The sequence below is a fragment of the Phaseolus vulgaris genome, chromosome 7 (assembly GCF_000499845.2).
Source record: "Phaseolus vulgaris cultivar G19833 chromosome 7, P. vulgaris v2.0, whole genome shotgun sequence".
NCBI classification, from domain to species: domain Eukaryota; kingdom Viridiplantae; phylum Streptophyta; class Magnoliopsida; order Fabales; family Fabaceae; genus Phaseolus; species Phaseolus vulgaris.
In genome coordinates this window covers 34,914,273-35,180,296 of record NC_023753.2, presented here as the reverse complement: position 1 = coordinate 35,180,296, position 266,024 = coordinate 34,914,273, and the positions used below count along the sequence as shown (strand labels likewise).

At 30.2% G+C, this 266,024-nt stretch overlaps 25 protein-coding genes and 1 pseudogene across 38 annotated transcripts; 10 read left to right on the top strand and 16 right to left on the bottom strand.

Annotated features, from left to right (window-relative positions):
* Positions 1-1,936: 1,936 nt before the first annotated feature.
* Positions 1,937-11,832, bottom strand: LOC137829427 (glycinol 4-dimethylallyltransferase-like). The gene is given in 12 exon segments (XM_068636228.1): positions 1,937-1,990; positions 2,344-2,448; positions 3,023-3,121; positions 3,210-3,281; positions 3,360-3,455; positions 3,980-4,081; positions 4,568-4,651; positions 5,237-5,280; positions 5,283-5,310; positions 5,426-5,509; positions 5,635-5,912; positions 11,808-11,832. Coding segments are annotated over 12 exon segments (1,071 nt in total).
* Positions 11,833-13,476: 1,644 nt separating this feature from the next.
* Positions 13,477-26,229, bottom strand: LOC137829426 (uncharacterized; annotated as a pseudogene).
* A 3,403-nt stretch (positions 26,230-29,632) lies between these two features.
* Positions 29,633-35,152, bottom strand: LOC137830338 (glycinol 4-dimethylallyltransferase-like). 2 transcript variants are annotated; one of them, XM_068637616.1, is made up of 13 exons: positions 34,871-35,152; positions 34,735-34,785; positions 34,051-34,328; positions 33,822-33,905; positions 33,627-33,701; positions 32,529-32,612; positions 32,347-32,436; positions 31,996-32,097; positions 31,081-31,176; positions 30,917-30,988; positions 30,729-30,827; positions 30,297-30,401; positions 29,633-29,927 (listed from the first exon to the last, which is right to left on the bottom strand). In XM_068637616.1, the coding sequence occupies exons 1-13, from the start codon at positions 34,920-34,922 to the stop codon at positions 29,886-29,888; spliced, it is 1,230 nt and encodes a 409-aa protein (XP_068493717.1). In that variant the 5' UTR covers positions 34,923-35,152; the 3' UTR covers positions 29,633-29,885. The 2 variants fall into 2 exon arrangements, with proteins under 2 accessions (XP_068493717.1, XP_068493718.1); XM_068637617.1 differs by lacking the exon at positions 34,051-34,328 and having other exon boundaries at positions 34,871-34,980.
* A 6,099-nt stretch (positions 35,153-41,251) lies between these two features.
* On the bottom strand, positions 41,252-47,484 carry LOC137828446 (glycinol 4-dimethylallyltransferase-like). Its single transcript, XM_068635032.1, has 13 exons — positions 47,370-47,484; positions 47,198-47,248; positions 45,380-45,642; positions 45,154-45,237; positions 44,988-45,062; positions 44,674-44,757; positions 44,484-44,573; positions 43,870-43,971; positions 43,119-43,214; positions 42,940-43,011; positions 42,770-42,865; positions 41,906-42,010; positions 41,252-41,514 (listed from the first exon to the last, which is right to left on the bottom strand). Exons 1-13 carry the CDS (start codon positions 47,419-47,421, stop codon positions 41,473-41,475), a joined length of 1,212 nt encoding a protein of 403 aa, XP_068491133.1. The 5' UTR covers positions 47,422-47,484; the 3' UTR covers positions 41,252-41,472.
* Positions 47,485-51,629: 4,145 nt separating this feature from the next.
* Positions 51,630-52,928, top strand: LOC137829425 (uncharacterized mitochondrial protein AtMg00810-like). Its single transcript, XM_068636227.1, has one exon. The coding sequence runs from the start codon at positions 51,630-51,632 to the stop codon at positions 52,926-52,928; it is 1,299 nt and encodes a 432-aa protein (XP_068492328.1).
* A 6,125-nt stretch (positions 52,929-59,053) lies between these two features.
* Positions 59,054-66,142, top strand: LOC137828278 (glycinol 4-dimethylallyltransferase-like). Its single transcript, XM_068634772.1, has 13 exons — positions 59,054-59,108; positions 59,765-59,815; positions 62,205-62,473; positions 62,570-62,653; positions 62,748-62,822; positions 62,957-63,040; positions 63,138-63,227; positions 63,603-63,704; positions 64,565-64,660; positions 64,761-64,832; positions 64,914-65,009; positions 65,679-65,783; positions 66,101-66,142. Exons 1-13 carry the CDS (start codon positions 59,054-59,056, stop codon positions 66,140-66,142), a joined length of 1,221 nt encoding a protein of 406 aa, XP_068490873.1.
* A 2,102-nt stretch (positions 66,143-68,244) lies between these two features.
* Positions 68,245-75,953, top strand: LOC137830337 (cell division protein FtsZ homolog 2-1, chloroplastic-like). The gene is made up of 8 exons (XM_068637615.1): positions 68,245-68,447; positions 69,065-69,834; positions 70,509-70,808; positions 71,738-71,828; positions 73,137-73,261; positions 73,540-73,632; positions 75,527-75,592; positions 75,667-75,953. Exons 2-8 carry the CDS (start codon positions 69,187-69,189, stop codon positions 75,796-75,798), a joined length of 1,455 nt encoding a protein of 484 aa, XP_068493716.1. The 5' UTR covers positions 68,245-68,447; positions 69,065-69,186; the 3' UTR covers positions 75,799-75,953.
* A 3,776-nt stretch (positions 75,954-79,729) lies between these two features.
* LOC137830336 (protein BIC1-like) lies at positions 79,730-80,710 on the top strand. Its single transcript, XM_068637614.1, has one exon. The coding sequence runs from the start codon at positions 80,032-80,034 to the stop codon at positions 80,494-80,496; it is 465 nt and encodes a 154-aa protein (XP_068493715.1). The 5' UTR covers positions 79,730-80,031; the 3' UTR covers positions 80,497-80,710.
* Positions 80,711-83,018: 2,308 nt separating this feature from the next.
* LOC137830335 (uncharacterized) lies at positions 83,019-91,348 on the top strand. Its single transcript, XM_068637612.1, has 12 exons — positions 83,019-83,681; positions 85,208-85,272; positions 85,927-85,999; positions 86,206-86,224; positions 86,867-86,986; positions 87,548-87,617; positions 88,064-88,107; positions 88,199-88,240; positions 88,502-88,561; positions 88,708-88,775; positions 90,925-90,982; positions 91,090-91,348. Exons 1-12 carry the CDS (start codon positions 83,359-83,361, stop codon positions 91,180-91,182), a joined length of 1,035 nt encoding a protein of 344 aa, XP_068493713.1. The 5' UTR covers positions 83,019-83,358; the 3' UTR covers positions 91,183-91,348.
* A 3,885-nt stretch (positions 91,349-95,233) lies between these two features.
* LOC137830334 (GATA transcription factor 1) lies at positions 95,234-98,512 on the bottom strand. Of its 3 annotated transcripts, none has more exons than XM_068637611.1 (4): positions 98,381-98,512; positions 96,888-97,060; positions 95,555-96,147; positions 95,234-95,364 (listed from the first exon to the last, which is right to left on the bottom strand). In XM_068637611.1, the coding sequence occupies exons 2-3, from the start codon at positions 97,056-97,058 to the stop codon at positions 95,566-95,568; spliced, it is 753 nt and encodes a 250-aa protein (XP_068493712.1). In that variant the 5' UTR covers positions 97,059-97,060; positions 98,381-98,512; the 3' UTR covers positions 95,234-95,364; positions 95,555-95,565. The 3 variants fall into 3 exon arrangements, with proteins under 3 accessions (XP_068493712.1, XP_068493711.1, XP_068493710.1); XM_068637610.1 differs by adding an exon at positions 98,173-98,221 and having other exon boundaries at positions 95,234-96,147; positions 98,381-98,497; XM_068637609.1 differs by having other exon boundaries at positions 95,234-96,147.
* A 6,106-nt stretch (positions 98,513-104,618) lies between these two features.
* LOC137830332 (beta-fructofuranosidase, insoluble isoenzyme 1-like) lies at positions 104,619-109,907 on the bottom strand. Its single transcript, XM_068637608.1, has 7 exons — positions 109,689-109,907; positions 107,118-107,126; positions 106,057-106,919; positions 105,802-105,960; positions 105,488-105,726; positions 105,302-105,395; positions 104,619-104,925 (listed from the first exon to the last, which is right to left on the bottom strand). Exons 1-7 carry the CDS (start codon positions 109,864-109,866, stop codon positions 104,746-104,748), a joined length of 1,722 nt encoding a protein of 573 aa, XP_068493709.1. The 5' UTR covers positions 109,867-109,907; the 3' UTR covers positions 104,619-104,745.
* Positions 109,908-123,175: 13,268 nt separating this feature from the next.
* LOC137828274 (auxin-responsive protein SAUR21-like) lies at positions 123,176-124,132 on the top strand. The gene has a single exon (XM_068634764.1). It carries the CDS (start codon positions 123,346-123,348, stop codon positions 123,727-123,729), a length of 384 nt encoding a protein of 127 aa, XP_068490865.1. The 5' UTR covers positions 123,176-123,345; the 3' UTR covers positions 123,730-124,132.
* A 2,470-nt stretch (positions 124,133-126,602) lies between these two features.
* Positions 126,603-131,688, top strand: LOC137830328 (uncharacterized). The gene is made up of 2 exons (XM_068637601.1): positions 126,603-127,015; positions 130,938-131,688. The coding sequence occupies exons 1-2, from the start codon at positions 126,656-126,658 to the stop codon at positions 131,445-131,447; spliced, it is 870 nt and encodes a 289-aa protein (XP_068493702.1). The 5' UTR covers positions 126,603-126,655; the 3' UTR covers positions 131,448-131,688.
* A 1,548-nt stretch (positions 131,689-133,236) lies between these two features.
* LOC137830327 (uncharacterized) lies at positions 133,237-137,216 on the bottom strand. Of its 4 annotated transcripts, none has more exons than XM_068637599.1 (4): positions 136,260-137,216; positions 134,992-135,160; positions 133,849-134,339; positions 133,237-133,556 (listed from the first exon to the last, which is right to left on the bottom strand). In XM_068637599.1, exons 1-3 carry the CDS (start codon positions 137,034-137,036, stop codon positions 133,870-133,872), a joined length of 1,416 nt encoding a protein of 471 aa, XP_068493700.1. In that variant the 5' UTR covers positions 137,037-137,216; the 3' UTR covers positions 133,237-133,556; positions 133,849-133,869. The 4 variants fall into 4 exon arrangements, with proteins under 4 accessions (XP_068493700.1, XP_068493701.1, XP_068493699.1 ...); XM_068637600.1 differs by having other exon boundaries at positions 133,237-133,553; XM_068637598.1 differs by lacking the exon at positions 133,237-133,556 and adding an exon at positions 133,699-133,759.
* Positions 137,217-140,252: 3,036 nt separating this feature from the next.
* LOC137830326 (uncharacterized) lies at positions 140,253-143,040 on the bottom strand. The gene is made up of 3 exons (XM_068637596.1): positions 142,221-143,040; positions 141,664-141,817; positions 140,253-140,902 (listed from the first exon to the last, which is right to left on the bottom strand). The coding sequence occupies exons 1-3, from the start codon at positions 142,983-142,985 to the stop codon at positions 140,442-140,444; spliced, it is 1,380 nt and encodes a 459-aa protein (XP_068493697.1). The 5' UTR covers positions 142,986-143,040; the 3' UTR covers positions 140,253-140,441.
* A 13,638-nt stretch (positions 143,041-156,678) lies between these two features.
* On the bottom strand, positions 156,679-167,976 carry LOC137830325 (increased DNA methylation 1). Of its 5 annotated transcripts, none has more exons than XR_011084203.1 (20): positions 167,403-167,968; positions 166,464-166,541; positions 166,137-166,341; positions 165,876-165,984; positions 161,601-161,699; positions 161,107-161,199; positions 160,916-160,997; positions 160,780-160,839; positions 160,629-160,681; positions 160,335-160,501; positions 159,796-160,006; positions 159,543-159,600; positions 159,299-159,355; positions 158,954-159,199; positions 158,228-158,335; positions 158,028-158,092; positions 157,897-157,953; positions 157,716-157,809; positions 157,152-157,292; positions 156,679-156,956 (listed from the first exon to the last, which is right to left on the bottom strand). XR_011084203.1 is itself a non-coding variant. In XM_068637594.1 (19 exons), exons 1-19 carry the CDS (start codon positions 167,760-167,762, stop codon positions 156,822-156,824), a joined length of 2,370 nt encoding a protein of 789 aa, XP_068493695.1. In that variant the 5' UTR covers positions 167,763-167,976; the 3' UTR covers positions 156,679-156,821. The 5 variants fall into 5 exon arrangements, 2 of the variants coding, with proteins under 2 accessions (XP_068493695.1, XP_068493696.1); XR_011084204.1 differs by having other exon boundaries at positions 158,228-158,291; positions 167,403-167,948; XR_011084202.1 differs by lacking the exon at positions 158,228-158,335 and having other exon boundaries at positions 157,152-157,305; positions 167,403-167,948.
* A 7,704-nt stretch (positions 167,977-175,680) lies between these two features.
* LOC137830324 (uncharacterized) lies at positions 175,681-186,056 on the bottom strand. 2 transcript variants are annotated; one of them, XM_068637592.1, is made up of 9 exons: positions 185,727-186,056; positions 184,648-184,845; positions 184,411-184,533; positions 183,542-183,579; positions 183,301-183,460; positions 179,820-182,795; positions 179,659-179,745; positions 179,345-179,478; positions 175,681-176,231 (listed from the first exon to the last, which is right to left on the bottom strand). In XM_068637592.1, exons 1-9 carry the CDS (start codon positions 185,805-185,807, stop codon positions 176,000-176,002), a joined length of 4,029 nt encoding a protein of 1,342 aa, XP_068493693.1. In that variant the 5' UTR covers positions 185,808-186,056; the 3' UTR covers positions 175,681-175,999. The 2 variants fall into 2 exon arrangements, with proteins under 2 accessions (XP_068493693.1, XP_068493694.1); XM_068637593.1 differs by having other exon boundaries at positions 179,659-179,742.
* A 2,662-nt stretch (positions 186,057-188,718) lies between these two features.
* Positions 188,719-201,229, bottom strand: LOC137830323 (carotene epsilon-monooxygenase, chloroplastic). The gene is made up of 9 exons (XM_068637591.1): positions 200,612-201,229; positions 198,994-199,290; positions 198,704-198,901; positions 197,908-198,009; positions 197,334-197,474; positions 191,391-191,498; positions 190,078-190,160; positions 189,649-189,811; positions 188,719-189,001 (listed from the first exon to the last, which is right to left on the bottom strand). Exons 1-9 carry the CDS (start codon positions 201,089-201,091, stop codon positions 188,966-188,968), a joined length of 1,608 nt encoding a protein of 535 aa, XP_068493692.1. The 5' UTR covers positions 201,092-201,229; the 3' UTR covers positions 188,719-188,965.
* A 2,490-nt stretch (positions 201,230-203,719) lies between these two features.
* LOC137830322 (probable 2-oxoglutarate-dependent dioxygenase SLC1) lies at positions 203,720-206,300 on the bottom strand. The gene is made up of 4 exons (XM_068637590.1): positions 205,916-206,300; positions 205,508-205,755; positions 204,341-204,692; positions 203,720-204,219 (listed from the first exon to the last, which is right to left on the bottom strand). Exons 1-4 carry the CDS (start codon positions 206,189-206,191, stop codon positions 203,935-203,937), a joined length of 1,161 nt encoding a protein of 386 aa, XP_068493691.1. The 5' UTR covers positions 206,192-206,300; the 3' UTR covers positions 203,720-203,934.
* A 10,286-nt stretch (positions 206,301-216,586) lies between these two features.
* LOC137830321 (purine-uracil permease NCS1) lies at positions 216,587-218,589 on the bottom strand. The gene has a single exon (XM_068637589.1). The coding sequence runs from the start codon at positions 218,460-218,462 to the stop codon at positions 216,756-216,758; it is 1,707 nt and encodes a 568-aa protein (XP_068493690.1). The 5' UTR covers positions 218,463-218,589; the 3' UTR covers positions 216,587-216,755.
* Positions 218,590-223,955: 5,366 nt separating this feature from the next.
* LOC137830320 (protein RGF1 INDUCIBLE TRANSCRIPTION FACTOR 1-like) lies at positions 223,956-225,997 on the bottom strand. 2 transcript variants are annotated; one of them, XM_068637587.1, is made up of 4 exons: positions 225,672-225,997; positions 225,403-225,585; positions 224,981-225,196; positions 223,956-224,578 (listed from the first exon to the last, which is right to left on the bottom strand). In XM_068637587.1, the coding sequence occupies exons 1-4, from the start codon at positions 225,672-225,674 to the stop codon at positions 224,363-224,365; spliced, it is 618 nt and encodes a 205-aa protein (XP_068493688.1). In that variant the 5' UTR covers positions 225,675-225,997; the 3' UTR covers positions 223,956-224,362. The 2 variants fall into 2 exon arrangements, with proteins under 2 accessions (XP_068493688.1, XP_068493689.1); XM_068637588.1 differs by having other exon boundaries at positions 225,403-225,582.
* A 7,112-nt stretch (positions 225,998-233,109) lies between these two features.
* On the top strand, positions 233,110-236,058 carry LOC137830319 (vacuolar protein-sorting-associated protein 37 homolog 1-like). The gene is made up of 7 exons (XM_068637586.1): positions 233,110-233,252; positions 233,448-233,558; positions 233,854-233,941; positions 235,194-235,233; positions 235,333-235,379; positions 235,462-235,582; positions 235,691-236,058. Exons 1-7 carry the CDS (start codon positions 233,236-233,238, stop codon positions 235,876-235,878), a joined length of 612 nt encoding a protein of 203 aa, XP_068493687.1. The 5' UTR covers positions 233,110-233,235; the 3' UTR covers positions 235,879-236,058.
* Positions 236,059-236,343: 285 nt separating this feature from the next.
* LOC137830318 (uncharacterized) lies at positions 236,344-238,793 on the bottom strand. Its single transcript, XM_068637585.1, has 3 exons — positions 238,481-238,793; positions 236,976-237,306; positions 236,344-236,852 (listed from the first exon to the last, which is right to left on the bottom strand). The coding sequence occupies exons 1-3, from the start codon at positions 238,702-238,704 to the stop codon at positions 236,763-236,765; spliced, it is 645 nt and encodes a 214-aa protein (XP_068493686.1). The 5' UTR covers positions 238,705-238,793; the 3' UTR covers positions 236,344-236,762.
* A 6,546-nt stretch (positions 238,794-245,339) lies between these two features.
* On the top strand, positions 245,340-250,479 carry LOC137830317 (aspartic proteinase 36-like). 2 transcript variants are annotated; one of them, XM_068637583.1, is made up of 10 exons: positions 245,340-245,803; positions 245,970-246,099; positions 246,262-246,518; positions 246,918-247,145; positions 248,355-248,517; positions 248,928-249,001; positions 249,104-249,200; positions 249,303-249,366; positions 249,851-249,922; positions 250,007-250,479. In XM_068637583.1, exons 1-10 carry the CDS (start codon positions 245,586-245,588, stop codon positions 250,156-250,158), a joined length of 1,455 nt encoding a protein of 484 aa, XP_068493684.1. In that variant the 5' UTR covers positions 245,340-245,585; the 3' UTR covers positions 250,159-250,479. The 2 variants fall into 2 exon arrangements, with proteins under 2 accessions (XP_068493684.1, XP_068493685.1); XM_068637584.1 differs by having other exon boundaries at positions 245,370-245,797.
* An 832-nt stretch (positions 250,480-251,311) lies between these two features.
* On the bottom strand, positions 251,312-254,327 carry LOC137830316 (putative pentatricopeptide repeat-containing protein At3g01580). Its single transcript, XM_068637582.1, has 2 exons — positions 254,106-254,327; positions 251,312-253,747 (listed from the first exon to the last, which is right to left on the bottom strand). Exon 2 carries the CDS (start codon positions 253,618-253,620, stop codon positions 251,509-251,511), a length of 2,112 nt encoding a protein of 703 aa, XP_068493683.1. The 5' UTR covers positions 253,621-253,747; positions 254,106-254,327; the 3' UTR covers positions 251,312-251,508.
* A 6,740-nt stretch (positions 254,328-261,067) lies between these two features.
* Positions 261,068-265,648, top strand: LOC137830315 (polyadenylate-binding protein 7-like). The gene is made up of 9 exons (XM_068637580.1): positions 261,068-261,464; positions 262,677-262,795; positions 262,898-263,091; positions 263,376-263,635; positions 263,731-263,837; positions 263,912-264,101; positions 264,459-264,739; positions 265,011-265,146; positions 265,273-265,648. Exons 1-9 carry the CDS (start codon positions 261,269-261,271, stop codon positions 265,275-265,277), a joined length of 1,488 nt encoding a protein of 495 aa, XP_068493681.1. The 5' UTR covers positions 261,068-261,268; the 3' UTR covers positions 265,278-265,648.
* The last annotated feature ends 376 nt before the right edge of the window (positions 265,649-266,024 follow it).

The following is a 266,024-nucleotide window of genomic DNA, read 5'->3' as shown; positions in this document are numbered from 1 at the left end:
CAAATATCTTGAAATATCGTTCCTTGAAGTTCTTGTAGGACGTGGTGAAGGCCGCAAAACGCACACTCCCCCGGACGGCTGGTCAATGACACCCAACTTACGGGGTTGGACGAATGTGTGTTGTAATAAAATAAAAACACTTCCGCTCTGGGCGTCAAGTCAAAAAGTTGACACACCATTCGGAAGGCCTGCATGCACGCCCATGAGTTCGGATGAATTTGGGTTGGAGCTAGGTTGGGAAACCGTAGCACATCCATCGTGAACTCATCGAACGACAATGTCACTTTCAAATCAGCGAATAACGTACTATAAACATAAAAGAAATCTACCGGAGCATTCTCCCTTCCATGACAGACACGGTCGGTGTACCCACATATTTCAGCAATGAGAATATCTGAAGGTAAACCCGACCGCACGACGGGGGCCCTAGCTATCACTTTATCAAGGTCGTCCGGTTTTTTAAAGACAGTGGGTGTATTCCTAACGCTAATATCTACCCACTCATAGCTCGGACCCATGGACCCACTCGTACTTTCGTCACTTCCGGACGATGACTCCCCACTCTCACCCGACTCTCTGCTCCCTACTCTATTTGAAGAAAGTTGCGACATAACTAACCTTTCGTTCACAAATTAACACCTCGGTCGGCAACTATGGTTCGTACAGCGCAACAACTCGCAGTGTGGACTCGACAATCGGAGCAACTCGGATGCCGAACTCAATGAAACGTGATCTCTCTGCAACTGGGGACGCTATTTATAGCATTTCCCTCTCACCCCCATCCGTTAGATTCCATCTCATCCTACGACCCATATCAGCCGGAATTCGAAACGTCATTTAATCCACACCGCCGGATTCATCTCCGCCGTCTTCGACCAAAAGCGAGCGTCCCGTCATACCGTTACATTTAATGCCTGACACCTCGAAAGACACAACAATCATCACGACTCTTCGGCATTTATTCACCTCGAGCCTGGGGGGCAAGTGTACCGGCAGGTGCCGGACGAACACACGTGGTCGACCGACCGACCGAACTCATAATAAATGTGAGGGCGCGTGACAAAACTAAGGTAGTTAAAATACAACTCCGAAAAATAAGGAATACGCGTGTGAAGAAGATATATTCCCCAGGTATTCCGGAGCACGATTGGTAAAACCTATCCATAACCACCCTGAGCCCAAGGGGTAGAAAGCCCATTAGGCAATCCTATAAATACGGTGCTCAAGCTAGAGAAAGGTACGTTTTTCATAGACTTACTAAACCACACTTAGAATCTCATACTTACTTGAGCGTCGGAGTGCCTTCGCAGGTACCCTCCCCCGCCCGACCGAAGGAGACAACAAGAAGGAACAACCGACTGAAGGAGAAGAAGATCGACACGTCAGCAATTACACCACGTCAACCGACCGTGCCTGGGCCCCATCTCTCCACTCAGGTACAATTATGATTATAAAAATAAGAAACAATCCTTGTGAACCAGTCATGGAAAACATCTTTCTGTTCCAACAAATAATCTGAAACATACTTGTGCACATAAATCTTTATTGTCAATTTATATAATTCATAATTCTATAATATATATAGATCCACGTCCTACATTATAGAAATTATATGTATATTCGTATCCAATTCGTATCGGTGTCAGTATGATTATATGTGCTACATAGATAATTACTTGTCACTCATATTCTTAAAGAACTCATTTCATTAAACATAATCTTATCATAACATGTTGCTTCTATTTTCTTATTCCACTTATGAAAGATGTGTCTGTAGACATAAAGCTCTATATAGATACAGAAAATCTTAATGATACAAAACTCATCGTATATATAGGGAACACATATATCTGTAATTTTTATTACTTAAATAAACTTTTAGATGCGAAGGGTCTATGTTATTACGTGGCATGTGTTGCAAACGTTGTTTTAATCTTCAGTGACACCATCGTCTAATTAAAGGCAGGAGAAAGTATGCTCCTATCAACAACTGCAAAACAAATTATGATGTTCCACTTTGAATAATAACATAATTTAATACACAAATTTCGAAATAATATATAGATAAAGTGGCAATAGTTCATGTGCTGGTTTGTTCGAAGGTTTAAATTATATTAAATTTTTAACTAAGAGATTAAATTAGTTTAATATATGATTAATTACATATTTTTACATTTCAATTAAGAAATTTATGTAAAGGTTTGAATTTAATTTGGAAATTGGAAAAATAATAGAAATAAGCTAACATTGTTTCCGAAAACAGTTGAAAAATAATTAGATAACTGTTTCCTTTGAATTATAATCTGAATATTGAACTATGAAATGGTAAATAAAAAGAATTACCTTCCAGTTCAATGAGTAGAAGGATCTGGTGGAAGCTGGATTTGTCACATCTACATATTTGGTATGGTACCAGAGAATTGAAGCTAGAACAAAACTTCCCAGAATCTAAAACATAGCAAACATTAAACTTTTAAATAGTTTTCAAAAGTTTAAATAAGTTTATTTTCATTTTTAAGGATATGAAAAAAACAATAAATATATGCTCTGTCCTAAAATAATGCTTATTTTAAAGATAAATTTTTTCCCTTCACATCCACATTAAAAAGTTGGAATAATCGACGCAAAAAAGACATTCTAGAGAATTTTTTTTTGTCTAAATATAGATTTATGGCATATCATAAGCAAGCCATATTAAACATAATGGAGTTTGTTGGACTCTAAGAAACTTCGTATGCATAGACTGGTTGAAAAGAAAAATGAAACTATTTATTTTTAAAATAAAACAGAATATATATATATATATATATATATATATATATATATATATATATAAAACAAGTAAAAATCTGCTTAATTTATTAGAAAAAAAAATACTCAAATAAAACAGCGTATTATTTTAGAACAATTGTTTATCAAAATCAAACTCAATGTTGAGGAAAAAAAAACAAAAAAAATATGCATACCTAAAATCTCAACCTATATATATATATATATATATATATATAATAAAGATATATACCGTGACAATTTTAATCCAAAAGGGAAATGAAGATGTTGCTCCTGCCAAAAAGGCAACTCCAAATGCCATTTCATAAAGGAAAACACAAATCCAAAATACCTATATAAAATATTTAGAATGAGTCAAGTGTTACAGAAGAGAGCATAAGCATATCTGCCAAGATATATTGAATTTAATAAGAACATACTTTTTTCTGGCCTAAACGCATTGAGAAAGACTCAATGCCATGTTGTTTATCTCCTTCTATGTCAGGTATATCCTACATATAAATCCAGTTGAAGGTTTAACATTAATGGAACAAAAGCTTGATGTTAGAAAACAAATAAAGAGATTTTACCTTGGATAATGCTATACCAGCAGAGTAGAAAGCCATGAATAACATAGAAACAATCAGTGATCTTGGAAACACAACTGGCCTCTTCAACACAAACGTCTGAACATTTGTTACAGGAATTAGCAAATAAATAATATACCACTTTCAAGTTGTTATGTTACATTTATACAATGTATCATTTCCTAGGATGATTTGGAGAAAATGTATTCAAGTACATATTATATTACAAAGTGAACTTTAAGCCTAATTCAACCCCATAAAACTGGTTCAATGGAGTGAGGTTTGCACCCACTTATATACTATGAAAGGCTCTAATATCTAGTCAATGTGAGATCTCCAACAAGGCTCTTAGTTATTGAAATCATGATAGTTATAACTATTATAGATTATTTTCAATATATAAATATGTAAGTCAGTAATTCTTCTTTTTAACATCTTCATCATTTCTTCAACTTTCCCACTCATGCTTTAAATCAATCTCTGATTGGTGTATTGAAATGGTTGATTGTGGATCTAATGAAATTAAAGCAAAAATCTTGGGATGAAGGTTTGTTATATTCGTTCAAAAACATAAGCTAAGACATGGTTTTTCAAAAACTAAGGATGTAATTGAAGGAGAGAACCTGCATATGAAGGAAGTATGTAATTGGAAATATAATTGTCCAAGTAACAAATATGAATAATGCTGCAACCACCGGGTATTGCTTCCATCGTAAGAAAGGCGCCTGAAGAGTTTCAAAAGAGTGTTATCAAATGTAAATACAAATATTAAAATGAGCTTTTCTTATTACTGTGTTTTGTTAGAAAATATTCATATATGTTCATTTAGTAGCTTAATTAGTATCTGAATAATGAATTTCAAAAGAGTATGAGTTTTTTTACAAGACTTTTTATACCATTTAGCATAAAAGATATTTTTAAAATTGACAGTTTTCGATACTTAACGTTTGAGTTTGGATATGCAAGGTGGGGGAAATTTATAGTGATCAATGATTAAATGGTTAACCTATCTTATTTATCCATAAAAAACATTTCATAAGTAAGTATATCATGGACCAGAACTGCAACCACTGACCTTTTCATACTTATATACCTATCATCAAGTTAAGCCCAAAACCCTGTAAAAGAGAATAAAACAATAACTCTCCTTTGTCTCTGAACATCATCTTATAAAAAGTATTATTCTAGAAAGGGATGAATCAATATGGCACCAAAATTAGAGATGAGGCAACAATAAAGACACAATTTCTGAAGGATAATTTCCCAGATGCCAATGGAAGATATGGTTTGTTTATCTGCAATAAAACATGTAATTATAGATTAGTTATCAGAACCAATATCTACTTTCTCCAAAAGCTTTTTAAGCTATAAAAACCAGATTCAAAATTATAAAGGGATTACCTTTTTTACAAGAAATTATAAAGTGACTTCTTAAATATTCTCACCTTTTTTTTTGCTGAATAACATTAATAAACTGTAACAAAAATCCAACTATATTTTCTCTTATTTTAATGAATTCAGTTATATATAAATTAAATGTCAAACTACTGTAATGTCCATAAACTTAATTAATTAAAATTAGAAGAATAATTAGGTTTTTGGTAGACTTTTGGGGACGTACCCCCATTAAGAAAAGGTAGGAGTATGTTAGTAAGCCTCAATTATGAAAAGGAGTTTAGTAGCAAAAGTTATATAAATTGTTTAAATTGTTGTACGAGTGATGTTCTTGTAAACTTAGTCTTTATATGTTTCTGAATATTTAACTCTAGATAAATCTTATACCACAACAATGTTTTCATATTTTTTTATAGAGTATATATATATATAATAAAATAATTTATCAGTGATCTATTTTTTTTTATTTATAGTAAGTTTCATACCTTATCTATCTCAAAGTCCAACACTTGATTCACACCATTCACACCATTCACATAAACAAGTGAGGTAACAAAGCCTGAAACATTTAAAAAAAAAACAGTCATAAAAAGTGTATTATTGAGATTAAAGGGTAGTTTTCAATTGTCTACTTTTTTTTTTATATAAAAAAAACAATATATTTGAAGTCTCACCTGTAGCAAACCAATAAAAAATAATGAAGATATATCGGATAGTCTTTCTACTGCAATGAGGGACGCGGAAATTGTAGCAGAAAACTAGTAAAATGCGAATAAAGTTAATTTAAACCAAATAAGTATTGAATACAAATTTAAGGAATAATTCAGTATTTACCATAACTTTTTAATATTAATTATGAGAGTAATATAGAAGTTGTACTGACTTGACCATAAACTTTGTAAGGATACATAAATTGGTATAAAATAGTCAAGAAATTTTTGATCGAGTCCATAGTGTTTTCGAAGATGGAAGGTTGAGAGTCTGACTCTGAAGATGGTACACTGACAACTTTCACAACATATTTTGTATTGCTTTCTTTATATGTTTGTCCTCCTTCAATACTTTTAAAATGATGATTAAAAGATGATTGTTGAAATTTTAAAGGATTATATTGTATTTGAGCTTTTATTTTGTGTTGAGAAGCTTTTGATCCTCCAAGACCTAGCGTGTTTTTAAAGCTGTATTATAAATATTCATGCACAATAAAAATGTATTCCTATTTTAAAAGTATTGCTACTAAATCATGACAAGAGATGATGAATTGAAAAAATAATAACTTTGAAAATTTAAATAAAAGAAATCGTGGTAAAATAAAAGTCTATATTTTTCTTGGAGAAAACCTTAAGAAAACCTTCATATGGAAAATTTTGGTTTTAAAAGAGAGTCTAATTCAAGAGTCACTTAGAACACTACAAGAAAATCATGAAATAGAAATCAATTTTTAGAGGCCAAAATAATGTGTTGCAATAGTAACTAAATTAGATACCATTTTAGAAACTAAATAAAAAATTGGTTTCTAAATTTGCTTTTATTATTGTTAAATATTTTCTAAATTGGTATCTAATTAGCAACCAAGTTTTAACTATCAATTATTTAGTTTCTAAATTTGGTCTCTAAAACTTTGGTTACTAATTAGATATCAATTTAGAAACTATTTAACAATAATAGAAACTAATTTAGAAATTAATTTTTTTTAGTTTATAAAATTAGTGAAAATAAAAAAATGGATTAATGTAATGCATAATATTTATGATAACATCTTTAACTGATTTGAAAAACTTAATATTTGTTTGGGTAACTTCTCCATAATCTTAAAAGAAATAAAATAAAATAAGTTTATACGTAAGGTAATTTATAAAACTTATTTCATATTTCTTTTCTCTAATTCTGATTTTTAATTCATTTAAAAATTATGCAGATTTTTATTTCATCTTTCGCTTTTCTTTTCTTCTCTTTAAGTATTTGTAAAAAAAGAAAACTTATTCACATATGCTTTTCACAATTTTGAAAATATTTATTTTATCTATTAATAAAAAAAGACATTATATTTTATTAAAAAATGAATGAATTCTATTTTGGAAAAAAATAGCATGAGGGCCCAATTATCACTTCTATATATGCTTAGATGCTATTAAAGTCAAAGTCAAAGTAATTTAATATATAGTTAGATGCTATTAAATACAAAGTCAAAGTCAACTTTAACGGTAGATTTTTATTTTTATTTTCACATATATTGTCGGAAAGGTTTACTTTAATTTTGAAAGAAATTTTCTTTTGAGGACAACTAGAAAATTTAAGTGAAAATTAATTTTAGAATATGACTTTGACTTTGACTTAAAATTAATTCAAAATATTCCACTTACATAAATATATGTTAGAAAATTGTTATTTAATAAACCCTTAATATCCTAATGACAGTAAAGGTAACACTCATAAATGAATTATTGAATAAGTACTACTGTAATATTTAATGTTAACATCAAAATTATTATAGTAAATAGAAATTCTGTCAGAAATCTAGTTATCATCAAATATAAATAAGTCCAGTAAGTATTACATCCAATTAAAGACTGTTGTAAACTTTTTATGTTTCGGTCATCATGTGTTTTATAATTTTTATCCTTAACCATGAATCTTTTAAAATTTTAACTGAACATTAATAAAATCATTACTTTTAACTTGTTTATAAGATATACTTCAATAAATAAATTAAATGTATACTAAAATATTCATGATGATCCATTTCTTATAATTTGTATACTCAATTTTTAATTAAACATATTATAAATTATTATTATTATAATGAGATAAAACAGCACAATAATTTTAAAAAGTTGGATCAAAATGGTTAACATTTAATTATAAAAATATATTATAAATAGGATTAATCCAAGTGATTAAGTTTTTAGTAATGACTGTAATATAAACGGAGTTTCAATTTATAACGGAAATTTAAGCATAAACATGTATACACGTGCACATTATTAGAAATTATTAAATAAAAATTAATTTTAAAATAAAAATGAATTAATTATTATATTAATTAAATTAAATATTATTTTAAAGATTAAAAAATTATTGTAAATAGTTTCTTGGTATTTAATTAACTATTTCAAAATTTTAATTACTAATTATTTGAATTAAAACTTGATAACTAATTAAATATCAATTTATAAATTATTTATTAATATTAGAAATTAATTTAAATATTAATAATTTATTATTCTATTAACACATTTCACCAAATTGAGAAAAAAAAATGTGAAAGAGTGAGGAAATGAGAAATGTTAGGAGAAGATATAACATGTGCCATATCCATGAAAACTTGAAACTGTGGTCAGAGAGTACACTACACTCTGCAGAACAGAACTGGTAAGAACTTATAGATATCCCTGTAGAATGTAGAAGAGAAGAGAGGAATGAGAGATTTTATAGACAAAAGGATTCCGTGAAATTTGATTATTCTTACGCAGAGATCAAATTTGGTTGGCAGAGAGATTGATGCCCGACGCACATAGTTAACATTTTGTAGGTAAATCCTGGCAAAATAATCATACCAAGCATAACAGCCACATATAAGAAAAATCTAAAAGACTTTTCTAATAGGATTTAGTAGTTTAGATTTTAATAAATTAATAACGTAAATTGCATAGACTTTTATAATATATATCCAAAAGCTAAAATAGCCCGTTATAATGATAAATAAGATATTATAAGGTTAGTTAAACATTTCACTATTTTTTTATTAACAGAAAATAAAAAATAAATAGATATAGGAATGCTTCAACCCATATAAAAAATAAAATTAACTGCGTATTTTAACTTTAAAAACGAGAATACTTACATCAAAACATAAAGTCTAAATATATAAAAAGCAATACACTTATTCTAGGTCTAATTAAAGAAAAATGATTTAAATAAAAAGTCAACATAGGCTAGAATAATGAAAGATAAAACAAAGGCTAGACATATGTACAAAGAGAAACAACGGATAATTAAAAAAGAAAAAAAAAATTAATATTAGCTTCTTTCTAGAAACCTTGTATCCATATCATTTGTTACCCCCACAAGTTGATGACCAAATATTGTTGAGACCCAACCTGGAACAAATACTCTTAAAAGATTAAGGACTTAGACTTTAGAATAAATGTCACTAAGTTGCTTTGAGGTAGAAATAGGGAGTAAATGTATGAGACCCTTATTCAATTTTTCTCTAACAATGTGACAATTTATTTCTATGTGTTTCGTACGCTCCTAACAAACTGGATTTCTGCAATGTATCTTGTTGAGTTATTGTCACAGTATAAAAGAGATGGCTGCTCAAAAGAAACTTTGAAATTTTGAAAAAGATAAGTTAGCCATTGAATTTCACATGTAACCGTGGTCATTGTCCTATATTCAGCTTCACATGAACTCTTTTGATATTGTTCATTTCTTATTTAATTTCTTAGATATGAGGGAATTCCCAAGATACTCACTAAAGTCAGTTACTGGTTGTCTTGAATCACTATAGGTGCATCAACACTACCACAAAAGGCTTTTAAATGAGAAGTGTTGGAAGAGAAAAATAAACCAAGACGCTCCTTTAATATATCTGAGAATTCTAATTGCTGCATTATAGTGAGTAATTACAAGCTTAACAAGAAATTTTAAAAGTTCTTGCACAGTTATGTCAAATCAGTTATTATGTGAGATACATAAGTCTTCCAATCAATCTTCTTTATGTTTGGACATATATGAAAGAAACACTTCCCGTATAAGATAATTTTGCATGATTATCAATTGAAGTAATTGCAAGTTTGCAAGATAAAAGACATGCATTTGTTAACAATTTTCGTGCATATTTCCTTTGATTCATCATTAAACCTCTCTTACTTCTTGTTATTTCAAGATCAATAAAATATTTTAAATCCTCAAAATCCTTAATCTTGAAACACTTGTTATCTTTGGATATACAAAAAAACTAATAACACATACTCACTACCAACAATCATATCCATTAATTATAAGGACAATTAATCAACCTTTGGGTGATCCACAAATTCCTTAAAATAATGAATTTCAATTTACCCATAAATAAATAATTCAACATCCATTCTATTTGTAATTGAAATAAAATTCATCAATAATTTTGAATTAAATAAAACATAAAGATTTGATCACTTTGGTGATTACAAATCTATCATACAAATAATTCCATAAATAATATCATTAATTGAAATAAAATTCATCAATAATTTAGAATTAAATAAAACATTAAGATTTCATCACTTTGGTGATTACAAATCTATCATACAAATAATTCTATAAATAATATCATTAATTGAAATAAAATTCATCAGTAATTTAGAATTAAATAAAACATAAAGATTTGATCACTTTGGTGATTACAAATATTTCTTACAAAGAATTCAAAAAATAACATCATTCATATAAAATATATACAAATATATATTTATGCCCTTACTTTTTATTTATCATAATCTTTTCATCTTGTATTTAAAATAAGACAAAAATTCATGATTTATGATGTGATGGAAGACTTGAGATTTTTTCATTATTTTAATTTGAAATCAATTTATAATGCAATAGAAATACAGAGATAAATCCTAGAAATAATATCATTCATATAAAATATATATTTGTGTCCTTACTTTTTATTTATCATAATCTTTTCTTCTTGCATTTAAAATAAAACAAAAATTCATAATTTATGATTTGATTGAAGACTTGAGATTTTTTCATTATTTTAATTTGAAATCAATTCATAATGCAACATGAATGAAGGGATAACTTAAACCATCAAAATTATCCTAAAATGATATTATTTTCTTTACAATATTCGTAATTTTAAAATTAGGGTTCATAAAATTGGAAAAAACATCATTCATGGAAAATCATAAATTTGAGCAACTATGCTCTTATACCACATGTAAAAGTAGAAGCTTGCAATAATAAACAATAATATACATTATTATTTTAAGGATCTTAGAAACTTTGATTCTTACCCATCATATTTAATTATAATAGAGATAGACACCTACCTTTATCCATAAGAGTCTTTTGTGAGCAATTTCTTTAATATTTTTTTCTTAATATATCTTTTGGCAATTCTGTTTTTTGTTACACCTTTTATTGATAGCCAACAACCTTCTTTGCAAAACCTCATTTCTATTCTTTTCCAATCTTCATCAGATTAAGTTTTATAATATATATATATATATATATATATATATATAATTTCTCACATTAATCAATGAATCTTTCATTTTATTAAATTATATTCAAGTCCAAAGTCTAAAAATCTATTTTATGAGTCACATTATGAAATTAATTTACATAATTTTTGACAGTTAAATCCAATAAACTATTATAAAAAAAACTCTAAATAATTTTGATATGATGTAAAAAAATATTAACTTTAAGTTTAACTTAATTTTATACCACAAATTTAAGGTAATTGTTGCTGAAATGAATCAAAAGAAGTCAAATGAAAATACCAAATCCTGTTGCTGTTTATAGGATGTGGAACTGTAAAAGTTGTTGGCTATGATGCTCAAGTTGCAGAACAGTTCTCAGCAACTGTTTGGGCAGGATCGGGGCTTGCAACTGCAGAGCAGGAGTAGGGGAAAGGTTGGTGCAGGGACTGTGAGGTTGTTTGTGTAGTAGCAATTTGGCACAGATGTTGGCACTGAATAAGGAGGCGAATGGAAAAGAGAAGAAGGAATGGCTTGGAGTGATGGAAAGAATTTATGGAACACTAACTAGTTGCTGTGGACTTGAAATCTAACACAAGCCAATCAAGATCAAAAAATTGAAAGATTTTTGCAGTGGAGATTTTGGGAAGCTGCATTCATGTGTGCACAACTTCTTTGACAGCAGTAAACAGTGGCATCATTCTGTCTGCAGAAGAACTGTGTTGGAAATGCATAATGACCAATGTGCAGTTTATATATTTGAATAAATTGAAAAGAAAGAAATAGAGAGTATGTACTTTGGCTGATATATCAATTTTGTAAGGGTTGTGAGGGCTAAATTTGTGAAGCCTAGACTCACCTCTGTTATAGGTCCTACTAGCCATGGTTTTTAATCACTTCACAAACTGAGATCTGTTTATTTCTAATTGATATGTAATTTTTAATAAATAATTCATATTTTACACGATTTTATATGAATTACAATTTTAAGTTGAGTGTATTTATAAAATTACTCTTTGCAGCAGAGAAGAAACTCACCAATTACATGTCACTCATATTCTTAAAGAACTCATTGCATTAAACATAATCTTATCATAACATGTTGCCTCTATTTTCTTATTTCACTTATGAAAGATGTGTCTATACACATAAAACTCGACATAGAAACAGAAAATTTTAATGATACAAAACTCATCGTATATCTAGGGAACACATATATGTGTAATTTTTATTGTTTAAATAAATTTTAAATGCGAAGGGTCTATGTTACTCTGTGGCATGTGTTGCAAACGTTGTTTTAATCTTCAGTGACACCATCATCTAATTAAAGGCAGGAGAAAGTATGCTCCCATCAACAACTGCAAAAAAAAAACATCATAAACCACTTTGAATAATACATAATTTAGTACACAAATTTCGAAATCATAGATAAAGTGGAAATAGGTCATGTTGTTCTAAGCTTTTAATTATATTGAATTTTTAACTAAAAGCTGAAATTAGTTTAATATATGATTAATTACATCATTTTACATTTTAATTAAGAAATTTATATCAGGGTTTTGAATTTAATTTGGAAATTGGAAGACAATAGAAATTAACTAACCTTGTCTCCAAAAACAGTTGGAAAATTACTTAGATTACTGTTTCCTTTTTGTTTCCTTTGAGTTATATGTTGATTTTGGCTTAACCCAAGTTCCACATCGGTGGGTTCATTGTTTGTAAAGGAGGTTTGAGGGTTATATATTAACATCCTCTCCTTCACTGTGATATATCCCAATTTGTAATATCTTCTCTCATAATAATAAAAGTGAGTTGTTTTTGCTGTGCTCGGAGATTAGGCTAAACAGGCCGAACTCCGTTAACATTTTTCGGGTGTGTTTTTTCCTCTTTATCTCTTTTATTATGTGCATTCAGATGTGAAGGTAGGCATTATTTTGTCACTTTTGTTGATGATTTTTCCAGGAGAGTTTGGGTGTTTACTATGAAGAACAAAAATGATGTGCTTGAAATTTTCCTTAAGTGGAAAGCTCAAGTTGAAAACCAGACAGGAAGGAAGATTAAGGTTCTCCGAACAGAAAATGGAGGAGAATACAAGAGTGATCCGTTCCTGAAGGTATGCCAAGATTGTTGTGGCATAGTTCAGCACTTCACTGTTAGAAAAACACCACAGCAGAATGGGGTTTCAGAGCGTATGAATAAGACACTTGTGGAGAAAGTTCGTTGTATGTTGTCTAATGTTGAGTTAGGCAGAGAGTTTTGGGCTGAGGCTATGACATACGCTCAACATCTCGTCAATCGTTTGCCATCATCTGCTATAGATGGCAAAACCCCGTTAGAGGTATGGTCTGGAAAACCTGCAACTGATTATGATTCTTTGCATGTTTTTGGTTCTATTGCATATTATCATGTGATTGAATCAAAGTTGGATCCACGGGCAAAGAAGGCTCTTTTCATGGGCTTTAGTCCTGGAGTGAAGGGATACCGTTTGTGGTGTCTAGAGGCAAAGAAGACGATTATCAGCACGGATGTTACCTTTGATGAATTTTCCATGTTAAGGAAGGTAAATCCAGAAGGAGCTGATAGTACTTCACAACAGGTGGAGTGTGCCCGGAAGCAGGTGGAGTTTGAGCAGACAGTGGTGATTCCAACACGAAATACCACAAGTGACTCTCCTATGGCAGAAGAAGAGTCAGATGAGGAAGAGGTTCCTACCCAAGAATCTCAACAACAATCAGCGCCAATTGCAGTTAGAAGACAGAGACGAGATATTCAGAAGCCTGCTCGTTTCATGGATATGGTTGCCTATGCACTTCCAGTTGTTGATGACATTCCATCCACTTACCCAGAAGCCATTCTGAGTTCAGAGAGTGGTAATTGGGCGGGTGCGATGGAAGAGGAGATGCAGTCTTTGAAGAAGAACAAGACGTGGAAGTTGGCACAATTACCAAAAGGTAAGAAAGCAATTGGGTGCAAATGGGTATTTGCAAAGAAAGAAGAATTTTCTAATAAAGAAGATGTTCGCTACAATGCAAGGTGGTTACAAGGGCCAAGTTTGAACATTGTTTAGACTTGGTTAATATTTTGCACATTTGAAGTTGGCGCCCGGAGGCGCAAATTTGAAGCACTGCAAAGTTTGTTTTTGTTATGTTTTGAGAATATTTGTTTTAAGTGAGACTTGAAATTAAGCCAAGGTGGAGATTTGTTGATTTTGGCTTAACCCAAGTTCCACATCGGTGGGTTCATTGTTTGTAAAGGAGGTTTGAGGGTTATATATTAACATCCTCTCCTTCACTGTGATATATCCCAATTTGTAATATCTTCTCTCATAATAATAAAAGTGAGTTGTTTTTGCTGTGCTCGGAGATTAGGCTAAACAGGCCGAACTCAACAATTTTCGGGTGTGTTTTTTCCTCTTTATCTCTTTTATTATTTCGCTTTATTTATTCAATATTATTTGTCGGGTAGCTCTCTTAGGGTTCTGTTTTAGTGGGAAAATTACCCGTTTTTCCCAACATTATAATCTGAATATTGAACTATCAAATGGTAAATAAAAGAATTACCTTCCAGATGAATTTGTAGAAGGATCTAGTGGAAGCTGGATTTGTGACATCTACATATTTGGTCTGGTACCACAGAATTGAAGCAAGAACAAAACTTCCCAGACTCTAAAACATACCACACATTCAACTTTAAATAGTGTTCAAAAGTTTAAAATAAAGTATTTTTAAGATAAGCAATTTTTTAAATTCTTAGAGAAGTAGACAGAATTTACTTCGTAAAATAAAATAAAATAAATTATTTTTAAAATAAAACAGATTAGACATATATATAAACAAGTAAAAATCTGCTTAATTTATTAGAAAAAAAACAGAGGATTATTATAAAACAAATGTTTATCAAAATCAAACTCCATGTTGAGGAAAAAAAACAAAACAAAAATTATGCATACCTAAAATTCCAACTATATATACGTATAATAAAGATATATTACCGTGGCAATTTTAATCCAAACGGGAGATGAAGATGTTGCTCCTGCCAAAAAGGCAACTCCAAATGCCATTTCATAAAGGAAAACACAAATCCAAAATACCTATATAAAATATTTAGAATGAGTCAAGTATTACAGAAGAGAGCATAAGCATATCTGCCAAGATATATTGAAGTTAATAAGAAACATACTTTTTTCTGGCCTAAACGCATTGTGAAAGAATCAATGCCATGTTGTTTATCTCCTTCTATGTCAGGTATATCCTACATAAAAATCCAGTTGAAGGTTTAACATTAATGGAACAAAAGCTTGTTGTTGGAAAACAAATATATGTTCTGAGAAAATAAAGACATTACCTTGGCTAATGCTAAGCCAATAGAGTAGAGAGCATTGAATACCATGGAAACAATCAATGATCTTGTAAACACAACTGGCCTCTTGAACACAAACGTCTGAACATTTGTTACATAAATTAGCAAATAAATAATATACCACTTTCAAATGGTTAATTGTGGATGTAATGAAATTAAAGTACTGGGGATGAAGATTTGTTATTATTCGTTAAAAAACATAGCTAAGAGATGGTTGTTGAAAACTAAGGATGCATGATTAGTTAAAGGAGAGAACCTGCATATGGAGGAAGTATGTAATTGGAAATATGAATGTCCAACAAACAAATACGATTAATGCTGAAGCCACCGGATATTGCTTCCATCGTAAGAAAGGCGCCTGAAGATTTTCAAAACAGTCTTATCAAATATAAATATAAATATTAAAATTACTATTTCTTATATTTAAAAAAAATACATTTTTTAAAATAACAGTTTTCGATAATTAACGTTTGAGTTTGGATATATAAGATGGGAAAACATTTTTTTTATAAGAAAAAAACAAATAAATAAATATGAAGTATTTCTGTAATATAAAAAAGTCTTTATAAGAAACCTACACTCCTACTATCATCATACACAACAAAAACAGCATTGAAATCAAATAACGTAAAAGACGTAACTATTTTGTATATAGTGAATGATCAAATGGTCAACCTATCTTATTTATCCATAAATAATATTTCATAAGCAAGTATATAAAGACAACAACTACAAACCAATGACCTTTTCATACTTATATATCTTAAAACATATTTTAAGGGGAAAAATGCAATTAAAAAGAACTTACATTGACAGAATAGCCGGTCCATAATATAAAGTTCAACAAGATGTTTGAAATCAATGCCGGAGAACCTATCATCAAGTGAAACCCTAAAGACTGTAAAAGAGAATAAAACAATTACTCTGTGAATCTCCTCTTAAAAGGTATTATTAAAGAAAGGGATGAATCTATATGGCACCAAAATTGCAGATGAGGCAACAATAAAGACACCGTTTCTAAAGGATAATTTCCCAGATGCCAATGGAAGATATGGTTTGTTTATCTGCAATAAAACATGTAATTATATATTAGTTATAAGAACCAATATCTACTTTCTCCATAACCTTTCTAAACTATAAAAACCACATTCAAAATTATAAAGGGATTACTTTTTTTTTTTTACAATAAACTATAAAGTGACATCTTAAATATTCTCACCTTTTTTTGGTTGAAGTACATTAATAAACTATAACAAAAATCCATTTATATTTTATCTTGTTTTAATTAATTCAGTTATATATAAAATAAATGTCAAACTACTGTAATGTCCATAAACTTAATTAATTAAAATAAGAAGAATAGTTAGGTTTTTGGTAAATTTTTTGTGACGTACCCCCGTTAAGAAAAGGATAAGAGTACGTTAGTTAGCCTCAGTTATGAAAAGGAGTCTGGTAGCAAAAGTTATATAAATTGTTCAAATTGTTGTACGAGTGATGTTCTTGTGTAAACTTAGTCCAGATAAATCTTATACCATAACAATGTTTTCATCATTTTTTTATGGAATATATATAGTAAAAAAAAAATTATCAGTATCTAATTTTTTTATATTTATAATAAGTTTCATACCTTATCTATCTCAAAGTCAAACACTTGATTCACACCATTAACATAAAAAATCATAAACAAGTGAGGTAGCAAAGCCTGAAACATTAAAAAAAAAGTCATAAATAATGTATTATTAAGATTAAAGGGTAACTTTGAGTCTGTTTCAATCTCAAATTCGAGAGATAGCATTATTAGGGTCCATCACCGCATTCAAGGTATTATTCGTTTTGGAGATTAGTGTTCCATCACGGTTTTATCCTTAAAAGACGTCATTTGTGGGAATCGTAAACTCTTTTCCTTAGCCTTCGACAGGGGGGCTTATTCCGGTTCGAACAATATAGTCTTATATCGCTTAGGAGTCGAGGTCAAGGGTAGTTTAAATACATCTTCCTCCCTCAACCCTCCAAAGTGCCTTTTAAGAATAAAATCGATATGTAACACTGACCTTCAAATTGAACAATATCTCGAATACAGTTATTGATTCTATCTCTCAAACTTGAGATCGAAAAATCTACTTTAAAAAAAAACAATATATTTGAAGTCTCACCTGTAGCAAACCAATAAAAAATAATGGAGATATATCTGAGAGTCTTTCTACTGCAATGAGAGACGCAGAAATTGTAGTGCAAAACTAGTAAAATACAGATGAAGTTAATTTAAAACAACAGGCTATTATATATTAACTAAATAAGTATTGAATATAAAGGAACAAAATTCACTATTGACCATAACTTTTGAATATTAATTATGAGAATAATAAAAAAAGTTTTACTTACTTGACCATACATTGCATAGGGTTAAATAAATTGGTACAAAACAGTCAAGAAATTTTTGACAGAGTCCACACTATTTTTGAAGTTGAAACGTTGAGATTCTGACTCAGGAGAAGGTAGAGTGACAGCTTTCACAATATATTTTGTCTTGTTTTCTTCATTTGTTGATCTTCCTTCGATGCTATTGTAATAATGATTAAAGGTTGATTGCTGAAACCTCAAATAATTATATTGTATTTGAGCTTTTATTTTGTGTTGAGAAACTTCGGATCCTCGACAACCTAATGTGCCAATTGTGTTTGAAGTTGTATTATAATGTCCATGACAAAAAAAAAAAGTATATTCCTACTTTAAAACTATTGCTACAAAATCACAAGACGATGATTGAGAGAATAATAACTTTGAGAATTTGTTATTCTATTAACACATTTCAGCTAATTGATGAAGAAAAAGATGTGAAAGAGTGAGAAAGGGAGAAAGGTAATAAAATAAAGAAATAAAGGTTAGTGAAAGGAAATAGGGAATAAGTGATGAGACATACTTGCATAGTAAATACTATTGCTGGAGAGTTTCCTGCTCCAAAAATTTGCACCTACAATTACCATGTTTCCACATATTTCTCATCAAATAATTTTGCAATGAAAAATTGACCAAATTAGACCACAGTGAGTATAGATACCACTTATAACTGAAGAGACGTTTGGAGAAGATATAACATGTGCCCTATCCATGGTAACAGTGCACACACTTCACTCTATAGAATAGGCAAGAATTTCTAAATACCCCTGTAGCATGTAGAAGAGAAGAGAGGAATGGGAGATTTTATAGAAAAAAAAACTCTTTGAGATTTTATTATTCTTGAGAGATCAAATTTAATTGAAGATACAAATTCATACGCCACGAACATAGTCAACATTTAATAGTTTAGGTTTTAATAAAATATTATAATGTAAACATTTAAAATGTCTGGTAAGACATTGTCAATTGCGTAGATTTTTATAATATATATTATAAGCTAAAAGAGCCCATCAATGTAAATAAGATCCTACAAGGTTCGAACAAAGAGAAAAAGTTAAAACAAATTTTTTAATCATTTAATACTTGTATGTAAGAAAATAATTAAATAATAATTAATGTTAAATATAAAAATAATTAATTATTATATTAACTAAATTAAATATATTTTATAACTCAAAAAATTATTGATATATAAAGTAACTTTTATTATTAAATAAAAATTTATAAAGTATAATAAAATAAAAATTTATAAAATAATTTGTAAATTTATATCTAATAATTAATTATCAAAGTTTAGTTACAAATTATTTTATATTTTAAATTAGTCTTTAAGAATTATTTAAAAACTAATTAAAAATATAAAATGTTAATAGTTAAAACTTTAATATAATTAATTTAAATATAAATTTAAAAATTATTTTATAAATTTTTTTAAATAATAAAAATCATTTTAATTATTAATAATATTTTATTTTTTATAATAATATCTAATTTAGTTAATATGATGAGTAATTATTTTTTATTTTTAAATTTAATGACATTATAAATAACTTTCTTATTTTTAAGTAAGGGTATCAAAATATATTTAGTCTTCCTGTACTGTAAAGTTAATATATTATAGTTATTATTAAAATTATTAAATTAGACTTTATTTTTAGATGTAAACAATATAGATGAAGTTTTGTCCTTCATGACGCTTGAGAGAAATATTAGGAAAAATGACACACGGTTAATTTGAAAAACAATTCTTAGACTAATGTTTTCATTTTGGAGTATAATCATTCAAGATATTGGTGTACGTGATGTGTGTGTTTTAATTGGTTTTGACTAATTTTAATTTAATTATTAATATATAATGTAATTGCATTCTTTAGGATTTTAAGAAACTATTTATATAAATTGTGATCATTAGAATTTTATAGTTTGAAATATATCATTGAAACAGATAAAGGAACATCAAAGCTAGCCTCTTCCTTATTCTTGCAAAAACAGATAGCATGACGATTCTAATAGTCCATGTTTTATAAGTGACACTTTTTCCGTAGAAGATAATTTTTTACATTATTGTAGTGAATAAGAAAATTATTAAAAAATCACGTAATATTTTTAATTTAAACTTTAGCATACATTTTTCATACTTATTTTTTTAATTTTTTTAAAATTATTGATTAAATAATTTTTTATTTTTTTACATACATGTAGTTTAAAAAATTACTAATTATTTAAAAGGTAGCAACTCAATAAAAAATTGATGTGATATAATTTTTTGAAAAAATAAGTAAGTAAAATTGTTTAAAAAAAATCTTTATTGAATTTTTTTTATCCCAATAATACCAACCAACTTGTGCGAATATATAAATTTTAAATATAATTTAATTTTATAAAATTAGTTTAAATATAATTTAACTTTATAAAATTAGTTTATAAGATAAAAATTTTGTGTGTATATTTATAAAATTACTCTTTGGAGCCGAGAAGAAACTCTTGTCACTCAAATTCTTAAAGAACTCATTTCATTAAACATATAATCTTATCATAACATAACATAACATGTTGCTTCTATTTTCTTATTCCATTTATGAAAGACATGTCTGTAGACATAAAACTCGACATAGATACAGAAAATTTTAATCATACAAAACTCATCGTATATCTAGGGAACACGTGTAATTTTTATTGTTTAAATAAATTTTAGATGCGAACTATGTCATTCTGTAGCATGTGTTTGCAATCGTTGTTTTAGTCTTCATGTGACAACCATCATCTAATTAAAGGCAGGAGAAAGTATGCTGATATCAACAACTGCAGAAAAAAACATCATAAATTATGGTGTTCCACTTTGAATAATAACATAATTTAGTACACAAATTTCGAAATAATATATAGATAAAGTGGCAGTAGTTCATCTCCTGGTTTGTTCTAAGCTTTAAATTATATTGAGTTTTTAACTAAAAGATGAAATTAGTTTAATATATAATTAATTACATCATTTTACATTTCAATTAAGAAATTTATATCAGGGTTTGAATTTAAGTTGAAAATTGGAAGACAATAGAAATCAACTAACCTTGTTTCCGAAAAGAGTTGGAAAATTAATTTATATAACTATTTTCTTTGAATTATAATGTGGATATTGAAGTATAAAATGGTAAATAAAAGAATTACCTTCCAGTTCAATGAATAGAAGGATCTAGTGGAAGCTGGATTTGTGACATCTACATATTTGGTCTGGTACCACAGAACTGAAGCAAGAGCAAAACTTCCCACACTCTAAAACATAGCACACATTCAACTTTTAAATAGTGTCTCATTTTTAAGGATATCTGAAAAACAATAAACCTATGCTCTGTCCTAAAATAATGCTTATTTAAAGATCATTTTTTCCATTTCACATCGACATTAACAAGTTGGAATAATCTACACAATAAAAACAACTTTTCCAGAGAAATGTTTCTTTATTTAAAGATATATTACCGTGACAATTTTAATCCAAAGGGGAGATGAAGATGTTGCTCCTGCCAAAAAGGCAACTCCAAATGCCATTTCATAAAGGAAAACACAAATCCAAAATACCTATATAAAATATTTAGAATGAGTCAAGTGCTACAGAAGAGAGCATAAGCATATCTGCCAATATATATTGAATTTCATCAGAAACATACTTTTTTCTGGCCTAAACGCATTGTGAAAGAATCAATGCCATGTTGTTTATCTCCTTCTATGTCAGGTATATCCTACATAAAAATCCAGTTGAAGGTTTAACATTAATGGAACAAAAGCTTGATGTTGGAAAACAAATATATGTCCTGAGAAAATAAAGACATTACCTTGGCTAATGCTAAACCAGTAGAGTAGAAAGCCAGGAATAACAAGGAAACAATCAATGATCTTGTAAACACAACTGGCCTCTTGAACACAAACGTCTGAACATTTGTTACATCAATTAGCAAATAAATAATATACCAATTTCAAGTTATGTTACATTTATATAATATAGCATATTTCCTAGGATGATTTGGAGAAACATATTTAACCCTTCTTTTAACAACTTCATAATTTCTTCAACTTTTTCACTCATCCTTTTAAATCCATTTTTGATTGGTGAATTCAAATTGTTGACTGTGGATCTAATGAAATTTAAAGCAAAAATCTTGGGATGAAGATTTGTTATTATTCGTTCAAAAACATAAGCTAAAACATGGTTATTCAAAACTAAGGATGTATAAAAGGCAGGAATAGTTGTAGGAGAGAACCTGTATATGAAGGAAGTTTGTAATTGGAAATATAATTGCCCAAGTAGCAAATGTGAATAATGCAGAAACCACCGGATATTGCTTCCATCGTAAGAAAGGCGCCTGAAGAGTTTCAAAACAGTTTTATCAAATATAAATATTAAAATGAGCCTTTCTTATTAGTGAGTTTGTTAGAAAATATTCATATATATGTTCATTTAGTAGCTTAATTTGTATCTGAATAATGAATTTAAAAAAGAAAATGAATTTTTTTATTTACACGATTTAGCATAAAATATCTTATATTTCAAAAAATATATTTTTTAAAATGACAGTTTTCGATAATTAACGTTTGAGTTTGGATATACAAGGTGGGGGAAACTTATAGTGAATGATTAAGTGGTCAACCTATCTTATTTATCCATAAATAATATTTCATAAGCAAGTATATAAAGACAACAACTACAACCAATAACCTTTTCATACTTATATATCTTAAAACATATTTTAAGGGGAAAAATGCAATTGAAAAGAACTTACATTCACAGAATAGCCTGTCCAAAATATAAAGTTCAACAAAATGTTTGAAATCAAAGCCGGAGAACCTATCATCAAGTTAAGCCCAAAACACTGTAAAAGAGAATAAAACAGTAACTCTTCCTTGTCTCTGAACATCGTCTTAAAAAAGTATTATTAAAGAAAGGGATGAATCAATATGGCACCATAATTGCAGATGAGGCAACAATAATGGCACAGTTTCTAAAGGATAATTTCCCAGATGCCAATGGAAGATATGGTTTGTTTATCTGCAATAAAACATGTAATTATAGATTAGTTATTATAAGAACCAATATCTACTTTCTCCAAAAGCTTTCTAAACTATAAAAAAACAGATTCAAAATTATAAAGGGATTGCTTTTTTACAAGAAATTATAAAGTGGCTTCTTAAATATTCTTATTTTTTTAAATATTCTTATTAAGAAGTGGACTTTAAGCCTAACTCAACCCCATGAAACCGGCTCAATGGGGTGAGGTTTGCACCCACTTATATACTATGAAAGACTCTAATCTCTAATCGACGTGAATCTCCAACAATTCTCACCTTTTTTTTGGTTGAAATACATTAATAAACTGTAACAAAAATCCAACTATATTTTCTCTTATTTTAATTAATTCAGTTATATATAAAATAAATGTCAAACTAATTGTAATGTCCATAAACTTAATTAATTAAAATAAGAAGAATAGTTAGTGTTTTGGTCAACATTTTTGGTGACGTACTCCTATTAAGAAATGGGTAGGAGTATGTTAGTAAACTTCAATTATTTGTTTTGTAGCAAAAATTACATAAATTGTTCAAATTATTGTACGAGTGATGTTCTTGTGTAAACTTAGTCTTTATATGTTTCTGAATATTTGACTTCAGATAAATCCTATTAGTCAATTTCATCATATTTTCATGGAATATATATAAAATAAGCAAATAAAAAAATAATTTATAGTAAGTTTCATACCTTATCTATTTCAAAGTCAAACACTTGATTCACACCATTCACATAAACAGCCATAAACAAGTGAGGTATCAAAGCCTGTCACATTAAAAAAAAGTCATAAAAAATGTATTATTGAGATTAAAGGGTAGTTTTGAATTGGAATCTCACCTGTAGCAAACCAATAAAAAATAATGGAGATATATCTGATAGTCTTTCTACTGCAATGAGACACGCAGAAATTGCAGCGGAAAACTAGTAAAATACAAAAAAAAATTAATTTAAAACAATGGACTATTATATTAATCAAATAAGTATTGAATACAAAATAACATAATTAAGTATTTACCATAACTTTTGAATATTAATTAAGAGAGTAATAGAAAAGTTTTACTTACTTGACCAAACACTGCGTAAGGGTAAATAAATTGGTACAAAATGGTTAAGAAATTTTTGACAGAGTCCACACTGGTTTTAGAAATAGAAGGTTGAGATTCTGATTCAGAAGATGGTACACCGAGAGCTTTTACAACATATTTTGTATTGTTTTCTTCATATGTTCGTCCTCCTTCAATGCTTTTGTAATGATAATTAAAAGGTAACTGCTGAAACCTCAAAGGATTATATTGTATTTGAGCTTTTATTTTGTGTTGAGAAGTTTTTGATCCTCGAGAACCTAATTACAAAGTATTTGAAGTTGTATTAGAGTGTCCATGCACAACAATAGTATATTCCTATTTTAAAGTTGTTGCTACTAAATCATGATAAGATGATGAATTGAGAGAATAATTACTTTGAAAATTTAAAAATAAGAGAATTAGTGGTAAAATAAAAGTCTATATTTTTCTTAGAGAAAACCTTAAGAAAACTTGATATGAAAAATATTTGATTTTAAAAGAGAGTAGAATTCAAGTCACTTATAAATAAAAAATGCATTAATGTGTATAATATTTATGATAACATCTTTAACTGATTTGAAAAACTTAATATTTGTTTGGGTAACTTCTCCATAATCTTAAAAGAAATAAAATAAGACAAGTTTATATGTAAGGTAATTTATAAAATTTATTTCATATTTTTTTCTCTAATACTGATTTTTAATTCATTTAAAAATTATGCAGATTTTTTTCTCTCTTAAGTATTTGTAAAAAAGAAAACTTATCCACATATGCCTTTCACATATTTGAAAATATTTATTTTTATCTATTAATAGAAAAAGACATTATATTTTATTAAAAAAAGGAATGAATTCATTCTATTTTGAAGAAAAAAAATAACATCAGGATTCAATTATCACTTCTATATATTGGTTAGATCATATTAAAGTCAAAGTCAAAATCAATTTAATATATGGTTAGATGCTATTAAAGGATAAGTCAAAGTCAATTTAACGTAGTTTTTTTTTCTTCTTTTCACATATATTGTCGGAAAGGTTGAGTTTACTTTTGAAACAAATTTTCTTTTGAGGACAACTAGAAAATTTAAGTGAAAAATAATTTTAAAATATGACTTTGATTTTGAAAGGATTCTTTTTTTCCAATTAAGAAAAAAATTCCACTTTCATAAATCTATGTTAGAAATTGTTTATTTATAAACCCTTAATAGTGCAATGACAGTAAAGGTAACACTCATAAATAACTTTGAAACACTCATAAATGAATTATTGAATAAGTAGTACTGTAATATTTAATGTTAATATCAAAACTCTGTCAGAAATATAGTAAATAGAAATTCTTTCAGAAATCTAGTTATCATCAGATATAAATAAGTCCACTATTATTACATCCAATTAAAGACTGTTGTAAAGTTTCGGTCATCATGTGTTTTATAATTTTATTATCCTTAACCATGAATCTTTTAAAATTTAACTAAATATTTATAAAATCAATACTTTTAATTATTGTTTCATAAGATATACTTCGATAAATAAATTACATGTATACTAAAATATTTATGATGATCTATTTCTTATAATTTGTATACTCAATTTTTAATTAAAAATATTATAAATTATTATTATTATTATTATTATTATTATTATTATTATTATTATAATGAAATAAAACAGCACAGACTAATTTTAAAAAGTTGGATGAAAATGGTTAATATTTAATTATAAAAATATATTATAAATAGGATTAATCCGAGTAATTAAATTTTTAGTAACGACTGTAAAAAAACGGAGTTTCAATTTATAACGCAAAATTTAAGCCTTTCTATATACATTATTAAAAAATCTTAATTTTAAAAATAAAAATAATTAATTTTTATATATGATTAAATTAAATATTATTTTAAAAATTAAAAAATTGTAATAAATATTTTTTAAATTCATATTGAATTAACTACCTCAAAATTTTAACTATCAATTATTTAAATTTTAATATTAATAATTAAAACTTGATAGTTTATTATTTTATTAACACAATTTACCTAATTGATGAAAAAAAAAGATGTGAAAGAGTGAGAAATTGAGAAAGGTAGTGAAATAAAGAAATAAAGGTTAATGAAAGAAATAAGAGATAAGTGATGAGACATACTTGCATAGTAAATATTCTTGGTGGAGAGTTTCCTGCTACAAAAATTTGCACCTACAAACCATGTTTCCAATTTCCAATATTACTCACTAAATAATTTTGCAATGAAAATGTATCAAATTAGAACATAGAGAATATAATTACCACTTATGAATGAAGAGACGTTAGGAGAAGATATAACATATGCCTTATCCATGGTAACTGAGAACACAGAGTACACACTACCCTCTAAGAACAGAACAGGCAAGAACTTCTAAATGCCCCTGTAGAATGTAGAATGTAGAAGAGAAGAGAGGAATGGGAGATTTTATAGCCAAAAAAACTCCATGAATTTTGATTATTCTTAAGGAGAGATAAAATTTGAATGCAGAGAATTTGATACTGGATGCACATTGTCAACATTTTGCAGGAAAAATCCTTGGAAAATAATCAAATCAAACCTAACGGCCACGTATAAGAAATATCTAAAAGACTTTTCTAACAATATTTAGTAGTTTAGATTTTAATAAATTAAAAAAGTAAAAATTTAAACGGTTTGGAAAGACTTTTTAAATTACATAGATTTTTATAATATATATTCAAAGCTAAAAGATATAAGGTTATAAACATTTCCCTATTTTTTTATCAGAAAAAAAAAGTAGATAGATATAGAATATTTAAACTCATAAAAAAAGAAAGCTAACTGTGTATTTTAACTTAAAACGAGCATAACCATATGATTTGCGATAAAATTTATAGCTCACACCTCCTAATCAAACTCTCTAACCCTCCAAAATTGTTCCTAAAACTCTTCTGACAAGTTAAGACTGCACCAAATTTGCAGTTTTAATTTTGGGCCCTGTTGAAATCCTACTTCCATTAAGTAATAATCCAGCAACATGGTCTTTTGACAGAAGATTTGGAATTCATGTTGTTGATTGGTATTAACCCTCTACTGCTTGAAAGTTGGATCTATGAGTTATCCCTGCACATATTCACACACACCTTTCAAACTTTTGATTGTCAATTAGCACATAGAGTTATTCACAGTCGTAACTACACGAGTTATAAGCATAAATAAACACTATGTAATGCCTCCAAAATAGTGACTCTATCTCCACTGATTTTAACTCATTTATTTTGTTCTAATTTAATTTTCACACAAATTTATATCAATATCTTCTCAATTCAATTATTGTACATATTCTTATATTACTTAGTGAATATTGCAATTAGAATTTTAAATAAATATTTGTTCTTTATGGGTTCGACATTCGTCTTTCTTTCTATAACACATTATTACAATTGATTCGGTACATTTGCCGTAAATAGTCATTAGGTTTTTGAATGGGAATTTAGAAGATGGTGTTTATATGGACCAATCATTGGGATTCATTGAAGGAAATGGACACATGGTGTGTAAACTTAAGAAATCAATATACGAGCTTAAACAGGCTTCCAGACAATAGTATCTTAAGTTCAACAATATTATTGTGTCATTTGGATTTAAAGAAAACATTGTTGATCAGTGTATATATTTGAAGGTTAGTGGGAGCATGTTTATAATTCTGATTCTATATATTGATGATATCTTACTTGCAACTAATGATCTTGGTATATTAAGCGAGACTAAGAAGTTTCTTTCTAATAATTTTGAAATAAAACATATGGGTGACAGATACTATGTGATAAGAATAGAAATATTTTGTGATAGATCACAAGGACTGTTTGGCTTATCTCAAAAAGAATATATTAATATAGTTTTAGAAAGATTCAGAATGGATAAAATGTTTAGCATCTCCGGTTCCAATACAGAAAGGAGACAAATTTAGTCTCATGAAATGTCCAAAGAATGATTTGGAACAGAAACAGATGGAGAATATCCCTTATGCATCTGTTGTTTGGAGTTTGATTATGCTCAAACATGTACAAGACCAGATATTAGCTTTGCAATTGACATGCTTGGTAGATATCAGAGTGATCCAGATTGGATCATAGAAAAGCTGCAAAGAAAGTTTTATGATACTTACAAGGGACAAGGAATCGCATGCTTACGTATAAGAAATTTGATCATCTTGAGGTGATTAGATATACAGATTCAGATTTTGTCGGTTGTATGGATAAAAGAAAGTCCACATTTGGTTATGTGTATCTTTTAGCTGGAGGAGTGATTTCATGGGAAAGTGAAAAATAGTTCTTTTCTAAAAACGACAAGTATTCGAAAAGTGTTAAACATATGGAATTGAAATACTTTGCTATTAAAGAGGAAGTTCAAACATAGAGTGTCAATAGAACTTAACACTGATTTTATGATTGATGACCCTTTAACAAAAGGGTTACCGTCCAAAACATTTATTGGTCATGTTAAGAATATGGGCATTACGTCTACTAGTGAATGATGGATGTTGTTATTAATGTTTATTTGACACTCTGAGCTCATTGATGTATAAAAGTTTATGAAATATATGTTTTTACTTTATGTATATGCATGCAAATTATGGTGTGGAAAACAAATTATGTTATTGGTGATGAAAATGACATTATGTTTGAACTCATTATAGACTTATCATTATAAAGTGATTAACCGCCATGACTCTTATTATTTATGTATCCTTATGTTGATTGATGATATAACCAATTTATGTATGGCCTTTCAATGCGCATTATGATTTATGTAATTTTTAAAGCATGAAAGTATTATAGCTCATATAAGTCGTGGGAAAATGTTAAAAATGTAAATTAATTTATAATGTGACTCATATGAAATAGATTTTGGGCTTTGGGCCTGAATATAATTTAATAAAATAAAAAGCTCATGGGTTAATGAGAAAAGTTATATATATATATATATATATATATATATATATATATATATATATATATATATTATGATACCTAATGAAAACCTAATCTAATGGAGATTGGGAAAGAATAGAAACGAATTTTGTCTTTGCAAAAGAAGTTGTTCACGGTTAACCACTATAGGAAAATCATGAAATAGAAACTAATTTGTAGAAATCAAAATATTTAGTTGCAATAGTAACTAAATTAGAGACCATTTTAGAAACTAAAAAGAAAATTAGTTTCTATCATTTTCTATTATTGTTAAATAGTTTCTAAATTGGTATCTAATTAGCAACCAAGGTTTTTGCTACCAAATTTAGAAACTAAATAATTGGTAGTTAAAACCTTAGTTGCTAATTAGATACCAATTTAGAAACTATTTAACAATAATAGAAACTAATTTAGAAACCAATTTTTTTTTTTAGTTTCTAAAATGGTCTTTATTTTAGTTTCTATTGTAACTAATTATTTTGGTCTCTAAAAATTGGTTTCTATTTCATGATTTTATTGCAGTGAACCATTAAGAAAGAATGTGAGTAAGCAAGGAATTGCAAGAGATAGATTAAAAAAAGAGTTAGAAAAAAAAACTGCTCACATAAGGACTCTTAAGATTAAGGTAGGTGCATATCTCTATTATAAATAATGTATGGAATATAAGAATCATAATTTATAGGATTCTTATGATGATGTGTTATGATGATGTGCATTATTGTAAGCTTTGATTTTATAGCAAAAACTATACAACCTATCTAATTATCACACATAATTCAAACTATGTAATATTTACGTCCAATGAACATATGTTTTGCAATTTCCTCTTGAAATAGAATAAATATTTCACACATATTCTTAAAGAACTCATTTCATTAAACATAATCTTATCATAACATGTATTTTGTTATTCCACTTATGAGAGATGTATCCGTAGACATAAACTCTGTATAGATACAGAAAATTTTAGTGTGATACAAAAGTCATCGTATACGTAGGGAACACATATGTGTGTAATTTTTATTGCTTAAATAAACTTTAGATGCGAAGGGTCTATTTTATTATGTGGCATGTGTTGCAAACGTTGTTTTAATCTTCAGTGACACCATCATCTAATTAAAGGCAGGAGAAAGAATGATACGACCATCAACTGCACACAAAAAAACACATCATAAATTATGATGTTCCACTTGGAATAATAACATAATTTAATTAGTACACAAATTTTGAAATAATACATTGATAAACTGGAAATAATTATGTGCTAGTTTGTTCTAAGCTTTAAATTATATTGAATTTTTAACTAAAAGATGAAATTAGTTTGATATATGACTAATTACATCATTTTAAATTTCAATTAAGAAATTTATACCAGGGTTTTGAATTTAATTTTAAAATTGGAAGACAATAGAAATCAACTAACCTTGTCTCCAAAAACAGTTGGAAAATTAATTAGATAACTGTTTCTTTGAATTATAATCTGGATATTGAACTATCAAATGGTAAATAAAAGAATTACCTTCCAGTTGAATTTGTAGGAGGATCTAGTGGAAGCTGGATCTGTCACATCTACATATTTGGTCTGGTACCATAGAATTGAAGCAAGAACAAAACTTCCCAGACTCTAAAACATAGCACACATCAAACTTTTAAATAATGTTCAAAAGTTTAAAATAAGTACTTTTAAGATAAGCAATTTTTTAAATTCTTAGAGAAGTAGACAAAATTTACTTCTTACAATAAAATAAAATAAATTATTTTTAAAATAAAACAGATTAGACATATATATAAAACAAGTAAAAATCTGCTTAATTTATTAGAAACAAAACAGAGTATTATTATAACACAAATGTTTATCAAAATCAAACTCCATGTTGAGGAAAAAAAACAAAACAAAAATGATGCATACCTAAAATTCCAACTACATATACGTATAATAAAGATATATTACCGTGACAATTTTAATCCAAAGGGGAGATGAAGATGTTGCTCCTGCCAAAAAGGCAACTCCAAATGCCATTTCATAAAGGAAAAAAGAAATCCAAAATACCTATATAAAAGATTTAGAATGAGTCAAGTGTTATAGAAGAGAGCATAAGCATATCTGCCAAGATATATTGAATTTAATAAGAAACATACTTTTTTCTGGCCTAAACGAATTGAGAAAGAATCAATGCCATGTTGTTTATCTCCTTCTATGTCAGGTATGTCCTACATAAAAATCCAGTAGAAGTTTAACATTAATGGAACAAAAGCTTGATGTTGGAAAACAAATATATGTCCTGAGAAAATAAAGACATTACCTTGGCTAATGCTAAGCCAATAGAGTAGAAAGCATTGAATACCATGGAAACAATCAATGATCTTGGAAACACAACTGGCCTCTTGAACACAAACGTCTGAACATTTGTTGCATCAATTAGCAAATAAATAATACACCACTTTCAAGTTATGTTACATTTATATAATATAGTTTTTCCTAGGATGATTTGGAGAAAAAAATACTCAAGTAAATATTAGGCTCTTGATTATTGAAATCAGATAGTTATAATATTATAGATTATTTTCAATATAAAAATGTAAGTCAATCTAATTCTTCTTTTAACATCGTCCTTTCTTAGAATGCTTTTAAATCCATATCTGATTGGTGGATTGAAATGGTTGATTGTGAATCAAATGAAACTAAAGAAAAAATCTTGGGATGAAGATTTGTTATTATTCTTTAAAGCACTTACTAATATGCCTAATAATCCGATAAAATCATTAAAGAATAATTAAATTTAAAAAATAAAAATAATTAGTCATTATATAGATTAAATTAAATATTAATTTAAAAATTAAAAAATTATTGATATTTAATATGATTTGTATTATTAATAAAATATTATAAAATATTTTTAAATTAGTATTCAAATTAACTATCAAAGTTTTAGATACTAATATTTTAGATTTTAAATTAGTCTTTAAAAAATTAATAGAAATTAGTTTAGAATATAAATAGTTTAATAGTTAAAACCTTGATAATTAATAATTAAATACTAATTTAAAAATTATTTTATAAATTTTATTAATAATAAAAATTATTTTAAATATTATTAAGTTTTAGTTTATAAAATAATCTTAATTTAATAACTAATTATTTTAATTTTTAAAATTAATTTGTAATTTTTTTATAGTCTAAGAATGTATAAGATGATGGATTAGTTAAAGGAGAGAACCTGCATATGAAGGAAGTACGAAAGTGGAAATATAAATGTCCAACTAAGAAACATGAATAATGCTGCAAGCACCGGATATCGCTTCCATCGTAAGAAAGGCACCTGAAGAATTTCAAAACACCGTTATCAAATACTCATGGACAATAATTCCAACTCCAACTTCAACACCATTTTTTTATCAGTAAATACAAAATAGGAATAAATAAGAGTATTGAAACAATACTCCAATCTTTATGAAACAAATTATTGAATATAGTTCATCAGAAAACAGTTCTCATTTTCATACTTATATACCTTGAAACATATTTTAAGTTAAAAAAAGAAGTTTAAATGCAATTGAAAATAACTTACATTGGCAGAATAGCCAGTCCATAATATAAAGGTCGACAAAAGGTTCAAAGTCAATGCCGGAGAACCTATCATCAAGGTAACCCCAAAACCCTGTAAAAGATAATAAAACAATAACTCTTCCTTGTCTCTCAGCATCGTCTTAAAAAAGTATTATTAAAGAAAGGGATGAATCAATATGGCACCAAAATTGCAGATGAAGCAACAATAAAGGCACAATTTCTAAAGGATAATTTCCCAGATGCCAATGGAAGATATGGTTTGTTTATCTGCAATAAAACATGTAATTATATATTAGTTATAAAACCAATATCGACTTTCTCCAAAACCTTTCTAAACTACACAAACCAGATTCAAAATTATAAAGGGATTACTTTTTTACGATAAATTATAAAGTGACTTCTTAAATATTCTCACCTTTTTCTAGGTTGAAGTACATTAATAAACTGTAACAAAAGTCCAACTATGTTTTCTCTTATATTATTCAATTATAAATAAAATAAATCTCAAACTACCACAACAAGAAGAAAATCATAAAATAAACAACAAGAAAATCATAAAATAGAAACCAATTTGTAAAAATTAAAATAATTAGTTGCAATAGTAACTAAATTAGATACCATTTTAGAAACTAAAAAGAAATTTGGTTTCTAAATTAGTTTCTATTATTTTCTATTATTGTTAAATAGTTTCTAAATTGGTATCTAATAGCAACCAAGGTTTTAGAGACTAAATTTAGAAACTAAATAATTGGTATCTAAAACCTTAGTTGCTAAATAGATACCAATTTAGAAACTATTTAACAATAATAGAAAATAATATAAACTAATTTATAAACCAATTTTTTTTTTAGTTTCTAAAATATCTCTATTTTAGTTTCTATTGTAACTAATTATTTTGGTCTCTAAAAATTGGTTTCTATTTCATGATTTTCTTGTAGTGTACTGTAATATCCATAAACTTAATTAATTAAAATAAGAAGAATAGTTAGTTTTTTGGTCAATTTTTGGTGACGTACTCCCTTTAAGAAAAGGGTAGGAGTATGTTAGTACTTTCAATTATAAAAAGGAGTTGGGTAGCAAAAGTTATTTAAATTGTTCAAACTATTGTACGAGTGATGTCCTTGTGTAAACTTAGTCATATGTTTCTGAATATTTAACTTAAGATAAATCTTATTAGTCAATTTCCTTATATTTTTTATGGAATATATATAAAATAAACAAATAAAAAATAATAATTTATCAATGATCTAATTTTTTATTTATTTATAGTAAGTTTCGTACCTTATCTATTTCAAAGTCAAACACTTGATTCACACCATTAACATAAAGATCCATGAACAAGTGAGAGAACAAAGCCTGAAACATTAAAAAAAAAAGGAAGTCATATATAAAAAAAAAGTATTATTAAGGTTAAAGGTTTGTTTTCAATTGTCTATATTTTTTTTAAGAAAAAGAAGAACATATTTGGAATCTCACCTGGAACAAACCAACCAAAAATAATGGAGATATATCTGAGAGGTTTTGTACAGCAATGAGAGACCCAGAAATTGCAGCGGATAACTAGTAAATACAAATAAAGTTAATTTAAAAATAAAAAATGCTATTATTATTATTATCCAAATAACTATAATACAAAGGAACAAATTCAGTATTGAGCATAACTTTTGAAAATTAATTATGAGAGTAACATGAAAGTTATACTTACTCGACCATACGTTGCGTAAGGATAAATAAATTGGTACAAAACGGTCAAGAAATTTTTGACAGAGTCCACAGTATTTTTAGAGATGGAAGGTTGAGATTCTGATTCAGAAGAAGGTACAGTGACAGCTTTCACAATATATTTTGTATTGTTTTCTTCATATGTTCGTCCTCCTTCAATACTTTTGAAATGATGATTAAAAGGCGATTGTTGAAATCTCAAAGGATTATATTGTATTTGAGCTTTTATTTTGTTCTGAGAAGCTTTTGATCCTCGAGAACCTAACGTGTCAAGTGTTTGAAGTTATATTATAACTTTTATTAATCAATAATAAAAAAACAATTAGAAAAAAAGCTTGTAAGGTGCTTCCACCTATATACATATTTGTATCTATTTACAAAAATTCCTACAAAATAAAAATATGGTTGCAATAAGCTCATTTTACCCCATATGCATATGAAGTTGTATTATAGTATCCATGCACAACAAAAGTATATTCATATTTTAAAATTATTGCTAATAAATCATGACAAGATGATGAATTGAGAGAATAAAACTGAAAATTTATTATACTATTAACACACTTCACCTAATTAATGAACAAAGAGGTGTGAGAAAGTGAGAAAGGTAGTGAAATAAACAAATAAAGGTTAGTAAAAGGAACAGGGGATAAGTGATGAGACATACTTGCATAGTAAATACTATTGCTGGAGAGTTTCCTGCTACACAAATTTGCACCTACAAACCATGTTTCCATATATTACTCAACAAGTAATTTTGCAATAAAAAATGGACGAAATTAGAACATAGTGAATATAAGTACCACTTATGAGTGAAGAGACATTAGGAGAAGATATAGCATGTGCCCTATCCATGGAAACTGAAAACTGAGGACACAGAATACACTATACTCTCCAGAAAGATAAGAACTTATAGAATGTCGAAAAGAAAGAGAAGAATGAGAGATTTTATAGACAAAAAGACTCTATGAGATTTGATTATTCTTAAGAACAGATAAAATATGATTGAAAATACAGATTGATGTATACACCATGCACATAGTCCACAGCATGTTTTAGGGAAATCCTTGCAAAATAATCAAATCAAACATAACCGTCACATATAAGAAATATTTAGAAGACTTTCTAACAGGGTTCTAGTATAGTATAGATTTTAATAAATTTATAAAAGTTTAAACGGTTTGGAAAGACTTTGTAAATTGCATAGGCTTTTATAATGTATATTCAAAGCTAAAAGAGCTCATTAATTATAAATAATATATTATAAGGTCAAGGGCTGATGAGGTTAACCATGAGGAATTTTTCTGCAGGATTTAATCTCTATGCATAAAGTTTTTGGTAACACGGATAGGGGAAGATATATATTCTGTTTTAATTTATTTTATTTTTAACTGATAAAAAAAAATACTATAAAGTTCGAAGAAAGAAAAATAAGGTGGATCTAAGCCTGCTAGGATTATGTTATATGTGTTTTAAGACTTATGAATATCCTAAAGGCTAAATAAGGTTTTGGTGTATGTGATTTAAGTGTTTTAATTGGTTTTAACTAATTAAATTTAATTATTAATATATCATGTAATTGTGCTTTTTAGGATTTTAAGAATCTATTTATATAAATTGTGCTGATTAAAATTTTAGAGTTTAAAATATATGACGCTATAAAGGTGTGTGGGTGTTTTAAGTAGAGATTGTGTAAAATATATGACACATATCTCGGAGGCGCATTAGAGAGAAACATTTAAGACTTGCATGTAATGGTATGATTTTTAACATAGTTACTTGAGGAAAATGATGGAAAGTGTATTTCATTTTTACATATTATGATCCTTTAGGCATGATTTATAACATAAAAAAAAAATTATATTCACAAAATGTGTACCCCTAGATTTTATCAACATTGGTTTCACTGAAAAAATAGTGTGCAGAACTTTAATGAAGATCGAGTAAAAGTCAAACTATAAGATTGAAGTAAAATTTTATATTTTTTTTTTATATTCACAACTCATATGTATCAAATTTCTTTAATATTTGTTGTTGAAAGAATCCAACAAGTGGTATTAGAGTCGTTGGTTTGTCTTGATGATCAACTGGGATAAGTACGATATGAAGTGGATAAAAATCTTATGTTTATGGATTCTTTATATTGAAAGTCTTCTAATAAATCACCGAGTTTCTTATAGTTACATAGATGATTCAGTGAGATTGTAACAATGTGAAAGAGACTCACACTTGAGGAGAAAATTGTTGGAGAGTCAAGAGTGATTGAAAAGTCTTACATAAATAAAAATGAGCAAGAAAAATATATGAGAAGAAAAGACAAACAAACTTATTGTCTTAAGGATTTGAATAGAAAAAAATATCATAATTTCTTATGTGAGTCTGCTTTAGATATATTCTTTCTTTTGTTTAAGTTGTTTGCGTTTTTTTTTGTTTGGGTTTAACGTTATTACAAATTATTTTAATTTTGTTGACTAAATAAAAACTTCTAGTGACAAAATTTAGATTTCTAATATCTTTATTCTTTGATATACTCTAATTACAAATAATATTGGATAAAAAGATGTTTTTATTATAATTTATATTATTAAGAATTTTTAAATTTATTTTATTATTTAAGAATATTTTATTTGAAATCTTATTTTCTTATTTTTTTAAATTTTATTTAGAAAAGTGATATATACATTTTTTTGACCTTTTTATTTTATTCATTTATTATTTATTCAAGAGAAATATTTTAAAATAGAATAACAATAATTTCGATGTAAGGTTATTCTCAAAAATTGTTAAAGATAAAGAGTTATCCGTTAGTTTAATTAATAATTCACTATAATTATATGTTTACATGAAGAAAGTTATAAAATATTACAAATAAATATTTCTAGCGGCTTTAATAAAGAGAGAGTAAATGATTTGTAATAAAAGAAAAAATAAAAATTTAACAACTATCCTGAAAAGAATTAAAGAACAGGAAAGTCTCAATATACATAAAATACTTAACTAATTATGATATTTATATGTTCTATTAAAATATTACATAACATTAAAAGTTATAAAAAAATATAATAAGACTTTTTTATAGGCTATAAACAGTCAGAATTAAATGTTACCAAATCTTCTTTCTTTAAAATTTTTTGATAGTTTTAATCGAATACCAAATAACTTAGTTATATTATTTAAAAATACAATGAAAATTATTTATTTAGAAAAATACTTAAAATTAAATTTAAAAAATAAAAGGATATTTCTATTTATAAATAATTTAAATAAAATAATTATCTTGAAGGAAAGTATTTTTAATAGTTATTCTTCAATGATAGTTTTTTACTGTTTTTCTTGAAAGAGAACACTTTGGAGGATTCAATTTATTATTTTTTAACATCTTTAGTTCTAATATGAATTTCAATATTTTAGTAAAAAGTATCAATAATTAAAAGTATCCTTTTATCACTATATAAATTAGTTATTATAAATAAAAATATAATTTAATATTAATTTATTATAAGCCTTAACTATAATGCAAGTTATATATTTAGAAATGTTTATTTATCATAAATTTGAACTACTTAAAATAATCATTGATTCTATGTGTAGTCAAATATTATTTTTAGTCAGAAAAATGATCATAACCTTTGGGCAGAAATAGTGGACTGTTGTCTATGATGTCTCTTTCTTGAAATTGTCTAGTCAAAGTTATTGGGTCAAGTCAACAGTTTGGAAATATAGGAGTTAATTAAAGCCATAAATCGAAAAGTAAAAGTTTTCAATTTAAAACTTATATCTTTCTTGCACTCGTTCAAACGAGTAGCTTTAAATATTACCTAAATAATGCAAATTTTAAAAAATAATATCCAAAAATAGACCAAAGGAAGATTCTTTTCCAAACTAACACAGATTACTCTTCAGGGCGGAAATTTGGTTTCTAATCTCTTCTTCTAGCGACTCATACTTCAAAGGAATTCAGTTGTAAGGGTTGGATTTCAAGAAGACTTTGAGGTTGTTTATATAGGTCAAAAAAAAGGAAGGAAAAATGAAAAAAAAAACGTAAAATTGATTTTAGGTAAAAAAAAATTAATTAAAAATGACGATAATAAGTTTTAATTGGTTTGAACGAAGGAAGGAATTACAAAATTAAGTAAAGTGACGTATAATTTGATTTTGTAATTCTGTTTCAAATTAAATTTGTGATTATTAATTGCTTAAAAATAAAAAGATTAATAATAGAAAAATAATGATAATTTTGGAGTGTTAGGTTAAATTAAATATATTATTTTAAATAAAATTAATCACCTTTTCTCAATTTATGTGAGTAGTTTTTTTAATCACCTCTTCTCAACCTATCTCTTACAATTCTTCTTTTGTCACACTCTTTCTTGATGACTAACTGATGATGGCTGTTTTGCTATCAAATTAAAATGATTCTAGTGTAGACCTGTCTGCCACTAGAGAAATGATAATATAATTGTGGTCAGATAACCCCAAGTCGACTTCCAACATCAATGTTTAGAATCTATATACAAGCAACAATAAAAATAAAGATAAAAAGGGTTAAGATTGTTGTGCAAAATATAAAAAATATTAAAGAGCAAATAAAAAGTGGTTGATTCCCAAGTTCTTCCACCATTGAATTTTTCATAAATTCTCTGAAGATTAATCCTTTCTCAATCCTCTAACAAAGTTAAACCAGATTGAACATGCACCAATCTAATTCAACTGAAGCTCAACAATAAAGCATGCGTCTACTAGTTTAATCAATACCCACTTTGTTTCATGTGTATACTTCATGAGAATGCTTATCTCCTATCTCTTTAATGCGTCCAAGAAATTAATTAGAATCATGCGAACCAACTAAGAAACCAAAGTTTAAGATAAAGAAGACTCTCAATCATGAGTTCAAGTACAACATCTCACAAAAATTAGTTTTTCAAGAAATTAGAATATTAAAATAACTGTTATAGAAAATAAAAAATCAAAACTTTTATTGATCAAAACCTCTAAACTCATTGGAAAATTACAAAGGAATCAACCAAAAAAGGTTTAGTTTTCCATACATAGACAAAACAAAAGAATTACAAAGAAGAAAATAAACTAAGAAAATCCTATGAAACTCCCCTTTTTCTCTTTGAGGCTTGTGTCTTTTTATAGATTTTGTCTGCTCCAAGGATCTTGGAAAAATATTCTGGTTTAGATTTTGTTAACAGTTTCTCAGTTTCAAATTTTCCAGAATGTTGAGATATTATAGATTTTATTTTCTCCTTCTTTTTCTTAGAATTTGTTTTTTGTTTTGATTTAAAAAAACAACTTAGATTTTTTCATATTTGATCTATTCACAAAGTTAAACACTTCTTTCAGACCATTTACTCTAAAAACATAAAATTAACAAAAATATTCTCCCACTTAACCAATAAATCTTCTTATAATATTAAATAACATTTAGACTCAATGTTCAAAATTTATTTCACATTAATCACATTATAATGTTACATAATTTTTCTAACATTGACCTCCATGAATTATGCAATCATCTGAGACTCAACTTGTTGTAGTATTGTGAGATCATGTAAAAAACACATGTGTGCACAGCTTCGAACTTTATAATTTCCCAACATTGATCCTTCGTCGGCAAAATTGCTCTACACATTCCATGGACACTCTGAATTAAAGCATTGCAACACAAATCTTAAGTCTTTATTGATTTGAGAATTTCTCCTTATACCTGCAATAGTTTTGTATCTGGAAACTGATTATTGCATTCTGTGTTTGTTTTTTTTGTCAGCAATGAATAAATAAAATTAAAGGGGTATCCCAACTCATATACAGTAAGTGGACTTCCTAAAAAATAACCAACATCGGCGACCACCGACTACGCACATGGAGATCGCCGTTTCATCGATCGGCGATCATGTTGACTTGTATAAAGTATCCTTAGAAGATAAATTAAAGTGTCACAGTCAAAGACGCTTCCGAAATTTGGGTGGTTGAGAAGTTTAGAAAGTGTTTATAGTGAATTGTGTTATGTGGTGCAATGTTTGTAAGTTATGCTTAGGAAAATCTCAAGGTCTTGTGGTGGTTCTTGTGCAACTTGTTGGTACTGGTCTTCCTCTAGCCTCACATAGGAACCACTTAGTAGTTGGAACCGGATGTGTTCTTCTCAGTTCCAAGATCTGGGTGGTGGGTGCATTGAGGTAGAATATGGTATTGATTTTTTTCTCTTATATTATTTGTGTTTTGTTGAAACTGTTTGTGTGTTGGCCTCTGTTTAATTAATGGTTATTTAGAGAGTAGTGGAGTTATGAATATGATAAAGGAATACATTGCCTTTTGTTGAATATTAGAAAGTGAACTTTAAGTCTAACTTAATCTCATAAAATCGGTTCAATGAGATGAAGTTTGCACTCACTTATATACTATGAAAGACTCTAATCTCTAGTCGACGTGGGATCTCCAATATTAAAGGGTGTGATGAAGGATTAATGACAGTGATTTTTTTTATAGGAAAGATTGTTTGAGAATGAGTTTTATTGAATGGACACTGAACTATGTAGTTGCAGATTATAAATCCAAAGCATTTTAATGCCATTTCGGGTTGCTTTGAATGACGAGTTTTGGAATTATAACATAAACGATAATTGGAAGCAACACTATCCGTTTAATCATATTTGCATATTTTACAATTTTTTTGCTTCAATGAAATGTCCAACTGAAACTGCTTTAGTAACTTTATTCATTCCATTGTTTTAACAGTTTGTCTTTTTCTCTGCATAATGGCATGCCTATGTTTGTTAACATGGAACTATTTTGTAAATATAATGTGTTGTGTACTTATTTTCAATTTTAGATTTTGACTTCCTTTCATAATTTGATTTCTTTTAAAACCTGATTTAATCTTTTTGGATTTAGAAGCATTTAAATCCTTTAATATAAAAAATAAGTGGGTAAGATTAAGTCTTCATAATGCTTTGTTATTTTCATTTGGTGGGAATAATTTTATACTGAGTTTTTTTTAATAAAAGGACACTTTGCAAAAGAAAAAAAAAAAAAACCTTTTCGTTTATCTCTTTCTGAGAATACTTAACTCCCATGTTTGACTTTCATTGTCTGTAAAACCTTATTAATTCAATAACAATTACGGTATCACAAATAAAATTAGAGTCAGAATTCCAAAAAAAAAAAAAAACGTGACAAAATAAAAGAAAACACTCATTTTATTCGTACAAAGCATAACAATTTACTTTTATTTATTAATAAAATATTTGATAATATAGATTTTTTTTAACGTGACACAACAACTGCTAAAAAAAAACATATCTCTACACCTTTGACTATTTTAATAAACATTATAAGCAAAACAAATCTCGTTTATTTTGTAAGTGTGCTATGAACTTTGCTTTAACCTTCAACGACATCCTTATCTAATTAAGGGAAGGAGCACGTATGATACGTTCAATAGCTGCAAAAAGAAACAAAAAAAATCAGTATACGTTTTACGTATAGAAGAAAGACAAAGAAGATAGAATAAACAATAAAAAAATAAATATAAAATATACTAATATTGCTCCACTTTACTCCCACAACAAAATATTAATATTTATAATAAAAAAATAAAAAATAAATTTTTTTTTAATAAAAATATAAACAAAATGTAAATTGTTAAAATAATTTTTAAATTTAAAAAGTTAAAATATTAATATTTATTGGAAATGTAGAGTAAAGGATGGAGTGTAAAAAAAATCATTTTCCTTCTCAAAATAGATAAAAATTATTAGATAGCTATTTCTATTAAATAGTAATATTGATATTTGAGTATTTAGATAATAAACATTCTTTAAGAGTATTATTACCTGCCAAATCATCATATAGTAGGATCTAATGGAAGCTTTGTCATTCAGATCTACAAATTTGGCTCGGTACCCGACAATTGCACCTAGAACAGCATATCCAACACCCTAAAAATTGGCACCCAATTTCAAGCATTATTGAAAAGATGTAAAAATAATGAATCTACTCTTTAGAAATATTGGATCATCTAAAGATTCAATTTCTATCCTTCACACTACTTTCAAGATTATAAAGTTGTAATGATCTCATTAAATACGGCCTAATCTTATAAATTAAAATTTATAATGTTTAAGTTATATACTGTTTTATAAATTAAGAAACTATTTATATTTAAAGTAGTTTTTTATCAATAATAAAAATATTTAAAAATACTACAACCTTTATATAAAAAGGTACACGAGGTAGTCCAACAAAAAAAATTCAACAAAATCCATATAGTAAAAGCATAAAGATATAACTAAATATTGTAACATGTCTCAAGTTTTAAGCCAAAACTATATAAAATAAAAAAAAATCCAAATAAGTAATTTTTATTATTAATAAAAAATTATAAAATAATTTTTAAATTGATAAATAATATTAATTATCAAAATTTTAACTACTAACTATTTTAAATTTTAAATTAATTAACTAATAATATTCATATATCACGAAAATAAACTTATCAATATTATATATATATATATAATAGACCCTTAATCCTAATTAAATAAAGAAATTATTCGAGAAAAGAAAAAACAATTTTAGTGATAACACAAGTATCTATGTAAATTGTTTAGTATTAACACATTATTTGACTTTTGTTTAGAATAAAATAAATAATTTGTAAGTAGAAGAAAGATAGATGTAATTAACAAGTATATTACCGTGACAATTTTAACCCAAAGGAAAGGAGATGATAATCCTGCGACAGAGGCAACTCCAAAAGCCGATAAAAACATGGAAACACAGATCCCAAATACCTGAGGAAGATTGGTTAGGAACATCATAAGAGGACACAACAACCAACTTAGCTTATATGTTTTATTCAACATACCCGTTTTTGACCTAAACGTGTTGCAAAAGATTTTACGCCAAAAGCTTTGTCTCCTTCGATATCGGGTATATCCTATAGAGATATCCAATTAAAGATTTTATATATAGTAGTAACATATTGAACCAAAAAAGTTTTATGTTGTAAAAAATGTATGGTTTGAGATTGAATAAAACCATTACCTTGAACAGTGCTATACCTAATGAGTATAAGCTCATGAATGCAACTGAAATCATCAGTGGCTTCGGAAAGACAGCTGCTCTCTTGAACACAAAAGTCTGTAAAAGAAAACATTCTTCCATTATTTTTTTTATCAATAAAAAATAAATAAATATATATTTAAGTATTTAAAGATATTCCAATCGAAAAATTCAGACGAATCTTCTCAAAAAAAAAACTGACATTTGAACACACACCAACATAAGAGGAAATTACAAGCACTACATCCTTGATGTCATGGTTCGGCAACTCCTTGATATCATGTCTATGATGGAAGAAGTGTTAATTTTTTGTTCAAGGATTGAGACATTTCTGAAGTATCTTATTATTTAATTAATTATTTGCTGATAAAATTAAATCAGCACTACATCCTAAATGAGGAAATCTTACTACATTCTTCTCATGCAAGCGGGGTCTTACTACATTCTTCTCATGCAATTAGAAGTACAACTTGTTCTTTTCTCTTAAAAACATTTAGCGTTCCTTAGTTTTTTCGATGAAATATATTAAGAAAGGTAAAGGGTAGATATACCCATATATACTCATTTAAATCTCATTATATATGTTATTTGTTTATGAACTTAAATAGTTAATCATAATGACACCAACCCTAAAGACTTGGGAAGGATTTGCTCTTACTTATTATTAGATGCATATAAGATAATACACTTAGTCTAAACTGAAGGTCTAATCATAATTAGTTATAGGACTAACCTTCATGTGATAGAAAAATGAAAGGGGAAATATAAAAGTCATAGTAGAAAAGATGCAAAGTGCCGCAAGCAGTGGACTTTTCTTCCATCTCAATAGGGGACCCTGAAAAGTTACAAAATAATGTTATCACGAAAAAAAAAAATTGTGGGTTTGTTAAAAAATATTCATTTATCTTCGTGTAACAAATTCATCTGTATTTGAATAATAAATTTTAATCGATATTATTAAAACTTTTTTTATGTCTAGTGTTTATCAATTTGCTTTTCCTTAACCAAAGAGATTCATGGTTGACAACAAAATGAGAGGAAAGATTGGCGAAGGTTAAATCAAAATATAAAAACACACAAAAGGAGGTAGAACTTGAGCTAAAAGAGACGAGGGGGTGTAAAAAGTAAAGAAGAAGAATTTAATGGAAATGCTCTTTTAATTCTAACTTCAATATCATCCAAATGTACTTGTTTTAAGCCTGCTAATAGGATGAAAGTATTCGAATAAACCGATCACAAGAAGATGAAATTTATTTTTTTATTGATAAAAAATAATTAGAATAAAAATGAATATTTAAAAAAAAAATTCCAACCCTTTACAAAAATTGGCTCTAGTAAACAACTCACATTGATTGAATAAGCACTCCATATAAAACTGAATACTAGAAGACCCCAAAATAATGGCCAAGAACCTATCATATAGATAGTAAGGAAACCCTGTAAAAAAAAAGAATAAAACATAAGCCTCATTCTACTCCATTAACAAAGATCATCTTGAAAAATGTTATTGTAGAAAAGGGACGAATATATGCAGAACCAGGATTGCAGATGATGCACTAATAATGACAGCAGTTCTAAAGGAAAATGCCCCAGATGGCAATGGAAGAAATGGTTTGTTTATCTGCAAAAAAAAAAACTTAACATAGATGAATAATAACCCAAACAAAGATATTGAATAAAGGATATAGAACAGTTTTTACATATTTATAAATAACTAACTTTAGATAAACTACACAATAATTTTGTCCTTAACATACTTTTTTTTAAGGAAATTATACAAAAGCCTAAAAGACATAAAATAATAATTTATTATGGATTCAAATTATTTATTTTCAATAGTAAGTTTCATACCTTGTCAATTTCAAAGTCACACAATTGATTCACGCCATTAACATAAAGATCAATAAACGTGGAAGGTAGCAGAACCTGAAACATTTTAAAAGTCAGAAAGTGTTAATAAAATTAAAGGAATTTTATGATTGAGTATTTAATAAAAACAATATATTTGGCGTCTCACCTGTAATAGACCAATGAAAAATAAAGGAGATATATCTGATAGTGTCTCCACTGCTAGGAGAGATACAGAAATTGTGCTTATTGTCTGATCAAAGACAAATCAAATTGAAACATTTAAAACATTTAAGGATTGTTCAACATATTTTTCTTCTTAAAAACAAATTGAATTTGTTAACATATTTAAGGTTATTTATTAGAGTAATAGTAGAAAAAAAAAATGAACTTACCCGACCAATCATTGTGTAGGGATAGGAAAACCAAAATAATGTAACAAAGAAATGTTTAATAGAGGCAACAATATCTTTTGGTCGAGAGTCAAAAGATTCTTTATTGGTTGCTTTTGGAATATATTTCTTATCATTTTCTTTATATATAAACCCTCCTTCAACACTTTTGAACTGATTGTTCATGCTTGGTTGTTGGAACCTTGAAAGGTTGTATTCTATTTTATTTTTCCTTTGCTGCATTGAAGCTTTAGGTGCAACAAAACCTACAACACAAAAATGTTTGATGTAGTATCAGTGATAATCTTACTCACAACAAAAATCAAAATATATCATCTAGATTTTTTAAAATAAATGGAATTGTTTTGAACCATTTATTTTTTTGCATGGTTGCTCAATTATGGAAATCAAAGTCATGTAGCACAGATACGGATATGGACACTGACACGACACAGATACGAACACGGAGATACGTATAATTTTTAAAATGTAGGACACGGGACATAGATCTATATATTATATAATTTTGAATTATATATATTGAAAATAAATATTTATGTGTAAAAATATGTTTCAGATTTTTTTGGAAACATGAAGATATTTTTCATGACTGGTTCAAAAGAATTTGTTCCTTAATTTTATAATCATAATAAAAATTTATACAATAAATTTGAGTTTTTAGAAAATTATTGTATTTATACCTTTTAAAATTGTGTTAAAACCGTGCTAGAATTTTAAAAACTCCAATAAATATTTTTTGAATTGAACATTTCACGATAAGTGTCATATGAGTGTCGTACGAGTGTCGACACCGAACGTGTGTCCGACACGGATACATCCATTTAAGATAAGTGTCTGAGCCTCATAACTTATGCCCCATCTGAGTAGGTTCTCAATATTCAGTGTCCAACTTCCGTACTTATGTTTCATATTGACACCAGTATTTAAGAAATACTAAGAGTTCTTTAGCGATATTCAGTATACTATCACTCTAATTTGAAAGTGTTGCAACACAAAAAAATATATCATTAAAAGATTATATTAAATATTTTTAAAATAAAATAAAATAATTTAAAAAACAAAGAGAAAAAAGTAATTTAGCCTTTACTTTATTACCATAATCCAAAAAATACACATACCATTATCATTAATGTCAATATTTTCAATACTAAGTGAAAAAGTAATTTAACCTTGACTTTGACTTCAATTTACCAGAATTCATTGTTGTGTAATTTATCATTACCTTGACAATAATTTGTAATATTCGGTACTTAGCATTGATATAAAGGATAAAAAAAATTCCTCCTAAATAATACAAAAATGTGTAACATAATAAACAAAAATCTTATAATTAATTAGATATCAATTTAAAAATTATTTATCAATAATAAAAACTAATTTAGATAACAATAATTTTTTTAGTCTTCAAAATAGTATTTAATTTAGTTAATATAATAACTAATTATTTTTTGTTTCTAAAATAAATTTTTATTTAATTTTTTAGTAGTAAATAAGTTTTTATCTGTATATTTTTTACCTAACAAATAATTTTTTAACATAAACTGTATTATAGTATAATAACATTCATGACAATCAACATGAAATACGTTAAAATCTATTCCATACTAGAAATTTGTTTTAAAAATTTATTTGAGATCTAAAAAATTGATAATGACTTGTTCCAATAGTTTTCTTATTACAAATGTTTAGAAAATCTAAAATTTATAATAAAAATAAAAACTATTTTTTTTATAAAAGTAAAAGAAATATATTTAACTCATTTATATTGAGCTTAGTAGAATACATTAAAAGTGTTCATACTTGCATAAGAAGTACTCTTGGTGGAATGTTTACTCCGCCAGATATTTCCACCTACAATTTTAAACGGTTCCTCAAATTAGTAAGCAAAATTTATTTTTGGAAAATGATAAAAAGAATAGGTTGAAAAATAATAAGAAAGTGATTGTTGATACAAAAGCAGAGATAAAAGTACCAGTTGTGAGTGAACAGACATTAGGAGAGGACATAAGAGACATCGAATCCATGGAAACTGAACTCTCTCACCCCACAACTTTCTGAAGAAGAAATAAACAACCACACCATATGGTAGTGAAGAAGATAGGGGAAGAGAAATTTATATACTCAAAATGACCTAATTTATCAATAAATTAATAACAATAATAACCAGTGGGAATGGATAATAATTTCATTAAACCTGCCATTTCATTGGAATCACGGTAGTGAAAATTGACCCTTGTTATAAATCTTTTACTCATTTTGAAAATACTAAACCATAAGCAATATTATATATTTTCATAAAAAAATTAAAATTTTTAATTGGTATCGTGAAAGTATTTCATAGGGTTTAGGAAAAAAAAATTGTAGTCAATTTTGAAATATGTTTGAAAATTGCATGGAATTTGACTGCCAATTAATTTAATTTGAAAAGGAGACTATCAGAAAACTACGTCTCTAGTGTCATATTCCAGAGATTGATAAATCAAGGTTGTCCACACTTGTTCAAAAGCTCTGCATGAATGGGTTTCATTGTTTTAGTTTAATATAAAATTTAGATATTAGTAATGCTTTTCACTTAAAATTTATATTTCTAATTTTATTAAATTATTTGATAAAAAAATCAATCGTTTTAAGTATAATATTGTTTCTAAATTTATAATATTGTTGTATTTGATTGGATCTTGTTTCCATGGTGTTAATTCGCATAAGCAATGTCTTGCTATACAAGATCTACTAACCTAAAGAAACCATTAAATTATTGACACTGACTCAATAAATGGGCCCTAAAATCACAAGTTGAGAAGAAAAATATTTTTTTTTAATAATACTTAAGATCTCTCAACATTCTTTTCTAGAATATTTTCTAGAATATTTTGTGGTCATGTAAAATTGTTCCTACTTTACAAACCTTTACAAATTTTGATGTTCCCTGTCATTTTACTATTGGGTTGGGCCCTCTCTCACAAAATTGTTGGGCTGAGTCCTCTCTCCTTTCGTTCTTCACGTGTATATATATATATGACTCAATGCATGCAACTCGATGCATGAAAAACGTGAAACATTACGTTAATAATAAAAGCTTTAGTATATTTCAGTTTCTCTCTCATTGTTACTGTTCATCTTCTCTTTCCTTGGCTCTGCCCTTTATTACTCACTGTGGGAATGCAGAACCTCAAAATGGTATCAGAGCGGGTCTAACCCGCTCTGCTCTCGCTGCAAACTGGTTGTCTCTTAAACTCTGCTATCTTATCTTGCTCTCTTCGTTCTTCGTTTTTTTTCCTTTTGCTTCTTGCTTTGTTTTTCCGACAATGGCTGCTAGTATACAAGATTCATTCAAGAATGATCTACAAAATCCCGCTAGTCCATATTATCTCCATCCTGGAGAAAACCCAGGCATGGTGCTGGTCACGCCGCATCTTGATGGAACGAACTATCATTCATGGAGCAGAGCAATGAAACGTGTGTTACTGTCGAAAAACAAATACAAATTTGTCAATGGTGAGATTCTTGAACCCTCACGTAATGATGCCAAATACGAAGCATGGGAGAGATGCAACGTTACAGTTGTTTCCTGGATTACACGAAGCCTTAACACACAGATTGCACAAAGCACTGTGTACATTGATAATGCAAGAGATCTATGGAACGATCTTGAAGAAAGATTCTCAAAAGGGAGTCATTTTCGCATTTCTGACCTTCTGCAAGAAATCAATTCTATCAAACAGGGTGAAAGAAGCATCAATGAGTACTACACTGATTCTAAAACGTTATGGGAAGAGCTGGATTCTTTGCATCCTCTACCTACCTGCACCTGCAAATCGAAATGTACGTGCAATGTGATGAAAACCATGGCAGAATACAGAGAATCATGTGCTTTTTGAAGGGATTGGGAGAGAGCTACAACACTGTAAAAACGCAAGTCTTATTAATGGATCCCCTTCCAGGGGTCAACCGTGTCTTCTCTCTGGTTCTGCAACAGGAGAGACATCTAAACGAAAGTGCAGTAGTGGATACAAAAATTCTCATCAACAATGCCAACCAATATGGTCAAAAGATGAATGGAAAGAACAACGGTACTAACCCTACATGGCGCAATTATGGAAGAGGAAGAGGAAAGAATTATGGAAAACAATGCTCCTTTTGCAATAAAATGAATCACACGGCCGACGAGTGCTACTCAAAGCATGGGTTCCCTCCTTGGATCAAACAGAGAATGGGTCATGCTGCGAATGCCATGGAAAGTGAAGTGAGTAGTGAAACAGAGAAAGGAAAGAATACACATAATGATGCTTACAGTGATCAAGTTCTAAAGGATCTTGACTCTGAGCAATTACGACAACTTGTGAATATGATTCAAGACTGCAAAGGAAAACAAAAAGTGGTAAATAACAGCATTGGAGATTTTTCAAAAGCAAGCAACATGGGTAAGGAAGGTAAAAGTTTCTGGATACTTGACACTGGGGCCACGGATCATGTAACATGTTCTATTTCTTCCTTTGTAAACTATTACAAGATAAAGCCTGTGAATGTTAAACTACCTAATAACCATGATGTTATTGCTACTCAAGCTGGAACTATCATTTTGACTCATAACATTACTCTTCATAATGTATTATATATACCCGCTTTCACTTTAAATATCCTCTCTGTGCAAAGGCTGATAACTTCTTTGAGGTGTAAGCTTATTTTCACTGACAATGTTTGCCAGATACAGGAGAGGTCTACTTCGAAGATGATTGGTCAAGCTAACATTGTGAATGGGTTGTATCATCTGCACACGAATGAGAAAGAAAACCTGATCTGCTTCTTATGACAGCAAAAAAGTTTTGAAGCTGCTAAAGATCTCAATATATGGCATTGTAGAATGGGTCACCCATCAAAGAGGGTATTAGAAAAACTTGCTAAGCAATACACTGATATACACTTTGCTGATATAGATGTATGCACCCCTTGTCATCTTGCTAAGCAACACAAACTACCCTTCCCCTTGAACAAAACCAGTAGCGAACGCGTTTTTGATTTAATTCACATGGATATATGGGGGCCTTTAAATGTTCATTCTTTGCATGGTCACAGATATTTTTTAACCATTGTTGACGATCATAGTAGATATACATGGATTCATCTTATGAAAAGTAAGAGTGAAACTAGAGACTACATGCAACATTTCATTGCTCACATCAAAAACCAATTTAATAAAGATATAAAAGCTATTAGAACTGATAATGGAAAAGAGTTTTGTTGGAAAGATTTCTATGATAAACATGGCATAATACACCAAACATCTTGTAATGAAACACCTGAACAGAATTCTACTGTTGAGAGAAAACATCAACACATTCTCAATATTGCTCGCTGCATTTTGTATCAGTCCAACTTGCCAAATCCTTTCTGGTCTTATGCTGTTTTACACTCTGTGCACCTTATAAATCGCTTACCTTCTCCTGTTATTAAAAACGAATGCCCATATAAACTGTTGTATGGAAGCCTGCCTGACCTTTCCAACGTTAAGGTGTTTGGGTGTCTCTGCTTTGCTTCTACACTTGAGCAAAATAGACACAAGCTGGACCCCAGGGCACGCAAGTGCATTTTTCTTGGTTTCAAACATGGTACCAAGGGTTATGTGGTAATAGATATTCACTCTAGAGAGATCTTCACATCAAGGAATGTGATATTCTATGAGACTTATTTTTGTAATTCGAAAAATGAAAATGGTAATGATACCGCACTCGAAGACATTGATTCTGCTATATATGATGCTGCACCTCCTAAGCCTGCTGTGACCGAAGAGAACACTGAACAAGAAGAGCCTAGACGATCCATGAGAATCAAGAAACCACCAACTTATTTGGAGGATTATCATCACAGCATAATGGCATCACCATGCAGCAATGTGACACAGAAAAGCAAGGTACTGTATCCCCTTAACTCTGTCATATCTTATAAAGGATTAGCAAAAAGTCATCTAAAATATGCTCTGTCAATTTCATGCCAAAATGAACCTCAAAACTATGAGGAAGCCAAGCAATATTCTGAATGGAGGGAAGCCATGAAAGCATAAATAAAAGCTCTTGAAGAGAATGAAACTTGGAAGATAGTGGAGCTCCCACCAAACAAAACAGCCATCGGGTGCAAGTGGGTTTTCAAAATTAAGCGGAAAGCTAATGGAGACATAGAGAGATACAAGGCAACACTTGTAGCAAAGGGCTACACACAGCGTGAAGGAATTGATTACATGGAGACATACTCACTTGTGGCAAGACTCACAACGATTCGCACCATCCTAGCAGTGGCATCCACCATGAATTGGCACCTTGAACAGCTCGATGTTAACAATGCTTTTTTGCACGGTGACCTAGAAGAGGAAGTCTACATGGAATTGCCACCAGGTATTGCCTCCAAGAAGGCCCATCAGGTATGCCGTTTGATGAAGTCCATCTATGGTCTAAAGCAAGCAAGCAAACGCTGGTATGATAAGCTTACCTCCTTCCTTCATTCCATTAATTTTACGCACTCCAAAGCTGACAACTCACTTTTTGTGAGAAATATTGAGGATTCCTTCATTGCACTTCTTGTATACGTAGACGATATTCTCATTACTGGAAACAATGCTGATGACATTAATGCAGTAAAAGATTCCTTAAATACAGCATTTAAAATAAAAGACTTAGGTCATTTGAAGTTTTTTTTAGGTCTAGAGATCGCTAGGACTGTGAAAGGTATTCATATTTGTCAACGCAAATATGCTCTTGAGATTTTGGCAGATGCAGGGATGCTGAATGCTAAACCAACAGCCACACCTATGGTGCAAAAGAATGAAACACTGTTCGACAAAGATGCAGCGGTGCATGAAGTCTCCATGTACAGAAGAATCATTGGAAGACTGCTTTACTTGGTAAATACAAGGCCTGACATTAGTTTTTCTGTGCAATTCCTTAGTCAATTTGTTGAGGCACCCACGAAAGCACACCATCAAGCAGCACAAAGAATTCTTCGCTACATAAAAGCCTCTCCAGCTCAAGGTCTTTTTTATCCCAGAGACACAAGCCGGCAGATCAAGGCATTCAGCGACTCAGATTGGGCATCATGCGTTACAACACGACGCTCTACCACTGGCTTCTGCATTTTCCTTGGTGAATCTCTGATATCATGGAGAACCAAAAAGCAGAGCACCATATCTCGTTCTTCATTTGAAGCAGAGTATCGAGCTCTTGCAGCTACTAGTTGCGAGATTCAATGGCTAAGTTTCTTGCTTGAAGATCTACGCATTACTTCTGATGGAGTTGCCAGCCTATTTTGTGACAGTCAATCAGCAAGGCATATAGCACAAAATAACAGCTTCCATGAAAGAACAAATCATATAGAAATAGACTGCCATGTAGTGAGGGAGAAGCTGCGTCAAGGTCTTTTCCACCTATTGCCTATTCGCACAGAAAACCAACCTGCTGATCTTCTTACCAAATCTCTTAACAAAGAGATTTTTTACAAATTCCTTTCCAAGCTTGGTGTGTTAAACATTCACCCACCAGCTTGAGGAGGCGTTTTGATGTTCCCTGTCATTTTACTATTGGGTTGGGCCCTCTCTCACAAAACTGTTGGGCTGAGTCCTCTCTCCTTTCGTTCTTCACGTGTATATATATATATGACTCAATGCATGCAACTCGATGCATGAAAAACGTGAAACATTACGTTAATAATAAAAGCTTTAGTATATTTCAGTTTCTCTCTCATTGTTACTGTTCATCTTCTCTTTCCTTGGCTCTGCCCTTTATTACTCACTGTGGGAATGCAGAACCTCAAAAACAAATATAATAATTAAAGGAATAAAATCAAATTTCTAGTATAATGGGCAAGGTTATCCCTTTACAACATATTATGCAGATGATAAATATGACCTTAGAAACCACGTGGAAAAAGCTCATCCAAAGCTAGAACAATTTCATAAAATGAAATAGCACCAAACAATTCAATAGGTTCTGTCTCACATTGAGATCGAACATTAAATGTTTGGTGATCAATGCTCAATTTTCATATAATTTTCTTCTTAACCATCCATCCTTAAACAGTTGGGAGTTGGGAGTTGTGATTTTCACCCTATATCTTAAAGTTAAGTATCCTACTCATTAGGAAAGTGTGGATATTATTCGAGTGGATCAACATGTATCCTAAACGTGTTATAAGGGTAGCTATAAGGGTAGCTTGTACAATCAGTGCTCTTGCTCATTATCATAATGTGAAGTTTACATCCACTTATATACTATGAAATATCATTATCTCTAGTCGATGTGGGATCTCCAACACATCCCTTCATGTCGAGATCTATCAATTCGTACGTGAAACTATATACTGATGGGTGGTCCGACAATGCCCCTTAGCGGGTGGTCTGGTAAGGCCAATAAACTCTTGCTATGATAAGCTATAAATGACTCTGATACTATATTGAAAAATGAATTTTAAGTCTAACTAAATCTTATAAAATCGACTTGTAAAGTAAAGTTTGATATTAATACGTGGAATGGAAGAGTGACGGTGCATAAGAGAACAAACAGAGAAAAAAGACAAGAGAATGATAAACATAAACCTACTAAGAAAAGAGACAACAATGATATGGCACATCTCGCTAACTTGATATGTAGTGTTGTAGAAAGCAACATGTAACAACATCTACCTAAACTCCTTTTCCACTTCTATCATTCTATCAATTAGTTGGTTTTCCACTTCTATCATTCTATCAATTAGTTCTATCAATTAGTTGGTTTTCCACTGCTATCATTTTATCAATTAGTTGGTTGTGACTTTATTATTGTTACATGTACTCACAAATTTAATAAGCTTTACTATCTTTACATTGACCACTTAAGTCTAGAAAAATATGTATGGTTTGATTAAGGATCAATTCATAAAAATAAAAATAAAAAATTAAGGACAAGCTAGTGTGTTCCAAACCTATCCCAATAGAGTAAAAATTGATCTTGGAAGGATAATGAGAAAATATCTTATCATAAGATTATGTAATGAGTTCTAACAAAATTCAAGTAAACTAAATATTTAAGGATGCACAAAGGATAGTTGAGCAGATAATGCATCATATTTTACATTATCTGTATTCACGATGCTAGTACGGAAGCAAAGCCTCCATTTAGGCAGAAGAAGGATGAAATTAACCGTTACTGGGTTTATAATATACCCTAAAATCACCAGTTGAGGAAATAAAAAACATTTACTAAATGCTTCTTATTTAATATCTGCGACTATCATGGATTAGAACAAATATATTATACGATCAATTTATGTTTGAAAATGTTTAATTAATAAATGCATGCAAGGAGATCGTTTTGCGTCGCAATTCCGTTGAATGTTTTCCCTGGCATTCTAGACGCTCTGACTTTGTAGTTTTTACTTTTATTTCTGTGCCTTATCATATAAAATTTCTACATCAATAATTATTTCAAAACTATTGTTACTAGCATATTTATATCCCCAAAAATAATAACTACACTTATTATATATCTTTATAATTAGATAATAATATAAAAATCTTTACACACCATTATCTTTTCCAATTTTTTAATATAAAAAGAATTCAAATGTGCTGATATGAATTTCAAATACCATGGGATTGTCTTTTTAATTTTTTAATATAAAAAGAATTCAAATGTGCTGATATGAATTTCAAATACCATGGGATTGTCTTTTTTAAGACTTATATTTTCTACGTGAAGTTTTAATAAAATAAATTTTAGAAAATTAATATTTTTAAATGAGATTAACATAATCACATAAGAGAGTTAGAATTTAAAATTATTTTACATCATCACTTAACTAAAAAGTATAATATTTTATTTATTTTTAACATAATTATCTTAAAAACCATACCAATAACACTTTATGATTGATTAATAATATTAAAAAAATAACCGAACGGTCATTTAATTCATTGAAGGTCATTTAATTCATTGAATAATATATAATTTTTTATATAATTTTTTCGACAATTTTTATTCAAGTTGACTTTAGCTTGTAGAAAATTATTTATTTATTTAAAAAGATTATGAAAATTTTAGTCTTTTACTTTGATTAAAATGAGTTTGAATTTTTGGCTTTGTCCTATGCAAACTATATGAGGGCTTGTTTGGATAAATGTTTTATTGGAAATAGTCAATTATGAAAATTCCGTCCAGTGTTTGATGCATTTGGTGGAGTGGGGTCCGCAAATTGCACGTTTATTTTATGAAAAAGACTTAGTGTTAAGAGTATGTAGATGCATTTCCTAATTTTGAAGTTGTTGTATTTTATCCCTTTTATTTTTATATATTTTAACAACTTGTGTTCTAAGTTTTTTACTTTTTCTTACTAGTTCAATATTTTATATTCATTCAAGTATTTTGATTTACAATGTATTTGCTCTTTTTCATCATAAAAATGTTAAAAAATACATAATTTTAACATTTATGTCTCTATCTTTATGTGCATAATATTAATTATTATAGATTTCGTGAAATAATTTGTCTGCTAGTTTGAAATCCAAGATCCACGCTTACATATTTAAATATTAAAATGCCTTGATTTTATGTGTTTTAAACCAGAGAAGAAAATGCATATAATAATATTTTTTTACTTGGTCAAATAGAAATGAAAGATACAGAAAGAAAAGAGTGAGTTTTGAATATTTAATTTTTCTTATATTTATTTTTTATGTTGTCTGATTAAAAATGTTTGAATAAAATAGAGAAGAATGGATTGGAAAAAAATACTAAAACTTTTCAAAAAATAATTTTTGAAAAATAAAATAACTCATTTTTAAATAAAAATATATTTTTTATTTATTTTATATAAATTTAAAACTTAAAAAATATTTTTAGGATTTTTTATTTCTAATAAGTTTAAAAGTTTAAAGAATAAAACAAGTAGTGCTAAAATTGAAAATAAAAATATTTTTGTTTGTTTTTAAGATAATGAAAAGTTATTAATAAAAAATACAAATAAAATCTCATAGTTGTATTTCATTCTTTTTTTATCCGACACCTCCATACCTTCCCTTTTCTTTGGATATTTATATTTTTTTTAATTCAAACAATATCCTTTTAAATATGGTGGAAAGTGTGGTGTTTTTTTTTTTTAATTTTTAAGTGGTGGTGACTGGTGGTGAAAGTTGATGATTGATGTAAGTTTTGTATGCACAGCTGAAAGCCAAAAAATTCAAAAAAAAAAACAACAAGAAACAAGAAGGGAGTACAAAACTATAAAAAAAAAATTATCTCCACATTGGGGAATGTAAGGATCTAGAAATTTACCTTAGAGTAGAAGTGATATATTTTAAATGACATCTGAATATTTTATTATTAAAATGAAAAAACATATAAATACAAATTTCAGTTATTCAGGTTTCATTTCAAGAGAATCATCATCTCTATTGAAGTTTCTTTTTCCTTTCCTCTTCCTTCTCTCTAAGATTCTAACATTCTCTCTCATCAGGTTGACAATCGGAATCTGCCATTAGACTTCTGAAAGTGAAGACTACAAGACTATCAGTGAAGACTACAAGATGGCCCGATCAAAATCTCTAATAAAGCAAGATCAGTTTTACTCTTCTCTTTGAGTTAAATTTTAAACTTGTAAGTCTGTATTGATCTAAGTTTACATATGTGACCTTTTAGCTTTAAGATTAGTCTTTGTTAGCTTAGAGTCCTAGTGATATAGTTGGATTTTTTATCAGGACTATGTGTTGCAGGTTAAGCTATTCTTGAAGTTTTTGGTAGGTTTGAAGTTCTTAGTGAGCATCTACTCAAGTAAAGTAAGGGAAGCTAGTTTAAATTTTCAATAGAACCCTTTTCACCAGTTTCAATTTTTTTTTTTTTTTGCAGGATTTCTTGTTTTGAGTAGATTAGAATTTGATTGAAATTGAAATGTGAAATTTTTGATATAGTTGTAAAATGTATATGAGTTTGGAATTGAATGAGTTAATGAATGTATTGAAATAATTTGTTGTATCAATTAAAATGAATGTTTAATGAGATAATTTGATTAAAAATTATATATTCAGGACCCTATTTCTAAAAAAGATAATCGCAGCCTTGAATTTATCCTTTCAAATTTTTTATTATTCATTTAAGTATATTTGAATCTTAACTGAACCATTGTGATAAAAAAATAAATAAATTTCGCACTTTCTTCTTGCATGCACCTCCACAATTTTGTAAATCTTGAAATTGACCTTTACCTTTTGTTTGAAATTGGAATTTGGAAGTGAGCTACGGATTCATCGATTCAGAAGTGAATCATGTTGCTTTCCGGATGAGGAGGTGTTCCAAAAGCAAAGTTTACATAAATGGTTATGGATTGTTGAATTCAAAAGCTTAATTTCTATTATGGATTGGTGAGTCTATAATTATTTTTTTCCATTATGGATTTTTGAATTTGAAATGCATATTTTGAATTATGGATTGGTGGATCCGAAATTATTTTTTAATTATGGATGTTATGCATTTTTTTATTTATTTTGGATTAACACTGTCATTCATGTACTACCGGAAGCACCAATCTGGGAGGTTACTGGACGCACCAGTCCAAAAATTTATTGGATTTCTTAATCCAGAATGAAAAAAATAAATGTACAGTTTTTATATAGAGACGATTCTGTCTTTACACAACATTACGGGGGTGCAGGAAGAAAAATGTAAGAGTGCCAAAACCTTTTTTTCCTCTATCCAATTTCTCTCTCTGTATAGTTTAGGCTCACAAATACCTATGGACCGAGTTTTACAGTTTCAGCAGAAGTACTAGTGAGTTGCTTTTTGCAGCTCCATAAGTTTCTCCTGTACCCCTCGGGATATGTAAATGAAGCAATTCTCCCTATATTTAGGTATGTCATTTTCACTTTTCTCCTTCTCACTCTCACTCTCTGACTCTCTTTATATCCACAAAATTACTGTAAGCACAAACGTAAAGAGGAGATAGCATTGAAAATTAAAAAACATAAAAATCAGTAAAAAAATATGTTCCTAAACTGCTTTGCTGGGAAGAAATTGAACATAATCAATTTTACAATTTAGTATGATTGATTATATAAACATAAATAATAAAATGTTTATAAATATATTTTATTATTCTATAATAAAATAAATAATGAACATAATATTATTAAAAAAAATCAGTCGCATCAATTACAGTTATTACAAAATTTTAAGTCAAATCTATTTAACTTGATCCAAATAAACTTGTTTTTCATTCTTCTTTCTCTTATTTCCTTCTTTTGACTGTTTGTGAAGTCATGTACGCATTTATTTTTATTTTCTGACCTGTTGTTTTAAACAATCTAATGAACACATCCACAGAATTTTGAATGAAACTGGCCGGTCGGATACAATTGGATTTTTGGAAGACAATACTCAATTTGCATACTGCTGAATTCATCTAATACTATCAAACATCACTTCTTATTTCTTAGTTTTCATAAAACTTTATTACTTCTTAGTACTTAAATAAGCTTATACTAAGACGCCTGCAGTTGTTTTTTGTACTTCGCAGGTTTAATTATTTGGTTGACCTTGTCTGATGGATCCATTTGTAGATACATCAACATACTGAGTCTACTATATAAACCTCTATTTCCCTCATCTTTTCAACTCTGTGTTGCTCAACTTTTCCTGTGTTCTTTCCATGGATTCTTTGCATGCTATGGCTTCACCTAATAATGCATCTTCATTCACAACTGGTACCTACTATTCTCTAGCTTCACCCATTGCTTAGTTCCTTCATTCAATATATTTTTGGGTTAAATATGTATAATATAAAATTAATTTTTGTCTATATTTCAAATTTTAGAACTCTTGTGTACTTGCAGTGAAGAAATTAGTGGAATGAATTTTTATCAGTGTTTTTTTTAAGTAACAAACTCATTAACGTCAACTGTATTAAACATGGATAATGAATGATACACTGACAATTCACATTTTTCATACAATCATATTACAACTCTCAATACTATTAGTTTAATATTTTTTCATATCATTTAATTTCAAACCTACTATTTATTATATGTATTTATTTTTAAATTCATCACATCAAGAGTTGTATACAACTCCATAGGTTGTCAAAGTATCATTTTTCAATTAAAGATTTACATTCACACCGAAAATCCATTCATCTCATAAAAACTCTAACAAAGATTCATTTAAATAATTTTCTTACTAAGTATTTAAGAAATCTAAAGTTTGGATTAAAAACGATATTAATTTAAGGAAAAAATATAAAAAAAAAAAAACATATTTAACTTTTTTTTTATTAGTGTAAAACTAACCTTGGGTATTTCATCAATTTTTCATTACAAATATTTCGGGAACTGATATTGCTTACCATTGGTAATTGTAGGTGGAAATCTCTGGCGTTGTAAAGGTTCAACAAAGAATATTTACTATACAAGTATGTCTCACGTATCCCCATTTCTTTGGATAACCTTTATTAATGTTACATTTTTTATACTAAGAAAGAAAACTTATTTAGAATAAATTACACTGACATTGTTTAAGGAGTTTTTCATATTTTTCTGTTTTTTAATATTTATAATAATTTTTTGTTAAACAGACTATTTCATATTTTTTAAACCATTAAAAATGTTATTGTAATATATATAGCAAGAGTGATAATGTGTTATTTTTCAAACAACAAAAAATAGATGAAGTTTTTAAACTTTAGATTTATACTAAATTTGTAACTTAGTTTATATACATACCTTTATATGTGATTTGTTTGAGTGAAGAGAGGATGATGATGCCATAAAATTAATGTGTCTTGTTTGGGAAGAAGAGAAAAGAAAGAGTATAGTTTAAAAAAAATGAGGATATATATTGTTTGTGTTTTACATATTCTTGTTTATCTTTTTATTTCTAATTAAGTCGATTATACAATTTTAAAAAGATTATTTCTATGTCACATATCTCAGTTGTATAAAAAAATAACTAGATATTTAATTTTTTTTTCAATGTATTTCTTCTTTATTTTCTTTTTAGCTCTATCTTCGAAATCAAAGAATATAGGTATTGCTTTTAGGAATAACGAAATTTTATTGACGAGGTAATTTAAGAATAACGAAATGTGTCAAACTAAATTTACTCTATAATTTAATTTTGGAACTTCTCAAACTAAAATCCAAAAGCAGACCACAATAATCATTAAATAAAAATTAATTTTAAACACAAAAAATAATTAATATATTAATATATTAATTAAATTAAATATTATTTCATAGATTAAAAAAATTATTAATATCTAAACTAGTTTATATTATTAATAAAATTTATAAACTAATTTTTAAATTGGTATCTAACTACTCTCAATATTTTAATTATCAACTACTTTAAAATTTAAAATTAATAACAAAAATCTGATAACTAATAAAATAAATTTATTAAATTTTAGTTTTATTTTATTTAAAATTAGTCCATAAGATTTCTCTCAGAACAAACTCAAACGGACTTCCTCTTTCTTACATTTATCCATATGCTTAATTTTTTTTTATAATCTATTATTTTTAAGATTAAAATTCAACAAATTTTAGAAAAAATGTTAATAAATAAAATCAATATTATACCACAGTATAAACCACAGTATAAACTATTTTGTCATTAATCAATATTTTAATCTAATTTTTATATTGAAAATATTTATTTATTATAAATTTTAGTTTTATAAAAATGAGTATTTATCATGTACGTTAAAGTTAAAAAAAAAAAACTTTTTGTGAGACTGATTTAGGAGATCAGTGTCTACCCCAACATTTGATGTAGATATAAAAATATTTGATGTGGGTTGGACCTTGAATATGGAGAAAGGAACATACTGAAATTGGGCTCACGGACTCTTTTTGGATTTTCTAAATAATAAAATGCCAAATTCTAGACTCTTTATAAATTGACCCGTAGTCGTTGTGCTTAAAATTTCCTAAATTGTTCTTTACGTTGAAATTCAAAAGTCAAACAATATATTTTATAAAAACAAATCTGGAATAGATTTTCATGTTTTTGAAATGAAATTTTAGAATAAAATTAAAAAATCAAAATCTCATTTTAAGAAAATAATTCTAAAATGCAAAAAATAGGTGTTGAAACAAAAATTGTATAAAATAAAATCTGAAAATGTATTTAAAAAAAAATCTGAAATTTATAAAAATGATTATGAAAATTTAAAGCTAGAAACGTATTTAAAAAAAAATTCAAAATATATTTTTGATCCACATTCCCTTTTATTTAAGGATATTTTTTGTTATTTCACATAAAAGTCATATTCAGGTTCAAATTTGATCGGGTAAAGGAATTGTCTGATAAGAGAATTGACCTATGTGCCTTTCATTTTCAAAGCACCTAACAATTAGATCCACGTCTCAATAGTTACTTTTTAAAATCTTTTGCATTCACTTTAAAAATATTTTTTCTTTTAATTATCATATTTCAAGAAATTTAAAAATGTAATAGAAAAGGTAGAATTCTTTCCTCGATAATGGGGTAAAATAAATATTTTCAAAAAAAAAGTTATTTCAGAGATCAATTAAGAAATATAGTACACTACTAATACATTTTCCAATATGTAAATGTATCTGAATTTGCATCTATCTTTTAAACTTATCGTTTCGTATTAAGTTTTTTTTTTTTAAGTTTTCACTGAAAAAAATGCTTTGGTGGTGAACTCTCTTATTTCAATGTTAAATTGATTATTCATTCATATTTATTCATCACTTTGGTGGTGAACTATCTTTGCTGCAGTAACTTGTTTATTTGTTACCACTAATACTTCATCCAACATTTGGTGCTCTTAGGTTGTCGTGCATCAAAAGCTTCACAATACAAAAGAAAATCTGAAATAGAATATAATCTTTTATCGTTCAAACAATCAAGATTGAGCAATCATTACAAATGGATAGAAGGATATGAAGAATGCAACAAAAAATATGTTGGGAAAGCCATCTCTAGACCATATTTTCATTCTCAACCACAAGATTCTAATTCCAAAAACATTTTTGTCTCTGTGAAAAATTTTATAGTTGCTTTCTACTGGTTTTGCTATCCTTACACCATGATTGGTCGAGTAAGTTCAGTTCTTTCTAATATCAAACACTTTTTTTTTGTGTAATTATAATATCATTAATGCTTTGAATGAATCATTTTTATCTTTGTTGGTCAGACATTAAGCACAATTTCTGCATCTCTCTTGGTAGTGGAGAAGCTATCAGATATATCTCCATTATTTTTTGTTGGGGTGTTACAGGTGAGACTAAATTTAAGTTATTTCTCTTTAACCAGCCACTTATAAAGTACCCTGTAACTTCATTAACAACTTTTGAGTTCTGAAAATGTTTCAGGCTATGCTACCACACTTGTTTATGGATATTTACATTAATGGTGTGAATCAATTATTTGACATTGAAATAGACAAGGTACTAAACTTTCTACTCATCAATCATAAATCACTTTGTTATGTCTTTTGAACTTTAGTATCATTCCATTTCAACATAAATAAATCACTTTAGTATCAATAACTTATGTTAGTTTGTTATATCTTTTATTACAGATAAACAAACCCTATCTTCCATTAGCATCTGGGCAAATATCATTTACAGCTGGTGTCATTATTGTTGCATCAAGTTTAACTCTGGTGCCATATATATTCTTTCTCTTTTACACTAATACTTTTCTAGAACATCTTCGTTGACAGAGGATAAAGAGGCTTTTTTTTTAATTATGTTTTACAGAGTTTTTGGCTTGCCTGGAGTATAGGTTCTTGGCCATTGATTTGGAGTCTTGTATTGTGCTTTTCACTATGGACTGCTTATTCAATCAATGTGAGTTCTCTTCGATTGCACATAAACTTCTTTTCGTCCCTTAAAATGTTTCAAGACATAAGCATGTAATAATATGGGCTCATTTCATCATGATAAACTATCCATAATACTAGAAAATATATTAGTAAAATGAATGAAATGATTTTTTTAGTTCATAAACAATATCATATACTCCTAAACAAATTAAGATAACCTCTTTAAATTCCGATTTACAAAGACAAAATGAACTCTCTCTGGGATTTTTACAACATTTTGGTTCTCAAATCCAAGTATGAAAGTGGCTACGTAAGATTGACCAAACTATACAAAAACCTAAGTTTTGAAGAAAAAAAAAAGATGTTTAGATGGTGATAACAGTGATTTGAAACTTTTCAGGTGCCCCTGTTGAGATGGAAGAGACATCCACTACTTGCGGCAATATGCATTTTTGCTAGTTGGGCAGTTATATTTCCAGTCACATTTTTCCTTCACATGCAGGTAGTCCTATAACTAATTATGCTTATTATATTTCCAATCATGGACAACTATTTATTAGGTTATAAGCATGTAACGATATGCAAATCCTTATCCCAAGGTTTTAGGATAGTTTCATTGGTTCCACCATCAACTATTTTGAATTAACAAATTAGAACTAAATCATAGGATGTGGATGAGAAAGTTGAAGTATGTAGACAAACTAACAAGTTTCACTTTCATTGATGTATATGATTCGGGACTTGTAAAATAATAAAATTGAAATCGTACATGAGCAATGCGACTTCAGGAATATTATTTTACATTTTTTTACAAAAATAAATAAGTCATATATCATGTGGACAATTTTAGAGTGAAATTCGTATTAAATATGTGTGATTTTATTGTAAAATAATACAATTGAAGTGATACATGAGTGATGCGACTTTAATTGTATTGTTTTACACTAAAGTCGTACTGGTCATGTACGACTTCACTTAAAGTTAATTTCATATTTAATCAAAGTCATAAAAATATCATATGATTTTTGTTTAACGAAATTGACAAAATCGTACCGGTAGCATACAACTTCTATATGAAGTCTTTTTCAACCTAAAATCCTATCCATGAGTAAGAATTCCACTTTAAAGTTATCCACATGGTATATGACTTATCCATTTTCATAAAAAAAATTATCCAAAATTGAAATTTAAAAAAAATACACTACTTTCATGCAAAAATTCACGTATTAATATATATTTTCTCTACAAACTTAAGAATGTTAATTATATTCTCTAATCTAATAACATTCGCCATGTTTTTAATTATAGTAAGAAAGAGAGCTAAATACATTTTTTAATGTTGGCTCATGTTACAATGTCCAGACTTTTGTGTTGAAGAGAGCTACTATCTTTCCAAGATCACTTATTTTTGTTGCTGTATTCATGAGCTTCTACACTTTAGGGATTGCACTGTTCAAGGTAAAAAAATTGTAGTTTCTCATAATAGACATTCTTTTCAACATCAAGCTTTTGTTTACTATTTGTAACCTATTATAAAACCTTATATTGGATTAAACAGGATATACCTGATGTCGACGGAGATAAAACATTTGGTATCCAATCTTTGTCAGCACGTTTGGGTCAAAAACGGGTATATTTTCTAATAAAACATTTTAGCTGAGTTAGTTGTTCCTTTTTATGTTGCTTGGTTGTTTCTAACTAATGTTTTCAGGTATTCTGGATTTGTGTTTCCCTTTTTGAAATGGCTTTCGGAATTGCCCTCATGGCGGGACTAACATCTTCTTCTCTTCTCGTTAAAATTGTCGTGGTAATATCTTGTTACATTTATAAGTTGGAATTATAGAGCCTGTTACATATTTTTCACATTATTTTGACAAAATCTATATTAGCAAGTCTCGTTAATATATTTTTTTCCTTCAGCAAAGAAAAATAAATTAGCATGTCTCATAAGAACAATTACCTTCTAACAAGTGAAAGGTCCCAAGTTATAAGTGTTGGATATGAAGTCAGGATCAATTGGGTTGGACTGACTAGACACTATGTTTAGTAAGTGAGTTTAATCATTGTGTCCCTTTATAATTTATAGTTAAAGAGATTATTGTACTTGTAATTGATGTGCAACATGAGAGAATGAAAACCTAATAGTTGTCCGTGTGAATGTAAATTTGCGAAACCCCGTTAAATCTTGTATTGTTTATTTTCTGCAGTTAGTGATTATATGTGTTGCTTCCGCGTGCGTTTTTTTCCATAAATTGAAAAATCGATTTAGAAAATACACATAATTTTTTTTCTCACTTTGAACCTCTAAAGGTTTACACAAAGTATAGTGAAGTGAAGCAAATTCCATTTTAGTTTACTATATTGCGATGTGAAAAATATCTAATCTTAAATGAATAATATTCCCTCTAGGAATGTTTTGCTTATTGGATAATCTTGATAGTAGTGTCTTGAAATTTATTTGGTGTGAATGTTTTAGGGTTTGGGACATGTTGTTCTGGCTTCCATTCTCTGGTATCAAGCAAAATTTGTAGATTTGAGTAGCAAAGCTTCCATCAGATCCTTCTATATGTTGATCTGGAAGGTAATGCACTTTAATATTTTTTACCAGTTAAGGAGTTAATATCTATATTATTATTTGAAAGAAATAACCATCCAATTAATTTCCCTTGTTCTGAGAAATAAGTTTTCTTTCTATAATTTCTATTGCTTTTCAATTTCCAACTAAAGTTGATTTTTGTGAACATAAATTTCTATGATTATAATTTTTGTGATAAAAAAAAACCCATCATTGTTCAACCTACAAGGATATTTTAATTTATTTTCACTAAAATCTGTCTTTTTTTTACATTAAAAGTAGAATATATCATATACTAATGTATTTTTTTTTTCTTTTTGCAGTTACTGTACGTAGCTTACTTTCTCATGCCTTTGATAAGATAAAGATGTCTGAAGGTTAAACCAATGTTGATATAACCACATCCAACAAAATGAACAAGATTTGTTTGCATTTGGAAATTATTGAAATAGTTGGTACAGATATATGTACTCCTGAATATTATTACTTCTTGTATTAGTTTATATTTTTCTTTAGTTTTAAGAAGACTTTATATGTATTCTAAAATGACAAAATCATTCTTTTATAATTGTCATCCATTATATTTGCCCATATAAAATCCAATTTAATTCTTCCAAATTATTAGCATAAAAAAAAGGACTCAAATAGACTTGTATGGATTATATAATTAAATAGACTAATGAAAAAAGTTTTGACGATAATGGTTATTTATATATTAAATATATGTTGGAAATATTTCCTATTGCTCCATAATACATTGTGCTGTTGAAATTCATTACAAATATTAAATATCATCTTTAATTGTTCTTTGTATTAACAATAGTAACACTAATATTTTTTATACTATAATATATATTTCAAACACATGTTTCTTTATCTAGCCAAATTTTGTCATATTTTAGATCACATCTCTCTTTGTATAATTCTATTGCGTTACAAACAATATTTTTGTTATTATCTAGTCACGAGTGTTGTTGTTTTAAATAATGCTCAGGTTTTAATAAAGAATAATTACGTTTTAAATAATATTTTAATTTTTTTAATTAAAAGTGGTTAAAGGTAGATTTTGTTTTTAACTTTATAACATTAGAATGAAACTTAATTAAGTTTATAAGAATTAAATGTATTTCTTTAAGTTTATTTATATTGCATATTATATAAGATTTCTTTTTTCAAATAATACTATTTTCACTTGTAGTGAATTTAAATTTAAATATTTATAAAATTGAAATATAATTTTTTTTTTAAAATATCAAAATAAATAATAATAAAAATTAAATAAAATTGTTTGAATATTTTATAAAAAATTAATTGAATGGTTTAAAAAATTATAATAATACAAAAATTAAGTGAATAAATTTATATTAAGTTTAATAAAAACAAATGTATAAATTATAATTTTAAAATAAAAATGAAGAAAAAAAATTATATTTAATATGTGAATGACACGTGATAAAAATTTATCTTTCAGTGAAAAATCATTTTGAAATATTTTTAGCAGAAACTCTGGTGGTAATACGTGTCAAAATTACCCAAAATAAGTAGATAACTTTCTTTTTAAATTAAAAACTACATAATTTTTTAATACTATTTTCATAAATTATATATATATATATTAAATTTATTATTTTTCTATTTTTTAATTAATCATTTATGATATTTTAATATAATAAAAATGCAAATACGCATACTCGTATAAGAGCCTGCGTTTTTAATTTATTTTTATAATAACTAACTAAAAATCATTATATCATATAAGTAATAACATTGTGAATAAAAATTAAACTCCTAATTTATATTAAAATTTTATACAAAGAGAATATTTTATTTGCTAACTTCTTTTAGTGTCATATTTTCATTCAATAATTTAACAAATAAAAATTGAATAACTTTTTTATTTTATTTTAAAATAATTAAATAACTTTATAATTTTTCTAATAAATTTTTATAATATATATATATATAAATAAATTGAAATATTTTTCTATTTTTTAATTAATCATTCGTAAAATAATAAAATTATAAAATATATAAAACTATATATATTTTAATATAATAAAAATGTAAATACGCGTATAGAAGAGCTTGTGTTTTTAATTTATTTTTTATAAGACTTAATTAAAAATCTTTACTTCAAAAAAGTTATAACATTGTGAATAAAAATTAAACTAATAATTTATATTAAAATTTTATTAAACTAATATTGAAAATTACGCACGATTCTTCTCAATAAAAAATAATTTTAATTGATTGACTAATATTTAAAAAAAAAACCCTTATACATTTAATTTCTTGGAATAAAACCAACATAATCAGTAAAATAATTACAACTTATTTTTCTTGAACACACATGTTTAAGTAATAAGTGTTATTCATTATTTCAGCACAATAAATAATTTCTACCCATATCGCAGTTAAAATAATAAGAATTTAAGGAATAAAAAGTTTAAAGTTGCTAAAGTAGTGCAACCAACACACTTTAATTTTCTAAAAATATAATTTCCAATGAAAATGAATTATCAACTGAAGAAAAGGAAAATGCTGCTGCTGCTAAGTGGTTGGTTCAACACGATAAACCCTGCTCTTGATTTCACCATTTCCATTTGTATCCTCACGCCACCCAAATGCCCCTTCATAGATCCTCCCTTCTCTTTTCTTCCACTCTCTGAGGTATCTTCTCTTTCTGTTACACTCATTCATATTGTGATTCTTCTTTTCGTTATCATCAATTGTGCTTTCTTTCCCTTGCTGTTTCGCTTACCACTTCATTCGTCATTACGATTTTATGCATGTGTTCTTCTCATCAAGTTATCGCCCTGAGCTTGCACGTTGTTGGTATTTTGATTCTACTAACTGCCTTTGCTATGCGGTTATTCAATTGTTTCCCATTTCGTGTATTGCCCCTTTCTGTTCATGTTGTTATGAGCTGCGGCGTGTTAGTGTATGTTGTGTTACATTTTTAGATTTTATTAAAATAATAATAATTTTTGAAATGCAATTAAACAAGGTTAACCAGAGAGTCAATGGAGGGTGGTGCAAGAAGAGGGTATGAAATTGAGAGAGTTTTAATAAGATGAAAACAGAACAAGGAGTAGGAGAAAAAGATGGAAAATATGTAGATGTTTCTGTTTTTTGTTTTTTGAAAGTTTTGGATATAAATTTTAACAGTTGATAGATTTTTTGATTGATTGCTGAGTAGTATGAAATTATTTTAAAAAACATTTGTTGAAACCAATAGGTGAGAAGGAACTCAAACATGCGCTAACATTTGTGATTATTTATTTTAGGAACTGGTATTTGGAGAAAGAATTCTGGGTGAATTGCAAGTTTGAATTGTTTAGCCTCTATTTTTCCTCCATACATTTACCTACATATCCCAACTTTGAAGTTTGATACCAAAAAAATAAAGATGGCCACTTGTGTGTCAACAATTGTTGCACCTTCTAATACTAGAAATTCAGCAAGGGTGTTTACTGTTGGAGGAAGAAATCTGAGGGGGAATTACCCTGGGAGAGCTCGTTATTTGAAAATGTATGACCGCAGGAATGGATTTTCTGGTGGCATCCAAATGTCGGGTTTACTTGAAGTTAAGTGTTCAGCCAATTCTCACGGTGTCAGTCCATATAATAGCCAGGGACCTTTTCTTGATTTACATCCTGAGGTATCAATGCTTAGAGGAGAAGGGAGCAGTACACTGAACAGCCCAAGAAAGGATAGCTCACGTGAGGATTTATCTGAGAGCCTAGGACCTGTGTCTATTCAAAGTGATTACAATGAAGCAAAGATCAAAGTTATTGGCGTTGGAGGAGGTGGTTCAAATGCAGTCAATCGCATGATACAGAGTTCGATGCATGGTGTGGAGTTTTGGATTGTTAATACTGATGTTCAAGCCATAAGAATGTCACCTGTCTATCCCGAGAACCGTTTGCAAATTGGTCAAGAGCTTACTCGAGGTCTTGGTGCCGGTGGTAACCCTGAGACCGGAATGAATGCTGCTAAAGAAAGCAGAGAGTCTATAGAAGAGGCAGTCTATGGAGCCGATATGGTCTTTGTTACAGTAGGTTCAACTACTTTTCTTTTCTTTTTTTCCAATTTTAGCTTCTGCAAATTGAAATTATAATTGTGTATGAATTATCTTTTTAGTACTGGTCTAACTGTTACATGATAAAGTCAGTGTCAAGGACCAATCCTCCTATTCCTTGTTAAGTGAAGGCTCATGAGAGATTTTCACATCTGACGAGATTTGTTTGAGCTAGAAGCGGGCAGCTAGAATTGGATTCATATGCACTTTGTCATAGACGAACTGACCCTCTTAAAAGCTTAACATGTTAAATGAAGACAGATGATTTTTATATCTAACATGTTTATAAGCTAGTAGCTCATAATATAATATGACCAAGATAGTTAAAGGCAAAAAGGGCATAGAAGTTTGTTATTCTTATAATGTTGAATTTAATTTTACTTGGTAATCTCTAATATCAAGTACAAACTTGGTTGTTTGAGATATTTGTTTTAAAAGGATTGGGGTGGGGTTTATAAAAAGTATTTACTATTCTAGTTTTTAATGATTAGTTCCTTGAGATAAGGAACCTGCGGTTCTTGATATTTACAGTTTGAAATCTTTAAATATGTAAAATTTTCAAAATCTGGAACAGGCATGCTCATAGTTCCTTAAATTGTTCTTTATTCGTATATTTCACTAAGCTTGGAAATTGAAATTAACTTGTACAGGCTGGAATGGGTGGGGGAACTGGCACAGGTGGAGCTCCAATTATTGCTGGTATAGCAAAGTCAATGGGTGTACTGACAGTTGGTATTGTCACCACACCTTTCTCGTTTGAAGGAAGAAAGAGAGCTATTCAAGCCCAAGAAGGAATTACAGCCTTGAGAGATAATGTGGACACACTTATAGTTATTCCAAATGACAAGCTACTAACGGCAGTTTCTCAGTCTACCCCTGTAAGTGAAGCATTCAATTTGGCTGATGATATTCTTCGACAAGGTGTTCGCGGCATATCTGATATTATTACGGTATGAAATATTGTCAGTTATCTTTGAACACTAACACTTGCATTGCTATTTTCCTTCATTTTCTTTTGTTCCTATAAAAAATTGATTGTAAAGAAGTAAAAGCGAAAGGGTGAATGAAAAGGGTACGTTGCAACCTTATAGTTTGTTGTGCTGTGCTGACATCTGTTTTCTAATCTTGAAGGCTTGACAATGGACACAGATAAGATACAACAAGGTCATGAGAAATATGATAAATTTTAAAAATCACTGTTTATGACTACTACGCAACTATAATACATCTAAAATTAACATAAAATATTTGTCTTAAATCAACAGTCTACACATAGCAAAACTGTCCAATTTATCCAATTATTGTAAATTTTCATCTGTGTTGGTATGGAAGTTCAAAAATTATAAGTAAAATGGGGCTAGGAGTATTCAAGTGCTCATGAAGTGTCTGACATGGGTACATGTTTAACATGAATATTACATGACTTCTATTTTGAAGTATTTGTTTCTCTGTTTATGCCTACAGGTCACAAAGTTGTTTGACAGGTTAATTTAAAATTGTCAGAACTCAGACAATTATTTGTTTGATTTTTTTGCATTAAATCATATGTTGATAAAACATAAACTGGCCATCTCACTGGTAGATTTCTGATTATATGTTGGGTCTGTTTGTTTGTGCTTAAAAAAAGTGATTGTAAAAAAGCAGAAAACTGTTTTTTTAGAAGCAACTAAAATAGAGTATTTTTCTGCTTCTAATTTTTAAAATAAGTTTACCAAACTTATAAAAATTGCTAATAAGTGTTTTTTTTTTAAATGTACTTTTTTCTTAAAAAAAGGTTTAAACAGGCAAGCCTATTATTGATTCATTGCCCATGGTTTAAAATTGATTATATCTTTCTGTAAAATCATTAATATTCATTGCCTATACTAAATTATTGCAGATACCAGGGTTGGTGAATGTAGATTTTGCTGATGTTCGAGCTATCATGGCCAACGCTGGTTCTTCACTAATGGGGATAGGAACTGCAACTGGTATGTATGGAAACTGCAATGTAGCCTCGCAGTCTTGAACTTCTATTTGAATCATAATCATGCAATGATTGGAATCTGAAGAAGCTCTTGATCCTCTGTTTTGCTTGCAAAAGGATTGTGTAATAATTTGAACCTTCATATATTCAATGGTTGTGTGTTAGCTTTTCAGCACGCATGCCAAGATGAAATGATTTATTCAAATGATGTGATTTGAGGCATAGCTGGATTGCCTTGTAAGTTATAACTAATTTTTCTATATACCTGAAAAGCATTTTGAAGGGTACAAAATAGTAAGCCAGTGTGATTCAATTTTCACTAGCAACTACTAAAGTCAAGTACTAGGTAGTTTTACAAGCCCAAAGTCATAATGCAAATACTAGTGTAATATTACTAACCTATATAAATTAAGAAAACAAACATTACAAAACTGGGCTCATAAGGTGAGGTTTGCACTCACTTATATACTAATGTCCTTATCTCTAGTTGATGTGGGATCTTTAACACACCCCCTCATGCCGAGACCTGTTAACTCGTGCATGAGACTATATATTTTTCGATAGTCCGATAACAGGTAGCTTGATAAGGCTAACAAACTCTCGTTAGAATAGATTGTAAATGACTGTGATACCATATTAAGAAGTGAATTTTAAGTCTAACTCAACCTTGCAAAACCTGCTCATAAGATGAGATTTGCATCTATTTATATAATATGAAATGTCTTTATCTCTAGTCGATGTGAGATCTCCAACCGTTACAATAGGTTAGTAGTTACCTATCTCAGTTATATTAGTTAGTTATAAGATGGTTTGGTTAAGGCACCTTGCCAATAAATAAATACAAGCATTGAGGGTGAGAGATATATCTTGTCATTTTGTTCGAGAATTGGGGTCCCTTGGGCATTGGTAGGTTCAGATCCACAAAATTCTATTTAACAACAGATTTCCTTCTGCAATTCTTTTGTTTAATTTTTCTTTACATGCTCCTTAGAAGTTTCTAAGGCTGCTTCCTCATTTATATAACTAATTGACTTCACAGTATATTCTATGACAATACAAGTATATTCTGAAGATATTTTAGATATTTTAAAGTACTCTGAACGTATCCTAACATTAATGGTTAATAGAATATAATTTTTTAACCTTTTCTTCACCACTTTCTGTTTTTCCTTTATGTAACATTAAAATGTAATGCCATTGTGTTTTGATTTAGCCTCCTTTCTGTCATTTTATTAGCCATGAATTTTGTGCATTCTAATATTTTGCTACCTATATTATTGAAATTTATTATATGACTTCTTTTGTGTTTAAGGAAAATCAAGGGCAAGAGATGCTGCGTTAAATGCCGTCCAATCACCTTTGCTGGATATTGGTATAGAGAGGGCAACTGGAATTGTTTGGAACATAACTGGTGGGACTGATCTGACCTTGTTTGAGGTGGATACCTATCCCTTTGTCTCTTAATATTTGGTTGAGAGCAAAATCTTATGCTTATAAATTTCATTTCAAAAGACAATCCACCCATCTTGTTTCTGTAATTACATAATTTTCTTTCCATTGATATTTGTGAACTTGGATTTTTAATTGCACTAATACTTGTTGGAGGAATACTTGGCCTCATGGTAGGCTATCTATTGAATTCATCATGCTCTTGTAGGGTGCTATGCGCATCATACCCTTTTGTATGTTATGGCTTTTAATTTAATGATTTACAGGTAAACGCAGCAGCAGAGGTTATATATGATCTTGTGGACCCTACTGCTAATTTAATATTTGGAGCAGTAATAGATCCATCACTCACTGGTCAAGTAAGTTAAACTGTGTAACTCTGTAACATTAATCATGTGAAGTTGTAAATGATATTCAGTGATTCCACTAGAAACGAAGTTGTTAGGAACCAAGAATTGAAAAGACCAAGAAAAGAAAGACTTTTATTGAATAAAATGAAAAGAACAAGAAATAGGAGAACACTCTCTCTCCTCCAAGGGTTTCTCCTTCACAAAGAGCTATTATAAAATGATGCCTGGTTGCATCTCCACCTTCAATTGTGTTATTGGTTAACTCTACAATTGGGTTATGAAGAAACTGATCTTCACCGCCTATAATCTTCACTCTCGTTATTCATGCATCCACTTCCTTCAAGGCAATCTTTGTTTCTGTTGCTAATCTCACTTTAATTTTTGTTTCAATTCCCTCAATTCATTATCAAATTTAGGTCCAACAATATTTTTTATTCATATTTTGGAAATATAAATCTGGGAAAAAATTATGCTTGGTTGCATCTCCACCTTCAATTGTGTTATTTGTTTACAATAGCACTCCTAATTTTAACAAAACCAAAGCATTGTCATTCTCTCCGTGCCATGAATGCATTTTGCAGCTTATGGAATGAATAAATTCCTTGAACCTCAGATTTTCTTAGCCTTTGCAGTCCAACCAATTGGATCTGCCCCCACAAACGCCGTCAGCTTCCCCACAGCTCAAATTTGTGCTTCCTCCATCTCTAACATTTGTTCTCCCTCAAACATCCGGACCAATTTGTTAGGGATCAAGAATTGAGAAGAAAAAGAAACGAAGATTTTTATTGAATAGAATGAGAAGAACAAGAAATAGGAGAACACTCTCTCCTCTAAGGGTTTTCCATCCACAAAGAGCTAATGCCCAGTCTACAAAATTAACATGCTCTCCTCTCCTTATTTCCCTATTTATATCTAACTAACATTTTGAGTAACTAACTCATTAATATTCTAACTCTCTTAACTAAGTTCTCTTTTCCTTATATCCTAAAAGAATTGTTCCTCATACTCCACTCCTCTGTAATGTGTATCATTAGAAGCATATATAGAACCATTGTTCCTTGATATAAAAATTAGTTTGATGCAATGGTCGTGTACTAACCATACGTAATTCATGGCTAATTTTAAAAAAGGTTTTACTGTAAGTTGTCCTCTCAAGCGTATAGAGAGACTGATTAGTAATCAATCTGAATTTCTAAAATTTTAGTATAATCCTTCCATTACTTTGTGTTAATTTCACTAAGTGAATGACCATTAGTTTTAAAAAAATTCACTCAACACTATTGACCACAAATATAAGTCGCCAAAAAATAAGAAAATGTCTACTTTTACATTGTGGACCATGAAATTCGAATAATATTCGGAGAAAAAAACTAAAAATAATATATGGCTTGTGTATAAGTTGGTAAAGTTTAAATCACCATACGTACCATGTTAATTGCGTTATATAAAAGAAGTGTTTCTCTTTCTATATGAGGTTCAAGAAGATGTTTTATTCTCCTAACATAATTGTTTATATTTTTAGATTAGATTACAGTGGTAAAAAGGATTAATAATTTTGGGTAGTTAATAATTTTCATAATATGGAAGAGAATGGATTTATACTCAATTTGCCTCTACTGTATCTATCTGTATGTAAAATGTTGCAATATATTCATATAAGTTATTCTGCTGCATTTGAGATCCTGTCATTTGCAAGTCAGTTTCTACCACTCAAATGCTCATTTCTTAATACAAGCTAATGGTCGTAATCTTTCTTCATGTACGGTGAACTTGTCTAGAGATTGTTTGTGTTGCGGGTATTTGGGGTTGAATGCTCTTCAAAGTAGCATTTCTTTAAGTTAGTTTAATATTTGAACATATAGTACGATCATTGTGTTGAACCATGAAATTTGGTTTCATACAGGTGAGCATAACATTGATTGCAACTGGATTCAAGCGTCAAGAGGAGAGTGAAGGGAGGCCCCTGCAGGTATGGATTAACTGTTCCCGCCACCCTTGTTCCTGTCATGCATACATGTAATTCTGGTTTTCTTCCAATCACAGGCAACTCAACTCAATCAGGCAGATTCAAACTTCGGCATTAATCGGCGATCCTCCTCTTTCAGTGATGGTGGTTTGTTTGAGATACCTGAATTCCTAAAGAAGAAAGGAGGTTCACGATATCCAAGGGCTTGATATTCTTCTCCTTATTACGTTCCTTGCATTTCTTCACCCTTGGCTCTACACAACATTGGTCTAGGTATTAGGTCACTGTCTAGCCTTTTTTTGATTTTAGTGAGTTGTGGATACAGATCGTTAATGAAAGTTAATTACTTTCCACTTTCGATGAATGATTTTCTTGGCATATTTGAATGAGTTCATTAGCTTGTACAGAGAATGTTTCTTTAATGCTGAGAGGTTCAACTTCTTATAGTTATCTGAAAATTAAAAATTGGCATCAAAGTGATTATATTTTTTTATATTTCTTTTTTAAAATAATAACTAGTGGTATTATTTTTAATATATATATCGTAGATAATTCACTTATTATTGTATGTTATTTAAGTAGTTAGTGGGTTGTTGACTAACTGATTATAGTTTAAAATTGATTTTTATTTCATGATTTTTTTTAAGTGCATACTTATTTATTGTCCCAGCAAAATCGTTATAGTATTAAGCAAAACACTTGAGTATATTCAACTTAGACCATGATACTTTGTTTGTTCAACCAAATTAAACACTGGATTTTGACGAGACTTAATGCTTATAAAATTATGTTTTATATTTTATTGTTTAAGTAGATAACCAAAACTAAATTAAATGATTTGTTGAACTTTAATTTAACATGCTTAGATATAATTAACCTTCTAGATTAATTATCTTATAAATCATTTAACATTGTGAAATTATTTCTCTAAAGCAAAAAGTGCATATTTCATATCCTATTAATAGATAGAGAGTGAACCTAATAGTAAACAACTATTTTACTATATAACTTTGAAAGACTTTATAAACTAGGCCTGCAAAATCATTGCATACTTGATTCTTAAATTTGGAAAGAGTTTAACGCATAATCTAAAAAAATGTGTGTATTTAAGTAGTTAATAATGATTTTTTATACTCGTTTTAAGTTAAAAGTAACAACTATAATACTTTGTAGTTTTTATTCATATATGAAATGAAACCTTTAGTTTAGGATAAATTATATATAAAACACGTGTATTCACTTTTATTATTTATTAGATATGTACATCTTCTACTTGACATCTCTTTTAAACTACCTTACGAAAATATCCTAAACTTTCTACAAATCATTACACATGTTCAACACATCTTTTACATGATAATAAAATTTTCATGATTCATTTAATTTATCAATAATTTTTAACGTATCTATTATACTATCTTCGTACTTATTAAGAAAAAAGTTATGCTTTTTTAAAATATAATTAATTTTACTTTGTTTATTTACATAATATTTTTTACAATACGTTACTTTAGTTAATGTCTCAAATTCAGTTACGTACTTTTTTATTTTAAAAAATAGACAGGTAAGAAGAATATTAATTTTTAAACAGTTGATTTTTTTTTAACATCTATGAGTTTATTTACTTTTATATAAATAAGATAGGACATAATACATGAAAAAGAAAGCATTTAATATATATTAATTTAAATTTATAATTTTTTTACTTTTGACAGGAAACTGGGAACCAGTCATGTCATTAATGGAGGTGGGTAGGGTACTGGGGAAGACAAGCATGTGTAATGTATGGTCACTAAAGATGTTGATTATGTTCAACATTGCATCAACTCAGACACAAACAAAGGGGCTGCATCACCTTCATCACCTTCTTGATGTGACTCATTAATGTACCCTCTTAACTATTTCTTCTTAAAAGAATATTAAGATGTTACTTATACTCACTTTTTTTATTCATGGACTCTCTCTGCATTGCTATTAATACTGCAACTTTTTTCCAGATTAAATCCCATATAAAAACAAATATGTCATAATGAATTTATTATTACATTGTGTTCGGTTCAATGTATTTAAAGAAACAATCTTACTTTACCTTTCTTTTTATTCAAATCCATCATATTAATGTTTACTTTGTTATATCTTTCATTGCAAAAGAATAAAATTGTGTTAGAGTAATCCCATTTCTGAATTTAAATAGTAAAGATGGTTTTGCATTTGTCCCGTAAAATTTGGCTTTCGTTGAGAGGAATTTTCTAGTTTATTTTAAGTTTAATATATTTTAGAATAATAATAATAATAATAAGTAAATATACATTTTAAAAATCAAATATATTTAATTAATAAATTTTTAGAATTTGTAAATAATATAACTTTATTTTGATCTCTTTTTATAAATTTTAATCAACAACTTTATGACACTGGTTTTGTTAATATTACAAAAAAAATGGTTAATGCTGAGAAAGACTTTCTACCAGTGTTTTGCAATATTTAAATAAAAACATTTTGATAATGCTTTGATAAATTTATCCAACTATTGATATGTTCTTGAATTCAAGAGGAGTAAATCAAGTATGAAAAATATTTAATGCATTATTTCAAATATAAGAAAGAGTTTAAGTTGAAGTTGCTCATCTATTAGAAAAAATTTTTACAATCATGTCTTTCAAGAAAAAAGAGAAACCATGTCAAATGATAAAGTGCTACAAATGAACTAGTTATGTTCCAAAGTAATACTCAAGTTTTTAGTCACAAATGACTAAATGTTTAAATAATAGTTGATGGGTTAACTAGGAATAGAAGTGACTACATTTCGAAACAATACTCATACGGGTTAGTAAAAAATGATTACGAACCAAAACAATACTCATGTTATATAACTTGCAACATTAGTTTGCATAATAGAACTCGATCTATTGATTCGTAGCATACACTATTAAACAAACTAGTATAAAAATTACTAAGTATCTTTCTTTCTTCTTATTTTGTTAAAATTACATGTTATGAAATGTGCTCTAACTTAAGAAGTAAAAGTTTTAAAACTTAATTTAAGAAAAAAAATAAATTATAGATCATTTGTCAAGTATAAAAATGTCATATGACAATATATCATTACACTATATCTATAAAAACTCCAAAAAGTTTTAAAATACCATAACACAATCCAACCTTTCATTAATATTTTACCTATTTTTCAGAATTGAAATCAAAGTTCAACCTCTAAAATGTTAAGTGACTTAAAGTTCAACCTCTAAAATGTTAAGTGACTTACATCTATTAGAAGAAAAGATTCAACAACATGCCAGAAACGAACTCACATCTAATCATGCAAAAGAGTAATCCTTTTAGGTTAGTAAATGCATCATCCACTACAAGAAAATCATGAAATAGAAACCAATTTTTAGAGACCAAAATAATTAGTTGCAATAATAACTAAATTAGAGACTATTTTAGAAACTAAACAAAAAATTGGTTTATAAATTAGTTTCTATTATTTTATATTATTGTTAAATAGTTTCTAAATTGGTATCTAATTAGCAACCAAAGTTTTAGAGACCAAATTTAGAAACTAAATACTTGGTAGTTAAAACCTTGGTTGCTAATTAGATACCAATTTATAAACTATTTAACAATAATAAAAAATAATAGAAACTAATTTAGAAACCAATTTTTTGTTTAGTTTTTAGAATGGTATCTAATTTAGTTACTATTGCAACTAATTATTTTGGTTTCTAAATATTGATTTCTATTTCATGATTTTCTTGTAGTGATCACATTTAATTAAGTAGAAGCAACTTTGCAACCATACAACTATACAATTATGTTCAACTTTAATGAGTAAAATATTCACCAAAAATAATAATAATAAAAGTGATTGAGTAGGTGATACATGAAGTATTTAGTTGAATATGTTATAATCGTAGTGTAATAATATATCTTTGAATTTTTAGTGAATATGTAATAAGCATGCTGCCCTACCAAAATCAAATCCTGCATCCTGATTGATTGAAAGGCAAGAGGAGTCGTGAACAGTGTTCCACAGATCAACACCAACCTCTCAATCCTTCAAAAAAATCCATCCAAGGAATCGCTCACCCCCTTCCACTCTATTTCTTCTTCTTTTTTCTTCTTTCTTTTTCATTTTTGTATTTAGTTTTTCCTCCTTTGGTCAATTTCTGTAATTTTCAAGCAATAACTAGCTACACCAAGCCACACATTATTAGAATCCCACCATAGAAAAGACACGTACCTTTGTCACTTACCATACAAATGAAGAGTCTCCAAGTGGGTGACGTGTGAACTAATTTCCCACCCATTTCATTGCTCTTTTTCACCCACCACTCTCCAAAATCTTCTTTCCACACAAAAGATAGCAGCAATACTCAAACTACGAACACCACCATCACCACAGCTATAGCACACAGAATCACCAAAACAGCTCTTATGCTATGTCCCTTTTCTGCATGAAAGAGAAAACCCTTCTAATGTCTCCCCAGCCCTCTTACTCTACTGAATCTGACAACCAGATTCCCCCTCTTCAGCCATCAAAACTGAAGAAACCCCACCACCCCAAAGACAGGAAAATGGGCCAAGAACACCAAGAGAAGAGTGACAAAACTTCTAAACCCCACCAAACCAAGGTGGAAACTGCATTGGATAGTGATACCGAAGGAAAAACCGTTGAAGGTGAAGCTAGTGGTCGTGAGAGGTTGAAGAGACATAGAGTTGAAGTTTCTGGGAGGGTTTGGATTCCTGAGATATGGGGACAAGAGGATCTCTTGAAGGATTGGATTGACTGCACAGCATTCGATGCTCCTTTGGTTCCAAGCAGAATAGTGATGGCACGAACAGCTTTGGTGGAAGAAGGTCGAAGAGCCACATCGGGTGGGTTAAGAGTCGAGAACAGGTGTTGAATTCTTGGTTTATATATAATTGGATTATTCAGTTCATTCAGTGACAAGAACCATGTATTGTTATTGGTTATTATGAATGTTTTGTTAATCCTTAATCCACCATCGTGTTTGTATTATCCGTTTTGTTTTGGATATATGTAAACATTTTTACATCCTGCGTTTTCTTATTCTGGAACAGGGTTTCATAAATACATTACAAAAGTTAAATTCTAAAGCCACTTCCCACAACCTTAAACTAGTCTACAAAGTCACATTAGTTATTACTTTGTTGTCTCTTTTTCTGAATATAATTAGCTTCTACTTTGTTAAACCACAGCTTTACCAACTTTCATTTTTGTTCATTTATTTATTCCTATCAAATTAAATACTAGACTAATTAGTAAGTTCTTCATGACTTGTTCTTTTCCACAAAATTTGATTGGGAATGTTTTAAAGCTTTCTATACTTAATAAAATATATATATATATATATATATATTAAGAAGTGTAATTTAAGTTTAGTTCAATCTGTTATGTTAACAGATCTAATTTAAATCTAATTTCTATACTTAAACAAACACATTTTTGCATCGGTTATGTTAAACATACCTAAAATAGGGTAACAAGGCCAACATAGATGCAATTAATGACAGTAACCAAGGTAAATAACAATTACTTACGACAGGTGCTTGTTTTTTTTTTTTATAAATTTTGTTTGTTTTGGAATCAAATCAAAACTTGCAAAAAAGAAATCCGACAGTACAATACACTGGCATTTGCCAGATTCAGATATACAACATAAAATAGAATGTTTTTAACTAAAGATTCAATAAAATTATTTAATTTAATCCAAATGACCTAATATGGAAGACAATGATAAATCTAACTACTATTTATGTTGGAGAATATATGTTATTACTGGTGTCTTATTTGCAACATGTAAATATTTTGTTTATGATATTATTAAATGGTTTCCTAAAAACATCTAATGACTTTTTTCTACAATGTAGCTCTTCACAATGAAGTGTTCCCATGGTGTTAATTTTTCATATATTTTTTCAAAATATTTATGTATCTCTAATATTTGATGAGTACTTTGATAACACTTTTAAGTAAATATTCACAAAAGCTTTTCTTTTCTTTTGTATAACAAGTTGGGAGCAAGTAGGTCTAATAGTATGCGAATGTAACTCATAATCTATATTCATCTCAACAAAATCTTCACATATTTTCACTCATTGTCACTTTTTTTTTGACATGTGTCTAACATCTAATTTAGATTAATAAGAAAGATAAAAAAAAAATATATAGTTCCCCTGTTCCAAATGTTTTTTTATTTTATTTCAGTTCTTTTGTCTTTTTAAACATAATGTTAATGCTCTTGACCTACTCATATACATGCTTACCATTCTGAAATGTCAATACAACCTTCCAAATCTATTAAATATTTTTTTAATCTATGATATTGAAAATTGTATTTTTTAATACAATTTTTTTATTATCATAAATTGAGTAATTTAAATAACTTTCCTTTAGTTTCTCACTCGAGTATGCAATAAGATGCCCCTTCTTGTAACAAAACTTCCCCTATGCCCACATTGCTTACATCACACTCAATTTGAAAAAAAAATATGTGGAAGATTGGAATGTGAGTTAAAAGATTTTTTATTTGCTAAAATCTTTTTCGTGATCTGCATCCCATTTGAACCCAACACCATTTTCAATAATTTCATTCAAAACAAAAACAATTTTGTTGAAGTCTTTGACAAACCTTCAATAGAAGATTGCTAATATATGGAAACCCCTTTACCTTAGTGAAGGTTGTAGGAGTTTGCCAATCCTTAATGGCTTGTTTTTTTTTTTTGTCTTCATCCACTTTCACTCCTTGAAATCCCATAACAAATCCTAAGAAAATAATTTCATTAAAACATAATAAATAAACATTTTTCTAAGTCAACATATAAGCCTAATATTTGTATTTCAAACAGTGTATCCAAAATGTCATTTTCAAGTTTTAGATTGCTCAATTTCAAAAACCTCTAAAGAGAACATCATATATTAAAAAAAACCATAAAAACCTACCAATATTCAGTAAATGAGTTATCTACCTTCAAACCTTACAAAAACATTAATCTTCAAGTAATTGCTTTACTAAAACTTTTAATATTCAAAATAGCAACAAAACTAGTGAGTTATAGAAAAATCAATGAAAAGAAAGCAAGCAAAACATTCATATATGTTTTTTATATATCCAATATAGTATCATATTATTTATAATTCGAGATTAATCATAATTTATGTTTTTTTTTCTCTTCCAATATTCATTTAGACAATTTTTACTTCAAAACAAACAACACTTCAAATGATTGATTTCCTAACTTTAGATGAAAAAAAAATAATATATAATAATTTCATCCAACCGTGAGAAACCCACCGGCCCATTTATATAATTTTGCCCGCTTAGAAACCTGGCCAACCACACGGAATCCAAAATTAATAATTTACTTTCTCTATGAATAATGTGAAGATCAATTACCACGTTCCACTCTGACAATTTTTTTTTTGTAGAAAAAGTAACAGAATTCTTCGACTTAATTTTATTATTATTAAAAACAAATAGCAGAGAGAAAAAAGTGAGAGTGAAATATGGTTGAACACGTTGGCCACAGTATGTACTTTGATGCACAATCTACTATAGATATTTTGCGTCGAGTGCTTCTGAATCTGCCAACTCTGCTTCAATACCAATTGTGAAGTACCTTTCTCTCTATGTCATAATACCCATCAAAGCCACAATATTCACCCAAAACACAAACTCACTAAAACCACAACAAGGTTGGTTTTTTTTGGAGGAACCTGTGTGAAGTGTACCTTTTCCAAACTCATGGTTATGGCTGCAGCTTTGAGTTTCTCCCAATTCCCCGTTTCTGGGTATATTTGTTTCCCCAAAAGGAGACTACCCAGTAGAAGTTTTTACATACGAGCCATGTCTGAAACCTCTTCTTCCACTTCTGTGAGTAGCCAACAAGAACAACCAACATCTGATTCTTCTTCAGCTTCATCCTCGTCGGTGACAATTGCTCCTCCCCCCAACTTCAAGCCCCCTGAGCCTAAACGCTTTGCCATCAGACCTGACAAGACCGGTGAAGTGTTCGGAGCGCTGCTTCCTCTCCTCTTTCGCTTTGCCACTGGAGTTTTCGTTTCTGGGTAAACCATAGTACGCCTTTTTCTTCATATTTGTCTCTCTTTTGCACTTTTCTGTTTTCAGTTTTGTACCTTGATTCTCTAAGGCCTTGTTTGTTTCCTGGTTTTCTGTTATTTGTTTGCTTGCTCCCTCAGAACATTTGAAAGTGTTTGTCCCATGAGCCTATTTCTTCTTTCGAAAGATTTATCTCAACTTCAAGAAGGGAATGAAAACACATCCCCAACTGATTCTGTTTTTTTTTTTTTTTTTTTTTTTAAATACTTGTTTGGAATAAACCAAAAAGGGAAGAAGTGATTCAAATAAGCCATTAGCTTTTGGGTTGTGACACTGGAAATTCGAAGTTGATTTTCTTTTAAAAAAATATTTTCTGACACGTTCTTACGGGTTTCAATTCCTAGTCCGTATCTGGTTTGTGAATAAAATTGTTTGGTCAGAAATTTTGATAGTTATTGTGTTGAAATAAAGTAACTATATCGGAAGAGTGGTGGTAAAATAATATCAGTGGCTTGAGTTAGTTGTGTGCTTGTGTGATGTTTTTAACATAGTTCAATACAGAGAAAAAGTCAGTTAAACTGCACAGACAATAACTGCTGTTTCAGTAAGAAAGATTTGAGAACTGTTGGAAGGATCGGACCTGGTTGGTGTTATGTTATGGCTCTTCTGATAGAAGGATCATTATATTTTTTTTTGGTGAAAGAAGGATCGTGATACTGTTGAAGACTTGCTGGAATTGGCTTCCCTTGAAAGATTTAATGTTTAGAATGATGTTACGAGACTGGTGCTTAAATTCATCAAATACATTCTATAATTAAGTTTGGAACTTAATTAGGAGCTGAACCTTAAGCTGGATCAGTCATTTGAAAGGAGCCTCACTTCTAAAAGTATTGTATTACAAAGGGACAATTTTGTCAAAGTTTAATTATTCATTTAGTTCTTATACCCATATAATATCTAAGTTTTAGTCCCTACCCATACACTTTGAACTTGTTTTAGTGCTTAGACATAAACTTTATAATCTGGTTTAGTCTAATAGCTTTTACAGCAAAGACTAAAACAGATTAAAAAGCGCATACGTTGTTGTTTTTAATACGCAAGGTGTAAAACGAATAGTTTTAAGTGTAGAGACCTAAAATTAAAATTTGTATAGGTATAGGGACCAAACGAGTAACTAAATATTGTCTTTAATTTATTGTGTATGTATGGGGGCCGTTGAGTAGAGTTTATTTTTGTTCAAAGAAGTTGAAGACCATAATTAAGATGTCTTGTTTTCATTTTGGAGTTTTCCTTCCTTTAGATTGTAAAATGCTCCTATTGAATGCATGAATGATTTATTTATTTATTAGATTCAATGTATAGCTGTATATATAAGGCCAAGCACTATCTGAAAACCTATCCAACATAATTTACGGGCAGACTGATTTTGTGGAGGTCATTTTGGGTGTTCTAGAAGGAACGTGTTATATGTGAGAATATATCAAGATACTGGCTGAAATTTTAAACTTTTATGCTTTTGTTGTGCCATTGACAGGTATTCTTTTTCATTTGTTTCTAAGGATGAAATTCCTCCAGGCCAATATGCTTTGGAACTTAATGGTAGAATCTCATTCTCTATGTTTAGTTCTCATTATTCTGCATACCATAGTCATTAATTATATGGCTGACTTGCAACTGAGACAAACTCTTAAGAGGCAGTGTTTATAAAGTTCAAATAAAATTACACCCATGCATCTTGCATGCTTTGACTGAAAGATTTTGTTTTTAGTGATAGTATCTTTGCACTTTTAAATTGAGTAGAGGAAATTTTAACCTGGTGAGGAGAGTATGTCACATGGCTTTCAGACCTATGAAAAGGGGCAAAATGAGACTTAGGGCACAGGAAAGGTGAATGATATGACCGAAATTTGTTTTAACCATTCCAATGGCCTTCAATGATCCATGTAGTTGACCTCACTTGGTGGGATAAGGTTATTATTAGAAAGTATGTTTAATTTAACCCTAACTAAACTTCACAAAACTGGCCTGTAAGGCGATAATTGTCCTCACTTATATACTGAAAATTAGTCTTTTCTCTAGTCAATGTGCGATCTTCAGTCGTTATTGTTATTGGTAGTATCTTTGCACTTTTATTGTGTCAGATTCCTATCTCATAGCAGCATCTTTATGCTTGACAGTTCAAGAATCTCTCCCCCCTTCCTTTCCCAGCCTTATTCCTTATTTTTCATGTTAACATGAGTAGCACGATTTCAGGCATTGTGATTAAAGAAACAGCAAAAGTAGGTCCTCGCCCAGAGAAATATATTGAGATATATGAATTTGAGAGGTACTTTACTCTCTTTGCTGTCATGCCTGGACTAAATACTTCCTTATTTTCATCTTTTCTCAAAGCAAAGTTGGATAACTGGCTTTTTGTTTTGCCTTTGTACCTTTACATTAGCCTTTTGGCTTTCTACTTGCTGCACTACAGAATTCACTAATTACAAGTGCTATTTTGTTCTTTCATTATGTGCCATCTTGGGTCGTGAGCAGCTGTCCCTTTTGCCGAAAGGTATGAGTACTTTTAGGATTCAAATAAACTTCTATTTCAAGTTCTTTTCATGAGAAATTTTTTTCTCTTTAAATAAATTTGTTTGTCAGTTATTGTGTGAAGTGTTAGTTACCATGATTTGATCGTCACCTCATGCTATCATTGAAGTCTTGAATAAGCATTGTGCTTATCCTTTGATTCTTGAATTTGAGTATGGAGATTAGCACTGAGTTCAGTGATCTCTAAGGATAAAGTCTAGTCCTGCTCTTCTCTGTCAGAATCTATTGCTATCCTTTTATTGGGAAGAAAATTAGGCATAATAACAAAGTTGAAACTTCAAAATCTTACTAATTGATAGGGTAATGGTGGTTTTCTTTTGGTAATGCTGTTATAATTATAGAAATAAGAATAAAATATTTTATAAACAGGAATATCTAGATTATGTATGTATTATAGGAACTCTTTTATTTATTTTCGTATCATATCTTTATTACTAGAATCAAATCTCCTCTATCTATTTTGATTGTATTTTCTCAATATAAGCAAAGCATCCGTGCTATCTCAAACACACATGGTTTCAACTCAATATCTCTTTCCTGTTGTTCAACAATTATATTAGCAAGACTTATTTGTTGTTGTGGGCTAATATATGACTGCATGCAGGTTAGAGAAATTGTTGCTATTTTGGACCTTGATGTTGTTTTCTATCCTTGTCCAAGAAATGGTCCAAATTTCCGTCCAAAGGTTCTTCAGATGGGTGGTAAACTGCAGTTCCCCTACATGGTAAGATTGATTCCTTTGAGCTTGAATCAAACAACAAATTTTTTTGTTGATTTCGGGGTACATTAAAAAGGAGGAAATTGAAGTGCACTAATCTAAACTGCTTTGATGAAATTAATGCAAAATATATCCTGTAGAGATGCTCATGAGTTCTTGTGGCATTTTATATCATCAACCCTCTTGAAAATTGGCTCAGAAGCTTTAAGTTTTAAAAGAAAAATATAACCTAGAATGAGGTCTTGGTATCAGTTACTCCTGGAAAGGAAGAAAGCGGAAGTCAAATGGTTGCATCTGATAGAGTTCAGAGGATCTACACCGTGGACATTTTCATATGATAAACTACTTTTTATATTTGGTTCATATAAATATCATTCAGTGATGTGTATCGATTTAAAAAATGATTTAAACTGCAGTAAATTTTATCCTTAGAATTACAATACTTTTTTGTTTCTAGTTTTGTATGTATCTAACATCACTATCCTTATCCGGCCTCATGATGATTGCATGGTTTCTTTGAGTGAGAACTAAGAAATAATATTTTACTTTTTCATCTATTGGTTTCAGGTTGACCCAAACACAGGTGTTTCAATGTATGAATCAGATGACATAATTCGGTATTTGGTTGACAAATATGGTTTGTCCCAAAATATTCTGTATTGTGCTTATGCTGTGTGTTTCTATTTTCTTGATACTTTTCAATCTATTAAATTTAATTACATATATTGGAGAGGAAAAATTATCATATGTATTTTATCATCTACAAGCATAAAAGAGGGCAAGTTTAGACAATAATACCTTAGCAGTCATACCAATGTGATTTCTGATTGATTGACAGTGTAAAAAAAAAATGAAATTGACAATGCATAATCATTAAACACTTTAATTACATTACTTGCCTCAGAAACCATCTTGGCATATTGCATATATATGCTTAGCACTACAACATTTTGCTAGTACTTCCATTTCATTTTTTCATTTTTAAGAGCCTTAACTTTTCATATATGGTTTAGTGAATACTAATTTTGCGTGCCTTACTCAACTGAAAATATCCTATTTTTTATTGTATTGTCTGTGATGTAGGTGATGGAAATGTTCCTTTATCTTTATCACTTGGATTTTTAACGGTTAGAACCTGACACCATCAATGGTTTCTCACCAGCAGTTGAATTGCGTCATTGATGTTAATATCTAGGGCTATCTTTTTTTTTTCTGCAGACACTAACTGCTGGTCTTAGTATGCTTAGTCGTATTGGAAAGGTATTGTCAACTTTTTCTTCCGTTTTCTTAAGGGTATTGATATTTAACTAAAGTTTATTGAAAATTAATCCTTTCTTCAAAGTTAATGGAAGGAATTTTTAGCATATGCTTGATGGTGCGTATATGGCTGAATTATTTTAGTTGTCATTGTGATGTCACTTTTATCTGTGCAAAGCATATTATAATTTACAACTCTTCGATTTTGTTTTCAGGGGACACCTTATACTATAATTTACAACTCTTTGATTTTTCTTTTTTCAGGGGACAATTTATACTCCAGCAAAGTTCCCTCCAAAGCCACTTAAATTATGGGCATATGAGGTTGGTCTACAACATACAAACCATACATACTAATAATACTTGATGAATCAGGACTTCTATCCCTAAATTAAAGATCAGTATGCATGATAATGTAGCCATTATCTCCAGCTACCTAATATTAAATTTGAAATACTTGTTTCTTTCAGGGGTCTCCTTTCTGCAAGCTTGTACGTGAAGTACTTGTGGAATTGGAGCTGCCACACTTGCTTGTCAGGTAAAACCCACGTTTCTGAGCAATCAACTGTTCAAGTTGATTCCCAATAAGATTTCTTTTTTTGGGGACGTGGTTGTATTATAGAAAACTTAATTTCATGACCTTTACAGTTATGCAGTTACATTTATCTTCTCATGGATGACCCTTGTATGAATTGTTACTAGATTGGACCAAAACTGGTTTTAGTCCCTATATTTAAAAACAGTATGTTTGGTCTTTGTATTTCTGAACTGTGATAGTTATAGAAACTGGATCAGAAACTTAAGAAAGATGAAGTTTACAGAGATAAAAGAAAGACAAACAATGTATATTTCCTTCAATGTATGGTATTACATAAACAATAACTCTGGTTCTTTAAGGGACCAGTCTCCTCCCGACATATGTTTTTCCTGTCTTTTCTCTAGGCCCAACATGTATTTATACAAACCACTCTAGTTCCTAACTACTAACTACTTGTAACTACATAAAATAGGTCTATTCCCATTTCCCTTTTTTCTTTTGGCATAAACCTTTGTAGTAGGGGGTCATATCCTATCAGATAGGTTTTTCACCGACCCTGTACTTCATTTCAACATGACCAATGATGAAATTCACCATATTTCAGAAATGCAAGTACCAAAACCAACAATGTTTAACATGTAAGTGACTAAATTTGATTTTTAATAAATCTTGAGGCTATAATAGTTGTATAATTGTATTTATCAAAGATTAACTAATAAATCAATGCAGTTGCACTTTGTATGCACTGAGGGATCAGAAGGGGGCGTAATGTAGGCAACCTTAAACCCATTTGCAAAGAGCCTACTTCCATGTCTAGAAACATTGACCATCGCCCACAGAAAAAAGTTCATCTTCTATATTAATTAGGAAAAAATCTTATTTTTTGTATTGTAATAAAGTGAACTGTAATTTGTTAAACATTGATTCATGGTTTGTGTTAGGTAAAAGCAAATACAACATGTTGACAATAAAACAAACAAGATTGCAAGATTATTTTAGGAGGAGGTTTAAAAACAATAACTAAGCATACAACTATAAGTTAGTTTTTGTAGCTTAGTGTTTGCTTGCAATTGGGACCCCTTTTATAAGAAGTTTAAGTGTAAAGGGGGTCAGTTTTTGGAGAATTGAGTTTTGTAACTGGAATGATCCAGTGGGAAGGAGAGTGCTCCTTTGTATCTTGGTGTTGTATGATAGGTGAAAATAGAGAAGTTCAGATTTACTTTTCTTTGTTCTTCTCTGAAAGTAACACTAACATTTTTTGTCCGACCTGCCGGATTTGTGAGTGGCATAATGGAAAGTAGAGATTTACTTTTCTTTGTTCTTCTCTGAAAGTAGTGGTGATTCCTAACAATTTTTGTCCAACCTGCCGGATTTGTGAGTGGCATAACATAATGGAAAGTAGAGTGAGTGCTTTGGAGAAATGGGCCAACAAATAGAGGAAGGAGATTGCAAATTGAGAACAGACGGGACTTCAATAAAAGAAAGCATACTAGACATGGAGAAACAAAGGATTTGCTTCTTGAAGTCAAGAAAGGAAAGAAACAATCCGATGGAGGAGAAAATTCAGTCAATGGTGATGAGAAAAGGGAAGAGGAGGACATCGACAATGATAAGGATGAGGATGAACCACTTTTCCCTTTGGTAAAACAAGTGGAGTTGTGCATGTTTGAAGGGAGTGATCCACAAGGTTGTATAGCAAGGGAAGAAATTTTTGTTTTGAAGTTCAGAACGTCAAAGGATCACAAAAATTATGTTCATCATTAGCATGGAAGGAAATGCTGGCCATTGGTTCAAATGCTGGCAACAAAATTCCAAGAACCCTTCTTGGAAGAACTTACAACAACATTGTCAAGGAGATATGGAAACAGCAGGAGAAGCATAATTTTTTAGAGATTGGCCACAATAAGGACAGCCGGAAGTGTGGAAGATTTCATCTAGGAATTCAAAATCTTGGGTCATAAGCAAATCAAACATAATAAGATTAATTGATGGGGTATTTCTTCGCAAGATTAATCACACACACACACACACACACATATATATATATATATTAATCACTATATATTATTATGCATTTATAGCCGGGCTATATGTATGTGTACTATTCATATTTTTTGTGTTTTCATCTTACTTTAATGTTTCATTTCAGTTGTGCTAGGGGTAGCCCAAAGAGACAGATACTATTTCAGAAAACTGGACATTTTCAGGTATTTGAATTTTCAGGTTCAGTTTGTGATCTTTATGCAAAATCACAGTTGTTTGATGATATGGTATTTGGTGTGTGAATGATGACTAGTTTATGCAAAATTCACAGGCACCCTTTTTGGAAGATCCAAATACAGGGATAGAAATGTTTGAAAGTGCAGAAATCATTGAGTATCTAAGAGCAACATACGCTCTTCAGTAGGTGATGTTAGAGGGAAACTCACTCATCATATGTGCCTTCATTTCCTTTTGTAGATGTAACTGCTAATAGCTCTAACACGCTCAAATCAATTTTTCTCTATATACAAATTTCATACACTTTGAATCAAGTCCCTCAATATTCAGCAGTGATTTAAGGTGATTAAAAACGTGGTTGCAAAGTTGTCCTTTGTTTCATTTTTATTTATTATTTGGGACTCTTCTCATTAATCATCAGTGATCTGAAAAAAATTAAATTACAATAACTTCTTGAAAGAAACCACTTAAGGGTGGTTTAACCCTTACATATACCTATATAATTGGAACCAATTTTTCTGATCCCCAAACCATAAAAAATGAGAGAGTCAAACGTACAAACGTAATGTTTTAAAACTTAAAAGCAGGCACATGTGATGTAAAACTGGTAATAAAGTATTTTTTCGAAGGAAAAAATAATTGCACAAATTTAACAAAATTGAAATTTTTATATAATTTTGAAAGAAAAAAAAAAACTCAAAAGATCTTATTTAGGATTAAAAATTTAAGTTGTTATCATAGAATATAATCTCATTTTATATAATTTGCTTAAACGAGTGAAACTCTTCGTTATCTCTGAGTTTTATCAGAAATGTTAACTTTTTATTTATTAAAAACAATTAAATACAATTTTAAGGTTAAAATATAGTTCGAAATCTAGCAGAAAAAAAAATTATGATTTTCACGGAATAAGAGAATGATTTAACAAGTGAATTAATCTTCGCAAAACATTGTTATAATTTAATTAATGGTTTTAGTTTATAGGTGTGTTTGGACATTTTTTTTATAATAATTTCTATAATAGAAAGAGAAAACAAATTCTTCTTAAAGTTAAAATTATAAGTGAATATGCAGAAATTGTTATTTATGGAAATTTTATTTTACTTAGAACTGATTATCTGAATATACATATGTTTTGTAAAAGTTGAAACATTTAGGAAATTTAATTATTAGTTCATTTTAGCTTCAATGAAATATTTTTACAAGGTGATCTTCAAGGATATTAGCCTATGAAAGAGCAATACGAAGTCCCATTTTTGGTGGTATTAAGATGGATGCAAGTGACAAGCGGTGACCAAATGTGTCTTTCATGGCTTCTAATTCCAAGTATATGTGTGCACACATCAATGATCTTTATTTTGTCATGGAGATATTTCATATATTCTCCACCATACTTTTAGAATTATGAAAGCTAAGATAAGAATCCCTCCATATGAAATGAAAATCTTCAAAGTATTTCTAGATGGATAACTTTTATGTCATAATTCCTTTTTTCATAAAGAATTTAAAAGAATAAGTATTTAAAATAGTCTCAGAAATAAGCACGTTAAAAAATATATCACTGAATAAAAATTCTTGCAAATGGTCTCTTATGTATGCATTCTAATTAGACGATTGTCCCTTTCTTAGTGAGACATTAGTAAAAATTAAATGATAGATGATGTAAGTATGGTTTTGACTGGAAGAATTTTGATTGAATAGATATAAATGATTTTTTATTCTTTCAAGATCTCATAACATTTTGTCAACATCAAGATCTCTTGAAGAACATGTTGGAAGCTACTTCATACATACAACTTTTCTGAAAAAGGAAAGATGTTAGTATTGTGAAGTCAATCACTTGTGTTAGGCTCCACGTTTTGCTTAAAAAGTTAAGAAAAACTATTTGTCTAGACTTGTGAAACCATGTCATGTTCCAAATGTGTTGTCAAAGAAGACACACACATTCAATATTATCTGAAAAGCATTTAATTTGTCTCACGACTTCAAAGCATGTTAGAGCAATAGCATAAGAAAACCCCCACAATGACTATAAAAGATTTACAATTTTTTTTCAAACTTTATATAAAGAAGATTGATGAAAGTTTTGCAACAAGAACGAGCACAAGATCTTAAGTTATCTTTAGCCTTTTATAGTTGTAATGATGAACATTGTTTGCGTTCGAAAGCAGCCTAAAAGAGTGAATCAATCATATATCCATTCTAAGATGTAATCTCTCTTTTAGTGAGTAATCTGATGATCTTTTAGATCATTTTCTTTGTAAACATTTTGGTTTCGTGTAGGAGTGATTGCATTCTAAATAATACTCAATGGGTTAGTCAGGAGTGGTCGGGTTCCAAACAATATTCAAGGTTTTAGCCAAGGGTGATTGTATTTCAAAGAATACTCAGAATTTTAACTATGAGTAGTTACATGTCCAAATAATACTAGGTTGTTTTAACTAAGAGTGGTTGAGGTCCAAACAATATTCGTGTGTATCTTTACAACATTAGTATGCTAAGTAAATTTTCAATTGATCAATAACTAGATGTAGTCTTTTACGGGACAAATCAAGACAAATCAATATAAAGATACTAAGAGTAAATATTTTATTTTCCCAAACTAGTTTACCTTATATGTTATTAAAACATGACTAACTAAAGAAAGGAAAATTTTATAAACTAAATTTTTAAAGGTCTGTTCGTAGTGTGTAATTCATAATACTTTTTCAAATTGTAGAATTTAAAGTACTTTTCTAAATTATATAATTTAAAACACACTTTTAAATTCCAGTTAGCACAATCCATCCTTGAATATGTAACTCAAAATATTTCCAATGTACAAACAATTGAGACTTTTTCCACATTTTTCCAGCCTATGGAGATGGAGAAAGAAGATATGGATGTGTTAAAGAAATTGTTGCCAAGGTGTGTAAGGCTGTACAAAATCTGGACTGGCCTAAAAGCATAAATTTAAAAGTGGCAAAAAATAAATAAAAAAAGGAACGGTTGAAGATATTATGAGATAACAAGGAATAATAGAAGCAACCAACTTGGGCAAACAATGGTAAGAGAAACAAACTATAATTATCAATTAATTTGAAATTTATAATCTATAGCTTTGGTTTGAACAATACCGAAATCGATCATCATAATCAAGATTTCAAGTTCAATCTCGTGAATAAAAAGAAAATAGTTAGAAGAAACGATCTCCCTAAAGATATCAACTAAATTCTCTCACCAAAATTAATCATTAACAAAACCTCTAAACACTTCGTACTAATTACATAATTAAAAAAAAAAAAAACACTACTAATGATAAAACATGTGGTTTAGTTAGACTATTTTTTTCTTCGAAGACTTCACCAAGCTCGTCTAAAAGTAGAATTACAGTGAATTGTTTCTTTCATGATAAAAACTGTTAAAAAGAAATCAAATTTCTTTTCAAAAATAAAAAGAAAACAAATTTGATGCCCTACTCGATAAAAAATGCGATAAACAAGCACTGAGATTTTTAGTCCACCCAACCAGAAAATTAATTTTTTTTTCTTCTTATTTGGCTGTGGAAAGAAGGGCAGTTACATACCTTCACCAACACCAGGGTCAGCAACTAGTAAATCCTATCCATCTCTCAAAAGAAAAGGTGCAGAGGCAAATTACCAAGATCAAAAACTTTCATGTAGCAAGCATAGAGGAAGAAGTATGAAGAACAAGGCACCATTGGAAACAATTCCACCATGACTGATTTAGCAGCATCAGAGACTGGCCATTCAAGTCCCCAAGAAGGTACCAGAAATTTTTTTACAAATTGTCATACATGATCAAACAAACAAACGTATTTGTTCTGTAAATTCAATGCTGCATCACTGATATTAATGATCACTAGCTAAAGTACAATGTACAGATCTGCATTGCAATAGCCATTTCTCAACACAATATTAAGGATCAATCATATCGAGCCCTTGCAGGTTATAACCAAAATGAAACTTATCCGTGTATGCAAATTGTAACCAAGGAAGACAATGAAACACAGATTACACATGTTGCCACCAATTAGTCAAGGCTTGATTGGTTCAAATTTTGTTGCATACATCTTGACCCTCAGAAGGAGGATCAAATAATAAAGAAATACCTGTCTTTACATAAGACAGCATTTTATCTTTTCTTTCTTCAAATACATGAATCATGTCATCACTTCTAGAATAGTGCTATATTTCCTCAACAATCAACTGCACCACTACTGTCTTAACAAATTAGAATTAGTTCAGATAAGAATAATAGCTTCTCTTTGGAAAAGGGACCACAATCATCATTCCAGCAACTTACCTCTACATGTTACAACCTTAAAAAATAGCCAAATCAAATGATCCCAATTTGACTTCCTTGTTTTCTGCATAACAAATACACAAGCAATTTAAGACCTTCCTAACTTCATTTTCAATCAAGAATTTTAACTTCCCTGTCTAAAACCAACCCATAGCAAAAATGAACGAAAAATTAAATGAGAATAAATCAAAATCGAAAAGAAAATCAAATCTCTAAGTCCTAGCTTGCTGAATGCTAAAAGCTCTGCTCACTACCACTTTGCATTTTATCCCATTCCCGTTTGCTTCTGCCTCCTCATCTCTGTTATCTTCCTGTGGGAATTAGAATGCAAATCACTACGAAAACTTGGGCTACTAGCAGGACGGTATTCAGGCACAAGCCGACCAGACTTAAACCTAACCCCACATGCATTACAAAGTGTTTTAGGCCCAAGGGGACCTGCCCGCCACTGTGGAGTTTTTTCAGCCCCACAGTGCTGACATTTCCTCCCAATTGGCGAGATTTTCATCCCTTCTTCTGCCTTGGAAGTTTCATTACTTGGTTGTCTCCACCAGAATTGCTGACCAGAGTTTTCATCAGCAATACCAGGGCGACACCTACTGCGTCTCTTGCTCCGTGCACGGACTGGGACCTTAAGGTGATCACAACTGTTTAGGAGGGAAATACTGTTACTGCTGTTATTACTGTTGCTACTGCCTGAGCTGTACTCAAGCATTGGGGTTGTTGCTGGGGTTGTTTTGCGCATCTTGGCTGTGTCAGGTTGAATACATGATAGGTCAACAAATGTTTCAACAGAAGGAAATGCATCTTTATTGGATAGCCATTCAAGCTCTTCTTCCACAAACTCCTGGAACATGAAAAGTGGGGTCATGTTAAACTTCGTATGTATAGTAAAAATGGTGTTTCAAGTCAACACAGGCATCAGACCAATGCAATTAATCAAAGATGAGTAACCTATGGATCAAGAAAATAGTGTCCACACTGTTTTATTTTCTTATAAATAGGAACATATGGCTCCACATTATGAAAACCTTGGAACCATAGTAATCATCCAAGTATGTGAAGAGACAGAATATACTGTTTATTTACCAATCTAGGATTTCCAATACAATTATGTCAATGGAAAAATAAGTAAAAATCTCTCAGCACCATTTAATTTTAAACAAAACACATATCTTCATTGGACATGCACGGAGGAAAACATAAGTTTCACCAGCTGATTTGAAATTTCAGAAACCCCTAATCAGATAAATAGCACCACTAATCACAACTAAAGTGGCCACTGGGAGATACTAATCCGGCAACAAAAGTTGCACCCTAATAAAACAAGTTGAAAGTCAATTAGAAACCTTTTATGCTCACTAAAAGATATCCCATTTCTGCATTTCACTCACCCAAGCCACCAGTTCATATTCCAATTCCAGCTGATTCCAATCAAACCATATATTCATAAATGTTCTTATCGGTTCTCTTTTTGCATCACAGAAGCACTAAAAAGTAACAAATCATAACTCAAAAAAGCAATATAATCTATTTTCTCATGACCATAAACATTCCTAAAGAGGTCAATTGGAATATTAAACTTACAGAATATGAATGGTTCGGATCATCTGGTACCAATGGATTAAACAATGATGGGTTGCCACATTTTGAGTTAAGTGAAGGACAAGGTTTCCTAGGTTTGTCTTCGTCATCATCTTCCTCACCTATGTCCAACGAAAAATCCAAGAGGTCATCCACAGAACCAATGGCCTCCATCCCTGAAAAGAAAGGACATATCGAAGCCTAAGAGTGCATTTATAAAGAGATAAAATAAAGGAACGAGTAAAAGTAAAAGTAAAGATGTGTAAACAAAATACATAAAATAGTGAAGAGAAACATTCCAAGTGTTTAAATGAAAAAATTAAAGTCACAAAATAAAAAGCCAGACTATACAATCTTAAGATGTCATGTTTACACATATAACATAGTTGTGAATAAGAGATGAGCCAGCAAGAGACAACATTTCATCAGAAACACTCTCCAAATTAGATTATATCTATATCTTTGTTAATTTAATTTAAAGACCTCAATATATATGATTGCAAAGTAAATATTTGATCATGGAACTCCCTTTTTAGGATTTTTGGTGAGCATTGAGACTGTTTCCCTACCTTGTAGGGACTTTTGCTGGCTTGTTTGAAAAGGTTAAAGGTTTTAAATAGGTCTGCGACCACCATTTTGACCACAACATCAAGGATTTTGGTTGGTTTGTGTGACCAAAATTGTGGTCGTATCAGCCACATTTATCCACAATTTCCTGCAATATCAAGAATTGTGAACAAACTGCAATTGCAATTGCAATCGCAATTTAAAATCTCCATAAAAACAAGATGATTATATTTTGCAGAAGTTTGCATTGCATGTCATCTGTGCAGAATTGCGGTCACATGAGGATCTTTTACGTTGTTACATGTGTTAGTCTGGTTCTAGACCAATTCCACATATTTTCTTAAAAGTTTTTACTTGTACTTTCTTCTTATTATGATATTATGAAGTAGGACATTGTCTGGTTAAGGTTGCCCAGTAACAAGTTTGGCTAAGTAGTTTTAGTCAATGGTTTTAGTACAAATAATAAGGGTAAACTTTTATGACAATCTACCATCTCTGCTACTATTTGCTGCATTTGGTGGAGTACACTTGTATTTTGAAGAAAAATTCCACTACCTCTGCAATTGGTTCTGAATTAAGAATGACCTATAGGCTTTTATTAGGTGTAAAGCATAACCTCCTTTGAAGACTGCATCTTTAGCTGTCATTGTTCTGGGATTGTGCAAATTTGTGTCATTTCTTTGTTCCAGAATAAAACAGCTATGAGAAATTATATATATACCTTAACCCAATGATATTAAGTCATACACACTGCAACCTTTCTGGGATATCTACAATTATTTCATGGAGAGGAAAGCCGCAAATTAAACATGGTAGCAAAAGAAGGGGAAAAAAATGAAAAAGCAACAAGGGAAGAATAGGGTTGGGAGCAACTATTATGAGAAACAAAAACATGGGTATGAACAAAAGAGCAAAAGACTAAGACTTACCCGATTTTCTAGTTGTGTGTACTTGAGTTGTTGCAGTAACAAAATGAGAGAGAAGAAACCCCAGAAGAGAGTTGAGTTGAGAGGGAGTGAGAGAACAAGAAATGGTGAGGCACGTGTAGGGATTAGGGAAGACTCATATTGATATTTTTATTTTTACATAGTTGTATTTTGTCTTTTTTTTCAAAGATAATATCTATATTTTATTTTCCATGATAAATTAATTCAGACAAAGTATTTTATATTACAAAAAAAACTTTTGTAATGAAATTTTATAACACTTCCTTCCAAAATATAAAGGTTAGAATATGCTTAATTTTGCAAAACTAAATTATCTTAAAAAGTATTATTTTTAAGAAAGTCGGTGAAAAGATAATTATTTTAAGAGTAAATTAAAAAAATAGTATTTTCAATTAAAATTTAAGGATATAGAATAGTTTGAAATTTGACCAAAAATGATTTTACTTTTTTAAAACTTTCTTAGAATACAATCTTATTTAATTAGTAAGAAACGTATCTCCTAGTATGGTTAAGGATTAAATACATATAAACTTCAAAATCAAATTAATTATTATGTGATTAAGAAATGTACTATCTTTCATTCAAATTAACACATGTTTGTAATAGGAGTTTATTTGTGTGTATGATAATCTTTTATTTGTTTGCATATTAAAATAGTTTTTTTTTTCTAAAAGTTAATGTTTGTATATCAAATATTATTGCGTATTGAAAAAATATATTAGGTTTAAACTTTATCTTTATAGTAGTCATACAAATATTAACTGTCCATAAAAAATATTATATTATTACTTATGTTCAATTTTTTAATAGTTTTTAATAGATTAACCTAAATATAATATACTTAACTATATTTAATGAAGAATTAAATTACATTCAATATGTTATTTATTATATATCTAATAATTAAATATTAATTTTGACATTATGTATCTATTAACCATAGATACTATATTATTACTTATATGTTCATTTGCTTTAAATTAAAATAATTATATTATACTATATATATTATATTGCCTATTGAAACTTTAAATTTACAATACATATTGATATAATATAATTAAATAAAAAGAAACTAATCATATTTAATAAAAGGTTAAATTAATATTATATTATTTATTATTATATAATATAATTAAACATCATAAAACTAGTTATATTTAATAAAAATAAATTAAATTACTCTCGTTATACTATTTATTATTATAAAATTGTGAAAATTAAACATTCGTTTTTGTATATTTATTAACATTAAATATCATACTACTACCTATCTTCAAATTCTAAATTTTACTTAAAATATTTATAATTTTCTTTAAAAAATAAATATATATTATTTATCTAATAAAAGAGATTCGAAAATGTTTTAGTCATAAATTAAATTTTGGCTTAAAATAGTTATTGATAAAGTGAAACTAAATAAAATAGACCTAGTAGTATTTAATAAAATATTAAATTATTTTAAACAATTTTAATTATTATGAAGATATAAAATTTAGTATGGATAAATTTTGAAATGATATAAGTGTTTTAAGCTTTACTCTATGTAAGAACTACTCTTGTGTAGGCAAAATGATTTTGTTGAAATCACATATTTGATGATGAGATGATATTGATAATATGGATGTGGAGATATTTATATATGAAGTAGTATGTGAATATATGTGATATAATACATTTTTTTTATGATATAATCATCATATATATTATATGTGATATTTGTATTATATACATTGAATGAATGCATATTATATATATATATGAATGATAGTATCATCTTTGATAGGTATGTTTTATGGGTGTGTGGATAGAAATACATGAAAAGATAATGTGGTCTTATGGATTATAGTATTAAGCACAAAATTTATTAAGAAAAGAAGATATATTATGATTTAATCATGTAGATTAAAGCATCAAGTTTATGTTCTTCCATAAATTTCTAAGTGACTTAGTAATCTTGTATAGAAAGATCTTTGTATATTTTATTTTGTAAATTGATATGTATAATTTTATAATTTTATAAAGTACTTTACTATTATAGTTTATCTTTTCGTTTTGTAATGCTAATTTGACGATATCAATGTATAACAAATATTGTTATATCAAAGTTCAAGATATCATTTTACTTGGTTTTGATTATATGCTTAACAAAGTGTAAAACATAATTTTGTTAAGCATCAGTAAAACACAAGTGTATTGTTTAGCCTAAGAGACCCAAGTATTATGGCTGAACAGACGTAAGCATTGCACTTGTAATCTTAGTTTGATATATTTTTGCTTGGACAATTAATAAGATTCTTTTTTTTACAGACGATAACATCGAAGACTTACAAATGTTTATTCTATGCATGCAGGGAATGTTTGTCTCTTCGGTTCTCTTAAGAGGATCTTGCAATGTGTTAGCATAAAGATTTCTTGATGAATGTGCTTAAAGTTATTCCACTAAAAAAAATTAAGAAAAGAAAAAATGTCAACGTTGTAGAATTAGTCATCTATGTCAGGCCATATGCCTTTCAATGAAGAGAAAAAAAGCCACCTGCCTAGGCTTGATAATTCATCTTGTGCATCAAAAGAGTCGTGTAAAGTAGACATATGCATTTAACGTGTCTACGTGCTTAATGTGGTTAAGAGTAACTAAAGAAGATGAAAGGCTTGTAAACCTCACAACAACTTCAAAGGGATTTGCAACAACTATTTTCTTCTAAACTCTATATAAAAAGGTTTTCTTTGAAGAAGAAAGGTCGACAAAAGCTTGTAAATTTGTTTGTAATGCTTTCAAGCAATTTTTACCCTTGTGTTTGTGAGGAAGAACATTGTGTTTATTACTATCTTAAAGATTGTGCACATTTATATCATTTAGTGAGAAAAACTTTGTTCTCTTTTAGATCACAACCTTTGTTTATCAAAGTGTTTTATCCAAGAGTGGCTAGGTCCAAACAATACTTGTACTTAGCCATAAATAGTTGTGGTTCAAATAATATTTGTAACTTAACCAAAAGTGTCCAAAGAATACATGTTGTTGTAGTTAGGAGTGGTTGGATAAAAACAATGTGTATCATACAATGATAGTTTATGTTAGTGGAAATTTGATTGACTATACTAGTTTGTGTGTTTTAGACGAGCTAGTTTAGAAATAACATGTGTAATAATAAGTATCTCTTATCTCTTTTTATTGCATGTTATTTATCTTCCACTAACATAAGAATGTTAGTTTTGCAAAAACAATATTTTAAAAAGAGTTTTTTACCGTATGTTTATCTTATTGAAGTTGCATCTAATGAGCTTCATCAAACGTGTCTCAAGAGAAACAACCCAAACTTTGTTTATTCACATCTAACCGATGAAGCTTTGCGAAAAATTTTATTTTTTGAAAATTTTAAATACATAATTCAATCCTTTTAATTTGTGTATTTGACATGTTTCAAGTTGGTATCAAAGCTAAAGGGTTGAGCATCTTACAACATCAAGAGGGAAAATACACATGGCTGGCATAGAATAACACCCAATCACCAAGGGAGCATCCCTCACAAGGACACCAACAATTTTAGAGGAGGATTACCCATACTAGAAGGACAAGATGGAGATGTACATGAAGTCCACACACTATCATCTTTGGTAAATTATAACGAGAGGACATATTGTCATCAAAGTGTTAAAAAAGACTTGACATAAGAAGAGTTTGATCATATATAGCCAAACAACAAAGCAAGGTACACTCATATCTATGCTTTGTCTAAAAACGAATATAAAAAAATTCAGTACTTTGGAAACAACCAAGGAGATATGTGATTACATGAAGATTAACTATGAAGGAAATGAGGATGTCCAGTTAAGGAAGGTTGTCACCCTCACATGCCACTATGAGTTCTTCACCATTAAGGACGGTGAAATCATGGACGATATGTTTGAAAGAATTCAGAATCTTTTAAATCGTCTAAAAGTTTTAGATAAAAACTTCTCCAAAGCATAGATCAACCAAAACTTTGTAGATAACATGCCTAAGGGTTGGGAGGCAAAACCCACCCTCTCCAAGAAGTGTGGGATTTGAAAAAGTTCATGTGTTGTGAACTTTTAGGAATCTTGAGAGTGCACGAGGTGCACCTCCAAGATCACGAGCAGAAGAAGACCTCTACATCGTTTGATTGTGGTCTACATTAAAGTAGATCTAACTCAGACGAAATGGAGTTATAGAGCTTTGAGATCTCTGAAGAGGAAGAATATACTTTCGTGGTTGAGTTGGAAAAATGAACTAAAGAAATATACCATTTCAAGAAAGTTTAAGCATATGCTTAAAAAAAAAGGCCAAGTCAATAGGAAGTTCTCCCAACAAACAAAAACATGAGAACTTCATTAGAAAGAAGGGTGAGACAATTCTCAATTCCTTGAATCATACTTTGTAAAGTTATTTGGAAGGTCTCACAAAGAAAAACATGGATTTGCTTGAAATTCAAACATATACAATAAAGATCATTAATTTTATTTAAATCATGTTCCCTTTTGTATCATTTGTGATATATCATATAAACGTTTGAAGCATTTTTTTTTTCTATAAATGATTAATCAACTTATGTATATTATTTACTACTTCTTTAATTTTATTTGATCTACAAAATATTTTTGTGATGTTATATTAGACATATTTTATTATCAATTAACTCGTTCTTATTAACCATCTAAGATTTGTAACTTCCTTCTGAATAACCCAACATATTTAGTATTTGTTATATATATCAAGTATAAATAAATATACAACTAACATACAAACAGACAACAGAATATACATGTAATTGTATATATTCAAGTACAACATTTAGTACTTGTTATTATCAAAACTTATCTTGAACAAGTACGTGAATAATAATAGACCGTATAAGTCACAACAATTTTAATTTACTAAAATTATCAAACCTACAAATCCTATTTTCATATATAATATTATTAATTCAAGTTTGAATTTTTTTTTTTTTCAAAACTCTTTGAATGAGAGAGCTTTGCATTCTAAAAAATATTTCCCAGGAGCATTTCTATCTAAATCATATGATGAAAAATCATAGTTTGATTATTTTAAATTAAAGATCACCATTTCTTCTTTCTAATTACATTATATAAGTTTATATATATATATATATATATATATATATTTATAGAGAGAGAGGTGATCTTGTTCTATGATTTTTTTTTTTCATTTTGAGTTGTATTGCTTTTTATTTGGATTGTTAGGAGCGTTTCTTTGTGATCAGATTTCACAAGTAGCATTGTATAACCTGTAGAATTCAATATCCTGTGCTGTGTTGTATATTTTTGTTCTTTTTCTTAAGGAGTGTCAATAAAACTTAAAAATTAATGTATTAACATAGTCGAGTATTTAAATAACTCTACTCGATGTAGATACGTGACGAGAGTGAATGAGTAGAATTTTGATTGTATTACTCGTACTTTTATCTCATATAATTCTTATCTTTATTAAATTTATATTGAATGCTTTGAAAACTTAAATAACATTAAATATACACGCTTAAAATTAAAAGTAATTTTTCTTAATAAAATTGATTGATGTTCACAATTAAATTTTCATTAATTTGCATAAAGTAATTTTTCATTAATTTAAATAAAGTTTTTAAAAATCTTTAAAAAAATTAACTCATATATGTTTAACTCAACTTATGTTTTCAAGAATTCCATATTTAATAACTAAACAATAAGATTCAAATGAAATCATATTCTTATATATATATTGAATATATTAAAATTACTATAGATATGAATAGAGTTAGTTCCGTAAACCATTTTGTTCCGAAAGAACACTTTCAATAACTGTACTTGATTCAGCAAAGAAGGTAATAAGTTATGGAAAGAAGTGTGGCTCTCAATCATATGATGCATTTAGAAACACATGAATGAGATAGTTTTTAATCAAGCAAAGTCTTCTCACGGGTTCAAGTGCAATCGTAGGCTTGGTTAAAAACAAGGTTCTAAGAGTGTCTTTCTTTTTCTCATGATAAGCTCAAAGTCCAATTACTTATATTAACATGGTAGCATATCATTGATACTTGCGTGATTAAAAAGGTCAGATATTTGTTCTAAACGTTTGTCTAGATTTATCGTCATTGTAAGATTCTTAAAAAAACTTGGTATTTTTTTTATAAAGGTTACCCTTACTGTTCTTTTCTATTTAATTTATTATTTACTGATTAAAAAAAAATCATAAATTAAAATTCCATTGACATAAAATTAAACCATGTAAATGTATAACAAGTACATGTCATGTGAAGGTAACAACCACAATCGAAAGAAGGCCAAATGCTAATATTATTTCTACTTTATTCATACTAGTTTGTAGCTGATTATTAATTTCGACGTGCAGATTTCATGCTCCATGCTCTCAGGTTCTCCACAGTGATGTGCTCAGTACCGTTGTTGAACACAAACAAGTGAGCTTTTTTCTTTATTGCTAGTGTTGGATAAACCCTAGATAAGATGTTTGTTTTCCCTCCAGCTCCAAAACTCTCAATCACCGAGTGATCAATCTGTCATCAAAATTAAATATAAAAAAAAAAACATATATATATTCTTCACGATATATTAAAATCATTTAAGAAAAAGATTTTTGTTTAATTTTTTTTATCTTTTAAAGTTTAATTTTCAATTTTAACAAGTAAGCGCTACTTTATTAAAAAAAATAAGTGCCATTTATAAAAACACATTAAATATGAATGTTTATTTAAAAAATAGAGCAAAAATATAAACTTTATTTTATTAAAATTCATGGGTTTGTTTATTTTAAGTGTATAGATATAGTAAAATGATGTGAGAGATAATGAAATTTGGCAATTAATTGGTAAATAAGAAAAGCCTTATTATAATGTTTTATGAGACGAAATTGGGGATGAGATTAGCACATACCAAAGTTCTGAGAGAGAGTTTTTTATGGACGGATAAATCGACGTCCACAAAACCTGCAAATGAAGGCTTATAGAGTTCTTTCTTCAAAGACGAACTGTGAAAGAATGAAGTTAATCAGAAAATATGCAGAAATCAATATTCAGACAAATAGTAAGAAGTGGAAAATTAAAATATTAGTTGAGTTACCTTGTAGCATCAGAGCACATGAGAATGACATGTTTGTTTGAAGCTTTGAAAATTCTGAAGAACACAGGAGTGAACTCTTCCAGTTTTTCTGAAGCCAATGTGAGAATTCCAAATGGCCCAATCCCTCCTTCGTTCTTTGAACCCTTTTCTGCACATAAATTCTCTGCGTTCACCCACCTTGAATCAAATGCTTCTGCCTTCTCCAAGCTTGAGAATGAGAAGCTAATTTCCACATCAGCCTGCGTTACAAAACTCAATTTCGTTTTCTTTGATAACAATACACCCAAATTAAACTCAATTATAAGTATAATTACCTGAGCTGCAGTAATCCCTTTAACTTCAACATAATCTCCCTTTTTAAGCTTCTTGTTCCTTAGGTTAACTTCTTTCTCTCTAAGACTGTTTAATTCCTCAACAGGCCATTGCAGCAATTGTCTCCCATGAGAATCAAGCCAAACAGTTCTCGGAATTGCCTGAAATTAGAAAACAAGAACACACCCAAAGAAAACTTCAATATATATAACATAAACATATGATTAATTAACATTAATTCCATGTTCATAGCTTACCTGAATTCCTGCCCAGCCTTTCTTGACATCATCTTCTTTGGTGTCTGATTCATTTGCCCACGCCCACACAACCCTTCTGTTCTTGCTCGGGTCAAAGAATGATTTGGAAGCATAAAAATTTCCATAATCATATCTCAGACCACCCCAACCATCCTCTGAAGTGTTATCCGGGATATACTTGTCCTTATTCCTAAAATACGTTCCAATTGTGTAGTACTCGTACCTAGTTTTGTCGAGACTATTCTTAAGAACATGCTTAACTCTATTCCCAACACTGGATACCTCTAACCCGTTTTTCCCTTTTAAAGAAACCGGGTAAAAATCCGGGCACTCCCACGTGCCCGTGGACGCAGCCGAATGGATCGGGTGCTTGACCCTGACCCACCTCAGAAAATCCTTGCTCCTGTATGTATAGGCCACTCCTCTATTTTTGCTACTGCCACCGATCAATATCCTCCAATGTCCGTCCCTACTCCACCATGCAGTAGTGGGGTCGCGGAACACACTGGCATTCATGGCGCGATCCGGCCTGATGACTGGATTAAAAGCTTTGGGCTTTACCCATTTTCTTAAAAACGGGTCTGACTTGTTTTCGGGTATGGTGTATAATTGAACCTCGTTGCTGTGTTTGTCAATCACTCCGGTGTAAAGAATGACCGGTCCTTTACCCGGGAGTACGGTGGCTGACCCGGACCAGCACCCGTATTTGTCATACGGGTTGGATGGGTATAAAGCGGGTTCAAGTTCTTTCCAATTGATGAGATCCTTTGATACTGCGTGGCCCCATATAATGTTACCCCAAACAGCTCCTTTTGGGTTGTATTGGTAAAACAGATGATAGACTCCATTGTAGTACATGGGACCTGTTATTGCATGACATGGATCATTATAACAAATTATACACCCTTTATCCTAAATTCAACACATTCATAACTTATTAAGAAAAACTTTGTTTCTTTAACATAAAAAAAAAATTGGAATAACATAATAAAGGTTTATCAAAGATTGAAATAACATACAAGAAGGAAAAACTAGTGAAAGTGAAGGGAGAAGTTGCTCACCATTTGGATCTGCACGTGCACCCGATTGACACCATGAAAGAATCAGAAAGCAAAGAATATCAGCACTCCATAAAGAAAAAAAGGTTTTATCAATTTTATAGAATTAAGACTGAATCCTAAGGTGAAGGAGGATTGAGCAGAAGAAAACCAGTTATAATTATCAATTAGGAAATTAATATGTTGAAACAATTTTCTTACAGGATAATGACAATTTAATCGTTTCTTATATATATGCACATTATATCATGGTATTGTACACGGAAAAAAAATGTACATTTTGTCACAAAGTTCAGTTATTAAATAAACTCGATCTTTAAAAGATAAACCTTTTCTAATCATCATTTTCTCAAGTTATAAATTTAAAGAACCGAATTCTTGGTTGCCCCAATATACGGAAAAACATTATTAGTTCACTACATTAATTAACAAATATATATATATATATCATTTTCTAATTACATATGCGTGTCTATGTTACAAAACTCTTTTACATTTTTTTCTAGAAAGTAAAACATTTTTACATGTGATAATGTATTTTGTTAATTGATTTAGTTTAATTAATATATAAGGGCAACGATGTTATCTTTTATGTTTAATAACAGTGGAATAACTAGTTTATATTTTTTATAAGCAATTATTGATGATTTTTACTATCCTTTGCTAATAAAGTTTGTTTATCAACGAGATACAAAATTAATTATTAACTATTATATATATATATATATATATATATATATATATGAATTGAATAAATTTACAACAACACACCTACTAAACAACATTAGCTACACCCCTTTAACAATTATCAACATTAATATTAAACCACTAAATTATTTTGCAGCTTGCTAATACAATAAACATACTTAGATTATAGAACAGAAAGAAAACGAAAACGGATTAAGAAAATTCAGGGTTTGTTTCGGACAACGTTTTTTAATTAATTTTCTTTTCATAAATAAACATAGAATATCATTTTTTTCTTGTTTTTAAAATTTGATGCAAACAACATAAATATTGAAAAAAATAAAGAAAAGATGAGTAGATACTTTACGATTATTTTAAAATATAAAATACTTTGTTAAACCAATTAAGTATTTAAGTTCAGAAAGCAATAATATATTTGTAAAGAATAAAATAATGTGAAGTACATTTTAATTCATAAAATAAGTAGGAACATGATAGGGGGGAAAAATAAAAACGTAGAACTTATTTTATGAATAGGAAAATGATTTATGGTAGAGGAGAATAAATTGTGAAGCAGGAACGTTTTTGACTGAGATAAGACACCGCATTTGCATGTGCCTTAACCTAATACCACCATGTTAATTTGTAGCCATTCATCAATATGATAACACAGCAAACCAGTTTATGAACCAAATTATGAAACTTTCGGACACTCTTTGTTTGCTGATAAAAAAATGAAACTTTTGGACACATGCTGTTATTTTCTATATTAATGAAACTGAGTCCTTCATCTCTGTGTGTTAGTGGTCCATCACAAAAAGACAACGTGGAGGCTAAACAAGAATGTTCCAGCACCTTCACAGGAATAAGATGGGATAGGCCACTCCCATTTCTTATATATGCAGTTCTTTTAAGTATTGCTTACACTGTTCTTCAAGTTTTTTTTTCATTAATTTGTATAATAATATGTATCAAAATATTGTGTTAAGGTGAAAGTTCAAATTCTGGATTGAAGTTTTCACTGTTTTGGAGTATAGACCACTCTCGAATCTTACTGTTATTGGTTAGAAGTTGATTTCATATTATAGCAGAAAAGTGTAAGAGATAGAAAAAGGTGAAATGTGCAGTAAATGCGTGCAACATCCATTTTCTTCCTCTTACAATGGCATGCATCTATGTAATTGAAAAGGGAAAACCCACAGTGAACCTTGACTTTATTTTCAGTTTTGGCACAGATATATTGAAGCACCTAACAAAAGTTTAATACCATATCAATGTTACTATCTTCGTTTTTCCAACAAAGTCTGACATTCTATGCCACTACAAAACTATTCCATGTAAAATACATAGCAGAGTCTTCCAGATACTCAAAATATACACTACACCGCACTAAAGCACTAGTTAGCTTCATGCATGTGATTGTGTCCTACAAAAGAGTTTCGCGTGCAAGATTGTGGAATCAACTATAGAAGGGCATGCAAAAGCCACTAAAACACAAGTTTCCTTATGTTCATATTTCTAATACAAAATAATTTGTGTTTCTAAGTTATTCTTGTCCCATGATAGTCAAGATAAAGTATTGAGTAATTACCGATTATATCACATCTCTCTGAATTTTTCATTTACAAGAAAAATAATAAAACTTATATATATATATATATATATATTAGAAACTTTATATTCAAATTAAATATATATTAAGATACTAATACAGTGTAGATGTTTGAAGTAAATTTGTGAACTTAAATTAATTTTTCTTTTAGTGACACGAGACAAAATAAAGTATTGTAGCTTGTTTAGGCACCCTATGTAGAGATTAAGAATTAGTGAGGAAAATTGATTGCACTCTAAATGAAGGGTATATGAGTAAGAAACTGTGAAGTTTACCATTGATCCAGTTCCTACGAGGTTGAAAATGGTATGCAGTTCTGTGAAGTTTGCTCACAGAAGGCACTGAAATGGATTGGAGACCCGGGTATATGCTGTGAAACGCTTCAACGCCATCGTTACATATCACAAAATAGAAGCAAATTATTATAATGGTAACACAAATAGGGAGAGCCATTAGAATGAACCAAAGAACAATGTGTGAAGAAGAAACGGGAAGATTGTGAAGGACAAAGGTACCTGTTGATGTTATTTATAGAGTGAAAAAGGTGAAGGTAGATCAAATTAGGCCATGTAAACACTTTTTATACTAGTTTCATTTTGGTATCATTAAAATTAAAATTGAGTTAGCTTGAACAAATATGATTCGAAATTTATTCTCAACACTTTAAATTTTATTAAACAGTGAATTTAAATTGAGTTAATATATATATATATATAAAGTTGCACTTTCAATATTAATTATAATTTTTAACTTAATAATAAGTGTTTGATCTAGCAATTGATAGTTAAGATTTCAAATTTGATTTTCATTGAAATAAATATCGAGAATCGATAGCAATTGTCTCATAACGAAAGTTAATGAACCAAATTACACTTTCAATGTATACTTAATATAAAAAGTTACACAATAGCACTTTCTAACAATATCTTGCCATTGTCTTAAAACTTTACTATAAAGTTTATAAACTTGTTTTAAAATCATTAGATGACATAATCAATGTCTAATTGGAAAAACTTTAATATTTAAAATATCCCTTTTCTAGAGTCAGCAATTTCTTTCAAGAAGTGACAACGAAAAATGATTTAATTTCTTAACTAAAATGAAACCCTTCGAGGTTTGAATGCAAGGAGAAGCCAAAGTATAAAATAAATGTTCACGAGACTTTCTTTTACATACTTATATTTATTTTGTTATTCCCAACTATCTTTGCACAAGTTATATAAAATTATTTTAGAATAAATTTTGAAGTAGTAGATGTCGGTTACTAAATAGTCTGCCCGTGTCCGTTTTCCCTGCTAACATTGCAAAAAAATTTAAAGCTTTATTGAACTCGCATCCCTTTTTCCAAAGTTAACATGTTGATAATGTGATATTTTGAGAAAAGTGTCAAAATGTTAATAGTATTTCTTCCTTTTATTCGAGAAGAGATATATATTGTATTTTCAATTCATAAATTGTTACGCCATATTGTCTAATGTATGTGGTTTATTATTTCATATAGGTATTAATTTATTATCAAAATAGTTACATTTAATAGCGATATTGTAAACATCTTTAAATTTATATTATTTCTATTTTTTATATATAAGAAATAATAAATAAATGTGAATCACTTCAGGAATGGTTCAACTCTTATACAAAACGATAACTTATCCTTTAAGAACGAAAAAAAAAATCAAAAACTTCTACCAACGTCGGCGAGCAATACAACTACCAACATCCAATCAAACAACTAGGAAAAAACCAACACTGAATCAAATACATGCAAATCAGAGGGGTTTTTTTTTTATCAGCAAAATCAGAGGGTTAAGACACCAGAAAAACAAGTTGAAGGTACTTTGGAGGCGACCCAAGACCAAGCCTTTAGTGGAATAAGAGCAAACATTTTGAAACATCCACCCCCCCTTTAAAAATTATCTTGTTCCTGTGTCTCCAAATCTCACTTACTATAGCGATCCAAATAGTCCTTCAAACCGCATTAACAGATTTAGATGAATTACACAAACTGTAAAAATTGAAAAAATAAGAGTCAGAATGATCCATGGACGCCAAACCTAACCAAGCGTAGCACTAACTCCAGACAAGTCAAGCTATCCTGCACTCGAAAAACAAATGGCAACAAGATTCCTCTTCCACCCCCGCTCATAGAGCATATAATTTCAATCACTACCCCTCTCCTTTCCAAACTAGCCTTGGTGGCTTATTTTCCAACAACCTCCAAGTTGTGACATGGGTTGATGGCAAAGCCTTAATCTTCCAAAACTTTACGTACACGAACTTGTTTCCCCTTCTAGCTCACCCTTTAAGACAACGTAAGCAGAATTGATCGAGTAAGAAGAATACTCACAATCCTTCCAGACCCAACTACCATCCAAAACCAATTCAATCCTCAAACCTTGAAACTTTTGAAGAAGTTAATCTCCAAAAAAATTTCTCACTCAAACAGACACCTCCTTCAAACTAAATTCCATTCCAGATCCTATCAACCCAATTTTCAAACTCAACTAAATTACACTCAGAAGGAGCACAACCTCAAAAAAAAAATACTCTTCAATAACTTAATAACTATTTTTTATCATACTACATCAATATATTGATAGTTATAGTTTAAAAACATAAATACCATAGAAATAACAAGCTGATAAAAAAGAAGAAGAAACAACAAATAATAATGACAGATTGTTACGTTTACTTCCACTTATATAATCTAAACATATATTAATTATATTTATTGAATAGGTTTGCATAGTTTAAATTTACTTTTTTAGACATGTCAGATCAAAATAAACGTTGGTTTAACTGTATTCATGGTCTAAACCTGTCAAATCCATAATAGTCAAAACTATGAAAACACTGTACATAGTTCAAATACACCATATACCATATGCCAACCAAAAATGAACACATTTTCATGAGCCAAATTCAATACAGTGATAAAAAGTTTAATTCTATAATTGTTTCTAGTTTGTTACAATAGTGTAAGATACTGCATTAAAATTAAAATCAATAAATTATTAATTTAGGAAATATTGATTGATTAATTTTTAAGTTATTTATTGAAGGTTTATATAAGGGACTTGAGGAAACTAAGAAAAATAGGCGTCAGAAATAGAATGACGATCTCTTAATGTTGTCTTGTGACTTAATTTACTTTTGAAAAAGTTTTCTTCAGTATAATTTTTCTGCAAATAAAAATAATGATATAATTGAATATTTTAGTAAACTATCCAAACTCTATCACTATATAATAATAATAATAATAATAATAATGAACCTTTTATGATTTTTTATATCTTTGATATATTGTTATAAATTTTTATATCGACAGTCGATTAAAATTATGATTGATTACAATAGTTATTTATAAAAGAAAAAGTAATAATAGCTATATATGAGATTTAGTGTGAGTGCATATTCTTACCTCAATATGTCATTACTCAAAATGCTACGTCAACCATTTTGTTAAAAAAATTGATGGTAAATTAATTGTGGATTAAAATGCTTAAATTAAAAAAAAATGTAATAAAACTTTTTAAAGTTCAATTGTACATTCATAAAACAATAAGAAGAAAAAAGCGGATTTAAACCCAAAAGATATAATAAAAATAGAAAATAGGTATAAATAGGAGTGTTAAAAGTAACCCACCATAGAATAACTTCCTTTAATAGGTCTTCCTCCCATCCCTTCTCTCTCTCCCTATCTATCTATCTATCTATATATATATATATATATATATATATATATATATATATATATATTATTTTAGCTATATAAATTAAAATTTAGATATTTTTTTAAATAAAAAATTTCATATTAGATATTAATGCTAAGTAACAACAATTATTTACGATCACATAAAAAAAATACAAAAATATAAAGACACATATCAAAATCCATATGTTAATGAAAACGATATATATGTATTCATAAATTTTTTAATTTAGATATTTATTAGTATGTGATTTTATAATTAATATTTACTTACATCTTGAAAGTATCTTTTAAATTGAATTATTTATTGATATATCAAAATATTTTAAGTCTTAAAAGTTAATATATATATATATATATATATTCAATGAGAACTTTAATGCAATGATTAAATAGTTATACACGTACCAAATAGTTATATATAAAGTTACAAAAAAAAGTTATATAGCTTTATCTAAAGTTACAAAAAAATATATATAACTTTTTTTATAGGTTTAATCACTATTAATATTTAAAATTTAGAATAAAATTTTAATAGGTACAATCACGAAATGATTTTAAAAACGTTCTTTAGAAATTTTAGATAAATAATCAATTTTGTATGTAATACATATTTCATTCTTAATACGATAAATAAAAAAATTACAGTTTTAATACAATAATTTTAATTTTGTTAGTTGTTTTATTTAAATTTCCATTAATTAAGTATATATTTGATCTTTAGTAATTATTACTTATGTTTATTGAAAAGAAAATTAATATTAGTATACAATTAATCTTAAATAATTATTAAGAATTTTAAATGTACAATGTAAAAAAGAAAAAGTAAAAAAATTCTACTAATAAAAAAATAAGATTCTATAACAATTTACTATAAATATTATAATTTATCCATCAGAAATAAACAATTCTCAATGATATTTTTATAATAAATTACATAATAAAATAAATTACAATTTATTACGTGGATTTTAATTAATAACATAGTAGATAAGTATCATAACAGTTCCCTCATAATTGATATAATAACTTTGCTTTTATGTTAGATATATTTTCGTTCAACATGATAAGTATTATTTTAGGATACGTTACATTTTTATTTTGTTTCTCTCTTCTCAGAATTAATTATTTACTATTTTTAATTTTTTTATTTAATAAATATACGTGTTCAAATACCTTAATCATTAATAAAATTTAAATAAAATTAATAAAATTATATTTTATATTAAATTTATATATTTTTTATTATACAAAAAAGTAAAACATATATTTATTATAGGAAATAAAGTATTTAGACGAAAATTGAATTTGATGATATGACATGATACGAACATTTCCTTTATCCTGAGACTAAACCGTTTTCTGGTGAAACTGACATAGTTGTTATTTCAATTTGGTATTTCTTGGATCATGAATTTAAGCATTCCTTATGCATCTGTCTGTCAAATGTCATTCAATAGATGAAACACCCTTCCAAACCAAGATACTCTGTCAACCAAGTTTCCAAAACTCAACATAAATAAGGTAATATTTAATTCAATTTATTTTTTAATCTATTGTATGTACCTTTTTTTTAAAACCACAAGTCAGTATTGCAAGATCATAAAGTTATTATCATAAATATAAAATTAAATTAAATTAAATAATATATTATTATTTATATTATTTTTTTATTATTTATATTTATATTTATTTAAATATATTTAAAATAAGATAAATAAAAGAGATGAAATATGAAGAAAATTAGCAATATGTTAGGGTTTTTGAAGCATTGAAGAGACGGAATACCTGGTGAAACATTAAGTTGTTATGGCATCAGTAAGCGGCAGTAGCGTGCACCGATTGGAGAGGAGTAGCATACACCAATGATCGAGTCACAAAGTTGCGCCTGTCTCCCTTTCAATTAGGTGTCTAACTTAATGATGGTACCTCTTAATTGCATATGTTAAGCCTTCTTTCCAATAACTCCATCGGAACCATTATTCGTCTTCGTCACTCTCCGTTAAGAGGAAACATACTAACAAAAAGAATGAACATATAGAAGAAGACTTCTCTTTCTTTAGCCTTCTTCTTATTATAAAAAAATAAAAGTAATAATTTCTTCTGAGAAGATTGGGTGTTAGTAACTTAAAATAAGGAGTTAACAGTTAAAGGGAAATCGTGGAGGTTAACCCAAGAAGTGGGAGTTAAAATATTTATGAAAAAAGTTAAAAAGAAGATGTTACATTTCAAAATTGTTGTCACTACTTTGACCACTACTCACGTTTTCTAATATTTGTTCATCTCTCATAATTTTAAAATAAATCATATCTTTCAATTCAAAACCGATAATCTATTTCAAATATTTTTAAAAAATAGAAAATGACGCAATAACCAAAATAATGAAATAGAACCAAATATTAATCTAAGGATAAAATAGGAAAAAATTTGAGAACAGTTAAAGAGGGAATCCCTTTATATATAGGTATAGATATAACTTTTTTTAATTTTCTATGCTTATAAAAAAAATACAAAATTATTATTATATATATAAGTTATTATAGGAATAATTCAGGAAAATATTTATCCACATCACCATAGTCCATTCTTCCTACATTTTTATCACGGTAATATAAAATTTATTTAGTAAAATATAAATTATTAAATAAAGTATTGATTTACTTAGTAAATAGTACAACTTTATTGATATGTTAGACAAAACTAGCTTAAAATATAAGCTAATAAACTAAGTTTTTAATTGATAAATTCCTACTTATGAGTATATTTTGTTATATCAATAAATTAGTTATTAACTTATTCTATTAATTAACTTATAAGTTTTGGTGAGGTACTTCAAAATAGTTTTTTTTAATGTTTAACATATATTTTAACTTATATTTATGTCAAACGTATCTTTTAGCTTGTAAGTTATATAATTTTACTATTATTATTATCTCTGATATTATAATACATTTTCTTATTATTCTTAATTTTTTTATCCATTATTATCTTTTTTTTCAATTTTATGGAGATAATTAATTATTAAATAATGTTCAGTGTTGATTAGTTTACCTTTCATTTTTTTATGTACTTCAAATTAAAAATAATAATAATACCAATTCAATTAACTAACGTTAATTATATAATATTATATGAAAACTACACACAATAAAATTTTAAAATAAAACTCAATAAATAATAGATTAAATTTAAAAATAAATAAAACTTAAATTTGACTAATAGATAAATTAGTGATAATAAAATTACTTGTATAAATAAAAAATATATCTAAAACATTTTAAAATAATCGAAGTAATAAAAAATTTAATCAAAATTTAATTATTTATCTAAAAAATTAAAATTCCATAGTAGTATTTTTTTTTAAAACACAAATTTTATTTATATAATAAAAAAATTTAATTACATATTTTTTATCAACAAATTCTACAAAGCACTTTTAATTTTATAAGTTAGTTTGCTAGTTTAAAACTTCTAATTATTATGAGTTTATCATGTAACAACTAAACATTACTAAGTGAAGTAGCTTATATTTTTTAAGTAAATTTTTTAAAATAAATTATTTTGAAATATTTTAAAATCTAACTTCTGTAAATAAAAAACATATACTTTTTTAAAAAATATTAAAGCATTAAAAAGTTTAATAAAAAATTAACTACTAAGAAATCTAAAATTATAATTATATAATGATATACACTTTTATCTAAACAACACAAATTTTATTTCTATAATAAAATTTATTAACTAACAACTAAAAGCTAGAAAGTAGTTAATCTAACTTCTAATTTATAAATTATACACTTTTAAAATAAATTATATTTTAAAAGTGAAGTTTAAACCTAACTTAACTTTATAAAACCGGTTTATAAGATGAGATTTGCACTCGTTTATATATTACTGTATGATATCCTTATCTCTAATCGATGTGAGATCTTCAACACACCATTCTTATGTCAAGATTTGTTTTTTCGTGTGTGAACCTATATATTATGGATAATCTGATAATGATCTTATAGTATGTGACTTGAAAGTCTAACAAACTCTCGTTCGTATAAATTCTAAATAACTTTTATACCATATTAAGAAGTGAACTTTAAGCTTAACTGAATTTTATAAAATTGATTTATAAAATGATGTTTACACCCACTTATATATTATGAAATATTTTTGTCTCCAATAATATGAGATATACAACAAAAACATTTTCGCAAAAGTAAATATAATTTTATAACAGGAAAGTCTCATTTATAATTCAAGGCTATTTAAGCAATATTTTTTCATAAAGATTTATTGAAAAAAGAGTTAAAATATTATATAAATTTGTTCATCAGATAAAACTATATATGTATAAATTAAATGAGAGAGTTGTGAGAAAAATGATGTTAAGGTAATTGTAATTTAAAGAGAAAAGAATTAAAAAAATGGTTTGATGTTCTAGAATGGTGGTGTGCATGAGCATGAGCATGTGTTGAGATGGATCCATTAATGCAGGAGTGGATGTGGAATTGGTAAAGGTAAAAAGGAGGTTACTGGTAGTAGTTGGAGTGAAAGTGGGAGAGAATGTGCTCTATGACGCTGCCACCACTACAATACATCAATTGCGCATAATCTTTACCATTAACCAACGTGCATGCCTACTGTCAAACTCTTCAATCTTCAACCCATCAAATGAACAACCATTCTCTCACCTCCTCATCCACATGCATCCCACAACCTTTTCAACTTTAATTCTTTCTAATTCTTTTTTCATTCACTTCTATAGATTTTCAACAATCCAAATTACTTCACATTATCTAATTTATAATTAGTAGTCTAAATAAAAGTATTTACTATCTTAACTTAAAATATTTAATGTAATTAAGAATAAGTATATCCTTAGCTATATGTTCATTTTCGTGTTTCTTTTTATATATATTAATCTCATTTTATGTTTTCTCTATATCTGATTTTATTATTGACTTTTTTTTTCCACAATCAATGTCATCCTCTATTTAAAAACTGATTGTTCTGTATTTTTTGTTTTATACAGATATAAAATCAAAATCCTAAAAACGACGACTTATTATCACATAATATTGGACTTATCAACACTAAATAAATAAATAATTATTTAAAAATGTAAACATATAATTTTTATTTTTTTTAAAGATTGTAAATGATGACTTTGAGTATACATTTATCAAACTAATATCTTTCTCTATTATATTCTAACTAAACACTTTTTATTCAAGTCAAATTCATAACTTACTCTACATGCAAAACTCCCATTAATGGCTCATAAATCAATCAATAAAAAAATAGTTTTTATTATTTGCCGTTTTAATAACTTCTCACACACTTTAACAAAAATAATAATTTTACAAAAAAATTACACTTTTCTTTATCATATTCTTCGTAAATGATGTACATTTAAACTATAATCAATTTTCAATTAGCACTTATGTTAGTTGAAAAGTTGAACATATCGTAATTGCGATTTTCATAAGTATAACACAATTATTAGTTTTTTTTTTAAATAGAATAAATTATCATGTCTTTAATTAAAGAGAGGTTGCACAAGTTTTTGTGCCCAAATTGTAATGTGAAAAATCTCTCATTATCAAGATCATCAAAAGGCATGTCCTACTACACCTCCTCCACCTACTACATCCTATTTTATTGTATAAAGAATCAAAACACATGAAAAATGGAGAAAGTGCTCTGTTCAAGAGTGATGAAAAAAACATGGGTTATTTATTTGATCAATGTATCTCAAAAGAAAGATAAGATTTAAAACAATATTTATTGTTCTAGGTAAAATATTAAATGTTCTCTTCTCATCGTAAACATTTGAAGAGTTTTTATAAGATAATGTATTTTATTTTTGTAAAGAAAGACTTATAACTTTTACATTCTTTAACAGTGGCAGATTAATTTGTTTCAGCACAATTACAAAATAATTTTTTAAATGATTTTAAGACTTTCAAAATATTACTTTCAACAGTTAATTCGTCTTCTAACTTTCAAACTCTATTTTCAATATTTTCAAGCTAATTAAGTCTGTTGGAAATGTACAATCTATTTGTTTTTTCATGCATTCATTAATGGATGTACAAATTTATCACAATTAGCATTATTTTCAATCAGCTCTGAACTTACGTTACTTAATGAATCAAATTCAGCCATCAAACAATATTTACTTCTTCATCTTCCCTATATAAGCACTCAATGAAGATTTATCATTATCTTGACATGATATCATTATTATTATTATTAAGAATAATAATAATACTAATAATAATAATATTCTTATTAGTATTATTAATAATAATAATATTGATCATACTATATTATTAATATTATTATTATTAATAATATTAATAATATTATTAATAATTTTAATATTACTTTTATTATTATTATTATTATTTTATATTACTATTATCTTTATTAATATTATTATTATTATTATTAGTATTAGTATTAATAATATTAATATTAATATTAATATTAATAATATTATTAATAATTAAAATATTTATAATAGTAATAATATTATTGTCAATAATAATAATAATATAATAATAATTTTAGAAAAAAGTTTATCTGCTATTGTGATTATAGGTTTTATGAGTGATTAGTTCAATTCCATCCAATAATATATTATTTATATAATTTATTATAATTATAATAAGAATAATTGAATAATAATAATAATAATAACAGGATTATGGTTTTTCGTAATTATTAATTTTTCAAAGACAGACAATAAAATGCTGCCAACCCTTGCGAATTCATAGCTATATCAACGACTATAATGCTCTAACACATGAACAGAAGATAGAATTGCACATGAACCTAATCTATTCATAAATATTCTACAACTATTTAGAAAACTATTTTCTAGACTAGTACATAATCCTTCTACATAATTTACTAACAAATTTATCAAGAATAAAAGTTTTTCAAAATATTTTAAACCTCTTTTCAATTTGTACTCTTTTCTATTAATTTATTTTTTTCCAATTAAAAAAAAATGATGTAAGAAGGAAATCCAAATACATGTGGAACAAAAGTCTTGAGTTCCTTCTAAGTTACTCCCTTTTGTGTTCAATCAAGAATTCAACCATTTGTTAGTCTTTAAGGAAACTAAAGGCTACCACCGAAAAGGACAAAATGGAAAAGAAAACTTTCCAAAATTCAAAGATTCAAACTCTACGAACAAAGAAAAACTCTAAGATACTCTTAAGCAAAGAAAATATAGTGATACTTGTTATATGAAGAATTTATCCAAGAGGGAGAAGATCGAGGTTCAAATATTGGAATTGCAAAACAGATGAAAAATATTTAATGTCAATAGCTCAAGACTTGTTAAAATAAAAAGGATAATAATATTTTGACATTTAATAACCAATAATAATATTATTTTAATAATTTTATATATTTTTTTTAAAAACTATTAAATCAAAAACTATATACAACTATAAAAAGAAGTCAAAATATAATTTTTTAATAAAATAACTTCAAAGTTAACACCAATATATTACTTTCCTTTTATTTATATACCCTACTTTATATATATTTTCGATAGTTGCTCATTTTCAATGTGTGAAGACACATTTCTTTTTTCTTCATCCATCTTTTTTTCTTAGTAGAATTGTAATATAGTTGATTTCTTCCTGTATCACCATGTTTTTTCCTGTACCTCCCTAGAAGACATAAAATGAAAAATTTGTCTTTTTCTTCATCTTCTTCATTGATACCGTTCTTTCGTTCTTCCATTTTTATTTCAGTTCATAATATATTTTTTGGGTTCAAAAATACATTCTTTATATTTCAAATTCTACAGTTTGTAAATTATTTTTTAAGTTTGAAAATTCATTTTTTGAATTTTAGAGTTCGGATTCCAAATTCTAGAGTTAAAAAATCTACAAATTATACAATTCCGAAATAAAAAAATAAAAAACTTTGTACCATTTATCGAAGAGTAGTTTTGGAATTAAAAAAACTTATGGTGGTATAGAAATAAACTTTGGAGGTGCAGGAAGAAATAGCCTGCAACTTGTGCCCATGATCCTTCATAGGATTGCAACGTAGCATGAGTGTGAGCTTTTGTTTTGAAGGAAAGGATGACTCTCTTTGTAACTTCCTTCTCTATTTATTTTCAATTAATTAATCTTTAACTTTTAGTACCTTCTTCTTTGACATTTTTATTTTGTTCAAACTCAAATTTTATCTTCATATTATTCATTCTTGTTACATTCATACCTCATTTTAAATTTCCAAAATTCTAACCATTTTTTTCCTAAATGATTAATTGTTGATAATCAACAAGTCTTTCCTATAATTTTTATACAATTTTATCATGTTAAAATATCGAAATCATCAATAGTATTTTCTTTATTATTAATCATTAAATGGACAATAAATGTAGATATGTCTATCCGAAGAGACAGAAATACTGGCAGAAACAAAAATCAAATTTTAAGAGTTTTAGGATTAATTGTCATCAAGTTCTCTATCTAGATTCTTCTCATTTTTCTTTTCTTCCAGTTTTTTTAATGAACTATGATAACTTTTAGCGTCAGTGGAATTATAACATTCTATAATATTTTTAAATGAATGTAAAATGCCTTAAAAATATAATTTTTTAAAAGCTTTTGCTTTCTCCTTAACGTTGGGGTCCTTACGACTTTCGACATAGATATTAGATCCAAAATCGTTTATTCAAACAAATGACACCACTTTTGAGATGATTGATTTTAAAATGAAATTTTACTGAAACTATACTATTTCATATCTTTCTTTTCTAACAAAAGAGTGCTTAAAAATGAAGATATAAGATTTGATACGGCTTTTTAAAGCACGATTCAGTATAGAAACGTTAACTCTGCTATTTCGTGGCTAGCATTTTTTAGCCTTTCTCTAACTTGAGATTTTATTTCATAGTTTCTTATAGGATAACGCAAGAAGACAAAATTAAACCATTATTCATTTAGAAATGAATTAAATATGTTTTTAATTCATGTAATTTAAAGTAAAATTGATTTTCGTTCATAATCTACATTTATATGAATAGTTATAGTAAGAAAACTATTAAAATGAGTTACTATTAATTTTTTTACTTAACAATTTTTTTTTCAGTAAGTAAAGTGGATTATATTATAATATTTATGTTAGTGTTGGTATAAAGCCAATACCAATTGAGTTGGGCTGACTAGACACCATGTTTAGTGAGTGAATTTAATCATTGTGTCCTTTTATAATATCTATTTAAAGAGATAATTGTACTTGTGATTGATGTGTAACAGGACATAATGAAAATCTAATAGTTGCCCATGTGGATGTAAGTTGCAGTTGACGTCTGAACCACGTTAAATTTTATGTCGTTTATTTTTCTGTAGTTGATTCGTGATTGTGTATTGCTTCCGCGTGCGTTTTTCCCATTAGTTAGTACCATTTTTTTTACCTGAAACCAATTTTCAACGTGAAGTGTATTATAATATTATAACATTCATTCCAACTATGAATCAACATGAAATACTATATTTTAACATCATTCTTACTAGTATCTAGAATGTTTAAAATTTGGATTAAGAATGAAAATTAATCTTAAATTATATAAGGGAAAATATATTTAATCTTTTAAAAAAAAGTTTAAGTTTTGGACTAATTAGTGGGTCACCAGTAATCACGCCCATGGTATTAGTGTGGTATTATCATTTAATGAGAGATATGAATGTTTAATGATAGATGGCACCCTTTTGTAATATATTTTCTTATCCAGGAGCAAACAAAGGGTATTATGCTCCAGTTCAATGACAGGTATGCATAATAATTGAGAAGCAACAAATGTGGACGCAAGACTGAGCAATGGTGCTATGAAACTAAACTCTAAAGTGGTGGTAGTAGTAGTGTGGCACACGTTGCTCCTATCTTTTTCATATTTTATAACCATACCAACTTATCTAATTTACTCTCTTAATTTAACTATTATTAAGTCAGCAGGCTTCAGCCGACGCCCGCTTCAAGACAACTTGAAAGAGTTGAGAATATTTTTTTCACACTCAAAAACATTATAGTCAAACCTCGAACATTAGACTTTTCAAAAGGACAACATTCCCCTTCTACTCTCATTTCTCTCTCTCTAAATCTTCCCTTTAACTTCCTCAGTACCCATTTTCTCATCTACACTTGCACATTCTCAAAAACCCTTTGATGTTAAGATTAATATCTGAAGCAAAATGCTAGGGAAAAAGATGGTGTCGTTGAAGAAACTGGCGAGGAAAGTGAAGGGTGTTGGTGGAGCTGAAGCTGAGCCTCCCCACCAAGAATGTCTGCTGAAGGAGTACGAGGAGGAAAAGGAATCCCCCTCTAGCGTGACCCCAACTGGTTTTTTAGCACTTTATGTTGGTGAGGAGAGGCAGAGATATGTGGTCCCAACCAGCTACCTTTGCCACCCTCTATTCAAGATGCTGCTGGAGAAGGCCTACAATGAATTTGGCTTTGCTCAGAGGAATGGCCTAGTGGTTCCATGCACTGCTTCAACATTTCAAGAGGTCGTCAATGCGATTGAATGCAACAATGGCAAGTTTCACTTAGGAAAGCTTTTTCAAGATTTTGCTTAAAGCTGCACAAAACGGATCATCTGCCATCTGCCATCTGCCATGTGCTGATGTATCAGAACTATTTTGAAGAACACTGATCTGGGTAGCTTTAGTTTCAATTGAAGCTATTTCAGCAAACAATTTTCTAGTATGATTTTTCTGACTTGTAAATTAGTTTTTGTCGTATGATAGTGAAGTATCAATAATTCAATACTTTAGTCAATCCGAAGCTTATAATTTCCGAAATTAAACGTGTCCCTTACTTTTACAACTGCCATCCAGTGCCACAAAAGTGACCTCAGTAATCAGTGGCAACAATTGTGCATGTTCAATCAGTCAATTGGATGTTTTCAATGGAAATCTTGTTCAATTAGTGTCTCCTAGATTTGGAATGAATAAAATAATGTACCTGCATTTGGATTTACGTGTATTATGTGCTCTTCCTTTTCAATTTACTCCACCAAGGGCTAGATAAATGAGATTCTTCGTGGATTTATGTGAATGTGTTGGCTACCTTTTACACAAAATCGTCAATGGAAATATTTCTCCCATGTAATCTTTCTTTCATTGTTATACAAAAAAAACATGATATATTGATACCAATTACATTCATTTAACATCTAAAAAGTTATTAATTTACTATAATATAGTATTTTGTTCTATAAAACAGTAGTGGGATACATGTATTTTTAAAGAGTGGTGTCATTTACACAGTACAAAAAAAAAATCAAAATTGACTGTCCTGAGATTTTTAGTGCCGTCGATAGATTAACTAAAAAAAGTGTCCTTAAAATTCTATCTCAATTAATTTGTTTATGCTCAGTGCAGATTTGCCTATAAAAATTTTCATGATTAAGATTTTTTAAAAGTTATTTCGAATTGAAATTATAATAATATTGTTTAATTTATCTTGTGGCAGCAGAACCCGAATAGAATTTTAACAATTTTAATTTTGAAAAGCTTCTTTAATAAATGCAAAATAATGTAATAATTATAAGAAGAGTTATAATGTGAAACAAATTTGAGATTTTTGTAAGTATTCTGAAGTTTTGACTAGAGAATGGTTCTAAGCAGCACAATATTCTAAAAGGAGAGATTGAGTAGGGTGTAAGCCAATTTTTGAATGACATCAATTTTTTGTTTAAATAACTCGTTAAAATTCAATATAATCAGTACATGATGTCACTCCTATAAAAAACAAATACACAAAGTTATATATGTAGATAGGATTGAAGATGAATCTAATGAAAGAAAAAAATGAACAAGAAGAAGAATCAAGAACTCAAATAAGAAGCATGAAAAGAAAGGTACAAATATAATAAATACATAAGAATTTTTAAGGGAGATTTGCAAGAGGGAGGCTAAAGGAATTAAGAGAAAAAAATGATGAAGTTCCTTGTCAAAGGAGAAATGAAAAAGGAAGGTGGAGATATTGCAACGGAATTCAAGAGAAAATAAAGATGTTATTTCTACTAAATTTTTTTATTATTAACTACTCATACTTACTTAGGAATTTACATTCATATAAAAAAAAAAAATCATTGAATATAAAGATAAAAAATAAGTAGTTGTTATATTGACAAAATTAGATATTATTTTATAGACTAAAAAATTATTAATATATAAATTAATTTTTATTATTTATAAATAGATTCTAAAGTTTTATTATTAATATATATCAATTAAAAAATTATTTATCAATAATAGAAATTAATTTAGATACCAATAATTTTTTTAGTCTTTACATTAGTATCTAATTTAATTAATATAATAAATAATTATTTTTTTGTTTTTAAAATTAATTTTTATATAGTAATAGTGATAGATAAATTTAGACTTTCCTACAAATTTTCTGTAAGTGAAATTAAGTTACCTACGAATTCAATTTCATAGTTACATTAATATTATTGTGAATATCAATAATAATAATAAATTAATATTATTATTAACATTTTTAATAATATTATTAATAATAATATCAAAATAATAATAATTATTATTATTATTATAATAAGATCAAAATGTTTCTTTGGTACAGTGCTTAAATGTTATATGTCTACTAATGATCTTGGTTTCGATTCTCTTGTAACAAAATATTAATAAGATTAATAATAAGAGTATTTAATTAAATATTCATAGGTAACTTACAAATTTATGTTGTAGGTAATTGCAAATTTTCTTATGGTGTTTGAATTTCACTATCTTTCAAGAGAGCAAAGTTTTGACAGACCGAAGGAGAATGTTCTCTTTTGTGTACTCTAACCTAAATGAAATTCAAATTTAAATATTAGTAAATGTAATGTACATGTATCTAACAATATACTCTACTATTAAAATAAAGTAGCATGTGAAACAATCTAAATCCTAAACTCTACACTCTAAACGAAAACATATGCGTGTTATTCAACACTTAATTAAAATATTAAAAGCTTGGTTGATTTTGGATCTTACCGGTTTTTAATAATTGTTTCTTTCTTGATATCACCTAAAATTTATTTTATATTTATACACTTTTTTATTTTTTCTTTTAATAAAAATTATTTCAGACTTCGCAGTGTGATGAAATTTCAGTCTACTAACTAAGATAATAAAAAAAGCGTATGTCTTTCTTAATATTTTTTTATAAATTTCTATTCAACTATTTTTTTTGTCCTCATCCACTTTTATATAGTTTATAGCAATGAGAAGTAAAAATAATTTGATTTCTCATCTAAATACAAACTAAATTTACACAATAACTTTCCATTTTCTTTTAAATATGCAACTTTGTAGATGAATTGAAATATAATTTTACTATATATATACATATGCTCTATTATATAAACACACTAGTTTAACTTAATTTTAAGTAATAAAATATATTTAAACATTTTTTTATGACAAGTTTCGGACATTTTATAATTTTGAGAAACAAACGGAGAAAGATAATGAAGAGGTGTGGTGTCAAATGGAGACCCATCTTCACCAGTGCTACTGCCACACTTCCAAATTTCTGGGTCACCCTATTCCACCTTCGCTACCATCTTTCTCATGGCGACCCTTTCTTCATGCTAGACCCTTTTCCCCTTCTCTCGTCTCTTGCTCCTACAACAACTTCCCACGTTGGGATTCCAACGCCGAATCCTTTCGACCCCGAAATTTCACCTCCAACGGCCCCAGAGGCAAGGAACGGGAAGAGCAAGAACAAGGTTATGGGAGGAAGAGACGCTGGTGGTCTGATGGGGAAAGAGAGTTCGTGGAAGATGAAGAAGAAGATACTTCTAGAGGGATTGTGGAAGAAGCCATTGATGGTGTCTGGTTTCTGCAGGTGAAGCTCTCTCTCTCTTTCTATAGATTTTGATCATTTTATTACATCATCATATTCATTTATTGTGATGTGGCAATGATGAATTTCATCAGATATTTATGTAAAAAAGTTATATTGATAGTACATATAAATTAAACTCCATAATCCATTATAGAAACTCCAAGGAGTTGATTGAGTAGATATGAAAAAATTTCGCATCTAATTAGTCATGAATTTGAACTCCTTACTAGACTTTAGGATAAGATGAATGCAAGTTTTTCTGCAAATGTTCTTTTGAGCTTGGAGGATTTTCCTGCTTTAGAGTTTAGACTGCAGCAACATCCCTTGCTCTAAATCAGTTACCACATACTTTATTATATAGATTTTGAATTTCTTTCTTGTTTCCTTGCCATTCATGATGAAATCAGGACTCGTATTTGTAGTTAGTTAGATAACTGTTGAAGTGTGAAAATGTGTTAAAGATACTACTGTCTTAATGATTTCCCATTATTTGCCCATGCTGCCATGACTGTAATTAGCTTGTAAAGTGGTATAATTTGCATATTCTCTGTTAGTATCATAGCTCTCTCTTACAACAAGAAAAAGGGAGCAGGGGGACTCTTTTGTATAAAAGCATACATTTTGACTCTGGACCTCAAGTGTCACCCATATTTTTTAGTGAGCTGTTTTAATACATGGAACTGACATAAGAACACAGTGTCATATGGAAAAAATCATATTGGTTGGGGCAGCCATACTTTAATACATATAATTTGATTTTATTGTCAGACAAACCTCAAGTATTTCCTTAATACTTAGCCTGAATGTCTTGTAACCATGGGTTCTGATGATGCTTTATGTAATGTATTCTGTTAGAAACTTGGCCCAATGGGCTGGATTGTGAAATCTGTTAGTGAGGGAGCTAGAGCTAGAGTTAGTGATTACGGTTAATTAAACATCTAACAGATTTTGACAGACAGGCTATAAAGAGAGAGATAGTGAGAGAAGATTAGGGCATTCTGTTGAGTGAGAGATTGGTTTTGGGAGAGATCTCAGGCCTTTTTGAAATCCGGAGAGGAAAACTTGTATTCGATTTTTCTCTAATATTCATAGCTTTCTTAATGCGTAATGCTAAAATTTTGCTCATATTGCTATCAAAATTTCACAACAAATGTAATGGAAATATAGGTTTCAGTTAAGTGCCATAGGAAGAAGCCGTTCCTCACATTCATATATTTCTATTTGAAAAATATTCTATTGCATGAGGTATGACATATTTTGATAATGAGTATATTTTTCTATCTCTAATTTAGAGCAAGCTAGTAGTTGTTTATAAAATTGGCAGACAACTGATTTTCAATGGATTGTTTGTTGAGGTCATCTCTTAGTGATTGAAGCAGTGCATCCTGATGAGAATTGTCTCAGCTAAGCTACAATAATTGTAGTAGTCCTATTGTGGATTTCCATTGCTAGAGACAAGACAAGGACTTGTCTTGCAGATTCTGTTGGCTGTATTTCAATGCATACATGATTTAGGGTACAAGACCACAAAACAACATTTCTTAACCATGAAGTAAGATTAAGGCACCAAGCTCACCATGCAGAAAGATCTTAATAGTTTGCTCTATATATGACATGATCTCACCAAGCAGATTTTAGTATGTTTAACATACTATTGTTCTTCTAGTATAGAAGTGAAGACTGTTATTGGATTCAACAATTTTTAATTACTATCATAGGCAAATAGAACTACAGAATGCGTGGATTGAGGGACTGAAACCTACTCTGATACCCAAGAGACCACACACGGCCTCTTGTTTTGCCCCATGTCTGTCAATATTTTGTGCCAAAAGTCATGACATAGTCTTCAAATTCTAAGCTAGCTATTTGGACCTTTTGGTCCTCATCAAAATTACAAAATCTAAAAATTTGTTGAACTTTAGCCTCTTACTCAAAGTACTTTGTCGAATCATTGGTACCATAAAATTTTGGAATCTTGATGTTGGGCTTGTTCACTTTGATGTTGATAGATTCATGTCTTCTTGAATTGTATTTATGGACCTCCCATTAATCCTCTTCCTCTTTATAATGTTTTGACTCTTCAAAGAGTCTTTTCTCTTCTTCAAATCTCCTCCTAGCATCATCAAATTCTTTGATTTATACTTCTTTTTTTCCTATCTTTCATGTGTAGTCTCTTTTTAAAGACAAAACTTGTCAATTTTAAAGACTAACTAAAAAGGTATCAAGAATAAGCCAAACCAAGTGGAAGAAATATGTGACAAAATTAGATTATGACAAAGATAAAGCACATTTAAAAGACTAGAGTCTACTTAAGTAATGTAGGATTAAAAACTAATAAGAGAACACTTGATAACAGATTAAGACAACCACAATTTAGTGAGGTAATTTGCCAAAATAAAATGAATCAACCATTACTATTGCATCATTTGAGAAAAATACAAAAGAATATAGAAAGAATTTGATTCCCCTCTATTGGGTTCTCATATTTATAATGACATTGGAAATTTAGATACAATGAATGACAGGAAAGAGAAAAGAATAAGAAAAGTCACATCTAGAAACTAGGTACATGAGAAGGATTCTGACCATGAGTTGAATGGTGGTAGTCTAGAAGGATTCTGACCACGGGAAGGCGGCACATGAGAACCACATGCTTAGGTCAGTCAAGAAGACGACGACGCATGCCAGCATGCACTGGAGCCTGACATTGTGGATGAAACTGTAATGGCTAACCGGGTGGATTGTGACTGGACAACAGCATACGGCAGCGAAAGGTGACTGGATGGCGTTTTATTTGCTGGACAGATAGAAACAGGCAGAGTGGGATCGACATGCTTTGTTACCAACTTGAGAAAAATACAAAAGAATAGAGAATGAATTTGAGAGCTTGATTCCCCTCTTTAGGTTCTCATATTTATAATTACATTGAAAGTTTAGATACAATGAATGAGAGGAAAGAGAAGAAAATAAGAAAGGTCACATTTAGAAATTAGGTACAATACAACACAAAGGACAGAGCAGTCTTTCAGTGAAGTCTATTTAAGATGACCTATTTTTAACAGAAACTAAGTTTTAGAACATTTGATTTGCAATTTTATCTTCATATTTCTTTTTCTTTTTTTTAAGACAATGTATCGGCAATTCAATTTTTTTTTCTAGTGCTTTTGGTTCCAAACTTAAACAAAAAAAAAAGAGATGATTCAAGCCTTGCTTATTAATAATTGTTGCTGTCATTAAGTCATGAGACCATCCTAGAGTAGAGAGATCACTGTTATATAATGCTTGGTTTTCTAGACAATTCTTGTAGCATTTTTACCACTGGCTGCACAGTCAATCTTAATCCAAAACTGGAGGATATTTATTGGCATTTTCTCAAAATCAGTATCTTGTTTACTCATTCTCATTTTCCTTAATTGTTATTCTCTCTTCTTAAGTCACTATATGGATGTTGCTCTCACTTTTGGTTAGGAACCAGGAATTGAGAGTGGAAGATAAAATATATTTGAAATGGATGAAAAAAACCACAGAGGAAAACACTCTTCTCCAAGGGTTTCCCCTTTCACAAAAAGAGCTACTGCTCTATTCCCACAAATCTTTACTAATCTCAATGCACTGAAAGATTGAAAAGCTTTCAAAAGTAATTGCCAGTTACATATCACTTATGTATTTGTAATTTATTCTGTTTATGAATATATTATCCATCATTGCTTTGTCATGTAAAAGTATAATACTTCCCAAAAGCCTTAACTAATTAAGCAGTCAGAATTTTCAACACCCAGTGGGTTAAGAGACTTTTGTTGTTTCTGTTGTTATTTTCATTACATAAGCTTACAACATCTTACTTGTGTCGACATATGGATTGAAATATTTTTGTTCGCATGAGGTTTGGTTTACAACGTATTTCACTTCTCTTTATATGCAGATTTTGAAATCCTATGGTTGGACTCTACCGGTCATCCTTGCATCGTGGTTGCTATCCAGTGGCCCTAAAGCTTTCCTTATGGCATTAGCTCTTCCCCTTGGCCAGTCACTATTGGCACTAGCATTTGAGAAATTATGGGGACAGCCCGAGAGCAAACCAAAACGCAAGTACAGGACGAGGAGGAAACCCCGCCGTGGTAACAACACCAGAGTTGAGGAAGAACCAGTGGAAAACCAGAAAACCAAAAAGGGGTACCAATCATGGGTAGTTGAAGATAATGGTTCAGTTGATGAGGGCTCCCAAGAAGCAGCACAAAATTTTGGTGGATGGGATCACTTGGAGAGGTCAAGACCCGTGAAAAAGTCTTCCTTTGCCATGGATGGATCACGAACGATTCCTGTAGACGGTGGTAGGTTGAGTAGGAGAGAAAGAAAAAGTGACACACCTCTGCTGTTTCGATTGCTTATTGCAATTTTTCCATTTTTGGGCATATGGACAAAGATGCTGTGATGGTCTCTCCTCTGCCATAACTTGATCTTGGATGAGTTGGATGTCATCTTTTGCATCTTCCTCGGATGAAAAGAAACCAATACGTTATTTTATTGGATGAGTTGGATGTTTATTAATCCTATTTGATTTGTAAGCCTTGGAAGAATCTAAGTTCTCCCATCATAATCATTTCAAACTCATTTTCTCATTTTACATAAAGTGAAAAACTCCTCAAAGAGAGATTCATTAGTGACACTAAAAATAATATCATCAACGTATATTTAAATAATTAAAAAAAATCATTAGAATACTCTTTGCAGAACAAGTAGTGCTTACTTTCCCTTGTGAAACCATTTTCTATTGGAAAAGAGATTAGACATTCATATCAATATTTAGTTTAAAGACATGATTGAGAAAAGTAGTACTCTCAAACCCAATAGGTTATTTTAAATAAACTTCTTCTTTGATTAGACCATTGAGGAATGCGATTTTTTACATCCATTTTATACAACTTCATTTTACCGAATACTGCAAATGAGAGTAAAATTCATATTACCTCTTGTTGAGCAACAATAGCATAGGTTTCAATATAATCTATACTTTCTTTGGTTTTATTCTAAGGTATACTTACTAAGTTCTAGACGTTATTCTTCTAAAACTGATCAAGCTCTATTGCATAACCTTTATGCAGATTTCATCGTATATAATTGACATTCTTTGGTTCAATTTTTGAGATCATGGTTGCTTGATCCTTGAGCTTTGACCTCATTTTTACTTCTTTACTGAATTTCCAAGGATAACATTTACTGGGTGATTCTTGGTTAGTGTTGAGTTTCTTCTAATTGGTTATCATTTCTCTATTAGCTATGTGGATTTTGTATTCCATCCCTTGAAATATGCTAACTAGAAGCTTGATATAAAATGTTTGAAATGAATGAGCTTCTAACTTCTTTTGAAAAGGAAATAATTGAAACGCATAACAGAGATAACAAAAATAATATTTAAATGCAGTTTAAGGCGTATCACGTTTTATAATGTGTATAAAAGTCCTAAAATGACTTTGTTTTAATATTTCAAATCATTTGTGTTTACAAATTTGATTACGTGTTATCACTCTAAATACATGAATATATCTATATACACATTGTTATTAGATGTCAAATGTTAAGAAAGACTTTGTTTGGTATGTTTCGTCTTATGCACTTGAAGGACAAATAAATTACATGGTCAAATGAATTGAAGAACTCATCAGACAAACTCAATAACTTTGTTTGATGTTGTGTACAGATAATCTAGTGAACTTGTCAAAAATAAAGAGAAACTGATAAACTCATTAGAAGAACTGAGGAACTACGTCTGAAGAACTTCAACGAGTTAAAGAACTTCATCTTATACAAATTGAAAAACTTTGTCTGATCAACTTTGGCAAATTGAAGAACAAACAATATAAATATGATAAACTGAAGCTAACATAAAGCACACAATAAAAGATTCACGTGAATATAACATATTTAAGACCAGATTCATCTAATTTTTATTATCATCAAACTTTTTTGAAGATACTAGATTGGGATTAAATCGTCTAGATGAGCATTAAACCATCTAGGGTGTAAACATTTTGGACAGTAGATAAAATTTCTTCTTCTTCTTAGTCTTATAAAAATTTGTATAAATGCAAAATAGTTTGTATTACTTTAATTTCTTTTTAATAAACTTGTAAATAAATTTGGCTTCAAAATTAGGTCTGAAACTAAAGGGGACAAGGAGGCACCACATGGAGCAAGGAAGGTGCCACCTGATCACATGTTCATGACATGAGAACTAAAATTTAGATTTCCATCTCATTTTAGGTAGCATTAAATGAGTTTTATTTAGACTAAAGTGTAAGAGAAACTATCCAATTCTATAAATAGTTCTCTCTTGCATCTTCTAATCACTTTCGAATCTATTGAAAATTGACATTGCTCTAACAAATCTTTCTCACAGGTCATAAAGGAGAAAATTCTCCCTTACAAGAAACCTTTCTCGGTTTTTAGAAACTTGACTTCTCTTGGAAGCTATTTGGAAACCGGTGCACTTCTTCATCTCCTCTCCATTTCTGCTGCAACTCAAACGGCTTCTCCACCCCTTCTACAACAAGAAACTTCATCATTCTAACTTAATTGGGTCATAATATTGTCGAAAATTGAGAATGAAATAAATCAATAACCTTAAAAAAAAAATCTCTGGATTTTAAAGGCTATTTTAACAATGCTATGGCAACGCTTGCATGTGTCTTGAATCCTTCATTGAGAATTGTAATATATATTTTTCTTGATTTTAAAATTCCTGGCCTGGTAAATTCAAAGACCAAGGAGAATCAAACCAACTGAAATAGAACTGGAAACGAAGTTTATGAGTTTGATCATGAAATTATACACACTTGCTTAGCCTCAGAATTGGCTTATGGTTCAATTTGTTGATTTTCACTGCCACAACTTTCCACAAGTAGTCTCTTCATATGATCGACTAGTCCCTGAATCTGCTCTCTTGAATGAAGGGGCCATGGATATATACAAGCACAATCCAACTTTCCATTCCTTATGGTATCAAATAAGGCTATGGATGGGCCAACACCATGAGCAGAAGCACAACCCACATAGTCTTCCAATCCAATCTCCCCATGCATTTCAGCCGAGTCTCCAAACACAGGATCTTCGAACACAGAAATCAAGGCAGTTCTAAGTGACGATGAGGGTGTCAAACCGGGGTTGTCAATAGCCTTGCACATGAGGTAGTTCAGGTCAGACATGTCTGAGAAATGCTTGTTGCAGTTCATAGCATTTATAAAGGAGGTATAGCTTCTCTTTGCCAACTCCCATAGGGCTTCTTCACACACGTCATGTGTGTTCAGGATGGCAGAATGGTAAAATCCTGAAGCAAACAATGGGAAGCATAGGCAGCAGAATGTTAAAATTATAACAAGAAATTAAAAAATGTATAAACTTCCTTCATCCGCTCGGATTATTAATAATTAAAAAAAACACTAAAAGTCCAGTGCCTTGGAGGTACCCAATTTCATAGCTTTCATATTTCAAAAGAAGAAGCATCAGGAAATTATCTAATTTGTCATGAATAAACTATCTCAAAAGCTTAGACTGAGACATATGAATAGTTTTATATTATATTATATTATATCCCTAACATGACTAATTAATTAACTAAACCTGTAACAAATGATAGGAATCCAAGAAATGTTTTTACCACTCTGTACTAAATCACATAAAATAATTCAAGAGACATTGAACACTGAGAAGGTTTGATATTGTTTAAGCTGCAGCTGTCACTTTGTAACCCACTAAAATAATTGTGACTTAATAAGGTTTTGCAGTTTAACTTAAAAATTAGTAGTACATAGAGGAAGTAGTAATCTTTATATTATTACAAAAAAAAGAAACAATAATCTTTCCAATTTATTGCAAATAGGACACAGGCTGAAAAAAAGATGTCAAAGTTGGGTATGATGTCGAAGTACTAGCAGCAGGATAACTAAGAAAACAAATAATTACTAGAAAATATGGCTTACCAGCATGGTTGCTAGGAAGGACAGGATCAAGAAGTGGGCGGCAATCAACAAGTGTTACTACAGCATATTTTTCTCTTTGATAATTAGGAAGGCACTTAGAGGTCCATGCTGCCATCATTCCAGCTGCTGCAAGTGCCCCACAGAGTTTAATCCCTCTTGACTTGCATCCCTGCATGATCTTTCATAGTTAACTTAATCCATCCAATTGATCAGACCATAAACAAAAAATGAGTTCAGACTAGAGTAGGATGCCATATTCACACTTCACAACAATCAGACTGCGACACCTTGAATGAATGGCCAATACTATTTTCTCACAAATTATGTTATCATATTTGAGGTATGCTCCACTTTGGAGTTCAAAACTCCATAACAATTTTGTTTTTAAAAGATATCTTAAAGAGAAAGAAAAATATATCTAAATTAGTCATAATTTCGACTTCTGGAATTATTAGGTGTACCATAACAACCCCCAGAGGACTAAGGGAAAGATGCTTCCCTCCCCCAAAATTCTATATTTCTTGCTTCTATTAACTATGCATTTCAATATTTCTTGTTTCTTGTTTCGATTATGCATTGTTTAAAGATTGAGTAAATTATTTTTATGTAAATAGATGTTATGTATCTTTGGAGGTGCGGGCTCACCTCTTTAACCCTCAAGCTTTGCAAGACACTTGCCATTAGCAAAAGTTAAATGGATTATTTTTATAGTGCATGTTAATACAAGTACACTTAAATGGTCCAACTCATCCGCTAGTAAAAAAATTCAACAAAAGACAATATTTTGTTATTGAACATTAACAGCTATAACTTTAAAAATTAACTCAAAAAATATAGACAGTAATACTTTTAATTAATTAGAAAATTAAGAGAATAAAATAAAAATATTATACTAACTGAATAAATAAAATTCTTGCCGCGACTAGAAAAACTTCACATAGTATAAAATCAGTCATTTTTTCATATTTTATAATTACTTTCTTTGTAGGATCACTTCAAACTATTAAAGAACTGAGAAAGTTAATATAATTTAAATAACTTATAAGAAAAGTAAGTGCGATAATTTTCCAATAGAAAAAAGGAAGAAAAATATTTAAAGGGATCAATATATTTTACTCTAATTAACTATTCAGATATATAACTTACCTCGATGAAAATGGTTGTTCTTCCGGAGTCATGAATTAAAAAATTTATAAAAACCATAAATTAGGATTTCACACCAATACGAAGATATTGGAAAAAAGAAGAGGGTTGAGTTGGTAACTAACAGCTAGAAGGTTCTTGGTTTCTTCTGCATTCAGTTGCAACCTCACTATCCTCGATCTTCGAAGCGAAGCAGCATCCACGAAGTTCAAATTCGAGAACCTGAGCGCGTTGAACGAGTACCCGAGCACGTCCAACCCACGCGCCCAGAAAGGCTTGTGCATCTTCCCCTCGGGTATCAGATCCTCTATTGCCAAACTCACTTTCCCCTCCCCAATCTCGGCGGTCCCGGCGCCGGAGAAGAGGTGCAGGAGCTCCCTGAGCAGGGCCACCGCAGCGGCGCGGTCGCATGCGGCGGTGTGGAGGCGGAGGAACACGGCGACACGGTCGTGGGCAAGGGTATAGACGGAGGCGTATAGCACGTCGAGGTTGCGTGGTGCGTAATCACACCAAGTTTTGTCGTTCAGCTGGTCTTCGAGGAGCGTGTGGAAGGGGTCATCGTCACCGTTGGACTGGGCCTGAACGATGCGGGCCGTTGAAGCGAGGTCGAATTGTTGGACTTGGACGTTGGATGAGGCAGGAGTGAGGAACTGGAAGGTTTGGGTGGAGGGGTCGAGGTGGATCTTGGAGCGGAGGATAGGGTGGGAATTTTGGAGATTGTGGAGGGCATTTTGGAGAATAGTGATTTCGGGTGGTTTCGAGAGGAGGAGGCCGAGCACGGTGACGCCGGTGCCGATGGGAACGGCCTTGCACCAGCTATACTCTGTTCCACCGAAGGCGCGGGCTTCGATAGGCTCGGACGGTTCCGGGCTTTGGGCCTCGTTATCGCCGTTGTGGGCCATTTGAATTGAAGTAAACGAGTCAGTGAGTGAGACTAGAAGAGTGGAAAGCGAAATGAAGAGGGATGAGATTACGTAAAAAATATGTTATCTTTATGGCATTGGACCACTGTCTTTCTTTTGTCGTAAAGTGTGTTCCATTAAATTTTTGATTCGATAAAATAATTATCTGATTTCCTTTTTTTAAATACTGTTTTAAGATTTTTTAGAAATATAACAAAAAACTATTTAAATAAATATTTATAAGATTTTTTAAACTTTCATATCACCATAAATATGTAATAGATATATACATGGTCTTACCAATAATGAGTTAAAGTACCGATTGTTCAAATTATATGAATGAACCGACTTTCTATGTTAGATTGTTGAGTTATATTATCGGGAATTGTATTTATAGATCATTAAAGCAGTATAATATCTTAATAATAATTAGAATTATTTAATATTATGTTGACTTATATGATAACATGGATCAGTTATTTTCTAGTACTAACGAGATAAGTAAAGGTGGTTAATTATTATGAATATTAAGTATCCGTGATTTACACATCGAGTAGTTTAATATATATAATAATTAAAACATATATAAAATAATGAAAAAAAATCATAAAAAAAGTATTTACTATTTATCTTAAATTTTGAAAATGGTAAAGTTTTGTAAACACTGACACTTTAAAAAATAGAAAAGTGATTCTATTAATAGTTAATTTTCTTATATAAAAAAATTCTGATAGAAGGGTTATTTTTTTGCAGTCTTTTTCCCTAATAATATGTTTTTATTTATAAGATTCCAGACTGGAAGATAGAATTTACGTTCCGTTAATGTAGGTTGAAATTGATGGCCTTACAAAGCAAGAAGAAAACAGAGTCACGTTACGGCAGGTAGAGTGGGGTTTGCCAGAGTTATTTCCCCTATAAACCCTTCTCCAAAACAACTTAGACCAAATGTTTACCATTTTTTAGAACCAAATTTTGAGTTTATTATTTTACTATGGTTGATCAGAAAAATGTTTTTAAAATTAATTTTTATAATAATTTATTATTGTATTAACTGTTATAAAAAAAATTAAAGTATTATTAATTAAAATAAAACGTATAAATTATTACCGTTAGTTAATATTATTAATTTAAATGTGTTGATATAAATTAATAAATGTAGAGTATTGATTTTAAAAGTTAATGACAATTTTAAGTTTATATAAAAATGAATAAGTTAGTAAGTTTACTATTATTAATTTAGAACATCTTTTAGATTATTTAATTATTTATTTTCAAATTATTTTTAAAATTATCCATCTTAATTTTAAAATTTTAATTTATAGAAACAAAATAATGTTCATTATCAAAATTTAATGAAAATTAAAATAATATGGCTATTAATTTAATAAATCCTTGAACAGTAAATTTAAGTTATATTAATAAATATATTTCTGCATTTAGTTTCCTATCGTAATTTAAAATGGTTATTATTTAGATAAAAATAAATATATCTATATATATAACATTATATTTTTGTTAAATTTTAGATTAAATAATTAAATTTCATTTAATTATATAAATATATTAAAAGTAAATATTCAATATAAATAATAATTGAAAAGACATATTATTGAATCTATAAGGTGTGAACAGAATTTAAAATATTTATGTAAAGTTATCGAAAATAGACCAGTAGATGGTCTAATAATCACTTTGTCTAAGTGATCTTAAAAACATTTTTATAAATATTGTTCGTAAGACATGTGTGAAGGATTTAAATAAGAATAGATAACGCAGATGTATTAAGAAGAAAAGATAAAAAATATATTTTATATTAATCCACTCTAATGGAAATATATTTATTATTTTTTAAGTAATTCATGAAAAGTCTTATAATTCAATCATTTATTCATATATAGTGTAGAAATAGATAAAATATACAGATGAGATTTGTGTATTTAAGTTTCTTTTAAATATTCTCAAATTAAGATATGATAAAAGATAAAAAAAACAAAGCTTTAACTTGTGAAACACGTTTTTCATAAAAGTGACGTTTAATAAAGATTGTCATAAAACTTTTCAAAATCTGATTAGTAAAAACTTTCCTTCTTTTCTTTTGTTATTTATTGGTAAATAATATGTTATTAAAAAAATGAAAGTAGAGGGAGTTTATTCACGGAGTTTCTTACGTAATATTATTTGAATATACAATCACTCTAAATATTATTTAAATTGTAATAATTATTTATTAAATAATGGATATTCTTTAAATATATAATTACTTTTCATTAAATATGAAGTATTATTTTGAGTCAGTCACTCCTAACTAAACAAGAGTTAAAAAATTATAAGTTTGTTAACTAAAATAGGATATCGTTCAAAGATCGGATACATAATTAAAAATATTTGTTTAGACTTCGAACACAATAGTTTTGACATTAAATTGATTTGGATCAATTTCTTTTTCTTCTTATAATGTATTAAAGTGTTAGACAATGCATCGTTGAAATGATAAACTTTGTAATTAATTTTTATGTTGTGAAGAATTTTAACTTTTGACAAAGTTGTAATGATTTTCATACCTCTTATGGGTGGTGTATGATTTACATCATATATTTTATAAAATCACTCATCATAAAGTGTTAAATAAAACTAATTATACTAAGAAGTGTGTATTATCTATAACATTCATGAATGTTAACATATACATAGTCTAGTAAGCCCAATACAATGATAACAAAAATTGTGGAGAAAAGGGTGTGTATTATTACTAATCAATCACTAATATATAATGAGTATTTTTGTTCACATAGTTTATTACATAAACTGAGTTTTCTTGATCTAAAATTGATTCATATAGTTTATTACATCAATTGAGTTTTCTCAATCTAAAATTGATTCATGTAGTGTGCTACGCTAGTTCCAATACATTACATATTTTGAGATTTTTTTTTACCTTTTGTAATATGTGTGGAGACTTGTAATAATGAATATTCCAAAAAGAAAGAAAAAAATCCCACATTGCTTATATTACTCCTTTTTAACTTTATATATTAACATACTTTACCTATCTTCGAATCTTCAAAGTAGGTAATAAGGGTTGTGAGCTATGAACCATCAAGTTATGAGGCTAATTTTGACTGTGTGTGATGATAGTGTTTGAGCATGCGTTAGGAAACCTTGTCTGTGTTCTTGGTATCTTTTAGTACAATTATCAAATCAATAATACATTACACATATATGAATTAAATTAAAATTACATAAAAGAGTTAAATATGAAAGTATAATACGAAGTGCCAAATCCATAATACATATCCCACGCCTAATATAATAAATTGTGATATAAATAAACTAAAATAAGAATTCAATGTAATATAAATATGTTAATTTATTTGCTATAAATGTTTAGAAAGAAATTGAGGAGAATTATTGATTGTATCTGTTTGCAGCTTCAACAAGGATAGCTTTCATCTTTCCAACAAGCTCCTGCACGAGTTCCCTAGAGTGCAACGGTGCGGGGTAGACACACACGCAATCCAAGCTTCCATCCCTAATGGTGTCGAAAACCGCGATCGAAGGCCCCACCCCGTGCACGGAGGCGCACCCCATGTAGTCCTCAACCCCGACTTCGCGTTGCTTGGCGCCGCCGTTGTCCACCACAGTCTCCTCGAACACCGACATCAAGGAGGTCCTCAGCGACGCCGCCGGCGTCAAGCTAGGGTTCTCTATTGCTCTGCACATCAGAAAGTTCAAATCTGCCATGTCCGCAAAATGCTTGTTGCAGTTCTTGGACTCGGTAAACGTTTGGTATGTCCTCTTCGCTAGCTCCCATAGAGTTTCCCCTCCCTTCATCTGGTGCGAATTCAGAATGGCAGAGTGGTAAAAACCTGAACATTACCAAGGGCTTTCTCGTCAGTGAAAACATATTTTGTTTCAATTAATAGGGTAGCTGTACATATACCAGCATTTTTTATTGTTCCTTTAATGCTACTTTTGTCTTTGCCCTGTCGTGCTATTCCATTCATTCTCACTCTTTCCTTATATTGATACTTAGAGATTTGAATAGCATTCATTTTTTGGGATACAAATGTTGCTGTATTTATTTATTTTGGTAGGGAATACCAAATGTCAAAGATGAGATAAAATAATAATAATATGATTAATTTTTGTGTTGTCAACCCACCACTACATTAATGAAGGGTTGTAATAGCGAGACGTTCTTCTTACTGGAATCCAAAATAAAACTGTTATATCAACTTCACAATTAATTATTGCAAAAATCGATAACTTTCGTACTTTTACACAGCAATCAAGTTGAACAGTTTTTTGGGGGAAGATACTTACGGTCTTTCTCAGATAAGAATTAATTTGATTGTACAATCTAATAAATAAGGCCATATATATGAGATTATACATTTTTTGTTTTTCAAATATGTTTTTGCTAAAACATATCTTTGTCGTAGATAAAATTATTTAAACAAAAGACAGTAACAATACGATGAGACTGGTTCTGCTAACAAAGTTTTACTAGGTATAATGTTGGTGCTAACATGATATACTTGTTTCACTGGTAGTGATTGTGTAAGTAATTGTTTTGATAAAAGGAATTGGATAATTGATTATGTTTGTGTAAAGTAGTCATACTTACCAAAATTGTCAGTGAGGGGTGATTCAAGACTTGATCGGCAATCGGTGAGGGTGACGACCCCATACTTCTTGGAGCTTAGTTTTGAGCAATGGGTAGCCATTAACCCCGCAGCAACCAACACCCCACACAGTTTTATCCCCCTCAACTTGCAACCCTGTAAAACTCACATAAGCTGTTAATAAAAATCCCACCTTAAGCAAGGGTCATTATTACACACGCAAATAAATGTATTTTTTTTTTCCATTTTTTCTTTCTGAAAAAAGTTATCATTGACCAATCGCATTTACTACCTTTACCATCCATTCATTTTATTTCACCCGTCTCACCGGCACATAACTGCTTATAGGTGTGAAAACATTATTACCTGCTAGTCATAGAATTTGTTGTTGAAAATGATTTTATTATTTCTGATTGAATGAAAGAGAGTAAAATGTATGAATAGTTTATTAATTAATGAATTGTTTTTTTAAAAGGTGGAAGAAAACCTTAAACCAGCATTAAAAAAAATGAAATAGAAGGTAGGAAAGCAGTGTAGTGTAACATGAGTGTAGACTTACAGCAAGAAGTCCCTTGGTCTCGTGTTGGTTGAGTTGCAACCTAACCACTTGAGAAAATCTAGGGTTTTTGGCGTCAATGAACTTCAAATTGGAGAGTCTGAGAGAGTTGAGAGAGTAGGCGAGCATGTCAAGGCCGCGTGTCCACACAGGCTTCTTGCCCTTGCCACGTGCCACCAGATCTTCAATGGCCAAACTAGGTTCCTCTTTCTGATTTTGGCCAGTGCCATGCTCTTCATCCATGAGAGCGAGTAACTCCCTGAGAAGTAGCAGCGCGGTGGTTCGGTCACACGCGGAGACGTGAAGTCTGAGTGCTACCACCCAGGTGTTGGCGTTGGGGAGGGTGTAGACGGTGGCAAAGAAGACCTGGTCGTCGGTAGAGTCATGCCACGTGTTGCGGTTGAGTTCGAGTTCGAGGATCTGGGTAAGGGGGTCGGAGACGTTAGTAGGGAGGGTGAGTGAGGTCAGTGTGATGGAGGGGGTGGGGGAGGTGAGGAAAGAGAATGTGTTGTTGTTGTGTAGGAGTCGGGACCTGAGGATTGGGTGGGAGGTTTGGAGGGTTCGGAGGGAGGCTTGGAGGTAGGAGATGTCAGGGGGCTTGAAGGTTCGGAGGGCGAGGACGGCGATGCCGGTGCCGCCGCGGACGGCACGGCACCAGCTGTGCTCGGTGTCGCCGACGGTTCGGGAGTTCGGGTGGACCATGGTGGTATGTATGTAACTAGGGTTTGTGTGATTGGTTTGTGTTGAGGAGTAGAAGAAGAATGGCATGGAGTATTTATAACGATGCGTTTGGCTTGCTCCTTCAAAAGGAAACAAAGGGAGGGAGGACAAGAAGAGAGGGATGGATGCATGTTTTCTCTTAACTTTAAATGAAACAGATGATTCAATTAAATATAATTATTTTATATATATATAAAAGACTTTCATAGTTTTTTTTATCAGCAATAAAAAATCAATAAATGATAACCACTTCAGGGTGGTCTAACCCTTTTAAAAACACACATACAATTTAACTCCTAACTCGACACCCAAAACCGAAAAAAAAAAAACTTTCATAATAATTACTACATTTAAATATTGGTCCTGATTTATATTTTTAAAAAAACTTAAATACACCTAATGGATGATAAAAAAAATTATTTCGTTCAAATCTGTATTTTTGAAGTTAAATTAGATAATTATAAATATAAATAAATTTCAAATCTAATATCTTTTATAATGTTGACGTGTTTTCTATTTCTATGTTTGTTGCTTTATAATTTTTATAGTTATATCAACTATTGTCAATTCATTATGCTATTATTAACATGTCAAATTTAGGATGATGTATGTATCATCCTTTGAAGGATGTGGTTTATTCACGATGAATGAAGAGAAGAGTTCACAATATTTTGGAGTGGAAGAAAGATCACTGGTATAAATTTCTTGTGGTAGACTTGAAGAGGGGTTCACCTTTCAAGAATTGATCAATCAAGACTCAAAGACTTTTGTATAAATGCAAGAAACTTACCATCCATATTTAGTAAGTGTCTTTAATTCAAAACTTACTTGTGATGGAGGAGTGCTCGTATCCAATGTAAAAGGTGTAGAAATAGTTATTGATTAATAATTATGTATGGGTTAACATTGCTCAATTCAATATGGGAGGAGAAACTGCATCTGATCTTGAAAATTTTAGATTTATCTTAATTGTTTAAGGACATTAATTGCATTTAAAGTACCAACGTTAGGCAACTCAAAATTGGTTGGATGAAGATGAATGAAAGATTGTTATAACATGGATCTTGGCTCCAAGTGGGTGTAACCAATCAAAAGATTATATGTTGCAATTTCATTTATTCAATAATGAAGCTAATTAAATACCAATTCACATCTATGCAATCCTCAAACAAGATTGGAGAAATGCTCCTCATAGAATGGGGGATGACCAAAAGAAAAGATGAATGGATGTTCAAAAATGAAGAGCAAGAACAAGTACTTGGAGAAAATGTTGGAGTCTTTGCAAATTTTTATAAAAAAATACACTCAAAATGTAGGAAAATATTCATAATATTAATATCAATAACAATTTTAATAATATTAATAAAAAATAAATAATATTATTAATATTAATATTATTATTAGTATTAATAATATTAATTTTGATTATTCTTAATATTAATATTATTATAATTTGTATGTAAAATCAATAGGTAATGACTTTATTTATCTACTCATCAAATTACCATTATCTATAATATCTTTCAAAAAATTTATCGCCTCAACACACCAAAATACGTTTTATCTATAAACCCTAAACCCTAAACACATCAAATTATTTTATCTACAAATTATTGTCGTCAAACTACTTTATATTATATAGGAAAAGATCCCTAGGTAACTTAATTTGATCTATGGATAGTAATTCATACGTAAAATTTGTATGTAAGTTCTAATTTATCCATGAATCCAAATTCATTGGTAATTATGAGTAGGTAATAACAAAACTTTTTGTATTGCACGACTATATGACTCAATCTTCTTTTCATATTGATTCATATTCCACTTCTCATGTTCCTCTATGAACGTCAAAAGTTATTTGGAAAGTGGTTAAGTAGTTTAGTATTTCTCATGAAAAACATTGATACAATCATAATTATTTTTCTCAGAAATATTGACCTTTGAATTAGCCTCCCAATTGAGGATCTTGCACATAATAATTAGTGAAAGAAACAAAAAAATTGAGTAACTAGAGTCACATAATTAAACAACATAAACAAGATTCAAAGTGCAATTAGGAAATCCATTACCTATTAATGGTATTAAAGAGCCATTAGCAACCTAATAGATATAGTTGAGACTAAACTTAAGGACACGAAAGACTTAAGGATCATATGACATGTGATTTAAGACACCGGAACCAAGAATCCATTAGAAAGGAGACATACTTGACGAGTTAGAGGAAGACAAACCTTTTAAGGATGAGGTAAATATTACATATGATTGAGTAGCAAGAAAGGAACACAATCCTCCTTTTCTCAAGCCATATTCAACTACAAAATAGAATAACAAACAACATCAAAACACAAAATAACACAATAAAGGAAATGGCCAAAACAAACCAAAGTAAATGACCATAATCAAACTATAACATAAACAAAAAAGAGATGGTAGCTATGCATAGTGGAACACAACAAATGACAAAGCTAGAATAAGATCGAATTATAAACAAGACTTAAAATCTCAATAACATTGCATTGTGCTATAAAAAGTCTCAATCACAAATCAAACTTTAAATATGATGATAAAAACAAAATAAAGGAGGAAGACAAAGGAAGAAAAATATAACTTTTTATATTAATTTAGTATTTAATAATGATAACATATAAAAAAATATAAAAGTATGTTTTTTAATAAAACTCATGTTAGGCAGCATATGTCATCATGAAAATAGCATAAAACTAAAAAAAAGAACAAAAATATGGGGAACTAAATCAAACTCCCGTGGAAAAAAATAAAACAAAAAAACAAAAAATACTCTCAAAAAGTGACCTAAGCAACTATATTAAGAGTTTAAAAAAAAATGGAAAATAAATAAAGACAAGATAACAAAAGAACCTTCTCTAATGCATAGCTCCAAAAGATAACAAAAAGGAATGATTGAATCCCAAAAATCCAATTAGATAAACTCTCGTTTGTATTTAACAGCAGTAATAATATCCTATGATATTGTTGCACATCTCTTACCATTACTTTTTCTTGGATTGACATATTTTGTAGATCATCTTATTCACATGTCGAATACCAACAAAAACCACTATCCATCCTACCTTGAATTTCACATGTCGTAACACTCTAAATCTTAATCACAGGAGAGGATTCGTGCGCATCAAAAGAAAAAAAAAATGCTCAAATTACAAGATTAATAACATCATATGTTGTCAATCCCAGTAACGTCACATAATCACTAAAAGCAATGCAACGCAAGATAGGTGTATAATTATAGTGATTAAACATTAATTCTTAGTATTAAGTGTTCATCTGTACAATTTTCAACATTGCCTAATGTTCACAACCGGGGTGTTTCGTAAGTAAATCATTTTAAATACAAATCCTTAAATTTAATAATTTATTAAAATAAAATATTATCTTCATTTAAAGCTGAGCTAATAAATTACACTGAATCTCATTAGCTAATTTGAACTTCAAAATTCATTTATAATTTTGTATTAGATTACATGAAATTATATATAAAAAAAAACACGATCAATGTAAGCCTAATCATCCTTATATTCAATTCTCCATAATTAAAAAAACATATATATATATATATATATTCAATTTATCATGTTCTCGAATAAATTCATTTTACTCCCTCTTCACTTATACAAACGTAAACAAGGAAGATTACAATCCACTCTCCTTTTAGAAAGAGTATCCATTGCTTATATTTATTTTATAAAACTTATGCTAGAAAGCACGTCACTACATAAAAAATAATATAAAATTTTAAAAAATGAAAATTAGATCAATCATTTAGTGAGAAAAAACTCCTAAAAAATAACTTAAGTTTAAACCAAAAATACAAAATTGAATATCTTTATATTTTATATAAAATTTCTGCTAGATAGCATGTCATTACATAAAAAATAATAAAAATTAAAAAAAAATACAAAAATATGAAAAATTAGATCAATCTTTTCAAAAATAACTTAAGTTTAAATAAAAAATATAAAATTAAATAAAGACAAAAAAATAAATGAAAGAACTTTCTTCAACGAGTAACTCTTATAAAGATAACAAAATTGAATCCAAAAAATTCAATAAGATTAATCCTAAATTTGAATTAGTTGATCCTAAGCTTCTCGTAAGAAGATATTATTGTATTATTATTATTTATAGAATTGGGAAACGTGCCAATTATTTAAATAAAGTTTTTGATAAGTTGATAATCCTTGGACATAGTTAGTGAAGAAGAGAATCCATGTCCTTCTCATTTACTTCAAGTTTTTGAAGCCATACGTACTTACACTTGGTGGTGGACCATGTCGCAACGCCCTTATGAATAATATTAAATTTCACATGCCTTTCATACTTTTTTAAGCTACACATTTGCATTTCAGATGCATATCTTTTGCTTCCACACACTTTCCCAACCATCTCATCCACGCATGCAATTCAAACAGTTGAAGGTTAGTTGTTAGTATTCGACTAGTATTTTTATCCATGTAACATATACGTTTTTTTTTTAAATACTATATTTATTTTATAAATTTGAGTTCATAGAAATATATTTAATTATTTTATTTTGAAAAATTTGTTGAAGATTCCACATCGATTAGAGATTAGAGTTTTTCCTAGTATATAAATGGGTACAAACTTGACCTTATTGAGTCGGTTTTATGGGAGTTGAGTTAGGCTTAAAGCCCACTTCTTAATAAAATTGAATAACAATAATAATTTATTTTATATTTTCATCCATATTTTATGACACAATTGTTTTAAACAACGTGACATAATTGATTCACTCAAAATTAAGAATTCAAATTGAAATGAAGCACAATTAATATCTGCTGATAATAGTCAAACATTCAGTGCATCAAAACAAAAAAAAAGTTTTACACTTGGTGAATTTTTTACATTTGGAATTTAGAATTATCCCACTAAAAGCAATAATTTGTTTTTGTGCATCGATTAGAAGTAGTTTAAACAATTTGAAACAAATACTTTGATTGAAAAACATCAACATAACATAGACTGGTACCAAAATAACAAAACGTATATCTGTTCTTCAATATAAATATATAGTTTACAACTTTATATGTAAGTCATTCGCATACTTTGCAAATAAGGTGGACTCCATCATATAATTGTTTGAAAAAGACATTAAATAATTGACTCATCCAAAATTAAGAATTCAAATCCAAATCCTAATGAAAAGCATATTTTAATCTCACATGCTCTAAAAACAATAATTTGTTGATTTTGGCTTAATCCCAAGTCCCACATCGGTGGGTTCATTGTTTGGGAAGGAGGTTTGAGGGTTATAAATTAAACTCTTCTCCTTCACTGTTATATATCCCAATTTGTAATATCTTCTCTCATAGTAATAAAAGTGAGCTGTTTTTGCTGTGCTCGGAGATTAGGCTAAACAGGCCGAACTCCGTTAACAATTTTCGGGTGTGTTCTTTCCTCTTTATCTCTTTTATTATTCCGCTTTATTTATTCAATATTATTTGTCGGGTAGCTCTGTTAGAGTTTTGTTTTAGTGGGAAAATTACCCGTTTTTCCCAACAAGTGGTATCAAGAGCCGAAGGTTCGCCTTGGGTTGTTTGAAATTATTTGTAATATTGAATATTATATTGTGAGTCTGTAATGGCAAATTCGGATCAAGAAGGGAAGGCTCTGCAAGATGCAAATGTTGCAGAAAGCAAAAGTGATGTGTTGATTGTCTCGCTTTCAGCATCATTGCATCCAGATGAGTGGATATTGGATTCAGGTTGTACCTATCATATGTGTCCCATTCGGGAATGGTTCTTTGATTTTCAAGAACTCGATGGCGGGGTTGTTTACATGGGTAATGATAATCCATGTAAGACAGTCGGGATAGGTTCAATCAAGTTGCGGAATCACGATGGATCCACCAGAATTTTGCGGGATGTACGGTACGTGCCAAAGTTGAAGAAGAATCTCATCTCATTGGGGGCTTTAGAATCTAAAGGCCTAGTTGTGACGATGCGAGATGGAATTCTTAAAGCAACTTCAGGAGCACTGGTGATGTTGAAAGGCGTGAGGAAGAACAATTTGTATTACTACCAAGGTAGTACAGTGGTGGGGACAGTAGCGGCAACAACTTCTAGCACTAAGAAGGATGCTGAGGCAACGAAGTTGTGGCATATGAGGTTGGGACATGCTGGAGAGAAATCCTTGCAAATTCTTACCAAGCAAGGATTGTTGAAAGGTACGAAGGCTTGCAAACTTGAATTTTGTGAGCATTGTGTTCTGGGAAAACAACGAAGAGTGAAGTTTGGCACTGCAATTCACAATACCAAGGGTATTCTGGATTATGTGCATTCAGATGTGTGGGGACCTGCCAAGACTCCGTCAATCGGAGGTAGGCATTATTTTGTCACTTTTGTTGATGATTTTTCCAGGAGAGTTTGGGTGTTTACTATGAAGAACAAAAATGATGTGCTTGGAATTTTCCTTAAGTGGAAAGCTCAAGTTGAAAACCAGACAGGAAGGAAGATTAAGGTTCTCCGAACAGATAATGGAGGAGAATACAAGAGTGATCCGTTCCTGAAGGTATGCCAAGATTGTGGCATAGTTCGGCACTTCACTGTTAGAAAAACACCACAGCAGAATGGGGTTTCGGAGCGTATGAACAAGACACTTGTGGAGAAAGTTCGTTGTATGTTGTCTAATGCTGAGTTAGGCAGAGAGTTTTGGGCTGAGGCTGTGACATACGCTCAACATCTCGTCAATCGTTTGCCATCATCTGCTATAGATGGCAAAACCCCGTTAGAGGTATGGTCTGGAAAACCTGCAACTGATTATGATTCTTTGCATGTTTTTGGTTCTATTGCATATTATCATGTGATTGAATCAAAGTTGGATCCACGGGCAAAGAAGGCTCTTTTCATGGGCTTTAGTCCTGGAGTGAAGGGATACCGTTTGTGGTGTCTAGAGGCAAAGAAGACGATTATCAGCAGGGATGTTACCTTTGATGAATCTGCCATGTTAAAGAAGGTAAATCCAGAAGGAGCTGATAGTACTCCACAACAGGTGGAGTGTGTTCGGAAGCAGGTGGAGTTTGAGCCGACAGTGGTGATCCCAACACGAAATACCACAAGTGACTCTCCTATGGCAGAAGAAGAGTCAGATGAGGAAGAGGTTCCTACCCAAGAATCTCAACAACAATCAGCGCCAATTGCAGTTAGAAGACAAAGACGAGATATTCAGAAGCCTGCTCGTTTCATGGATATGGTTGCCTATGCACTTCCAGTTGTTGATGACATTCCATCCACTTACCCAAAAGCCATTCTGAGTTCAGAAAGTGGTAATTGGGCGGGTGCGATGGAAGAGGAGATGCAGTCTTTGAAGAAGAACAAGACGTGGAAGTTGGCACAATTACCAAAAGGTAAGAAGGCAATTGGGTGCAAATGGGTATTTGCAAAGAAAGAAGAATTTTCTAATAAAGAAGATGTTTGCTACAAGGCAAGGTGGTTACAAGGGCCAAGTTTGAATATTGTTTAGACTTGGTTAATATTTTGCACATTTGAAGTTGGCGCCCGGAGGCGCAAATTTGAAGCACTGTAAAGTTTGTTTTTTGTTATGTTGTGAGAAGATTTGTTTTAGGTGGGACTTGAAATTAAGCCAAGGTGGAGATTTGTTGATTTTGGCTTAATCCCAAGTCCCACATCGGTGGGTTCATTGTTTGGGAAGGAGGTTTGAGGGTTATAAATTAAACTCTTCTCCTTCACTGTTATATATCCCAATTTGTAATATCTTCTCTCATAGTAATAAAAGTGAGCTGTTTTTGCTGTGCTCGGAGATTAGGCTAAACAGGCCGAACTCCGTTAACAATTTTCGGGTGTGTTCTTTCCTCTTTATCTCTTTTATTATTCCGCTTTATTTATTCAATATTATTTGTCGGGTAGCTCTGTTAGAGTTTTGTTTTAGTGGGAAAATTACCCGTTTTTCCCAACATAATTGAGTATTCTAGTTTAGCGCATGAAAACAAGTAAGTTCTACCGTTATAATTGAATGAATTATTTACACATGAGTCAGATTAAAAATCCAAATCCAAATTAAACAACAATTAATATTCTCACATGTTTTGAAAACAATTTATTTTAGCTCATAAAAACAAAATAAGCTCTTAAAAACAATTTATTTATACATGATAAGTTAGATTTTAACATTTATTGTTCTTATAAGGATTGGGTAAGATCAAGGTCAAATGTCACTCACGACAGTCTTGATAATCCATTTCTCATTCGGATATCTTTTTTTTTTCCTTTCAGTTTTTCTCTATTTTGATCTCCCTATATCGATCTTCTATTTTCGATATTTTTTTCTCGATTTTCTTCCTTTGAAATAGTGGTGAGTACCTTCAAAGATACTTTGACACTTAAGTTAACTACTGTGTTCAATTTAACAGTGTTTAGATTACTTATTCCATAATTGTTCATTGAGTGCTCTATTTATACCGGTTTCTTATAGGTTTAGTAATGGATTGTAAACCGTGTTGGACCTCCTCTAGATTTCGGTCTTTTCTATGGCTAACTACAATATAATCCTTATATATTGTAGGGTGATTGAAAACAAGACTGCTTCTAAAGCCAATTTAGAGAGACGTGAGATTGAAATAATGAATTATCTTTGTTGTCTTTGTGGGGCATTTGAGGAGACGACAAACCACCTTTTGTTGGCTGCAAAGTGTCATAGCTTGTTTGGAATCTTTGTTTCACTTGGTTAGGAGTGAGTTTGGTAGACCATCTTGATCCTGGTTCGCACATTATGCAGTTTAAGTTACTCGATGCGCCTACGTCGATTAATCTAATCTTGGGAAACATTTGGGTTGCGATGGTATGTGAGATTTGGAGACATAGAAACAAATGTATCTTTAAATGTGGAGTGCTTCTGACTGATTTTGGGTCTTCCTTGTGTTGTTTGGGGGTGCTTGTGTTTGAGGGGGCTTAGTAGTAAGTTTCAAGTTCTATTTTTCTGTCGGTGTGGTTGGGGTTGATTGTTTGGTAGGTAAGTGTTGGCATTCTTTTGGGGTCTGCTTAGGTAGGGTGTGGAGTATGCCCTCCACTATGTTATGTATATGAGTTTGTCCACCCCTGAAGTGGGTATTTTTTTTTCTTACTGATAAAAAAAATATAATCCTTAAATAATATTTGTTAATGACGATATTTATTAAACCCAATTTTTAGGTTAACTCAAGTCCTGAGACCTTTAGATTGAGATATTCACGAACCGATATCGTGTGTAGAGTATTAGATCGATAAACCGATTTAATAAAGAGAATAAGAAGTTAAGAGACTGAAAACATGAATTTCTCATCGATTAAAACATTTTGAAATGAATTAAGCTATTGAGGGTCATTCAATTTAAAGTGTGGCAAATTGTTATTTATGGAAATGCCATTGGCCCATTAACTCTCATTCTTCATTATGAATAGTATTTTGTTCACTAAAACGTGAAATATGAATTTGCAGTGAAGAAGAATCCATGTGCTTCTCATCTACTTTGAGTTTTTGAGGGCAGACAAAGTTGCACTTGGTGGTGGACCGTGCCCAACGCCCTTATGCACAACATTAAATTCCACGTGGGTTTCGAGTTTTGTAAGGTAAACATTTGACGTTTGAGATGCATATGTTTTGGTTCAAGCTCCCACTTTCTGAACCACCCAAGGACTCATATTAAACACTATATATTGGCTTGAGATAAAACATGCATCGAAGCGTTTATGTTACCTTCTACACTGCAATCGATGCATGCAATTCAAACCGTTGAAGGTTAGTTGTTACTATTAATTCTAATGTACCAATGGAATATCTTAGTCCAACAAACTAACACTAACACTCATTTCATACACGCAACTCTAGACGCTCATCAACACACGCAACTCTAGACGCTCATCAACACACGCAACTCTAGACGCTCATCACACGGTGTGGGTTCTTCTATCATATGGATAAATCAATTCAATTCAATTAAATTACATACACTGAACTAGTTCTCATTTCACATATGCTTTAAAATCAATTAACCACATTAAATTTAAGTAACATGTTAATATTTTTCATACAATATCTTTTCCATAACACAAAAAGTACATATTGTGATGGTCTAACCAAAGGTTAAGCATGAATTAATGTTAGAGCATTTTAGAAAAAAAATATCATTAAATTTAATACTATTCCATGTTAATAATTTATACCAAATTTTAGTTAGCTAGCAAGTTTGCCAAAGAAAGAATTGATTAAAGTTAAAGCATATATTAACAAGAACAGAAACACATGTTAAAAGTATTAAAGTATAGAATAATAGGCAAGTTAGCAACAAATACATAATGTGTCAAATGACTATGTCAAAAAATTAAATGCTACATTTTTAATTCTTGACACATACAATGCAGTGAATTGGTTAATAAATATTTCTGACAAAGGATTCATTTATTTTAAGGATGGACCGAATTCTTTAGTACTATTCTTTTTCTTTCATCCAATATTTTTGAACCTGGACCACTACCTAATATGAAATAATATTTTTTATTATTTTTAAATAAATGTGAGAGTATAGGATAAAATGTATTTCGGATTTGAATTTTTACATACATTTCTGGATATGAATTTTTAAAACATTTTTTTATTTGGATTTTTAGAATATATTTTCAGATTTAAATTCTCAAAACAGTTTCTAAATTTCTGTTTTTCATAATTTATTTTCTAAAATATTTCCAGATTTTGTTTTTCATAATTTTATTTCTGAAAATAAAATCTATTATAAATTTTCTTTTTTAAAAATGTATTTTTCAATAATTTCAAATTTCCAATTTCAAGAATGAATGAGAGCATTGATATTTCCAAAAAAGATTAGGTACAGATTCAAAAATATTGGACAGGTGGAGCAATTGTCCTATTATTAACATTAAAGTATTTATTTTTATTTTTATGATACATCTTTTTTATATTTCAAAATGAAATGAAATTAATAATTTTATTTGTTTATTTATTCAACGAATATATTGTTTCTGTAACTCCTTCAAGCAATGGACATATTTTTTTTTTCTGCCGTTATAGTGGATTTTTGTCATTTCTTATTAACTTTTACTAATGAAACTATAAAATCGAAAGTTCAAATGCTCATATATTTTGATTTATAATTTACATAATTAACTCTTAGCCGTTTTATGTTTCAACTTTATAATATAATACATGAAAATGGGATCTTGCCAATTATTACCAGAATAAGAGGTAGATAAAATAATTTTTTAACAAATACTTGTAAGAGAGAAAAAATAAATAAATAAAAAAATCAAACTTTTGCATGATTACTTGAATTACTTTATAGCTCAATAGAATTACTTGAATTAACCCACTCCTTACTCCACCTATTTTCTACTCATTACTGGAATAAATAATGTAGGATTTATACTCAAGACATATTTTCATAAGTTTTTCTATAAGATTTTTTCAGAAAATATAAAGAAAGTAATAAAATTGATTTATAAAATTAAGTTCAACTCATTTTTTATAAATTCATTAAATAATTAATGATACTTTTTAACTAATAATAAAATAAATTTAGTATTTCATTAAATTTATCTGTCACAATACACATAGGTTTCTGATCTACCTAGCTAACAACCATCTGAGTTAACTTAATTTCCTCATCTACTTTTGCTGACAATCATCACTACCGTGCTGTGATGGTGGACTTGGAGCTAAACATTATGCTTCCTTGTTAAAGACAATTAAGATTGATCCTCCTACACTACATAGGTTAGGCACTTTCTTCCTGCACCTCTATACCTTCTCTTGCACCCTTATAGGTTAGACAAAAATAATACTTTTTTAAAAAAAAAAATACATTTTTTGAAATTTTAAATCCAGAAGTTATTTATGAATTTGGAAATACTTTTTAATTCTACAATTCAAAATGTATTTTTTTTCTACTTACACATCCTAAATTGTAAAATTCAAAAGGTATTTTTGGATCAAGAAATACTTTCCAACTTCGATTCAAAATGTTTTTTTCTTCTTAAAAAAATACATTCTAAATTCAGAAATAAATTTTGGATTCTATCTTAATGTTTTTTTTTTTTTTTAATTTACACAATCTGAATTTCGGAAGTATTTCAGGATCCAAAGATATCTTTTGGATTTTACAGTATAGAATAAATTTTTTTCTTAAAATATATATTCTAAAATATGAAGTTTGGAAGGTATTTTTGAAAATACCTTTTAGATTCTATAATCTAGAAATACCTTATGGATTCTATAATCCATAATGTATTTTTTAAAGAAACACATCCTGAATTATAAAATTTAGAAAATATTTTTGGATCCACAAAATGAGAAACATCAATAGAATGAAAAATATTTTTACATTTTTATATTTTAAGATGTCTGGGGTGTCAAAGAAGCTATATGGAGGTGCAGGAAGAAAAGGCTCATAGGTTATTATTAAAAAAAGCCCTTAACAAAACTGTAGAGTTTTATTCGTACTAAGGTTTCTTCTTCCCGCACCCCCATAATTTTCTAAATCCCAAAACTGACCTTGACCTTTTATTTGAAAAAGGGCACCGTGGTTACCGAAAATCGAGATCGGGGAGTGTACTACAGATTCATCAATCCGGAACTGAATCATTTTTTTTCAGATGAAAGCAAATTTTGCATAAATTATTGATTTCCGGATTGCTGAATCCAGAAGCCTAATTCTGTTATTGATTGGTGGATCCGGAATATTTTTTTTGGAATTATAGATTTTTGAATCCAGAATGCATATTTCTGTTACGGATTAGTGGATCTGGAATGTTTTTTTTAATGATGGATTTTTAAATATGAAATGCATATTTTGAATTACAGATTGGTGGATCCAAAATATTTTTGAAAGTGCCAATCCAAAATTTTTCTGAATTCTATAATCCAGAATGAAAAAAAATAAATAGTTTAAAAAGTAATAAAACAATAGGGACATCTTTGCATAACAGCCTCGTACTAAAAATACATGTAATCCTGTATCCACAATTTTTTGTTATATTAGAATAAAAAAATTAGAAGATCTTTAAGAAAGTAAACTTTGTAATTGCATTTCTGTTAAACTATAATAATAGAGTTGATAAAAAGTTTGATAATGTAATAAAATAATATTTACATTTCTATCATTTAACAGATCACTTGATTAAGTTGTGTAATTATTTTAGTTAAGAGGTGATGCCCTTATTCATTTGTATTTTATCAAAATAATGAAATTATTTTTATTAAATAAAAGATAAAATGATGAAAAACTAATTATAATAAAATGTATCTTTTATATATAATATAATAACAATAATAATAAATATAGCGAGTTTAAAATAAACCAATAACTTGGTTTAGACCTTTTACTTTTCTGGTGGTGACTTTATCGGCAGGGGAAATTTGGATTGAACACATTCTTTTCTGATATTGTTTAATTATTAGTTAATAAATACAAAAATATGTGTAACTTGTCAAATAAGTAAAAATTACAAATTTTCAATTTCAAACAAATATTACTCAATAATAAAAGATATATATTAAAATAATATATTATAGAATGCCTTACTTGTATTTCTTGTACATTCAAATACCAATGTAAAGTGTTGAGTATGTCAGAAAATGTTTGTAGCAACAGCTGATTTATGTAAAACAGCATTGAATGACAGCCGCAGCAAAGCACATTCCAAAATCAAGAATTCGAGTATGGTCAAGAGTGTAACAAAAACTTAAAAATAGGAAAATGACATTATAAATGTTAAACGAATATCATGTATATCACGAAAGGCTACAAATAACCTAATGTCGATACATGTACAGAACAGGTAAATGAAAAAAAAAATGGAAACGAGAAAGGTTGGGTTTTCCCTCTTCACGATTGGCTATCTTGAATATAGATTTCTGATGATTGAGTATTGATGACCCTACAACGAGGCACCGTTTTATGAAGCATTATTGTCCCCTTAAATGCCATGATCTGATGACAATTCATTCTATAGTTGGTAAGCTGCAACACAAAATCAAACTCCGATCATTCTTTGAGTTGGGGGGTGAGTCTTGTCACAATTAATGTAGCTAGCTAAACTATCAATCACAGAAACACAGTTGTAGATCCAAGTAAAAAAAAAAGGCAAGAATGAAGTGGTAAAATGTTAACTTAGCTCCTAGTTTGTAAATAGTTGAGGAAAACATAAACATATACCTCGTCGGGTTTCATCTTGCTAAATCCGAATTTTTCTGTCCATATAGATTCTGCTTCTTCAGCAGCCGGTAGCACAAGATTTTTCACTTTCAAGAAAGCCAGCAGCCTTTCAATGCACGAGAAAAGGGTTTGGAAGTAGCCCTGTAAGGGTAAACTAATAAAATTATAAGTAGTGTGCACCACCAAGACACAGGCAAAAGTGATCATAACATAACAACCGAAGTATTATCTGTTAATCCCACTAATTAGATTATCATCATTACAGAACAATATATCAAAATTCCAGACCCAGCTCTATAAGAAAATATGTAGCAAGAAAGACAGCAACCGATTTAGAAAATATGTGCGATGTTGGAGATTCACAGAACTAAATCTCTTGTCAATTAACACATCAAAAGAGAACCTGTGAGATATAGCTCAGTTTGTGAAGCACTAATTGGAGACTTGCAAGAATAGTAGCTTTTAAATCCCCCCAGGAATATTCTAAAAGAAAATGAGGTTGGGGGTGGGTAAGACATAATGGTATCCCAAGAAATGCCAATCAAGAATAGCATGGTCTCGCACCTTCCCACGGTTCTTATATCTTGTTGCAACTATGGGGAGTTCGGCAATGTCCTCACCAAAAATTCGAAGCATGCCAGCGGATACCACAGATGAACTGCAATGTCAAAGGAAACAAAATATGAACAGCAATAAAAGAAACATTTGAAATAATAGTATCTAAGTGCAAAGAGCCACTTCTTACTTGACAATCAATAATGCACAATACATTCCTCCAAAATCCTGAGTCTGCAAATTCCTTCTACATGTGATTGAGAAGTTAGTTGAGACAAGGAAAAAAATATTGAAAAGCAAAATGTTCTAATATGATTTTACCCATAAACCATGGCAGGAATGAGGTCACGTCCAGCAGCTGGATCAACTATAGGATCAAAGCATTCCTGAAACATGCAAGAGACATCTAAAGACCAAACTCCAACAACTGTTTTAACTTAAGTTTTCTAACAATCTTATGAAAAGCTCAAAACAAGTTTCCCCAATGAAAAATAAAAATGCACTATTTTGGAGTTTCTCACGAGTGAGACAGCAGACTGTGATGGGAGAAGTGCTCCATAATCACTCCTCTGTCGTGTCTAAGTACTGCAATAGCACCACTATCATAATTGGATAAATTTATTTAAAACCTACAAGTGGAGTGAAATTTTTTAATCATATTAATCCAAAATTATATTTGATAGCTTACTGATATACATCAAATTTAACCTTTTTTTAAAAAAAAAATATGAGAACAAGAACAATTTGATTATATTTTAATTTTGTTTACAAGATTTAAGATTAATATATAATTATGATTCAATTGTTTAATTGATAAAAAATTCACTTTGTAGATAAAGTGATTGAAATGGTGTAAGAGGGCTAAGTCTGACACAATCATAAACCGATCAGTCAGAAACTTTAGCAGGATGGAAATTACTATAAAATCATTAACTCGTGAACATGCATTTATGCTGAAGGAAAAACTTTTCAACCCTGCCTTCTAATGGATTTATACATATCAAGAACCGTTAAATCACACCCTGAAGTCATGTGATGAAGAAGAATAAATTTACTAAAAGAAGAAAATGCCATAAATAATAAAAATGCAAACATTCATTGCAGAACATACAAGGATCATCAACTTATCACCTTCAAAACCCAAATAAGAGGAAGAATATAACAATAGTGATAAAGTAGAAAATGATATGACCATGATGATGATGACGATGATGGTGAAGCAACTCATACAGACAGACAGAACTTACATTAAACATGGCCACTGCCTCCAAAAGTAATGGCCTAGTTTCAGGAGACGCAATTTTTCCATTAAGAAGTTTCCATCTTACATCAATCTCATTAAGGGGTTCTAAACATCTTTCCACATGCTTCTTCTTTATAACATCCAAAAGAGATTCAGGAAGTCTTTCAGCCACCGTAACCAGGAGATTCTCCAAAGTAGTATGTATTCTGGTGCAATCATTGCAACAAAGCCAATCCCCTTCTGGCAACTCCTGTAATTGGTTGGTTACACACATATTATGTCCAACGGGCTAAAGTTGGTGTCTAAACTAATGTATCCACATATAAAGAGATGGTAACGTGTTAAGTACCTTCAGAAATGCCATCTTATGATCCCTCAAGCAACCAACATGATATTCCTTTTCACACTACAAACAAGTAGGGGAGGAAGGGATTTTATGAAAAACAACATGAAGTTAGCTCAGTATAATCAAATCAACCCCCTGAGCAACCCAACATAAATCAGAGTTGATCATACACCTCTTCAAACTTGAGAACATGACTTTAAATGTTAACAGGCTGTGTTATCAAAACAAAATGGACTACAATGCTTACCTGATCACAGATTATAATTGTGCGAGGACCAAATCCTGATCTGCTGAAGTCAGAACTCCTACATGCACAAAATTTTCTGTTAAAAGGTGGGAAATCACGAAGCTATTGCAGCAATCAATGGTTGAACTTGAATACCAAAGTAAAGTATGATGACCATTGCTAATTTCAAGAAATACAATGTTAGATGAGAGCAAAGTGGATTTCATACATTGCTTCTATGCTCTAATTCATTTCAATACAATACAAGTATTACCTGCATAAAATACATCCACCAATCTCAGCTCCTATGTCTTTCACTATGCGAATGCATCTCTTGGCAATCTCCTCAATAGGATCAACACCTTCTACCCTTCCAGCTGCCACGGCATCGGCATTGTATAACACAGGCCTTTCTCTGAGAATTGTGTGTTGACAAATTTGACAGTACCACTCACCCCGGGGAATACTTGATACAGATGCACATTCTGTACATTTCCAAACATCATAACAGATAAATGCACATACAAGATGGCAACTTGGTAATTTATTATAGAGAAATAATATTCTTCATAACTGCTGCTTACAGTTCAGTAAATCATGAAACAAAAATGTAGGCAGTAATGAACATAAAAACTTCATCTAGTATTTAATTGAAGTTCCATAATTGGCTTAAATACAAGACTTTAGTAAGCGTGATATAGAAATTCTTGCCACAATGGCAGAGGATAGAAAATTGGAGGATGCAGGAGGGAACGATGTCAAACAATAAAAAGCAAGATATATTTTAAGTTTTTTTTATCATTTAAATCTGACCTTTATGAAATGCCCTTGGACATCCATCACAGAGCAACAGGTTTCCACCATCCCAACAAACAACACATGCATAATCATTCTGCTTTGTAGTGCATTTGTGATCTTTTGAGAGAAATATTGCTAACTCATGGAGTGACACCCCATTCGATGTGTAGATGTATGCATAACTGCCAAAAACATACTGCCATGAAAATTCATAGGTACAAGAAATTCAAAAAAAACTCTGAATATTTATCCCACACAATTTGATACACCATAAGCCCCTCCTGGAAACTTGACAAGAAGAAAACTCACGGTTTCCTGCGAGAAGCCCAGCCTGCATGGACCTCAAACTGTGAGGGGCTGATCTGCATAGCATTTAACAAATGAAATTCGAAAGTATTATATATACAAAATAAGAAATTCCTGAGGTGTGCCCACAAAGATAGAAGACAAGAAAAAATGCCTCAGTGTTACAGCATCGACAGACAATTCCAGTGGGTGTTTTGATACCCTCAAGCAGTTTCTGCCAATCAGAATAAAAAAGTTAACAGGGCAACAGGATTACAACAATTTGTACAAGAAATTCACACATGAACTACCTGTCCCCGCGCATAATAAGCTACTTCTGCTCCATTAGGCAATCCATCCTCTTCAAAAATCAATTTATGTATCCGTTGATACCTAAAGAAGAATATATTGGGTGAACAAATATTAACTATCATCAGTAATGAATATTTGTAAAAATATTACAGGCAATATATACACACACAAGAGACAGAAAGGAACTAACCTTTTAGAGATCCTCCACTGACTTTTATGTTGTGGAGATAAACACTTTGAAGTAATTGGAGCAGTCTTCAATTTTAATGACAGCTTTGATGATCTAGTAATAACAAGTGATTACAATAAAAACGGGAGACATTCCTTGGAAATAAAAATTTAACATGCAATTAACATCATCCTAATAATATCAAGGATGATTAAAAAGCTCTCCATGCTGAACAAGCTCTTCTTGTGCAACACAATAGGCACAAAAGCAGTCTTGAAAAAATATGAGCTTCTAACCAGTTTTTTTTATTTATATGTAACACATTCAAGAGCATGTAAAAAATATATAAACAGCAGCAAGAAAACAGATGACTAATTCAAAAGAAATTTCTTTTATGAAATTCCTTAAGTTCAAAACTATATAAACAGAGTTTATTAGTTGTGCAAAATTGTTCCAGAAAAACTTTTCAAACTTATGTCATACACCGTATAAATGAAATAGATATAAATACCAACTTTGTTCTTGTCTTCCAGTGTCTCTTAGTTTGAGGAGAAATACACAGTTCGGAAGTACAACAAGAACATGAACGGGAGAATAATACTGGCCGAGGGGACCTGAAATAGTGTAATACAATAATTAAAGAAAAGAAAGTCAGGGGAGACTCAAAATCTTATCATTGCACCATACACAACATTTTGTGCCTACTTCACTTTCCTTTTAAGCTAAAAAATATATCTAGTGCTGGTCTGACCACATTCTGTTCATGTGATTTCAGTTATACATTGCCTTATGAATTAAGATTAAGATAGTATTTGCTAAATATTAAATCTTATAATATCAGTGGATCTAACCCACAAACTAGTAAGGTTTCTAAACCATCCCAATCTGTGTCCATTATTTCAGGATGCTGAAATTATAACATGTCTTTCTAAAATCAAGAAAATGCATGACTTTTTTTGTTTTATGACAAGAAAGAATTAGTTTATTAAGAGCCTTCTAGTAAGACTATTATCATTTAACTGATGGTCAAGCAGTAAAAATAAATAAACAAGTGAGCAGTCTCAAAATCATATCATATGATCATATCCATTCCAGAAAAGCTAAAATTAAAATAAATAACTGAATAAATAAAAACTGTCACGCTAATAAGCAAGGTAACTCCATTTTTTTTCGAGATAACACTAAATTTAGTGTTCTGAAGTTGCATCCCCATATTACATTAGTTTTTACAAAAATAGGTTGTCAAACTATTTCTACAAATTTCACTTTCATCAACAATTTAAGTCAGCAAAGGATTCTCACCAAATTAGTACATCCAAGATTAAATCTGTTACGAAAGTAGTCTTCAGAGAATTTCTTTTTATCACTATTTTAATTCACCATAAAGATCAATAGTGATAGTTTATATTTTTTTAGCAACAAATCTGATAGCAAATTATATATTGGAGGATGGATATAATGATGATCTACATTACATCTTTGGGGGACTAATTTAGTATTTTGCAATCATAGTTTTAAAAGATACAGTGGTGGTGACTCATATACAATTGGAGGACCAATTTGAGAGCTTTATCTTTTCTTTATTTGTCATTGTAAAAGTTATGTGCTGCATTTTCTTTTATAATAATTCTTGTAATGGCCATATCAGATTGATAGCAGCTATAATTGTAACCAAAATATAAAATGAACACTCATAACTGTAATAATAGCTTAATCCCACTAAGTGAATCAGCTATAGGGATCATAAGATGTCATTGAATTAAAAACTAAATTCTCAGAAATATTATTCAACCTGAGGTCCCATTTAATATAAATTCCTAAAGATGTTTCTTCTGGTCTCCCTTTATCCCTTTTCATAAGATTAAAAACCATGTAATGATCTACTCTCCTTGTCAGTGTTTCCAGGGACCTCTCCTTGTATCTAAATAACTCTTCCTTATACAATATCAGTAGTTTTATGTCTTTTTTCGATCCCTTTCTTTTCCTCCTGGGTCAACAATACCTGTGATCCACAGAAGACCCCATTTTCTATCCAGTGAACAGTACATGGGGCCATTGCCTGCCCTTTTCCTTTGTCACCAAGAGCTCTTTCGCTCCGATGACCATGCTACAAGAACCACCCTCCTCCGGCAACCACCAAGCTTTTCTCACCTCACACCCACAAATGCGGTTTCTTACCGGCACGTGCGTTTCAAGCACCCATAACAGATTGTTATTTTTCCTTACTTCCAGCACGACCTACATGATGGTGCGCCCCTTGCCTCCTTTCTCACATCTAAGCGTCTTGTTTTGGTTTATTTCCCATGGCTTTCAACAACTCCCACTCAAGTACTGCTTCTGCAATGACTTTTACCACTGTTCCACTGATTCCATGTAAAAAACTGATCAGAACAAGCAACTATAGTTCTTGGGTTGTTGTTGTTCAGTTGTGGTTCCATGGTCAAGGTCATGACAACCACTTGACCAAACAAGGCAAAGATATTAAACACTGATCAAACCCAATGGAAGCAAATTGATGCCTCTTTGTGTAGCGTTGACTGGTTCTCTATTGATGGCAAATTGCAACCCCAATATCACACTTTTACTACTTGTTATGATGTCTAGAACAAAGCCAAGAGACTTTATTCCAATGATGTTCATCATCGTTATAACGTTGTCTCCAACCTTACTTCTATAAAGCTTGACGACCATGATATACAAACTTAACTTTGTAAGCTCAATCGCTTAATTGCATATTTTTTATGCCCTCGTGCCTTTCACTAATGATGCAAACAAACATTTTGAACATCGTAGAAAATTTTGTATGGTTCTTACACTAGTTTGACTTGCTGCTGAGTTTGACTCTGTCCGCAATCAAATATTATTCAACATTGTTGTTCTATCTTATGACACCGTTAGTGAACAATTACTTCGCCTCTCAATTCCTCACACGTTTGGTAGTCTCCTGAACTTTCAACAAATTAATTCTCCTTGTACTCCCACTCTACCAACTGAGGTGGACGAAGTGGAAATCGTGGTGGCAATTGTGCTCAATGTCCTCATTGCAACTATTATCAACGGTATGGTCATATTTAGGCAGACTATTGGACAAAGCCTTCTACAACACTTCTCTTAGCACTCAATCATATAGACTTTTTCGGGTCAACAAAATCATTTGTGTCTTTATTTTGTTACCTTTGAAAGCCTTCCAAAACCTTCTCTTAGCACATCATCTCTAGAATCCTATTTCTCTTAATTTATGCTCAATCACATCTTCCCATGATATCATAGTGTCACTCATAGGTTTTATCCCTATGAAATTTATACAATTTTGAATATCTCCTTTGTTCTTAATTATATACAGGAACCAAAGTGCCTCTAGTAGTTAGTATCTTACGATTCACGATACGTATCGTACGAAACGATACGGTTTCACCCTCTCACGATACGAATCGTGTGAAGACTCTTTTTAGTCCCTGAATCTTAGCTGTATCATGCAATTCGCACAAAGAATCGCTGAATCCCGAAACGAAACGATTCCATATTGTGTGAATCAGTGTGGATTTTAAAAAATGAGTAAATAAAAAAAGATAGACATAATTTGTTTAATAACATGTATGCACCATAGAGGTTGTTTTGGTGAAATTGTGTGGTATATATATATATATATATATATATATATATATATATATAAAATTTATTGTATCTTGCATGTATACATATCTTATATATTTAAGTATATATTAAATTTTTTAATGTTTATGAATCTTACGATTCACGATATGAAACGATTTACGATTCATAATATCAGCTCTCCATACACTACTTGTATCTCGATTCTACTACCACTAATATGACAATTTTTTAGATCTCAAAATCTCATTAAATTCCATACTTAGCCAAATAATACCCTATAATTCTACATATTTCCAAACTCCAATAACAATATCACCATGACCAACAACTTTACCTTTTATTTTTCAAAAAGCAAATATATAGCTCAAAATCCCAATTAGATTGACACCCTAAGCTATATCAAACTGTACCGTTATCTTATCTACACCCTAATGGCTCTTTCACCTCTCTTACTCAAATTCTACAATCGTACGTCAAATTCTACTTTATTACTTGGATTTTTTATTCCTTCAATATTACATGTTGATTCTTGCACTCCAATGAAAAGCTTATGAAAATAGCCTCTCATCTTTCTTTAATATCTTGATCTATAACCAAAACTTTTCCTTCATTTTTTAATTTTATTCAAATCTCTTGATCTCTTTCCCTATTTCAATAAAGCTTATAAATTACATAGCTTACCTTTTTCATTTGTTGGAGATCTCCAATCGAATAAAGATGTGGTCAAACTATCTTGAACACATTCAATTCCATCATCAAATTCCATAACTTAGCCCCAAACTTCTTTATTCAACTAATACTACTTGACCAACCCATATAAAATCCTTTAAAAAATCCTCCCTTAGCATTCTTAGACATCTCACATCCCAAACAAGGTTAACACTACCTTATGATTCCCAAATACCTTCCTCCAATAATCTCTTCCTAAGAGACAACTGCATCACACAATTCTTGAATTTATAACTGGTCGGATTTCTGTTTCCTACTTTTAAAATGGATTTTAAGAGCCAAAATCATCAATGTAGAGTTTCAATAAATACTAACTTCTATTCTTCAAAAATCCATTGTTCTAGTAAGTCACATATTATTACCAACTTTATAAATAAGTAAATAAATAATCATAGTGCATGGTTTTTGAAAATCTCAACAAACTCAGCAGGCAGAAAAACAAATACCTGACTCTTTTGCCAACAGCATGAATCGAACTGCTTTCAGATTTCCTTGATTCCACGCATGATAGACACAAAAGGCCCACTCTTTCCACATTGGAAGCAGGGAAACATCCTACGCAATTAATTAGTAATAAGCATCAAGGCAAACAACAAAAAGGTTTAAAATATAATAAACACTATATAATCTTAAGTTTTGTGATTTTAACACAAACTATGATCAGGGTGACAACTGAGCAACAAACATGACGAAAGCAAAGCTCTCACCTCTGCAACTTTTGCAAGTAAAATATTTTTCCTCAGGTGGAGAACTGACAAAATTTTGAACGGTCGTCTCCAAAGTATGTAGCGGAGCTGCCCTGCATGCTCTCAATAGTTCAAGCAGGCTCTTCCCATTTTCAAGGCAAATATATTGTGCTGCCCTCTTATATATGTTACATGCATGAATCTCAAATTGGGAAGGTGGAATAACCTACGGGGTGGGAAAAGGAACAAGGAAGACAAATGAAAGGGTAGTCTCAACCCAAAGGAACCACTGGGTAGTGGGTACCCATGACTTCATGACCCAATGATAAAATCACAGTGATAACTCACCCTGCATCCATTGCACAGACGGCATGAGCACAAGATCCCCCCATCTGTAATTACACCCCGCAATTCCGAAGTTGAATCCTGCCATATTGACATTAAACTGAGACACAGTATATTTATTTACAAAACCACTAGTCACCCACTGGCCAAAACCCAAAAACAGGACAATAATTTTTTAAATAAAGTTGCATTAAGTCAAGCCCTTATATAAACTTATTACAAAATAAAGCTGATTGGACTAAGTTAATAATGTAAAAAATCCGTATAAATTTGTAGATTCATATTATTCTTACAAAACCCTTAATCTCTTTATAAACCAAAAATAAAAACTACAGTGAGAATTATTGACACTTTTATATAATATAGTGTATTTACTCTTTTCATAATAAAGGTTTAATTAATTACTATCAGATTCCTATTTTACGTAATCTTTAGTCTGATTCCTAGATTTAGATACTCCATGTTTTTAAAATGTACATAGAGAATCATGAATTAAATAATGTAAGTGGCCCAGAACATATAAGTTATACCTAAAATTTAAAATTAGTGCATAAAATATAACAAAACCAGGAATTAAATCTACAATAATTTATCATGACGCATTTCATAATTTATCTTTTATATCTGTCTTTCTATCACATCAGTCATCTTATTTCACCACTTCTATTTATCCAATTCACAAGAAAAATGACAACATCTCTAGTCTTAATTACATGACAAAATTAACCTCACCCAACACACATCCCCATCCGGGCAGACAAATTTTCAGCCTGTAAGTGCAGTCACTACTACCAAACCAGAGACGATGTAGTTGATCAGTTTTAGAGACTTATCCATAAACTAAGATCAGTTGGTCTAAGCCACCCACGCCACAATCTCCTATATTGACAAGAGAGAACACAAATAAAAGAATAAAAATTGCAATGCAAGGTGGAAACGGACCTTCTTGCAACCAACGTAAACGACCGGAACGCCTTCGAGCAAACCAGTTTCAAAGAGCTCCTTGACGGTAACGGGTTTCTTGTGGACCGCCACAATCTTCTTCTGCGGCGGCGAATTCAATTCCGTCTTGATTAGTTCCTGGGGAGGATCGGGAGAGTTGAGCTTGGAGAGGTTGAAAAGGGGGTCCTGGCAGCAGGCGCGAGATTGTTCGGTTTGAAAATGTTCTGTTTTGGGTTCATGATTGGCGGAATTGAGGTAGTGCTTGCGGCGAGTGTAGACGAGAAAACCCTTGACACGGGAGTGCGGTGGAGTGGAGGTATGGTTGTGAGAATGAGGGGAAAGATTGGGGGCGGAATCCATGGGGGAAAAGAGAGAGAAAAGAGGGATTCAGAATGGAGAGAACATTAGGAGAGAGAAGAGGGAATGTAGGGTTTTGGAGATAGCAGTGATATGTTATGGATTGAGAAGATGAATGGGAGAAGCTTGGAGACGAGGGGTCCACGACTTTGACTTAACCACACACTCTTCTTCTCTACTCAACTCACTAACCAAGTTCCAAATCTCTCATACTTCTTCTATTCTTACTCTTAATTCTTATATTATTACTTTTGTTTAAATATATTTTTAATTGTAATTTTGCTTCTTATGTTTTTAGGATTTGTGATTTTGATTTTTAATATTTTTCAAAATGCAATTTTAATTCTTAAAATTTTAGTTAGATGCATTTTTTTTATTGTTTTGGGAAATGGTATGTTGAGATTGGGAGAAATGTGCGATACTTAGGCATTTTTTTTTTTACTTTAACTTAATAATTAAAAATAGGTATTAAGATTGTGTAAAAAAATTGTAGAAAAAAATAGAAATGGGAAGTATTGAGTTTGTAAAATATAAGAATCAGAATAATTGATGATTAGAGATATTAAAATATTAAAATTGTGAACAAAATTAGGATTGAAATTGTTGGTTTATAAAATATAATAACTAAAATTTATAATTAAGCTTTTTTATAATTTTAATTCTTATAATTGATTAATTAATGGGAAGAACTAGAAATTTGTATTGGGTAACATTCATATGAAATTGTTAATTAGTTTTATATAAAAAAAATTTATAAAGCTTTGTTTTGACGAGAGAATGGAAAGGAAAGGAAAAGAAAGAGAGAGAAAAGATAATAAAGTTAAATTCTTTGGATATATGGAAATTGAGTTGAAAGTTGATAAATTTGAATAAAAAAATACAAATGATATGATTGATCTAAAATGTAAAAAGAAAATTGTATGATTAATTAATTTATTGAAATACTATTATTTTAAAATTGTGGAAGAATTTAATTAAAATAAAGATGAATATTTATATATAAAATTGAAATTTGTAATTAAAGAATAAAAATCATAATTATTTTGTTAGAACCAATATTATGATGTGAAAGATATATCATTCATAAGTATATTACGTATTATATTGATTGAAAAATAAAATTGGAAATAGTCCTGCATTGGATAAGATAATTGAAATTTAAACGAAAAAAAGTCTAAATTACAACAATAAAAATAAATAAGTGTGAGATGCAACAAATGTTTTAGTAAACTATCGTAATGTGAATTTTGTAGTGTGACCAACAATTATGTTATTTTTTAACCACATAAAAGTATAGCTGACAAACATTTAAATTAAGTAGTCATATTTTCAATTATAATTTATTTCAAATGAACAAGTCATATTTTCAATTCAAAGTTTTTAAATATGTGGCTCAACAAAATTTAGGTCAAAGATAAGACATTGAAACACATCCAGTCACACAATGACGTTTCCAAAATGTTAGAATGAATATTTTACAAAATGTTGTCATGATGCTTTCAAACCCATACTTGATTAGACATTCATGTGTAATCATTAAAAGTTAGGGTCATAATCAATTACACTTTAGACCTTAATCGATTAAGTCTTAAACATAATCGATTATGCATGTCTAATTGGTTATGACTTATCAACTGCACATTAAATTGGTGTTTTTAGGTTAGACACACAATAAGAATGGATGCATGTCTTAGGTGAAATGAATTTCCTAATAACAAATCAATATGGTATAACTAATTTAATAGACGTGTGAACTTTTGATGATAATACATGAGGGTTCAGGCTTAAGATAGCTTTTGGCAAACCCCATATGTTGAAGGTGTGATCTTGTGCAAGCACATGAATCCTCACCCATAGTCATTGCATGCATATATGTGTTTGACTAAATTGTAAATATAAGCATATAGAAGATGCATGAAATAAAAAGGTCTCTCCATGTACAATTGATAATTTATTTTTTACTCTTGATTTTCACATTGTGCACTAAAGTCCAAGAATTGACAAATTGTTGCAAAGCCATCACCTTCTTTTAAACAATGTTGCAAAGCATAATCGATTAGGTGAAGAATTGTAACTGATTACTCATTTCTCCATAATTGGTTATGAACGAAAAGTGAACCCCTTCACCCTCCATTGTTCATTGTTGACCACCAAATTATATGAACCATGCATGTATACATGTAGGGTGAAAAATGTAAAAATTAACACCGATTTCTTAGATTCCAAATCTATTGCAACAATATCTACACCAAACCAAACACAACAGTGAAATCATCTAATTTTGATACTTTCAAATCAAATTATATGAATAATTAAAACATTGTTAAGAAGAGTGTTAACATTCCTCATACTTATTATTTTCCTGTGTTACAATCAATCTAATTTTAGGTATTTTACAATGATAAAAAAAAATAAAAAATTACATTATTCTTAAATAGTTTTAATAACATAATTTTTTAAAAGACTAAAGTTAGAGTTGTTTTTTAAATAGAAAATAATATAAAAAAAATTATTTCATAAAAAAAAATTATAATTGAAAGTTTTCTTATGCAAATTAAGAATATACGTTACATATTAATAATTTTACTAAAATAATCACATTCTAAATGGATACAATATTTGTACCTATTGTAAATATACAAGATATAATTCATTTGAAATAAAAATAAAAAATGAATATTATAGTTTTTGTTTAATTCAATATATTTTAAAAGATATTTTTTTTGTTTTTATTATTTTTTTCATCTCTCATTTTTTAAAAAAAATTTCTGTTGTGTAACAGGCTGCGAGTGTACTTCTAGATTTTTAATGTTTCTTTTGTATGTGTATTTTTAAATACCAATTTAACCCCTAAATTAGAATGGTAACTTAAAGTGCTTATTAAAATTAATAAAACAACAAAATAGCTTCTAGGTTTATTAATTATTAATTTAATATAAAAATATAATTAATTATTTCATTTATTCTTGAGATAAGTAATATTACAGAATTATATCTAAAATTGTAAATTATATCAATAATTAGTCTTTTAAAAAAATAATTGAGAGTGAAAGTAATCTCTTAAATTAAAAAAAAAGTTTAAATGCAATTTTTACCCAACTTTCAAAATTTTAAATCAACGATTCTGAAATTAAAAAAAAATTAAAATTTTTATCACCCATTTAAATCCTAATTTGCATTTTGTCTCTAAAGAATTTTTAAACTCTTTCCTGTCCAAAATTATCTAAGTTAACAATTCATCTAAGTTGTTTAATATAAGCTTAATTTTACATTTTTTTTTTACATTTTATAAAATATTTTTTTTATCCTTCAACCTTAACATTATGTTTGGATTGAGGTGGGGGAAGAAAAGAGAAAGGAAGAAGAGAAAATATAGTGAAAAATAAGGTTATTTGAATTGAATAGAAGTTAGTAAGCAGAGATGAGTCGAAAGGGCAAAATTGGAATTCAAAAAAGGAGGAGGTACAAGAAGAAATTGATGGGGTATAGGAAGTAATTGGCTTGGTTCAGTATTTTAGGCTGAATAAATGTTGGGTAATATTTGTTTTGGGCTTGTGCGTGGCCCACTTGCAATCTGAAGTCTGAAATGAGTCATCTTTGCCATTGGCTGATTCTTCCTGCACCTCCAGTTCTTCTCTCAGCTTTATAAATTCTCGTATTTCCAAAAATATTTCTTTATAATATTTGGAATTATGTAATTTAGATTTTTTTTTCAAATTCATAATTAGCTTTTGGATTATGCAATCCGGAAGTTTTTTTCAAATGCATGATTAATTTCCAGATTACATAATCCGAAAGTCTATTTTAGCTTTTGGATTATATAATCTGAAAGTTTTTTTTCAAATACGTGTTCAGATTAGATAATCTGAAAACTACTTTATGAGAATAACACAAAAAAGATAAAAAAATACTTTTACGTTTTGTATGAGATAGTGTAAGAGTTCTTTGCCATTCTCATTTGTCCCTGCATCTTTTCTTATTTCTGTTTAATCCCTAACATTCCATTCATCTTACTACTTCTGTCGTTTCTGCTTCATCTCCGCTGCCAAAGTTACACTGGTACCGGTAAGACCTCGGACGACCGAACACACGAATTAATAATACAACATAATAAATACGTGATAAAGAAACAGTTATAACTGACGTTGAATGAGTCAAAGACACACTTCGAAATACACTCTCATGATATTAGGAAGCCACGATACATGACCTTAAGACCATTACACTTGTCCTGGTGAACTGATTACCTGACCCACACAAGAAGAGGTCCAAGTCAACCTATAAGTAAGACTTCTGAAGGGAGGAAATGTACGTTTTCATATCCAGAGAGAACAAAACAAAAATACTAGCACTGACTTGAGTGTCGGAGTGCAATCGTATCCCCATCGACCGGCGGAGCATGCATGTAAGAGAGGAAGAGTTACGAAGGATTTGGAGACTAGCAACACGACAACACATTGTGTATCAAGTGGACAAACATTACTTAGGCCCGACATCACACAGGTACACGACCAATTAAATTCTCTACCACAAATTAATACAATTTATTAAACAGCAGTTAATAGTTTATACAAAAATAAATAATAATAATAAATGTTAAAGCCCCTTTTTCTTTTGTACTTCCACTTCCATTATGCAAATTCAAATGGGTTTTGTTGCCTTGCTCATATCCCTACTCAAAATTAGAATTTTATTTTCTGGGAATTGAATCAGAAGCATGGCATCACAGTGGGTTGGTTGGTTTTGTTAGCCCATAGTTGAAGGCCTAGTATAGTTTTGATGAGAAGTAGAATAATAAATGTGAAGTGTAGGAAAAAAGAAGACACGTGAGGGGAAAATGAAAAGGTGTTAGTGATATGTGGAAGAAAGAAGCATATGCTTTGGAAGATGCCATATTAGGAACCTCCATTTCACTCTTTATCACTTTAATTTATGTTCCCTTTAACAAAAAGTCACCCAACACCACACAAGCTACTTAAGTCATCTCATTCCTTTATTGCCATTATGACCAACAAGAACCAAATCCTATAACACCCAATCCTCCCTTCATCTTCAAACCCTCTGTCAACTGCACCACCCCTTCCCAAACCATGTAACACCCCTTCCATGCCACCACCTTCTTTCTCACTTTGGGTGGTGGACATCTCATTATATATAATGCTCTCCTCCATATCTTTTCATGGTGCTTTCTCTTGGAAAGGGCAACTTCAATCCTTTGGCATTTTTCAGCTTCTCCATCTCACTTCACACTGTGATTTGGGCTCTTGAGGGACCTCTCACAATATCTGTACCCTACTTCATTTCTTCTACAACAAAAAATTTATATGCAGTTCTTTTCAGACTCTGGTATTGTTTTCCAATCAGAATTACAGTTTTACTTTGTAATCTTCTGCAACATTTACTGCAAACCTTTATTACATAGATTATCAAAGTAAAACTTTAACCTGATCAAAAAACAATACAAAATCGCTTTAAAAACTGTGTGTAAGTTTTTGTCGTTTTTATAGTGTTTGTTTTGTTGCGATGATTTCAACTGCAGACTTTGTCTATCAGTATAACTATATATATATTGTGGAATAAATGTGGGTTTGTAACTTGTATTGTTGTTGTGGTTGATATGTATAAGTAAAAAGTATATGACTCTTGTGATGTTGCTTTTCTAGTGCCTTTGCATCTTACATCATTACTGTGCTTATTAATTCTTTTATATATTTTTGATAGATTATTAGCTACATATATATAATGTGATTTTATTGGACATATGGCCCCCAAACTACAGTGATGTGGTAATCACATGGAGCATATAAAGAATTTGGCCACTATCTAGTGTTGTAAACGTGTTCTGCAACATTTCTTAGGAGCCAAGGAGCATATATTATCCCTTCGTACGTAGTGATCCATTGGATTTTAGTGCTTCATGTTTTCTATCTTCGTTTTCCCTCCTCACTTCAACATAACACCCACGTTTATTTGCTTTTTATTTTCAACTTCAGGACCATTTTTTTTTCCAATTTTCTTTTCCTATTTTTAATTATCCCTTCAATATTTATTCAAAAAAAATTATATATATGTTTGAGATCCATATCAATTAAAAATAATAATATTTTATAATATATATTGATACAAATTTCATTTATAAATTGAGTTAGATTTAAACTCCATTCTATTATTAGAATTATTTTATATTTATCTTAATGAAAATTTGTTGGTATTATAAAATTATTATAAATATATATTTAACTTCTTAATATTATTGTATGAATTTTTAGTATTGGTAATGGTAGCTAATGATATTCAATTCATATGTGTTATGAACGAAGTGGATTGCATTTCATTAGTTATTAGTCAGTTACAAGAGAAAACGGATCCAAAGTAAAATTTGTACATGGAGTTGTTGTATTAGAAAATTTCTGAATGTGAAAAGCTACGAGAAAGTCATTGTACTTTAATCCTTTACGTGCGGGGAAAATCTTAAAAAATTAAGTAAAATTGATATTTATAAATATATTTGAAGTTTCATAATAGACACGTTTCAATAAATTAGTCTCAATTCAACTATAAAATATTATATTAAAATAAGTTTTTTTTTTCTTTCATTTTTATTTTATTTTTTCATTTGAGTTAGTACTGTAAATTAAAAAGAAGCATCCTTAAACTTTTTATATTAAATTAAATCTTTTCAATAATGTAACACATTAACTTTGTAAATCTAATGTGATATGGGAAAGATATTATAAGGATTACGATCCAAGTCACTATCTATTGGTTAATAATTATAGTATTAATTATTTATTTATAAAAAGTAAAATATTTGGATTACATAATATTCTTATTATTATAAAAGAATTGTGATTGATTATATAATTTTTTTTCAAAATATGTATATTTTTTCTTTTATTATGACATACTTCATATAACTTTTTACAATTTCTATTTCTTTGTAATGGGATTTTACTATGAAATAAATTAACTTTGTGCATTTGGAAACACTTAGATCTTCATATCAATACTATGCTTAGATTCGTGATTGACACATGAATGCGTGCATTAAATAAAACTATAGTTCTTGCTATGACTTCTACGTGACTTTAAAAAAGTAGCTTCATAAAACGGAGATTCTAAATGTAAATTTTAACACATTATGGTAATTTAATTTTGTAAAAGTAGCCTATGAATAAAAAGGCACGTCTAGCTATAATTTATATGAATCCAAACATTAATTTCGCAGTAAAAAAAAAAGAAGCTATTAATTAAATTGTTGAGAATTTCAGTTATTAAATTTTGTTAAGAGAAAACCTTGACAATTAGTTGGAAAAGATATTTGTATTTCTAAAGTAGTGAATTCAAATAGATTTTATCAGCTAATACGATTTTTAAATTTGAAACCAGACTAAACCAAAATATTGTAAATATTCTTTAATTTAAATGCAATAAATTATTGTTTTAATTATAAAGCTGAATCATTAACTATAAGTCAAAGTTCAAGGTTTTACATAAATGACAACACGTATATATAATATTCTCGTAATATTTTACATTCTCAACCTTATTCTCATCTATTTGTATTATGCAGAAAAAAATGTAACAATGAAAAGTGGATGCCGCAGAAAACATTTCTTCGATAATATTTTATTTTATTGGAAAAAGTTTGCTAAATATTTGAATTTAACTTGTTTGTCACACAAGAGTCACGGAGAAAATCTACCGGTTCAAATGGTTATAAATAGACTTGGTCAGTGACAGGGTATTCATTATTCAGCAACGATATTGAAGGCTCAGAAGTTGTAATTTATGTATGATTCAGTTTGGTTGGCCCTCTTTTGCAATTGCCTAGTTTGTCCCAGATTATGGATTATCTCTTGGCTTAATTTTGTATTCCTTTATTCTTTATTGAATAATACAACTCATATGGGAGGCCAAATAGTGAATTTTGCGTGTCTGGAAATTGAAACTGCAAACCCTTGGGATAGAAAGAGTAGTGTACAAGGAAAAGCAAGTGTTGAGCACCCAATACAATTACAACAGCACTTGCTAAGTGTAATTCTACCTTCAAAATTTCTGATATTTACAAGTACAAAGACCATTATAGTTTTTTTACTATTCTCCTATTCAATGAATGAGTCATTTTCAAATGGTACATCCTATAGTTGATTGAAAAATCGGACACTTAAAATTCGTGAGAAAAGTCACCCGAGATTGGCAGTCTCAAATCCAATAAAGGGTAATTGGATTGATCATAGTTATGAAAGCCATCCTTTTTTCTTGGTTGCCTTGAGCTTCATCACAAGTTCTTCACGCTCGGCTTCCACCTCAGCATACTTAAGGCTCATGTGGAAGTAGCGCTCCTGAATATCTCTTAACTCTGCCTCTAGCATAGATTTTGTACGTTCAAATTTTTCTTTCGTTACTAGTTCTTCAGCCACTGATTTTACTGGGCCATTTACCTGGATTTTTTGCCCTCTAGATGGTGATCTGAAAAATAAATATACATGGGGTTATATATATATATATATAACAATATTACTTCAAGTGAAAAACAAGGCATGGATTAAAACAAAAGGCTTCCAAAATTATTATCAGAGTAACTGCGACATCTTTGCAACAGCATTCCAGTCTTCCGGCCTCCCTAAATGGACAACTTCATTTTGACTTCAATGTTTTAAACTTGGTTTTAACCAAAAGGAACACAATATGAGCCTCAAAAGGAAATCCAGTGAAAATTGGCTACTTTGCTTACATATCAAGAACACAAAATCAATTGCCGAGGAATTTGACATTATTTGTAATGAAGACTCAATCTGGATATCAGTGGAAGCAAGAAAACACTGTTTTCTTTTATTTTTCCTCTTATAATTTCTTCTCCATTCATTTTTGTCCTTCTCTATTTTATTTTCTTTAAGAAAAACCATTCTTGGTTATTAGAGAAGCGAAGGGATAGAATGATATCCAACCTTTCATCCCTCCCGAACATTTCCACTTGTTAAACTCCATTATTTAAGGAACTATATAACAAACAAAATTCTTTCTGGATAAGTTTTCCATTTGGGGACTACATGATGAAACCAAATAAAAGTTGGTTTCTACTTCTGTAACTTCATATTTTTTTCTTCTTTAACCGCCATGTGGTGTTTTCACCTTATAATGATTGATGTGCCTACTAAATCTTCTTCTAATTTTTCCTAAATGAAGTGTCTATCTATTCCAATATGTTTTGTCCTATCATGCTGAATGGGATTATATGCAATGCCTATTCTGACTTACTATCATGGATCCCTCCAAATTAACTTTCAAGTCATTAGCCATAATAACTCACACAGCCCATATTAAATGGACCTAAACTCCGATTCAACTGATGATCTTGCCTTGCCCCTGTACTCTGTTTTTTGCTTCACCATGTCACTAAGTTCCCACTTAGGAAAGTACAATATCCAGTTGTTGATCTTCTATCAACAAGAGAACCTGCATAATCTACATCAGTATAGGCTTCAAGATTTAGTCTTCCATTTCTTTTGAATAGTATTCTCTTTCCAAGATTGTCCTTCAAGTAATGTAGAGTTATATAAGCAGCTTGATGATGAGATTCCTTCAGTTCATGCATAAATTAGCTGATGACACTGAATGAGCAATGTCCGATCGTTTGCGAGCCAGATAAATTAATTTTTCGATTAGTCTCTGATACATATTTTTCTCTATGGTTGGTTCCACTTCAACCTTACATAACTTGTGAATAGGATCCATTGGAGTTCATACTGGTTTGCACCCAATTTTTCCAGTTTCTGCTAGCAATATCAGTTATATATTTTTGCTAATATATGAAAATTCCCTATTTAGAGTAGGCTACTTCAATCCCTTGAAAATTCTTCAATCTTCCTAGCTCTTTTGGTTAAAATTCCTAGACTAGTCTCTATTTCAATTCTTCCTACTCCCTTTCATCATTTCCATTCATTATAATATCATCAACATAAACTAGAAGGATTGTTACCCCCTCTTTCCCTGAATGTTTAGTAAACAAAGTGTGTTATCCATGACTTTGTTTGTAGCCAAATCAAGATCTAAGGGATTGTTTCTGTCCATAAAGAGCCTTTTGTGGTCTGCACATCTTATTTTTTCTGTCTCCTTCAAATCCAAGTGGAATATTCATAGAGATTTCGTCCTCTAGGTCTGCATGGAGAAAGACATTTTTGACTTCATATTATAGAAGATTCCAATCAAAGTGGGCAGCTAAGGGAAAAAGAATCCTTATAGTATTCAATTTAGCAACTGGTGCAAGAATCCTTATAGTATTCATTTTAGCAATTGGCAATTGGTGCAAAAGTTTCCTGGTAGTCTATGCCATAAGCTTGAGTGTATGCTTTGGCAACCAACCCTGATTCGTATCTTTCAATAAACCCATTAGCCTTATATTTTATTGTGAATATCCATTTGCAGTCATCAATATTCTATTTTTTGGGTTTATCAACAATTTTCTAAGTACAATAATGCATCCATCTTCACTTTCATGGCATCTCTCCATTCTTTCTTTGTCAAAGCTTCAGTAATAGTGTTAGGGACAACAATAGAATTCAAACTAACGATGAACCTTTTATGGTTAGCCAATAATCTATCCAGAGAAGCATACTTTGATAGAGGATAGAGAGATTGTTTTGTGCAGTTTCTTGTACCTTTTCTTATGGCTATTGGAAGATCAAGGTCATTTGGAGAGTTGAGAGTTTTTTCATTTACTAGTTCAAATTTTGTCTGTAGTTTTAGGTTCAAAGCTTAGATTGGATTCATGGACTTGCCACATGTTTGGTATGCTCTTCATCCTTGTATAGACATTGTTGAATCTTGAAAAATTGTAGGTACTAACTCTTGGGGTTGAATTTCTTACTATTTCTGTATTTTCTTGTTGGAGTTCAGTGGCATCAATAATAATATTACCAGTTTCAGCTTCTAATCTTGTCCCAAAATTAATTTTCTTATCTATAGATTCATTTTTAAAGGTTTCAGTTGGAGCATATACAAAATAAAGGGTTCAAGGTGGTTACACAATCTTCTAAAGAACTTCTTGGGACCCAACATTGGAGAAAAAAGATTTAGTTTCAATGAAGGTGACATCAATGGAGATATGCAATTTTTTAGATGAAGGTTTATAACACTTGTATCCTTTGGATTGCTGAATAACTAAAAAAAGACACCTCTAATAACCCAAGGATCAAGTTTGTTTCTATTTTGATTGTGGATATGTAAAAAAAAGTTGTGCACCCAAATATTCTAGGAATGAGGCCATTTGAGATATAAGTTACAGACAAACAAGCCCCAGAGATATTAGGTATAGTAGATGGTCCACATATATCACTATGGATTAATTGCATTTGTAGAACATTCAATGTCATGAATATATTCAATGTTGAAACAATCTTGTAAGACATAAGAATTATCCTGTTTGCATGGTTTAAACCACCTAGTGAGAGAGAACTTTTGTTGTTAATGGATTGTTCTAAATAGAAAAGAAAGCTTAAAACAAGTAAAAGAATCAGCATAAGAGGGTCATGCAAACAAATTAAAAACTTTTTCTTTTAAACTTTGAAATATGTTCCTCTAACCTGTGAATTTGAACTTCAATGTTATTGGCTTCGTTTGCTTTTGCTTGTTCGTTGTCATGCAATTGAGTCTTTGATAGTGGATCTACTTCAACAGCATGAATATTTTCATCAAGAAGTCCAAGTTCAGTTTCTACCTATATAAGAAAAAGAAGACATGAAACAGAAACATAAAAAATAAGGTTCCATTTCCAGTGACACTACATTTATTTGATATTATCACTAGGTGGCATCCACACAAATGTAATCATAAAATATACTTTGTAACCTTTGACTCGGAGGTAAATTACTATGTAGTCAAGTTCAAAACATATCACCTCACTCTGATATTTGATGCTGTCATTCTTCAATGACTTTTTCCTATTATTGCGATGTTGATTGGTATTCTTCACCCCAAAATTCTGCTAAATCAAATAAAGAAAATTAATAGTCCTGTCAACACAATGTTATCACGGCGTTAATGAAAAAGAGAACTAACTTTTGATGCCTTCGTATCATCGTGAACAGGTGAAGATTTCCTGTTAAACTTCGAAACCTGATTTCTCTTTTGTTCCTTAATCAGCTTCAATTCTTCTTCAAGGGCTTGGGCTTTTGTTTGGAACTCAGCTTTTTCCTGTTCAAGCAGTTGTATGGTCTGTTGATGCTGCCTGTTTATTCTTTTGTTGTGACTGAGCTCAGTATCCTGGACACATCTTGTTTCTCTTGCCTTCAAGTCATTCTCCAACTGCACAAGTCTTTCTTCTAGGGATGTCTTATCCGCCTTCAAATCTTCACATAATTCAGATGTTAGGTGCAATGAGGCCTCCAGTCTCTCTTTCTCCGATTTAGAAGCATTAAGCTCGTTGTTTAGAGCTATATTCTCATTTTCAAACTTATAGTTCTGCTGCAATTTAACCTTTAAATTTCCCGATTCGTCCATGATTTGTTGTCTTTCATATTCAGTGACTGTAAGTTTTAATTCAAGAGCATTTATAGTACTTTTGAATTTTAGCTCTCTTGATTTGCTGTCTTCCACCAGCTTCAACAACTTTTCATGTTCAGTCGTCAGCATTTCCACTTTAATTTTGTATTCGGCAACTTGAGTTGTTAGGTCTTTCAGCTTTTGTTCATTTTGAGACTGCATCGCATCAACCTCGTTCTGAGCCAAAATCACTTTAGATTGAGCTTCTTCAAAAGCAGATTCCAGTTTGGCTTTATCATCACGTAATGTGGATACTTCAAGCAAAGCGTTAGAAGCTATTTTCTCCTTTTCATGATATACTGCCGAAAGTTTCAAACGGAGTTTCTCAATTTCTAGTTCTAGGTTTTGAGTTTCTACCATCTTCTCCATTTGCATCTGATTCAGTAAGGCTTCACCCTGCTCCATATGTTTCCTATTTTCATAAAAAAGACCATCTAAATCTGAAATTAGATGTTTCACTTTTGATGCAATATCTTCCAGCATTAAAGTGAAGCTCTCTTCCAGGTGTTCCACTCTTTCAGAGCACTGGGCGAATCTTTCATCTGATTCCCTTAATCTGGCTCCCATAAGGGAGCAATATTCCTCTACCTTCAACTTTTCCTGCCTCAACTCTCCATTTATCTTTTTGACAGAACTGCATTCTTCTGCAAGATTTTCTATGGTATTTTGTAAATTCCGGTTTGCTACTCTTAGATATTCACATTCTTCTTGTGCTTCTGACCAGCGAATTTGTGCTTCTTGTGTTGAAGAATCTATCTCAGTCTGCATCTCCATAATCTTCTCTTGAAGCCTTGCCGCTTTAGATCTAGAGTTCTCTAGTTCTTCCAAATGAAACTCTCGTTCATTTGTCAAATCTCTCAACTGAGCTTCTAAAACAGAAACGCGCATTGACAATTGTTGCCTTTCCTGTTCTCTGTCTGATATGCTGAGCTCCAGTTCATGCATATTTTCTTTTATCATGGCCTCCATTTGTTTCTCTTGTTGACTATGTTCTTGTTCAAGATGATAAACCTTGTCTTCTAGCTCATTCAGTAGCTTTTGCAGAGACCCAATCTCCTTTTCTTTGTATGATAAATTAGCCTCAAGATTTCCTATCTCAGATGTTTTATTAGTTAGTTCCTCATTCAAATCTGTGATTCGGACTTCTAGAGCTAATTTTGAAGTCCCAGGCTCTTGAATTGAAATGTCATCATCATCACTACTCTTAATGTTGTTTTCCCCTTGGATCATGTCTCCTGAATGGAATATTCGAAATAAATTGTTGCCTATCTCAGACCCAAAATTAGTAGAAGATTGATCTTTGACCTTGTCTGACAAAAGGTCTTGAGATGCTCCACCATCTTTCAAACTTTTCGTTGCTTCTTTTAGCTTGAATAAGAGCTCAAGGTTTTCTTCTGTCAGCTCATTGCAGTCCACCTCAAGTTCCTGAACTTTTTCTTTAAGTAATTCAACTTCTCTCAAAAGATCTGCATCACCAAAATTTTTGGAGACAGTCTCCACATTACGACTTTCTGGGATAGATTCAAATAGCTTTGCTTTCAAACTTAACATTTCTTTGTCTTTAGCAGATAATTTGCCTTCATATTCCATTTCAATATCTGAAAGGGTTTTGTTATTTTGAATCTTCGAATGTTCAATCTCTCGCATTTTGTCCTCCAAGGCACTTTCCAGCTCTTCCACCTTGACCAGCAGATTTTTCTTAGATTCCTCCAGTTGTTCTAGCTGTTGCATAAACTGCTTGTTTCCTTCTCTACTTATTTGGAAAGATTTGTCCAGATCACTGAATTCTGAGGTTAGTGATGAAAGGTTTTCTATCTCAATTTTCTGCTGTTCTATGGTCTCTTCCAGCTCCTGGAGAACAGAAACGAGCTCCAGATTTGCTTCTTGGCTCCTCTTCAGTTGCAAAGACAAGTTGGCATTTGATTCCTTTTCGAACTTCAATTCCTCCTTTAGAGCATTCTCAATTTCGGAAATACATTCACCTTCAGATAGTGAATCTTCCGATGCTCGCTGTCTCGCTCTTGGATCCCCAAATGACAATTTTAAGTGTTCAACTTCTTGTTTTAAACTATCACGCTCTACCTGGGCCGCTGAAAGGTCCATTTTTATACCTGCCAGATTTTTGTATTGATCTGAGAGTTCTGTTCTCAACTCGTCTAAATCACCCATTACCTTTCGGGCGTTCATTTCCCACATCTTCGCTTCTGCCCGTAGCTCTTCATTTGTTTCCAGACGATTATTGGAAGCACTGGTCGTTTTAGAAGATAATGCACCAATCTCTGGCATATGCTGGGAAACAAATGACGAATTATTTGACTGAGAAGAATTTACAGGGTAATCGTGATGGGATACACTTTTCTGGGAACTGGTTGAACCTTGTATTCCAGTCGGGCTCTGCCCATCACTGATACTAGAGGAAATATTTTCCCTTCCTGTGGAACCCTCAGTTGAGTAATGGCTGCAGTTTGATACAGATCCGGAGAAGCTTGTTTCCTGCAGACAAAGTGCCAGTGCAACGCGTCATTATCATGATAATGGCAGGCCAATAGTAAATTACGACATAACTCAAACATAAGCAAGCTGATGGCTCCACTGGCATAAATTATTTTGCTTCCTGGATCGTGATGGAAGAGAACTCTGTACAACGGATGACTTCTAAAATACCCATTAGGATGAAATGCATTTACCATCTCCACGTGAAAATCTCACTAAATTACTATGTTAAAAAAGCCAGTTCAAATTGGAATTGGTGAATATTATGCAATATCTTTTGGTTAAAAAGTTCCAGAATACCTCGTGAATAGTGCCTGATACTCCAGGATACCCTAAATCTAAACAGCTAAACTAGATAATTATTCGAGTCTGCAGAGCTCATCCTGATAATTGATTATTAAGAAGAGACTTATTTTTTACCTATATGCATGTATGGGAAGAAATCTATAACCATTTAGGCAACAAAACAGATATGATTATGACACGGAAAATGTTGTAATTTTACCCTTGTCTCAATTTCTCCGGGGGATAAGGTAGAATCAAAATCTTCAACAGAGGAAGATTCAACACTCTGGATATTTGAACAATCAGATTCATTGGATTTGATAGCCAGATCATAATTATTTTCATTGATGGCCTTCAAATGGAAATTTGTCTCTTGATCACTGGAAAAAGTGTAGGAGATAAATACTTACAAGATAATTGACATTTTAATATACAAGACAAGACTAGCTGCCAATTCAAACCTGAGTTTCGTTCTTGGTGTCAGGCACTGCACAGTTACCTGAAAAATACACAGCCACTGAATTCCCAACTCTATGTTCAATGACTTTTTTCTGTTATAGCTTTATTATAATAGGAAAAATATAATTTTACACTTCTTTTTAAAATACAATGACTTAATAACTTGTTTTTATTAATAATAATAAAAAAATTATATCTATTTATATTTATTAGTATTATATTAATAAAAGGAGTTGATAAGTAGTTTTTTTTTTCAAAAAGAAAGATATCAATATATACTCTATCTTGTGATGATAGTTTGTCTCTTTATTGGGATAGCAGAATCACAGTGAGTACTGCTTAAGTGAGCAAAGATGAATCAAGAAAACGGGTTCTCGACAAGATAGGGTAATGGGTAATTTTTTTTTGTGATACTGATAGTTCTAACGAAAAAGTAAACCACGTATCTTCGAAGTGAAGAACCGGGACATTGTCTTGTAAGAGGAAAAATGAAAAACCTCATGTCATAGCAGTACTCTTATGGGGCCATAATCTTCATAAATAAAATTCAAGTGTCGTGCACAAATCAGTCGATTAAGAAAAGTTCAATGAAAATTAAGTTGAAAAACGACTCAAAAGCAGTGTCATCATCGTGCGTAAAGTTAATCAAAAAGAAATTTGTCACAATGGAATAATCCATTTGCAAGAAGGGAAGAAATTATTTCCCTGTGATACTGTTTGTCCAAGACTACTTGATTAAGTGAAATAGAGACATTATATAATCACAAGAAAAAAAATGTGTGGACAATTGATATATTTATAATCATAAAAACTTCCATAAACAAAATATTCCAGATTTCCAGTTCTATATGTCCCCTTATAATCGACTCACTTGCAAAATTGTCCCATGGTTGCACTTAATCAGTGGGATTGAAAGTGGAGTAGCAGCCCCTGAACTCATATAGCTAGTCAAACTAACAGAGGCCTCCCCCAGGATGCCAGATTTTGATGACCCCTGTTAAGTGATAATGATTATTTATATAGCAATCTAATCCAAACAGAAATTTCAAGCTGATAAAAATAAAGGAACAGAAACAAAACGGTGTGCATAGCAGCAATAGGATAATACCATTGCAACAATAAGCTTGAGGACAAAATCATCAATATCCTTGGCAGAATTATTTCTCGAAACCCATATAGATTCTGAAAAGTTATCTGACCATTGACAACCTCCATTACGCACTGGCACTTTGCTCGACTTTGCAATTGTTTTGCCATTTTCTACGGAGACAACAGAAACAAACAGTTTGTCCCACCCTTTGGGTACCTGTTAACATTAGATTCACCATTCGTTATTGACCAGACTTTCTTTTAAGGCTACTTAAACAACATTTGAAAATTCAAAGCATTTGGATATAAAATTCTAAAAATATTTTTTCTACAATTATTCGAATGATATAATACTGATAGTACCTTCTCGCCTTTAAATATTAGCAAAAGTCATTTCATTTTATGATTTGGCTCTTGATTTATCCTCGTGGCAAAACATACCTGTAATACTGTTCTGCATTCCACGAGAACAGAAACTACAAGCAAAAAACTTAGCTATACTTCTTTATATACCTGTTACGCTGTTATCTAATTAGAATTGAAATTTCGCTTTGATAATTTGCACAAATTTTGAATGTAAACTTTTATTAAAACGTCTTCTGAATAAAGAACTACACAAACATTACCGAAGAAAATAAATCTAAGTTTTATGAAAACCACAAACCCAATGCAGCTAGCTATTCATAACAAGACAAAAGCTAGTGATACACTTTGTTATCAGCTGAAATTTACTAGAAAATACAAAACTGTGAGATCTCACTTCTACCACTATAGTTGGACTTCATCAAATCTCATACATGTTCTGAGTCCGCTCGGTGATTCTCTTTCAAAAAAACACGAAGCACTTCATATATAGCAAATTTCTATTTTAAAATAAAATCACATCTCCATATCAACCTCTGCCATAGTATTTCCAAATTAGGATCAAGGAGTTTCAGTTGCATATTGCATTGCACCAACGAATTATCACTGCGGATCAATAATTTCGAATAAAAGCGAAACACAGATAGACACTACACTAGTCACATTGATCAACGTAAAACGAAACGAGAGATAAAAACACGAAATCGAAGAAGAGAAAATAGCGAAGGCACGAACCTGGAGAGCCTTGAGGTGAGAGATTCTGAACTCAATTCTATCCCCTGATTTCGCCGCCCTGTGCTTATGCAACCTAAACATTCTCTTTTCTCTTTCTCTCCTCCTGTGTTTCTGTGTGCTAGTGTGTCGTGGCTCCTTCTTTCTCAATCATTCACTCACTCACTCACTCTCGACAACTACCAAATTTCGCTATATTCATGATTTCATCAGCTTCTCCGCAACCACTGTCACCAACTCACGAAAGAGACGGAGAGAGAGAGAAAGAGCGTTAGCTCAGTGGTCATTGTTGTGAAGGGTGTTATTTTATTGTTCCTTCAAACCATTGCCCATAGAGAGAAACGGAAACGAATCCCACATAAAACAAACAACCAACCAACTGACAGAAGCGCTATGGTTTTTTTTTTTTTTTTGTTATCATATTTGTTTAAGTAAAATTTCCGAATAAAAAATAAAATTTCAAAAGAACTACACAAATTAGAAAAAAAAAAAAATCGTACATGTCATTGTCAATAAAATTTTAAAAACAATAAAAAAACAGAAAAAGAAAAAATTGCGCATTCAAACAAGATTTCCAAAACACAATTTATTCATTTATTTAATTTTTTTATTGATTCATATTCTTTCATGGCCATGTGAGTAACATAACATCCAGTAAAACAGCGAGAGAAACGGTTACGACCCAATCTTCTAACATTCTACTCGCTGACGTGTCAGACGGTGGTTGGCCAAGCACCGGAAAGGCGTTGTAAGTTGTATTACCGCTGCAACCACCGGAAGCAGAAAAATTACAGGCTGTGTTATGTTAATAATAGAATAGAATAATTTGATATTCGAGGTATTAAAAGGAGAATTCTTATTAGAAATAGTAACTATTATTTTATTTCTACTTTTATTATTTTTAATTATGAGTTTATCTGTGAATAATTTTTGGGGAATAGAAAAAAAAAAGGATTGTGGAATATTTTGAATTTTTTATGCAAGTTAGTCTTAGTAAGTCCCGTATGGACGGCCTTAATTAAAAGTATATTCTTCATGTATGATAAATTAATTTAACTTAATTAACAAGTCATTAAGATATTACTTGTTTTACTGAAAACAATATACCTTTTCATTTATGAAGAGTTTTGTGCTTAAGCTGTGTTTAAAGCACATTAATTTATGTGGTAGGTTTGATTTAGGTCACATGCTCCGTTTGGTCAGGGTACACTTACTCCACCAACCTTCCCTAAATCAATAATAACACACAACTTTTTAATTCTCCTAATTTTTAATTACTATTAAGACACAGTTTCAGATTTTAAATTCATTTATTAGAAAAGTGATCAATTTAATATCACTTTTTATTATTTTATCGAAATTTTGAGAAAAAAAATTATGTGATAGCAACAAAAGAGAACAATAATTGAGATCCACCAAATATTCATTCAAGCTAATTCATGATTTTGAAAATGTCTAGCAAACTAATCTGTCGTTAAACAATGATGAACTTTTACTAAGGTGTTTGTTGTCATTGAAAATTCAGTTTGTAAAATGGTCCTTCCACATATTATGAATTACTTCACTTCTTCTGTTTCATATGTAAGAAAATCAAATAAGAGTCAAAGTATTTTTAGAAATAAAAATAAGAAAAAGAAATTAAATGTAGTTCTATATAAATTAATATTAGTTTATTTATGAGTTAATTCATAAAAAACCTTATTAACTTTTCAGAAGATAACTTTTAATTCATGCATAAATTAATTTTAATTTCTTAAAAAATCAAATTTGTTTTCTAAAAGTATCTACGAATAACTTACCTAAAATTAAAAGGTAAAATGAGAGTAAAGTTTGCAAACTTAATTTACAAAATTAAATCAATTCAAATTTAATCTAAATATTTATATGAAAATTAAGTTACGCTATCTTTGCATGCTTATTTGTTTCTTATTCAAAAACTTTTTTAATTAAAGGTAAGAAAAACGATCAAATAAAGAAAGTTAGCTGTAAAAAAAATAAAGGTACTGTTAGAGAATTATAAGGTATTAAAACAATTTTTAATTTTTTTTATATAATTAATTAGTGTTATAAGGTAAACAATTGCTTAAATCAACGCTTACTACTATCATTCTTTCAATAATACAAAGAATATGGTTCCAATACATTTTTATATATGGTGAAATCATTTCGTATATACTAAATACATATATCAAAGGATAAAAAATAAAATGTTTTGTTAATAAATAATTCATTATATTATTAAAAAAAATATAGTGATTATTTTATTTTATTTACTCCTTCACTTATTTATTTAGTAAATAATTAGAATTAAGAAAAACCTATAAGAAAATCACTACTAGGAAAGAAAAATTATAACAAAAAATCTTAAATAAGAGTGACACGAAGGCTTTTTCATATGTTATCACAAGAGTACTATTTCAATACCCATTCATTCAGCCGTTTAACATTGATAACTCAATAAGTTGAATGAAGAATTAAAATACTGATAAATGAAGTAACTAAAGTATGTTTAAAAAGATTAAAGGACTAATAAAGAGTACAAAATGGAAATTTCAGTCTACAACATCTTTAAATTTAAAATAATATTAGGCACCAACTAATTCCAATTAAATTAGATAATTTTATTTACGAAAATAAGTTTCTTTTGGTATCTTTTTAATACAATTTTAACGCTAGATCTCATTTAAGTGAAATTTGATTTCATATTTTTATTCCACTGAAATGAACATTAAAAAAATAAGCAAAATTAGGCTATACAAAAATAAATGAAAAGTAAAAGCTCAATTTTTCTTAATACAAGAACAAAAAACTTATATACGATTCCAAAAGCTAAAAAACTTATAAAACACTACGAAATTATGAAAAGATGAAACTAAAAATTATAATAAAAATAGATATAAAAAATGTTTCAAAAGAAATAAGTTTAAAATAACATGTTTTTGAGAAAGAACAATATAATTAAGTCATTTTCAATTTCCAAGTAAATGGACTACAGTTTAATAAATAAATATTAATAGCAGAATTTGCTAATTGAAAACAAGATCTCATGACTGACTGAGACTTCTCTACAGTAGTTATTCACTTAGTAATTCAATTAAACTTCTTTACAACATTTTGAAAAATGTGAATAAATAATTTGGCTATGGAAACTAATTGTTATCTAATACATATTTACTGGATTCCTTGTGGTATATTAACTAGCAAAAAATGAGAAAATCACCCAAAGAATTTGTAAATGTCAACTATTTCAACCGTTGGCTCAGTTTCATGTAAAGGCCCTGCAAAAAAAAAAAATCTATCAGTACTACACAGTAGAAAAAAGGACAGTTCTTTAAGCACCCTTTATCACTCAAGGTGCACCCTTTCATTCTAGAAAAGGAGGGCAACTTGACTTTTACAAGGTGTAGAAAGTTGAAGCCTAGAAAATATTGGTCAAATGTAAGTGAAACTTTTCCCGTTTAAGCATTTCAAAAGCATGATAATGAAAGTGAGTAAATTAAAAGATTTTCTTCCTCTTTTAAGCAAAACTAGAGAAAAAAGATGATCTGATAGTACAAGGTCTGGCTCATTAGTTTCAGAAAAAACAGAATTTAAAAGAAGTTCCTGATGACTTTTCTAGGCTTTGATCTTAACATCTTTTTGTCATTTTAGTGCTTAAATATATGTTAATATTATCCCTTAAATCTAATGATTTTTAAATTTTGGACTAAAGTGATTGATAAATTGCATTTCAAATACCTTTTTCCTTTTAATTTTCTTATTTTCAGGAATTAATGGGATAACCTATACACTTTTAGGAACCTGAAAGATGTTTATACCCAGAAAGAATGAAGCTTGAGATGACTACATTGAGATTTGCAAAACAAAGCACAAAAAGGAGTCTCTTGTAGAAACCCATCTCAAAGACAAGAATGAATAACCTTACATTTGTTGTGTGTATTGTTGCTCCGGTAGTCATACTGATATTCTGATCAGGAACCAGTTCGAAGTTCATGTGCTGTATAAATATTGCAAGAGCAACTATAGCTTCCATTAAAGCAAACTGATCACCAACACACTTGCGGGGCCCTCCACTGAATGGAATGAATCTGCAACATGTTTTGATTCATAAAATCTGAGGAACTATGATATACAACAAAAAATATTCCACAGAAGATATAACCAGAATGAACTGTCCCTTCTCCCCACTGGAGGACAAAACTAAAAATGGTGAGTTACGATACTGAATAGGTTAGGGGAGAAGGGTAGGGAAGAGCCACTAGCAAGTGCAGCTCGTGTGACTAGCGACCACAGTGGAGGTGCAATTTCTGTCAACATTGACAGAAAGAATGATTACTGTAACAATAATGCAAACCTGAAATCTGTATTTGTTTCATTTGGCACCGGACCATCCAAATCAAATCTTTCTGGCATAAACTCTTCAGCCCTATCCCAAACCTTGCAAAGTTATGAAGTTTAAAGAATAGATCAAAATAGTGAATTCAGCAATAACATTCAGACAGTGCAACAACTTGCATATCAAATTTAATTTGCCAAATGATGAAAAAAAAACAACTCCAATCACCGTAGCAAATGCATGATGACAGGGCACGTAATATTTGAATAAAGAATCAATAATTTAAACAAAGCAACCACGGGGTGAGAGGGTTAGAAAATCATGAACAAAAATCATAAACGCAAGTTGCTTTCTATTGCTATACTGAAAACTGAAAATGAAATAGACAACTTTTTTATGCTCTCTTAAAATCAAACTTGTCATTCACAGTATCATTTTTCTTTCTCTGTCTCTTCCTGTAAATCAAAATAGTAGGGGAAAAACAAGAAAAGGACATTTTGAAATAAATAAATAATCCCTGGAAAATGAGTAAGTTTTGATTTTAGTCCGTATAAAAATGATTTGCTTTTTATCCCTCAAAAGATTGAGATCACTGCTTTTAGTACTTATAAAAGGAATAAATTTTGTTTTGGATGTTGTAAAATATTTTTCTATTACTTTCATCACTCCAAAAAATTTTAATTTCAACTTTAGGTCCCTAACATTAATTTTAAAATAAAAAAATAACAATTATTTTAAGGATATTAAAAAATTTAAGGATGTCACATGTTGACATTATAGTATAGACCCTAGTGGGAAGCTACTTGAAATAGTCAGTTGACCTTTAGTTAAATATATAAACAGTATGTCTCAGATCATATTACGGATTAAAAACAACGATTTTCAAGTTAAGTATGAAAAACAAAGAGAAGGTTTTACAAGGAGCAAAATCAAAGCTAAATCATTTTACAATAATTAAAAACATTTAAATCTAATACTAATGGCTCTACGCTGCCTTCACAGGTCTCCTAACCCTGATTGCAATAGAAATAGGTATAATATGTGGTTACCTTAACAACACACGTAGATAGTAGAACATGGCAAATTCAGCTACTTCAAGGAGGGGTCACATAAAGAATGAAGGTGAATAAAAGAAGAATAGTAGGGATGCATTCGTTAAAGAGGTTTGTCACACAATAGGCCATAGTAAATTAAACTTTTAGACAGCTTGAAACCAAGGATCTCATCTGCTGATTATTAAGCTACTGGAAAAGTCTAATTACAGTGATTTAAAATTCCATAACCAAATTTTGTAACAAAAGTATACAGATTTGGCTACAGAAAGTAAATACCTCAGAAGAACGATGTATGTTGTATACAGAAATCATAATATCTTGACCAGCATTGACTTTGTAAGAACCTGGAAGCTCATCAGGAACTTGAGCTCTTCTTATCAACACCTTAAGGATGCATAGGGTTATTATATAAGAATATCAGAAATTATAACTTTGATGAAACATATCTGACATCGGAAGCTCCAAAAGGAGTATTTAAGAAAAATAAGACACAGCAATGAACTTAGACTGTTCAGAGATATAATAATGATATTTTAAAGTGATTAATTACTAAATGATAATTCAGTTTTTCTGTTTGATTTAAGATTTTTTCCCAAATATTGATTTCTATAGGGAAATTAAGACAAGCCATTAAATAAAATAAAAAATGACATTTTAATCCATAATATTTCCAACTTTTCTGTTACTTCAACATTTAAACTTTTATTTAGCCTCCTTCAATGTGAGACCTTAGAAAATTGGGTTTTAAGCTTGTTTTAAACAATTTTTTATAAATAATATGACTCCACTACAGAAGGCTACAAAGGAAACAAAGGGCATGATTATAGACCACAAAAAAGAGCACTGGAGCACTAAGTACTCTTTACAACTGTTGGAACTGGATGCTTCTGGAAATAGACACATCTAGAAGTTGATGCAGCTGGAGATTTGACACAGCTGATATTGGAGAGATAGTGGTCAACCTGTGACTGGATTAAATTGGGGCTAAACTCCAATTGTTGGTGTTAGATATTATTAGATATAATTAGATATTATTTGATATTATGAGATATTATAGATATTGTTAGATATCTCATATTTATGTAATGGGCTTAGCCCATATGTTTCTTTTTCCTATATAAACATAACCCTATGTGTTCAATATACACAAGGGATTTACCCTATTCTTTCTTTTCCTTTAATATGGTATCAGAGCATAAGGTTAGAGTTTAGGGTTTAGGGTTCAATTTTTATTGGTGAATCCACTATTCACTGGAATTTTCCAGCCACCACCCCCACTGTCTCGCCGGACCTTCGCCGGACCTTCGCCGGACCTCCGCCGGGCCTTCGCCGGACCTCCGCCGGACCTCCGCCGGACCTTCGCCGGACCTCCGCCGGACCTTCGCCGGACCTTCGCCGGAATCTCGCCGGAATCGCTGTCGGAGCCTTCATCTTTGTTGCTCCCGCCAATTAACCGGTGACTGGATTTGTCCTTATCTTTTATGGCTTCTTCCGCTTCCGCTGCCACTATGGCTTCTTCTTTAGTCATTATGCCGGATTCATCTATTTATACTAATTACGTCAATGTTCATCTTTCCATTGACAAATTGGATGGAACCAATTATGACACTTGGGCATCAGATATTAAATTATGGCTTAAGAGTCAAGGTTATGTTGATCATCTTACTCATCCTACTCTTGCTGAAAATGAGGTTGTTCGTTGGTCGAAAATTGATGCTCAATTATGCATTGTTATCAAATCGACCATTCACTCATCTTTAAAACAAATTTTTCGTACCTATGAAACATGTTCAGAAGTTTGGGAACAAGCAAAATTATTATACACCAATGATACTCAACGTCTTTATGGTGTGTGTCAAAATCTTCTCACAATTGTTGCTCCCAAACGTCTTGATGGTACAATGGCAGAATATCTAGGTAAAATTCATGCTCTTCTTCATGATTTTAATGAGTTATTACCTCCTGCTTCTACTCCTTCTCAAGAACTAGAACAAAGATCCAAGTTCTTCATGTTATTGGGTTTACATGGTCTTCCTGATGATTATTCTCACGTTCGTGATCAAATTTTGGGATCTCCTATTGTGCCCAATTTTACTTCCACTTGTTCTACCCTTTTGCGCGTGCCAGGTAAACACACCGCTGATATAACGTCTCATGTTGATGACTCTTCTGCTTTAGTATCTCAGCATAATGATCGTACTCGCCCTCACAAGCCGGGCAAAGGGCGTCACAAGTGTGACCATTGTGGCAAACTTGGCCACAAAATTGACAGATGTTATGCCTTACATGGTCGTCCTCCTAGATCTGTTGCGGTTGCTCAAATTGCCCCTGTGCAACCTTCTACCATGGACCATACTTCAATTGATACCCCAAGCCAGCCTGCTATTTTCAATGAATTTCTTAAATGGTATGAGGATCGTCAGAACCCTAGTTCCACGGCTTCTGTTGCACATTCAGGTACATCTTTTGTTGGCCTCACTCACTCCACTTCCCATGGCCCTTGGGTTCTAGATTCAGGTGCCACTGATCACATTACTGGTAATAAATCTTTTTTCTCTTCCTTATCTACTACGGGTTATTTACCTTCAGTTACCATGGCCAATGGATATAGGGTACCATCACATGGTGTTGGTACTATTAATCTTTTTTCATCTTTATCTATTGATAATGTTCTTTATGTCCCTGGGTCTCCATTTAACTTATTATCCATTAGTCGTCTCACTCGTTCCCTTGACTGTGTTATTTCTTTTACCAAAGATTCTGTTACTTTACAGGACCGGAGTTCGGGACGGATGATTGGCACCGGATGTGAGTCTCATGGACTTTATCAACTACAGATCTCTGCACATGTTGGCGCAATTATGGATTCTCCATCTCTCATTCATGCTCGGTTGGGTCATCCTAGTCTTGCCAAGATGCAACAGCTTGTTCCAAGTTTGTCTAATGTGTCTACTTTATCGTGTGAGTCGTGTCAGTTAGGGAAACACATTCGTAGTTCTTTTCCTCGTAGTGTCTCACAACGTGCTTCATCTCCTTTTGCCTTAGTTCACTCTGACATTTGGGGACCAAGTCGTATTAAGTCTAATTTAGGATTTCAGTATTTTGTTACTTTTATTGATGATTATTCAAGATGTACTTGGGTATTTTTAATGAAAAACCGTTCTGAGTTGTTTTCTATATTTCAAATATTTTACAATGAAATTAAAAATCAATTTGGAATTTCCATCCGAATTTTGCGCAGTGATAATGGACGTGAGTATCTTTCTCATTCTTTTAAAAATTTTATGGCTTCTCATGGTATTCTTCATCAAACTTCATGTGCTTATACACCTCAACAAAATGGGGTAGCTGAGCGCAAGAATAGACATCTTGTTGAAACAACTCGTACTATTTTAATCCATGGTGATGTTCCTCAGCGTTTTTGGGGTGATGCTGTTCTTAGTGCATGTTATCTCATTAATCGCATGCCATCTTCAGTTTTAGATAACAAAATTCCTCATTCTATTTTATTTCCACATGACCCTCTCCACTCTTTACCTCCCAAAGTTTTTGGGTCCACATGTTTTGTTCATAATTTTAGTCCTGGTCTTGATAAATTATCTCCTAAGTCACACAAATGTGTCTTTTTAGGGTTCACTAGATCACAAAAAGGATATAAATGTTTCTCACCATCTTTAAACCGTTATTTTATTTCAGCAGATGTCACCTTCAGTGAATCTTCCCTTTACTTTAAGTCTTGTCCTTCTCCTTCCATTTCTTCATCTAATCAAGTTAATATTCCTCTTGTTGTGCCTAGTGCATCTAACAATTCACCACCGCCGCCAACTCTTCAGGTGTATAGTCGTCGTCAACCGTCTCATCGTCCATCAGCAGACTCTATTTTGGTGCCAACACCTCATCCCCCTCCGGCTCCTATAGTTGAACCTCCGACTGTTGAACCTGATCTTCCTATTGCTATCCGTAAAGGTATACGTTCTACTCGTAATCCCTCTCCACATTATACTGCTTTGAGTTACCATAGACTATCTCAACCCTTTTATACCTGCCTTTCGTCTATTTCTTCTGTATCAATTCCAAAATCTGTAGGTGATGCCTTAGCCCATCCTGGTTGGCGTCAGGCCATGCTTGATGAAATGAATGCGCTTCAGAATAATGGAACTTGGGAACTTGTTCCTTTACCATCTAGGAAATCTGTTGTTGGTTGCAGGTGGATTTTTGCTATCAAAGTTGGTCCTGATGGTACTATTGATCGTCTCAAAGCTCGTCTTGTGGCTAAGGGTTATACCCAAATTTTTGGTTTAGACTATGGTGATACTTTTTCTCCAGTAGCAAAGATGGCCTCTGTTCGCTTATTCATAGCTATGGCTGCTCTTCAACAATGGCCTCTTTATCAACTGGATGTTAAAAATGCTTTTCTTAATGGGGATTTGCAGGAAGAAATTTATATGGAGCAACCTCCCGGTTTTGTTGCTCAGGGGGAGTCTTCTGGATTGGTATGTCGTCTTCGCAAATCCTTATATGGCCTCAAGCAGTCTCCTAGGGCTTGGTTTGGAAAATTTAGCAATGTTGTTCAACAATTTGGTATGACTCGCAGTGAAGGCGATCATTCAGTTTTTTATCGTCACTCGAGTGCTGGGTGTATCTATCTTGTAGTATATGTTGATGACATTGTTCTTACAGGCAGTGATCACCATGGCATCTCACAAGTAAAACAACACCTTTGTCAACACTTTCAGACCAAAGATCTTGGCAAACTCAGATATTTCTTGGGGATTGAGGTAGCACAATCCAATACTGGTATTGTTATCTCTCAAAGAAAATACGCATTAGATATTTTGGAGGAAATTGGGTTGATGAATTCGAAATCTGTTGATACTCCCATGGATCCCAACGTCAAGCTTCTACCCAATCAGGGGGAACCTCTTTCAGATCCTGAGAAGTACAGGAGATTAGTTGGAAGATTGAACTATCTCACTGTTACTCGTCCTGATATTTCCTTTGCAGTCAGTGTGGTGAGTCAATTTCTTAATTCTCCATGTGAAGATCATTGGAATGCAGTCATTCGTATAGTGAAGTACATTAAAGGCTCTCCTGGAAAAGGTTTGTTATATGGTCATAATAACCATACTAAAGTCGTTTGTTATTCAGATGCTGATTGGGCAGGATCTCCATCTGATAGAAGGTCAACTTCTGGTTATTGTGTCTCCATTGGTGATAACTTGATCTCTTGGAAGAGCAAGAAACAAAGTGTTGTGGCAAGATCTAGTGCAGAAGCAGAATATAGAGCTATGGCCTCGGCTACTTGTGAGCTTATTTGGCTTAAACAGTTACTTAAAGAATTGCAATTTGGAGAGGTTACTCAAATGACACTGATATGTGATAATCAGGCTGCTCTTCATATTAGCTCAAATCCAGTTTTTCATGAAAGGACAAAACATATTGAGATTGATTGTCATTTCATTCGAGAAAAGATTATATCAGGAGATATCAAGACTGAGTTTGTTAATTCAAATAATCAATTAGCAGATATTTTTACTAAACCCTTACGAGGACCTAGGATTGATTACATTTGTAACAAGCTGGGTACATATGATCTATATGCACCAGCTTGAGGGGGAGTGTTAGATATTATTAGATATAATTAGATATTATTTGATATTATGAGATATTATAGATATTGTTAGATATCTCATATTTATGTAATGGGCTTAGCCCATATGTTTCTTTTTCCTATATAAACATAACCCTATGTGTTCAATATACACAAGGGATTTACCCTATTCTTTCTTTTCCTTTAATAGTTGGGAAGGCCCAAGTTAGACAACTTTAACCTTTCTACTCCTCAATGTAATGACAGAAAAAATGAAGCCCAGAAAAGGAGCCAAACGGCCATATCACACATGTAGGGGAATAACAGAGAACTGGACAGAAACAAGCTTCAAATGCACACTAGAAAGCTTGAAAAAGGTTCAGGCTGCAGACTATTAACCTAAGGTTTCACTACCAAACTCACAAATCCCAGAAGCAACTGGCTTTCAAAAAATTTCAACAATGACTATCACTATATCACCAAATTTCAGTTTCCTCACATAACACACTAGTGATATCATTAGTTTTAAGGTTAACTATCACTTTTCTATCTTACCATACTAACTAATTTTCATAACAAGCATAAACTAGGGTAGATCTGGCATACACAAAAGATACATTGCAACCTACCGGAGGATGTGGATATAGCCGGAGTGATTCAATGATACAGCGTGTCAAGAACTTAAGATTTTTAATATCTTCGTAGGCAGGGCGCCTTCCCTGTAAAACTCTGTCTACCTCTTCTTGTGCTTTTGCCAATGAGGAAGAATCCTGCATAAATAAATCTCATAATGCTAACAATAGTACGCTATAATATAGAGACATGTACAAAATTGAGTAAATCCAAAATAACAGTCATAAATGTTCACAAAAACCGTAAATCCAGCTGAAAGCTGGAAAAAAATTAGAAGGTTGAGGTCATTGAACAATGCTTTTGATATTAATATCTTTGAACCAGGTTTAACGTAGTTTTAAAATTTCCAAGTTTCCATATTAAAAGCTAGATTATTTTGAAGACTCCAGAAAACAAAACTGCAATTGGATCATGCACGTAATCAATTCCCACATTGCCCCATGAAAAATGTGCAAAAGCAACTCGTTGCTACTAATGAGAGAATGGGACAGAAGCTTTGAAGTCAATTCATAAAGTTGTCAATGAGGGTTATAAAGAGGTATTAAGGGAAGAAATGGAGTGAAATGATACCTTGCTTAGAAGATAAAGTGTCCAGGTCAGCACTGAACCAGTGGTCTCGTGACCAGCAACTAATAGTGACAAAAGATCATCCCTTAATTGTACACTGGAAACCTACATGTAGAACAGTCAAATAGAAATAAACATGGAGAGCAGAAATCCAAAGAAAAAAGTTCTTCGTGCCATAAAGCGGAATTATTCAAGGTTGAGATGATCGATGATCCAGAAAAAACAACAAAAAGTGTCATCATCACGTGATATGGCATGTTTTAAGTGGTGGCAGCACAGACCTTCATATTTGGGAGTGTAACTAAATTATGCAGATAAACTCAAAGATTGAGCAGTAAGCACAACCACACAAAAGGAACATGAAAATCAAAAAGTCATCTCCATGTGGAATAAAGACTAGAAATCAGAAAATTTCAAGATGGTTCAAAACTTCTCAAAAAGTAATGCAGTAAACGAGAAAAAACACAGCAATAAATAAACATTTTTAAGTAAATAACAAAGAATTACAAGGAAAACAACTGCTTGAATGTGTTATGATCAATCAACATCACAGCCTAAACTACCTAGAAGAGAATGCTCATTATTGACTGACAATCATTAATGTACCAATAAAATCTATACACTAATCCAAAGATTCAATAGATCTATAATAAATAGGAAAAGACAACTTAATATTTCGTCTAATTCATGTGAAATCTCTATAAAGTCACAAATAATTATACACATTTCGAATATACAGCAACAAACACTGATGAAAAAACAATAGACGTCAGCAATAAAATACAGGAATACAGCAAACCTCTTCTCTGCTGGCAAGCAAGAACCGGAGAATACTAGGGTCAGTATCATTCACATATTCCTCAACATCAATTCTTTCCCCCTCAGATTCTACAATCGCCCTACATCTTTCAATGAGATCCTCAACAGTTTTCCTGATAATGCTAACAGCCTCTTCAGCCTTTATTTGTCTTGGAATTAACTTACAAAGAAATTTAAACTGCAATACAAAGAAAGAGAAAAAAATATGTATATACATGACATGAAGAACGGAGTAAGAAAAACCATGTCATGATTGTAAGATTAACTTGCCTTCCAATATGGTAAAAGATCAGTCGATCGAGCCTCTGCCTCTTTCAATGCTGTGTAAACAGCCTCAATAACAGGACTGTCCGCATTGAGTGCGTCAAAGTTATAGTTAAATACAGATAAACCAATAACATCAAGAGTCAACTGTGAAAACTTCGCCTCCATGTTAACAGCAGTTCCATCGAGTGCATCAGGTTGTAGCTTCTCCACTAATCTCTCAGCACATCTACAAAACACCCTATCCACTATAATAGACAAGTACCGTTTATGAAGTGATGGAACCACAGCCCTGCGCCTTGCCTAATATAGATCACAAAACAGTTGTAACAAAGAACCTGTCGCCCAAAATAAGCTATAAAATCATGACAAGAAACACAAATAGTACCAATTTAGTCGTATATAAGTAAATAATTTATATATACTCCAATATTATGAATTGGAATACATAACCATCAAAGTGAGCCACTCTCCTTATCAGACATTATTAATATTCTCTCTCTTCTCGCATACATTTCACATACTATCCCTGCTATTATAAAAAATAATTCTCTCAAAATACTCTATATTCTTAATTGCATATTCCTTTCAATTTACATTGGGTTATCTTTTATATCTAAATTGAATTTCAATATTTTTTTTTTTAAATTGTTCATAGTTAAAAATAATCTTGTATCACAATATCTTTTTCATTGAAATTCAAAATATAGTTTACATATTTAAAGATATATATTTAATATAAATTTTAATTAGATATAATTAATGTATTAAAAAATATTTATTATTGAAAAAAAGTAAATAATATAAGCACCAACAATATAAACTTTTTTACATCGTCATCTAATCACAAACTTCCGTGAATGCTAAGTTTATTAACTACTAAAATAATTATTTTAAAAGTAATTTCAACAGTATTTTTTATTGGTTGGATGACAATGTTTTAGAATTTTTCTAGACAAACTACTACATAAGAACTTTTAAGAGAGAAAACTAAGAATAAAAAAATGAAAGAGTTTCTTCATAAGCTAAAACTAGTTTCTGCATAAATTAATTTATAGAAGTTCTCTCATAAAGCTTCTCTATATTTTTATTTTTGAACTTGTGCATAAGCTCATCTTTATCTTATAGAGAAACTCATTTCATTCTATCTTTCTTATTTTTCTCTTCTAAAAGTTTATATGGAGAAGTTTGTCCAACAGGCTATAATCGTGTCTGGACAGATTGTGCTGACAAATTAGACTCCTAGAAATAAATATTTATTTAGTGTAGGAGTGTTTAATCAAACTTTTTCATAAACATTATATGATAAGAAAATGAGAAGCAAAAATGAAACAAATTCTTCCACAAACTAGTTTAGGCATAAGTTAAAAATCATCTTTTAGAAAACCTAAAAAAGGAAGTGCTTCTACAAATTATCTGTTGGAGAAGCTCATCTGATTTTTCTTCTAATTTGTTTTCCTAATAGAAGCTATTGTAGAGAAATTTATCCAGATCAAGTCACACTAACCATAATAATTGCTAAATTGCTATATAATAAGTTAACTTTTTTCATTATAAAAATTCAAAACATTCTCAGTTTCTCATAAACATAACTAGAAAACAATGTTGCGAAGGCGAGCATTACCGTCCAGAGCGGGCCTTCGGCAATGGCGAAACCAGACCCGAAGAGGAATTCGGAGACCTCAGCAACGAGGCCCTTAGAATATTTCCCATAGTTCCTGAGCACGTGTTTGGCAATGGCGGGGTCGCTAACGACGACGAAGTTTCTGGGGCCAGCGGCGAGGCGGTAAATGGGACCATAGTCCTGCATCCACTTGAAGAGAGGGAGGAAGAGCGCGCCGCCGAGGAGGTCGGAGACGTCATCGAGCTTGGCGGTGGCGATAGGGATGCCGGAGTCGTCGTTCCCGGCGGTGAGGGAACGAGAGAGGGAGGTAAGCCAGTCGGGGCTGACCCAGGAACCGGACTTGGTGCTGGCGTCTGGGGGTTTGTTAACGGAGGATTTGACGGCGAAGCGATAGCGTTTGGGAGACGGAGAGGATGGAACCACCGGTTTCCCACGCAGAGAGAAGAGAGAGATGGGTGTGAGAGACAGTGAGTAAGGCATTGTTTGAAGACGGTGGTGGATGGAACCACCGGTTTCCCACGCAGAGTGAGTGAATCAACTACTTGCTTTGCTTTGCCTTTTATCTTCCCCTTTATCCATTCATTCTATGTGAACCAAATGGAAATTGTTTAAAAATGTAATTTTAAAATAGTTGTTACAAAAATTAATAATTTTGTTATCACTATGTTGGTACTATAAGTAAGTAGATTATTTTTTTATCATACAACCTAACATGTGTTGCTTACAAAAGTTGTCTTAAGTTAAATATGGTTGTTTACAAAAATTTATCATGGCTAAAACAACTTTTACAATATTAAAATGTATTGTATTATTATTAGTGGTGTTTTACCTACATTAGCATTGAGAATGAACTCATATTGTCCTTAATTGTTGATTAGTTATGTTTTTAGTAGACTGAGGTGTTTTTGGACTTCAAGTCCATGTGCATGATGGTGTCCATGTCATTTAATAAGTTAGGGCATTCTTATTAGTGTGTATTCGGTTGTCCTTACACTAGCCTTTTAGACAAGAGGAGCTATCAAAGATCACAAATCTTTAAAAAATTAGGACAATGATAGGTGTACATCATTACATTCATTTAACATCTAAATAAATTATCAATTTATTATAATATAATATTTTGTTTTATGGAATTCTAGTGGAACTAAATATAAACAAGTTTGCATAAAAAGTACAGTGTTTGATTGAATTGCTTGCTTTTCTTTTTGCTTTTGCTTCTTATATATCTTTTATTTGTTTACTTTTTTTTTAGAATGTTTTTTTTTCTCTCAAATCAATTCAAGAAGCAACTAAAAAAATTCATTAATTCAATTCTAAAATCAACAAGCAAAGTATGAAACATGTTTTAAACAAATTCAACTAAGAAAACAAAGGAAATAACCTATATATGATTCAACCTAGATCATAAACAACAACAAAAAAAAATGTTTTGAAACTTGCTAATGATCTAATAGCAAATCATGATCAGATAAAAGAAGAAGACATGTGTTTAAAATTTCATGTTTTTGTGAGTACAAAATTTTGCAAAAATTTTAGAACTACTTCTAATGGAATGAGGAACATGTAATGCAACTAAACATGATTCTAAACAACTTGAAATATTAGAATAATCAAAGCTAAGCTACTAAAGCATTTGATAGAACCTATAACAAGTAAAGGAATACAATATACAATATGTTATGTAATCTTGAACACATGTAGGAACTAAAAAATAATTCAATTAAGAACAAAAAGACACATGACACTTAAAGAATGAAGAATAAACTAAAAGACACAAAGCAATTAAAGAACAAGACAAAAAAACTAAACAAGAAAAAAATAAAAAAAGAATATGAAGACCTCATGCCAAAATGATGGAATCCTCATCTCATTGTAGCGGAAACTCCAAGGGTATTGAAAAATTCTTAAACTACCAAGTTTCTGAAAAAAAACTCAATTTTCTCCTCTTTCAAGAAAGGTTCCTTGAAGAAGAACATAGAAGAAGATTATTCTCATGTTGACCTTAAGAGCAAGAAGAAGTTTTATAAGCAATTCAATTCTCATTCATCCCATGTACATGTGACAAAGGATTCTATATGAGTCAACTCCCCTTGCAAGCTTGATCAAAACAATTTGGGATTATATTTTTATAAAATAGTTAGATTGAGTAGAAATTGGCTTGAAAACCATTAGGAGAATTTTTCAAAACTTTTTGTTTCTACCTATCTCTATCTCCCTTGAGTGTCAATTTATTCATTGAGCGTTGATTTAGTGCTTGTGATGCTCAAGCAAGATTTATTAACTTGGTTGAAGAGTACTATTTCTCGATTACCATATGGATGTCCAAGTGGTAACACTTCTCACACAAGCTTAAAACCAAAAGGGCAACAATTATCTCTCTTATGTAGCTATAATTAATAGCTTAAGCGGCAAAATTCTGTTAAGTTGGGTGAGGTTATTTTATATAACCAAGTTATAATTGTATGTAGTAAGTACAAGCACTTATAATTTAATTTTAGAGTTGTCTAACTCTTTGTCCAAATCATATAAATTAAAACATCAAATGGTAAGAAGTTGAAGAAAGTTTTTGTACATAAATTTTTAATAGATATTGACTTTTGATGTAATGTATTTACCATGATCTATGATTGTATGATATGTGAATCAATTATAAAATCTTGGATTGGATCAATATTAATCTTTAATAAAATATTCTTTATATGAATCTTTAAAAATATATTTATTTATTATTTGTTATCTTGTATCCATTTGACGGAGGTTTGTTGTAAACCAGTGTTTTTGAAATGGACCAAATATAATTAATTGCATTAATTAATGTATTTGAAATATATTTACTTATATACTTCTGTATATTGATATAAATTATCGATGATTTACCCTTCTTTTATATTTCTTATGTGATTTCTACAGTACATGACTACGTAATACATAATATTCACTGTATTAGAAAAAATTCTAGAAAATATAATTAGGTGATTTCATACATCTATATATATATATATGAATAATATGTTATGTAATAGAGTAATTTATGGATATTACGGTATTCGTTCCTTTTGCAGAACTAATCTTGGCTAGTCATCTTATGATGACAGTGTGAATGAGAAGAAAATCTCCAAAGATATATCTAATTATTATTTTCCGTAATTAATTGAAGTATCAATACTAGCATCTTTGTTCACGCTCACGATAATGAGTGAGAATCAGAGTGTCCTACCAAATTAACATTAATAATAATATGTTACACAGATAACCTCCATCTATTGTGTGCCATGCCACTTCACTTCAACTTATATAAAATTCCAATAATGTAGTGAAATAAATTATTTGATTTGTTTATCTTCTTCTCCTTCTAGGCATGTTGAAGTCAATTTCCTGGAGTCAAGAAAATCCTTTCTCTTGGGCTCTCTGCTGGTAACGTAAGCAAGAAAAGTATGAAAATTGGTGTCTGCGTAACGTTTGGGATTGGCTTCGTCAATAAGTTTTGGTGACGGTCTTACAGTATAGTTGAAAGGAAGGCTATGGAGAGAAGCCACTGATGTCCTATTCTTCTCAGCATTAGCCATCACCCTATGCAACACACTCTTGTACTTTCCGTTGCTGTATATCTGATAATCAACTCAACCCAACAAAAACGAATTTCAGGATATGACTTTTTCATTCATATTTCTTAAATTGAGACACGCCTAAGAATGTGTAATGTAGTGTATGAATGAAGGAATGTGTTACCTCTAGGTGATCACCAACATTGACAACGAAAGCGTTATTCATAGGTTGAACAGTTAGCCATTGACCTTGGAACTGTACCTGCAAACCCTCCACCTGGTCTTGGAGGAGGAGTGTGAGGAATCCATAATCAGAGTGAGGGGGCATCCCCAAGGTTAGGTCAGGTTCAGGACATGGTGGATACAAATTGAAAATCATCATCTGGCTCCCATCTTCCAAGTCTTTTAGGATGTTGTTTTTTTCTTCTGTCACCTCTTCTTCCTTTCCTTCAATGATTCCTAAACTCTCTTGAATGGCTTCCATCAACACCAGGAACAAGTATCTGGTTTTTTCTGCGTAGCTAGCCACCACTTTCCTACATTCCAATTAATGAAATTTTTTGTAAGTAAAAGATAATTAAGTTTGTCACAATTACCAGTTAAGTGTTCAAGCCAACAAAGATTGACAGATTTAATAATTTTTCTAGACATATACAGTTTATAAAGTGAAGAACACAACCGAAAATAACTTTTCCTTTGTCTGATTTCTTATGTTTCATATTTTATTTGTCTATTTGAAACGTTAACATAAGGTTTAACATGATGCTGTGATAACTATAATTGACTTTAACTATATTTTCAAGTTTTAAAGGACGAGTGTGACTGCTATAATTGACTTTATCAACTAGATCTGTTTTATACTTAAGACAACCTTGTTTGAACGGAAAGACTATTACTGATGTCCAAATTGACACTAATTTTTGACTATATTAAAATTCGCAATGAAACTACAACCAAACGAGACTGTCAGCCAACTTAAATCTTAATTTTGTATTCCTGCAAGAAGTGGAAGCAACATTTTTTAATTAGTTGAAAAATATTTAAGAAAAGAGATTATTTCATGTTATGGCATAAGATCATGTCACGAGCCTTTTTTAAGAGCCTTAGTAGTGTTGTTTAATCCTACCACTTGCATCGATCTCGTTGGCATGAAGTTGTTAATTTGTTTATGGAGAAAGTTGCCACTAATTGTAGTCTTTGATATATACATATATAGATGGATACTAGGTATATTAAACTTTAAATTGGTTGTCTATGCAGAGAGAGAGAGAGAGAGAGAGTGAATAGATTAAGTATTAATTAATATTTAATTTAGGTTATGTGTAATTAATTAAGGTGAGAGTGTAGACACCTGAAGTCTAAGGGGGAATCAGGCCAGTGGGGGAGGAAATCAGGTAAAGGATGACAGAGAAGTTTCAAGAAGTCCCTCCAACATAACACACTGTCTTTGGTTTGGCTGAAGCTGGTTCCACATCGAACAGGTGCTCTCATATCAGTTGTCATGTACTTTTCTCTTTCCTCCAAAGGAAGATCAAAGAACTTTCCACTCACATCCCTCATGCTGCTCATAACATCATCTGAGATACCATGGTTTACCAGCTGCATCAGTCAAACAAAATCAAACTCATTCTTCATCCAACAGTCAAATACACAACCTCAAAATTGTTTAACAGTTTTATATATATGCTGCTCATTATAGTTACAAGGTTTCACTATTTCATCAAGTTTAGGAAAGTTATGTGCCTAGTTGGTTTCTCACCTGAAAAAAACCGTACCCTTCACAAGCATTGGCCAGGGATTGAAGGACTTGTTGCCTTCTTGGACCAAGCAATTCAGAATAATCAATGATGGGTAGCTGAAGGTTTTGCTTGGCAACATTTGAGTCTTCTGAGTTTGTAGTTGGTCGATCCGAAGGTGGAAGTATGTACTTTTTAGGTATAGTGTGAAGGCCACTCTCCATGAGGTGCTTAACTCCTTTCTGATATTGACTTCCTGGTGTAACACTCTCGCCATTTCCTACCATTGCTGGAGTCATGTGTGCTGACTTATGAAAATCCAAGTTTTGATGGATGAGATAATGTTGTGTTGATTTTGATGCGTATATATAGTGAAGAGGAGAGAAGTGTGGGGTGAGGAACAGTAGCAAGTTTTGGAGAAACCAGATTCAGGTTTGTGAAGAGATGGTGGAGAGATTCTAATATTAACAAAATGGTTGACAAAAGTTGAGTCAGACCTTGAGTAGGGTCGCCACTGTGAACACAACTGCATTATTATTTCAACCGTTATGCATTAATTGGAGATTAATTGTGCCTTTCATAGGACCTACCTCTCTCTCTATGCATGCATTCCTTGAACTATTTTCATAGCTGACTTTTGTGCTACAAATAAAAAAATCTTTTAGGTTTTGACATAGCCCTACGACTTATCTCTCCATATGCTTCAGGTCCATATTCAAAGCATTAGTACCAGTAATTACCTCATTTCTAGATCATGCACAATCTTTTAATTTAACAAATACTTCTCAGTTCAAATTCTACATATAAACAACTTTATTAAATACGTATAGAAGAAAAGTTCTCCTTTTTAGCAATTTTACTTTATTGAACCAAAATTATCTTACATTTTAAACAAACAATATCTTTTAAGCAGTTATATAGTAAGAGAAGAAAGAATTTCATCAATTATTGTTAATTAAAATTTACATTATTACTCAAGTGTTACTATAACTAAAGTCTTTTAGATATTGCTAATAAATAATTTTTATTAATAATTTGCTTATGTGCGTGTTTTGAAAAGAAATACAAAAATATATATTATAAAAATTGATATTACAACAGATTGTAAATATGATTTACCTCAGCATTTATGAGGAGCTTGTTTTCGGAGAAGGATATCCTGCACCTTTCTACTATCATAATATGATTTTTCAATTTTTTTTTTACCTCATTTACTACCTTTATTTTTTTTATTATTATATGTTAAAAAAAATATTTGGATAGAAAAAATTATAATTTTTAGAAAAAATTATAATTTTTAGAAAAAATTATAATTTTTAGAAAAAATTATAATTTTTAGAAAAAATAGATCTATCAAATTAAATTTTTTTATTTAAAAATATTTAATTTTTTGAATGTTAAATTTAGACAAAACAATTTAAATTATTCAATTTTAATTTTATTATTTAAATTAGTATATTTCAATTATTACTAAATACAAAATACAAAATATATTGACGGAAGGTTCTACACTTAATGATCCAACTTTTCTATCTCATTTACTAGCTTTGAAATATCTTATGTTTACATAAAGAATTTTACAATTTTTAGAAAATTCAAATACCCTCAATTTGATTTATTTTAATTTTTTTAAATGCTGTATTTTTTATAAAAACAATTCAAGTTTATTTACTTTGAATTTTTTTCTTTAAACAAAATATTTTAATTATATGATGATTCAATAGAAACCAATCTTCATGTATTCTTTTCGACATGGTTAACTCATTTAATGTTTCTTATCATCAGAAACTCTTTTAAATAGACTACGCTCGGGTGGAAAAGATTTGACCCAGACTTAGGAATATTCTAAGACGATTCAGGATCTAAAAATATCCTAATTTTAATTAAAATACAAATATATATATATAATACTTTTAATAAAATTATTACTTCATATTTTATTTTAATGATATTATCATATTTTACTTCTCTTTTCGCTTTTAGTAACATTAAATTTCTTAAATTTATTTATTTATACTTTTATTTTATAAATAACAATCTTAACATATATATAACTCTAATATCATATATATCATGCATAGATAGAAGGATGGATACAAAGAATAAGAATAAGACAGGGACTGAAAATAAATAAATTACAATATGCAAAAGATATAATATTTGCCAAAAAACGTTAGGTATTAAGTTTACTTTCATTATAATATAAATTATATCAAAGTCTACGTAAACAATATACATCATTAAGACTATATAATGCTTTTACGATCACTAATTTATTACTATTTTTCCAAATCAATAAATTATCTATCACTAAACCTATCTTACTCTTATTATATATCCATAATATCTATACCACCGATTTTTTATTAAATAAAGAGTACATCATATGGAGTTAAATTTTTTTAGAGAAAACTTTATTACTCACATTGATTTTATCTTATGAGTCCAACAAAACTATTACTAGTAAAATATACCTATAGTTTTAAAAAATAATATATATATATATATATATTGAAGGTAAATTTAACATCTAATTGATCATGAAATGAGTATGTTTTTATCTTCATCTTTATAAGAAGATATTATTTTCCCCTTTAAATTATGGAATCATTGTTTTTATTTATGTAAACGAGATAATTACTATAAAGAATTTTTCTTTGAATTTTGTTTAAAATTAAAATTATTATCGCATACCCTTAAGATAAATAAATTATATTTATTTAAAAAAAATTTAAAAAAAGTGACATACGCTTACAGAGTACCAGAGCTACTAGTAAGTATCAAATACAATAATTACTTTCCTTTTCACATAAACAATTGATTGTTGTTGGAAAAATTGACAAAAAAATGATGATTTCACATTTTTAAGGTAGGAAAACTAAATAATATTTTCTAAATTACGAAAAAAAATTCTTTTTATTTAACAAAAGTAAAATAATATTTAACTTTAATTTAAAAGAATTTGACACCTTTGTATCTTTTTTATATATTATTTTTAAATCAAAGCTTCCCTTGAGTCTATAAAAAAGTTTACCAACCAAACAAATTAAATACTTGTGAGACCTAATAAATTTGAAAATGTGGAATTTCACATCATGATGAATGCATGAAAGCATTACGTCATCTTTTAGTCTCTGTCTTGGAAAAAAAAAACTCCTTAATCCAAATTTCGCTCATAGGTTGCATTTTCAAGAGTTGTAGACAATTTTTTTGAAGGAGTTGTACTAATAAATGATATAGTTGATTTGTTCAAAAAGTTTGAAAAAAAGTTGGTTGATTATAAAGGTGATTTTTGGAAGGCACAATCATTACAAAAAAAAGAGTCATTTATCTATCAAAAAATTCTTTAGATAACAGTCAAAATCATGGAATTGAGTTCAATTCTATGGATAAAAATTAAGTTTGAATTCAAACCTGAAATCAAGTTTAACTGCATCACATAAACGGATAAAAAAAAAGAGCTGAAGAGGGCATGAAAAACATAATAGAAGCATGTGTCACACTTCAATTCTCATGGTCACTTAGTAGAATTTTCCTGATCCAAATTTAAGTTTGAATTTCAATTTTTTATCTTTAATTTTGTTCACATTTTTTGACCAAAGTAGCTACAAATAGTCATCTCTTATATTTTAAATCACTTTGACAAATATGAAATTAGTGACTATTTACTAGAGCAACTAGGTCTTCTCCAGTTTCTTCCAATTACTTTGTTATACTTATTCTTGTTTTGTGATTGATAGGTTCATGTTTGTATATCGTTCTTGTGTTGTAACAATAATTGATTCAAGGACTTTATGAATTCCTTTGTACCTCAAATTCAAATGAACATTAGTGCACACAAAGTTTTTAACGCTACTTAAAATAACATTTTAAAAATATTGTGAAACCATCATAAATATAGATGTTACCATGACGAGGGTTGATTTGTTATTTTTTCACTTAGCACTAAATTGTATTGTTTAGTCGTGTAGTTTGTTTTTTTTTATCACTTTTGACAACAATCTGGTATTGTTACTATCGTCGTTGGAGTTGTATATTTTTTTTAGCGTAAAGTGTCATCAAAGTTACATATGGTGATGCCTTTGTCCATGACAATATATTATAAGTGCATTTTTTTTAATATTTGATTTGTTTTGTTAGATACCTTTAACATGTATTTGTTTTAATACCAAATAGATAATATAATTACGAATTACCCTACTTCATGTCACAAACTCAATTATGAAGGTTTCATTCACCAAAATTTTGAATCAAATATTTAAATACATAAATAAAGATTATTTTTTTTTATGAGTAAGAAAAAATAAATAAATATGAATCACTTTAGGGTGGTCAAACTTTTATACATCTTAGACAGAAAGTCTAAAACAGTCCAAACAACAACAACAACCTCTCACAAATAAGAAAATGAATCACCAACCTAACCTACCACAAATCACTTGTTTTTAATCGAAAACATAAAAACCAAAGGATCAAAACACCAATCTGAAAAGAAAAAACAAGCGAAAGAAACTTTGGAAGTAACCCAAGATCAGACCTTCAGTTGAGGCAATGAGAAATTTTCAAAATGATCAATCACTCATTCCTTGAAAATATGTTTATTCCTATGACGTCAAATCTCACTAAACAAAACACAATAAATATACGTATGTATAAATTGTATAATAATTTTAAATTGTGATCATAATTTTTTTTTTTCATTATAACTTCATCTGCCACAATTATAAAATCGCCATGAAAGACCTTTTCATTAAATATAATTAAATATAATAAGTTGGTCTTAATTAATTATCAAAATTAATATATGGATTGATTGACTCAATTCTTAACTTACTCTGAGATATTCTATTAAACCCATCAATATAACTGTATTAACCCATTGAGTTTTTCTTTTTTTTCCTTTTCGTGTTGCAATAAAAGATAATATTATTAAATAGTCATTAAATTACGTTTAAAATAATAGTGTGTTAACTAAGTGGTTCATCAATTAACACACCCTTGTTTACTTTAACCTCTACCATGAAAGATTGGGGTTGTATCAGATCATTCTAAGTTCTTTTATTTACTTCTACCCTCTTCTCAGTAACAACACCTATCACAAATAAAGGCTTAAAAACCCAATGGGACTATTAGAAAAGTATAATCTTTAAGTTCTACCATTGTCTTTTGTAACTTATTTTCTTTCTTCTTTTTTCAATTGTATATATATCAACCCTTTAATGAGATTAAAAAAAATGAGTTAGGATTGTATTCCTAACTTTAAACAGTAACTCAATCTAACTTGTTTAAATTTCTGGCCAGTTAAAAGCAGATTTAGCTGGGGTTTACCACTTCAAATATAGATATAAAGAAATAATTGTTACACACACTTAATACTTATGGCCCTTAATATACTATTTAATAAGCAAAAGGATGACTCTTCATCTAATGAGAAGGGTTGATGATGTCACCATAAGTTAGCACCAACTCAACAATACACATATACGACCCTTTCTTGAATAATCTAATGACCAATGCACAATATGTATATATAATAATTAATATATATATGAAATCAATCAATTAGAGTACATGCACCAAACCACCCCGTTGCTTAAATATTAAATTCAATTAAAAATCAAACTTTATTAAAGTCAAATGCTATCCACACACAATTATATAGCTACTTCTAGGACCAATTTTAGTCACTCACCATTTTTTTTAAAGCACAAAGCTTTGCATAATTTATATTTCCTAGTAATATCTATATATGTAGTAGGTTCTAGTCACAACAAAGTTTCTGGTTTTGGAGACGTGTTCGTAAGGAGTTGCAAGTTGCACATGGAATTTGTCATTATTTATAACTTGTTATCTGATTTTTAAGTATCGGTTTTGTAATTGTCAACTCATCTTCAGCAAATTCCAAGCTACACTATCATGTCATACTATATTCATTTTGATATATATATATATATATATATATATATATATGAGAAAAACAAACGCGAAAATATCACACACAATCACAAATCAAACTGCAGAAAAAATAAACAACACAAAATTTAACGTGGTTCTGTCGCCAACTTAAACCTATATCCACACGAGCAACTTATTAGGCTTTATTTCTTTTTTGTTGCGTACAAAAAATAGAGATAATAAAGGGACACAATGATTAACTTTACCCACTCAACAGGTGTCTAGTCAGTCCAACCCAATTGATCTTGGCTTCATACCCAACAATCTCTCACTTGAAGCCACGGAACAATGTTCACCTGCGCTTCAACGGTGTACAATGATTAAGCTCATCCACTAAACATTGTGTATAGTCAGCCCAACCCAATTGGTTTTGACTTTATACCCAACAATATATATATAGGTAACACAATTTAAATTTTAACATATTAATTTTATTCTTTCTTTTTATTTTTCTCTCCTATCAGTTGTGAAAAAAAATGTGTATAAAAACACTAACTCTAACTCTAATGTCAGCCAAAGGAAAGAAATATACCTGGCCAACATTTAATTATTATATATACCTTATTCAGATACTTCAAACAAAATATAATCATTTTGTAAGTTTCAAATTATATCCCACATTTGGGTAAAGTTCAAGCTTAGTCAGCCTCCAACTTGGCAACTTCACCTATCTGGCTTAGGTAATCAAAAGATAATCTTTTATATAAATATATAAAATTCCGTATATAATAATTGACGTCGACAAACACACTTGGAAAGTTTCATGCAAAACCAGAACATTGTTTTTGGTTGCGCTGAAAGAGATACGTATTCCATGCATGCACTTGATTGATTTTTCAAATAACTCAGAAATTCACTAAAATAATCTTATAACTAATGCAAAATATAAAATGACACTACAAATTATGGAAAATCATTTGGAAGATTACATGTTGGAACTCTGACCAAAGGGATGTAATGTAATTTTCTTTTAGAAGAAGTAGTATCACTTTACAAGAATTTTTTTTATGCAAATTTGGAAGGAAATTTGGATGGTAGAAAGAGCACGACAACAAGATATATTTTTTCGTTGGGTGATATTCAGTTGGAAGTTTAAACTTCATCAAGGCAATGTTTTTTCTCTCAACCATTAAAGTCAAGTATATAACTATAGAAACAGCAAAAAGAAATGATAAGAACGAAGAATCTTCTCAAAGAATTAAAGAAAGAGTTACTACTACGAAATCATTAAATAGATATTGAAAATCATTAAATAGACTAAAAAAAATAAGAAAATTAAGAGAACCAAGATATGAGGGAAGGGTGCTGAAGGAGACTTGAGGGTCGTAAGCCACAACAATCCTCACACAAATTTACATCTTTCTTCTTCTCAAATTTTTCGAATACTCATGGAGAATGTAATGATCAAGATTTTTCAGAGGTGGACAATGGTGAAATAGGTATTCATTTTGCGAAGACTCAATAGGTGGGGAAGAAGATTTGGGTTTGTGAGGTTTTTTTATGTTGACAATGTGGGTAGAATGGAGAAGGAGTTGGACCATATCTTCATCCAAGTTAAACAATGTGCCTAATGCTATTTCGGACGAGGATATTAGTAACTATAAGTGTGTTGTGGTTAATATTTATGCAGCATGCAATCTGCACGACAAGTGATTTGGATTGTAGTAGTCAACGAAGTTTGGAAGTATAGAAACATGGTAATCTTTAAAGGGGAGTAGTAGATGTTCTGAAAACTTTTGCTTTGGTCCAATTAAAAGTTTGGTCTTGGGTTACATCCCAGTCATAATTTGCGCTTTTTTTTCTGATTGGTGCATAAATATGTTGGTTTCTATGAGGATGATCTCGTGATGTATTCAATTAAATTGTATGATTGTTTGCCTCGGGTGACTTTCTCTAGATTAAGGTAGAAAATTTCTATATAGGCATACATGGGAGTAAGTCTAGTAAAAGAGGTTAAGGTTGTCTTCATGTATAAGGATTGGATCATCTATAAAGTAGTTCATATTTATTATTTTTTATTATCATAAAAAAACCCACTTAAAATAATTAATACATATAAATCAAAGAGCGTTAATTGATTACCTGGTAGCCAAATCCTAAATTAAAATAAGGATACCCACCCATTTTTTTAAAAATCACAGTTTCATCTACTATTCCCGAAGTGCAATGTTCTTTAACTATAATAACTAAAGGTAATTTAAAAAAAAAATTCAATTCAACTAAATATCCAATCCAACAAAGATAATGATAGCATAACGAAAATTTTCACTCGTTATTGCTAAGATTGAATGAGAAAAATCAAAAATAATTTCCGGGCAATTACTTCCTGCACTATATCATTGCACCCAATTTCAAAATGTCCTTAAATAAAATAGAATATATATATATATATATATATATATATAAATACATTCTAGATTTTGTTTTTAGAATATGTTTTTGAACTTTTTTTTTTCATAATGAATTTTTTTGTTTGTGAATTGTTTTATTTGGAATAAGATTTTGATTTTTGTTTTTAAATTTTCATTTCTGGAAACAATAATTCTTTTTATCTATTTTTTTAGAATGTATTATTTCCAATTTCAAATTTTCATTTCTAGAATGAAGGATATTTTTGAAATTTTAAAACTATATTGGTGCAAATTGGGTGTAGAAAAAATTTGTCTAGGCAAATTCTTCCTATATCCAACATTTTTCAACCTGCACCCAACACAATTTAAAAAGTTCCAAAAATAACTTTTATTCTGGAAATAAAAATTTAAAATAAAAAATAATACATTTCAGAAAAATATATCCAGAAGATTTTTTTTATTCCGGATATAAAAATCCGGAAACAAAAATCAAAAGCCCATTCCGGATAAGAAAATCCGTAATATAAAAAATAATACATTAAGGGCATTTTCGTCTTTTTCATTGAAATTGGGGAGTAATGTGGTACAGGAAGCAATTGCCTTTTCGTAGTCTTAAGGAGTCCAATGTCAAGATCATACTTCCGGCCCATGTAAAATTTCGCCAAATGGAATGGACCAGAAAAATCAGTTCTGTTAGACAACATTAAGTTACTTTTTTGCATTCTTATAGTTTCTTCATGTACTTCTATGTGATGTTGAAAAGGTTAAAATGTTCATATTTTAGTTTTTCCTATTATGGAATTCGAAAACATATTTTAAATTATACACTTAAAATATTCTATAAATATATTTTAAATTATATAATATAGTCAATTTCATAAGCATATTATGGATTTTGGAATTATATAAACGAGAAATATACTGAATTATATAATATAGAATGTATTTCTGAATTATGTAATCTAAAAATTTATTTTATAAATAGATAATTAAATTGTGTTATTCAGGTGATTTATTTTCAATTACCATTAGTAATAATCAATTATGCTTATTCAATATAAATAGTTTCAAAATATTATTTTTTATGATAATTGGCTATCCTTTAGAATAATCGAGTAGGTGCTAATATGTTTATATATTCTAAAAGGCTATTTTCATTATTAATCAATTGATTTTTAATATAAATTATTATTATTTCACTTTATTCAAACATTTTTTCATTAGCTTATGTTGATAATCAATTAGGTCTTGAAAAATTATCATTTTATTTTAGCAAGAATCATATATCACACCTCAATTGTTTTAGAATAGTTTATTGAGTTTATTGATAGACGAAGAAGTTTTTAAATCACCAATTCACTTCCATTTTTAGAATTGGAGAGCTGTTTTCTTTACATTTGACATCCAAGCTTATTTTGATTATTTTTAATAAAGATAAAAGATCTTGATATAGTTGGACGAAACCAAAGTTTCAATGAGGGTGTATTTATTAACCTACCACCTTTGGTTTATGAGGAAAATCACTCTTTTTTTAAAAATAATATGAAGATATTTCTTGAATAAGGTAGTATGGGATGCTATAGTTAATGATGCTTTCATTACTTTTCAAAACTTTGAAAATATGCAAGTTCCAAAGAATTTCTCTCCTTGGAATAGATAAAAAAAATAGAAAAAAAACTAAGTATGATGTAAGAGCAAAGAACATGATAGGTCATTCCTCACTCTAGATAAGTTCTATAAGTTTCAATCTTTGAAAAGTGTCAAAGAAATGTAAAATGCTTTGCAAGTGACTCATAATGTGAATAAAATAAGGAAGAACAATCTCATAAATTTTGAATATACAATTATAAAGTTTTTTCTCTCAGTTTTTTAATCGAAAATTACAACTAAAGACTTGGTCATCTCATACTAGTACCACTCGTCAGTAAGATAATCTTTCGCCCTTTTAAACTTAATAATTTATCATAGTTTTCAACATTTGAAATCATTTGTAAAACCCATTATTAAGTTCTCTTCTATGAAAATAGCTGATGTAGGACCATAACTATATTATGTGACATAGTCCAACTATGGAGATATATTTTAGAATACCAATACCCTACCTATATTTTTTTTTGGTCAATGAAAGCTCATATATGAATTTTTCTTAACAAGAACAACAAAAGCAGAATAACTCTAGGATAGTATCTTCAATTGCAGTAACTACTGGCTTTTATTTTATAATAACTGAAAATTGACAACTGGTTTTGATATCTTTAGGGAACAGAGCCTTGGATATCCAATCTTTCAAGAGTTATATTATACAGATATTAGTATTGATATAATCCAATCATTGAAAGAAAGAAAAAATGTGCAAGCTACCTTTAAAGATGATATAGCACATAAATATCAGTAAAACAACTCTCATTAAAAAGGATTAACAGAATCTTCCATAATTCAAATATGAAAATTTTGAACCAAAGAACAATGTATAAAGAAAGTTTTATATATTGGTATATCTCAATGTATGACATTTATGCATAGGGTGAGGTGGTCCATTCCCTGAGCTCCTCTATATTTACTTTGCTGTAGGCAAAAGGGGGTCTCTAGCAGCAGATTTACCAGGTTTCCCTCTCAAGTTTGATAGAACCAAATAGAAGAATCCAGCAGAAAAGAAGCTTATAAACCAGGCATTGTTGTAGATCACTACAAAAGTGTTAGGAACTGAAGTTGCAATTCCAATTTTCTGCAAGAAACCAGGAACCACAGGTAGAACTCCAATAACTAGTGCCAGAATAGCAGCTACATTAAACCCCCCTGAATACCTGTATGCCCCATAAGGACTCTTTGAGTACAAGTCATTCACATTCAAATTTGTTTTTTGTATAATATAGTAATCAGCTAGAACAATTCCTGCAATAGGACCCAGCAAAGCAGAATATCCAACTAGCCAAGTATAAACAAAGCTCTCGCTTGACTGAAGAAGCCTCCAAGGTTGAAAAGCAATCCCAAGGAGTGCAGTTAGAAGAGCTCCTCTTCTAAAGGTGAACCATTTGGGGCTGAGATTAACTAGAGCATTTGCTGGTGCCACAACATTGGCAGCAATGTTGGTGGTGATAATGGCTAGGCTTATACCAAAGATTGCAATGATCCTAGTTGTGAGGCCACCAATTTGACCAAGAAGTTGAATTGGGTCAGAAATAACTTGACCAAATATTACTTTTGTGGATGAGGTGACTGCTAGACCAACAAATGTGAATGCCCCCATAAAGATGGGAAGCCCAATTTGGCCAATAATTTGATCCTTCTGGCTCTTAGCATATCTAGTAAAATCAGGGATGTTAATAGCCACAGTGGCCCAAAAGCTTATATTGGCAGTGAGAGAAGGGAAGAAAACAGACCAGAATTCTGATGCAGAGAGCTTGGAAGACAAAGAGAGCATGTGACCAATGCCACCAGCTCTGACACAAGACCAAATAAGAAGACAAGAAGTAAGAGCAACCAATATTGGAGCTGAGTATTTCTCAAGCTTTCTAATGCCATCAATTCCACTCCACACAAAGCCCAACTGAGCCGCCCAAAAGACCAAGAAACAAGCAAACTCAAGCGGGGAAGTGCCAAGCCAAGGTAGAGGCTGGGACAGTGAAGCTTCCTTCATGGACTTTGGCAAGAGAAGGAAAATTGCCTCCCCACCAATCCAAGACTCAATTCCATACCAACCACAACCAACTAGGGCCCTTAGAAGTGTAGGAATATGAGCACCATGGATGCCAAAAGAGGATCTAACAAGAACTGGGAATGATATGCCATAACGTGTGCCAGCATGGCCAGTGAGGACCAAAGGAACCAAGAGGATCATGTTGGCTGCCACCACAGTTGCTATGCCTTGCCACCAGGCCATGCCAAGGTCTACAAGGCTACCAGCAAGGTAGTAAGAAGGGACACCAACAACTAGTCCAACCCATAAACTGGCTATTTCAAAGCCAGAAAATGTCCTTTCACTTGCTGCTGTTGGCTTCAGGTCTTCATTGGTGAGTGTGGGATCATACTCAAACTCCAAATCAGGCAGTGATAAGGAGTTTGAAGAGTTGGAACATTTCATCGGTAGGAGTTTCACTGAGGAATAGCTGTATGGTGAAAGGAGGTTTTTTTTCAGTTTTGAAGACAAGAAATTATGGGTGGAAGAGGAAGAAAAGGTTGGAGTTTTGGAGGGTGGCACTGGGGCGAGAAAAGGAGAAGTGGGGTGAGCATGAAAAGTAAAACTTAGACATTTAGAAACAACCATGTTCTTTGTGGTGTTGTGGCTGTGAGGACAAGGCTGTTGCTGTAGAATAATACAATGGTGTGATGGAGATCGATGATGAGTGGTGGGGAATGAATAATGCCAAAAGCCAACTTCTTTATTTCTTCTCTTTTTTTTCATTTATTGTGAACCAAAACGGATTTGAAGAATGAGGCCAAAGAGTTTCCCTGGATCAATCAGCTAAAAAACTGACACGTGATTATATTATCTCAAATTGTTAATAATCTAAATGATAATACATAAACAATATTTTATTATTCTACACCAGCTTCATAAATGAATAAATAAATAATACTTGATGATTCGAATTCTGTTTGGTTAAGATCTTGCCACTGCTGAAGTAAATAAGCCGTTAAATGTGCATCTAAGAGCACAATTTTTTCTTCAAGCATAGTTATAATTTTACATTATAACTGCAAGATTAGTACTTTAATTACGATTTAATTAAAAGAGAAAGTGCTAATTATGATTCCAAAAGTGAATAAGAAATTGAAAATGTTATAAAATTCATCGTGAGGGATAATAAATTTAATTTTTTATGAGGATTATACTTGACCAAGTTTATTTGGGTCTTTATTGTATATGAGTATATAAGTTGTCATAGTTTATAACACTATTTTTATACCTTTGAAAATACACTTCTCATTTCTGTAAGAATGAAAACCTTTTGAATATTTTAATAAACTAGAACGTGTGTATAATTGAAACTTCCATTATGGTTGAATTATTATAATTGAAGCATCCATCATTATTCATTATAAAATAAATTTAACATAATTTTTTAATTAATCAATCGATTATTATACTAATCGAAAGCATGTGTAATTGAAACCTCTATTATTGGGGCTGGCGTGACTCAAAAGACCCTTTTTTTTCAGGTATTATGTTTGGGCTTCAAAAAGGTCATGCTATTTACACATGGCAAATGCTCCGTGCGCCCAATACTTTTGAACCTGCACCCAACGTAATTTCAAAAACTCCAAAAATATCCTTTATTTCAAAAGTAAAAATCCAGAATTGAAAATAATGCATTCTGAAAAAATAAATGCGGAAGAGATTTTTGTGTTTTCGATATAAAATTCCAGAAAAAAAAAATCAAAATTTCATTCCAGATAAAAAAATCTGGAACTGAAAATAATACATTCTAAAAAAATTTATCTGCTATGTTCCGAAAAAAAAGTTCGGAATGTAATTTTATATGAATCCTATTTTTTAAAGGTATTTTTGATTTTTCCCCTATATGATATGATTGAAAAATTTATCTGTTATGTTCCGAAAAAGAAGTTCGGAATGTAATTTTATATGAATCCTATTTTTTTAAAGGTATTTTCGATTTTTCCCCTTTATGATATGATTGAGTGCAGTGATAAAGGACGCAATTGCCTTTACACATGTCTTCCTTAAATCCAATACAATGCATTTTTGTTTCTTTTATTTAAATTGATATATTTATCCTTTAAGTTTTCCTTTTTTTTCAAACTCTCCCTTGTCGTGCTAAAGCTTATATTACCATAAATATTTTATTAAAATTAAGATTTTTTCTCACCAATTAAATTAAAATACTTTTCACTTTCACAATGTCATCTTCTTTTGATTATTTTTTTTTATTAGAATGTCTTTTTAGCAAATACTTTTTAAACAAATTTTTACTTTCTTTAAATACTTTATAAGATTCTAAGAAAACTATTAATTTTCATGTTTCACAAAGTATTTCTTTAAAAAATGGTAAGGAAAAAACTGTTTCGAAAAGTAGATTTCTAAAATAAGAGAAAAATATTCTAAAAATGACCACTCAATTTGTTCTTTTTTTTAAAATATAATTTAAATTTTCTATTTTCGTAACATTCTAAATAGTAGTTTTAAAAATGATTATTTTGATTTTCATATTTCAAAAATTACTTTTCCAAGTATTAAGAAAACAAAATAATATTCAATAAAATATATTACAAAATACAAAAAGAGACCAAAGTATTTCTAGAAAGTATTTTTTAATATACTTTCACTCTTTTCACTTTTTCATGTTTTGAAAAACACTTTCCGAAATATTTAAAAAAAAATAAAGTTAAAATTAAAATATACCTCAATAAAAAATTATATACAACTTTTACATCTAAATTATAAACAAATATAAGCATTTTCGTATATATATATATATATAATTATTTATTTATTTTTCTAAAACCATGATGGTATCCTAGTTGATCGATATGATAGATATATTTCATCAGTATTGAAACTTTCAATGATAATTATATTAATGACAATTCAAAACTATAGTGAAAAAAATTACATACCGTCAGTAAAAACATTTGTCACAATATTGTGTGTTTATTAAACAAACATTATAATATTATATATTGATACAATAGCAAGTTGAATATAAATTTGACAATTTGTTGTCAAATGTTTGTGTTTTTATTGAATAAAATTTCATAAAAAAATGTTTAACAATTTTAGTGACAGAAAACGGTAAAAGTAAAAGTACAAACAAAACCAATAATCATTGGTCTCGTATGAAATTTATATTAAATTAAAATTAATGAAATCTAATTTTTATGTTTACCTTGAGTGACTAGAAAAACTAAATCAAGTCACATATACCTCTACATGGTGAGTTTTATTAGCAAAATTTATAATAATATTTAGGGAGATTGAAAAAATATTTTTCAAATTATAAGAACCAAAGAGATCAATTTCAATTTTAAATGAAAAAAAAAATATCTGCCAAATTTAAGGAATAAAAAGTATATTTAAATTTTAATTATATTATAATGTAGCACTTTGTGAACAAGTGTCAAAAAAATATTAGTTAGAAATTCATAAAATTTATAAATAATATTTTTCATCAAAAATAGTTTTTTTATTAAAAAATGTATTAGTTGTAAAGACACTTTATTCACAATTTTTTAACGGCTAAATGGTAATAATATTAAAAAACTGATAAAAAAACACAAGAATTACAAATGTATAATTCAATTCTTGTTGGATTTAATGTAACTATAAATAACACAAAAGCCCGTTAAAAATAGTGATTTTTGAATATAAATATATTTTTATAATTTCTATAACAAAGTAAATTTTATTTTTTCGTGTTCATAAAAAATAGTTTTTACAGTAAAAAATATGACATAATTAGTTTTGTGTTTCTTATCATTTCATCACACGACACATTAATTACGTGTACTTTTGTATTTAATAGGATATCCTTCCATTTGATATTTTTAATTGTTCCTAAATTCTTAAAATTAATCTTACTTATATACTTGAAAATGAACTTTAGGAACGATTTTATATTTCAAAAACTAAAAAATATATTTTAAATAACAAAATAAAAATTCATTCATTTCATAAGGATCTTAATAAAAAAATTACGTTTTCTCCAAAATAAATATATATATATATATATATATATATATATCGTTTACTTTAAAATAAATTCTTGATAGATGTGGTGACATCTAATTATTGAATACCAAAGTATGGAGTACTTAATTTATTTGATATATATGTTTATATATTCATTTTTTTTTCTTACTCCAAAATTACATTGAAAACATTACCAAAGTACTTGTATCTCTAAATACACACGCACACATTAATTAGAATCAATCGTACTTGATGAAAAGAGAAATAAAAATTCCTATGAAATGGGTTCATTGAAGCAATGACAGCTAAATATTATAAGGACTAGTCTTGGATATGAACAGTGTTAATAAAATGAATAACATACTTAGAAAATTCCCCATTTTATGTTACTCTTTCCGAGACATTGTGATAAAATAAAACACCTAAATGTCTCTCCATAATTTGGATGTCTCACATTATTTTATTTTACTTTATTTTTCATACTGTCCAATCATCATTCTTTACTTGTCAATTTATTGTTCATCTTAATTGCATGGTGGTCATTTTCTAAGTACATGTATTGCAGCTGAATGTTCCAGAAAAGGAGATGAACACAAGTTATAATTTCAAGCTATAATTGCTGTGATGATTAAGAGTGAAAATACTAAGCAATTGTGACTTCAGATTTAATATCCTAAAGTGATAGGTGTACTTATAATTACGAAATTATATCATTGAAAATGAATGGGTAAGTTTTCAAACAAATTAATAGTTAAGAAAATAATTAAAGTGAAATTGATTTTTTTTCTAGTACAATACTTATGAATATTTGTAACAAATTGTATTTTAATATTATAATATATACCTTAACGATAAATTATTTTTACATAAAAAACTAATAATAATTTGTTTTAATAATTTTTTATTATAATTATTCAGAAAAGACAAAAATCAATTTTACGTCAAAATATAAGAATGAAAAACATATTTAACTTTTAAAAAATTATGTATTATGAAAAATGAGAAAATTCATTTTATTACTTGTTTTTTCATAAGCAAATTCAAAATGTAATCCTCAGTTCAAATTATAAAAAAAATCACTCAGGGTGTAAATCGGTTGCTTGGTAGGAGTTGTTGTAATTTAATTCTTAAATTTGACTCTTAGAATAAAATAACTTTAAAATTCTCACGTCACTCGAGTTTCATTAGATAATATAAACAAAATTTATATTAGTTTTAATAAAGAAAATTTATAGAAATGTCTCATTGAATTAGAAATTAGTTTTTCTTGCAACAATATAAATATCGTTGAAAAAAAAAATCACATGACGAGAATTAAGCACGGAAATTTCTGTAGAATAGATTTTCTTACATTATGCGGACACAAAATACCTAAACACCACCTTAAAATATAATTAAACTAATTTAATGAATTTAATATTGAAAGACATAAGTAAATTTGAACATAATTAAAGTTAGTTTTTACCTCTAAAAAAAGAATAAGAATGTGATGTCGAAGTTTTAGAATGCATGAAAAAAAACGATGGTTAAAGTTTTATAGAGAGAAAGATGTAGTTAGAGTTAAAGAGTTGTTAAAAAGTTAAATAATAGTGTAACAACTAAATGAATGATGTTATTAAGAATTGAGAAAGAATATGTTAATTAACGTATGCAGTGTAGTTAAATTTGGATGACACGCGTTTTGAGAATTGAAAACTTTGAGTAGGGATCAATTCATATCTGCTCTACCTAATTGCCTTGCCTCATGGATTTAATTATGTAACAGAGAAAAGGACACCACCTAATTATAAAACACAATAATTCATTCATATCTGTTACCATTTCCATTTTCACAATTTTCCAATGAAACGGATAGGATTCAGAGAAAGACATAAACTACAAAATTACAAACTGCTATGCTTGTTTGGTTCCACAACATTACAAATTTTGGTCGGTAAATAATACTACAGTCAAGTCACACCCTTTTTCATCAGAGAAATTTTTTTAAAATTTTAAATTAAGTTTTTGAAATGAAAATTTGTTCTAGAGATTATAATAATAATAATAATAATATAAATGGTGTAGTTAACTTGATGTAAACGGGCATGTGGATGGTGGACCATGGAAAAGTATGAAACGGAGTCCACAAAGTGGTGCTTTTGAATTTCTTAATGACATGTACACTGGCAAGTATTAAATATTAAACAAATATGCATTATTGGTTCTTGACAAGGGATAATTTGTTGTTTTGGGACCCAAACCCCAAAAGAAGGAACTTTCCTATATACCCTTTCCTTTCTTTTGCTTTCCAACTTCAGGGACATTACATTGGACAAGTTGTGACACCCTCCACCAAAGCCTACCATTTTTTTTTCTCTTTACTTAAATAAATAAATTATAGGAGCCAGATTCCCCCAAAGAGGGGTTAATTGTTTGAAAGAGAAAAAAAAAATGGTAAACGGGGTGGGTTGAATATATATATATATGGAGTATGCATGTAGCACCAAGTTTGAGGGGTAAAAGAAAATAATTATTGATTAGGAGGCAAAAGGTGCCCTATGAGGAATGCCTTTTCTTCGCCTTGCGTTTGAAGCAGGTGGAGAAGGCGTGGCCGGGTACATGTCTTGTTGTGAGCCTTCACGCAATTCTTCTTCTTGCTCATGTCTTGAACAAACCATTCTCCTTGACATGCCAATGCCCTCCATTGTTGATGTCTCCTTTTTAGAATCCCCCTTTCTCTTTATTCCCACAAGCTATTTCACTCATTCCCAACAAAACACTAATTACTTCATCTCTACCAATAACACATTCATTATTTTTAATTCATTTTCCCCATTTTTATAAATTAATGTACCAAAATGTCAATGGAATGGAAGAAGATTAGATAAATAGATATATATGCTAGCTACATTCATTCATTCATTCACACATGATGATTAGTGGCGGTGGGAATATAATTATGATGTTGATGGGCTTTCAAATGTAGGTGACGATGTACGGGTGGTGGGTGTTATACCCATATGAGAAGGTGAATTGAGATGTGAATTATGCTGATTTTGATAATGATATGATATGAACAATGGTGTATGGTTGTGTGAGAGTGAAATTAAACTAAAATAATATTAATAATAATAATAATCAAGATAATGTCTCACCTTACACCCCAAAGAACAGAACCGAAATGGGTCCAAGAGGCTTCTTCCACAAATCTCACAAATGTGAGCAACACCTTTTCCTGACTTGGGTTGAGGCCTCTCGTTCAGAAACAAAACTCTCGCACTGTTGATCACATAGGTTTGCACTCCACTAATGTCCAACACTTTCTGAATTTCCGACACCCTCACAACATCGTGATACGAAGATCGCCTTATCTAATCAACAACAATCATAACACAATCAAAAAACACACACTGTGCCAACACTAACACGCATGATAATTCATAATTTCAACACTTGTAAAAACTCCCAGCCCCCACCTGGCCATTGTTGAATTGAAAATCCTTTGACTTTCACAGAAACGTATCGAAATGAGAAACGGCAATGAGAAATTAAACGTGATTATGCAATGCAATTGGACCTGAATCACTCGGTGATCTTTGTGCCGCGAGGATCGGCAATAAAAGCAAAACGCATCCTCGTTACAATCCAAACAAAACATGTTACATTCGCTTCTGGCGGCGTCTCCGTGGACGCGACACACATTGAAAAAGGATGTGGTCAGGAGTGGCTCAAACCATGGCGGCACCAACATTGTGTCCTGCTGAAAAAATCGATAGCAAAAAACATCCTTGAATTATTGTAATCAGAGTGGTGTATGTGTTACAGAAGACAAAGACATGCACATACCATGTTAGAAATTGATGAAGAAGACTAATGTAATGTGGTTGAATGGTGGAGTGAGGAAGGCATTGGATTGAGTTGTGCAAAGGAGAATGGAGAAATGAGAGAGAAAGAGTAAAAGGATGGAACTAAGAATTGAACAACACAGAAGAGGCTAAGACTATAGAGACAAAGGGTGATTAAAAGAATTGGGGGTGGGAATGGAGGGTTGAGATTGAAATAGGTGGCTAGGGAGAAGGAGAGTGGTTGGATGAGAATGAGGTGAAGTGTCTGGTGCTTACGCTACTTTGGATCTTGTTTGCGTCTCGTTGGAAGTGGCACAAGGTTGGGTCGGCTACGCATCAGCATCACCTCCTCAAATAGCTGTATCTCTCAAATTCATCCACGATCAGGGAAACCATTCTCCACGTGGCATCACATCCACCGTCCAAAATCCTTTTCTTGGCCCACTTTCCCATGCTATGCCATCACCTACTTCATCCAAAAACTCCAACTACACACACATTCATATGTCACCTTAATTTCACAATAATCTATTAATTATTAATTAATTAATTAATAATCTTTTCAAAGCGTACCTTGTTGAGGTTGCTCATTATAAATATTATTTTTTTATACCTTTATTAAATAACTGGCATAATTAAATTTAAGTACACAGTTTTGTCTATCTGCATCTGTTTCTCCACTGCTGAACTATTCCTTCGAGGTTATGATGTAAAAATAATTTAAGAATTTTGAGAAGAGGACAAATTGATGAATGTGTTATTATTAGAACTTTACTATGGTGAGGGTCCTTTGGGGTTTGGCATGCCATATTTGCATGGTCTTTTATATTTTGACGTCGTAAACGTAATACACTGTATCTATAGTCATCACATAATTACACATTTACATGGTAGTTGGGGAACATATACACCATCTTTCTCTTCCTCGTCTATTGTTTAATTCAGATTTAAGGAAACTCATATCTATTTATTTTAAATTTATTTATTTAATAAAATTTTAAAAACTAAAACTAAATCTCACTCTTATTAATAACCTCCATATAACGGTAAAACTAAAGTTGTAGTTGTTCAAAAAAATTCTCTTATTTAATTTGAGTTATTATTTACAATTTTCTTTAATTTTATTGTCAGTTTAGTTTTCAAAATTTTGTAATGAACTGTTTCATTGTTTACTATAACAAAAATAAAGGGTGATATGTTATCAGGTATGATACCAGCGTCTTGTTTTTTCGCAAATCTATTGGATGCTTACGGTTGAGTTTGGTTTAATTTTTTATTAAATAATCGCTTATAGTAAATATGAAAAATAAATGTAATTTAATTTTATTGAGATCTAATTTAATATAAATTTAAACTAAAATAAACCAAGTTTAAATTCCTTTGTCTTATTAAAAGAATTTTAAAATTTACAAAAAATATTAAATATTTTTTTTAAAAATGTAAGAGATATTTTTTTATAAAAAATTGTAAAAAGTATATATACTTCTAAAAGGTTGTTAAATATTTTACACTAAAATCTTATTAAATAAAATATATGATTTTTTCATAATTATTTTATATTTATAATTTTAATTTTCTTTCATATTCTATAAGAAATTATTAGCTCGGACAAATTCACTGCAGATTTATACCACACAAATAGAAAATAATGAAAAATAAATCCATAAATGTAGTAAGTAGAAGGTAAACAGAAGAAGAAGAAAAACAAGAAAAAATCACATAAAAATAATATGCTTTAATTTAAGTGTTAACAAACTTCAATTTTTGCTTAAAAAAACACTATAATATGATATTACAACACAACTCTCACTCAACTACAACTCAAATGTTAAACTCATATGATGATACAAAATGTCTTATTTATACAAACAACATCATTATGTAGAAAATAGAAAGAAAGAAAAAATACAATAAAGGATCGTTGGATTGTGTTTTAATAGTTTTTTTTTTAATATCTCGTAAATATCATTTGATGATGATTACTTATACGCTAGTTTAGTATGGAAATCAATCTGTTAATGAATTTTAACCTATATTTTGTTTAATGGAACGTGACATACGCAACTTTACAAACATAAAGATTTACTTGTTTATAGCGTTTTATTCACATTCGTGGGTGACTGTGGTGGTGGTCGGTGTTGTAATGATTAGCAAAGGAGAAACGTGATCAAAGTTAAGTTACACATAAGATGTGAGTTCATACGGCATAATCATTTATGTAAGGCAATAATCGATTATGTCATTTTTTGTGAGTGATAATCGGTTATGTGATGTTAAGTGTGAGAGAGATAATCAATTATACATATTTCCTTTTTGTGTGTGATAATCGGTTAAGTGATGTTGGTGCTTTATTGTTGTGACTTCAAGATTTATGTCACTGAAAGCAGGTGTTGACTTTCATAGTTGTGCAAGGTGGTGACTATTTTTTTTTTATTCTTCTTCATATAAATGTATTTAATGTTGTATTTTTTAAATTAAAATTAACGTTCAAAATATAGTAAGACTATGTCTTATGTGATTTTGGATAAAATAATAATAATAATAAAATTTTAAAACAATAATGATATTTGAAATAAATTTATTAAATAATAATAATAATAAGCATAATTAAAAATAATAATAATAAAAATAAATTTATAAAGTAGTAGTAATAATAATAATAAAATTTTAAAATAATACGAATAATTAAAGTAACTTTATAAAGTATAAATAAAAATAAATTAAAAAATTAAAACAATAATGATAATTGAAATAAATTTACAAAAAAAATAAATTATAAAAGAATAAGAAGAAGAATTTAAAATAATAACAATTAAAATAAATTTATAAAGTAATAATAATAATAAATTTTAAAATAATAAGAATAATTAAAATAAAATTATAAAGTAATAAAAATAATTATAATAGTAAAAATAATGAAATTATAAAATAATAAAATTAATAATAATAATTTTTTAAAAAATAATTAAAATAAAATTATAATATTAATTTAATATTAAATTTATTTATATAATTTTTATACATGTATTGACAGTGTTAGATAATTTATATTTTTTTTAGTTAAGTTCGCAAATAGTATAATTTAACTCTATTTTTAATTGAAATAACAAAATTTTCTCATAATTGTCTTACATTCCTGTAATGTTACATAATTTGTATTTTTTCTAAAGTTAGTTATTGGATAGTATGCGAACAATATTGTAATTACAAACAAATGTGCATATAAATAAATCCTGATTTTAATTATTTTTAAATACAAAAATAAATTTTTAATCTTACATTTTTATAAATCAATCAAAAATTAAAAATTTAATTACAACCATCATAACATTCATCAAGTTTTTTTTTTCTATACTTTCTACTGTATTTAATTTAATTCAAAATTTGATTTTTTCTTAAATCAGTCATTTTTTCCTCAAATATATTTCTCAATAAAAAAAAAGCATTAAAATTTATAGTCTTAGTTATGCAATGTCCCTTTTTTCTTCAACTCTTGAATGCAATGTTTGGTTCATAAAATGATACTTCATATTTAAAATTTACAAAATAAATATAATAATAATTATTTTACATTAGTTGTATTCTAATAAAGTACATCCCCCCTACACATTTAACAAAATCCTTAATAAAAAAAAAACAATGAAATTAAACTTATTGTATTAAGACTATTTCTTTTACTTATTTTCCTAAAAAATGTTTCAATATTTATTATATTTTACCCTTTTATTTTTTACTAGTCTCAAAAAGTAGAAATTATACAACCAAATTCACCGTTGGGGCTACTCACTAGTTCTTTCAAAATCAACACAAATGATCCTTAGTCAATGTATTTTAAATTTAAAATAACGTTAAAAATTTATCAATGCATTTAAACCCGCTAGAAAATTTTAAAGCATCTTTTAGAAAACTAAAATTACATATCTAATTCATTGTCACATATTAATCATACTAGAGTATAGGTAATAGTTTATATGAAAGTTGCATCATCACTTAACATTAACAATTGAGAGGTAAGACTAAGAAAAGTATGAAACATAGGTCAAACCTTTTTCTTTCTTGAGAAACTAATCAATGAAAACTATAGAACAATAAAAATTCATTTGTACCTATCTATCTATTAATCTATATGCATATTCACTTGTTCTATGGTCAAAACAAATTAAACCTAGCATATCAACCCTTTAATCCGTGTAAATGAATTAAATTTGATTTCATGATTAGACTCGTAATTTGATAAATTTGGGATGATTTATTGGGTTGAAATTTATTTTGTACAATTTGAAATTAAAATATTTAGATAATTTATTATTCTATTAATATAATTTTTTTATGTTACTTATGTGATTAACATTTTTTTATTGGCAATGTGATTAACATATACAATAATGGTTTACAATTTTATTTTATTTTTACTTTTTATTTAGTCAATGGACTAATTATGAATAATATTTTAACCATATTTTTAATAATTTATTTTAATATATTTTTATAATTTCGGTAGTTCATCTCACAAAAGTCAATTAACCTGTCCCTAGGTGCGAATTGGATTAGATTGAGTTTGTGTAACCCATTCATAGTTTTAATTCAACCCATTAAGATATTTATGTAATTGTTTTGATATGATATATGACTTTTCTTTTTTTTTTTAAATAATTTAATAGTCTATAAAAAGGGATTTAAAATTTAGAAAACAGAAGAGAAAACATTGATGTGATGTGAGAGAGTCACATGACTTATGAGAAAAATCTTCTTCTTTTTTCAAAAGAGAAATCGACTTTTTTTTTTTTTTTTTAAGAAATCAACATGGTGAGATTTACATCAATTTATATATTTTTAGATATCTTATATCGAGTAGATATAAGGATATTTTATTGTTTATAAGTGATACAAACATTTTCTTATGAGTCAGTTTTATAAGGCTGAGTTAAACTTAAAGTTTACTTAACATGATATAATAATCATTTAGAGTCTATTATAACAAAAGTTTATTGAGTTGGTCAGATCACTCGGTTCGTTACGTTATTGGATCATTCATTATATAGTCTCACACGTACGTATAAGAACATTTCATGTATAAGAACATTTCATATTATATAGTTGTGTGCAAACTTCACTTTATAAGAGCTTAAGTTAAAATTAAAGTCCAGAACTTAATATATACTATGAATTATCTTTATTTTACAAATTAAATTTAAACTATTTTGGAATAAAGCGAAAGAAAATGTAGAAAGAAGAAAGTTTTGAATCCATTAACTAAGAAAAAAAGGAATAAATATATAGATAAAGCAGTTGATAGAGGAAGAATAGCATCGGAAAGGTTGGAATGGAAAGAAAGATTTAAGAAAGAAAAGTGATTAAATGGGCTTGCTGTCAACACATGCTTTACTTCCTATTCTTACTTTCATACATAAACCCTTTTCTTAAGCATCGCACATTTCGCCTTACCAACTTCAACAACATCATTCAATGACTAAAACCCAATACAAAAAAAAAAAAAGTGAAGGAACAAAAATTCTTTCTCTTTTTATCTCTAATTTGTGGGGTATATATGATTCCGAAAGGAAATTGCTTTGATTACTTTCATTTTTTTTTAATTTAGTCTTTCTATTAGTAAAATATTTAATCAACCTTTTCCATTTTAAAAGTACAATAATATAACTTTAATCAAGATCTTCAACTTTTTAAAATGGAAAAAACTTAACTCTTTTCTATTTTGAAATTGACGTTACTTTTACAAAAAGGTATTGTGGTTTTTTTATAAAGTGTACTGTGTGTAAAAGACATGATCATATTTACTGATGGAGTTGCTAGGGATATCCTGGTCTTGCTACTTGTGGAGGTATTTTTTGTGGGAGTATGAGAGAATTTATTGGTGCTTTTTCTGTGTTTCTTGAAGTTCAGACTGCTCTGGTTGTTGAGTTTTATGGGGTTATACATGCTATGGAGGAAGCTCAAAAGATGGGGCTTACTAATGTCTGGCTGGAATGTGATTCTGCTTTGGTTTGTGCTGTGTTTACTGCTAGGACAAATATTCCTTGGATGCTTCGTAATCAATGGAATGTTTGTCTTAATTACTGTGGGAAAATTAGATTTACGATTACTCATATTTTTTCGTGAAAGAAATGCGTGTGCTGATAAGTTGGCTAATTTAGGATTTTTTTCATAAAGAATTTTTTCTTTGGTATAATAGGTTTCCACCTTGTCTGTTCTTAGAATTCTTTATGAATATGTATAGTCTATATCTATGTATCGTTTTTATTAACATATGAGTTTTGGTTTAGTCCCCGTATTTTTGTATTTTTTTTTCTTTTGTTTAATAATACTTTTTCATGTGATGGTAAATGATTGTTGTTACCAAAAAATAATGAATCAGTTGTATAAATACTAATTTACATGAATATTTTAATGTGTGTCCATTACTATTAAGAATTTTGATAATAATAAATAATGAATGAACTATATAAATATTAATTTACACATGAATATTTTAATGTGTGTTTAGTACAAGTTGTTCATATTAGAACCTTAAATAAAATAAAAGAAATGTTACAGACTCTCAAATAATGCTTTTATTATATATATATATATATATATTTGAATTATAAAAAAATTAAATTCCTTCCAATTTAACATCCAATCATGGCAAATCATGGAATGTGAGATTGACTTTATGAGATTGTCAAAGTTTGATTGCAATGGAATTAGAATACAACAATGATAATCTTCATTCAACATCAAGTTGCAAGAGATCAAAATAGATGAGTTATACACAATATTCAATTTTCCATAAGTTGTACACAATATTCAATTTTCCACAAGTTGTAGTGTTCTAAGTTTTAGAATGAGTGGTATAAACCTTTGCAACCTGAAAATTAACCCGAAGTCATAATGACTAAAATTGCACCTATAGGCCATGTTGGTCTTTTAAATTAAGAAAATTTCAAACTTTCTATTTTAATCTAATATATATATATATATATATATATATATATATATATATATATATATATATATTAGGAATCCAAATATGCATATAAATTTTTGACTAAAAAAATAAGAAAGTTGACTATTGTATAAAGAATAAAACTCATGAACCTATTAATTGAAGATTTTAAATTAGAGATGATATGAATTTCTTATATAAGTTTTGTCGATGTCTCATCATGTGAAATCTTTTCTATGAATTTCTTTAAAAGATCCAACAATAATATACTTTTAAGGATAAAATCAAAAAGTATTAAATTTCGGATTTAGAAAAAATAAAACTTGTTTAATATTTTCCTAACTTGAATTGTTAATATAATAACAAAATACATTTTAAAGTTATATAACAATGTTTTGTAAATAGTATTTTTTTCAAACGAGTAATAAAAATTGGAAAGAAAAATTAAATGAAATTTAAAAAAATATTATAAGAAAGAGGAGAAGAATAAATCTTTGTCCCACGTTAGTGACAGAGAGAATGCGCAACGCGTAGCGGAAGTCATAAGAAAGAGAATAATTTGAGAGTTCCGAAGCAAACACAGTGCGACCTCGTTGGTTCCGAAGCTCCAAACAGAACCATCATGTCCGCTAGATTTCGGTAACCCTCTTTGTTTTCAGATATGATTCCTTCCTTTCATCCTTTTCTTTTAATGAATTCATCATTCATGTCATGTTTTCACCAGCCACGCCAGCGAAGCATTCATTATATATTTCTTCTCTTCCTTTTTATGGTTTGGAAATATTCTTTACTTTGAATAAAAAACTATGATAGCTTAAAGATTTGTTTATGCAGGGGATCAGAAGAACACCAACATGGTTCTTCTTCCACCACCCACAGAAACAACACTTCACATCATCCCCCTCCCCAAGCTGCTGGAATTGTTGCTACTTTGAAGGATAAAAGGTCTTCAACAAACATCATATCATTTCTTCTGTTTTTGAAAATTTAATTTTGGTTATGTAACAGTGCATTGACTTTATTATACTGCAGTCTTATGTTATCAATTATTATTAAATGAGAGTTTAATAGACATTCAATTTCACTTTTAAAAATCACATTTTGTTGGTATGATTTTCAAGGTATTTATTATAAAAATCAACTGAATTATTGCATAAATCAGATTAGGCTGTTACAATTCGTTGTCTTTTAAATAATAGCTGCATTCATGATTCCTTATTCTCTTTTATGAACTTGGCAGTGTTGATGAGTTGCGGGAGCTTTTATCCAACAAAGAGGCATATCAGCAGTTTTTGCATTCACTTGAGGAGGTCAAGATTCAAAATAATGTAAGATATGGAGTTATGGTGGTGATTCTGAGAATTTCTGGTGGTGTGATCCATTATAGGCTTCCTTTTTTGTTACTTTTTCATATTAATTTCACTGTGTCGCTTTTGAAGTAACAGAGTATGCATTTTTTTCTGGTATCGAGTTGGATAGAATGGAAGAATTGGGGATATGCAAATGAACTTATTCGTCAGAATTTCTCCTAGTTGACCTAATTTCCTGAGCTGTTATGCTTTGTGGATGAAATTGTTGATATTTTTGGTAGCGATGAGTATAGAAGTGTGACTGTTAGCATAAGCTATTTTTGGTAGTGGCAGGTGGTTGATCCTATAAATGGTTTATCAAAGAAAGGTTGTGAGTTTAAATCCCTCTTGTTACAGTAGGGAGATTGTTAGCCTAATTATGCTAACCTCAATTTTAAGATTTTTGAGTTTAATGTCCAAAGTCCCCATCCGTAGTGCTTATATTGGGTGCAAAACCTCGTTGTTCGATAGCCTACTTAAGCGCATAGAAAAGTTTCTGCTAGCTGTCATTACTAGTGTTTCAATTTGCATAGTTGCAATATTGAAGTGTCAATGTCAGAATTCTGCATTTGTACTACAATCTAAGTATCCAAACAATTGCAATGTTTTTCACTTTTCATAAACGGCGTTTTCTTTCTGCAACTCCATAACTTCTTCTTGCACCTCTATATTTTTGGTGAAAAACTAGATTTACCCTTAATAAAATTAGAAATTAAGCCTAAGTCCTTTAACCCATCATCATCTTTTTCGTTCCAGTGCACACAGCATTTTTAATTCTACAATTCAAAAGTTATTTCTAAATTCTTTTGAATTGTGGAATTCGAAAGGGTAAAATTTGGAAGAATTTAGAAAATGACTTTGAAATTATAGAATTCGAAAATCAATTTTATATTTTAAATTCTATACAATTATGAAATCATTTTTGAATCTAGAAAATGACTTCCAAATTGTAGGAAGGGAATTTTTAGAATTAAAACAATTACGGAAATTATGGAGGTGTAGGAGGAAATTCCCTACGTAAACTCACTAGGGTTCCCATGAGGTTTCTGGTGAGACCCAAAATTCAGATAGTAACTTCTTTAGAAGTTTTTAAATGCTGTTGTCAACGGATGTTTTTAGATGGGCTTTACTCGATGTTAATGGCACACCATCACTACAAAGTAAATGCCGAAAATTCTATTGTTCTATTGCTTGTATTTTAACACATTTTTACCCCGAATTATTTGATCAGGTGAATGATGAACTTTGCAAGGAGAATCTGCAGCTTGCTGGTGAGTTATTGAATTCTTTTCATTGTGACGATGCCATGAGATGGCTAGCTGCTAGCTGAATAGTTTAGATAATCTCAAAACACTTTATTTTAAATTCAGACGAAAATCTACGAAAAGAACCTCGCATTGTGGAACTCAGGAACCAGGTATGATCATAATCCTATGATTTGTTTGAGTTTCTATATTCTGAAGTGAGTATAAATTTGACCCCTTTTCATATGGAAACAGCATAGAATAATTTGTACGACTGAGTTAGCTGCTGCTCAAGAGAAACTAAATGAGCTTTACAGGCAGAAAGAGAAAATGACAAAGTTGGATTCCCCACTCTATCTTCTCCAAAGGATTCAAGGTATGAATTGACATGGTGACTTTCTCTCATATACACCTAATTACTATAATCAAGAAATTTTTCTTTATGACCTGCTTGGTTTCGTAATATCTTATAATGATTTTGCAGAGGCTATGAATAAGACAGATGAGGAATCTGAAAATCTGCACCATCAAGTCCTTGACAGAGAGATTGACCTTGGAGCATTTATGCAGAAATACAAAAAGCTACGTACCGCTTACCACAGGAAAAGTCTAATAAATCTTGCAGCTAAGACATCAAATATACGAGCATCGCATTCGGAAATCAAGAATTAGGAATGTAACTTGTTTGTAGACCCAGTAATTGATTTTCTGTTCATTCTTGCCAATATAGTGGTCATCTGTCAATATTTAAGTAGTTTCAGACCATCTGAAAAATAGTACACAATCTCCTATTGTTTGGCTCCAGCGTTATTTTCATCAATAAGATTTTTCTAAGGCTGTGTTGTCTTGTAATGATCATCGTTATTATAGGATCCAACTTCTGTTTTAAGTGTTTGGACATGTGAAAATAATGCGTTGTGCTTTGTCATAAAAAAGGTTAAGTTTCACGTCTCTGCAAAAAATGGTCCAGATAATATCCTCAAAATTGCATTTTATTCTTAACTTTTAAAGTCCACATCATCAGCAGTCATTTGATGAGGGTTCTTATAATGTTAATCTCCCTCTAAAAGACGAACAAGGATTTGGGTACGTGAATCTTTATGATCAAGGCCGAGAAATAAAAGGCAAAGCACAATATTTCACTGCCATTGGAAAAGCTCCATTCCAGTCATCTAGAAGGTACAACAAATATCCGGTATATTGAAGCGGGAACAACTAGAATCGTTGTCTCATATATACATTTCACTATTTTTGTTCTTGTTTCCTTAGGTTGTACATGGAAAACATAGGAAGTAGGAACACAGATCGGGGGTTATGAACAGTATAAATATTAGCTATAAGCCTGAAAGAGGCATCATAACGACTAAACTAACAGTATCGAAGGCTAGCCGGACTAAAACCACTGCTACGAAATTGAAGTAATCAACAATAGTCGAACAGAATAATTTCAACCAGTTGATTATTACCTGGCATGACCGCCCTCACGAAAATAAATAAGATCTTTATCTTCTACTATGTGAACCAACTGGCTCAAATTTATGCAACCACAACGAGTCTCATTTTTCTTCCAAGTAACCTAGCTCTTTGTCCCACTTAAGGCCAGACATCTGCCGACCAAAAGGCACAATGAGGTTATACCGGAAAACCTGCCAAGAAAATGTAGAACCATCACATGAGCATTACAATTATGCTGGAATTAAAGATTTAAAAGGACCGAGAATTCAATTCTCCATTTCCCAGGAAACATTACGGCAAATGACCTAGCTCACCTTATCATTGATTTCTTGTAACTGAAGTTTCAAATTCTCTGAACTTTCAACCCACTCAGAGTGATCTCCTCTACATTTAGTAGCCCAAGCTTTCTTTAAGGACATCCTCCATTCAGATATTTTAGATCTTATTTCTTTGTTAAGCTCAACCCACTCTGGTGCACATCCATTTTTGGATAAGATTCGGTACAGAGTGTCTTCAGCTGGATCTGCATGAAGATTTGTGTCAAGCTTAAGGGGCTTGCCTTTTCCTGGCAAGTTCTCAAACTGGCCCTCTTCCATGGAATGCCATATCCTTTGCTCAACAACGTTAATAATATCAGTTTCTGACCTGTCCAACACCCGGTTTGTGTTAAACACCCCAGCTGAGGAGTAAACCAACATAATGTCGCCAAAAGTATTGGATTCAAAATCAATATTGGTAACACTATCAATCGTACCACTAATGCACCAGTGCCCCCTCGTCCTGAGGGCAACTTAACTGGCCACTGGGAGATGTTAAAACCAATGATACATATACTATACAAAGGAATGCTGATAAAAAACTTTATAACACTTTCTCTTTTATTGGTTGAGAATCACAAGCACTCCACTAATTTTGGAAATGAGAATCACATATTTAGTGAGAACTATACAAATTTCACTCATTAGGACCATAATTTCTTTACAACATCTGCAATACAAGTTGTTTATAGCATTCTTAGACCAAAGAACTAATTCTTATGCAGTCTCACCATCATAACAATTGACATGATCGCTTTTATACAAGAATTAAAGAACAGAACAGTTACTTATATCATCATCGATTCTTAATTGCTCTTAAGAATGGCGAGACAATTGTAGAACCGGTTTCCAGTTCTTACCATCCAGACAAAAAACTTGTTGAAATTCTTAAATTTCAGAAGGCATTGTAGAGCCTACCAAAAGTGAGTTAAGTAACTCCACCATGGTTAGAAATTAAAAATGCTCTTAGAATGTATATTGGTAGCATTTCTAATCTACCAGAGGGCACAGCTTTATGGTAGTGTTCATCCGCTTTTAATTCCATTTGCTACATCCAAGATAAAGATGAAAGTTCCACTTCTTTATGTTTTTATTTCATATGTATAATTTCAGATTTAACTCATGTATTCACCTTGCAAGAGGAGATTAATGAATTACACTAAAAAATCAAATAAATAGACTGAAACATCTAAACAATTTACTATAGTACAGAAATTTTATCCTAACTTCAATCATTCAAAGAACCGAATCTATCAATTTCATATTCTCCGACATTTTAAACCTAAGGAAATGAAAGTGCCGAGATACAGAGATATATCCAATAAAGATAAAGCCGAACTTTGTTTCGTTGCTTGCGCCACCGTAAACGATTCAGAACAGAAAATTTTAATCTCACGAATGCACGCGAGCACGCGCAATTGTCAGGGATTTCAAAAAGTTTACTGAAATTCGATTCCAGGAACAACGGCCTTTTCACACATGTGCGCGCGCGTTATTATTACCTGACACTGTTGCGCTGGCCGCGTAGCTCCGGCGGTAGTTGGCGATCGTGAACGGCGTCGATAACGGCCGAAAGACGATCCATGAGCTTCTTCCCCGTCTTAGACTTACCAGAAGACGATGACGAGGAAGAAGAAGAGGAGGAGGAGGAGAATCTAGCGGTGGAAACGAAGAGGGCGCGCGAATCGATACTCAAAGATCCCCTGAGGCGAAGACACGTTGCCATGCTTACTCTCTCACACCACCCTCGAATTCTGCTTCTGCAATAGGTTCCTGTCACCGCTGTTCACAGATCTAAAATTATAATATAAATTCGTTCTGTAATTGTTTTCTTTTATTTAAATCTAAATAAGTTGTATCACCAATAAATGTTCTGTGGTTGACATTCTAAACTTTTATTAGTTCGGTGATATTTTGATATACTGAAAATAACTCAATATTTTTAATTTAAAGTATTAATATATATTATTATATTATTAAAATATGTTGTTAAATGCATAATTTTATTTTAAGAGAGCATTCAAGTATTATTTTTATAATTTTTTCATAACATTTGAATATTTAAAATAAATAAACAAGATTATAGTGAATATTTCTACTTTTACATTCTTATGATAATTGAGTAATTAGATTCTTGTTTTTCAAATGTTAATTATCCACATATTTGAATGTAAGATGAGTTATCAAAGTAGATACAAATAATGTTCATATTTTTTTAATGAAAGGAAAATGTACGTCGAGATTATATATATGTCATTTTTTTTATATGGTTTTTGTTAAGGTTCAAAGAGTGACCTAAATAAAAATATTTTTTTTAGTCTAGTTTGATGTCCATATGAGTCGAGGTTAGGTTGACTCGAGATATCAAAATGATATTATTTTTTAATAAATAAATATTATTTAACGATTTTGAAAGTGTTTAGTTGATATGTTGTGGTACTTTAATTAGAGTCACTAATTTTATAGTAATATAAACTTTTGTATATTTTATTAATCTGTATTTGTTTTAATTATACATATAATAGATGTAGAAAATATTAATAGAATTGTTTCAATGATATTTAGACCAAGATAAATGATGTAGAACATTAAACTCTAGACTTTCTTACACTGATGTATCATGAAATTTTTTGTATAGACAAATTATAATTTTTTTTTTAATTTTCAATGGTAAAATATGGCCAATAGGCCTAACATAAGATTATAATATGCCGAAATTTATGGTTTATTTTAAATATATAGGTCAAATTGGACTATCAATTTTTTTTTAACTTTGTCTACAGGATTAAGATAGATTGGATTGGATCGTTCATTTTAACAACCACATTGACATCTTCTTACCATGTTTCTCCTCTATGGCCTTTGTCCACATGCTCACAAGTGCATGTACTTCCACACATCCTTAGTTCAAAGCTCTTGACTTCCGCCTCTTTGTCTCCTTTAACCACATTTTGTCTGTTAATGCCAATACGAGTTAAGTTAACACAAGATGAAATCTTAAATTTCTTAAGTCTTTCCACACCTAAGTTTATTATAACAAAACAAGATAGTTTTGGTGTCTAACATAACCATATATGTGTGAAGCAAGGTTAATCATAACCAAGTGCAATTATTTATTTAAAGATATAACTCATGGTTAAAGCACAAAGGAAGATAAACAAGGTCCTATTAGACAATCTCCTCAAAAGAAGAAATTGAATACTAATGATAAAATTGAGTCCTTAAAGAGTGTCAAATAATACTAAAAGGTTAAACAAGATGTTTAAGATGATCTTGTATTTTATGTCAAGCTTACAAAATAAAGAAGTAAGAAGAAGACCAAAAGAAGCAAGTATAAGATCAATAAAAAATACTCAATAACTTATTTATTTTTATGAAGCGTTAGAAGCTTGCAACATAAGAAAGAAAGAAGAAGATCAAGAGAATATGCCCATGAACTTCTCTTTCTTGGTATAACATCATAGGGACAAGCTATTAAAAACAAACAAGTCTTTGAGAAGAACCAAGTTCATATGACTTTGAACCAAGTTTAAATAGTTTAATTAATCAAAACTTGATTACAAATGAATACATAAATCATTACTAATTTCTCACAAGTGAGGATATAACAATATTTCTCACAAGTGGGTAACCTCATAGAATGAAGAGTATAAAGGTTTCACACTTCACATAAAGAACAAATCACACTCAAGCTTATAATACTATATTTCTTTCCATGCTTAAATGATGAGATATCGGTACACTCATTTATTATGTATTAGGATCAAAGAATGTTAGATTGTCTTACTTGATTGTCATGAACTTTATAAAACAAACATTAAAAGGTTGATTATTGTAACAAGGTACGCAATGACATATTCATATTTGTTATCATTAAAACTTTATCCATAAAGAGATGACATAGTAGTTCTAGACAAACCTTAAGTTAAGAGAAGTGTGAAGTGAAGACAAACACAAAGTGTTAATCTAAGTCAAGGAAATGCTAAACAACAAGAAATGTTGCATGGTAAACAAACAAGTAATAAAAATGTGAATATTTTTCAAAAGTAATAATGATATTGAGTTCTTTTGTATGAGAATTTTTTTTTCTTTGAACAAGAAATAATGTTTCAAACATTGTGTTGGAACAACATAACAAAATGGGAGAGTTTAATGGAAGCATAGATATTTCCTAAATGTTTCTAGGGTTGACATTTATATATTTGATTAATATAACCTCTTTGAGGCGTTGCATGGAATGACCTCTTTGGAAATGCTTTACAGGGATCATCCACCTCTTTAACATTTGCAAATATTTAGATTGTTGTGTTATGCACACAATAAATAAAGACAATATGATAAGTTTATCGGTAAAAGTAGATGTGCATTTTTACTAGATACCCCCATGAAAAATGGTGGAAGGTTTTTAATTTAGAGACTTTTGTCTATTGTAATGTCACCTTTATTGAAAATGAATTTTCTTTATGTCAGCTACATGTTCACCACCAAGGCATGTAACGATATTTTTAATTTTGGTAATTTTCATTAATTTAATTGTGATTCTATTTATGATATTCTTAATTCATGATGAATTTTGTGACTATTTAGTTTTTTTGACTTACTCAAATTTTCTTATTTTTCTTTTCCTTTTGAAAGCATTCTTAATAATAGGAACATAGTACTTTTCTAAACTATTTTAGATGGGACCACAAAGGCTCATCAATAGTTTTACTGTTTGAGTCTTAACCGAAACCACATGAAACAAGAATAAAATAATTGTTTATATTTTTTTACCAAAGATTGACTCTGATACTAGTTAGTGCTAGAGTAACACGAAAAGCATACTTGTAATTTTTGTTCATGATTTTATGAAATATGGAATAAAAGATGACAAATAAAAGAATAATCAAATGAGCACTTACAAGAATGAAGCAAAATTTAGAACTTTTCAATAAACGGTCTGATTTCTTCTAAAAAGAATACTCAAGAGTTAAAAGATAATACAAGAGTTTTTTATTACACAATTTATAATTATTTATTCTTTTTGTAAAAATAATTTTTCAGCGTGCTTTTTTTAGTCAAGACTTTATTTAACCTTTGCGTCTGTCATCTTTTATAACTATGTAGCATAAATCTTTATTTTTTGTTTTCCTTCTTCATAATTCAACTTTTCTTTTTAACTTCTCATGTTATCTTGTGTCACTTTGCAACATAAGTCTTTATCTTTTATTTTTCTTCTTCATAATTCATACCAGAAACGACTTTATTTTTTTTAGATGCTTTTTAAATATAACTAAAGAGTCATATTTATTGATTGTTCATTATTCCTTTAGTTTTGAAAACTCTGAAATTAAATCATTAGAGATTTAATCTATCACTATCATCTTCATTTTTCAGATACGGAATACTAATGTTTATACTTCTTCTAGTAATTCTTCTTAGTCATCTCATGACGATAAAACTTTTAGTAACAACACTTTTATTTTCATTTTGTTTTTGCTCTTTACATTTAGGTCCAATTTTTTTGGTTATTTCATTTTTCTATTTCTGTCGAGGTAACCAACATGAACCTATGTTTTGAAATTCAGATGGTGCATTTTCCCCCATTGCCATTACGTCCCATTAATAAAATTAATATAAAGGTCATTTTATATTTACCATTCTCGTTAAGTTAATTTGATAATATTCCGATTTCATGTTGAATTTTCAAAAATTAGTACATTATGTAATTTATTTATCAATTCTTACTTATTAGGTAAGGGGTACCTAATCTATTTAAAGGTTTATAATTAATTATCATTCGTCGCTCGCTTTTTTCTAATTCATTTGCATTGAAGGTGACACAACTCCAAGAAGATTTATTGTTAACTTTCGTTCTAAAAATTTCTTTCTTTCTTTTTTGCAATATTATAGTGTACCGGTACTGGGCGAGGCCGGGACCCACCTGCCTGCCCGACTACCGAGAGACTGATAAGTCAATATCTTCAGAAATCTGGCCGAACGACCGGCAGACCGAGACCTTTGTATACTTGGCCGACTGACGAATGGCCGAGACCTCCGTATACTTGGTCGACTGATGAATGGCCGAGAGACTGATAAGTCAATATCTTTAGAAATCTGGCCGAACGACCGGCAGACCGAGACCTTTGTATACTTGGCCGACTGACGAATGGCCGAGACCTCCGTATACTTGGTCGACTGATGAATGGCCGAGACCTTCGTATACTTGGCCGACTGACGAATGGCCGGGACCTTTGTATACTTGGCCGACTGATGAATGGCCGAGACCTTTGCATACTTGGCCGACTGACGAGTGGCCGAAACCTTTGGAGACTTAACTAAGATGGTCGAAGACCACACTTATTTGGCCGATGGCCTACCCTCACCATGAGAATGTGGCCGACGGCCGAACCCTATTACGATTAACGCTCAAACCGAGATCAGTAAAGCTAATCCATCATCAAGAATTAGGTAATGCAACCCTAAGCGGTATCCACCTCGATAAACGGGCCCAACAAGGTAGGCCCATTAGAATAATATAAATAGCACGCATTCCAAGGAGTAAGGTATGTCATTATTACTGTTCACCTACCTGAGAGCTAACCACCCACTTTACTGACTTGAGCGTCGGAGTGCCTTCGTAGGTACCCCCACCATCCGGTGTTCACCCGACGACCGAGTCCCGAGTGTCGAAAGATAAGCAGAAGGAAGAGAAGGATCTCGGTTCATCACTCAGCCACCTGCCCGACCGAAGGAAGGAGAAGAAGACTTCAACAGTTCTCTAGGTCCCATCTCCCTAGCAGGAACATATAGTGTTTATTTGTTTAGGTAAATCTACCGTAAATGAATTTCTATGCCAAAAAACTATACTATTTCTTTAATACTAACATTAGTTAACTTGTATTGTACTTTTAATTTAGAATCATTTATCTTGAATAACTCCTATAAGTTATTTTCATAATATTGAATAGGGATTAATGATTCTCTTGTACAAATGTGAAATGAATTTACTAAAATTATTGTCTCTAAATTTGGTGTCTCTTTCAACTCCTATCATTGAAGCAAATGAGTGTATCTGTTCCCACATGTCTCTTTCCATCTTCTTCGATATTGGTATGCTCACTAAATGTTGTTGCAATTTTCAATCGGAGTTCGTGTAATGAGGTCCCCTAATTTCTTCTCCAAAGATAAATTATATATATAAGTAATGTGACAAGTACACTGTTATATTCTCCCTATGATCCACCATATGATAAGATATTTTATCCATATATAATGTTTTTGGTACATACAAGAAACTATACAATAATAAAAAAAGAACAACCAAGCGTTAAAGGGTCCTTTTCATACAGACGCAGGACTCTCAGCAATATCTTTCTATCTTTTTTTGATTTACCCTCTTACTTTTCTAACTCTATTGCTTTAATTAACACCCATACGTTATCATATAGAATAAATACGTTATCGTATAGAATAAATAAACGGAACAATAATGAAGTTTAAAGGAAAATGTACTGTCAAAGTTCATTACCGCGTTGAGTTTAAGTATATTAATTAAAATATATATTAACAAAATCGTATAAAAATTAGATAATGTGAATGTTAATTATCATCTACGTCTTATCAAGTTTCAATCATAAAAGATTTATGAAGATACAACCAGGGAATAATATTCCCTTAAATTCTCAAAAAAAAAAAACTCTAAAATAATACTAATAACAACTCCTAAATTATTTTTCTAGACTCGAAAATTAAATAAAACTAGAAATTTCATTTATATGAATTATACTTTATTTAAAGGCTACTTAGAAACAAAGAACTTTAATTATTGTATGGAATCTTCATTCACTTTCATTTGAAAAGGTTTGAGAGGCTAAAGCATTTTGTCACAGTACTTACTTCCCACTTGTTTAATTTAGCTTTATTCCCCTCTTAGTTTTCCTATTATCATTGGTAATTTGCCAAAGTGCTAGTAAAACTTTTTTTCATAAATTCGTAGTTATATATTTTATGTTTTTTTTTCTCAAAAAAATTATATAGTTTATGTTTAATTTAATGAAACAATACTAAGATATTTTATTGCATTTCAGGCGGAGGAGTTTTTTTTGGAGAAGTTTTAAATTTAAATATTGTAAATAAAAAATATGATAATAAATGAACGTAATGAACATATAGTTATGTTGAATATGCACATATGACATAAATATATATAATTAAAATATTATTTTAAAAATATATAACTATTCAGTTGTTTTAGTGAAAACTAGTACGGTAGTAAATATAGTGAGTAAACAAAATTTACAGAATATTGATAATAATTAAAAAAAAGTATAATTAAATATGGATAAATGAATTTAAGAAATTTAGATGGGGTGTGGTATTATTATGTATTTAAAGGCATTAGGAAAAGCCGTTACAGAGTGTTGAGTTGTGAGTTATGATTAATAAGCAAAACATGAATTCAGGAGATTTTCCATAATCAGAAAAGAGCAATCTGTCACACACTCTTCCTTTCAATTCTTCTCTATTCTCGACGTTTCAACTTTCAATGTACCGACTCTTTAGCCATTCCCATTATTAGACAAAACAAAACCCAAAACCACACGCAATTTGAAAATACTAACAATAATGCGGTGTTGCATTCCTACGCTGTTGGCGGTGACCGCCGTGCTGGTGTCGGCGGTGCACGCCGCTTTCCTCCCTCTGGAGCGGAGCATTCCTCTGAGCCACCGCGAGGAGGTGGCAGCGCTGAGGGCTCGCGACAGAGCCCGCCACGCCCGAATGTTGAGCGGCATAGTCGACTTAGCAGTTCAAGGAACCTCCGATCCAAACTCCGTTGGGTACGGGTAATCCATTGAAGTTTCTTTTCCTAAAATGGGTTTATTGCATGTGGAAAACAAAGATACATTTATATACCTTTTAGTGCTATGCTTTATTTATTTATTTACTTAATGGACTTAGTGAGAGTGTTATTATTGAATATGGTGGTGATTTTTGTTTGTTGTTGTTTAGGTTGTATTATACCAAAGTGAAGATGGGAACACCTCCTAAAGAATTTAACGTGCAGATTGATACGGGGAGTGATATATTGTGGGTGAATTGTAATACTTGCAGTAATTGTCCTCAGTCTAGTGAACTAGGGGTGAGGATTTTGAATTTGATTTTGATTTTGGTGCTTAATGTGTTGAGCTTCTTGTTATTATCATGCATACTTACTTTATGGTGCTTTGATGGGAACTAAGGTTTTTGATTTGGAGATTAATGTGTTGAGGATTTTTTGTTGGTTGTGTTTTATGGTGTGTAGATTGAGCTTAATTTCTTTGACACGGTTGGGTCGTCCACCGCTGCGTTGGTTCCCTGCTCGGACCCGATATGCACTACTGGCGTTCAAGGTGCTTCTGCTGAGTGCTCCACGAGGGTAAATCAATGCAGCTACGCCTTTAAGTATGGAGATGGGAGTGGGACTTCAGGTTATTATGTTTCGGATGCATTGTATTTTAACTTGATCGTGGGACAGCCTCCACTTCCACCGGTTAACTCTTCGGCTACCATTGTTTTTGGGTGAGTCATTATGCTTGTCTATTATTCTGAATAAGGATGTGTACACTTAATATGAGATTGGGAATATATGAAGAGTGAACTGAATGGGAGGGTTGGATGAGCCTGATTTTGCGGAGGGAAATGTATGCGGGATATGCTTTGTAAGAATGAAAAATAGAGATGGGAAAGTTGAGGTTAATTTGGCAATGTAAGATTTGTCGTTAGGTTGATTTATTAATAAAAAGGGAGAAAAGGTTAATGACCAGGCCTTTTGCTGGTGTTGATGTTGTTCATTCTTTTGCCTATGGCTTTTCTTCTGGTTGATTTTCCATATAGTCCCCTGTTTATGCTAATAGTTTATATGCTTTTTCCCATTTTTGTTTTAAATGAGACTATTTTGGTTGATTGTATTGGAAACAGGTGTAGTATCTCTCAGTCTGGAGATCTGACTAAGGCAGATAAAGCAGTTGATGGCATTTTTGGGTTTGGCCCTGGTGCTCTTTCTGTTGTATCGCAGTTGTCATCACGAGGACTAACACCCAAAGTCTTCTCTCATTGCTTAAAAGGAGATGGTGATGGAGGAGGCATTCTAGTTCTTGGCGAGATAAAGGAGTCAAGTATTGTTTATAGTCCACTTGTTCCATCACAGTATGTTCTCTTCACTTCTTTTCTCATTTTCATCCCCTGGTTAGTTGATAATTTACCCCAATGCTTATTAAGATTGTTGTAAAAGCAATATTTCAAGGCATTTCTGAAAGAAATTGATATAGGTATTTACGCTATTGTCAATTGTCAAATTTCACTACTTGTATAGTAATCATGAAAATTTACTAGTATGGGTGACAGGAAAGGAAAAAACTCATAGCTTACACAGAGCTTATGATCTTTGTTTGGTGCAATATGCCAATTTTTGGTGGGTTGAAATTTTGTCATTTTTTAACCCAAACTGTTAATTTCTGTCGCGTTAATTTTATTTTATTGTATTTAGCCTAATCTGGATTTAGGCTAGTAATCTTATTATAATATTAGTGATCCTGGAAGATATTAACATATTTGGGTTCGTGCCTCTCACGGGGAGGAAACATCGTCTCGGTTTCTGAAGATAATATTGTCTTGAAGATATCTATGATCTATCACATGCTCTCCTATCAAAATCCCTTTAGTTTCTTATGCATTTTCACTTACACACAAGCACAGAGTTGTCATATGCCACACTCTTGGTGAGAATGTTTGAATCAACCTGGTGGTGGTGAACCATTTTAAAATAATTTTTCAAAAGGCAAATATCTATAAATGAATATAATTGAAAAGATAAAATGCATTGTTTTAATTTATGAAACTAGTTTTAAATATAATTTAGCAGCAAAAAAAGATATTCAAACTGACAGGAAAAATAGGGAAGAAAAAAAAAATTCAAATAGGTAGAAAAAATAGGCGAGAAAATGGTTGAGATGAATCTTCAATTGGAATACAATAGATAATAATAAGATTTTTTTCTATCTTTTTCAAACCTTTTAATTTTATAAATTGTAAAGAATATATTGTTTACTTTTATGTTATAAATGCATATAATTATACTAAAATAGAAAAAAATTGTATATTTTTATGTTGATAATAATTATGTGAAAGTTAAGTAGTTTGGGGAGGGAAATTAAGGAGAGAAAGTTGGTTGAGGGAAAATCTTAAATTATAATGGATACAAGTTTTTGAGTTTAGGTAATCTTGCTCTCAAAGAGTGTTTTTAAAATACTTGTTATGCTGGTTTTATTTCTATCAAATGATTTCTTTTGTTTCTGTCATAATTTGCGGTTCTCTGAGATATATTGCAGTGTATTTGACTGGTTGATCAAATCTCAGGCCTCATTACAACTTGAATCTTCAGAGTATTGCTGTCAATGGGCAACTCCTCCCAATTAATCCAGCTGTATTTGCAACATCTAATGACCGAGGAACTATAGTTGACTGTGGTACAACATTGGCATATCTTGTTCAGGAAGCTTATGATCCTCTTGTCACTGCAGTAAGTTTCTTGTACTTTGCACAAAACCTTGAAGTATTGTACTGTGTTGGGCACAGTAGTCTTTTTCCTTGTCCATGATGAGAAATTGTAAATAGTGAGGATAGTTTCTTACTCTGTTGTTCGCATATCTTTTGTTTTATATTTTTTCTAAATATTCTGACTGGCATATTTTCCCACTGAGTTCATTTGGATTCTTATAGCTTTGTTTTATCTTGCTGGTATCAAGTTTTAATGTTTCTTTATAGATTTGTGATATCCCACCAATTAAACATCTTATTAAGGTTCACACCCTTTTCTATATTATATAAGTATTATTGTTAAGAGGGGGTTTTCAAGGAGGCAAATAAATTCTTCCTTTTCTTTACATATCTTAACATATATTGATGATGAAGTTCTAAATGAATGTGTAGATAACTACTGCTGTGTCACAATCCGCGCAGCAAATTAATTCCAAAGGAAACCAGTGTTATCTGGTCTCAACCAGGTCATTATGAATACTATAATTGTTAGACTTTTGAACGACTTTTTTCTCATAATATTTTCCTATTAAGATTTCCCATAACTCATTAGAGTTTATGTTTTACAGTATAGGTGACATTTTTCCTTCAGTCAGTTTAAATTTTGAGGGTGGAGCGTCAATGGTTTTAAAACCAGAGCAGTACCTTATGCATAATGGTTACCGTGTAAGTATGTCCCTTAAATAAGGCATACATACAATTGAGTAAGGAACTTATTATTTGAAATTTTATGTTGCTGATATGCTGAGGTGCCATTTGCTTAAACAGGATGGTGCTGAAATGTGGTGCATCGGTTTCCAGAATGTACAGGAGGGAGTCTCAATTTTAGGAGGTTAGATGCTGAACATTTTTTGACCGACTAAAGTTTGCAGATTGCAAAGAAAAATAAAAGAAATTACAAATCATGATTATGAAATGGGGCTCTTAAACGAAGAAGAAAAAAAAGTCTTAATTATATTTTCTGTACCTGTGGTAAACAGCTACTGACATCATACCATTGAGAACTTATGACTTGTTGCTTCTGCACAATTTCGCCTAACCCATTTACATAAATTCTTGAAAAGTAATAGTAGATAGATATTTTCTGAGTTCAGCAACATTCTGATGGAATAAAATATGATCCAAAAAAGGTAGATTGTCTCATTTTCATCATTAAAAAATTATTTTATTTTGTACTTGAAAGCATCATAACATAAGTATGCTGCAAATCGTAAATTGACTTGGCTATGTTTTTTTTCTTCTGTAAATAATGCATCAAATGTATGAGATCTACAAGTGATTTACTATGATGATTTGAAATTAAACTTATTTGGCAGATCTTGTCCTAAAAGATAAAATAGTTGTGTATGACTTGGCACATCAACGAATTGGATGGGCTAACTATGACTGTAAGTTCACCAGAGAAACTCTATTCCTGCAGCAAAGAGTATATATAATTCTTTATTGTGTCTTGAATTTTCATTTGGTGCCAGGTTCTTTGTCTGTAAATGTGTCTGTGACTACGAACAAGGATGAATACATCAACGGGGGACAGCTGAGTGTCAGCAGCTCCGCAATACGTGTTCTCTGTAATTTACTACCATTAAGCATTGTGGCTCTCTCTTTGTACATAATGTTAGTATGAAAAATTTTAAGTATGTGAAATGTTGGGAATCAAAGTCATCACTGGAGATAATGTAAAATTAAGTTTTTGAACATTAACCATGGGAAGGTGATCAAGTGAGGAGCCAAAGATTTAAGAATGAAGTAGTTCTGAAGAAATGGAGATTTGAATAGAAGTTTGAAAAGTGAAGATTTTAATGAAAGTTTAAGAAGGGGAAATTTTGGCGAGAGTTTGATTAGTGGAAATTTGGATGGAAGTTCAAAGAATGATTGGTTGAAATATCGTGTGATTGTATGTACCCAATTTTGAGATTAGTGGAAATTTGGATGGAAGTTCATAGAATGATTGGTTGAAAGATCGTGTGATTGTAGGTACCCAATTTTGACAATCTAAACATAGCAGTGATAAAAAAAGGTTTATTAAAAGGGACTAATTCTTTTTAAACATTTCTGAAGTTTGAATAATTTGTTTATGTTATGAACCTTAATTCTTGTTCGATAACTTAAATTGAAATTGAATCTCAAATGTATTTCTTAAGACTTGGTTTAGTATTTCTTTGGTTTCATCACACATATATTGAATAAAACTTCAAACCAATATCTCAGTATTTTCTTTTGTATTTACTTGTCTCATTCCTTGCCGGTTTTGAGTTAGAGCAGTAATGTAAATACCTTATGCGGATTTGATTAAGGTATGATTGTTGTTGAATCTCTCATCTCATTAATCAATCAAGAAATAAATTTTAAAGAAAGATGTCTTTTAGAAAAATATATTAAATAGAATAATAATGTGTTTGGATGGAAAACATTTTGAAGGTGATTTAATTTTATAAAGAATATAAAATGTTTTACAACAAAATTTGAACTAAAAAATTTAAAGAAAAATAAAATGTTAGAAATTTAGGAAAGGAAAATGATTATTAAAAATCGTAGGATTTTAAATTCTACCCAAAAGATAAAAAAATATGAAACTTTTGACTAATTATGATTAGGATTGTTTTAATCATTAACTCCAGAAAAAATTCCGCAAAAAATTGATGAAAAGTCAATTAAAAAATAACATTGATCATCAGTAGAAAAATAACTTCTATTAATACCATTGAAAAAATATTTCATGAATTTTAGCTAAAATAGTTATGGTTAGAATTAGTTAATGTAATCAAGAAAAAAATGTGTTAAAATCAAGTAAACTTATTTTTTTTATAGACTTTGTATATTTGATCAACATCAAAGGAAAAAAAGGTGTTGGTCGATATTTTTGAACCTTTCCGTTTGGAAAATGGTGGCAACATTTTGTTTAGAAGGGATATGTATGGCTTGGTTCTGCCCTTGGATAACTTCGCATCAGATTTAAAGTTCCACGAAGGAGATACTAGAACTGTATTTCCTGTGACAATATTGGAGGATCATAACCTTCTTCCCTCATTTTTGCATCTAATTTTCTCAGCATTTCATAAATCTGATCAGATTCACCACAGAATCTATCACCAGCTATGAAACTGTAAACTTTATTCTTTATCTCAACCATGCTTTGACCAACAATCTTCTTCAACCTATTCTCCTTTATCAATGTCCTGACTTTCGCAGCATCATGCCAATTCTTGTCCACACAATATATATTTGATAACAGTATATAATACCCTGCATGATTAGGGTCTAACGAAAAAAGATTCTGAGCTGCAAACTCCCCCATTTTTATATTTTCATGTATACGACATGCACCAAGTAAGGCCCCCCATACATGAGGGCCAGCTTGCATGGGCATGTCATTAATCAAGTCCAAGGCCCTATCCAACTCTCCCATTCGACCAAGAAGATCAACCATAATCCCATAATGCTCTGAATTGGGAATCAATTGGTACTCATTCACCATGACGTGAAATACCTTTATCCCATCTTCAATCAAACCTGCATGACTACACGCAGACAGAATTGAGACAAAGGTTACTTCATTAGGCTGAACATCTGAATGATTAGTCATCTGATAAAATAATTTCAAAGCCTTTTCTCCTTGCCCATGGAATCCATATGCAGAAATCATTGAGCTCCAGGTAACAACATCTTTATGTGTCAATCCTTTGAAAAACTTGTTAGCATTATCTATGCTACTACATTTTGCATACAACTCTATGAGTGACGCTCCAATAAATTCATTATTTTCAAATCCACTTTTAGTTAGAAGAGCATGAAGGCACACAGCTTGTCGAAGAATCCCCAATTCTGAACTTGCAGTAAGAATCTTCACTAGGGCAATAGCATCAGGTCGTGTTCCACTTGCTAACATGTTACAAAAAATCCCCAAAGACATGTGTGCCATTCCAACTTCAGAATAACCACTAAACAAAACAGCCCAAGAAACTACATCCTTATTGGGCATTCTGTTGAAAAGGTCAATTGCTTTTTCAGGGGAAAAACACTTCATGTACATATCAATAAGAGCTGTAGAGACAATGATATCCAACTCGAATCCATAATTGATCGCTAATTTATGAATATGTATACCTTCTTCCAAATTTGAACTGGAAGCACAAGCTCTCAATGCACTAACCACTGGAACCCTATTGGGTTCAATTCCTTTATCTATCATTTCATTGAAAAGATCTAATGCATTGGTTTCAGCTCCATTATCAGCATAACAGGCAATCATTGAGCTCCATGATATAATATCATTATTTGGCATTTCCCTGAACAAATTAACTGCACTCTTAATGGACCCAACTTTTCCATATATATTTAGCATAGAATTGGCCAAACATAACTTGGTGTCAAAACCCCTTCGTTTTACAAATCCATGTACACTTCTTCCAAAGTTAAAATCAGATAACTGGGCACAAGCAGAAGCAGCGCTAACAAGTGTTACTGGATCGGGACTTATTTGCTCCAACACAACCATTCGGGAGAAAAATGCAAGTGCAAGTTCAGGACTGCCATTCTGCTCATACCCGGTAATTATTGAAGTCCATAAAACCACATCTGGTTTTGAATACTCACTAAACACTTTCACAGCATCATTCATTTGTCCACATTTTGAGTACATCTCAATCAGCGCCGACCCTACAAACATGTCATTATCTATCTTCCCCTTCTTGAGAAATCCATGAATCATTTTCCCCTGCTCAAGCTTCCGCAAACCTACGCATGATTTTAGAGCAATAGACAGTGTGTAATTGTCAGGTTTTTCCTCACTTGACGCTGCATTGGCATTCATTTGATAGAATAGACATAACGTCTCTACCCATCTTCCCTCCATAAGGTAGCTCCTAAGCAATGCATTCCATAAATAGGCAGTTTTACAAGATGTTTCTTCAAACAGCTTATGTGCATGGAGAAGGGATGCATATCTAGCATAAAGAACATTAAGCTTGGTAACAACGAAACTATCATGGGCGAGGCCCACTTTCAAACACTGCGAGTGCAACTGTGTAACTGATATCTTACCACAGCAAGTCTCCAATAGCTTGACTAAAAGATCCCTCCTTTTCATGTACAATGACTGATGACTTTTATAACCTAAGGATCATCTTAACTAATTAATAGCTTCTGAGTTTCAAGCTCTCAATCATATTCTATTTACGCAATCAGCTCCATTTATGCTCGCTTTAGCAACATGTCTGTTCAGAAAACCATGTAACTGAAACAATTAGTTCACAGGCTTTAATTAAACATAACTTGGTTGAATGAAAGAGCACACATTGAGAAAAATGACTAACAAAGCATTCACTAAAATAATTAACAACTTATGCCATGATCATTCCCCTTTTCCCTTTAAATGAGAGATGGCAGCAGGGAGCATATAACAACCTAAAATTTCGTTTAGTAATATGGCACCAGTTCAAACACATCTTTAACCCATTCATTTCAATGGAAAAAAAAAACTAATTCATGTAGAAAGCTTTGAACTTTGATGCCCGGAGCCCTATACAATAACAGATATTCAACGTCAGAGACAACAAAGAGGAAGATAGGCACCTGACAGCCGCGAACTACGTCAATGGCGTTCTTGTCCCCTAACTTTTGGGATTCGCGCTTGAAACGAGGTTTGAGGATTTTCGAATCGATGAGGGATTGAAGAACAAACAAATTTGGAGTGGGATTTCGGTCGCAATTTGGAAGCGAATCTGATGAAGCTGTGTTAGGGGGCACTGTGTTTCGAAGTTTTTGTAGTGTAAACTGAGAAAGGTTGAAACGTGTATTATAGTAGCATTGCTCATGGCGTTAAATTGGGTAAACACTGCACAAAATTCGAAACTCATTTTCATCTTTAAGATTCATAATTCAAAATTATTTAAAAAAAATGGATTGCGCCATCTTTTTTTTTCTCTATATTATATAACTTAGAAGTAAAAAATAATTTCTAAATGCAATTTGAAAGTTTAAAAAAATAACTTATACATAATTTAAGAAGAACAAAATATATATATATATATATATATATTTATAAAGATGCAAAAGAAATTTATAGAGGTGAAGGAAGAAATGAGTTTAGGAGATAACCCTTTTATCTCCTTCATTTGGGCCGAAAGGCCTTATTAGATGGATTGGATCATGGTCATTCAAACAAGGCTGCTTCTTCCTGCACCTCCATATCTTCTTCTCTCACCTCCATAGATTTTCATATTTCCAAAAATGCCCTCTGTAATATTCCGGATTATATAATCCGGAAGTCATTTTTCAAATTTGTAATTAGCTTCCGGATTATATAATCCATAAGTCTTTTTTCAAATGCATGATTACTTTCTGGATTACATAATCCGGAGGTCTTTTTTAACTTCCAGATTATGTAATCCAGAAGTCTTTTTTCAAATGCGTTTCTGGATTACATAATCCGGAAGTTATTCTATGGGGGTGACATAAAAAGGATAAAAATGTATTTTCATGTTGTGTATGGAGGTGCCAGAAGAAGATATGGAGGTGCAGGAAGAAACAGTCTTCAAACAATGTTGGCAAATTCTTCTTATCATCTCCATACTTTTTTCTTGCATCTCAATATTTTTTTTTTAATTTGAACAATATTTTTTTAAGACGGTGAAACTATGATATTTTCTTCTTCATTTTCAATTAATTGGTGATGATTGTTTGTGGTGGTTATTTGTGGTAGTTGATGATGAATGTTAATGGTTAAGATAAGTTTTATAGTGATTTCACCAGTGTTATGAAAAATGATTGTTTGACAATCTTTAGAGTTATATACAACTCTTGGTGGAATAAGTTTAGAAATAAATATATATAATAAATGGTAAGTTTGGAATTAAATTATATGAAAAAATATTAAAATAATAGTATTGAGAATTGTAATATTGTTGTATAAAAAATGTAAGTTGTCAATGTATTATTACCTTAAATTTATCTTATAAAATAAATTAAAATATGTCAAATGATAAAATTATTATCTTAAACTATGTAGCCGAAAAATAATGAAAATATTACAATTGGAGGAGAGGTATAGGATATAAGTATAGTCAAAATTATTTAAATATTGAAGTTATGTTTCATTTTGAGGTGCAAGGGAAGAAGGTATAGGATTCAGGGACAATTTGCCAACAATGTCACATGGTTGAAAGAAGTTTATGGGAATGTGTAATGATACATAACACCAATTCCATCAACTTGACATTAAAAAAATATATTTTATTATAAGTTTGATATTTTATTTTAAAAAATAGTTGTAAAATAATTATTTTCTAGTATTAAAGTTTAAAAAGACTTTATTCTTATGGACATCCTACCATTCAATTATGTTACAATTGATTATTTATAGAGCAAAAACACAATTCACTCTTAAAAATAGTTCTCAACATCTATAAGGTTTTTAATTTGTTTTAAATTTAAGTTTGAAGAACTTATTTATTTTCATCTGAAATAAAATATTTGATTAATTATTCTTATAATATTACTAATGGTTGCTTCATTTGAATTTGGATTTTTTTTTATTGACTTAATTATCACATATTATCTAAAACGATTCTACGATGGAGTATATTTTATTAACAGGATATATAAATATATATAAATAATTTAAGTATATTCTCACTCTAAAAGTAGTAAAGTATTATCATTCAATTTTACAAAATAAAATACTTATACTAAATTTTAATTATCTTTTCATAAACTTAAATTTATATAATAAATACATTATATTTTTATAAAAAATTCTTACATCACACTAGTAAAAGTACTAGTTCAATAATAAAACCAACATTTTCTATTTTTTTTCCCCTCTTGTTCACTTTCACTCTTTTCATCTCTTCTCTCACCGTGTATCTTTTATTGGACAACTAAAGTAACGTAATTCTTCCAATACTCTCATATTTTGTATCATTTACTTCATACTTCTAAAAAATATCAAAATTTGCTTTGTGAAAGTTAACTTAGGTATTTGTGTGTGTTAGAGTGGTTAGTTTGTTATGAAAGTTGTGGTGTTACTCCTTTGTGGTGGTTCGTGGGTGACGTTGATGTAAGGTGGTGGTTCATAAGTGATGTTGATGTTTGGTGGTGATTCGTGGGTGGTTAATAAATTCGTTAGTTCAACAAGTTTTTGAAACAAATCAAATTTTTGAATTCCATTAAAGGAAAATGTACCATATAAACACAATAATCATAGTTTAGTTATGGGATGCCTGTATTCGATTTGGTAGACTTATATAGTAACACGATATTTATTTGTGGATATTGTATATTTATTCTCTTAAAAGTAAGAAGGAGAATGTGATTGCAAAATATACGACAAAAGCAAGCTATAGAGTTATGACTTTGACTTTTGTTAGCTTATCTAACTCAAATGATTTCTTAAAGAACCAAGATTTAAAGAAGTTACACAATCTCTTATGTAGTAATCAAGTTGTTTTTTGCATTGATTAAATTTTATTAATCATAAGAATTAGATTGTAACCTTATTTAAGAAATCGATTATATATCTAAAGATATGATCACTCAGTTTATTCATTTTAATTACCAATTAACAAATATTTTCATCAAATCATGTAGAGACCCTAGGATTATGTAACAAACTTGAAACGATTTATATGTTCTAATGTGTTGAAAGAGTGTTAGATATATTATAAGGGTTGTGATATTTTGAAACCCCTGCTCCATCCTACACCCATAATAAATATTAATATTTATAATAAAAAAATAAAGATAAAGAAAAGACCTTCTTAATGAAAATACAAGAAAAATACAAAATGTTTCAAAATTATATTTTTTTATAAATGATTAAAATATTAATATTTATTGGGATGTACGGTGGAGCATGGATGTCAAATAAACATTTTATATTATAAATATATTTTATATAATGGTTTGGGTCCATGCTATGTTTTGTATGATACTTTGACATCCAACCTTTTTTTATACCCACTTAACAACCAATAATAATTATTTTAATAATTTTGTATATCATGTAATTACAAAATTATGTTTTATTATATTTTTTTTTCTAAAACTAACAAAACTATCAAATTGCTTCTTCTTAGTCGTTGAATGGTTTGATACCTTTTATTTAGGGACGATTTGAATTATTGAATTGTTATACATTAAGTTTGAAAAAAAAAAGAGAAAAATTTATGTGTTGCTATCACATTATAATATGGACAATGATATATGGACAACCCCAATCTTTTATACAACCACATTACAACTCTCAATACTATTATTTTAATACTTGTTTATATCATTTAATTACAAATTTACCCTTTATTACATATATTTATTTCTAAACCTATCACATCAAAGGTTGTATACAACTCCAAGAGTTGTCAACCTATCATTTTCCTTATAATATTCCGAGTTACGAAGTGCTAGCTTCTGGTATGATTCGGTCCATACAAAGATTTTTCCATAGCATCAGTGTGACCACAAGTAAATTGATTTTCAATTGCATTGCCTTAAAATCTCTCCAAGCCATTGTTTAAATGCTTGAGGTGTCCAAGTTTATTTAATGTTTAAACTTTTATTAATTTAATGATTAATTATGCACTTTTTTTATAGAGTGATACACTAAATATCATTTAATAAAATTAGGCTCTAATTATAACTTTCTAATACTTTTAGTCTTAGAGATCTTACATATAGTGTACTATACTAAACGTTGGCCATAAAAAAAAACTATATGTATTAGTATTATTTATATAATGTATATGCATTGTTTGTTATAATGAAATCGTGTTATTCATATCTTTTTATGACCTAGTATAATTAAGATGTTACAAAAAGTGCTTTTGAGTATATTACACTTTGTCATTGAATTGTCTATTTTTATAACATTAATTATTTGTAATTACATAATAAATAATGTTATCATTTCTAAAATTACCTTTCCTTATGTAGGAATGTTATTGGCCTAAAATTAAGTTTGTTAATTAGTTGCACAACAAAGGATAACAACATCTATTATGCAAATACATCTATTATTAATCGTCCAATAATGTTAACCTAATTATTGTTGTCTAGCAAATTCAATCCCAACTTTAGGCATTGTAAGTAAATCTATATAATCCCTTAAAAATAGCATAACATAACATAAAAATGTTAAATAACCTAGTATTTAAAAGTAAAGTGATACTAATGGCTAAGAACCACTATACATAAACAATAATAAGTATAAATTAAAAGCAAGTGACTAGAAAAGTGGTCAAATAGAATTTTACATAAGTATACAGATAAAAAATGGATTTTTATTTTTTTTTCAAAAGATTTAGTTTTAATATTTAAGAAAAAAAATACAATAAAGAAGGAAGAAAACCTATGTATACATCTGCATAAATAGTACTCAAAACATAAATTTAAATACAGTTATCTTTTTAAAAAACAATCATAATAATTAAGTTTAAATAAAAATACACAATACAATAAAATCACACTCTAACGTAGCAACTTCATTCCTCAAACAAAGAACATACAAATAAAACTCTAAATAGTTTATATAATGATATTATTAATGAATTATTAGAAAAACTACATAGTCATCAATTATTTCTTCTAATATTTTATTAAACCTCATCTTGTGCAGTTTCTATTCTGAAAACTTAAAAGAGAAAAGTAGTTTATTAATTATATCAATTAATATGAACAAATATAAATATCTAATTTAAAATGTTAAGTTAGTTATCTTCAATGTCATTTCATAGTAAATCTTAACATATTTTTAAAGAATTTTGGATGTAATCTATGTTCCATGTGCATTAATTGTCCTATGATGTGAATCAAGTCACAATCGAATTGTGATATTTTTATTTTTATGCTCTTAAGTAAAAAATATGGTACCTTAACTATCAGTTATAACTTTTGGTCTAGTGATAAACACTTGATCAAACAATTGGTATTAAAGTCAATGCCACAAGTTCAATTTCCAGTAGGACAATTACTAATGGACCAGACATATTTTGACAATTAATGATCAATTTCTGACTTATAAACATTTTCAATGCAGTATTTTATAACATCCTTCTCCAAATTCCAATACTCACATCATCACTTGAATGAATTTTGAGATGAAGAAAATGATTTCTTGTTCATTTCATAATTTTTTTCCAAGTTTTTATAATAATTTTCACTCATTCAATTTGATTATCAAATTCCTCTACATATATTTTATGAGGAAATAATTTAACAAGCCAATTTTTTACATAGTATCTATAACAATACCTACAACCATCACCCCCATTAATCACACTTTAATCAGATGTAACCATTTCCATTAATCACACTCTAATCAAATTTAATTTTGAAATCATATATGTAACCCTTTGATGAATAACAAAAATGCGAGAGTCAAGCCACTCCATAAAAGACAATTTAATATGACATATTTTTCTTAAAAAAAATCTACTAGTTGGGTATGGTGTTCCAAAAAATAATACTGTCAACATTGTAAAATATTTCCAACTTTGGGCAAAAAATATTTGCCAATTGATAATCATTAGGCAAAACACATCTTTGTATTATATAACTACTTAAAACATTAAAAATGATCAAAAATCAATTTTCACAACATGAAATACTGAATTGAAGACACGTCTCTATAAAATTCTCATTTCTTTTAGGTGTTGTCCACAAATTAACATTTTTTGTAACATTGTTGATGACATTAGCAATTATGAACAAACCATCCTTCACAATTATTGCATAAACCACTCCATACAATATTAGTGTCATAGAAACTTGAGATAAAATCCAAATTAGCATAGAGAACATGCTGATATAATAGAATTAGTCATCATTATTTGATTTTTGACTCTTTTAACAAACCTCAATTTGAGATCACAACGAAGAATTCTAAATCACACACAAGATCCATAAACACATGATGACACTATTTCACCAATCCCTTTTAAAAATATTATTATTGATATTGAAACATAATTTTATTGAAGTAAAAAAAATCCCTTCAAAAAATGATCTTTAAGCATAGAAAATTAAGTTGCCAGATTGCAATAGTTTTCAAGATAAATGATTGACAAATATATATACCATTGTCTTACCTTCAAATATATATAAAAGGTTAATTTAAAAGAAATACAAATTATAATAAAGATACTATTTAAAAAAAATTAATAAAATACTCTCACTCTTTGCATAAATAAATTATTTTGAATAAAAATGAAAAATTAATTAATTTGAGGACATATTAAAAAGTAATAAATGCTTCACTAAAAATGAAAACATAACTTAATTTAGAACTTTCTCTATAGCTAAAATTGCAGTTATTTTAGAACAAAGAGAATAATATTTATGATGTATCTTTAATAAAGCATTCTTCTGATCTCTTTTACATTACTATCATATTTTATATACTTTTTAACATGTTTTTATCATATAAAAAAGGATACAAATGTAAAACCATAAGAATGAGGTGCAGGGGACGCACCAGCAAAGCGCGTGATCATAATTCCATGTTTGTTCACCTATTAATACTGAACGGTCAATCCTCCTGCGTCTGCGTGCATGCAAGATCCTCACACTCACTGAGTGGCACCACCTCTTCTTCTCTCTCTCTCTCTCTCTCTCTCTGCGTTTAGGCACTCTCAGTCTCTCATCAAGATTCTCAAAGAAAACGCCGTCGTTCGAGGAAGGGTTTTAGTTGCCACCTTTTCGATCTTCCGTTCTTTACCGCTCCCTTGTTCTTCGATCCACCAATGGCCGTTCCCGCGACGGTCGCCGCCGCGCCGGCTTCGCTTTACGTTGGAGATCTTCACCCTGACATTTCCGACTCCCAGCTTTACCAGGCTTTCCAGGAATTCAAAAGCCTCACTTCCGTTCGCGTTTGCAGAGATTCCTTGACGAGGACGTCGCTCCGTTACGGTTATGTCAACTTTATGTCTCAGCAAGACGGTATCTATCTGAGATATTCATATTCATATATAGTAACATTAACGATTACCAATTGATTAGATAAATTGCATTGCTGCGATTTCTTTATCGTTTCTTCGAATATTGTTGTGCGTCTTTGCGTTCTGAGAGAGAATTATCGGTTTAATTTATCTTTACACTAACGTGTCTTGGTAGTTTGAATTGGTCTAGGTTTTCAAGCGAGTGACCTTGGAAATTGCTAGTTACATGGATTTTTATTTATCGATTGCGATAACGTGGTAAAGGAATGCCGTACAAATATTGCTAGTTCGAAATTAGTGTTTTGCTTTCTAGGATATTTGGTTTCTTGGCACGTAGTTTGATGTTTGAGATTTGGCCTTCAAGAGGGTTGGTTGATACTATTGCTGTTTTTGTAAAGAAACGCTAATCTTGGAAGACTCTTGCGAGTTTAGCGTGTGGGAATGGAGGTAAAAATTAAGTTTTATAAAATGGTCCGCCAATTCAACTTTGGTCGTAATTCTTGGTTCTTGTGCTATCTGCGGCTGCATAGCAACTGCAAATGTGGTTATTCATTCAGGATTTCCTGCAATGTCAATGATTGCAGTGAAACTAACTTCTGCGTTTTTTTTTTATATTTGTCGTGAAAATTTGCCTAGAATCCAGACAATACACACTAAACTAAGATTTGATAAATTATAGTGATTGGTCCGTGTGGTTGCCAAGCATATTTTTAGTTTTAATGGTACTCTCTTGGGTTTTAGTGTACGTAGTTGTTAAAAATTTATATACATACACGTGAGTTTAATTAAACTGCAGTAGTCATGATTTGTTGATTAAACTTTTAATCAGTTTTCTTGGAAAAAAAAAGTAAAGACATGTTTTAAAGGATTGTGGAAGTATTTTTGGTTGCACGTTGTGCTCTTGCTTAAACTGTTCTGACCAAGTTGTGTTACAGTGTGTGGCTTGAAATTTGTAATTGTAAATTTTTCTTTAACTGCAAGATTTTCTCTTTGAAAAAATTAGAGCATATTGATTGCGATCTTAGATGATCTTTTCCTAAATTAGTTTGTTCATGTAGAAGCAACGGAGCTTACTTCAGTTTCAGTTTTTTAGTTCTATTTGTACTTTCTGAGGAGAGTAAAGAATATGCTTTCTGGGTTATTGTTGCTCTTAGCATGTTTATACCTGTTGATGTAGTCTGATTCCATTAACCTTGACATGCTTATTGTGTAGCAATTCGTGCAATCAAGGTGAAAAACAATTCTTATCTTTTTGGAAAAGTGATAAGGGTCATGTGGTCACATCGCGATCCTAATGCAAGGAAAAGTGGCAGGGGGAATGTGTTTGTTAAGGTATATCTACAGCTTTGGTATGAAATAGTTAAATCATTTCTGGTTCATTATTACTTGAAGTGAATTCTAATGTAAAGTTTCTGGCGTTCAATACCATTGCAGAACTTGGCAGAATCCATAGATAATGCGGGGCTACATGATTTATTTCAAAAATATGGGAATGTTCTGTCCAGCAAAGTTGTCGTGTATGAGGATGGGAAGAGCAAAGGATATGGCTTTGTTCAATTTGAGTCAGAGGAATCTGCAAATTATGCCATTGAGAAGCTGAATGGCTCTACTGTGAGAGACAAGCAGATGTATGTAAAACTCTTCATTATTTCAGGGCAAATGGTCATTAAGGAATCAAAAGTGAAAACTTTGCTAAAACTTGTCATTGATGCACGTATTTTTCAATAACATTTTCATTATTGATTCCTTAACAAGTGTCCTATGCTAGACCATAAAGTTAAAGTTTTTCATTATCCATACATTACTATGATAAAGTCTTTTGCTTTTTAAGCCTTCATTTAATTACTGCATCCGCTTTCTGTACACATATTTTCCTAAGATAAATATTAATCCGAGTCTAATTTTCTAATAGATATGTTGGGAAGTTTGTCAGAAAAGGTGACCGCACTTTGCCTGGCAATGATACCAAGTTTACAAATTTGTACATTAAAAACTTGGACTCAGATATTACGGAAGCACTTCTTCAGGAAAAGTTCTCCTCTTTTGGAGAAGTTATTAGCTTGGCTATTGCAAAGGATGCCAATGGGCTATCCAAGGGTTTTGCATTTGTTAACTATGATAATCCAGATGATGCTAGAAAGGCGATGGAAGCAATGAATGGATTGCAATTTGGTAGTTTATTTACCCCTTTAATTTACAGGTGGTGGTTGTTCACAAAATTGCCTTTTTTATTGATTCATATTTGTCTTTTGATTTGTCATTTGTAGGTTCAAAGAATCTGTATGTAGCTAGGGCACAGAAGAAGGCTGAACGTGAGCAAATCTTGCATCATGAATTTGAGGAAAAACGCAAGGAGCAAATACTGAAATCAAAGGTAATTCCATGCCCTTTCTCTTACATTCAACTTGTGAAATCATTTTTCTGACATTGTCTTCACTTAACTTCCAGGGCTCTAACCTTTATGTGAAGAACATTGATGACGGTGTTAGTGAAAAAGAACTACGAGATCTGTTTAGTTCTTGTGGCACAATAACTTCTGTAAAAGTTATGCGAAATGACAAAGGGATAAGCAAGGGCTTTGGTTTTGTCTGCTTCTCCAATCCTGAGGAGGCTAATAAAGCTGTGAGCACTTTTTATGGTGAGTTTTGTCAATGTAATATTGTAAGGTCATCGGATTTGTATTAATATTATGAAACAGGGATAAAGTGCTTGTTATAAGCCTATAACATTTCAATAATATAATACAAGACCTGTATATTACTTTTAGGATTACAAACTTTTTTTCTTAGTACGGGGGAATGAAAGATCAGGTATAATTTATGTTGTTTTTTTTTTCTTTTTTTATACGAAATTCTATTTAAAATTCCGATCTTGATAATTTACATCCCTGTTACTTCAATGATTTTGAACACTTATTCTATCTAGGACCACTATGTCTGCATTGCTTTTATTATGTTGTTTATGTTCTTATTTACGTTGCTGCTACATGCCGCAGGATGCATGTTCCACCATAAGCCACTGTATATTGCTATCGCTCAGAGGAAAGAGGATAGGAAAACACAGTTGAAGCTCAACTATGGACCGCAACAAGCAGGATTGGATGGACCTTCAACTGCAGTTGTCCGTGGTGGCTTTCCATCTTACTTCTATCCGAATGTTACTTCACAGATGCTTCAATCTGGGCTTTTGTATCAACCTCTGGGATTGGGATCAGGATGGAGGGCTAATGACTTTACGCCTCCTACTAGATCATTTCAACAATCACAGGTTCCTATTGTGAGTGTCGAATTTACAGAAGAACTTTCAAAAAATTCATGTTTTTTTTTTACCTTTTCATGTTATTCTGGAAAAAATATTTACCTTCAAAAAATAAGTAGCTATATCATTACAGAGTATCTCTAACTTTTATTCCTTTATGCAAAATATTTGTCAACTAATATGGTTTAGTTGTACTAAATCCTCCCGTGGAAACGTAATTAATCTGGTTTGATGATAGCTTGAATGAGTCTTAGACATGAAATTTACATTTTATTTCACTCATTTTCAGGTTCCTAACACTACTAGGCATCATAGGCAAAATAGGGGCAGGATGAATTCAGTGGGAAAAGCTCAGTCTGGTGTATATATCCCGCAACTGCAACACTATTATCAGCCAATGGACTCAAGAGTCGAGTACATGGCAGGTTTGCTTCTTTTTCTTCACCCACTTGTACAGAAACTCAAGGACCTGTGCATTACTCTCTTTGTCTTTGGCATTGTAGTTACGTTTTTGAATTCTTAACTGTAATGATTTATGTTTTCTTGCACAGCTTAGCTGCGAAGATTCCAGGAATGCCTATGGAGATGGAGAATGGAGAATTGAGGCGTTTCCTGGAAGCAAGAGACACTTCCTGCTTAAGTGGAAGTGGCAAGTGACGTGTTGTTGTGCTCTGTTGCCGATTTCAACCTTGAGATGATACCAGTTTGGAGCTTTCAAGAACTGAGATATCTGATAAATGATTTTTACATCTGGAAAAGAACAAAAAAATAAACGGAAAGGAGAACAACTCTGCTTTCTTTGTCTTAGTAGTGAATAATTGAAGGTAAACTTCGTTTCAATTTCGATTACACGGATAATCTTGGATTCTTGTATGAATTTTCATCTACTCTTTTTGTTAAAAAATAATGTCTTTCTGATTTCTAATATACCCTTTGCTTCGAAGGAGAAGGGTGGGTGGTAAGGTATATCTTATTTGTTTTGAGAGAGAAATAAATAAATATATTATCACATTCCTAAATGTAGATAAAAAAATCCTATTGGATAAGTTTGTTATTAATAAATCTCTACATAGTCGAGAATCGTAACACCACTGGCTGCATCACCTAGAAGATTATATCAGGTAGCTAATTATATATACTAATTATTTAAATTAAAATTTGAATAATTATTTTTTCTATTTATAAGAACTTTTCATTTTCATAATAAAATATTCAAATATTATTTTAATTATATATTTTTTACTTTAAAACTATAGTGGTTCACTTTTTCTCAACACATCTAGTTTCCCAACCAAGAACACGC

Bases quoted from the DNA above. Each gene is read 5' to 3' on its own strand.
- LOC137830338 (XM_068637616.1), bottom strand. From the start codon at position 34,922: ATGGATAGGGCACATGCTATATCTTCTCCTAATGTCTCTTCACTCATA. The intron at 32,098-32,346 runs GTAAGTTATTTT...GAAATTCTTCAG, and splicing joins GGACTGGCTATTCTGCCAAT to GTGCCTTTCTTACGATGGAA. The intron at 30,828-30,916 runs GTATGTTTCTTA...TCTTTTATATAG, and splicing joins TTCGTTTAGGCCAGAAAAAA to GTATTTTGGATTTCTTTTTT.
- LOC137828446 (XM_068635032.1), bottom strand. From the start codon at position 47,421: ATGGATTCGATGTCTCTTATGTCCTCTCCTAATGTCTGTTCACTCACA. The intron at 45,238-45,379 runs GTAAGTTCATTT...GTCTTTGATCAG, and splicing joins CCTACACAATGATTGGTCGG to ACAATAAGCACAATTTCTGT. The intron at 42,011-42,769 runs GTAATATACTTG...GCCAATTTTTAG, and splicing joins TTTGGGTTAAAATTGTCACG to GGTGTTGGATATGCTGTTCT.
- LOC137829425 (XM_068636227.1), top strand. From the start codon at position 51,630: ATGGAGACATACTCACTTGTGGCAAGACTCACAACGATTCGCACCATC.
- LOC137828278 (XM_068634772.1), top strand. From the start codon at position 59,054: ATGGATTCTTTGCATGCTATGGCTTCACCTAATAATGCATCTTCATTC. The intron at 62,654-62,747 runs GTGAGACTAAAT...AAAATGTTTCAG, and splicing joins TTTTTGTTGGGGTGTTACAG to GCTATGCTACCACACTTGTT. The intron at 62,823-62,956 runs GTACTAAACTTT...CTTTTATTACAG, and splicing joins TTGACATTGAAATAGACAAG to ATAAACAAACCCTATCTTCC.
- LOC137830337 (XM_068637615.1), top strand. From the start codon at position 69,187: ATGGCCACTTGTGTGTCAACAATTGTTGCACCTTCTAATACTAGAAAT. The intron at 71,829-73,136 runs GTATGTATGGAA...TTTGTGTTTAAG, and splicing joins GGGGATAGGAACTGCAACTG to GAAAATCAAGGGCAAGAGAT. The intron at 73,262-73,539 runs GTGGATACCTAT...AATGATTTACAG, and splicing joins CTGATCTGACCTTGTTTGAG to GTAAACGCAGCAGCAGAGGT.
- LOC137830336 (XM_068637614.1), top strand. From the start codon at position 80,032: ATGTCCCTTTTCTGCATGAAAGAGAAAACCCTTCTAATGTCTCCCCAG.
- LOC137830335 (XM_068637612.1), top strand. From the start codon at position 83,359: ATGGTTATGGCTGCAGCTTTGAGTTTCTCCCAATTCCCCGTTTCTGGG. The intron at 83,682-85,207 runs GTAAACCATAGT...TGCCATTGACAG, and splicing joins ACTGGAGTTTTCGTTTCTGG to GTATTCTTTTTCATTTGTTT. The intron at 88,562-88,707 runs GTTGGTCTACAA...TGTTTCTTTCAG, and splicing joins TTAAATTATGGGCATATGAG to GGGTCTCCTTTCTGCAAGCT.
- LOC137830334 (XM_068637609.1), bottom strand. From the start codon at position 97,058: ATGGAGGCCATTGGTTCTGTGGATGACCTCTTGGATTTTTCGTTGGAC. The intron at 96,148-96,887 runs GTAAGTTTAATA...TTCATGTTCCAG, and splicing joins ATCCGAACCATTCATATTCT to GAGTTTGTGGAAGAAGAGCT.
- LOC137830332 (XM_068637608.1), bottom strand. From the start codon at position 109,866: ATGGCTCTCCCTATTTGTGTTACCATTATAATAATTTGCTTCTATTTT. The intron at 105,961-106,056 runs GTAAGCTATGAA...TTCTAATTTCAG, and splicing joins AAGGCTGGGCAGGAATTCAG to GCAATTCCGAGAACTGTTTG. The intron at 105,396-105,487 runs GTAACTCAACTA...ATTCTTTCACAG, and splicing joins ATGTGCTCTGATGCTACAAG to TTCGTCTTTGAAGAAAGAAC.
- LOC137828274 (XM_068634764.1), top strand. From the start codon at position 123,346: ATGCTAGGGAAAAAGATGGTGTCGTTGAAGAAACTGGCGAGGAAAGTG.
- LOC137830328 (XM_068637601.1), top strand. From the start codon at position 126,656: ATGGAGACCCATCTTCACCAGTGCTACTGCCACACTTCCAAATTTCTG. The intron at 127,016-130,937 runs GTGAAGCTCTCT...CTTTATATGCAG, and splicing joins ATGGTGTCTGGTTTCTGCAG to ATTTTGAAATCCTATGGTTG.
- LOC137830327 (XM_068637599.1), bottom strand. From the start codon at position 137,036: ATGGCCCACAACGGCGATAACGAGGCCCAAAGCCCGGAACCGTCCGAG. The intron at 135,161-136,259 runs GTTAGTTACCAA...AAGATCATGCAG, and splicing joins AAACCAAGAACCTTCTAGCT to GGATGCAAGTCAAGAGGGAT. The intron at 134,340-134,991 runs GTAAGCCATATT...TGTTTGCTTCAG, and splicing joins CCTTCCTAGCAACCATGCTG to GATTTTACCATTCTGCCATC.
- LOC137830326 (XM_068637596.1), bottom strand. From the start codon at position 142,985: ATGCCATTCTTCTTCTACTCCTCAACACAAACCAATCACACAAACCCT. The intron at 141,818-142,220 runs GTAAGTCTACAC...TGAGTTTTACAG, and splicing joins AGACCAAGGGACTTCTTGCT to GGTTGCAAGTTGAGGGGGAT. The intron at 140,903-141,663 runs GTAAGTATGACT...GGTAATGTTCAG, and splicing joins ACCCCTCACTGACAATTTTG to GTTTTTACCACTCTGCCATT.
- LOC137830325 (XM_068637594.1), bottom strand. From the start codon at position 167,762: ATGGATTCCGCCCCCAATCTTTCCCCTCATTCTCACAACCATACCTCC. The intron at 161,700-165,875 runs GTATTTGTTTTT...ACACTATTTCAG, and splicing joins GCTGTTGGCAAAAGAGTCAG to GTCCCCTCGGCCAGTATTAT. The intron at 160,840-160,915 runs GTAGTTCATGTG...TCTGATTGGCAG, and splicing joins CTTATTATGCGCGGGGACAG to AAACTGCTTGAGGGTATCAA.
- LOC137830324 (XM_068637592.1), bottom strand. From the start codon at position 185,807: ATGTTTAGGTTGCATAAGCACAGGGCGGCGAAATCAGGGGATAGAATT. The intron at 183,461-183,541 runs GTTTGAATTGGC...CACTTTTTCCAG, and splicing joins ACACCAAGAACGAAACTCAG to TGATCAAGAGACAAATTTCC. The intron at 179,746-179,819 runs GTTAGTTCTCTT...TATTTGATTTAG, and splicing joins ATGATACGAAGGCATCAAAA to CAGAATTTTGGGGTGAAGAA.
- LOC137830323 (XM_068637591.1), bottom strand. From the start codon at position 201,091: ATGCCTTACTCACTGTCTCTCACACCCATCTCTCTCTTCTCTCTGCGT. The intron at 199,291-200,611 runs GTAATGCTCGCC...GATCTATATTAG, and splicing joins CCGAAGGCCCGCTCTGGACG to GCAAGGCGCAGGGCTGTGGT. The intron at 189,812-190,077 runs GTTTGCATTATT...AACATGTTGCAG, and splicing joins GAAACAAATACAGATTTCAG to ATTCATTCCATTCAGTGGAG.
- LOC137830322 (XM_068637590.1), bottom strand. From the start codon at position 206,191: ATGACTCCAGCAATGGTAGGAAATGGCGAGAGTGTTACACCAGGAAGT. The intron at 205,756-205,915 runs GTGAGAAACCAA...TGACTGATGCAG, and splicing joins AAGGGTACGGTTTTTTTCAG to CTGGTAAACCATGGTATCTC. The intron at 204,693-205,507 runs GTGTCTACACTC...ATTGGAATGTAG, and splicing joins GATTCCCCCTTAGACTTCAG to GAAAGTGGTGGCTAGCTACG.
- LOC137830321 (XM_068637589.1), bottom strand. From the start codon at position 218,462: ATGGTTGTTTCTAAATGTCTAAGTTTTACTTTTCATGCTCACCCCACT.
- LOC137830320 (XM_068637587.1), bottom strand. The intron at 225,197-225,402 runs GTCCAATTGCAT...GTTGTTGATTAG, and splicing joins AAGATCACCGAGTGATTCAG to ATAAGGCGATCTTCGTATCA. The intron at 224,579-224,980 runs GTGAGACATTAT...TGAGTGAAATAG, and splicing joins TCTGTTCTTTGGGGTGTAAG to CTTGTGGGAATAAAGAGAAA.
- LOC137830319 (XM_068637586.1), top strand. The intron at 233,942-235,193 runs GTAAGATATGGA...TTATTTGATCAG, and splicing joins AGGTCAAGATTCAAAATAAT to GTGAATGATGAACTTTGCAA. The intron at 235,234-235,332 runs GTGAGTTATTGA...TTTTAAATTCAG, and splicing joins GGAGAATCTGCAGCTTGCTG to ACGAAAATCTACGAAAAGAA.
- LOC137830318 (XM_068637585.1), bottom strand. From the start codon at position 238,704: ATGGCAACGTGTCTTCGCCTCAGGGGATCTTTGAGTATCGATTCGCGC. The intron at 237,307-238,480 runs GTAATAATAACG...GGTGTTGGACAG, and splicing joins GGCCAGCGCAACAGTGTCAG to GTCAGAAACTGATATTATTA. The intron at 236,853-236,975 runs GTGAGCTAGGTC...TTTTCTTGGCAG, and splicing joins TACAAGAAATCAATGATAAG to GTTTTCCGGTATAACCTCAT.
- LOC137830317 (XM_068637583.1), top strand. From the start codon at position 245,586: ATGCGGTGTTGCATTCCTACGCTGTTGGCGGTGACCGCCGTGCTGGTG. The intron at 245,804-245,969 runs GTAATCCATTGA...GTTGTTGTTTAG, and splicing joins CCAAACTCCGTTGGGTACGG to GTTGTATTATACCAAAGTGA. The intron at 247,146-248,354 runs GTATGTTCTCTT...ATCAAATCTCAG, and splicing joins AGTCCACTTGTTCCATCACA to GCCTCATTACAACTTGAATC.
- LOC137830316 (XM_068637582.1), bottom strand. From the start codon at position 253,620: ATGAAAAGGAGGGATCTTTTAGTCAAGCTATTGGAGACTTGCTGTGGT.
- LOC137830315 (XM_068637580.1), top strand. From the start codon at position 261,269: ATGGCCGTTCCCGCGACGGTCGCCGCCGCGCCGGCTTCGCTTTACGTT. The intron at 261,465-262,676 runs GTATCTATCTGA...CTTATTGTGTAG, and splicing joins CTTTATGTCTCAGCAAGACG to CAATTCGTGCAATCAAGGTG. The intron at 264,102-264,458 runs GTGAGTTTTGTC...TACATGCCGCAG, and splicing joins AGCTGTGAGCACTTTTTATG to GATGCATGTTCCACCATAAG.